Raw genomic sequence first — 231,349 nt, forward strand, 5'->3', positions numbered from 1 at the left:
TCAAACTTAAAAAGAATACTTAAAGATAAAGTTAGACTACACTGTGGGATGTAATGTATCATTAATTGGCTGCATTAATACCTATGTTAATGGAAGGTCCTTATAAGGATTGTGTGTGTGTGTGTGTGTGTGTGTGTGTGTGTTACATGTATCTAAAGATAAAGAAATTCTATACTGCAGAAAGACTAATTTCCCTCTCTGTTTTGAGAACACCTGGTGGAGGCTATAGGGTGATTAAATGTCTCACTAAAAAAATAAATAAATAAATTCCACCCTTTTGCTAATGCTTTTGAATGATTTAATAGTACTGGAAACTTTTTGAAAGTAAGGCGTCCCAGAGCAAACCCATGTGTCATATTTTCGTAACCTCTCCAGAGGAACGGCCGCTCTCCCAAAGACACTATGACACAAAGCTTTAGACAGAAGGACAAGGCAAAACAATAAAAGATATAATGTTCAGCATGCGTTCAGCAAATGAAGCCAACACAAAAGAGACAGAAAGGAGGCAAAGATAAGGCCGACAGAGGAACAGAAAAGAGACAAAAACAGAATGTAAAAAGGATAAAAGATTGAAAGAAAGTGAGAATAGACAGCGCATGAAAGGAGAGAGAAGTAATTGACTGAAGTTGGGTGGTAAAGACTGGTGTGCTAGTGGGCTCTCTAACTCTCTCTAATTGGTGCTGCATTCAGACCTGCCTTTAGTTCTGAAATGTACTAATGGAGCGTAACACACACACACACACACACACACACACACACACAGAGAGAGAGAGAGAGAGAGTGAGAGAGAGAGAGAATTCTTCACTATACAGCTAGCTACACAGAGGATAGAGGATAAGTGTTGCTGGGCTACAATGTGAAAAGGGATTGAATCCCCCCCATGGAGAGCATTCACATGTTTTTTTCTCTCCTTCTTGTCATACTTTTATCATTCTCTCTCTCACACACATCCACACACGTAAGGGTCAAAGCATTTTGTATAAGTAAGAACACTAATGGAAAATGTAATCAAAGTATTAGTTATTGTGTGTGTGTGTGTGTATGTGTGTGTGTGTGTCCACTGGGTAATTATATTAGCCACATTTTACATGTTTACAGTATCAGTATCACCATTGTGAATGGTGCTCTCAATACACCTGTTAGCTGAATGGTGAAGGGCAGTTCATTCATTCATCTTCAGTAAGAGCTTTATCCCAGTCAGGGCCGTGGTGGATCCTGAGCCTATCCCGGGAACACTGGGCGTGAGGCAGGATACACCCTGGATACACCCTGGATGGCAGGGTGTGCCATCCATGCACACATTCACACACTCATTGACATCTAGGGGCATGTTAGAGGAGTGAGTGCACTTACTGGCATGTGAGAGGAAACAGAAGAAAAAGAAGAGCATACTGTATGAAACTCCACACAGACAATAACCCAACCTCAGGTTCGAATCTGGGAGCCTGGAGCTGCTTTTTGAATGTCATTGAATAGTGGTGTGTGTGGATGTGTGGATGTGTGTGTGTGTGTTCCACAAATGAAATCCACTTGTTTATTTTACTGATTTGTGAACGTTTTACATTTACGTATAATCAGTCAGAAATGCACTTATAGGCAATCATGTGCATACACCAACTATGCATCTATGCAGTGCACTTTCCTTTGATGCGTTTGCTTAAAAGGGGAAAGTAATGTGTGAGGGGGAAAAAAAACATTAATCATGTGAGGTGGAAACAGATTTGTTATTTTAGAAAATATGTATGGAAAAGCTAGAGCAGTTCGTTTCATTGCACATATTACAATGATGTTAAGCATTTTAGAGCTATTATTATTATTATTATTATTAATGTGGTTGTTGTAAATACAGTAGTAATAATTATTGTTGTTTCAATTAGAAAATTGTAAGAAAATATAATTGAATGTAGAAAATTAAAATGCAATTTCAAAAAAGTTTTGAACTTTTGTGTTTTATCAGTGATTTATTGTGTGTATTCATGATTTATACATAATTTGTGATGTATCCATACACAGCTTTTTATCAATGCAGTTGCATTATTTTTCATTGTAAGCAATTGCTTCCAACAGAGCCTACATATTCCATAAAGCTGATATAATTGCATGTGCTTGAACACTGATAATTCTGCAGATTGTGCTTGATTATGTTTTATATCTTTTTCATCAATAATTTAGTAATGGATCTGCTGGGATTTATTAGACACGCATATGGACTACACACTACTAGCTTCTAATTGCATTAGCTTATTTTGTCTGTAATATTGTCATAAAGTAAATGTTCTTGCTGTGTGTCACGCGATATAAACCATGCTTGTACCTGCTCTAGCATTTGCTTTAGGAACAGTCTTGTGGATTTAGCCCTGATCCTCGTGATCTCTGACCCACAATCCCACTGGATAAACTAACGAAGCATGAAACACTGAGCTCAAAGCCAAGAAGAAAGCTTTTTTTTTTTTTTTTTTTTTTTTAAACATTTTAGATCAACCCCCAATCACACGTACAGCCTCGGGGTAAATGAGAGCAGCTTGCCACCCAACTTTCTCTTCAGACTGCTCAGACATCATGAAAGTAAGCTAACAGGGTGAATGATGACTGCTGCTGGTGGACTGTTATTCTTTGGTGTGCTGGTTGCCTCGGTGCCCATCACTCACTGCGCACAACGTCTCCTTCCTCCACTTCCAGCAGGGCGCACGGGGCATGCAGGGCACTTTTCATCTCTCATTTGTGTATTTTCATTAGGAAGTTGCTTTCTGACATGTGGCATGTTAGATCTGCAATGCTTTGACAAAATACGGAGCCTTACATAAAAAGTGTTTAAGCTTTTAACGGGAAGTTTGTGTTTAAAAAAAAAAAAAAAGTTTTCAAAATGAATTCATGTAAACATTATTTATTTTAATTATTGTTAGTAATTGAAATTAATAAATTATCTTCTTCTTATTATTATTATTATTATTATTATTATTAATAATAATAATAATAATAATAATGATAATAATAATAATAATAATAATGTCTCTACAATCTCTGTGCTTTATTATGTTAAATGTGACCATGATAACTTTTTAATATTGTTTTTAAATGGTTTTCTATTTGTTAGTATTTATCCTTTATTCCATATCAACTGTAGCATCCATGAGAAGAAATTTCCTCGGGCAACAAAGGCTAAAAATTTACCTAGCTCAGCAAAAACCACTGCTACTCATTCCCAAATGTCAAATTCAAGAAAATAAAATACATTTGGAATAAATAATGTAGGAAATAACATTTTCAATATCATCCTCACCAGAGTTCTGAAGCAATTTGATCTATCAGTTTACTAATGGGATAAATGTCTTTAGTTCATCCACATAAAGTCGTCACGATCATCATGTAAATCACACAAGCATTACTTCCAAGACTTTCACTATACTTTACTGGAATAATAATAATAGTAATAGTAATAATAATAATAATAATAATAATAATAATAATGTCTTATGTTATCAGGGTTGGAGTTCTGCCTTTGCAAACATTGAATAAATTCAGTCTAAAATGTTCATATCTATTTCTTTGTCTGCAAATATATTTTATTTTATTTTAAATTAATTTCTCCACAGCTCTCATTTTTCTAGCCAGCTGGATAAATTGTTTTGGTCGCTATTCGTGCATTCGGTAAGCAAAAAAAAAAAAAAAAAAAAAAAAAAAAATTAATTAGAAAAAAAAAAAACATTTAAAGCTATTCAGTTCTCAAAACGCATCACAAGTGTATTCAAGACCATTTCTTTAATGAGCCTCGTCTTATCATCTATTTAGCTTATTATTAAGCAATAGTATAAAATTATACATTGCTGCCACTGCTGCAGATTTTTTTTAATTTAGGCTACTTTGTAATTACATAAAAAATAAATAAGTAAGCTCTGATTAAAATTAAAATTAAATTTGGATCTAAAAACCAATCTCGTTCGTGTATGGTATAGTCTAGTTAATGTTTGCCCCACAGTAATATCACTCTGCATCATCTTTACATTTTACTCTTATTTCATAACTCGGTTATTAAACGACTGACACATACCCTGCTGACCCTTACTGTAGTTTATAGGGTAAATATGTGCAAAAGTGGCCAGTGAATTACTATAATATACTCATACAGTATTTAACTATAATATGCATTGCATCATGGGTCATTTCTGTGACGTCACTTATTAATTACAGTAACATAATTTTTAGGAATTGATCACAGTAAGTAACTGTAAATATTAGGAGTAAGTTACTGTAATTGTTTAAATAAAAAGCCTGTGAGGTCTAAGTGTGCAGTGTGATGAATTTAGTTTAGATGAATGTGATATGAGGAAACCGAGCATTAAATCAAACTTGGTGCGCGCGCGCGTTCTGCAGGGCTTTACAGGGATTGAAACCTGCATGTGTCTCAGCCTTTGGGAGACTCGGTTTAAAAAAGACCAGCACTGAGAGAAGTGTGTTCAGAAGGACAAGCCACGCCATGCACGTCCACACACTGTCTCAGGAATCATGTATTATTGATGGCCCGAGCAGGACGCTAACGCCAGGCTACAGCACTGTGCACTTGTGCGCAGTGAAGCCACAATCCCTTTTAATTAAATGCTCGGATGAGTTCGCAGCGATCTAACTAAGGAGACAAAAAGGGTCAAAAATTCAGAATTTGAAAACTCTATTAAATTAATGCAGTTCATTTAATTTTTGTAATTCATGCACTGCATGGGTACAAAAGGGTTTCCGCTTTTCTGTGTGCGCGCGCGCTTGTGTCCGACTTTGACCCATTTTCCCGCTCTGTCACTAGTAGTAGCACAGTTACATCATCATTGTGTGTATGCGTGTGTGTGTGTGTGTGTGTGTGTGTGTGCGTGTGTGTGTGGCCTACTGAACTGTCTCCACTACTCTCCGCATTTTCTCCGCGTCCAAGGAGGCACGCGAGGTACAAGCTACTGCGGCTGCGCACAGACAGACAGACAGAGACACACACACACACACACACGCACGCACGCACAAACACAGACGTCTTATTATCCTTCTGAAGATATAATTATTAATGCATGCTGTGTTTACTATAAGATTTTGGCGCTTTGTCTTATTTATTTGTTTGTTTATTTGTTTGTTGCTTTGTTTATTCAGTTATTAAAAGCTGCTTCCAGATCACAAGGCAAAAAAAAAAAAAAAAAAAAAAAAGCTAGAAATTACATACTTCGATTCAGTCTTTAAGAACCTTTACGTGTCACTTTAGATTATTGAAAAATGAATGAACTTGTTAAATCAGATGAATCAGTGGTGTGGGTTTGGGCTGCAGCACACAGAAACTGTTCTGCAGGTATAAACACGGATCTCTCAGAGGGCATGCAAGAAAGAAAATATCAAAAATATAAGCCAAAATAGCCCAAATATAAACCAAAAGAAAATATCAAAAATACAAACCAAAATAATAACCCTATCTAAAAAACGTTATGCTGTGTTTAGACCATGGCCTGGTTCTACTATAGGGTGTACCATAAGTTCAGCATCATAATATTATTAATGTATAGTTTAATATTTTTACATTTACAGACGACGAATTCAAATAGTTGTAAGTCAGAAAGAACATATTTAGCAAGTTCTGTAAAGAAATATCTTTTTTTGCTGGACGTATAGGACACTTTGGAATGAGGATTTGCACTTCTGTTCTGGACAAAAGCATCTAAATGTTATAATGCTATAAATGCAGCATAGCATCTAAATAATGCTATAAATGCAGCATAGCATCTATATAATGCTATAAATGCTATAAATAATGCTTTAAATGCTATAAATAATGCTATGAATGCAGCATAGCATCTAAATAATGCTATAAATGCTATAAATAATGCTATAAATAATGCTGTAAACGAGGCATAGCATCTAAATAATGCTATAAATGCTATAAATAATGCTATAAATGCTATAAATGCAGCATAGCATCTAAATAATGCTATAAATGCTATAAATAATGCGATAAATGCAGCATAGTATCTAAATGCTATGCTGTAACTGTTAATGTAAAAATATATGTTGGGCTACAGTCACTCCTCTCTCTTGAAATCTGCTCTTTCACAATGATTATAAATGCAAGAGTCCATTAGGCATTATTAAATCCCTGTAACAGGTGACCAGGCGATTTTATCTCTTTATTATAACTCGCACTGCTATTTCCTCTGGGTTCCTGGATAGTGATAGCGTCTGAGGTCTTTGGAGGGCAGACCTGGTGCTGTGGAAGATGGCAAATGAGTGGAAATGGAGGAAACACTGATTACTCGGGGAGATTATTATCACCAGGAGATTATTTCTCACCAATGTGAGAAAAGCCACAGAAAAGTGTAATACAGGTCACACTAGTGTTTATTTGGTTGTATGTGTGTGTGTGTGTGTGTGTGTGTGTGTGTGTGTGTGTCCGACTGTCTTTCCTTGTCTGTCAGGGTGGTAAGTGAACAAAGGGTTTTTTTTTGTTTGTATGTTTATTGTTTATTTTAGTGAAATATCAATTCACAATAAATTCTATTCAAATCTACTGCTATACGTTTTGCATGAAGGAATCTGAAAGTAAGGATTTCACTCTGCTGCTTTTACACTTTCTTATAAGGTTCTAAGAAGATTAGATCTTTTTGTTTTTTATAAACGCTCTTACTCGAAGGGAATGCACAGAAGATCATTTAGAAAAGGTTTTACAGGTTTCTGAAGCTATGTATTTTCATACCTGTACAGAATATCCTACAGAAAAAACTGAACTGTGCCTTTCCTCGTGGCTGGGTGGTGACCTCAAGGGCACATCTTTTTATTTTTTTTATTTTTACATTTAATATGTATCTTTCACCTGATAACATGGATATAATAATATAATATAATATACCTTTTAAAATGATTTAAGGTATATAGCCTGTAAATAGTACATCTTTAAAAGTACACTATATGTACCTTTTGTTTCTAGGTTAAAGATACAGATTAAAGGTACAAATTGTGTATCTGAAGATACCGCCCCAGTGAAAAGAAAAGGTACAGTGTAGTATCTTTAAGAAAAAGTGTAAAAAATGTATTTTTCTCAACTTAGATTATTGTCTGTATCAAACAGCAGTGTTCAATTTAGTAATTTACCAAATATATTGTACATATACAGACAGCTGAGAAAGGAAAAAAAAACAACATAAAGTGTATTAGTAAGGTGTTGGGCCACACCATAATCCACCAAAACAGCCTTAATGCGCCTTGGCGCAGATTGTACAACTCTCTGGAACTGCACTGAATCGTTCTTCCAAAAGATATTCCCTCAACTGGTGTTTTGATAGTGATGCAGAGTGCTATTTAACACCATACGATCTACTGACTGCAAAGACGAAAGCATATGATTTACACCATTTTCACCCTCATCAAAGCATTCAGTAAGCCTGGTGCCCTGTGCAGTGACATCATCATCATCATCATCATCATCCTGGACAAGAGCACTTCCATTAGGATAAAGGTTTTATCACAGGATGAAGGTGATCATTCAGAATCATTCTGGATTTGATATACCCTTTCCTCTAAGTGGATAAGTGGTCTCAAACCATGCCAGCAAAATACCTCCAACAACATAAGAGAGCCACTAGGTTTTTTTTTCTTTTAATTGGTCATCTGTCTGTATTTTTTGTAGGATTTTTAAACAAATGCATGACTACTATGATATTAGGTTCACACCAGAGAAATTTCTGGAATGCCTTTCACAGTGTGAAAATAAGTAACCATTAGCTAGTTAGTTAGTTGGTTTTTTTTGTCCTCATTCTCTGTGAAATTCAGAAATCAGAATCAGATCTCAGAAAGATCTGAACAATTTAACAGCTTTCATTCTTATAATATTTTTTGAAGAAAAAAGAGAGAAAGAAATACACAGTCGTGCACTTTAAATTATGCGTGACGTCATTTAAATAACTGGGTCTTCATAAATGCTACTGCAGGAAAAACCTGCAGAAATAAATCAGTAAAATAAAATCCTCATTTTTACCTATAGATAACCTGGAGGTTTTTTTTATTATTATTATTATTTAGCTAGATTTTTCCCCAGCTTTTTTTCTTCTTACTTTTTCTTTTACACAGAGACAAACTAGGAAGCAGCTGATTGCAAACTGTTTGCCAATTTTTGGAGATGTTGCGTAGATATTAAGAAGTTCATTTCCACTCATCTTTTCTGTAAAACAATATTTATTCTTATAGTAAAACAAATCGTGTAAAAAATATTACACTCCGAGCATACAACTAAAATAATGTACATATTACTGATATAAGCACACATCGTATCAAAGTCCTTGTGAATTTTCATGAAAAGGAAACAAATTAAAACTCAAATTTAAAAGGTGTCAATCAATGGGTTTCGACACAAAATTAAGATGAACTGACAGTTTGTTAGATTTGGTTAAAAATATGTATAAACATGTTATTATCCTGAGAGGCCCTACGCCATGTCTGCTAATCACTTTACTGAAATGGAATTGACTAGATGTTTATATATATATATATATATATATATATATATATATATATATATATATATATACACACATATGTATATATATGTATATAGGCACAAGGGGCATTTGCTTTAATTTAATCTACCTTTCAGGTGCATTTAACAACAAAAAAAAAATCAAAGAAATAAACAATCCTACCTTAAAAACAGGAGCGTTTGTGTGTATCGCTTATTATTATTATTTTTATTTTTTAATGTGAACTTCAGTTATGAAATTAACAGCCGCTTGTGCCACTGACTATCCGTGTGGGAAACTTTTCGGCTGCTGCTCCATTCGGTCCGAAAGGCGCCGGCGGAGTCCGTGAGGCACAGTGCGCATGCGCGGGATTCCCAGCGCTCCCTATGAGGCTTTCTATGGAGAAAGGTGAGCGGTGTACCGGGGATTTGGTCGCAGTCTGTACCGGGGACGAAACCCCGGGACTCAGCGGAGGATAGAAGCGGGAGCGCGCGAGTTCGGCTGTGTTTGGCATGAGGGAAGGCGCTGGGATCAGAGTTCCGGTGTGTCTTGAAGACGGAGGCGCTTGTTGTTGCTGCTGTTGCTGCTGGAAGGTAAAGAGCGCGGAATGTGCGTGATATGCCGCGTGCAGCTGAAGGCCGTAACCGCAACCGTAAGCTCCGTAGCCGTAGGCAGGGACGAAAGCGCCGTGTTCCCGCAGCAGCTCGGGTGTCTGCTGGCGCTTGAAGCGCTTTCGCCGGCGCAGGAAGCTGCCGTTGTCGAACATGTCGGCCGACTCCGGGTCCAGCGTCCAGTAGTTGCCCTTGCCCGGGTTGCCGGGCTCGCGCGGGATCTTGACGAAACAGTCGTTGAGTGACAGGTTGTGGCGGATGGAGTTCTGCCACGCGGGAAACTTCTCGCGGTAGTACGGAAAGCGGTTGCTGATGAAGTCGCAGATCTCGCTGAGCGTCAGCCGCTTCTTGGGACTCTGAAGGATGGCCATGGTGATGAGCGCGATGTACGAGTATGGCGGCTTCACCAGAGCGTTCTTGCTCGCCGGTTTGTACGCGTCGCGCGCGCCCGAGCCGGCGGCGCCGTGAACAGGGTCCACGCACGGCGGCGACGCGGCGAGGAACAGCTCGTCGCGAGCGCGCGGGAATTCGTCGTCGTCGTAGGGGCGCGAGCGCGCCGCCGCATCCACGTCGTCGTCGTCTCCTTCGCCCACCACATCGATGTCCGGCTCTTCCGAGAGCGCACACGCGTCCGACATCTCGGAGCTCAGAGTCATGGCTCTCGGTGAGACGGTGCGCGCGCTGCTGCTACTGCTGCGGTATTATGAAGAGACTCATAATTAGCGGCGTGATGAAGACAAGCGCACAGCGTGGCCGTAAGCCGCCATAAACATTCATAAAGCTGTCGATCCAAAGTTAACCTTAAAGCCCAGCATCCATGCGCTAATTCAGGCGAACGGGAGCCACTTCAAATAAGGCAAAGCAGAATTCCAAATAGGGCGGACCTTCCCGCGCGCTATATACCAGCTCCCTGATCACATGATCGCCAAGCGTCACCGTGGCTACTGAGCGAGAACAACAACACGCCAATGTTGTTGGAGGGGGAAAAAAAGATGCCAATAATTGAATAAATGCGAATTCTTATGGTTTCAGGAAACATTTTAGTCAGTTTGTTTTCTTAAGAATAAAATCCTCCTCGCTACTTTGAGCTATGGGAAAGAGCAGAGAAGTAAACACATGGCTGCTGGAGGAACCTCCCATACTATTGTTGTGCTTCCCTTCAGTGCAGCGCAGGCTACAGATCGGGCATGTGCCATGCTAATACCCTGAGAGTACATTTCAGATATTGGTCTTTGGTCGTTGGTCACTTTCTAGCGCATTTGATCATCTATAGATCATAGCTTATCACGAGCAAGAACACTCAGCGCTTAAATCGCGTATGATCCCGGAAGAGCGCGAGCGCGTGCGCGTGAAAAAAGACATTCACATTCTGTTCATTATAAGACCAATTCTTATGTCATAGTTGTTTATAAACTTTATGGGACCCAAATGTAATAATATTTATAATAATAGAATAATATTTATTAGAGCGTCGATATTTCTAATACTAATTATTTCTAATAATATTTTAAATTTTATATATATATATACATATATGTATATAAACCTGTATTATTTCCAGTAGTTAAATTAGAATTAAAATGTCCAGGCCACACACCTTTCATCCGACAATTTATTTCACAGCTGCACGTTTTTTTTTTTTGTTTTTTTTTTTTTCCCTGTAAATGAAGCTATTCATTTATCATTATGTTTTTGGAGAGAGGAGACAACACTGCAGCTGATGGGATTATAACTCTGCAAGGAAAAACACGTGATGTTCGGACTTTAACAGGTGAAATTATGTGTCATTTTTTCCACACGTGACTTCATATATATCACCTTTAGCCTAATAGTGATAGTAATGTGAAAACACGTTAGATTATGAAGCCAAAAAACATGAAATATGTAAAAATAAATAAATAAATAAATAAAATTATTTAAAAAAAAAAAAAAAATTGTGGAAAAATCACATTTCATTTTTCATGTCAAAGTCCGACAATCATATGCATAGATTATTTATTTATTTATTTATTTATTTATTTATTTATTTTGGGGGGGATTTAAAGTAAGTCAGGTATAATAATTATAACAATCAGAACCCGTAAGAGACATCAGAAGTGTTTTATTGTGTTTAATATTATTTGTGAAATGCTACACAATTCATATATTCTTTTCCTTTTCGTTTCGTTTGATCCAGGATTAAATTGGTAAAATTATTACCAAAAAAATTATTAAAATTATAATTATTCTTCAGCAGCACAACTCGATTTTGTTAAACGGAACTGGCAAGATTTAATAAATATAAATTGAAATTTTGTTTTTCTTTTATTTGTAGGCCTAATCTCTTAATCAAAAAAATGCTTAACATTTTTATTTCCATTGACAGAGAAAATTCACAGAATGTTTGTTTGGCTTTACTTTTAAAACACGTGATTGAATGAAAATAGCTTTGTTTAGTTCATGATTTCTGGGTTTAAGGCGCGCGCACATGGCAAAAAAACACACAAACAAAAAAACATTTCGTTTCCTTTTATTGTATCGTCTGCCGTTTAACCATTTTATCACTTAAAAGAAAAAGGGGTAAATTGCACTTTAAAATAGGTTATTAAAGACAATTTGTGGCCAAAGTGATGAGAAGCCATTTATCTAAAAAACAAACAGCGCAAGTCCATAAAAACTCTAAAGCTTGCCATAATCACCCAAATGAAGGAGGATGAATGGCGGAAAATATCTTTCCAAAGATAATTATGATTTTAGCTTTTCATTTGCGTGCTGTGTTAGTTCTGGATGGTGCAGTAGGGAATGAGAGTTGTTTTTCTGGGTGATGGGAAAAACATCTGCACTCCTCTGATGGCTGATTCACTGTGTGGTGAGGCGCGTGCCTGCACTCCTCAGCTTCCCATCCTGTGTGTGTGGAAGCTGAGCTCACCATCTAGTGGCCGAGTATCAACACTTCCACACAAACATTCCGAGCAAATGCTTCCATGTGGGCTTAACTATTTAACTAACTGACTAACTAACAAACACCAGTAGGTTTTTTTGTAAGTAAATATAATAAATTTTGAACATTTTTTTTCTTTACTTAGGAAGTTTAATGATGATTGATCAGTCCTAATAATGGAAATTATTAAGAATAATGGAATGAGGGAATTTCCAGATTAGGAAAACATATGAAAGTGGAAACAGTTTAGTCATTTACTTTGTCTACAAAAAGTTATTAAGGGAGAGCACACATAATTAATTTCTCTTAATGTGGTTATGGTGTAAAAGTATGCCCTAAACCTAGAGGAACTAACCTTAAACTCCATTCCATTCTCTGTACTGCTTATCCTGCAAAGGGAGCTTGAAACCTATCCCAGGGGACTCGGGGCACAAGGCAGGGGACACCCTGGATGGAGTGCCAACACAATCGCAGGGCACGATCACACAATTTGGACTGGGGGAGGAAACCAGAATATGCAAACACTGTGCATACAGGCCAGAGGCGGGACTCGAACCCCCAACCCCAGAGGTGTGAGGCCACAGCGCTATCCACTAAACTGCCCTTAAACTAAACAAAACTACTTTTACTCTAAAAACTAATTACAGTCCATTTATGTTCCTTCAATCATTTTAAAAGTGATTTTAAAAGGTACATCATATCCACATTAACAGGTGAAATGCATATTAAGGTACAAAAGATGTAACATTGATGAACCACCACAACCACAGCGACATTAAAGTCCTCCCTAAGTCTTACCTAACATTAGTAAATAAACAAGCCTTATTCACTAACAACCTCTTTACTTGGGGCTTGTGTGCAGTTCTACCTCAAAAAGATAGAGGCCAATGATTTCAGTACAAAATCATTATTATTATTATTATTATTATTATTATTATTATTATTATTATTATTATTGTTAGAGCCCCTGTTCTAAAGCTGTGTGATCAAATATAAACCCATTAGACCATCTCAGTGAAGGCAAGCAGTGATGTGCCCAGCTTTCTAGTCCCTGATTGCTTGATTTGTTCCTTGGTGCTCAGTAAATGATCACACAACATCTGCAATACTTTCATAGTTCCTCATCTGTTATAAAGGCATTGAAGTTTATGACAGCGGTGGTGTAAATCAGCTTGAGGTATGAGTCATTAAGTCTGAATGAGTTTTACAGGAGTAATAGATGTCAGAGCTGTGATCTGAGCTCAGGGTTGCAGAGCTTACAGTATTTCACCCAGAGCAACCCTAATGGCATGTTAACAGAGATAAACAGGCCATCCAGAGGGGTACTCCACAAAGCGAGATAATAAAAGTGGGGCTTATTTGAAATAGTCTCGCTTGATTTAGTGTAACTAGTCAATCCAGGCTCAGTGAACTTCAGGTGCAGTTTATTTCCACTAATTCACGCAAATAAAAGCAACACCTCAGCAATTAACAAAGCTCAGAGTGTGACCCTCAGTACTTATCAAAAGCGTGTTGACATTTCTAAACAATATGGCCACCATACATCAATCAATTCTAAGGAGGCAGAGCTGGATTACTCAAATAGCTGTAATTCATGATTGGTGATAAGGATTTGAACCAAACTTGAAAGATATGTTCAGTCCAAAGATGTGAGGAAGTCTGCAAAGATTGGGGCATGGTCATTGCTTGAGGGCGGAGTTGAGTCAGCTGTTTCTCAGGAACTGCTTATCTGGAACTTTTAATCATCACTGAATTACTTCCAAAACTTTGCCGCCTTCAGCCAATCAGAACCCAGCAGGCATTTCACACAGCTAGTATTGAGCTACCATCACAAAACCTGGTAAGTATGTTATGATCTGTTTAAGGTACACACATGCATACAGCGATTTTATCACTGCAAGTCGCCAGTCGCTGTACTATGAAGCAGTCAGTAGGCGGTCCTATGACTGGTTGCCATAGTAACATTTATCACTGGGTGGAGCAACCAGCATTCCACTTTTGACAACAAAGCAGTTTTCTTGCCGCTAAAAGTAAACATTCTGGAGGGAGAGTGCTTGTATGTAAAACTCACCAGTGTGTGTATGCATCATATCGTACAAGATGAAGGAGGACCAGTGTGTGCTTTTTGCCACTGTGGCCATCTATCTGCGGCAAAAGTGCCAATTTGCTTAGCTTGTGGCATTAGTGTGTTTAAAGCCACAGATCACGTGCACTCTAAGGTCTTCACTCCCACTGGTAGTCGCTGCAGCAAGTTGCTCCAAATAAAGTTGAACTTTTCTCACACCCTGGACACTCGCTTTTCTCACTGGACACACCCACATCTAGTCGCTAACAGTCACTGTCTCACATGTTGCAAGAAGTCGCGAGCTGTCATTGAAAATGAATGGTCTCTAGTTGCTTTGTCGCTGCGAGTCGCTGTATGTGTGAATGGTCACTGGGGGCAATATCACGTGGAGTGCCTGGACCCCGCAGATCGCTGCTTGCAGCTATATATTATTATTATTATTATTATCATTATTATTTTATTATTATTGTTGTTGCTGTTGTTGTTGTTGTTGTTATTGTTGTTGTTGTTACTGCTGTTATTATTGTTGTTGTTGTTGTTATTATTATTATTATTCACATAACTGTTTTGTATTCCTTTTGATTGGTCTGCATTTATTTCACTCTCCCTAACAAAAGTAATTAACAAATATTATGATTAGGCAGTTTGGAGTCCAGTTACTACATTATGACCTTCTCATAATTTCTGTTATGAATTGTTAATGAATCCGACATCTGTTGTTCACTATTTCACTATAAATACTGTCTGTTTGGCGTTTATTTACTCTGTTTCAGTCTTTTATTCATCTTTTACATTTACCTAAGGACTGTGAAGTGATTGTTTTCCTGTCCACTCATGCGAGTTTTTGCCACACTCGGTTGGTGCTGCTTACAACTCATTCGTTACATCTCTGATAATGAAGGCTTTTAGAAAACACTCGCGAATAATGTGAAAAAAGTTACAGAGACGTGAGAAGGCAACCACTGCATGCTTTAGTAGTCACCAAACTGTTATCCAAGCGCCTTCTAGTGGGAGATATGAAGAACTACACCGATCAACCATAACATTAAAACCACTGACAGGTGAAGTGAATAACATTGATTATCTCAGTACAGTGGCACCTATCAAGGGGTGGGATATATTAGGCAGCAAGTGAACAGTCAGTTTTCGAAACTGATGTGTTGGAAGGATCTGAGCGACTTTGACAAGGGCCAAATTGTGACAGCTAGACGACTTGGTCAGAGCATCTCCAAAACAGCAGGTTTTGTGGGGTGTTCCCAGTATGCATTGTTTAGCACCTACCAAAAGTGGTCCAAGGAAGGACAACCCGGTGAACCTGCGACAGGGTCATGGGTGCCCAAGGCTCACTGATATGTGTGGGGAGTGAAGGCTAGTCCGTCTGGTCTGATTGCTGTAAAGGTTAATGCTGGCTATGATAGAAAGGTGTCAGAACACACAGTGCATCTCAGCTTGCTGATTATGGGGCTGTGTAGCCGCATATCTGTCAGAGTGCCCATGCTGACCCTTGTCCACCACCAAAAGCACCTACAATGGGCACGTGAGCATCAGAACTGGACCGTGGAGCAATGGATGATGGTGGTCTTCTGAATCATGTTTTCTTTTACATCATGTGGATGGCCAGGTGTGTGTGTGTGTGTCGCTTACCTGGGGAAGAAATGGCACCAGGATGGAATATGGGAAGAAGGCAAGCCGGTGGAGGCAGTGTGATGCTCTGGACAATGTTCTGCTGGGAAAACTTGGGTCCTGGAATTCATGTGGATGCTATTTTGACAAGTACACCCCTTCATGGCCCCAGTAGCATATTGGCAGTGGCCTCTTTCAGCAGGATAATGTACCCTGCCACACTGCAAAAATTGTCCAGGAATGGTTTGAGGAACATGACAAAGAGTTCAAGGTGTTGACGTGGCCTCCAAATTCCCCAGATCTCAATCTGATCGATCGATCTATTGGATGTGCTGGACAAAAAAAATCTGATCCATGGTGGCCCCACCTCACAACTTACAGGACTTAAAGGATCTGCTGCTAATGTCTTGGTGCCAGATACCACAGCACACTTTCAGAGGTCTTGTGGAGTCCATGCCTCTACGGGTCAGTGCTGTTTTGGCGGCACAAAGGGGACCTACACAGTATTAGGCAGATGGTTTTAATGCTATGGCTGATTGGTGTATATGTCTTTTCTTCAATGTTCACTTGAGAGAATACAATTTTCATTACATTTTCATTACAACATTCACTGTCATTCAATTTTCACTATTTGTTTAATACAATGGAAATTTAAATGTATAATTGGGGGGTGTCCTCAGAACCATCCCATTGGCATAGATAAGTAATATATAGCTGCACAAATGTAGATGTAAGACTTAAAAAGTCATAAGAGACATAAAAAGTCTACACACACTGTTAAAATGGCAGGTTTTTGTGATGTAAAAAATGAAACTAAGTTAAACCATGTCAGAACCTTTTTCACCTTAATTGTGAAATTGCAACATATAAAAATCAAGTGACAAACAACCAGAAATGTTTTAGGGGAAAAACAGAAAAACAAAAAACTTACAATACCCAACTTGCATAAGCCTTTTATAATTGGTAATATGGCAGTGGTCAGAATCAACCAATCAAATTCAATCACATGTTAAATACTAATTAGTATACACCTGCCATCATTTAAAATGACTTATTAACCCCAAATAAAGTACAGCTGTTGCTATAGGATTTTTCTGACATCTTCTTGGTAACATCCAATTGGAAAAGCCATGGGCCACAAAGATCTCACAGGTACGGGATCTCATTGTTGAAAAATATCAGGAGAGGGTTACAAAAAAAATTCCAAGGTATTGGATATACCATGGAACACTGTAAAAACAATAATCAAAAAGTGTAGAAAATATGGCACAACTGTGATTACTAAGACCAGGACATTACTCTAAAATTGATGAAGACCGGGAGAAATCTGGTGAGGGAGGCTGGCAAGAGGCCTACAGCAACATTACTACAGCAACTACATGTGACAACAATCTTCTGAATTCTTCATATGTCTGGGCTACGGGGTAGGGTGGCAAGATGGAAGCTTTTTTAATAAAAAAAATACCCATCCAAGCCTGACTAAAGTCTGCAAAACCAAATACCAGCCGAATTTGGCACGAAACCTTAAGGCTTCTGCTAAAACACTTAGGATGAAGAGGAATTTCACCTTTCAGATTCCATTGTTAAAACTGCTATACAAATAAAATTGAATTGAATAGAATTAATTGATTGGAGTTTGCCAGTGTGAAATTGAAGTGCAAAAAAAAAAAAAAAAAAAATCACAAAATTTGAACATCCCACAGAGCATCATTAAATCCATTGTTATAAGATAGAAAGAATATGGCACAACTTTAACTACGTTTACATGCACATCAAATTCCATTTAAGTAAGTATGCCTGAGTTTCCATTCCTAAATACCTAGCCTACAGCTAAGCATCTGTTAGCACCCACAATTCCTTGCTGACTGAGCATGCGCATATATCTCCTGTCAGTGTATTTTCTGAATAAGGTGTTAATATGCAACAAATTTCCGATTAGAACAGGCATATTCCAGGGGTGGAATCGGAATTTGGGAGATCAGAATATTGTCTTAATTTGAATCGGATTGCGGCGTTTACATGACTCAATACTAATTAAATATTGCCAAATTCCGATTAATATCGGAATATTGATGTGCATGTAAACATAGCCTGTGACTTCGCCTTGAGGAGACCATCCACCAAATGTAAGTGAATGAGTAAGGAGGGCATTAATCAGAGAAGCAACCAGGAGGCCAAGGGTAACTCTGAAGGAGTTGGAGAGATCTACGGCTTAGATGGGAGAAGCTATTCAAAAACAAGACAAAGCTACAGTGCAGTGCTTTACAACTGCGAAAATGAATGTGTTAGAATGGACCTGTCAAAACCTAAACCTCAATCTGATTGAGAATCTGTGGCAAGACTGTCTCCATCCACTCTGACAGATCTTAATTATGCCAAAAAGAATGGGCAAAAATAATTTCAGAATTAGCATTGGTTTAAGTGGTCAGTGACCTACTACTTGCTACTACCTATTCTGTTTTGGTTGAGTGCATTTGACACTACTGACCATAATATTTTAATGTTAGACAAGTCTTATCTGACCTTATTTGACAGACCCTTACCAGTTTGCTAGCATAAGTGAAGATTTATCAGAGATTTCAAAAAGTACAATACAGTTACCCACTGTTTTGCGTCCCCTGTTATTCTACCTTTGTATCCAGCCCCTTGGACATGTCATTCTTAAAGGCTTTTACTTCTACCCTGATGATACACAACTATATTTTTCAGTTCCATCCACTTCAGCAGCACATCTACACTGCAATATGTAAAAGATATAAAAGGTTGGATGAATTAAAAACTTCACTCTTAATTCAGATGAAACACAAATACTGATGTTCGTAACTTCTGGATTGTACTATTGTAACTTGATGCTGGCTGGTTGCCCTTTTGCCTTTTCAGGAAGCTTCAGCTAGATCAGAATGCAACAGCTTGCGTATTCACCAGATAAAGAAAGTCAGAGAATATAACCTATTTAGTTCCACATTGACTACAAAGCATTCCTTATGACATTTAAAACTTTGAATGGTTTCGCTCAGGTGTATCTTTCTAATCTCATGAAACAGTATACCCATCCCAAGCACTTCACTCACTGAGGCAGGTCTACTATTAGTCTTATTTGCATTACATGGTTAAAATTCCTGTAGATTTTACAGGACTGTACATTATTGGCAATTAAGTTGCACCTTAATTAATACTACTTACTAATAATTTAAAAACAACAAGCTACAATTCTCTTATTATTGTTCATGCACTGTATCTTAATGTAATAATCTTTGCACTAAAAATAGTATCACTACAATTTATGAATACTTAATAAATTCAGAACTTCTTCTTATAACAAATTAAATTTTATTTATTTGTATATTGCTGTTAACAATCGACATTGTGATAAAGCAGCTTTACAGAAACAAGGATCTAAATTTTAAATTTATACATTTCGACTCAAACCAGACTCAAAAGGGAATCCATCCATATTTGGGTGAACCCGGATAGTGCAATTATAAATAATTTCTCTTCTATAACTGTATACTATATAGTCAAAAAAGTGCCAATTGTGTTAACAGGAACATGAGTATGAGCATCAGAGTCATTTCTGAATTCATTATAGTTTTAACTTTAAGTCTACTGTATCAAACTGAAGTTATTAACTGTTCAGGGATGGAAACTTGAGTGCAAACTGTGTATAGCAATTGTAGTCCTAAGGCAATCCAAGGAAGAACATCCACATCTGTCTTTATAATGTCTCATATGATTTATTTTTCTTGATTAAACAAAAACTTCTTAAAACTTTTTAATCTGAAAATTGTATGCTTGCATGATTGCGCTATCCACAGTGCCCAGCAGTATTATGTTTTACAGTTATTTACTGACTCAGTCAGTAGTAATTAGTCAGTAGTAAATTACTGTAAAACATAATAGTTGGCTACTAAATTGGCCCAGGTGTAAATGTGTGTGTGCATTATGTCCTGTGATGGACTGATGGATGGTTAGCACTGTTGCCTCGAACCTCCAGGGTTGGGGGGATTGATTCCTGACTCTGCTCTGTGTGTGCGGAGTTTGCATGTTCTTCCTGTGCTTCGGGGGTTTCCTCCAGGTACTCCAGTTTCCTCTCCCAGTCCAAAGACGTCTTGTAGCCTAACTGGCATCTCTAAATTGTCCGTAGTGTGTGAATGTGTGTGTGATTGTGCCCTGTGATGGGTTGGCACCCCGTCTAGCGTGTCCCCTTCCCTGTGCCCCGAGTCCCCTGGGATAGGCTCCAGGCTCCCTGTGACCCTGTGTAGGATAAGTTGTACAGAGAATGGATGGACGGATGGATGAAAATAAATAACACTGCCTTTTATTGTATATAAAGAGTAAAATCCAGGGGGTAAGTCGCATTTTAATGGAACATACTAAAGTTTTCTTTGTTATCCAGATCATTAATAAAACAATATAAATGAAATTTAAATTTAAATAACACAAGTGCAGACTTGTAACTCAAATGACTACCTAAAATTCTCTCTTTCACTGTAAAAAAGGAAAAAAAAAGCATTTGAAGTGAGTCACCTTGGCCTGGTGAAGAAAGGAAATGAGACAATGTAAGTGTGCTAGTGCTAGTGCAGGACACCATGTCATCTTAAAAAAAACAACTTTTTAGTTGTCTTTATTCAACTAACTCTCTGTCGTGACAGAAAAGTAAACCATACGAGATGTTTTTGTTATTGTAAATTATTGCTATACAGAGCATAACCTACACTATCATTTCCACACGTACTATTCTTAGCCATTTTTTTCAACCTGCTGTGATGCATTTCAAGCCTGACGTCACTTCCGTCCCTCTCTCTCTCGCTTCCATCTTGCTCTCCGCGTGTGTTTGCTGCTAGCGTGCAGGTCAGTGAGGAGATCTAAAATACTCTCTTTCCTGCACAGACACTTCCAGCTCCAAGGCTCAAGGTAAATTAAGTATCCGATTGACCAGAGCGGCAGTAATTTCATACGGAGCTTCCGTGGAAACATTCCCAGTGGCTCCGGATTTCTGGGACAGGAGTCTGGCGGAGTGACAGGCCCGAAAAACCGCACTGATGGCTAGAAATGTATTAGATGGCTTGTATTTATAGCGAGTATTTATCAGGTACTAGTTATCAGTGTATTCTGAAGGCTGTTAGTCGAGTTCATTCAGTCGTGAATTATCAGGAAACAGGAAGAATAGCGCTCATACGTGAGGAAGTTCATTATAACTTGAGCATTTGGCTTCAAGCTTTGTAAGATAGTGTAGCTAGGATGCTAACATAACAGTGGCTTTCCTGACATGTCCACGCTTTCTGAATGAAACCAGCACTTTCGTGATTTCTGAGAAGCCTTTCAAAGAAATTATTGTTTAGCTTGAATTGTTTAGCTTGTTTGGCTTGTTCCACACGCGACAAAGCCGTGAGTTAGCCTTAGTTGTGCGTTTGGGCCTCTACACTTCTGCTGCCTTTTTTTTTTTAAATAAAAGTCAGTCTCTGGTTATTTATCCAACAGTATTTTGTCCCTAAAGAATTTCTGTTCTTGTGTCTTAACACGACACTTCAGTTTAAAGGCTTTAGCTGGTTAACTTGTGGCTTTTTTTAAATTTTTTTTTTAATTTTTTTTTTTTAGACCGCACCCCTTTAATAACTCGTCAAGCCGGAGCTCTCACTCTTTCCCAAGCTAGCGTGGTTTGTTAGCATGCTGGCACATGGAGCTCCACTTAGCCTAGCTGATATCAGTGGTGCTAAGTCTGTTCAGGGGGAAGTAGCTAGTGCGTGCTAAAAAGTCGCCAGGTGACGTCAGACGTTCAACAGACGAGCATATAAACTAGGAATAAAATAACAGGACGTGCTGAGGCAGAGTGGCCCTCTAAAGTGGATTACTTTCTGCTAACAGCAGTGTTTTATTCCTCTTATAACGCAGGGATTTGCCAACAGTGACTTTTTTAAATTTATTAATGAATGTCGCTCTTTTTTATCAGGTTAGTAATATTTAACGCTACTGCGACGTCTGTGAGACAAGTAAGTTACTGTTATCACGTAATTTATAGCAGCTTTATACCACAGCGCAGTTGAGTTCGCAAATCTTCGGAGACCCTAAGGGAACATGGTGATGGAAAAAATACGAGATGGGAGGAAAATTCATATTAAGAAAATTTTGCGTTCCCCCCACAAAGATATTTGTGTTTGCGAGAGAACGCAAACGTTTTGTGCACGCAAAGGCATTGAAATATAAATTTTCCTCCCATCTCATATTTTGTTCCATCGCCATCTTCCCTTAAGGGCTTCGTATGAATCTGATTGGTCAGAAGGTGTGCATTATTTTCGTATAACAGCACGGCTCGGAAAGTAGATCTGGCTGTAACGTGAGCGATAGGTTTATGTTTATGTGCTGGTTCTAGCGTGTTATTGTTTCTATAGTGACAGCTCATATATAGGGACTTGTATTGCAGACACTCAACATAATCTATGAATAATCAACAGATTTTAAAAGAATGTGGTGTTCAACAAAGTAAAATGTATAACCATGGATGAGGTGTTTTAGAGAAGGTATTTGTTTAACATTTATGGAGGGAGCCTCACTTGTAAGCACTTTAACAGTTAAAGTTTCCTAGCTCAGGAAGGTCTTCAGGACAGACAGTGGGTAGCGGCACTCCGCCGCGCGTTGTGCTGCATCCCACCCCCCCAAACCTAGGAAACATATTTTACAGTTAAAGGACTGGCTGGTTACAAAAAGTTTGTGAACCCTTGCACTATGTAAACACATCAATGCTTTGTCTTGCAGATGAAAGAGACAATAATGAACCAGGAGAAATTAGCCAAACTGCAGGCGCAAGTCCGCATCGGTGGAAAGGTAAGACATCTTTTCATTAAAAATCAAATTCAGAATAGGTTTTGGTTGTATGAACTGGTTTGGTTATGTGTTGTGTTGTTACACAGGGTACTGCACGCAGAAAGAAGAAGGTTGTACACAGAACCGCTACCGCAGATGACAAGAAACTTCAGTTTTCTCTGAAAAAGTTGGGCGTCAATAACATCTCCGGCATTGAAGAGGTGCTCTTCTCTTTCTGATCCAGTCTGTTTTGATGAATTTGTTCTGTGTTATGCTCTTATGTGTAATTTGAAGCTTCTTTATAGCAGTGGATCTCAGTGTGGTCTGGGCTTCCCCAGGGAACTATGACTTTATTTATTTATGAAATTTTTTGAAAATTTTATTATTTTTTTTAAATTGTTACTCTGGTGGAAGTCACAATCCATTGTGACTCATCAAATTTATTCGAGCCATCTATCTATCTACAATGGATATAAAACATTTTAACACCCCTGTTAAAATGTCAGGTTTTTGTGAAGTAAAAAAATGAAAGATAAACTGTCAGAGCTTTTCCCACCTTTAATGTGAAATTTCAGTGTGTACAACTAAAGTGGAAAAAAAAAAAGTCAGAAACTTTTTTAGGAAAAAAAAAAAAAAGAGAAAAACTTGCAATAACCTAGTAGCATAAGTGTGCACACCTCTAAACTAATACTGTGTTGAAGCACCTTTTGATTTTATTGCATCACTCAGTCTCTTTGGATAAGAGTCTGTCAGTACTAGCAGACACCTGAATGTTTTGCACTAAAATCAACTGGTATTTGTAGCTATTCATGGTTCCCTCCACCTTGATAAAAGCCCAAGTTCTGGCTGAAGAAAAGCAGCCCTAAAGCATGATGCTGCCACCACCATGCTGCACCGTGGGTATGGTGTTCTTTTGGGGATGTTTTTTTGAACCCAACATACCTTTTGCAATTATGGAATTATACCTTTTGGAACTGGTCTCATCAAACCATAACATATTTTGCCACATGGTTTGGGGTGTTTTAGTGGGGTTTGGATGTTTTTTTGTGAGAAAGTGCTTCTGTATAGCCCACCCTACCCCATAGCCCAGACATGTGAAGAACATGAGAGATTGTTGTCACATGCAGAGAGTAATCAGTACTTGTCAGATTTTCCTGCAGCTCCTTTAATGTTGCTGTAGGTCTCTAGGCAGCCTCCCTGGTAAATTTTTGTCTTCTGTAAATTTTGGAGGGATGTCCTGTTCTTGCTAATGTCATTGAGGTGCCCCATTTTCTCCACTTGTTGATGGCCTTCACTGTGTTCCATGGTATATCTAATGTTTTGGAAGTTCTTTTATAGCCTTCTCCTGGTCAGTATTAATCGACAAGTGAGATACCATGCATGCTTTGTAATCTCTTTGTGGACTATGGATTCAGCAGTCAGACGAAACCAAGATTTGAAGAAAATCCTACAGAAACAGCTGGTCTTTATTTGGGGTTAATCAGAATAATTTCATTGACAGCTGTATGATTATTTTTGGACATGAGATTGCATGTGATTGTTTCATTCTGAACACAGCCACATCCCCGATTATAAAAGGGTGTGCACACTTATGTAACCAGGTTGTTGTAACTTTATTTTTCCCTAAAATGTTTTTGTTTTTCCACTTATAAAAAATTAAGTTGTACTTTCACATTGAGTGTGGTGGAAGTTCATTTTCTTTCTTCGTGAAATCCTGCCATTTTAACAGGGATGTGCATATCTTTTATAACCACTGTGTGTATAAAAGATACACACATCCCTGTTTAACAGGTCAATTGAATTGGAAAGAAGACAAGTAAACAAATATTATTAAATATTACTGTACAAAATGAGCTATATTCAATGAATATTTGAACTTAAAATTCGTAAAATAAATCTGTACTTGAGGGAGTCTGGAATTTGACAGTTTGAGGGTTGCCAGCAGTTTGAGAGCTGCTTTATAGAACATTCTGTTTATTCTTACTGTTTGGGTTGATCCAATGGCCAACATGTGGAAACGTTGCAAATGCGCATGGGGACATTTTTAAACTTTTTTTTCCGACACGCGTTGCAGTACAATAACAAATGCACTCACACGTTGTCTTTATTTCCATTGCATAATACTTCTACCCCATTTGGTTAGTCTTCTTGCCAGGGTCCTAAGCAGAGGCATATGGGTGAAACTAGATATTGTTCAGAAAAAGTGCAGTCATCACAGAATCGTGTTTTCTCAAAGGCAATACTGTAATTGTTTCAATCGCTAATGTTTCAGATTCGTTTATTTCTTCACAGTAGGGTTTTGTTGTCTCCTTTGTGCTACCCGTGAGATTAAAGTATTGGCACACTTGGCAACATTTGGATGTGCTGTGACTGGCTGCAGACCAACAAACTCGCTGTGGTCTGTATGAGGTTTTTGAGCAGTAGGTCATTGAATAGGTGTTTATGTAATGAGGACTCAATTAAATGACTACTGCCAACATCACACAATCAATAAACTCCAACTGTCATGGTTACTGCGATGTGATCGAACATGGATGCAGGTTTTTGACCTGAGTAAAGATGGTTCTAGATTTGACTAGACTGATATGATGGAAAAGCACTTTTCAGTCGCTTTTGACAACAGGGGATGTCTGTCTGCATTATTAGCTGTACTCGTGTTCTGTGTCTGATCGAGACTACTCAATGCTCTGACTTTGCAGGTGAACATGTTTACAAACCAGGGAACAGTGATCCATTTCAACAACCCCAAAGTGCAGGCTTCGCTGGCAGCCAACACCTTCACTATCACAGGCCATGCAGAGACCAAGCAGCTCACAGAGATGCTGCCATCTATCCTCAATCAGCTCGGTGCCGACAGCTTGACCAGTCTGCGGAAGCTCGCTGAGGCCCTGCCCAAACAAGGTGCGTGGCTTACTCGTCACGTTTTCATGCATCACGATCCTTTTTCATGTTACCAGCTTGCCAATATTGAATTGCAGTTATTGAACATGAAAAGCTGGTTTTAGACAATTTGAGATTTTTAGATGTTTGGTTTTTTTCTTTATTTTTTCTTTATTTTTTTTTAATCGCGGCTTTTAATATTGCTATTTAGGGAACGGGATGTGGTGATGTCCCGAATGCACTCCTGAAACATTAGCTGATAGAAAAGCTGTAGTTGGAAGAGTACAGGAGTGGTTTTGGGATAGTGTGCAAGGATATAATGCATGCTCCAAAATCATGATAGGACCACAGAAATGCTATGATCAAGATAATAGTGTTTGTTAGTCATTAGCCATGTTGGCTAATTTAAAAAGAATAGTTCAGCCTTAAATGCTGTCTGTCACTTTCAGTGATCCCAGCAGACATGGACATGTTTCAGTGTACTGAGAAAATAACTGAACTTCTTGTTAACACTTACAATGGAGGTCTAAGTGCAGTTGTTAAATACAGTCAATAAATATTTTAAAATTGAGAGCCAAAGACTACTAAAAGTAGGTCCTGTCTCTGAAGGCAGATTTAGAGCTTTATTTACAATTCCCATTTAGAAATAAGAATTCCTCAAAAGCAAAAAAAGGTGTTGTGTAAAGTCTTACCGATCAAGAGTTTACTATTTATTTATTTTTGTTTGTGGCAAGTGCACATATTTGACTGATGCTGATTAGATTGAGAAATGCTATTATACAAGTTTTACCAACCCTCCAACCTGGTCTTATTTTAGACACCAGTTTTTCAGCTAGTGTGTGAATGTGCTGTCTGTAGAGAGGTTTGTGAACAGGTGTACGATGGGGGTTTGACTTTGACATTTGCCACAGGTCAGCTGCCTTTAAAGGTCGTTTAAATGAGGTTAAACTAATAGTCTTTCAGTGCATATTTAATATTTAAAAAAACATTCGGGTCTAAGCTATTGGTTCCATTCAGATGTGCCATGATCTTTAACCCCTTGTCCCTTTTTTTTTTTTTTTTTTTAAAAATCATAGCTGGTGATGGAAAAGCACCAGTGGCAGCAGGAGAGGAAGATGATGATGAAGTTCCAGGTTGGTCTCTCTCATTTTGTTTTACTAGGATTTTTTAAATTGTCCTTTTCTTACTAATCACCTAATCACAGCCAGTTTTATTCATGGATCACATGCAAGAATAGATGTGTCTTATAAGCTTGATACCTAGTGGACGGATGTTTATATTTATAGCTGCCTATTGCTATTGCTTTATTTATTTATTATAATAAGTATTTCAAACTAATTTTGTGCTTCAGTTTGCTCATTCTGAAAGCAACTTCTGTTTTTTAATTTTTTTATGCTTCTATTACAACATAGTTTTAGACTGTAACAGTAGTGAGTGATTGGCTAAATAACTTGCAGGATAGCAGGGTAGGGTATGTCTAGGCAGCAAGCCATATGTGTTGGGAAATGATTATCAAAAGCATCATTAACAGTTTGCACTGTCAGGAATTTCAGGTAAGACTTTGTGGTGTGGCTAAAATCATGTGTTACAGCAAATAACAGTTGCTGTAGTTGGGTAGTATCTTTCTGAATTGTAATCTTCAATCTGTTGTTCACTGAATGAGCCGTACAACTGTTTTGCAAGTGTGGTGGTCTGGGAAAACCACGCAGATGGTGTGGCTGAATTCTGGCAACTAAGAAAAAGGAAAAAATATATGAAAAATCAGGGTTTTACTATGTTTTTATTATTTTTTATTATTTGGACAATTTTTTTTTTCTGCCTATAACATACACGTGTAACACCTCAACTTTAAGAAACCATAAATATTTCCCCAAAACAGCAAGGAAATGTGTTTATTTACTTTGTAACCTTGCCCTGGCCATCTTTGGGTGAGAAGTCAGTATAACAAATGCAGTAATAAAAACAGGCAGTCTGTCTAAAGATGTCTAAAACCTTGCTAGCTGAGTGTGCTTTCTTCACACAGTGAATGTCAGTTTGTGATCACGTTTTCGGATCGTTCCATGTGCCTTGTCAGTACAGTTTGTAATAAGATACCGGGTGTACATGCTTCATGTTTTCTCCCTTTTCACTTTTGGGGGTAATCAGTCTTTAAAATGTTATGGCTTTACTTCTGGGTGAGATACATGGAAAAGAAAATTTCACCAGGTGAAGTGTTTTCCCAGGCTTCCACACACTTTCACTGTCATTGGCATGTTGTTTTTGTGCCGTAATGCAAGCTATGAACAGTTTTCTGTCTTCAGAACGTCAAAATGCTTTCATGAGGTCATGACTAGGTCTAGACTTTGTCTTATTGCATTGGTTAAAACTTTGAGCTCTGAAAGCTGTTTGCGCTTTGCCTCTTTTAAAGAAATTGTCATTATGATTACCCTCAGTTCACACTCACTGTTTCTTTTACTAACTAAAGTCTAGAGAATGTAACAAGTGATTACATCTCCCAAGGGGTTAATGGCATCGCACTAGAGCTGAAGCTGGATGTTTGTTTCCTTAGCCCTACAATTCTCATGTCTCTCTTTCATCCAGGCAAATGGTCTCATTTTGTGCATTTTCATTGTTTGCAGATCTTGTGGAGAATTTCGACGAGGCTTCAAAGGACGAGGCTAACTAACTCGAAAGGAGAGACAGACGTTCAGAATCTCCAAACTCAGCTGGGCCACGTGGGACTCCCTCTTCCCCTCACTTTGAGCAGTTTTTTTTTTTTTATTTTTAAAATGTATTGCAATCTCCATTTATTTTTTTCCTCTCGTGCACTGCTGTGTTCCCCCTGTGTCCAAGCTGAGAGTATGAGAAGTGTGTTTAACCACACAGTGTTGTAGTGTGGTGTACGAGTGTGTGCAGTCCCCAGGGCATCCTGCCCATCTCTCTCCGTTACTGAGACTCTCCTTTGCGGCCTAGCTGAAACCCACATCTGGAAATAAACATTTGCTATTGATGAGCTTAATAAAAACAGCACTGTCTTGTCTCATTCTTTTTTTTAAAGAAACTTGCTTTACTTGTAATTTGCATCTATTTGTGACGTAACTGTCAAAGTTTCGCAGCGTATCTCATTGAGGTTGATGAATTGTGAAAGTAAAGCAAATATTCATGTAGTCATAACTACATGGGTTTGAGTGATGTTCATTTACTACTGTTTTACTGGACCTTTACAGACTCAACCCATCTATCTGAAACTGTGCACCCACATCAAAAGCTGCAAAAGCTTCGCAGCGTATCTCATTGAATCAGCCACAAGAACATGTGAGGTGTCAGCTGAGAAGGCCTGGCTTCCAAACCATATCTTCTTTGGCTTTGCTTTGTGCATAAGAACACTGTCATGCTGGAACAGGTTTGGGCCTCTTAGTTCCAGTGAAGTGAAATTGTAATGCTACAACATACAAAGCCATTCTAGACAACTGTGCACTTCCAACATTGTGGCAACAGTTTGGGGAAGAACCACACATGGATGTGATGGTCAGGTGTCCACAAACTTTTGACCATATAGTGAATGTCAAAGTTCAAATGCTCTCCGTCTCATTTTTTAGTGTGGGGTTTTAAACATAGATGTGGTCACAGACCATGAGTAAGTAAGAGCACATCATATAAAAAATTCAGAACATGTATATGTATATAAATATATGTATATATTTAAAATTCAGAACACTTTAAAGACAGTCAGTTTAAAACATTTGGCACTTTGCTGAAAACAGTGGCTGATAATGTAACATCACTATTTGAGTTATTTATGAAATAATAACTCCTTAAAACCTATTAAGTTTTGTAATAAATATTCAGGAGTGTGCCATTCTTGTACAAATCATGAAGTGCAGTCTACTATTTTGCCTGTCCAACTTTATTGCAGAACAGTTATTTCATAGAAAAACACTGATAGAGAACACACTATAGTTTCACAAGACCACATCACTAAATAAATATCCACAGTATACAACTTCACACAGTAACAACATGATGCTTAAAAAAGAGAGAAACGGAAGATTAAATTAGCTTCAGTAACTTCAAACTAATGTAAACATGCAGAGAGTTCATGGGTTTCCTTTAAATGATCTCCACAGCAATAATCAGTCTTCTGTTTGTGTCCTTTTGCTCCTCCAGTTTGTCTTCACTAGTTGCAGTCACTCTTTGATTCCTTGCAGCAGCTTCAGTAGATGTGCTTCCATCACCTGCTGAACTGGAAGCGCAGCACAGATACAAAGCTATCACATTTCTACATAATATGAAATTTAATAGATAGCCTATTTGAAATTACTAATTGGTAAAGTGTCTAAATAGTTTTGCTTGGCTAAACAGGGCATTGTGCTTCCTACTTATGATTAAATGTAGGCTAATACTGGAATATGGCAATATTCTGAAGCCGAGGCTCATCATGTGCTCCAGTCATGTATTATAAACTAATAATAATTCAGTTCAATTTTATTTGAACTATTTACTATAGTGCTTTTAGCAATAGAAAGTCATAAAGCACTTGTACAAAAATTTGGATGTAGATTTAAATCCTTATTGAAGAAGCCAGAGGCAAGAGTGGTAAAGAAAAACTCGCTGAGGTGACATGAGGAAGAAACCTGGAACCAGACTCAAAAGGAAACCCATCTTCTTCTGGGTAACACCGGATAGTGGACAAGAAGAACCATAAATTACACTGAAATTTTGTATGTAGTACTAGTAATTAAAAATGAATTTCAATTGAGACTATCTACTATGAATAAAGCTATCAACAATGAATCTGTATTATAGCTTAAACAGAATTAATTTGCAAATATAGGTAACTCTTGAACACTGCTTAAAAATAATGTGAACTACTATAAAGTTTAATATGTTGTGTCTGTTTTTAAAGTAATATACACCGATAAGTCATAACATTAAAACCACTGACAGATGAAGTGAATAACATTGATTATCTCGTTACAATGGCACCTGTCAAGGGGTGGGATATATTAGGCAGCAAGTGAACAGTCAGTTCTCAAAGTTGATGTGTTGGAAGCAGGAAAAATGGTCTGTAAAAAAAGCTATGATAGAAAGGTGTCAGAACACACAGTGCATCACAGCTTGCTGCGTATGGAGCTGCGTAGCCGCAGATCGGTCAGAGTGCCGATGTTGACCCCTGTCCACCACCAAAAGCACCTACAAGGGGCACGTGAGCATCAGAACTAGACCATTGAGCAACACCATGAGCACACCATGAGGAGGTGTGAGGTACGTGTGTTGCTTACCTGGGGAAGAGATGGCACCAGGATGTACTATGGGAAGAAAGCAAGCCAGTGTGATGCTCTGGGCAACGTTCTACAGGGAAACCTTGCGTCTTGGCATTCACGTGGATGTTATTTTGACATGTACCAACTACCTAAACATTGTTGCAGACCATGTACACCCCTTCATGGCAACATTATTCCCTAATGGCAGTGGCATCTTTCAGCAGGATAATGGTTTGAGGAACATGTCAGAGAATTCAAGATGTTGACTTGGCCTCCAAATTCCCCAGATCTCAATCCGATCGAGCATCTGTGGGATGTACTGGACAAACAAGTCCGATCCATAGAGGTCCCACCTCACAACTTACAGGACTTAAAGGATCTGCTGCTAATGTCTTGGTGCCAGATACCACAGCACACCTTCAGAGGTCTTGTCCATGCCTCAACAGGTCAGAGCTGTTTTGGCAGCCCACGGGGGACCTACACAATATTAGTCAGGTGGTTTTAATGTTATGGCGGATCGGTGTAGATATCAGCGCTATTGGTGAAGAACGACTGATGCACAATTGGCCTACAGCAGATAGCCACCATTTATGCCTATCTACCCCAAATATCAAGGAATTATTACTTTCTAATGTTTATTCATGATTAATAACACTATTTCTTCTTCTTTATATAAAAATTGGCTACAGGCCCAAACAGTGTATTTAAGCTTTCAGGAACAAACAAATATAAATGTAGACTCCCTGTATGCTTTAATATGCATAGATAACCTGAGCTTGATGCCTTTGCAAAGTGTGGTTTCCTTATCACCTCAAACCCCTGTCATCATCGCACATAAGTCTACTGTATGCAATATGAACACTGTACCTCATTTATGAATCTTTTAGCAAACTTGTGTGTGAATGTTTGCGTAAGCCAAACCAAATGAAAAACCGGTTCAGCCGGGTTTAAAACTGTTTACAAAACGATGATTTTCAGATCAGAATTTAAGCTTTCATTTCCTGATAGTTACATCTGTATGTGTTAACTTAAAACATGGCACCTTTTGTTTGAACCCAGCCATTTTTCATATATCAAAAATATTGGAACATGTGACTGACAGGTGTTTCTTGTTGCCCAGGGGTGCTCTGTTAGATTTGATTTTTTAAACAATTAATAGCTATGAATGTCTAGTCTTGGTTTGAGACTTCATTTTCGCCTGTGAAGACTGACATTTTGAAGCTGAGAAAAGAGGGAAAATCGATCAGAGTCATCGCACAAGCACTGGGCATAGCCAATGCAACAATTTGGAATGTTCTGGAAAAGAAAGAAACCACTGGTGTACTAACAACCAGACATCGAACAGGTCGGCCATGGAAAACAACAGTAACTGATGACAGAGTGAGAGCTGTGAAGAAAACCCAAGAGGTGACATCACCAACAACCTCCACAGGGCAGGGGTGAAGGTCCACAATACAATACAATCCACAAGAAGAATTCAAGGGCAGAAATATAGAGGCCATACCACAAGATGTGAACCACTCATCAGCAGTAAGAATCGGAAGGCCAAATTGGAATTTGCAAAGAAATACAGAGATGAGCCACAAAAGTTCTGGAACCAAGATTAACCTCTACTAAACTGATACGAGCTCACTGGTCAACCACGGTGGAGGTAGTGTCATGGCTTAGGCTTGCATGGCTGCTTCTGGAACAGGCTCACTAATCTTTACTGATGAGGTAACTCATTATAGCAACAAAATGAATTCAGAAGTCTACAGAAACATCCTGTCTGCCAATGTACAGAGACACGCAACCAATCTAATTGGGAGTAACGTCATCATGCAGCAAGCCAATGATCCAAAACACACTGCCAACACAACAAAGGACTTCAGTGGAAAACTGAAGGTTTTACACTGGTCAAGTCACCAGACCTTAACCCAATAGAGCTAGCATTTCTCCTCCTAAGGAAGAGAGTGAAGGGAGAAACTCCCCAAAACAAACAACTGAAAGAAGATGCGGTATAAGCCTGGAAAAGAAGAATGCAACAGTTTGGTGATGTCAGTGGGTTGCCGGCTTGATACAGTTATTGCAAGCAAGGGAAATGCAACCAAATATTAAGTGTTATATACGTTAAATTACTTTTTACGACTATCTGTTTCAATACTTTTGCTCACCTAAAAATTGGGTGGTCTGCCACCAAAGGTGCCATGTACTAAGTTGTTTAACACATATCAGGAAATGACAGCCAAAATATTTGATCCATCGTCTCATATTCATCTTTTGATCTTCAGTATATAGCAAAAACAAAAGAACTGGCCTTTCTAATACTTTCACAGGGGACTGTCTGTGTTCGGCACCCAGATGTGATTGTGGACACCAAGCACATTATACAGGGAAAGCGTTTTTTTTATTTTATTTTATTCGAAACAAAGTGTCTTGGTGCCTGTCAACCACAATGCGCCCTCCCCAGTGCCATGTTGGAAAAGCACATTGCAGCTTGAGACATACCAGATCACGGTCACTTAGTGCTTGCTGAAGTGTTGCACAGCAATAAAAGAAGATGCTGTGGAAAACAGGAGCGATTTACACACCTGAAACATCCTTTTATTTGACCTTTTATGCGGCTGCATTTCTTCTTAATTGAATGACTGGTCTTATTCGTTATACATTTTTTTTTTCATGTTTAATATTTGTTTGTTGTTACCCTCAATACGAAATGACTTGGTTTTCATTTTTCAATTTAAAGATTTTCATTAAATTTGTGTGTGAAATTGAAATATATTAGCTATATTACTGAAAAATATAAACTTGACAGCATAATCTGTATAAAAAAAAGTGCAGTAACTCATCATGACATATGATTTTAAGCCGATTTTAACTTTTCAGACACTCAGGAGCACAAGTAGGATACGAATGTTATTCCAACATTACAGGATTTTCATGAATACCAAATTTCTTGTGTAAACACTCTTACAAATGATTTATGAATAAATCCATTCGTATCCAGCTTGTAAATTACAGACATAAATGCTACAGACATTTACAATGTCAACAAATACCTCGGCTGGCAGTTTGAAACTGGACTTACCATGTCTATGGCCCATTGCTACTGCCATGTCCATAGCATTGAAGCCCGAGTCAGACTCCATGGTCGGGTCAGCTCCGTTCTCTGTTCGAGGGATGAAACGTTATATATGCACAGCCATTTCAAATTGTGTTCAAACCCTACTGTACAATCTTTTGTGATGACATAAACTTTGTCTGGGTTCAAGGTATTGCGCTCTTACCTAAGAGTAGCTCCACACAGCGGACATGGTTCCCGTGCACTGCATAAAGTATAGGAGCTCCTCCATTCTGTGATGAGAATAAACATAATTATAGTAGGAAGAGTATAATAATAGTAATATAGTACTACAATTCTCTTATCTCACAGGTCTTAATTTAATGGAATAGCTCGGCTGTAGAGTTTACACATTTATCTCACCCCGTATGCCATCAATCAAAGATGCTTTGGTGTTTGTTCATGCATTAGCTAGAAGCTAATTCTTGAATGTAAATATAAATCAGCATACTGTTAAATATCTGCATCCAGCTCTTAGTCACACAGACTTGCCAATGCAGGACAAAGAACATAGTATGACCAGTAGCTGAATGTTGTAAAGTTACAGGTGCAGTCATCTTAGACAGCCATTCTGTTTAATGAAATTTGATATTATTCAAGTTTGAAGGCATAATATGAATTCCACTTTGAACTAAAATTTAGATATTTACTCTATCTCTGATTTTGTGCAAAGTACACTGTTTAAAAATGATATTAGGGCAGACACCAAAACATATCTTAGCTGAATGAGTTAGTGTGTTAATCTGATTTTTGTAAGATCTTACCCAGTCATATTCATTGACATTCACCCCACAGTCAATGAGCATTCTGACGATATCTGTGTACCCTTTACTGCAGGCCAGTGATAATGCACTCTCTCTTCCTTTAGCCAAAATGTGGGGGTCTGCACCCTAAAAAAGAAAAACAATGTTAGGTTGGTGTGCATACACTATATAGCCAAAAGTTCATGGACCTGACCATCATAGCCATATGTGCTTTTTGAACATCCCATTCCAGATTTAGTCCCCCTTTGCTGTTATAACAGCCTCCACTCTATTGGGAAGATTTTACATTAGATCTTGGAGTGTGGCTGTGGGGATTTGTGCCCAATCAGCCACAAGAGCATTAGTGAGATCAGGCACTGATGTCGGGGTGAGGAGGCCTTAGGTGCAGTCAGTGTTCCAGTTCATCCTAAATGTGTTCAGTGAGGTTGAGGTCAGGGCTCTGTGCAGGACACATGAGTTCTTCAACTCCAACATTGGCAAACCATGTCTTCATGGGGCTCTCTTTGTGCACAGGGGCACTGTCATGCTGGAACATGTCTGGGCCTCTTAGTTCCAGTGAAGGGAAATTGTAATTGCTACAGTATACAAAGACATCTGATACGATTGTGTGTTATGATCAGATTTAACCACATGCAGCTTTGATGAATAACAGTTATTGCACTCACACTTTGGAGTAGAAACTCCACCACAGCAATCTGACCATGAGCTGCAGCCCACATTAGCGGTGTGAAGCCCTCTTCATCCTGCAGGTTTATTGCTGCCTCTGATTGGCAAAGAGACAAAACCAAACCAGTGTAAATCCATTAGACAAAACCAAACCAGTGTAAAACCATTAATAAAAACCATTATGACTCATTTTATATGATTATAGAGCCTTACCTTGTTCTATTCGGCTGGCTAAGTATATCATTTCTCCTTGTGCTGCAAGCTGGTGAATAGACAGAGCTGGAAAAATCAACAGCAGACACACACAGTCAAACATTTACAGTAAAATGTGCTGGCTAACAAATGTAATGACCAGCTGAAAATTCATCTGGAAGAAGCATTTTAGATTGATCAAAGACTGTCTTTACACTTGGTCATTTTATGCGTCTTGTCCTGATGAGATTTTAATCGCTTTGAATGCGTTACTATTGATGTATAATGTGTAACATACATATCAGCGTATAACACTTGACATCTAACCTGTTTCTTTCCAGTTTGACACACAAAACAGTTGATGCATCAAGGCACACAATTTTATGTGGCATTTTAAATTTCCTTAAAGTTACTCTCAACCCTCCTAAAGTATGTATGTGAGTGACTGGATTTGAATCTATTATAAAATTTAGGTGCACTTGCATTTTTAGGTAATGATCCCTGTTTCGATGCATAAAATGAGTTGCAATTTAGTAAATTAGCTGTATGTTCTGTTGGAATTAGAGAATTAAGATGATGAGTTTGTTGCTCATAGAAAATGTTTATGGGTTTATCGGGCTGAAAATGTATCCTGGAAAAGAGTTCTGAACAGAAAGGTGTTTGGCTCACAGTGCACAAGCAGCGGAGTGGAGGAGACCTCGTTGCCGCGGTGCTTGTTGGTAAGCGTGGTCGACTGCTTGATCGGCGAGAAGTGCTTGGTGGTGGAAGGTGTGTATACGTGTCTAACCTGGATCCCAGGAGACGGAGAGGTCTGAATGTTGCATTCCGCTGGAAAGAGAAAGAAAGACTGTCCATTAAACAAAACAAACGACTGCATATTAACTGGGATGTTCTGCTACCACAACTGTAATGGATAAAACAGTGTAACCTTTCGGTCTAAATCATTTCTGATGGAAACCAAAATATATTATCACATATCAAGAACCTGGACTGCACGACAGCCATAGATCCTTAACCCTCAAACTCTCAGTTCTGTACTTTGATTGCATCCTTGCATCCGCACTTCTAAATCACTTTGCATAATATCATACTTTAAAAATTGAAAATGCTTGTATGAGCAGACCAGCTACTTATGTCACATGACTTACAGGAACATACTGTACAGTACCAGTTCAAAGTTTGGGGTCACTTAGAATTTCCCTTGGTTTGAAAGAACACTTATTTTCAATTAAAATGCCATTAAATTGATCAACATACAGTCTAGACATTAAAAATGCTGTAAATCACAATTATAGCTGGAAACTGATGATTTTTAATGGAATATCTACACAGGCTGTAAAGAGGGTTATTTTCAGCACCCATCACTCCTGTGTTCCAAAAGCACACTGTGATAGCTAATCCTGGTTTATCATGTTAAAAGGCTAACTGATCCTTAGAAAACCCTTTTGCAATTATGTTAGTACAGCTAGACACCTTGAATGCCAAAGGTCTGCAAGCCTATAATTGCTGCAAAGGGAGGATTCTTTGATGAAAGGACAAAATTCTTATTTCAAACACAAATCATTATTTCTAACCTTGTCAATATTTTGACTACATTTTCTGTACATTTTAGAGCTTTTTTGATGAATGAGTTTTCATGGAAAATGTGAAATTTTCTGGGTGACCCCAAACTTTTGCCTGGTAGTGTATATGTAGTTGGTATTATTTGGCTTTTTCTCCTTACCTTTAAACAAGACTGACGCTACCTCCAGGTCGGAGTTCACCTGGTCTTGGATGTTCTTGCTGTCTTCCTCGTTCAGAGACTTCACAAAGCGTGAGCACACGTTCATGTCAAAGCGGTTTGGCAAAATGAATTTGGGGCCCATGGCCACATTCTGGGAGCTGGCATCCTCCGCTGTGCCAATCGTTACAGCAGGCTCCACCTTGATGGTGGTCATCTCTGGAAGAGGGCACATGCCCTCCATTTCTTCTGAGGCCATGTGGTCCTATGGATCACATCAACGTCTGGTGATCAGTCCTGGATGATAAATACTACGAAAATGGGCAAAGAATAATTTGAACAGAGACTCTTAATTACATGACAGCAAAATGATTCAGTATTAATAAAACAAGCATGCATGAGCATAGATGATTTGTTGATGTTACACACAAACATCATATCAGTGAAACAGGCACCAGTCTGCCATCAGCCAGTCCCAAAAGAAGAAGGGTTTGTGTGTCATTTCAAAAAGAACATACCTAATTCATTCTCAGTAAGACTGCCCTGTCAGGAAACTGTGATCTTTGTGATCTAAAGAAGCTCTTAGTGAAAAATGTTGCTTACAACAAAAATCAGTTGGAGATCCTGACAGCGTTTAGCTCTGTTTTCTTCTACATAGCTGTGTCTCTGCTGCTAAGCTAACTAGCTAGTTACATGTTTTAACCTTAAGTCTTTCCGGTAAGACTTCTTTTTAAAGGTAATTCTATATCTATACATCTAAATTAATGCTTAGGTTAACGTCCAAATACCGTACACTCGGATATTTATCTGTACAACCATTTCAAACGCTTAGAGCTAGCTAGGTAGGGGGTTTAATCCGGAGCGCGCATGCGTGCTATTTTCACACGCACAGTACGCATGTTCGGGGGGGAAAGTGCGCATGCGTGGTGTAAATCGGGCCTTCTGACAGATGCGGCTTGGGATGCACCTGACGCTGTCTTTCCTCTAGGCGCCGATAATGTCACGTGATGCCACCTAAGAAGGTGTCATGAAGCGTTCAAGCTTCCCAGCCGAATGTGTTGCCAAACTGTTCCCTTTTCCAGGCTTCAAGTGTTCACTAGTGGCTTCTAGCGGTAAAATAAAGTGAAAACAGGCGGCTCATAAGTGGGTTAGCAGGGCCCCCTGTCTTTCAAACATAAAAAGACATCCATATAAGGTTTATTTGCTGTTAGCAAATGTGTTAAAGCGGATTAGTTTGGATTGTTTGTGGAATCAAACAGAACAGCACTACAAATGGTCGTAAGAAAAATACACAGAATACTGTAGTGTAAACTAGTGCCATCGGAAGTGACATAAATAGTTATTAAAGCAATTAAAGTGCCTACAGTGTAACTACACCTGTATCTAATAAATTAATAAAAATAAATAAATAAAGAAAGAAAGCAGCATCATGAAGATCAATATGATATCAGAACAACCCTGGCACTAAGTTCTGGAAAAGTCTCATTCAAAAAATCCCAAATTTTGTGCAGCTCACCATTAAATCCACTATTAAGAATTAAAAAGAATATAGCACAACCATGTCCTCCAAATGTCAGCGACCAGGGAAACCCACAACAACACCCAGACTGAAAGCTGTGGCATTCAATTCAAATGTATATATATTTCTGTAAAACTGCTTTTGATAATGTCCATTGTTAAGTGATAAAGTCCATAAGTGCTATACAAATAAAATTGTATTGAATCGAACTGAAATGATGCTCAATTTGTATTAAGGGGCCCAATGTGTGCCAAGAAAACGTTCCCCACACCACTACACTACCACCACCAGCCTGAACTGTTGACACAAGGCAGGTTGGTTTCATGGATTCATCTGCATGGCAAAGCAGAAAGAACCATCAGACCAGATGATTTTTTTCCCCCAATCTTCATCTGGTCCGGTTTCAATGAGCCTGTGCCCGCTGTAACTTCTTCTTGGCTGACGAGACTGGAACTCAGTATGGTTTTCTGCTGTTGTAGCCCACCAGCCTCAAGGTTCAACATTCTGTGCATTCAGAGATGCTTTTCTGCTCACCATGATTGTAAAGAGTGGTTATTTGACTTACCATTGCTTTTCTGTCAGCTCAAGCCAGGCTGGCCATTTTCCTCTAAGTTCTCTCATCAACAAGGTGTTTCCACCCGCAGAACTGCCACTCACCGGATATTTTTTCACACTATTCTGGGTAAACTCTAGTGACTGTTGTGCATGAAAATTCCAGGAGATCAGTAGTTTTTGAAATCCTGAAATATGCAAATGAGGTAATAGGTTAGTAAATATATAGTGGCACACCAAATGGTCAGACATACACATAAAAATATAACAAAACAGGGAAGAGTGAGATCAGTTGTAACATCAAGCAAAACAAGATCAATGCAATACAGGTTTTGCTTTTCGGTATGCAATGTTTTCTGTATTTCTTTCATTAATGAAAAGCGCTACAAGTTGTGTACTTTTTTTCATATTTTTTTCCACTGGTGTGATTGCATTTCGCTCTTAAGATGCATCACATTCAATTCTGAAACAGATTTTTTAGGCTATTTTCGTTTTAAGATATTATCATTTTAACATATTATGTCATTACTTTGACTTAATATCTCATTACTTCAAATGAATAATTTGTCATTTTGAGTTAGCTTGTTATTTTTTGGTATATCATTACAAGGCTAATACATTCCCCATTTCTCCTATGAAGAAATGTTGACATATGAGGGATCTTCCCTGCACAAGTGACACATGGAACACATAATATCTTTCTCCTGATAACATTACAGCATGAAATAACCTTCACCACGTGAATTTTCTGGAGTCTGAATTAAGAGCAATCTCCTAAATGATGTATTAGAAAACAGGCACTGTTCAAAATTGCAGGTAGAACCACACTTTACAAATATATACTAATTATATTAATATACGCTATAATAGCCATTGCATCATTTACATGTTTTTCACGCCTGCACCAACAAGAGGTCCTTGTACAACTTGTTCTTCTGATTCTGTCTTTCCCTGAGTCACCTCTAGATGGTGCACTGTTAACATATCATATTTATTCATGGCCATTTTTCCACCAGTGGAGATCTGAGTAGATTTCTGGCATCTGAAGTCCTGGAAATGGCCCAGTTCTCGGAGGAGCAAACAGGAAGGGTGGGCACTCTCCTTGGCTCCCCTCCAGTTTCCTGTTTAGTTTCCAGATGCATTTTTGATTACCGAAACTTGTGTGTTTTTTGAGTGACCACCTTGGAGGCTGAAGCATGTCTTTGACTCTTCTTTAATGTAGTTCAGTTGATTGATTTGAGGTATTTTGAGACATACTGGGTAATCCTTTGAATCAGATTCTTTACTGTGACTCAGACTGGGAAATGATGTTACAGATCCTTCAAATCCTATTCGTGCTGTTGGCCAACTGGTATACTCTGCTGTTATCTACAGCTGCTGCTGGAAGGGTTAAAAAAGAAACTACTTAGGAGCTGTCAGAGCCTACACAATATTAACTGGGCTACATAGTGCATTTCACTTATGAAACCCCAAAATGCAAACAATGTGTGCAAAGAAGACAGTGCAAAGATTCAGTTAAATATTTTCTGTATATGTGGTTTTGGGCATGTCCCCATTGTGCTAATTGTTATAGAGTTGTACAGTGTCACATCACACACAATTGTACATGAATGCCACAGCAAAATTTAAATTTTATGATCAGAAATTCATAGCAAATTTCAGAATCCTAGTATCCCAAAAGTCTCCATACATAGGGGGCTATGTATGCCAGCACCATGTCGGTTGTGCCTTCATCAGTGGATGTTCCTGGACGTCCGCTTCTTGTTTGGTCCGCAACATTTCCAGTCTTTCTGAATTTGTTAATAAGTTTGGCAGCAGTGTTGTGTGTGATGTGCTTGCCATGTTTCCTGTTAAAGTCCATCATAACCTTGTGACAGCTTCCCGATCCAGCCATGAGAATGATTTCAATATGTTCTTCTTTTGTCAAAGGCATTCTTAAAGGCTATCTGAAATAAATAAGTAAATAAATAAACTAATTATGAAAAATATTGGAAGACATTTTGCTAAAAAAGTGTGAATTTCCATTGTATACGGAGACTTTGGGACACCCTGTCGAATGCAAACATGAATGCAATTTTCATGTGGCATTTCTGAATCGTTATTCAGTTTAATACTTTTCAATTTATGAGCATACAGTTTTACAGTTTTGACATGAATTTTAGTGTATAAGCAGTGAATTATAAATGGAGCTAAAAGGACCCTTCCTACAACCCACCTCTGTAACCTGTCCAATATGTAATTGTACTGAGATTTAAACATGTGTATTTAACAGCCCACTGCACTGTAATCATATGCAATAACCGCTGATGTTTACTGTAAATTATACCACAGCAATGTTGAAATCTTATATCTGATTGGTCAGAAGGTGCTGATTAATTTTCTGTAACAGCAGCTATAATGTAATTCAAATAATAGTTTATTATTATTATTATTATTATTATTATTATTATTATTAATGTGCTTATTGTAATACCTTATAATTTTTTATAGTAATGACCTATTTACAGGGACTTGTATGGATTATGATGTACATAATCTAAGGTTGAAAATAAACATATAAAAACATGTTTAATAAAGAAAAAGAAATAATTGTTGACATGGTGAAATTTCCTGTAAGAAGATGTTTATTTAACGTTTATGGAAGGAGTTTCCAGTGTCACTGCTTCGTAACAGTCAGTAAATTTCCCACCATGGGAAAGTCATATCGGTTTACAAATTATAATAGTGCACAGTTCCACTAGCAACAGTTTCAGTCACTCTCATTAGTAAATACACATGTCAGTCCTAAACACTGACAGTAGGAACCTATATTAGTCTGTCTAACTAGGTAGCTATGCCAGATATAGCTAACAAACTAGGCAGCACCATTAATATTTTCTTTTTTTAAATCCAGACTAAGCTTACAGTTTGCAGAAGCTAATGGCTGACAGTTTCCCACATTCTCACATACGCTCAGTTTACTGTGTGTTTTTTTTTATTTTTTTTTTTAGCTTTGTCAGTTTTTCAACCTTGTCAGCCATCTTCCTTGCTCAAGAGCAAAAAAGTGACGGAAATTGGTAGTAGTAATTATATGATTTATATGATTATATCATTTTTGTAAGTAGTAGTAATTATATGATTTATATGATTATATGATTTTTATATGATTCTATGGTTTTTGTCAGTAGTAGTAATTATATGATTTTTGAAATGTGATTTTCAGCGAATCAAGCAAAGCAGTTTCTTCGCCTAAACCTACACTTATGCGTATTTTTATGCATAAAAACAAGTATATTAATTACATTTTTATGCAATTCACCACTTTTCAGTATACATGTGTTTTATGATGAAAAATACAAGTGTCATTCAGCCATTTATTCAAAATGAAGCACAATTTAATTCTTGAAAATGCTACTTTAGAAATCAAGCATTTTTAAAAATTTCAAGCATCTAAATATTCTATGCTCACAACATAAATATCATAACTGCAACATGACTACAGTGTTAGAAAGTAGAAAGGAAATGTGAAGGTTGCTATTTAAGTAAGCGAATGTATATTGTTTGCATGTCATGAGCGCATTATTTATAAGTATATGAAGAAATAAGTGTAGCTTAGAAATAGGTCTTTTTCATGCCTATACTGTCACATTAAAATACAAAATCATTTTCTTCAACATATATATCCAATTATGTATGTTATTAATTAAGACATCTTTTACTTTCATCTCTTTTGTGCTCAACCCATCATAGTTGTTACTCCTCCCATGCCACATGTAACTGAGATATACAAGCAATCTACGAGATGACAAACATGACGGTGTTCTTCAAAGACAGCATTATTAGCATGAAAGTTGAACATTTGTTAGAAGCCTTTAGATTTCAGGCAGAGTACACAGATGAGAGGTTGAGAGGTCTGGACAGGCTAAAGGATGAAAGGAGACTATAGTGGTGAGAATCACTACCCAGTTGAGTAACTGCTTATTATGCCCATCAGTCACATGGTGCATTGACCAGAGATCAGAGATCAGAACAAGCTATCTATCTTTTTTTTTGCATCAGCCAACTTAAAGCTTAGATTACACTTCCAACCAGTTAGAGTATCCACAAGTATGACAAGAAGCAGCAAACTTGAGAATAAAAACACTGTTTAATTGCAAAAACAATACTGTTAATTGCTTTGCCTTGCTCAAAGATAACAAGATGCTTAGATATAGAGAATGGAGCATTTGTGGCTCAATTTTAAAAAATGGCTTTTTTTTTAATAGTAAGACTTGTGCATAATATGATGGTCTGATTGTCTGATGCAAATTCTGACTGTCTATGATTGGCTAATTCTTACTCTAACCTTAACCCTGTATTATTGGCTAATGCATTGATTGATTGACAGTGTCTCTGCCCAATCACTCGTTCTCCGCACTGCAGCTCTAAAGATTTGGATTAAAGCGCTGCTGCACCAATAACTTTACGTAGAGACAAATTCCAACTGGTGTCACTATCAGCGGCAGATCAGATGGCATTGTGGGTAATGCAAGGACCTGTGAGAACAGACGTTTATAGCATTTGTCAGACACCCAGATCCAAAGCAGCTTACATTTATCACATCTATACATCTGAGCAGTGGAGGGTTAATGGCCTTGCCAAGTGGCAGCTTGGCAGTGCTGGGGTTTGAACTCATAACTTTCCAATCAGTAGCCCAGTGGATTAACTACTGACCTACCACTGCCCTGCTGTTTTTATTCTCAAGTTAGATCACAATCACAATCACAATCAGCTCACATATTGGTTAAAAATACTGGGTGGATTCTGTGTTTAAGGGCAGGCTGTTTTCTGACAGGTGACTTGGTTTGACTCTGGCTCTGTTTGAGAAATGTAATAAGCGACGTACGAAGAATGGGCCCCAGGGGTGTGTTCAAAGGGGCGTGGTTAATGCATAAAGAATCACCGGGGGCGGGGCTTCTTTCCCGGTGTTACCGAAACAGAAGCACTGGAAGTAGCAAACAGTGGAAGAGGCACAAAGCAGCAGCAGTAGCAGCCTACAGATCAGCTGTGTGGAGGAAATGTGCACGTAGCTGCTTTTCAGGAACAGTCACATCTTTACTGGTGCAGTTTTTCAGCTTCTTCTGCACTGAGGTAAGCTTGCTCTGTAGACCTCTTGTGCTGCATTTGCTGCATGCACACAGTGTGAAAGTAAAACCTTTGTCATGTTGTCGGGTGAGGTGAGGACACCTGGAATGGTCCTGGTTAATGAGCTCGCCTACACAAACGCCATTGAAAGCTGGCTGATGGTTGACAAGCTGCAGCCATGGGAACTGGCACGCGCGTGTGCTCTTACTTATCCCCTATTTATTTATTTACTGGGGACTGTTAGAGTCCTCACTCGAAATGAAGTAACCACAGGCTGTTCATTCTGTTGCTGTTACTCTCAAACCTGCTCTGCTTATTTTGGCTGCTGTTTAAGTGAAATAATGTGAAATAAATAAGCGCTCGCGACGTTGTTTTGGTCAAGATGCAAGTTTAAACCGGTCTCGTGCGCAGGCCACCTGTTGTTATTCTAGTCACATAGTTTATTATTATTATTATTATTATTATTGTTGTTGCTGTTGTTGTTGTTGTTGTTGTTGTTGCTGCTGTTGCTGCTGTGGTTATTATTATTATTATTATTATTATTATTATTGTTATTGTTGTTGTTGCTGTTGTTGCTGTTGTTATTATTATTATTGTTGTTGTTATTGTTGTTGTTGCTGCTGTTGTTATTGTTGTTGTTGCTGCTGCTGTTGTTATTATTATTATTATTATTATTATTATGATTATTATTATTGTTGTTGTTGCTGCTGTTGTTATTATTATTATTCGCTGAAAGCAAATAGAAGTTTGAAATGACATTATTGTGTGTGTGTGTGTGTGTGTGTGTGTGTGTGTGTGTGTGTGTGTGTGTGGCTTGAAGAAAGGCTCTTCTGCATGCTAGCCCTTCAGTGGCAGTACAGAAGTCTCATCTGTCGTGTGTAACAGAGCATGCGCGTGCACCTTCCACTATGGCAGAACCTGCTGATATTCTTTTGATTAGTTTAAGAGGATTTTCTCGAGCAAATCTTACTTTGATGTGAGAAAAAGGGATTGCATAATATGGCAGATAATTGTAGATTAAGATTACAAGATCTAGTTTCTCTAGATAGGTAGACTCCCTAATAGCTGCAGAGGTTTTATTTTAAAACACTTGGAGAGTGAATTAAGCATAGTGTGCCAAAAAAAAAAAAAAAGGCAAAGTGCATCTTTTAGAGCTCATTCTCAGTTCAAAATGGTTTGGATTTGGTAGAAATTGTAGCCTGACTTTGTTAAACCAGACACAATTAAGGTCACTTGCTGTAGCTGGAGAGACAGACTGGATAGTGCCAGAGGGGCAAACACTGGCTGCTGTGTCCTGATTATTATGAGAGATTTCACTTCCTCTTTCCGTGTGGCAGACGCTGTGTTTTATCCAAATTGTGTGGCCTGAGAAAAGGTCCCAGGATGAAGGACATTTAGAAGTGTGCTGTTTTGCTGTACTGCTTACTGTTAAGTGGAAAACCAGATGATCTACAGCATGATCTACAGCATTATTACATAAATGTACAAAAACGAGAAAAAGAAGTAATTCAGACAACGGATTCATATCAGCGATGGACCAGGACCTCACTTTGGCTTATAATACTGATTCCAAGTCCTGAGTTTCAAACATTAGATTCCTAATACAGTTATAAATAACATACATTTGTGTTTGTGGCTTTACTTTTGTGTTTGTGGAAAACTCCACCGTGAAACACATTCAACATGTTTGTGATGTGCTTAGTGATTCTGGAGCTGATTTGTTGCTTGATGCTGTTTGTTTCGTTCTTTCTCCCCGTTTTGTTGTTCTCAGGATAATAAGACCTGGATGGCTACCAGTTTTCTTCAACTAAATGGGAACAATGCAGAACCCGTTCTCTGTGGCCCATCCAAATCTACAAATATTCTCTCAAATAATTTAGGAGTACTGGCACAATATTTTAGACCACAGGTGAAGAATCTCTGGGTTTTATTTGAGTGTGACCACAGATTTAGATCAGGAAATGAATTCTGTGGTAAGAACTCGTAGTCCAAGCCATAGATCTCTTTTCAAGACGTTATACATGTTTTTAGCTCATCTTGTTTAGACTGTTGTAATTTGCTGTACCTTGGCATCAGCAAGGCTTTTGTTGATCTGGCAGCGCAAAATGCAGCTCACTGGCACCAAGAAAAGTGACCCCATTTGGCATCCTTGCACTCTCTCCTTGTCCATTACAGGACCCATTTTAAAGTTTTCCTGTTTGTTCTCTTAATGATTTACCTCCAGCCTACATCTCTGATCTACTGTGCCACTACTCTGAAGGCTAAGACTGACCAAGCCATTGCTTCGTTTGTGGTTTTAAAATCAAAACTAACTACACACATTTACACCTTAGCATTTTCATCTGTTTTGGTTGTGTCATATATTTCTCCTTTTATCATTTTTGTATATGTTTGGCATCTTTCTTTTATTTTCTTTATGCCTATGTTTTAGGCTCTTAATCATGTTTTTAATTACGAGTGCCACTTTGGTCAACTTTTGATTTATGTTATAAATAAATTACAGCACAAATCAAAAGTTGACCAAAGTGGTGCACATAATTAAAAACAAGGTTAAGAGTCTAAAACATAGGCATAAAGAAAATAAAAGAAAGATGACGAACATATACAAAAGTGATACATACATACGTACATACTTTCTGAAGTTAGAAGTTTCCTACCTTGCTTATGTCACAGGGGGACGTAGTGCAGTTGAAGTGCCATTTAATAAGGGATATCGGTCATGTTTTGCAAAGAAGAAAGAGTTTCATTTCTAACTCATTATTTTGCAGCAACATTCAGTGTCATATTAGAAGAAATATGAATAGTGAAGACAGCAAACTCTGGACTCCATTTACCCAGAATGCAATGCAGCTATACAACAGTTGCTTGAAGTTTTGGCAGAGACATGCTCAGCTAGTTAGCGATCTATAAGATGACAAGCTTGATGGTGTTGACTGCAGTATTAGCATGAAAGTTTGGAAGCCGATCTGTTTGAGTAGAGTGTACAGGTGAGGAGCTGAGAGAGCTGGACAGACTGAAGGACTAAAGCTCTGCTGCATCGGTCTTATTAGGCAGAGATGGGGCTAAATCCTACTGGTGTCACTATCAGCAGGTTGTCACACGACATCGTGGGTAACGTAGGAAACAGTTAACCACAGTGAAAATGTCAATGAAAGAAATCTAAACAATAAAACAGTCAACTCTCAGTGGATGCCACTGAAGATCACATGTTAATTATAAATATTATTATGAAAGTTGTTCAAGGTGGGTTTTACCTTTTCATTATTTTTCTTAATATGATTGTTTAATTCTACTTGCCTAGTGATGAGATATTTTATGACTCCTGAAGAACCCTTTGGAAGTGTAGCAAAAAGCCTTAATTTTATTACTACTGCACACGACACAGTGACATGGATTACTGAAAATGTTTAAATCTGTCTAATTAGGTCAATCCATGTGCCTCACCTGAGGCCTCCTGACTGACCATCTCAGATTTGCTTCATATTTTCTAGAGATAATGGGACTATTCCCAATAAATAGTCTGCAAAATTTCAGGCATGTATCTGCATTAGTTGTTGAGATACGGAGGATTTAAAAAGGGGGTGTGGCCCTGTAAAAAACAAGTGCTACAAATTTCCATAAGTCCTTACTTTTGAACTATTCATGCTAGTTGCATGAAATTCTCAGGAATTGTTGTCTAGTATAAGATGTCTTTAACATCTAAAATAAAAGGTCCACAGTTGCATATTTGACAAGTTATGGGTTGCTGAAATTTGATGATTTGAGGTGGATTGACCCAATTTTATAATGTACCATACGGTTCATTTAGAAGTACAGTAGCATAATGCTCTTTGTATTACTGATGCTGAGTGATACTGTATTACTGTCAATGCAGCTGAAGTCAGACTCGTACATAAAACGTCCATAATTCAACTTCCTTGTTTGTAATTTCTAAAATAACATGCAATAAGCCTAACTAATTCCTTGAGTGGCCTTGAAATATAATTTGTTTTGAACATGAGGAAACAGTTCTCTTGTTATTCACTATGCAAGATGACTGTAATATTTGTAAATTTGGAATGACCTTCACTGTGTGTGTTTGAACCTTTTGGCATTTTCCTGGAAAGTGTCTTGAATTTTTATTTTCTTTCTTACACACACACACACACACACACACGCCAAGCACCAGGTCAAACTGGTCAGAAGGGGCTTTTGGAAGACAAAAGTGTGGACTAAATTTGTCTCGCTTTCCACCACTGAAGTATGAATGACGTAACCTAGGCCTAGCACTAAGACTGAAGAATATGCAATCCTAGTCAGTATAACTTTAACACTGCATTTTCACATCAGCAAAGAGAATGTGAAATCTATATTTCTGCAGTCCTTACTAACAGTAAGACAGGTGTCACCTCCATACGCTACTGCAAACGTGTACTTACAAATGATTGATATGTTTAAGAACGTACCCAAATGAATTAGTTTGAAATACTCTGATTTATTTACAAGCAGCAGCCACTCATCAGTTAGAACATATACTTACATACATGCATAAATACAGTCACTGTTAGCCCGCAACGAAGCTCAGGAAGTGGGTTCAGATTGTTTTGTCTTTTAGAGATTTGGGAGACTTTTTGTGGTCATCTTTGACAGAGAGTCTGCACTCAAAACTGCTCTGGCAGGTGTTTGCCTAGACCTATACACACAATCACATCACATAAACACATGGCTGGACTACGATAGTATAGTCAAGAACTTGGATGAGTCGGGTTAATAACGAAGTGGCTTGTTAAAAAAGTTGGTGACGAGTTGAATCAGAATGTTTAAAGACAAACGGACAAAGAAGTACGTGTTTATTGTACACTTCCAGTTCAAAACAGAAGTCTCGTCTGGGGCGTTAGTCAAGTGGTAACATGAAGTGCCAGTGAGAAACAAACTAAAACCACTTCAGACTGATGTGGCTTATTTATAGCCATGAGCTAATCACCATGGTTAAACACTGAAAGATAACTATTCAATCATGTTAATTCCTTAACCAGAGATTTGTAAGCAAGGAATTTTACGTAGCTGGACCTTCACAAATTTTACTTGAACTACTCATGCTCTAAGGTCTGCAGGTAGTGCAGGTAGATTATGTTTCACTGGATAATGCTTTCATTGGCATTTAGCTGAAGCAGTCTGCAACATCTTTTATTCATTCATTTACTTTTTTCTTAAAAGACCTTAAGCTGATGATCTTATTCTGGTAAGTTTCAATTATACTGTACATTTTCTACAAAGTCTTATACTGATCAGTTTCATTGTATTCTTATAATTTTGTGAGGGCAGATGCTTTCGAATAAATGGTATGGAGATCTTGGTTTTCTGGAGTTCTGGCAGCTTCTGCTTTGCACTAGGAGGCCATGTCTTCCACTGAAAAGTCTTGGGTAGGAGTCTATTATTAGAAGTTTGGTGCACAAGTAAATTAAGGGAGAGATTGGAAGTTTGTAGAAAGTTGACTAGGAGAAAGTTAACTAACTGCTTCAGGCGTGGTCTCCCAAATGTCAGTTATTTCCTACCTCCATGTGGTGGGTGTCTGTGTCATTGTGCTTATACGTGTGGAATTTAAACTTCTGGGCAAAATTTGGTCAGATTCACTTTAAGAAGTTGAAGCAGCCATGGGTTACTCAGCGTGTCTCATTCGTATCAGTCCTTTCTCCCTTTCTTGTGGTTTTTCCCACTGTCTCACCCTTTCTTGGTGTCCTCACAGATCTCGTAACAAATCCAGTACCCACAAAGCGTGTGTGTGTTTGTGTACTTTGACTGACTTGTTGGTTACCTGGATGGAGAAGGTGTGTTCATGTGCTTGTGAAGCAATAGAGTGTTATTCGCTTTTGTTACATACATCATAAAAGCTCAGATAATCCCCCAAATCCTTTAAAGATCACCTAGGTGAGTCTGTGCCCGATACTATAAGAAACAAACATGAGAATAACTGACAAAGCCTCTGTAATTCCTCTGGATAGACTCCTGTCTCACATACCAAACTTAAGAGCAGTTCTTGGAATATTCACAGGATAAAAGCAGAACATGTGTTTTACATTTCTGTCAGATCTGTTGAGTGGAGTAAAATTAAAAATGATTTATTGCCAGCGTTGCCCACAGTTTATAGGCAAAATATTCAATTTCATCTTTCTCGAAGCTTTAGCTCAATCATTGCAGTGTTTCCTCCAGACGTAAAATATACTTGGGTGGGAGTCGGGAGAGTGAAGGTGGTGCTGGGGGGATGGGGTTTGAATTGTGCCTTGTTCTAGTCCTCTCTCGCCCTGATACCTCTCGTCTCTTTCTGACTCACTTGTCAATCAAACACAATACATTTACTGAATCATTTAACTTTTATTTAGTTTTTGTGTGGAATTTCGGTTAAATCACAGCGCTCTGGCTATATTCAACTTCATTAAACCTACGATGCTCCATAGGATTCCTGCACATATGACTGATCCCGAGTACTTTCATTAAATATATGTCTGAAATCTTCATTCCCCTTGGTAATATTTTAAGAAATGTATTTTTTTTTATTCTATTGTAGGGCTGAGTGATATGATGATATGATATTGATATCATGGTAAATTGTCACAATACACTTTTATCAGTATCAGGATATCTTCTTCCAAATTTTTTAACAATTGCAAACTGAATGGTAGCAGCTGATATGATGTAAAAGCATCTTGAGGTTGTCATATGAAATTTTTTTAATATCGCCCAGACTATTAACTGCAAATGCAGAGCTGTTTTTCCAGCATATGTGTGCAAGCTGAAATTATACAGGTCTCCCAACTACACTATAGTCTAGTGAAAGTCTAAGTATAAACACATAGTACCTTAAGAAATCATGGCTCTGATGCCATGATAGATCTAAAAATTTGCTGATTATTAATATTATTATTATTATTATTATTATTATTGTAATATATAAAGACAGAGCGAGTTGCATGCAGATTTCGGTCGAGCACTGTTGTTATAAACAGTGTGATGTGGCTGAAGGAGTGTGTTGGGGGGCGTCTTCACTATTTTTTACCTTGTCAAGTTACTAGCTACTAATGATTTTTAAAACAGCTAAGCTACAGCAAAACTATTCTTTTGGTAAAGTAGCTAGCTACACCACAAGATACTAAGAAAAAAATGCTAGCTATACTAAAGCGACTTTGTCAAACTGAGGAACATCAACTGTGACCTTTTTTTTTTTTTGTTGTGCAGCAACTGGGTAAGCAATAATAAAGAGATTTCCCTTCTCTATTTGTAAACCACGCTTAGTAAGACGTAGTTCACTGTAAAACAGCATCATTTAGGAAAAACAACAGATATGGCACTTTATTACACTTTCAGTTTGGATCAGTTTGCCAGCTATTAGGCTAAGTACTTGATGTCAAAATATAAAAAAAAAAATATTTACCTATTTTGATAATTCTCTGCTTCACCACATTAATTCAACAGAAAAATACAACACCCAACATTACTACTCCTGTTCACCCTCATGATTATGAGCTAGGTAATTGACAGCAACAGCAAAACTTTTTTTGAGATACCACCTTTATATCCCTCAACATTTTTTTTTCCATTTTCTTTTTGCCATATAAATCTTTCACGCTTATGCGCCTTGATAAATATGGCCATAGATGTTCAGTAGTCTTGATTTCACCTCTAGAAAAATTAATCCTCTGTAGTTGTACCATGATGCTGTTATTTTTCCGACAGGTCCATGCAAGATGAGTTCTGCACTAATCAGAAGTACTGATCATGGTTTCTGATGAATATAATTGTTTGCACATTGTGATGTGTGTAATTCAAAAAAGACTTGTTGCTACCTTATTTTCAAAAATAGCTACTAAAAATGTAGTAGCTATTAGTGTCGCTACTTGTAGCTAGCTGCTTCCCAAACACATGACCTTTATGTATTTGTCTCCTGAAAATGTGTTTCCTGACTACATTAAAGCAAATTTTTCCAAGCGATTTAATGGTGGAACAGGATGACTCATCCGCGCAATAAATGTGAAGAAGCAAGGAGAAATAGTAGTCCACTGTTTAGTTTAACACACTATTAAATCCTGGTTGCTGATTTCTTATCAACATTACTGCATTCCAGTGGACTGTTCTCGTTGGTATTTATGGTTGGTGATCAGGTGTAGCCACACACACTCCTTTGGCAGACCGTACCTGTACTGTGATTGACTACTAATGTGTCAGTTTGTCAGCTTTTTTACAATTGAAAGTTTCTTACTAGAAATCATTGGCATACAGTAATTAAGGTTTAAGCATTAATAGAAAAGGAGAATGTTTTACTAGCTTTTTTTCTCATTAGTTTGTTACAGCTGCTCTGCCTATCCCTCTCTCTCTCTCTCCCTCCCTCCCCTCCCTCAGTGTGTATGTGTATGTGTGTGTGTATGTGTGTGTATGTGTGTGTGTGTGTGTGTGTGTGTGTGTGTGTGTGTGTTTACATGGCCTTCCTGGATTTCTCCACCTGTGGTGTTGATATCTATCTCAGTCTGCATCATCATGAAGTAATAATGAGCTGATATGTGTGTGTGTGTGTGTGTATGCGTGTGAAGGCATTGTGTAAAGTTACACTCATCAACAGAATGTCACAATGCCTCAAAGTTTTGGGAAAACAAAGTGTCTTATACTGAGCATGCCTTGGTAGTAACCTCTTCAAATGATTTATCCCTTTTGTGATAAGTCGTAGGTTGTAGCGGCTTAATGGTGCAGCTGGGAACAGAATTCAGAATGTCTACATTTAAAAAAAAAAAAAAAAAAAAAAGAAGCAATAAATCAGTACTTTGTGCCAGTATGTGTTATTGTTAATGAGATAAATTGTTCAAATGTCAACACATCATAAATCATTATCCCCTTAAACCCCAAGGCTCAACTTAACATTAATTTTGAAGTTGTAAAGCTCCAGATAACATATAAATAATGTGTGTATGTTTATTTTTACTCATATTCATGACTATAACTTTGTAAAAATTAACCCAGATTAAATTCTCAACTAAAAAAATGATGTCTTGGCCAGGGAACATATCTTGAATACAGGCCAGATGTAATGCTAGACTTTTACATTGTCTGAATTTGTTATCTTAAGTAAAATGCTCTTACTGCACTGGCTGGTTGTTTCACCTCCTTGAAGAATATATTTCTTATAACAAATTATAAGAACAGTTATCTGTCAGTGCAGTAAGATCATTTGCATTGGTTGAATAATGTTATATTAATCTTAGGATGAGAAAGATAAAGTGGCTTATATTCACATAGGTGGACAAATAGTAAATTTATTAGCTAGGCTTCAAGTGAAAACTCCGTGTTTTAGATGCCCAGAAAAATAAATTACTAGTCTATAAACTGGGAGCTACCTAGGGGTGTAACGATACACACAATTTTAATTCAATATGATTCATTGGTGTCTTGATAAGATACCTTTGCGATATAGCAAAAATAAGCGTTGCCTGATTGTGTCTTAGGTTTCCATTTTCAGTTGATTAAAACATTCAACATTTAAAAGTACATAAATTGTCTGAAGCACAGGTTTTTTTTTTTATTATTATTATTTACTTCTGATGTTTAGTGAGTTGTGCTGTTAGGAACATTGCTCACTTTAGCCCTAGACATGTTTTTGAAGCCTGCAGTCTCATTCCCAATTGCCACAGTGATTTCTTTAACCTGGATGGAAGGTTTACATACCAAATGAAACCTTTTGTCTTGCGAAAGTCAGCTGGAAGGAGTTTGTTAAACCTATTTGTCTGCTTCACAAAAAACCCCAATAATAACCTCAGACAGAAAATATCCTCGTCCCGGATTCCCGGGCTACTGATTCGTCCACCCCCCGAATCAAGATGTTTTTACTTACTGCGAAATCATTTCTGCAGCATTCTGAGAACTATTAGATTCTTAATTGCAAACTCTTGTACTTTGGGGCTGTGCTTTCCTTCTGTGTGTAAAACTAGCCAGTGGTGCTCTGTGAATCTTCCCACTAACACATTACAGTCCTGGGCTCTGCTCTAGTCCTTTTGTTCTTTTGTATGCTATTTGCAGTCTCTCTCTCTCTCTCTCTCTCTCTCTCTCTCTCTCTGTTTTTCTCTGTGAGTCTCTCTGTCTCACGTTCTCTTTCTCTCTCTGTGTTTGTCTCTCTCTGTCTGTCTGTCTCTTTTGCTCTCTCTCCCTCTCTCTCTCTCTCGCTCTCCCTCTCTCTCCCTCTTTCTTCCTCTCGCTCTCTGTCGCTCGCTCTCCCTCTCTCTCCCCCTCTGTCCCTCTTTCTCTCTCTCTGTCACTCACTCTCCCTCTTTCTTTCTCTCTCTCTCTCTCTCTCTCTTGCTCTCCCTCTCTCTCCCCCTCTCTCCCTCTTTCTCTCTCTCTCTCTCTCTCTCTCTCTCTCTGTCTGTCTGTCTCTTTTGCTCTCTCTCTCTTGCTGTCCCTCTCTCTCTCTCCCTCTCTCCCCCTCTTTTTCTTTCTTTCTTTCTCTCTCTCCCTCTCTCTCTCTCTCTCTCTCCCTCTCTCCCTCTCTCTCTGTGTGTTTGTCTCTCCCTCTCTCTCTCTCTCTCTCTCTCTCTCTCTCTCTCCCCCCCCTCTCTCCTCAGTTGAATGTCATGTTTTGTTTTTAGTGAATAGACATTTGTCCTCTCAGTGTTTTGCTAACCAGTGTGTGTATAGGGGTGTATTGTATTGTAGGCACAATTTGCTCATATGGTTTTGGGCAGTGTTACACTCAGACTGGTTTGCTGCAGATGTGTCTGGTTGAGCAGGTATGTGTGTACACATGTATTTCCACCACTCTGGCCTGTATTAAACTAAGTGCTTTGTTTTTTTGCAGATTAGAGTGTAATGGTCTAATGGAGCTGAACAGAGATGAGGTCCCTGTTTATGTGAGTATGAGAAGCAGACCTGTTCAGACCCTTTTGCTTCTTTCTGTTTATTTCTTTATTCCTTTGGAAAATGACGAAATAAACAAAATTACATGTAAATAAATGAAAATAGAAGATTTTACTGAACACACAAATAGAGCTAGTTAAGTCAAATAATTTGCTTCACTGCTTCTATTTATGTATTCTCACACTATTCATATATATTTTGAAATTTAGATCTCTTATATGCTTCTGCTCGTTTACCTTCTCGCTCCTTCCCTCCCACTTCCTTGTTCATGTGAAATTCTATCCATTTCTTTTTTTTTCTTTATCCTCCTGGGATCTGTCCTTTCATTCTCTCTGCCTGCCAAATGTCATTTACTTGAGGACTTATCTGTGTGTGCCCGTGTGGGTGAGTGTGTGTGGCTTGGGTAGAAATTGTGATTCATCCTCATCTGTTTTCCTCAACATTTACTTGTTATGATAAGAAAAAGATTAGTGCATATAGTCAGTAGAACACAGTGGACTATGGAGGCAAATAATAAACTATACTGGAGTTATACTGTGATGGCCTCATTTTGCAGTGTATCAGATATAGTGTTTTAATGATCATTTGAAGTTGAATAAATGAGAAAACTTAAGTTGATAATGGAGCATTTGTGATTAAAAGATAAGCATTAGATTTGCTAATAAGTTTTTGCTCATACACTTTTGTTGTTTCAGATAAATTTAAGAAAAAAATTTGTTTGCTCCAAGGGTCACTCATTTTATACAACAAAAATAATTACAACATAGTATTTATATATTTTATTTCTTCAAAATGAAATTATATAAAGCATTGTAAGTAGGGTAGACTTAATTAATACATACTTAATTAAGAATTTATACATACTTAATTAATAAATACTTAATTTGAATTTAAATAATCAAATGGTTAAAACATTGCAACATACTGAGCCCCTAAATTGTCGCTCTCAGATTTAAAAAAAAAAAAAAAAAAAAACTTTTGTGTTTCCTCACAAAATAGAATAGAATTTTAGAATAATTAGAATAAATAATTATTCTATTAAATAAATAAAAAATTATAATAAATAGAATTTTATTGAATTTATTGAATTTTACTGGCAATAACTATGGAAATATAGTGTCATTGCTTAGTGCATATGGTTATATAATTAGTGAATGAACTCTAAATGTCGTAGACTTTTTAAATGAAAGAACGTTTTGTAATTTTGAGGATGTAGCTGATTTTATTTGTGATCAGTTACAGTACTCTAGACAGTTTCACGGGTAAAGATGGATGTAATGGATGGAGCAGAAAGGAAGCTGTATGTTTGATTATCAATGAGCTGGATCCAAGAGAGGTTTTAAAGAGGAAACGAAGGAGTCAAAACTATTCCAAGGGAACGCAAAGTATTTAAAAAACAAAAACAAAAGGAAATGTCATTGTGAGCTTTTAGGGTTTGAGTACCAACACTTACTATGCATGAGTAAAATACAATTTAAAACATATTACAATGCAAAACAAATACAAGTTACACAAACACATAAAATGCACAAACCATCACAAATATATACTTACCACTCACTTTATTAGGAACACTTGTACACTTGCTCATTTATGCCGTTACCCAATCAGCCAATCATGTGGCAGCAGCACAGTGCCTAACATCATGCAGATACAGATAACATTAGAATGGGGAAAAATGTGGTCTATGTGACTTTAACCCCGTGGCTTGGTGGTTGGTGCACAGACTATGTGCTAGACACAGACCATGTGCTGTCATGGGCACAGACTCAAAGAAACTGGACAAGACTGGAAAAAGACCAGGTGCTTTTTTTTTTTGTAATCTTCATCTGTCTAGTTTTGGTGAGTCTGTGCTCATGATAGCCTCAGATTCTTGTTCTTGGCTGAGTGGAACCTGACGTGGTCTTCTGCTGTTGTAGCCCATCCACCTCAAGGTTCAATGTTTTGTGTATGCTGAGATACTTTTCTGCTCAGCACGGTTGTAAAGAGTGATTATATGAGTTACTATATCCTTTCTGGCAGCTTGAACCAATCTGGCCATTTTCCTCCAACCTCTCTTATCAACAAGGCATTTCCACCCACAGAACTGTCGCTCACTCAATGTTTTTTTTTGTTTTTTTGCACTATTCTGTATAAACTCTAGAGACTGTTGTGTGTGAAAATCCCAGGAAATCAGCAGTATCTGAAATACTCAAACCAGCCCATCTGGTACCAACATCCATGTCGCGAAGTCACAGAGATCACATTTTTTTCTTCATTCTGATATTTGATATGAACATTAACTGAAGCTCTTGACCTGTATCTGCATGACTTTTTTTATTGCATGATTAGCTGCCACATGATTGGCTGATTAGATAACTGCATGAATGTGCAGATGTACAGGTGTTCCTTATAAAGTCGACGTTGAGTGTATTAAATACTAACCAAATTACAAATTGATAGCAGTAGTGAGTCTCATCCTAGTGCTGTTCTCAACTATGCTTAATGATGAGCTCCCTAAATAAAAACTCGCTTGTGTGTCATTTTACACATCATTTTACAGGAAATGATTCCGCCACTGTCTTAAAACAGTTCCTGTTAATTTTATTCCTCTCTCCCACTGACTGGGTTCAGCAAGATTTTGTTTGGTTGTTCACCTGCTGTTCCAAATAATTCCTTTTTTTAATGGAATTGAGGTTTGAGGATCTTTGGCCTGGGATATTAGGAAATCTGCTCTATTGAAATGTTGTATGATTCACACCTGTGACATCATGAGCTTGACATAACACTGGGGTCCAGATGAATTTGAGTGAAACCACTCCGAAGACGTCATCTCTTACGCACGCATACACGCACGCACACAACAAAGAAGGTATTCTTTACTCATTACTGACCAGAAAAAAAGCAGACTAATGTTAGCTACCTAATAGTGTTAACTAAGCTTACCCTAAACCTCATTTTGATTTCATATAATATTTGAAGTTCAGCGTGTAACCAATCCGTATATGTAGACAAGTGTATAAAATAACAAATAAGGTATTCACGGATTTTCTTTCAGCTGTGATGTGCTTCACCCTTCTGCGGTGCAGTGACTGAGAATTTCAATGCCTTTGTGTCATACGCACTCACAGTGCAGCAGCAAATCTGACCCAATTTCTGGGTTATTACCTTTCTAATAAAAAAAAACAAAACAACCCAAATACTGGGCTGTAGTGAAAACTCAGCCATATGTTATGTTAACTACCCAAAAGTTGGGGTGAAATAATACACAGTAATCCAGCTAAATGCTCAGTCCAGCAGTTGGCTTATGTAAATGTGCTGCTAAATCATTAGCATACTCTGTTATAGTAGGAAAATTAATACTATAAAAGGTCCATTCTGTAGGGGTGTAGCACAGTGCCATTATCTGTAGCTGTATCGTATCTCTACCTGTTTGGTGCACCAAATATCCGTATCTGTATTTGGATTTAAATCCGAAGTTGATGTGGCCTAACCATGCTACTAGGCCACCTGGAAACACTGGAAAAACCCAGAAGTTGAAACGCCGGCAACATGTTCAGGATGATGTGAGAATTCTGGTTCTGATAGTTCCTCGACCTCAGCTACCTCACTCAAGTTCATGATTGGTCTCAACTAGAGATGTGCATGGAACTGTATTTTTAATCCCGCATGTCCATTTATTATTTTTGTTTGCATCTGTGTGCAATATTTTTTGCAAAATTTATTTTCCCAAAATATAAACAAACTAGTAGCCAAATTTAAATCTCTGCAACCCTGACCAGGCAGTTACTAAGGATGCTGTAATTGCATCGCACAGTGTTTTTTTTTTTTTTTTTTTTTTTGTCCAGTGAGCTTCGTATCTGACTACTCGCTTGCACCTGCATGAAAGTAAATACATTGCTTGTATTTGTTTAGAACGCATTATCTGTTCATCGTGAATAAAGCATTCGTATTCTGTTACATCCCTACAGTTTTAGGATGCAATGAGAATAATAGTCATTATGTCCCAATGAGATTTTCAAAGCAATGTGAACTTCAAAGCAGAGCTATTGTGAACACCACAATGCATTTATTTTTTTATTACTTTTCATTAATTCTCATCTGAATAACTGATTGCCAGGCTCTGTTGGCTTAAATATTATAGATGGTAAATGTACACATATTACATACTAATTATATACCATTGCAAACTATTTCTCTTTTGAATAGTATCCAGTATACAGATTGAATAGAAGGCAGCACTGGATGCTTGAAATAACTTTCATATTCACTCCAGCCTTTTACCTTTCATCTGTAATAAGTTTTAAGTGTAACCAGGAGAAAGTTTCACTCTGGCTCTGTGACCTCACTGCAAAAGAATGGGCATGTGTAAGGTGTGGTATCTCTCTAGCAGGTGATTGGGAGTATTTGTTATTGCAACTGGACCTCTTTAGGGGCTAATGTGGAACAGCATAATATCAACTCACAACTAATGGCTCGATAGAAAATTGGCCTTATTCATCGGAACTGAAAAAGCACTTTGTGTGTGTGTGTGTGTGTGTGTGCACGCATGGCGTGTGTCAAATGGTCAACATATTGGTGTTAAATACTTTCAGGTGTCCTTGAATATTCAATAGATCATGTGTTTTTTTTTTTTTCTCTGTGTGTGTTGTGTGTTGTGTGTTGTGTTTTGGTCAAGTAGAATATTCACTGATGTAAAACATTCACAAGACTTCTCTGAGCTCTTGAGTTAAAATGATTTTATAACCTTATGTCCTGGTTAAATCGATTGACTTTGTTGATTAACAGCATAAAAACGATTACTTCTAAAGCACAATTAAAACTTTATTCTTACATATTGTGTCTTGACACTTCTATGAAAAGGTTCTGACGTAAGTAAGATTATAATTTAAGTGATGGAGCTTCTATGTGGTAAATATTTAAGGCCTACTGCACGAAAAAGTAGAAAAGTCATTCTTTATATAAGAATATTATAAATTTCTACATTGATTGGAAAAATGTTGATACATGCCTATTTCTCAGCAACTTGGCCAAATATGTGACTACAGGAATTATCTAGCCCACTGGGCAAGTCAAAACTCCGAAGAGCTGCCCAGTTAAATGTTATCCTTGCCTGATTACCTAGGCTAAAATTGGCAGATAACGTAGTTGAACTCAAAAGTATGACATCTGCATTAATATATTCATTCATCTTCAGTAACTGTGTTATCCTGGTCAGGATTATGGTGGATCTGGAGCCTATCCCAAGAATACTGGACCTGAGGCAGGAATGTACACTGGATGGGACACCAGTCCATCACAAGGCAACATGCACACATATTAGCATCTAGGAGCAGTTTAGCATAGCCAGTCCACCTACTGGCATGTTCTTGGGAGGGTGGGAGGAAAAATGGGAAACAGAATCCCTGGGAATGGGCATCTTTATGAAGCCATGGTCTCTTTATATTCTCTGGTATGTTGTGCTGCACTGTGCTGTATTTTGCTCAGTTTCGTCCCTGTTTCTACATCTCTTCATATTCCTGATGATAATTAGTACAAGTAATATAAACATTTCCTACCAACAGCCAGACCATGTCCTCGCTTCAACTGCATAGTGTTTTAGTGGCAGGATTTTGAAAAGAAAAAAAACAAGGCAGTGCGTGCCCCAGCGTTGAGACGCTGTGTTCCACAGAGAAATTTATGATCCAGTTGGAGCGTGTTAGGATTAAACAAACTTTTCAAATCTTAAAAGTTTTCTTTTGCAAAGGTCAATAGGGAGAAGAGATTTTTCTTTTTGTGTCTGTTGGATGAGGGAAGTAAAAAAAAAAAATGCTGGCGACTGTTATATTAAAAGCCTACCTGCTTGTCCTCTGGGCAACTGTGAGTGCAAATCTGATAGCCCAGATATGTAATCTGCTTGTCCCAGGCTGGTGGTATGTCCAGCCTCGACTAACAGTGAGCCAGTATGAATAACATAAAGCTAGAGAATAAGAGAGGCTTGGATTAGAGTTCCACAATGAAAGGGCTAAGCATGTGAACCTGTACAATGTTTGACATGAACAAACATGATAAAGGAAGTACTGTAATACTCATTTGTCAGTGTGTTGCCTGGTAGTGCACTGTGTAAATGTCTTTGTTTGAACATAAGTGATAAACATTAGTCAAGCTACAGGTAAATGGAGTTACAGGTAGTCTTGTACACATTTAGAGGTTAAGATGGATAAGAATTCAAAAGTATTTTAGTGCCTTTGGAGGTTCGAGATTTCTGATATGGATGTCTATTTACTTGGCCATTTTAAGTCATTTCATTTCCCATTATTTGGCATCAGGGGGAAATTCCCTTTTTAATGGTGGATAAATGTGTATCATACCGGTTGTTATAAATCACTGCACTGAATTACTTTGTGTGATATGAAGGTTGTTGCTTAGTGCATTCATCCTTGCACTTCAGGTAATAGACTAATAATGATTTTTTCCACAAAGCACATTTGTAACTCAGACTTTAACTACACTATGAGATAGATTGCAATGAATTCAAACACAAAGAACCCAAGGGAAGCTTCATTCTGTCATTTCTGTCATTAGCTCCCATAGTATTCTATTGTTCTTTGGCTTCCATTCAACATTGTGACTCATATTAGGCCACGTATTACAGTAAAGGTGTTATTGCACCTATTAGTCCTTTTACCTAGTCTGAATTAGTCACACTTTTTGATATAAAATTGAAATTATAATAGGAAATACTACAAAGACAAAAGGAACGGGGTCAAATATAGTGTTGTACTGTGGACACACTGAGCTGTACATTATACTTAACTCGCTTTTGGAATAGCATCAAATCATGTTCTTTGTCTGGCGACGGTTGCAATTGCAACAGGCTTAGAGGGTCAGTCAAGGCTTCTTAGTGCCAGCCACATGTTACGTCTCATTCTGAGGATTCCCAGATGTTCCTAAGCCAAGATGTAATCTCTTTCATTACACCTGTAGTTTCTAACCTTCTAACCTTCTGAGCTGTCTTTTTCACCTTAACTGACATGTCAAGGCACAACAGTGGCCTTATTCTGAGGCAGTCCTGGATTTCTGAGCTTTTCACCAAATCAGAGAGTAAGCCTAAGTACCATGTGGAGGAACCTCATTGTTGCCACTTGTACACACAACCACCTCCATTCAGTCATCTCCTACAGCTTAAGGATAGAGATCTTCAGTTTGACAATGTCACATTTTCTTTTTTTCCATGTGCCCGGCTATCTCAGTTGGTAGAGCATGGGACTCTTAACACTCAGTGCCGGTCCCGAGTCTGGATAAACGGGGAGGGTTGCGTCAGGAAGGGCATCAGGCGTAAAACCTGTGCCAAATCAATATGCGGACAATGGAAGGTGATCCGCTGTGGCAACCCCTAACCCCTACAAAGAACAAAAACAACATTTTCTTTTTCCATCACTTTTTTGAAAGAGAACCATAGGTTCAGAATTTGTGATTGCTTCATAATCAGCAGCAAAACGTTCAGGAGCATGGTACCTATCAGATTATTAGCATTAAAGATTAAAAACCACATCGTTACATTATTCTTCAAATGGGCATCATGATATTTTATGACGCCAAGAACACGGGTGGAACTCTCACTGAGACTGGATAGCACAAAGTAGTGTCCCAGGCACCCTATACCCCTACTGGACTTCCACAACATGATCATATGCCTGTTTTACAAACACTAGATGAGCAGGCCTACTCCCATGAACCCTCACAAAGTTGTGTAAGAGAAAAGAACTGGTCCACTGTTGCACGGTCAAGGCAGAACAGCATTGTTCCTCCTGACTCACAGGTTTAGCTGTTGGGTGAAGTTCTCTGTCCAGCACCCTGGCATAGGCTTTTCCTGGGAGGATGGGGAATGTGATTGTAATATACCTTCTGGTTTTTACTAGAGAGACAACCTCTATGACCATTACATAGTTGGTGCTCCTGGTGATTTGAAAACCAGGAGTTCACTAAATTGGAGCTATTATAAAATGAAAATGGAAAAGTAAAATGTCTGCCATTTGTTAACTAGCCTCAATAAATAGCAAAGGTAACTGAAATGAATGTTTTTTTTTTTTTATGAAACGGTGTCCCTCAAGCAGCGAGTAAAGGCACAGGGAGCAGAGAGAGATTTGTAGTGTGCATGTACCATTAAACGGCAGGATTTTATAATTGACCTATACTGTTCTGTGTATTTACTACCTATAGTATCTCTGTTTTGAACAGTAAATAAATTATTATTCTAATTTAGAAATAGGATACACAAAATTCACTTGTGATGGCAATCACAAATAAGTGAATTCAGTGTCATAAGTTTCGTAAGTGTCTACACAGGAAGAGCAATTCAGTATATTCCTCAAGTAAAACCTATTAAACTCCTAATATAATGTTTTCCTAATTATGGAAGCTTGACAGTCAGACTTCTGGCTGTTTTAACTTGTTAGCAAACCTACCTTTTCAGCTCTTTGTAGAGCTTGAGATGCTTTTTGCCCAGGTGCTTAGCAAAGGTGCCATTTATAACACTATTTGCTACTGCTGTTGTTGTATCTGTTAGTTGTAAGCAAGTTAGACAAAAATATGTTCAAATCTCCCACCTTGAGTCCATCTTTGACACAAGTTGTGGACATGAAAGAACTTTCTTGGTAACCTTTGCCTTTTGCGTCTCGCTCATTTGAGTCGAATTAGCATGCACAGTTCGATTCACCTATAGGCAGAATCCAATATTAATTTAAAGTTACTTTACTTAAAAACAGAACTGAAGGTACTGATGGGTATACAGATGACTGTTGGTGCTTCATGAATGACCTGAAACTTTAAATTATGTGCTTTATAAAGCTTAGCAGTTGTTTATTAATAACACGGCATGTTGTCCACATAGAATAAACCAAAAAAAAAAAATCTACGATAAACTGAACCATGTTTCTTTTTTGCATATATCTCAATCACAGGTAAAGGTTTAGTATTCTGAAGGCTGTTTGTACCCAAAAGTTAAATCGGAGAAAATTGTATTTAAAGATTTCAATCTTTAACAGACATTTTGACAGCCGGTAACTGAACATAAACTGTATTACTTAGGTTTATGTCCATTTTGCCAGGGCATGTAGCTATCCACTGACTTTATCAAAGCATGACATTCACATTGTTTGAGGAAATGTGAGTAGTTTTTGAGAGCATTTTTTTCTCAGATCACCACACATACACTAACATGTAAATTGCTGTGATTTTTGGTCACCATCTACCATATCATGGTTTTATCTTTTTACTGATCTAGTGTACAGAGTACCAAAGTCTGCAGTGGTGCTCTTCTAGTGTTACTTATCCTGGTTTTCAGTGAAGTCTAGCCCAGAGTCTGGGATAGTAATTTCTCAAACTTTCTGAATTTCTAAAGATTTTATGGTCTGTGAGCCATGTTTGTGTGGATCTGAAAGAATGCTTTGAATTATTGTTCTGCTAGAACATCTAAGGATGACTCTCTTGGCAAAAGCAGTGAGAATTTGCTCATGAGTGTCCTGGAACTTGACAAAGGTTCCTCATGCCAAGTATCCTAACAAGGGCCTTTGGAAGCAAAATGGCTTATTCACTACCATTCAGTACGTTACTCTGCAGTAGTTTTTTTTTCTGCATGACTATAATTACATTTATTGGTGATTCAGCTCTATTATAAATCTCCATCTGGCAATACATCCCACTTCCAATCAGTTCCAATGACTTTAGCAAACTCCATATGCGTTCATTTAAGGTTTGATGAGATTAGAGTAGGAGTCTGGAACATTTTTAAGAGCCTTTAAAAGCCAAGATAAAAAAATATTTATATATAAAGAAAGGATGCTAGCTTTCTTAAATATATATTCGTGCGTAAGTGTACATTTTTATATTTATATTCAAAATATTTTATAGGCTTACCAAAGGGATATCATTGGTATCTGTAATATGAATGTTTATACACTCTGCTGAAGTGGGATATAACATGTTTGGGTTAGATGTCTCCAAAGCCTTTCAAGCATTACTGATATAAATGATTCTCAACTGCCCAATGAGGGGATTGCTTGTGAGGATGAACTAGTAGTGGGTCTTAGCACTAGAGAGAGGTTTTTTCAGAACATTATTGGGAGAAGTTAAGAGAAGGTCTGCTTATATGGGTAAACAAACATTATCAGCGCAGCAAGACATACGTGTTGCATTATATTAATGGAGGCAGAGAATTTATTCCAAACTTTAAGACCATATAGTTTTCTGATAGTTGTCTTGGCATTTTTGCAAATCATATTGCCAAATTAGTGGCATGGTGGTGCAGCGAGTAGCATTGCCATCTCACAGCTCCAGGGACCCTAGTTTGATCCTGAGTTCAGGTTACGCTGTTGTTTTTGGTTGTTTGGTTGCGGGGGCTTCCTCTGGGTTCTCTGGTTTCCTGCCTCTTTCCAAAACCATGCCAGTATGTGGATTGGCTGCACAAATTTGCCCTAAATATGTGTGTGTTCCCATGTGCGTGTGCGTGGTGCCCTTCGATGGACTCATGCATGAACACTCAACTGTTGTACTATTCAATACCAGCTAGAAGGCATTTGATGATGACACATTTGAACAGTTACACCCATTGCATGCAATTCTGCAGGCAAGCAGCCATTATGGGATTATTTTGCCATTTTGGTAGGGTTAGTTCTTTTATCACGCACTGCAAACAAGTTCCCTCACTGTCAGAGATTAAAGAGGTTGCTGTTTTATTGTGGTTTTTAGGACTTATTGACACTGTGGAGCTATACAAACTCCTAAATGAAGTGCAACAGTGATCTAGATATGTGTCATGGCTGTCATGGGTGCTTCTGTGGTAGTTTCTGATACAACAATAGCTTTTTAGCATAATGACTTTAAAAGCATACAATTTGTATGGAAACATATTTACTAGCTAGGCTGACTATCTGACCAAACGAATGACTAACTCATATGGCCAATCACCTATAAAAGACTGCATCATGACTAGGGCTGGATATCATTTGAAAAAATTTTTGTACCATGTTGATTTGTTGAATTTGATAGATACAAAAACACTAATTTTTTTGGATACCTTTTTCTAATTGTGACAGTAAACATTTTTGGTTTTTGCTCTGTGACATGCCCCCCTCCTCTCAACTGACTGCAACAGTGTTTCACAGTTTCTCTGTAGATGACCACATTAGCTTTAGCTCAAGAAGAACTTACCCTAGCGCTGTCAGAGCTCCCACCTACAACATGAAATAAAAAAAAATCATAGTTAATATACCTCACTGATGAAACCTACTGAGAATAAATGCTATGTATTTATGTGGTTTGATATGGAGTCCAAGTGCTAGTGAACTAGATAGCTAATAAATACTAGTTTATGTGCTAGCTGCTGTTCACATAATAGAAGTTAAGTTTCTCTTCAAAGTCAGAAAGCTGATGGGTAAACTGTTAATTCCCTGCTGATAATTTCTTACTGAAAACATCTGTATCTGTATTTGGTTGTGGTGAGTTGCGCCCAGAGTGAGTTCTCAAATCTCCAGCTGCGACAGATCAGTGCTGTTCTTCAATCGAAACAATTCTGAAATGTTATATATGGAGGTAAAAAAAAATATCTGATTAAATGCTGGATTAATTAATCAGGTTTGATGACTTTGCAACTACAAGGTTAAGGTATTTATTGCACCAGGAACTGTTATTTACTTTTATGAAGTACAGCTAGATTCTAGACCTCTGCCCCATGTTTATGCACCCTTTCTGCTCTCTGTGCATCAAGGGGACTCAAGTCATTGACCTATTTTCCTATTTTCTTTTTTTCTGTTTAAAATAGTTTTAGTAATCTGGTCATTTTTTTCCCCCCCATAAAGATTACTCGGTCCTCTGTAGTAGAGAAATGTTTTGGCCCCTGCCTTTTGGCACAATCATAATCTAATCATAGAATAGAACTTAATCATAATCACATTTTGAAAACTAATTGTCATTTTATTTCCACTTAATTTTTGAAATTTAATTATTGAAAGATTTGTTTGATATTATGAAGTCCCTGAGAGGCAGAGCTTAAACTCACATTTTGCTTGCAAGTATTGGAAAACTTTGGAAAAGCTTTCCCCCACCAGTAGTGCATAGAGAATTGTGCGACCTGCAGTGAAACATTGCTGGCTCTGAGAGATTGCCAGTGAAGTAGCTCTAAAATTTATGTAACTTTGAGGACAAGACTTGTTAATTAGAGTTTTTTTTTTGTCTGCCACTGTCCTGTGCAACTATGCTAACAGAGATATGACCAAACAATGAGGGCATTCCAGGACTCGAGTTTTGCACCCTTACTTTACCAGCCTAGATTATGCCTTGAGATTTAGTTGCTATTTCAACACATTGGAAGGCTTTATCTGCCAGTTCTGTGAATTTATGATATTAAACAATAACATGTTGAGCCACAATAAGATGAAAGCATACTCAGATTTTTATATACAGTAGATTCAGAAAGTATTTGGACCCCTTTACTTGTTGCACACTTTACTGTGTTGTGGATTTTTTACCAAACAATCTACACTTAATCGAGCATAAATATGAAGCGAAAATCCCAGGAGATCAGCAGTTTCTGAAATACTCAAATGATCATGCTACAGTTAAAGTCACAGAGATCACATTTTTCCCCATTCTGATGTTTGATGTGAATTAACATTATTATAAATTAAATTGTCATTTTTAATACTTGGTTGCAAATACTTTGCAGTCAATGTCTGTCTGAAGACTGGAAACACTAGGTGTCTTCCCTGGTGATGCTCTGCCAGGTCTTTACTGCAGCAGTTTCTTGGGGTGTTTTACCTTCGGTTTTGCCCTCAGCAATGAAATGCATGCTCAATAGGATTCAGGTCAGGTGATTGACTTAGTCATTGCAGAACATTCCACTTCTTTAAAAAAAAAAAATCTCGTCCTGTTTTTGAGGCTTACCAATGGTATTCATCTTGTGGTAAACCCTCTGTATTAACTCTGGCGAAGGCTTCTCTTGATTGTTGACTTTGACACATATACGCTTACCTCCTGGAGGGTGTTCTTGATCTGCCCTTCAACATTTTTCACCAGGGAAAGAATTCTTCTTTCCTCCACCACAGTTGTTTTCTGTGGTCTTCTGGGCCTTTTGGTGTTCCTGAGCTCACCAGTGTGTTCTTTCTCTTTAAGAATGTACCAAATAGTTAATCTGGCCACACTTGATAGAAAAAATATCTCTTTCATGGGTTTTTAGATTTTTCAGCCTAATGATGGCTTGCTTCACTGGCAGTGGCAGCTCTTTGGACTTCATATTGAGAGCTAACAGCAACAGATTCCAAATGCAAGTGCCACCCACGTATAAAATGTGCTTTAATTCCTACACTGCTCACCCAATTTGGATGCAACTGCCATCAAATTAACCCTGAAAGTCTGCACTTTGATCTCATGTTATTAATAATATGATAATTATTTAATTCCAACTTCCAATATACTGTGGTAGACAGCTTATAAAACTATAACTTTGTCAATGACCAAAGATTTATGGATCTGACTATATATCACCATTTATCTGATTATGAAGAATAATTAAGAATAATAAATGGAGCAATCTGTAATTGAGTATCAGCATCAGGGAGAGTACATGTAGCCTTTTTGGTGGATTTGCCAGTATCGAGAATAACTTGAAATACAAAAAAAAACAAACTAGTGCACTGAAGTGCGTTGTGATCAAAGAAAAGATAATCAGCGATTATCTCTAATAAAGGACATTAATGGCAGGACTGTTTTGGATCCTTAAGAAGATTATGCTTCAGCTCTTGAGGGCAGAGTAGTAAAAAGTCCTTTTTTTTTTTTTTTTACACTCTTACATTACTTTGAGCTCATGCTGCATAGTCATGTGGCTTGTCCTTTGAAAGACATAAAGTCCACATTTTTAACATTTTATTTAGCACATATTATTTTTAACATTTTTAAATTTTAAATATATAGGTGAAACCAGCAGTATGTATATTCATCAAGAAAGCATACTTTTTTGTTGTAAGACCGGATTTGACCTGTTGAGCTGCAGAAGTTTTGCTGCGGTGTTAGTGATACAGACCTTTATTACTGAGGTTGTTTTTATTAAAAGATTTCTTTAAATGTACTTCTGTATTGCAAACAAAGTGCAGGGATCTGCTCTTTTGATTTTTTTCCTCCTGATGGACCTCTAGTGTACACAATATGGACAACATGGTGATGTAAGCCACAGGAACTAAATGCTTGAGAGATTCTTCCAAAGCCTTCACCATTTAGTAATAATGGGAATATTTGAAAATTCCAAGAATATGAGTGCCAAGACATTGGTTAAAAATGTTTTCTTCCACAACATCTGCTTGTATAGTCACAGAAATGTCTATCCAGACAGGGGTAAAATGATCAGACTGTGCATTCTTCAAAGTAGGGCTTTTGCAGGGGTAGAGGGAGAAAAACGCAGACATTGTTGTTCTGGATAGACATAAAATCAGAGTTGAACCTCAGAAAGTACCGCATGTAAAAAGTATTCTGTACAATTAAAGTAGTCTTAGTTCTTGCTATACCAGGACTCAAGACTACATCCAAACCCTCTGTTACCAAAGCATTTAAAAATGATTTCCCTTCATGTCAACCTCCATGTAGTCTCATTTAGGACAGCCTGAGATTCAGCAATGTACTTCATTAACTACAATAGATGTTCATCCATCCATCCATCCATTCACCCACCTGTCCATCCATTCAGCATTAACTATAATAGATGGTTATTCATCCATCCATCCATTCAGCATTTACTGCAATAGATGGTCATCCACCCATCCATCCACCTGTCCATCCATTCAGCATTAACTGCAATAGATGGTTATTCATCCATCCATCCATCCATCCATCCATCCAGCATTAACTGCAATAGATGACCATCCATCCATCCATTCAGCATTAAATACAATAGATGGTCATCCAGCCATCATCCATCTATCCAGCCTTTCTTTCTTCCTTTCTTTCTTTCTTTTTCTTTCTTTCTTTCTTCCTTCCTTCCTTCCATGTTTGTGTGTGTATGGTGCAAGCTGTGATTTACTGTGATTCACTGTCATCCAGAGTGTATTTCCACCTCACACCCAGTGTTCCAGGGAAAGGCTCTTTATTACTGAGTTATCATGAGTGAGACCATTGATGCTGGATTTACCTGAGTGCTAATGGCATAGCTCATTGCTGACATTAGATAGGATCAGTGTGATGGTGTTTCAGGAGGACTGGGTAATCGCCATCCCTCTCTTTCTTAGTCAAGAAGAAACCTCTCTGTCCATGTCTCATACTTTCAGGGTTTCCACACCAAAATAGTACTGGGTCTACTACTCAAATGCTGGGAAAGTCTGGAAAACATGGCAAGCATTAATTAGATAAAGGAGTGTGGAAATTGTTTTATCAATATGAGGTGACAGAAAAACCAAAAAGTGGGAAATGCTGTGAATGGAGTCGGGGGGAAAAGAGAGCACTGAGAATCCCAGGCTTTGCCATTCATCTCCATCTGAAGGACTGAGTTGCAGAAAGAGGAAAGTCCTCACTCTTTATCCATTCCCATACCTAACAAAGTTCTTTACCCCTTTATGAAGGTTCTACTTACTATTCACCGTTATAGCAAAGGGGCCCCTTAAATGACAGGAAGTGAGAGAGACGGCTGTAGAAGTAGTTTAAAAAAAATCAAAAGAGGGTTTTATGCAGGACATGGGGGAAAGTGAAAAGAGCCTTGTCTTGCACAAACCTCTCTCAGTCTGCAGTAATGTTCACCTTCCCTTTTACAAGGTGTGTCTTTTGATCCGCGGGCTTGTAAATGAAATCAGTGGCCTGAATTATGGGTTTAAAAAATACAAAATCTGACCTGAATGGCTGTATTGATCACAGTGTAGAGGCACAAAGCATGTCTGTTCTGTTGAGTTTTTTCAGGTAAATCATGTTTTTTTAAAAAAAAATTGTGTATTACTCATTTCTACGTTTTCTTTTTTTCCCCTTCTTCTCTGGATTTATACACAACTGGACAAATCCGAGGTTTGATTTCAGGTGTATGGGAGAACTCTCACAATTGTAACATGCTTGTTTCCTTGTTACCGTACTGTAGTAAACATGGTTACTGTGAAATTACAAACGTGAAATGGAAAATAATGAAGAAAAAAAAAGGATGTATGAGTGCTGCATTATCAATTATAATACATGTTTAAATGTTTAAGGAGTGATGACTGTATTCTGGGTTTAACACTGATTTTTCCTCATGTACATTTAAGTTTATGGTATTTTTTGCATGGTGTTACAGTCGACCCATGCAGTATTACCATTATTCAATTTTGCCAGGACAGCACTTCTGATAAATTATAAAAGAAGCATTATATGCATTATGCTAATGAGGAAGTACACAACAATTAAATCATTGTTGAGTAATTTAACTCAAACACATTTTTTCCCTATTGGAGCAGTGAAAACACTACAATGTGCAGTCCAGGTGTAGGCCAGGACCTGGATTTGGAAGCTCGCCTCTGTTACATTATAAATGTTTCATAAAAGAAAATAAAGAGAGTGAAGAGAAGGAAAACATATTTTCATATATTTTTGCTCTCCCTCTCTCTCTCCTTGTCTTTCAGGGTCAGGTGGAAGTGTGTGCAGTGCTGCAGGATCCTCAGTCTGTTCAGGAAAAGGCTGAGTACTATGTGTTATTAAAAGGCTCGCATATCCACCATGTCACCACAGCTCAGAGGAAGAAAGAGAGCCATTTACTGAGCTTCATCATACCTGGTAGGTCTTGCAGGGCAATCATAAATAAACAATCATCACTGAAAGTCATTATATCTATAGTGCCCTCCAGAATTATTGGCACTCTTCATGAAAATAAGCAGAAAGTGATATGAAAAGAATAACACATGCAGTAAGTAGTATAATTTTTGAGTTGTGTCATATTCATTCACTGATCTTCAGTCAGCACTGTATCCTGGTCAGGGTTGTGGTGGATCCAGTGAGCACTGTGCGTGAGTGGGGGGAATACACCATTGTGTCATAATTATTGGCACTCCTATGATTAATATTTTATGACTCCTGCCCTGGAGAGAATAACAGCACTGAGTCTCTTTCTCTAATATCAAATAAGGTTAGAGATACTTGTAGAGGCATCTTGGTCCACACCTCTGTGCAGAACATTTTACTCTCTTTATATTCATAGGTTTGTGCATGTGGACTTCCCTCTTCAGTTCAGACCACAGGGTTTCAGTGGAGTTCAAATCCGGACACTAAGATAGTCATTCCATAACATACGGCCAAGTCTAAACCTCCTGGCAGACGCAATAAGCTATTAGACCAAAACATCCTGGTACTTGGCAGAATTCATGATGCCGTCAATGTTCACAAGAGCCCCTCAACCACCAGCCACAAAACAAAGCATCAGTGATTCACTCCCATATTTTACATTGTATATCAGATACTTTTCCTTGTATGCAGTTTCCTTTTGTTGTCAAACATGTTGACTTGAAAAAGTTTGACTTTGGTTTCATCTAAACATAACATGACCATAACACAGGATCATTTATAGTTGTAATCAAGCTTGCTGAAGTTCAGGCACTGCATTTTATGAGATGCTTCTTTGCAAAGCTTCCAAACAGTGTCCTCAAAGTGGCATTTAATAGTTGATTTTGAAGCTTGGCAACCCGAGAATAAAACTTTTTACTCCAATAATTCTGGAGGTCGCTGTACATTCAATGACTTCAGCCAGTTCTTGTGTAAAAATCTTTTCTGTACAAAATAAATTGTAAGAAAATCTACACTAATGCCATTCCTTGCTCTAGTCTTGACTGTTCCTGATAAGTTGACTTGCATGAGTTATAATAAAGTTATATAATAACTTTAAATATAATAAAGTTTGTGTTATAATTATAGTTTAGTTACAGTTATAGTGATAATTATATATTATTTAATTTCTATGTTGTAGTATAAGCTCAGTATGTAGGCAGTAATATGTTCATAATAGCACCAGTTGGCAAAAAGACTTTAATATAAATGACTCCCTCAAACATATGGTGTTTTGAGAATTATTTCAAATGCTTTGTATGTAGTGGGTAGTTGTGTTTCAAATGTAGTGAAATCATTACTTTTTGCTTCCTTTTAGCTAATTAAAATAAGCACTACATACTGAATGGTGTCAAATTAGAAAGGCAAATATATCTGTGTAGTTTCCTCAGCCAAACTGAAGCAGCATTTTAATAATAGTACGTAGTACGGCTCTTTAAAATCATTATGGTTTTGCCGTCTTTAATTCTAATAACAAGCTGTAAGCATAGGCATATTACTTCCACTAGCATTATATTTCACACATGAAATATATAGGATTTTTTTATTACTGGATTCCTCATGTTATGCCAATTATGCCAGTATTTAAAATAGTGATCATGATTAGATTCTTAAAACACCTGATTCATTTTTGCTGTGAACAATGACCGTAGACGTTGTACCACATGACCACATGACAAAGCTGATTGACTGATTGTAGTAAGAAGGAACAAACTTCTTACTAAACAAATGTTTAATACTATGTACTTACTATTAAATTACTCCCAATTACTAAACAAGCACAGACTAAATGTATGAAATGAATGAATGGGTGAATGAGTCAAGTGTCTGGTTTCTTTTTAAATTTGGGAGGACACTGCGCTTTTGGCACCCTAATATGTGTAACATTTTATACTAAACATTAGTTATCTTTGCTCAGGATCTGTGTTATTGCAGTACAAATGTGCAGTAAATCAAAATGCAGATGAGCCATCATTCACGCATATCCACTACCATGCTCTGCTGCAGTAATGTAAGAATATAATAAATATACATATTGTTTCTTACAAAATTGATCAAAGAATCATGAATGAGGATCATGTGTCTAAGTATCTGTCCTCAATATCTTTATGGATAGCACTGAAACATCTAATGAGCCAAGTAATTTTAAATAAAACCAACTATATTATAACAAATGGGAGACTGGTCCATCTGACCCACTGTTATATGTTGTAAAGTTTTCTTTCCCTTTTTTTTTTTTAAAGGTCACAATGTGGCAGAAAGGGTCTCAGTGCAGTTGTACTGCTGGGAAGAGAGCAGCAGCTACAATCAACCAACCCCGATGTCAGAGGAACTCTTATTGGAGTACAAATGGGACGCTATACAGGAAGTGGCTGATCTGCTCATATCTGACCCTGATAACCTTACTTCCAGCACACATGTGGACATCCAGAGGAAATTATGTCTAGGAGAGCGTATTCAGCCAGGGCAGAGCAGTTCAGATACGAATGAACAGCATGGGACCTCGAGACTAGATGAAGAAAGTTTAGGACTTGGCCAAAGACTATATAAACTAAAAAAAGAATCAGGGAACCACAATCTAGAAGAGAATCCTGAATGCTGGGAGCCTGATCCTGGTGAAGGATGCAGACTGGAGCCATGCGGTGCAGTTGATGTGAAAATCACACAGGCGGTTTCAAACATGTCCTCTCTTCTAGAGTGGAACAACCAAAAGACACAGCAATCACAAGGTAAGAGCATTACACTGGGACGTTTCATTAGTACATTTCATTTTTCTGGATAGAGATCTAAACTGAAAACACTCTGAAAATGTTTTTTTAATTTGTTCCTCCATGGGAATGCTTAACCACATTAGACTCAGCATAGCCTTTCTTTCGTAGATCATACATAGCTGAAGTGGTGCAGAAATTTTTGAATTTGACCTCAGGCAACCTCAGGAGGTCATAAACCTGGAATGCAGCAGTATCCTAAATGCTTTGTGGATGAGTTATATAAAGCAAAACCAGCAAGTAGAGATTTGCAGTCTGGAAATGTCTAGAAATGTCTAGAGAGTCTGTAAGAACATGAGTTGTTGCATGATCTGGTGGTTGAAGTAGATCTGCCGATCTTCACGCATGTTGCATTGATGTGCCGCTTTTTAACATCAGAGTATGATGGTATGCGTTATCCCTCAAAAGTACGCCAAAAGAGAGTAATCTTTTCCCCCAATAAAGACAGCAGATGCATGAAACAATGCATGAATCTGGAATGACTGACTATTGTGTAGGTGTTTTGAATTCTCTGATATGAACTCCTTCCCCATCTCACTAGTAAATAATGTTTTGTCTGGCGCTCTCGTCTCGCCAAGACTTAATTTTACAGCTTGAATCACGTGGTGACGATGCGTTCTGTCGAGGTAAATGGCAATTTTTTTTTTGAGTTTATGAATGTGAAATAATGAATGTGAAGTATGTTTGACTTAGCTAACATTAGACAAGTATATAGTTAAAATCAGTCAACTATATTAGAGATGCAGCCAAATTTCAGCCACCAAAAATATTTTGGAAGGGAAATTTTTTAGACTCTTGGCAACATATAACAAAGGAAAAGCTGAGCATTAAAATGGAGCAAAATTAAACATGGCTAATTAAACATTAACTATCTGGCCAAGCTTTCGCTGGTGTGTACGGTTGCCAGGTCTCAGTAAAATCTCAAAAAACACACAACAACCCCCAAAACTAGCCCAAAAAGTTCAGGCTTTGGAAAATGGAGAAACCTTTTTTCTTTTTACTTTCTTTTCTTTCAATCTTTGCACCTTAACCAAATTAATTTTTCCATTCGAACCTTGTTTCAAATCTAATACATTTTGGTGAAAAAAATGTGAACCTGGCAACCTTGCTGGTGTGACTGAAGGGCAAGTGTCAGACGTCACGCAACTTTCTGTAGCACAAACATGATTTTGAATCCTGTTTTGTCCTCTATATCTGTAGCTATGAACTTACTGTGATTATTATTATTTAACCTGTATTCAATCTGTTGTGTAATGGGTAAAGAGTCTGTTTTCCTCTGTGATGTTGGCACAAATGCAGTGGTATTAGCGTGACTAATACCCTAGTACACTAGCATATTAGGGAACAATGGTGAGCTTAGGAGAAGCATTTTTTTAATCTCCTGTAACCTATGCTAATTCGAGATAAAGGAGAAGCTAATTGTTTATTTATTTATGAAGAACCCATAAATGATCACGGTTAAAATACTTTTGATTGTGCGGTCCTGGGTAGTGAAAATGATTAAAGGCATGCTTTAAGTTCATGACCGAAGAGTTCCGATGGGACCTTTTGCATAACACAAGTATTTGTTAGTGCTAATGACAGATTAAAAGCTTGTCTCTTTAGCAGCAGAAGGTCATCTCTGATATGCAGTACTTATGGCTTTACTCTCCACCAGTTCTCATATTACATTTACTGCACAGAACAGTGTCTTTTTACGATACTCACAAATCTGTGGCTGTAAAGGCACGACCTAGAGCAACTGCCTTTTATTTTAATTCAACCTCATATCTTTCCCAATATTGTTTTAAGTAATCGAATCCCAGAGTCAGCAGTACACAGTGTTTACTTAAACCCAGTAGTTAGCAAGGTACACAGCTCTCTCGGTTTGCTGAAACCAAATCAACGATTGAATTACAAAACATGTTGATGAGATGTTTGCTGTGGGAAGTTTTCCCTTCATCATGACCAAATAACTGTTTTCCCAAGCAAATATCCCTGTGCACTCGCTGCCACAGGGATTAATATTAGCAGCATCAGCACTACACCTGTGCACCTGGTGTGGGTGTGTGTTTGTTATTGATGTGTAAAGTCACCAGGCTGGTTTTGAAGTGGTGTTTTGGAAATGTGCTTCATTGTGATCGTTCACAACCTGGGAATAGAAACACCATTTAGTCGTAGTCACCACTCACCGAAAAAAAAAACAAAAAAAACCCTCTCCCCCCAGATACTATATGTATGGGTTCTGTATGCTACTGTACGTGTTCAGGCTGTGCAGTAAAACTGAATGTGATGCAATGACTGCACTGGTGTTATTATGGCCTGCATTGAGAGCTGAGTTTAAGATGAATGCAATTAGGTTTGTATGAAAACATTTCCTGAGCAGTTCCCAACAGATTTACTGTACATAATTATTCTGTTTTTGTTATTCTCCCTTCTTTCATTTTTTTTTTGTAGGTAACCACTATTTCACCAGTCAGGATTCTCAAAGGCAGGAAATTTACTGTTTCTGGAAAATTCAAAGGAATTCTAGCATCAAAAAACATTTACAGTTTATTCCTATGTTTTCTCTACTACATAAGCTTTATTTATTAAGCTAGCTTTATTTATTAGCTAGCCCACCAGGCAAGTAAAATCTCCAATGTGCTGCCCAGTTTCATGTTTTGTTGCCCAGAAACCTAATTGACCAGGCTAGCAAATGTAATATAATAACATATGGTGAGCTAGTTAGGAAATCTTTGTTGTCCTCTTTAAAAAAAAAAAAAAACATGAGGCGACTACGTGTAGTCACAGCAGTGTTATAACCATATTCATCAGAGTACAGTTTAAACTATATGGTCAAAAGTTTGTGGACACCTGACCATCACATCCATATGTGCTTTTTGAACATCTCATTCCAGATTTAGTCCCCCTTTGCTGTTATAATATCCTCCACTCTTCTGGAAAGGCTTTCCACTAGATTTTGGAGTGTGGCTGTGGCAATTTGTGCCCATTCAGTCACAAGAGCATGAGTGAGGTTAGGCACTAATGTCTGATGTGTGAGGAGACCTGGTGTGCATTTGCCATTCCAATTCATCCCAAAGGTGTTCAGTGGGGTTAAGGTCAGTGTTCTGTGCAGTCCACTTGAGATCTTCCACTCCAACCTTGGCAAACCATATCTTCACAGACCTCACTTACATAGGGTCACTGTCATGCTGGAACAGGTTTGGGCCCTTAGTTTCAAGGGAAGGGAAATTGTAATGCTATAGCATACAAAGACATCCTATACAATTGTGTTATTCCAGCATTGTGGCAACAGTTTGGGGAAGAACCACATATGGGTGTGATGGTCAGGTGCCCACAAACTTTTGGCCATATAGTGTAGCTGCATACCAAATGAAAGGTTTTGACTTCATGAAAGTCAGTAAGGACTAGGGTTTGTTTCATTTTCTGGTTCTTAAACCAACCTGACCACTGAGCATCTACAACTAGAACACTAATAGCCCGGACTTGTCTCGGGAAGCTGGGCTATTGAACAAGAACGTGCTTGTTTAAACAAGACAGATGGTTTCCTAATATTCTTCTCTTGGCACTCCATATCAGTAAAATTCATTAATACTTTTCAGTCTCTTTCTGTTCAATAGCCATTCTAATTCAGTGTAATTTTGTAAACTCTACTGGATTCAAACAGTTTGTACATTATTGTCTGTTGCTGTCTGTTGTGGTACATATCTATGTTGTAGATAAAATGTTGCCATAAGCATGAAGTAGTCTACCTTTTTGTTAATGGGACAGACTTGGAGCTGTCAAAGCAGTAATAAGGTTTATCCTTAGATATTAACATAACATGCCATTTGAACTCATATTCCATGATACCTATTGTCATCTGTATACATAATCACTTACCATGAATTTGCATAGGTGAGTGAATAAGCATTCTCATGACTCTTTATGAACAATGAAACAGATATATTAAAGTCATTTTAAAAATATCCATTTAAAATTAAAGTATAACATTAAATCCCAATGGGATTAGTGAAAGGTCAACAGAGATATACTATAGGCATCCTGGATAAAGTGGCACAATTCATTCATTCATTCATTCATTAATGTAAGTATGTATGTATGTCCTTAATTCAGACTAGATTTTTAAAACTAATTCTATATTTTTGAGAAGACCATTATTTACCCATGAAATTATTATTATTATTATTATTATTATTATTATTATTATTTAAACAGTTAAAAAAAAAACTAAAAGAGCCAAAAGATTTTGGTTCCATATTTTTCCTAAAAAAACAAGTCGTTCCCTGTATCTAATTATAATAATCTAAATGCCTGTATATACTGAAAAAGGGTTGCAAACATACAGTGTATGACCTTGAGGCATTAGTGCATTAGTGCAAAATGTAAAACAGAAGAGAAACCATTTAAGTGAATGAGAATGTAAACACAGGACGTGATAATACTGTCACTATGAATACTTCAACAACAACAACAACTATACACAGAGAGGGATATTACATTAGAGTTGCAGTACAACCGTAGGACTAAATGTGTGACCCCTACAGGGATGGTTTCCAGTGGCTCTGTTGTGCTCTGAGGGCATTATGCTGGCTTGGTTTCAGTGCACTTGTTCATTTTTAGAAGAAATCTGCAAATAAATACAGTTATTCTGACTGATAACATTTATCCCAGTATGAAACACTAAGATTTTGAACTCACGTGTTAGACATCTCTCCCCATCACCATCATCGAAACACTAATTGAGGTAATGTCTTTTGGAAGATTTGTTTTCATCCCTCCAGTACAGTTCCAGAGACTTGTAGAATCTATGCCAAGGCATATTGAAGCTGCCAGCAGCACCTTACCAAGGTTGTTTTCACACTTGTGTTTTTTTTAATAGACTCAGGGCAGTCTGCCTAGAGTGTTCAGTATTTTGGTGAAGCGTGAAAGCTGTTTTGGATTCGGAGCAGTCCATAGAACAGATCCCTGCTCGTCTTGAAAATGGAGGCCTGGGGTTTGCTTGTAGCGAACTCTGGTATGGTCCACATCGGGTGTGGTAGCTATCCACATTCAGCGCCACATGCCAAGTAATGTGATAGAAGTAACTTGACAAGTTGAACCAGTTTCTGCTTTTGTGGTGCAGGGGAAAGGGTTTTTATGGTTATTGATATATAAATCCTGACTTTCTTTGGACTGGAGCACAATAATTATCTCAGGCATCCCAGGTCTTGTGCCAGGCTGCATGCCTACAACTCTTCAGTATGAGAATGGATCCTCATTTGCAGTATTACTGATTGATGAGCATTGAAAAGCACTGTGTTTCACTGCTCGAGTATTGATACCACAGAAAAAAAAAACAGCAAATGTGCTTAGTTCCTACCATTTTGCAAACTTGCGTGCACAAAAGTGACATATGGAATTTCAGAATCAAGCCAAAGTTGCGGTTATGAGCCTCTCCTCCAAATGAGGATAGAATCAATTTGAAAATGCCCTAAGACACTTTGCTGGTTTTTCTTGTAATTTGTTACCCGTCTGTGTATATATAAACAGTCCCCTCTGAAAATATTGGAACGGCAAGGCCCATTCTTTTGTTTTTGCTATACACTGACGACATTTGGGTTTGAGATCAAAAGATGAATATGAGACAATCAGAATTTCAGCTTTCATTTCCTGATATTTACATCTAGATGTGTTAAACTTAAAACATTGTACCTTTTGTTTGAACCCACCCAAATTTCAACTGATCAAAAATATTGGAACATGTGACTGTCGGGTGTTTCTTGTTGCCCAGGTGTGCCCTGTTATATTGATTGTTGAAACAATTAATAACTCTGAATCGCTACTCTTGGTTTGAGCCCTGGGTGAAGACTATATTTGTTGTTAAAAAGGATATGCCAACATGAAGACCAGAGAGCTGTCTATGGGAGAAAAACAAACCATTTTGAAAAGAGGGAAAATCTATCAAACAGTCAGCGACATCACCAGTAACCTTCATTTTGAAGTAACTCTCGGCATTTGAAGAAGACTTCGAAAGCAGAAATATAGAGGCCATACACCAGAAGATGCAAACCACTCATCAGCAGTAAGAATCGGAAGTCCAGATTGAAATTCTCAAAGAAGTATAGAGATGAGCCATAAATGTTCTGGAGCCAAGATTACCCTCTACCAAACTGATGGAAAGGCCAAAATATGGAGAAAGAAAGGATCTGCTCATGATTAAAAATATACAAGCTTATCGGTCATGCCTGGTGGAGGTAGTGTCATGGCTTATTCTTGCATGGCTGCTTCTGGAACGGACTCACTAACCTTTATTGATGATGTAACTCCTGATGCTAGCAGCAGAATGAATTCGGAAGTCTACAAAAACATCCTGTCTGCCAATTTACAGAGAAATGCATCCAATCTAACTGGGAGGAACTTCAAGCCAATGATCCAAAACACACTGCCAGCACAACAAAGGACTTCATCAGTGGAAAAAAGGGGAAGGTTTTAGACTGGCCAAGTCGATCAGCACACCATAACCCAATTGAGCTAGCATTTCACTTCCTGAAGAGGAGACTGAAGGGAGAAACCTTCCAAAACAAACAACAAATGAAAGAAGCTACAGTGCAAGCCTGGAAAAGCATCACAAAAGAACAATGCAACAATTTGGTCGCTGGCTTGATGCAGTTATTGCAGGCAAGGGATATGCAACCAAATATTAAGTGTTATTTACTTTAATTTATATTTTTACTATCTGTTCCAATACTTTTACTTTTTCACCTAAAAATTGGGGTGTCTGCCACCAAAAGTGCCATGTTCTAAGTTGTTTTACACATCTAGATGTAAATATCAGGAAATATAATACTTGCCTACTATAGGGGACTGTATATGAACTGGTTTGATCTCCTTCAGTGCCAGAAAATCTTTGCTTGCACAGGTAATCAAGGAATATTTTTTCCTAAAACATTCTCTTTCTAATGGAAACTTTGTGTTCTCTGCTGAACTTTTATTACATCAACAACTGTTAGTGATTTTTTTTAAATAATGCATTCTCTCATTTGTTTTTCTTTCAGCTCTCCGCCACATGGAGACACCTCTGCACATAGCTGTGCGTTTGGGTCTGTATCACCTCACCCTCTTCTACCTTCATCAGGCTGGAGGTCAGGAGATGGCAACACTGCCCAATGAGGAAGGACACACTCCTACTGAACTGGCCCAAAGTAGAGGCCATGCAGCAACCATCAGTGTCTTATCTAAGTGAGTCACATTTGTACTATTAACCTTATTTTTAGAGAAAAAAAAAAATCTCTTTTATGTGAGGTATTCGAGAAGTCAACCTATGGAAGATTTGCTTTTCATCATGCTAATGATAGAATTTCTAGTCTTGCCTAAGGAAAAACAATAAATCAATAAACTCAGTTTCTTCAAACCCTTGTTGTTATGCAGTTTATCAGAAAAAACATAACTGTATCATTCTACAGTCAGGAGACAATGCGATAGTATCTAGTTAAACGATTAATTGGATAGGTCTACTCTAATTACAGTAAATAGGATGGATTCATATGTCACCTAAGTGTCAAATTTTGCTCGCATTTAATAATAATAAGTATAATGATATAGAACATTTCTATATTGTTCTTTGCTCTCCTGAAGTGTAACAACTTTTTCTCCAGCCATTAATGCACCCAACATCAATCAAAATAGTGACAGAACAGTGCCTGAGACGTTCTCCACCATCCGAGAGCAAAGTACATCAGAACACCCCTCTGGGTGCATTTTGCTCTTTGTATGAAATGTATCTATGAGCAGAAATGAAATTAAAATTGCTGTAATTAAATAGTATTCACCTATTTAGACACCTATAGACACTAGCTGCATGTTTACACATACAGTACTTCATTTATAACAATTAAAGATTTAGTGAAGCTAGAATTCTGGCTTGTGAGACTACATCATGATTAACACAGCCTCCGTGACAAACTGAGTCAGTGGCGCTCAATTGCAAATCCTATTACAAATCCGATTGGCATCTTACTGATTTTCACGTAACAAATAAAGAGATACACTATATGGCCCAAGGTATGTGGACACCTGACTATCACACCCATACACCCCCTTCCTGAAAGTGTTGCTACAAAGTTGGAAGCACATATCACATGATAGTGATAGTGAAGTGACTTGTGGCCAAGTATGGTGAATTTGTGCTCTGCATTTAACCCATCCAAGTGCACACACACACAGTAGTAAACACAAACACACACCGTGAACACACACCCAGAGCAGTGGGCAGCCTTTTTTTGCTGCGGCGCCCGGGGAGCAGTTGGGGGTTCGGTGCCTTGCTCAAGGGTCTCACCTCAGTCGTGGTCCTGAGGGTGGGAGAGAGCGCTGGTCATTCACTCCCCCCACCTACAATCCCTGCTGGACCTGAGACTCGAACCCACGACCTTCAGGTTCACCTTCGGGTTGCAAGTCCGACTCTCTATCCATTAGGCCATGACTGCCCCCATTTTGAATTGTCTTTGTATGCTATATGATTACAATTTCCCTTCACTGGAACTAAGAGGCTCAAACATGTTCCAAAATGACAATGCGCCTGTGAACCATGAAGACATGATTTGCCAAGGTTGATGTGGAAGAACTCGCGTGGCCTGCACAGAGCCCTGACCTCAACCACATTGAACACATTTGGGATGAACTGGAATGCCAGCTGCACCCCAGGCCTCCTCGCCCCATGTCAGTGCCTGACCTCACTAATGCTCTTGTGGCTGAATGGACAAATCTAAAGCATGTTCTATCTATAGCACATATGGGTAGGATGGTCAGGTGGCCACAAGCTTTTAACAAACAAATAAATAAGATAAAGAGAAGCTAAATAGTATTACACAGTAGGACACAGTAAATCTACCTTGCTAGCTTTAACTCCTGCATAAAGTCCCTTGTTTGTACATACATATACTCTGAGCTTTCTCCTGTTTGAAGTAATTCCTTTTGTAGCATCAATGATTGTTAAAGCTAAGTGCTTCATAGTGTGCCAGGATTTTTGCAAAAATCTTTGTGGATGTTCTGGGTTCATGTAAACTCAGTGTAGATAATCAGGAAAGTCACCCCCACCAAGACAGTGTGTCAATCTTGGATCAAATTGACATCTGGATTGCTTAGATCTATGGTGACAATGGAAACTTTCACTACTATAGCAGGCTAGATATGGATGATGCACTGTTAGGATTTTGGAGGTGCACATGTCAGCCCACCAGTGTGCTTCGGTATGCAATGTTTTCTGATAAACTCCCTCTCTGAGTTGTGATGCAAATGTGCTTCAGTGCAGAAGTGTAAACCAGCCAGAATGCAGCACAGATGCTTTACAACTGGAAGGTAGCAGTAATCAGTCAAACTCGTTTTATAATTAATGGTTAATCATGAATAAGGAGGGAGAAATTTTTTCTAGCGCTGTCTGGGTTTCCTCTGTTTTTATTTTATGTTGCTCCAAATTCTTGCTCCTCAACCCCGGACCCTGACTTGTGATCATGTCACAGCCAATTTAGAAACAAGGTTCAACCCATTAATAAATAAAAGGCTTTTTTTAAAAAAAATATATATATATACTTGGGAGCTTGTCACAATACCTGTGCTCCCTGCCCAAGTATGACCTATGTGTGGAAAATGCTGAACCTTTATTGTATCTGATGGATTATCTGATTGTTTTGTTCAGCCTTTCGGCTTGGAGAGAGGAGAGCCCAGTGTGGATGTCACAGATCTGGGCTGATGAATCACACCTTCTCAGAGTGTGCCCGCTAACCAGTTCCTTCGTCCTGACAGTCAAACACCAAATTCATTTTAATGCACAGAGGAGCATCCGGCTCTATAGGGAAAAACATGGATATCTAGAAAGCCATGTGCAGGTGAGTGTGTACTGCGCTGATGATTCACACACACATCAACACAATCCCATAGCTGTACATCTTCATTAGGATGTCTGCTTTGGAACAATTAGCAGGCGTGGGAGCAGTTCATTAGATTTGCTGGTTAGCAAAGATCACAAATCTTTGTGACTAGTGAAACACAAGGAGCTACAAAGAGTATTACTCTGGGCTTTTCTCCTGCACTCTGGTCTCTGGTTGTATACATTTGTACACATAATGACTTGTTTCATTTGAGAATATATGACTGACCTCAATCATAAATGTAATAACTGTGTGTACAGATTATGTTAATTGGCTTTTGTTGTACTATACACAAGCTGTTTTTAATGTTAAAGCCAATTCACAGATTATATACTGTTATATAAAACATTTGTTTAAAGTCATGTTTTGCTATTGTACATCTTGTATATCTATATTTTGTAAATTGTGTATATATTTGTAAAAATTGTAAAGAATGGAATGAGTAATAATGATAAAGTTAGCATTGCAACTTACGGTTCGAATGGAAAGTTGTGTAGGCTGGTAACTTTATTAATTAATGTGAGCAAGTCAGGATTTTACATGATCACTTGCTCAAGCATGAACATTTTAATCTCACATTTCAAGTTTTTGAGTTTAGCATAAAACATAAAACCATCCTGCTATTGGTCGATTTTGGATGAGCTTCACAGCAGTAGCCTTCAGTAATTAAAAAAAATTATTGATACTAGCAGAACTTTGTGATTGCAGAACGCCTGTCTGGTTGCAGTGGCACTAAATCGGGTCTTTTTTTTTCCTTTTTTTTTTTTATAATGTGCCATTTTTGTTGTTAAAAAAAAAAAATCGTAGTGTATACCTGGCTAAAGACTTTAGAATCGCAATTGCTCTAAATGTTTTTGGCCTTACATATGTCTAGAAACCACTCTTTCAATAATCTCAAATCACTCATAGTATATCCTTCAGCGTAACTCATTTTCACAATGTGGCCTTCTTGCCTTTAGTTTCTACTGTTACAAATTCAGATTCAGACATGTGCATGCTGTGTTGTAGGAGGTTGTACTCACTGAGGTGGAAGAGAAAAGCAAACAGAACCAGACAGATGACACAAGTGAAGGTGAGTCACTGAGCCAAAAACCATGCCAGTCACACTTGTTACATTTAACCCCTTAACTCCCAGTGTATTTAGTCATCAATAATGTTTAGAAATCAATAACTAGTTCAAGTTATTCAGTAAACAATATGTAACTAAAAGAAAAAAAATAATCCACTGACAGGGCAGTGTCTCTCCTCCAGTGTTTGAACTCCAGATTTATTGGCACCCTTCATGGAAATTAATCTATAAAAGTATCACATGCACTGAGCACACATAACATTAGAACAACTGAGAGGTGATGTGAATAACTTTGATTATCTTGTTGCATTGGCACCTGTCAAGGGGTGGGATATATTAGGCAGCAAGTGAACAGTCAGTTCTCAAAGTTGATGTGTTGGAAGCAGGAAAAATGGGCAAGAGTAAGGATCTGAGTGACTTTGACAAGGGCCAATTTGTGATGGCTAGAGGACTGGGTCAGAGCATCTTCAAAATGGCAGGTCTTGTGGGGTGTTCCTGGTATGCAGTGGTTAGTACGTACCAAAAGTGGTCCAAGGAAGGAAAACCGGTGAACCAACAACAGGGTCATGGGTGCCCAAGGCTGACAGATGTGCGTGGGGAGCGAAGGCTAGCCCGGCTGGTCTGATCTCACAGAAGAGCTACTGGAGCACATATTGCTGAAAAAGTTAATGCTGGCTATGATAGAAAGGTGTCAGAACACACACTGCATCGCAGCTTGCTGCGTATGGAGCTGCGCAGCCACAGACCGGTCAGAGTACCCATGCTGACCCCTGTCCACTGCCGAAAGCAGCTACAAGGGGCACGTGAGCATTAGAACTGGACCATGGAGCAATGGAAGAAGGTTGCGTGGTCTGATGAATCATGTTTTCTTTTACATGGTGTGGACAGCCGGGCGCGTGTGTGTCGCTTACCCGGGGAATCACCAGTGCTCACCAGGATGCACTATGGGAAGAAGGCAAGCCGGCGGAGGCAGTGTGATGTCTGGGCAATGTTCTGCTGGGAAAACTTGGGTCCTGAAATTCATATAGATGTTATTTTGACATGTAACACTAAATATTGTTGCAGGCCAAGTCCACCCCTTAATGGCAACAGTATTCCCTAATGGCAGTGGCCTCTTTCAGCAGGATAATGTGCCCTGCCACACTACAGAAATTGTTCATGAATGGTTAGAGGAACATAACAAAGAGTTGACTTGGCCTCCAACTACCCCAGATCTCAATCCGATCGAGCATCTGTAGGATGTGCTGGAGAAACATGTCCGGTTCAGGGAGGCTCCACCTCGTTTACAAGACGTAAAGGATCTGCTGGTACCAGATCCTTGGTACCAGATACCACAGCACACCTTCAGAGGTCTTGTGGAGTCTATGCCTCGAGGGGTCAGAGCTGTCTTAGTGGCACACGGGGGACCTACACAATATTAGGCAGGTTGTATTAATCTTATGGCTGATTAGTGTATGGAGAAGGACGCTGTTTAGTTTTAATTCAACATAGTTTAAAAAGTTCTTTTGTAGTGCTATTTTTTTATTTTATCGACATCTTTACAAGTCATACAATATTTAATTAAAAGTCTCTACAGAGAATTGTAGAGAAATCTTGGAGCACTCCTTCATGAAGAACATTTTACAAGTTTATCTCTGTGTTAATTTGCATGTTTGTTTGGTTCATTATCTTTTTGATATAATGAGATCTGTAAGATCCAATTATGGTCAAACCATACTCTTTTGACAGAGGCAAGCTCTGATTTGAAATATGGGGTTTTTCTTTAGGTGCAGGCCACTTTTTGGCAGCCATGCTAATGGTTTGCATGGCCAACAAGGTTGATGTTTGATGCAGTGAAACTCTCTGACTAGTACTGTCTGTGGGATTCAGTAAAGCCATTCAGTTCTTTGTGAACATAGCTTGGCCGGTATAATGTAGCAGCAGAATGTTACCCTGTAGTTAGTTTTTTCTTTAAAATGATGATGTCTAAACACAGAACGAGCAAGAACACAGACCATGATAACACATGTGAACAAGCTTGGAAAGACCAAATGAAAAATATTAAACTTTGGATGCAGAAATGGACCGGGATATAGCACTGAAGTATGTGAGAAGTATGTGAGTATGTCCCATAGCAAGAAAGACTTGGCAGCACACACTGCAAACATGGAAAGCTCAGTAGTGTTTAATCATTTTGACATATCCGGTCACTTTCTATTGCTTGCTTTTGTCATTTGTTATTCTATCTCATCTCATCTTTCATGTCCCTGTTTTGCTTTCTCTCCTTCCTTTTTGTGTTTTAATGCTCTTGCTTGCTGTTTCTCTCACTGCACGCGTATTGACCTTTTTCTCTTGTACTCCCTGCTTCCACTCCTCCCCCTTTTTTGTCACTGCGAGTTAGCTCAAGCAGGGTTGTTGGGGTAGATTGGGCGAATTTGGCTCAGTCAAAAGGACATTGTGGTAGGATGTGGGATGATGATTATTATATACACACACACACACAGACACAGAGAGAGAGAGAAAAGTCTTTGTGAGACTGCTCTTTTTGGAATTTCCAAACATGTCTAGTATATGAGGACAGAAGGATTTTTTTGAGTGGGCTGTACATACCGCTGTCTCAGAACAAATTAATGTATGTGGAATTATATGGATAATCTGAAATAACCAGATTTTATTGCATCCTTCCAGTTGAAGCAACATTTGTTAAATGCGATGACACTGTCTGTGTCCGTATTTGTATTAAAACCCAAAATTTGGCCTAAACTGAAAAGGACTGGAAACAACTTTGAGGTAGAAATGGCAGCAGTGTCAGCACAGTGTGTGAATTCTGGCTCTGACAGTTTCTCAACTTCAGATACATCACTCGAGTTCATAATTGGAGTTCAGCTAGAGATTTGCGCACCGCTGTTTTTTTTTTTTGGTGGAGTTATTATTTTTGTTGGTACCTGCCTGTGATACCACCCATGATATTTTCTAACAAATTTATTTAGCTCTATTTTCCAAAATATAAACAAATGAGTAGCCTGATTTAAACCACCATGACCCTGACCAGGCAGTTACTAAGGATGCTGTAAATGCATCATGCAGCAGTGTATGTGTTCTTTTTCCTGAAAGCTTCATGTTTGACCGCTCACTCATGCTTCCATGAAAGAAAAAATCCTGCTCAAACCAGTTTTTGATTTTGATTTTGTTGTGTTCTGTGAGATCGCAGTCCTGATGCAAAACATTAGTCTCAACAAGTGCCCTGTGAACCTTTTTGGCAAGCTTTCGAGAAAAAAAGAATACCTCCTATTCATATCTGTTTAGAACATACCATCTGTTAATAGTGTATTTGTATTCAGTTATGTCCCTAGTGTATAGGTATATTGCTTTGATTGTCATTTGTCGTTTGATTGTCAATTGTCAGATGTCATGTTTGTTATTTCACAGCTATAACAGAAGGCTGTAGGAAATGTACCTCTTTAAAAGAAGCAGTGTTTTCAGCCAAAATAAATTTGCTAAATTATGTCGTTAATTATCCTCATATGCCTTCACACCCCAGTCCAAGTATGAATATTGTTTGTTTAATGAATATGCTCCTAGAGAATGTTCTGGCTGTGTTGATTGTGTAATAAGATGAATGTTGCAGTAGACAATGACTGTAGTAGACTGTATTCTAAGGACTTGAGTTAGTTATGGTGATAGAAATTTGTTTGAATGGCTTGCAAAAAGGGGAGAATGAGTGAGAAAGAGATTGCATACAAATCAGAAAGGCAGGCGTTAAAAGCCTTAAGCAGATTTAGGTTCAGTACCTGACGCACTTAACACACACAAGCTTCCTGTCATTGGTAACCATAGTGATTGCTGCTTTACTGCTCTGGCTTCGATCCGCAAGGTGTTTGTGTGACTTTACCGCCTATCAGGATCAGTATCCTCTGTAACCTGAATGCTCAGTATTTGGTCAGATTTATCACCGTCCAGAGGGTATAAATGCAGTCCTTTTCTGTATCTGTTTTTTTTGTTGTTTTTTTTTTGAAAGATACATAATAGGATGTTGCATTTGTATTTGCATTTGATTTTTTTCCCTATATACTAATTCAGTGTTTACAGTATAGGTTATTTTGTAAACCTAACTGGTTTGATTGTCTTTTCATGGATTTATGTTATACGGATGTCTTACCTGTAGGTCTTACCAGCCGGACAAACGTAGAGGATTGTGTTCTGCTGGACAGTGTAAGTGCCTCTGTGTGTTTGGGTGGTTGTGTGCATGTGATTGGATGCATTGTAACAATTAGAGTTAAAATTGTGTGACTTTGTGGTTTTGCAAGCATTTTGTGCTCTACATTATCACATTTCTGAAAATAATATTAAATGTTAGTGTGTTTGATTGTACATGGGGATATTGTTCCATAAAGCAAAAAATACCACACTTTGTGGAACTGATGTCTTGACATCAAAAATGGCACAAACCCCTTTGAAATATAAGATACACAGATTAAAAAATATAAATAATATAAAAGTAGAGAACTAGATTATTTGGACTATTAAAGAGCAACAATGGATAAAAAGATATTTATAATGCATGCTGTTACAACTGTATGTGGAATGTTGAACTCAGAACTAATGGCTCGATAGAAAATTGGTCTAATTCATTGGAGCTAAAAAAGCACTTTGTGTGTGTGTGTGTGTGTGTGTGTGTGTTTAATGTCTGTTGTTTTATTGTCATCAGGTTTTTGAAGAACAGCTTGTCCTTTCTCTGGATGAAGACGACGAGAATCCCACCACATATAATTCAGGTATCCAGTTATCTCTTCATCTGCATCCACTCTTACCAAAGGTTCCCCACCCTGGTCCTGGAGAACCCACTAGGGTTGGGATCCTGTGCACTGTATCACTGATGTATATGGCTAAATTATATGTGACCCCTGTCATGTCATGCAACAATTCTGTATAATAGGGAATAATAATCTATATCCACGGATTGATATCATGTGATTGGACTTGCATATTGACCATCATTAGTTTATTAATAGTTGCATACAAGGATGTGTCACTTTTTGGTCATTCATCACAGCCCAGTAGATTCGACAAAACTAATGCTTGGTGTACATATGTGCTGGTTTTGACAGAAACTATTTTAAATGTGTTTATGTTTCATAAATGTGTGAGTTTACCCCAGTTCATCTGGATAAAAACACTCTTTGTACACTCCTAATTTTACGTGTATTGGATTATAAATTGCTTGATGTGACAATTCCACCAAAAAGCTAACAGGAAAAGCTACTCAACTGCCTATGAATTTATGTGAATTTGAAATCTGTGCATATTCCCCCTTTCCATGTTAAACCAGTGTTCCATGGGCTACATTTACATATTGAAACATCTTATATTTTATGACAGAATAATGTTCACCTGTCACCTGTTCAATACTGACTCAGCTTTTCCAAATAGATTTCTTTGAAGAAACGGCTCCTGAGCCCCAACCCCTCCGACAATATGCATTTTTGTCTATATAAAACTAAATAAATTTTAAAAATTGCTACAGAGGTTTAATATTGTAAACAGAATGTACTGCAGGCTCACCATATCTTCAAAATAAATAAATAAATAAACTAATAATCCAAAAATTAGAATAGAATAAACAAAATGTCTTTTGAAAATGATCGACTGAAACATAATGACCTCCATAGCAGAAATAGAGCTCCAAAGTTGGCTAAAGTGCCTGATTTCCACAGCCTCTTTCTCAGGCACCATAGATCTCAGTGGCACAGGGATGAAGAGCTCATTTTAACCGTTATAATGTGATTGTGTAGCCATATGACGTATAATGCGTGTTGGTCTTTGCAGTCCCGAGCTATCAGGCTATCAGTCACTTCACAAGTGCAGGTGATCATTACTGAGGTGGGAATCTTGCAGGCTGTCCATGAAAGAATGTGATCACGTGACCAGCGTGCTGTCTGTGTATTTTAACTTTATGGGATGCACATATTGGGACTCTGGTGTTCAAACAGTGCAATTGCATTACATGCATAATTAATAGAATGCTGATATTGCACATTTTCACGATGCACATTGTCATATTTATGCATCGCAATGTTTTGTGTCATGATTTATTGTTACACATGTAACAGCTACCAGAAAGGGAGGGAAAAGGCTAACACATGCTTCCTCTGAGATATGCGAAGCCAGCCGACTGCATCTTTTAGAACTGCTGCTCATGCTGCGTCACAAGGCAGTGAAATACATTTGGAGGACAGGACTATCTGCCCTCTTCTGTATACATGGTGGAAGTATTATGAAAATAAGAAATCTTAATTGAGCGTATCAAAACAGAATCACTTTTCCTTTTGCAAACTTTACATACTTTTAAATACAATTGGGCTCCAATCCTGTCAACCAAGAACAGGAATCTGAGGCTACAGTGGGACCAGTCTCACTCAAACTGGACAGCTGAAAATTGGAAAAATATCACCTGGTCTTTTTCCAATCTTCAGCTGTGCAGTTTTGGTGAGTCTGTGCCCACTGTAGCCTCAGATTCCTGTTGGAGTGGAACCTGATGTGGTCTTCTGCTGTTGTAGCCCACCTGCCTCAATGACGTGTTGTGCATTCCTGTCAGCTTGAACCAGTCTGGCCATTCTGTGTAAACTTTAGACACTGTTGTGTGTGAACATCCCAGGAGATCAGCAGTTTCTGAAATACTCAAACCAGCCCATCTGATACCAATAATCAAGCCACAGTCAGTGTCACTGACATCATATTTTTTTCTCCTTTCTGGTGTTTGATGTGAACATTAACTAAAACTCTTGACCTGTATGCATTGTGCTGCTGCCACATGATTGGCTGATTGGATAATTGCATGAATGAACAGGGATAGGGATACAGGTGTTCCTGTAAAAATGTTCAGCGGGAGTATATAACAGGTACCTAGGGGTATTTCTGCTGGTCATTTTATAGAAGATATAACATGGCACAGTCTTTCCAGATACATGCATGCTGCAGTTTGTTAAAAAAAAAAAAATTGAATTGGTGGATTTTGAAGTGACAAATCCCAGAGATTCTCTGCTAGTAAATACATTACCCACCTTCATATATAAAACTATGAAAATAGATGTTGATTTGGAAAATTGCTGGCTATAATTCTATTTTCCATTTTTGTTGGTTTGGTATTTGTATTTTTTTTTTTGGGTTCAATATGCAAGCTCTCAGCTATAGAGCACTGAGCATGTAATCCATGATAAGACTTGTGCTTTGTCTAATGTCTTCTTTAGAAGAGCTCCATTTTCTTGCCCAGTGGTTAATCAGATTACATCTGCTAATAACACAGTTTTGACACGACACTGACTGAGAAGAGCAGCTATTCCCATTGATTCAAGTTCAACCCTAATGAGTCATGTGCGTGAGAGTGTGTCATATGGCATTGTATCTCTTAACACACACATGCAAGCACCAAACTCACTCTAATTGCACAAGAGACAGGAATGTTAATAAGTTCAGATGGTTGGATTTGCATAATAGCTGACGTTTAAGATGATCTGTTCCTTGTTACTGAATATGTAGACATGTTTCAGGCTTTCTCCTTTTCAGCTCCTTGTACTTTTTTACTTCGAGCTAAACTGCTATGTCATACATACAAAATGATTTAGTGGGAGCACTTATGATTTTTTTGACCCCTTTCTATGGAGATGCACGAGACACCTGAAAATTATGTTTTTTTTTGTTTTTTTGTTGAACATGAATAAAAATCAGCCAGTGGAAAAGCCAACATTGCATTTACATCTGGTAGCGCTTACTTTCACTTGGTGCCGACTTTATTCAGGTGAACTTTGACCTCTGAATTCATGAACCTTGGACATGTGAGCTAATAGAAACTGAAAAGGCAGGACTGTGGTCTTGTTGGTTTTAATAAAATTAAATATGAGCTTCATATTGTTATTGAGTAGTGATCACATCAGTCTTTTGGCTCTCTGTTTTCTTACTGTTGCACATCTGGGGGGAAAAAAATAGTGGTCTGGTCCATTGGCCTATTCAAGGGTTTCTGGGGTAAAATTGATTTTCTCTCTGCCTTTTAGATTTCGTTTGTTACAAATGTTCATACTCTGACAGACTCTCTCTCACACATACACACATAGAAACACGGTCTTAGCCCCCCCCCCCCCCCCCCCCCCCCCCCCCCCCCCCCCCCCCCCCCCCCCCCCCCCCCCCCCCCCCCCCCCCCCCCCCCCCCCCCCCCCCCCCCCCCCCCCCCACCCCCCCCCCCCACACACACACACACACACACACACACACACACACACACACACCAGGAACAGGACAGAGGAGGAGGAGGATGCTGAGTGGGAGGAGTTTGTCACTGTGGCAATGTAAAATACTAGTTGTCAGGGTCACGGCTGTAAGAATGAAGTGGGGAAAAAAACGCTTGCATCTTACTTACTGAGAGAAGAGGTTGTAAATTTACACACACACACACACACACACACACACACACACCCCTTCATTACTGTCGCTGTCCTGGTTTCAGTAAGAGGTATCTCTCTGCTGCACCTCTTAATGTTTTGTTTTTAGGGCAGCATTTGGTCGTACATAATAAGGTAATCCAAGAATACAGAGAAAGAGGGGGAGATAGTCTGAGAGAGAGAGAGAGAGAGAGAGAGAGAGGTTAAGGGAGGAGAGAGAATAAAACAGTCCTGACTTCAGTGCTCAGCCAAAACTTCACTGGAGTCCCTACTTTGCTCAGCAGGCAAAGGCAGGCAGAGGCAGGCATCTGAAGAAAGATTGCTTTTCGGCACACACTTCCAGCACACACTTCCAGTGAAAAGAGAGAGAGGATAAAAATGCTCACGACCTGAAGAAAACAAACATTGGCTGAAGACGAAGGTGTAAACGTGAGCCCGAGTCAGACGTCTGGAGAAACTTTTGCAGGAGGATTTTTGCGCTGGACTTCTACACACACTTCCAGCCTCCGTACACGTGTCTCACTTCCTACCATGGAGCTCTGCTTTTCCTCAGGAGACATTTTTGCTCATTTTCAGACACTGATCTCATCTATTGATCTGGATTGTGATCAAGACTCATAAAGACATTTAACCGCTGGGGATTTACGTAAACACAGTCCACACACACTTCTAGGTTAACCGATACAGAACACTCATGCATATGCATGGCAGAGCGTGCGGCTTTTCAGCAGAGACAGGAAGTCCGCCACATGCAGAGAAGACTATCCAGACTCACGCACACACACACCACATACACACACGTGGCTGTAATCTTCTTTCAGCATGTTGGACTCCGAGTCTGCCTGAGCTATCAGTGTGTTGATTTTGGACCATCAGGAGGCAGAGGGCTGAGTTTGCAGCGTGCATGCACATAAATGTTGAAAATTAAGTTTTGCTTACTGTGGAATCGCAGATTGCTGACATTTATCAGACAGTGTGTGTGTGCTGAATGATTTATTGTAAAGTGTGTTCAGCTGTAATTCACATCTCAGAGATATTGAAGACTTTGTACTCGGCGAATCATTTGCATGGAGGATGGTAGATATATTTTAGCTCGGCTTTGTGGAATTGCAGTTGTGAAATGGATTTGATGCTAGTTGCAGTTTTTACTGTTTAATAGCTATTTTTTGTATACTATCGAAAGCTAACGTCAGGCGCGTCCATTACTTTCTTGTTTATTCCCTTGAAGACTGCAGGGAGTTTCGATTATATATTACCAGAACAATGTAGTGAAGTTGTATTCTTTGTGTGTGTGATGTGTGTTGGAATTTGAGTCTTTTTGCCCCCCTGCGTGTCCACAGACCCTCCTGGGGCTTCATTAGCATGGCCGGTTAATGATTCTTAAACCTTGGCTGACCTTGCGGATTCTTCCGGACACCTTACATTAAAAAAAAAACCTCCTTTCGCTCCTCTCTGCCAGGCCAAGTGGATTGGAAGTCTGACTTTCCCCTGCACCAAGAACGTGGGAGTATAGGGTGTCGAAAGAGCCCACCTTCTCGCACACACTGACATTTAGTCATCAGTGCTTTCACCTCCAGTCTCCGGACTTGTGCTTGAGGATTTTTTTCTCAGCTCTGTGGGCATTTTGGGAGAGCTATTTATTTTTTTCCTGAACGCAGAAAAATTAAAAAGTGAAAAGAAAAGAAGCATGGACTCGGATTCAGATTCTCCTTTTAACTACTCCTGGCCTTCTTTTCCTAAAATGAGGATTCTGAAACGGAAGACGAAACCAGGTAACGAGGGAGGGGTGTGGGAAGGGGGAAAGGGAAAAAGTGAGTGAGAGAGTGTTCAAACGCTCCAGGGACGAAATATTAATTGCTCACCTGAACAAGTGTAATTATCATAAAACCAGATCATCAGGCTCTCAGGTTGCTTTTGGTTTTTTTTTTTGGTTTTTTTTTGGGCTGGTTTCTATCCAGTCAAAACACAACATTGACACTCCCGTTTTCCAGGATGGCAACTGTAGTGTGTATCCATGTATTAGGCAAGAAATGACAATAAATATGCCAATCAGTAACCCGAGGTCAGGAGCTGTGAGGCGGCAATCGTACCTGCTGCTGTACCTTTGCGCCGCTCTTATTCGAAACATACCATTCACCATTATTGCCTAATGTAATGTACTGCAATTATTTTCAGAAGGAGTATAACGCAGTGTATCTGTGTAGTGCTTCAGATATCTTTATCTGTATTCGGATTTAAACCTGAAATGAGTGTGGCCTAAATGTGAAAAATGTTTTCTTTTTATGAACAATATCACTACACCCCAGGAAATGCCAGCACTGTCAGCATGGTCCAGTCTGTTTCTGACAGTTCCTCAACCTCAGCTACATCACTCAAGTTTATATTTATTTATTTATTTACAATTGATCTTAACTAGAGATGAGTGTAGGCCTGTTTTGTAAATCCCTCTCATGCAGTTCTTATTCTTCTTTCTACCCACCTGTGATATTTTCTAACAAATTTAGCTGGTTCTATTTCCTAAAAAAGTAAACAAACTTGTTTATTAGTTTGTTTATTACTTGTTAGCATGATTTAAACCACTGTGACCCTGACCAGGCAGTTACTAAGGATGAATGAATGAATGCTGTACGTTCGTATTAATCCATGTAGTCTTCATGTTTGAGCGCTCGCTCCTGCTCGTGTGATTTATTTATTTATTTATTTTTTTAAATTGCATTTTTTTAAATTGCATTTTTAATCCCAGTCCACACCCCTGTGAGCTTTTCTGGCAAGCTTTTCTAAATAAATAACACTAGTGCATCACCTATTCATATCTGTATTCGTATCTGTTTAGTACACGTGTTCATTTTGAATGTTGGATTCATATTCAGTAACACTGCTAATGTAAACATGTTGTCCATGTTGAGAAGAGCTCAGTACACCTCGACCTGTGTTTCTCTTTGTTGTTGAAGGTCTTTGATTTATTGACAAATGCCCAGTTGGCCTGGAAGCTCAGTATGAGGTGGTTGTTTTTGAGTGTGTTTGTGAAGAGGAGGATCTGTCTCACTGACGTCAAGATCAGACCGTTCCGTTGTTGCTGGAAACCTCCGAACTAACACATACCTTTTCAGAGCAGAGCTAGTAAATCTTTTCTGTGCATTTAATTCATTTCACCAGATTCCATGTTGTTGTTGGCATGCTTCTGAGTGGCCTGTATTGTATGTGTGTCCTCTGTACTTGTGCAAAGGCAGAGATGAGGATGTGATATATTTGTCTGTATATACTGGCCTCTGCATATACAAACCACTTTGTACTTCTTTTGTAGACATGCATTATGTTTATGTGGCAGAGTGCACATGATTAAGGAAATTCCCCTTGGATGAACAGGATTTCCTTTACATTAGCCAGCCAGCCAGCCAGACAACAGGCCAGACATCAAACACACTCTCTCTCTCTCTCGCTCTCTCTCTCTCTCTCTCTCTCTCTCTCTCTCTCTTTGTGTCTGTGTGTGTGTGTGAGTGAGTGATACAAGGAGACAGTGAGAGACTTGTATTACTTGGCTCTTTGAGACCAGGATACACATGTTTACTGTTTATCCAGCCTTCTCAGACTCCAGCATACCTCTTCAGTGTTTACTTTCCTTCCCCGTAATAATTTGTGCACATAAATCTATTCCTTCTTAATGGGTTTCTATAATTTATGGTAGTTTCTCAACACTTCTCAGCACATCTGGTTGGGCAGTTTATTTCAAATTATTTAGTGCTGTTTTATATTTTACACACCAGTGGTGTCATTACCATTAGCCAACAGTAGAGCAGCACCAATAATTTGATGTATTAAATTTCTGAAAAAAAAAACCAAGCCAGTGTGGAGTTAAGTATTAAATGATTTTTTTTTCTGTAAATATATAATAAAACAATAAGACTAATATGGTATTGCTATAACTGCTATTTTATTTTTTAAACTGAATTATTCAGAAATACAAACTGATGACAATTTAAAGGAAAAACCAACATAAAGTGTTTTATTAAGGAGTTTGGCCACAAGAACAGCCTCAGTGTGCCTTGGCATCACTTATAAAAGTCACTAAGAGAGCGCTAACATAACAGAGCCATTGTTTTTTCCTTTAATTTGTCACCTTTTTGTTTGTATGTGACTTCTGAGCTTGTATACACGAGCACTCACTGTCATGGAGTTATCATTCCCGAAAAAGTCTATTGTCATCATTATGTATCACTGTACCAAATAGACATTGGTTTTAATTGTTTTTTTTTCTTTTTCTGTCTTTTCTTTTTGCTTTCACAGAGAAGTCTTGCTCTCCTCCAAGTTCCAGCTCTCCATTCCAGCTTCAGTCTACAGACATCACTACTGCCAGAATCACAGCCATGCTCAACCGCACCGGAAAGGTGTGACGTGTGTGTGTGTGTGTGTGTGTGTGTGTGTGTGTGTGTGTGTGTGTGTGTGTGTGTGAGAGCATGTTTGAATGTTAATAAATGAATCTAGACTCTGCTGAATGCCATGAATTAAACAACACTCAGGTTTACTCTTTCATTAGCTTCATTTTTCCACTAAATGCTTTCAGTATAGAGACTTGGCTATTAAAGTCTATAAGTATCTTGAGCTTAAGAAATGTAATGTAAGTTTAAACCACAGCATTTTGGCATTTATTTGTCTATGAGCCTAAATTTCTTTCTTTTTTTTTTGTGGCAGAATGATGACCAGCACAGGAAGTACAACACTGCCGCAGTGACAAATGACAGCTCTGCCCCTGACACACCACCTGCCGTCAAAGTCGAAGGGATGAAAGAGCAACGCCCGTTCGCTCGTCCTTTCTCTCCATCCCTCACTCATTTCTCCCCCACTTCTTCAGCAGGACTAGTCTTGGACCGGTTTCTTCGTAGCAGCTGCCACAATGAACACGACAACCACAGTGCAGGTTCACCTCCAGAATCATATGAAATTAGGTGAGTATGCAATTAAAATAATTAAAATAATTAAAAAGAAAGAACGACATCTTTGATAATCCACTGAAAATCTTTATCTGATCAGTCATGACCTACAGTAGCATCATTTACGTTTATCCATTTGATGAACTTCTAGTTAGTGACTAAAGTGAGGCAGAACACAGTCTAAGCATGAAGCTGTTAAAGGAGCTAAAAGTGATAACAAGTTAACAATAAGTTAAAAATAGTTGGAGAAGAACAAAGAGGCACAACTCAACACAAAGGTTAGGAACAAGTAGTACTCCTCAGTCAGTCCTGTAAGTGGAACAAGTTGTAAGTTGTTAGAATGCAGCATAACACACACATCCGTAAGCAACAGTGTGAGACCTTGGAGTTAGAAGGTTCTTATAAGATTCAACTTGTATAAAGAATAAAACACATTGATGTCTTGCATAAATAATCAACAACAGGGTGGTGTGATGTGGCCCAAATCGGCGTTACTGTTATTACCCCAGAGTTGTTTATTTTCCAATAACAGCACATCCCGAACTAATTTATAACTTTTATACAACAGCGATTTGCCAAAGCTAACGTTTTTTAAATTAAAGAACAATGTCATGCATTTTATGTGTTTAACGTTGTGGAACATCAAGAGAAACAAATTAATTCCTGTTATCATGTAACAGTTACTCACAGGCATTCCCTCTTCTTTTTCTTATCTTAATCCTGAAGTTAATTTTTAAAAGAGACTGCAAAGCTCAAAGCCTTAAAACTGGAGATTTTCCCACATTTCAAAAGTTAAATTTACAGCTTTGCCTCTGACTGTTACAGAGTGCTGACACTGGAGACTCCTTCCAAAAAAAAGCAAAATGTCTGCTCACTGAAAATCATATCAGTGATTACACACATTTCTAATACGTTTATATGGAGCATCTGCCATACAGATCCCTGTGTTAGTTGCTAAAAAAGTGATAAAGTTTTGTTATCATTTCAAGGTTTTGATTGGTCCTAACTTACCTTACCAAGGAGCAGTACACAACTAGATGTAATCTGTATATTCAGACACAAACTTGGAAGGAGAACATTGTCTATAACTATAATTATCTATAGGACGCAAGAGCTTAAGCTGGTAACAATAAAATATGACTCGTAGCTATTTGTATGCGGTACATCAGAGTCCAGGATCTTTCACTGGCATTGACTGACCTTCATATTTTATTCAATCATGACTTGCTATTTTTGATTTAATATTTGAGCCTTTAAGAATGAAACTTTTTCCACTCTCACAAAGCCCAAATCTGGTGGCCTTGGAAATGGACAGTGAAGAGGAGGATGATGACTTACTTATGAAGAAGCCCCTCCCTCAGATATCAGCTGAAAATAAGGACACCGGAGATAAACAGGACAGCTTTAATATATCCTCAGACCTCAGCTGCACTCGCTCTCACTCCGCTTCCTCTGACTCGAACCATGCCTCCCAAAAGGTACAGATACACACTTTCCCGATTTATTGTAATGCTTCTTAGAGTCACAGCACTAATGTTTTATACAGTAATAACATTTGAATCATATTGGGTCTGAAAGTTAAAGCCTACTACCAATAACTGTTTTTAGTGGATTATTTATCAAATACTAATACACTTTATTTGATAAGTATAGATTATTTGAGAATACATTATTTAAAATGAATACAGTTGTGTGGTGGCCTGACTTGGCTTGAATACTAACTTGTATATGTTCAGCCCCGGAATTATTGGCACCCTTGCTAAAGATGCATAAAAAAGGGGATGAAAAATGTATTTGTGTTTCAATTAGCTTTAATTTACCTTGAGATAAATTTAGTCAAAGAAAATCACAATTACACAAAAACACCCATGTGTAGTACTTTGTGCAAACTCTCTTTGTCAGTATAACAGCACTGAGTCTCCTATAATGGTTGATGAGATTGGAGAATACACAGCAATAATCTGAGGCCAATTCTTAGTAGAGAATGTCTCCAGATCCATCACACTCCTTCAGCTCAGCCCACAGGTTTTTAAGGGTTATTCTTGATTAAACCTTGATTCTGTAGTGAATCTTGGATCATTATCCTGCTGAGAGATCCAACCATAACCAAGTTGTAGCTTCCTTGGACTCCATCTCATGGACTCTGTGGTGCCGTAGGACATTTGGAGGAAAAACAGCCCCACAACCTCACAAAACCTCCAACATACTGAACAGCGTGGATTAGGTTCTTTTTACGCCAAATTAAGCGTTTTGTCAAAAAACTCTTTCTTTTTTTTTTTTTCCCTCATGTCTGACCATAGAGCCAGTTAAAGTGCCAGTAGTGTCTATCAAACTCCAGGCGCTTATGGTTGTGATTAGCTGAAAGAAAAGGCCTTCTGCTGGCTTGTCTTCCAGATAGTTTGTGGGCATGGAGATGGTGTCTAATTGTAGATTTGGTGAACCCAAAATGTTACCATCTCTAACCTCCTCAATGTGTATGGGGCAAAAAAAAAAGATTATTAGAGCTACAGGGGTTTTAAACTTCTTAATTATTGCCCTGACAGTGGATATAGACATTTTTAGGCAAGTAGATATTTTTATAGTCATCGCCTGAATTATGAAGGTCAACAAACTTTTCTCTCATTTCATATGTATAACCTCTATTCTTCCCTATTCCCTATTCATATTCAGAAATATGAGTATGAATGTCACCTCATATTTATACCCCAATTTGTATATATGTAAGAGTAAAATTTAAATAAGTAAAATATAAACAGGAATATTCTTTGGTTACAATTTGTTCATAGGAATTTCTAGGGTGCCAATAATTGTGATACATAGTTCTGTTAAAATGATATTTTTGATTGTTTTTTTTTTTTTCAAAATTGAAAATAAATTTACTTCAGTTAAAGGTTAGATGGAGCTCATATTTTCAGTGTAAGATTAAGCAAATTATCCAATTAAAATTAGCCAAATTAAATGTTTTATCCATCTTTATCGAGGGTGCCAATAATTCTGGAGCTGGCTGTGGCTCAGGCAAACCATAGAGTAAAATATGTTGGTGGGTAACATCGCGTAACAGAGATCTTTTGTTAGAAGCAAGCAGTCTGGTCAGGATCAACCTGCACCCTTCTGCCAGAAAGATTGAACTGAGGAGGAAGTTTGTCTTTCAGCAGGACACTGACCCAAAGCTCACTGCCAGAGCAACATTAGAGTGGCTAAACCTGAAAAAAAAAAAAAAAGGATGTCCTTGAGTGGCCCAGTCTAGAATTTTACCTTATCAGAAATCTGTGGCAAGACCTCAAAATTGCTGCAAGTCGTGGTACATCCAAGTGCTAAATATGGAGAATAAATACACTATATGGCCAAAAGTTGGACGCCTGACCATCACATCAGTATGTGATTTTTGATCATCTCATTCCAGATGTAGTCCCCCTTTGTTGTCATAATGTCCTCCACTCTTCTGGGAAGGCTTTCGACTAGATATTGGAGTGGAGCTATGGGGATTTGAGCTCATCCAGTCACAAGAACATTAGTGAGGTCAGGCACTGATGTTGGGTGAGGAGGATATATGGGGTGCAGTTGGAGTTTCACTTCATCCCAAAGGTGTTCATTGGGGTTGAGGTCAGGGCTCTGTGCAGGCCACTTGAGTTCTTCCACTCCAACCTTGGCAAACCGTGTTCACATGGAGCTCTCTTTGTGCACAGGGGCACTGTCAGGCTGGAACAGGTTTCGGCCCCTTAGTTCCAGTGAAGGGAAATTGTAATTGCTACAGCATACAAAGACATCCTATACAATTGTGTGCTTCCATCTTTGTGGCAACAGTTTGGGGAAGGAACACATATGGGTGTGACTTTCAGTTGTCCACAAACCTTTGGCCACATAGTGTATTTATGAAATGTTTAATGATTTGTTCTCTTCTTTTTGGTCTGTACTATGAAGAACAGATTCATTCATCTGATTTATATACATGTACAAGCTTCAGCATTTCAGAAGTCATTTTTTTGACAAATTACAATGTACTTTTTGTAATCCCAGTTTTATCTTTTTTCAGGACTCTGCAGATCAGGGAGTACGTCTCCGTTCATATTCTTATTCATCACCCAAAATCAGCCTGCTGCCCCCACGTTCCAGCCGAGACACTCCCCGTCCTCCTGCTGACCTCAGCCACGGTTTGACCTTTTCACCTTAAACTGGCACAAATTGGCACTACATAAACTGCACCTTTCTTTCTTTTCCCAACATATCACTGCCTATTCACAGTTTTTAACAATAATTACTAATGATCTAATTTATATGATACATCAAAGTACACCAAATACATATCCTTCAGCATCTGTTTTCTGTTAAGGTTTGGACTCTATAAATACGGTACCGTGGGAAAAAGGAGATAGCATCAGTTATATCAGTTATAGAAGGATTAAAAAGTAAGGGTAGATTTCTTAGTCAGTCACATTATTGTCACTGTAGCTATCATGCATGTTACAGAAAACATACGTAGGCCTTGCATGATTTAATTTCCCCATAGTGGTGGTGTGTAGGGAAAATCCAGAGTTATGGTTCCTGCTTGAAAAATTAAATAAAAAAAAAACCCACTTTGTTGTCGGTACAGTAATGGAGTCATAAAGACACTGCTTTCTGGAGTGCTTAGAAACATATATCCTCTCTTTTTTTTTTTTTTTAAATACAGTACCGTTACTGTATTTTAAAATTACATTAGATTGACTAATCTAAATTACATTGGATTGACTAACTTGATGAAAGGCTATTGCAAATTGACTAGTTAATACAGGCCACAGTAATGATGAGACAAATGATCCTGATGCGATTTTGGGTCCATTCATATCCATATACACTGATCAACCATAACATTAAAACCACTGACAGGTGAAGTGAATAACAGTGATTATCTCAGTACAGTCGTACCTGTCAAGGGGTGGGATATATTAGGCAGCAAGTGAACAATCAGTTCGTGAAGTTAATGTGTTGGAAGCAGGAAAAGTGGGCAAGCATAAGAATCTGAGCGACTTTGACAAGGGCCAGATTGTGATGGCTAGACGACTGGGTCAGAGCATCTCCTAAACGGCAGGTCTTGTGAGGTGTTCCTGGTATGCAGTGGTTAGTACCTACTAAAAGTGGTCCAAGGAAGAACAACCGGTGAACCGCCAACAGGGTCATGGGTGCCCAAGGCTCATTGATGCGTGTGGGGGGTGAAGGCTAGCCCGGCTGGTCCGATCCCACAGGAGAGCTAATGTAGTAGAAACTGCTGAAAAAGTTAATGCTGGCTATGATAGAAAGATGTCAGAACACACAGTGCATCGCAGCTTGTTGAGTATGGAGCTGCGTAGCCGCAGACCGGTCAATGCTGACCCCTGTTCACCACCTACAATGGGCACATGAGCATCAGAACTGGACTATGGAGCAATGGAAGAAGGTAGCCTGGTGATTCTAGTTTTCTTTTACATCATGTGGAAGGCTGGGTGCATTGCTTACCTGGGGAAGAGATGGCATCAGGTTGCATTATGGGAAGAAGGCAAGCCGGCGGAGGCAACGTGATGCCCTGGGCAATATTCTACCAGGGAACATTGGATCCTGGCATTCATGTGGATGTTACTTTGACATGTACCACCTACTTAAACATTGTTGCAGACCAAGTACACCCCTTAATGGCAATGGTATTCCCTAATGGCAGTGTCCTTTTTCAGCAGGATAATGTGCCCTGCCACACTGAAAAATTGTTCAGGAATGGTTTGAGGAACATGACAAAGAGTTCAAGGTGTTGACTTGGCCTCCAGATTCCCCAGATCTCAAACTGATCAAGAATCTGTGGGATGTACTGGACAAACAAGTCCGATCCATAGAGGCCCCACCTCGCAAATTACAGGACTTAAAGGATCTGCTGCTAATGTCTTGGTGCCAGATACCACAGCACACCTTCAGAGGTCTTGTGGAGTCCATGTCTCGATGGGTCAGAGCTGTTTTGGTGGCACAAGGGGGACCTACACAATATTAGGCAGATGGTTTTAATGTTATGGCTGATCGGTGTATGATTTAAGGCCTTAAAACACCCAGGACACAAAACACGTGTGTGTGTGTGTGTGTGTGTGTGTGACTGGGTGTGTGTAAGCATGTGTTCTTGACAATAGGTCTTATTTACTCTGGTATTTACCATGTATGCAAAACATGCTGCATGTGCTGTTTGCTGAAGTACAATAAGGTGACTGGGAGATTAGCAATGACATGCAATCATCTCACGGAAGATTTGCAGATGTTAACATGCAGATCCGCTGAAGGCTTTGCACTGGCTTTAGGTCCCTGATTTAAAATATACATGTTAATACGTGCAAACTTCATAATAGCCACAAAAAGCAGATTTTTTTTTTCTAAGGAGGATTGCGTCTTTCAGGGGATCAAAATAGCATGTAATGCCTTGTTTTGCGTATTTGTCTTGTATACAGTTTAGGACTAGAAATGTAAACTACAGGGTGAGTGTGATGGCAGTGAAGACACTGGAGGCAGGAGCTTGAGAGAGTGGTGCTGCATTCATTCTCTGTGTTTTCCAGTACAGGTATTGTCACGAAGGGTGAAAAAAGAAGGAAATTGAAAACAGATGACAGGGCTGCGGGATGTGGGGTCGGAGATTCTCTCATTTGCTTTGCTCTGCTAAGCAGTGGCCCTGTCTCTGCCTTTCAGCAGCTCACTGCAAGACGCACGATATAGACTCACCGGGCACTTCATTAGGAACACCTTTGCCCTCAGAACACCTTCAATTCTTCGTGGCATGAATTCCACAAGGTGTTGGAAATTTTCTTTTGAGATTCTCGCACATGTCGACACCTTCAGTCGTGGCCTAATGGATAGAGAGTCGGACTTGCAACCCGAAGGTGAACCTGAAGGTTGTGAGTTCGAGTCTCGGGTCCGGCAGGGATTGTAGGTGGGGGGAGTGAATGACCAGCGCTCTCTCCCACCCTCAATACCACGACTGAGGTGAGACCCTTGAGCAAGGCACCATACCCCCAATTGCTCCCCGGGCATCGCAGCAAAAAAAGGCTGCCCACTGCTCCGGGTGTGTGTTCACGGTGTGTGTGTGTGTTCACTACTGTGTGTGTGTGCACTTGGATGGGTTAAATGCAGAGCACAAATTCCGAGTATGGGTCACCATACTTGGCCACAAGTCACTTCACTTCACTTCATGCTCTAAATCTCCTTCTGTGCCACATCCCAAATGTGCTCTACTGGATTCACATCTGGTGACAGGGGAGGCCACTGAAGTACACTAAACTCACTATCACCATTTGTGGAACCATTTTCAGAAAAGTTGTGCTTTGTGAACTGGTGCCCAGATAGGGTATGGCTTTTAAACAATGCTCGATTGGTATGAAGCAGCCCAATGTGTGCCAAATAAACAAACAAAAAAAACATTCCCCACACTACAGCTAATTCTGAGCCTACTATCTGCATGTTGCAGCATAAATCAGGATTCATCAGACCAGGTTACATTCTTCCAAATGTTTACCATTCCAGTTTTGATGAGACTGTGACCACTGTAACCTCAGATTCCTGTTCTTGGCTGACAAGAGTGGATTGTATGTAAACTCTAGAGACTGTGTGTGAACATCCCAGGAGATCAGCAGTTTCTGAAATACATGCCCATCAGATACCAATAATCAAGCCACAGTCAGCATCAGTGACATCATATTTCTTCTCCATTTTGATCTTTGTGAGCATTAACTAAAGCTCTTGACCTGTTTCTGCATGTTTTTATTATGCATTGCTCTGCTGCAACATGATTGGCCACTTGGATAATTGCATAAATGAGCAGGGGTACAGGTGTTCCTAATAAAGTTGCCAGGGACTATTATATATATATATTAGCATCTTGTCAATTATGCTAATATCTTTCCTCGTTCCACAGTCGGCACGTGCCCTCTCCCCCACTGCCACAGCGCTGCCTATGCAAATCGTTGTGAGGAGGCTTGGAAATGATGTCTGGAAATCTGGTTTTGACCAAAACTGAGTTTTTCTGCCAACAGAATACTTTGACATCTTTGACTACATTTTACCAAAATATATTTAGGCTAATTTCTAGCCTTGCCTTGGCAGTCTGCCTGCAAAGATCATGTTGTGTAAGGAGCCAGTTGAACAGACGGGTAAACAGGTATTATATTTGAGGAAATCCGTTTCCGCCGGTTGAAGACGATTAGACTGTTCTTTAAGTTGTAATAATGAAAAGGTTTATGAAGATTATGTCTCATTCTCTCAAAATGAACAGAACATTTCTTCAAATGATGACTTCATATTCTTGTGGAAAAGTTGTTTCATATTAGATACTCCCTGCACGTTCATACCTCCTAATCCAACTGCATTTAAACAGAGACAGTGCGAAGGTTTTCATTCACACACACTTTTTTTTATTTTGTGTTTATATTGTGTTTTGAATAGTTTCATCTCTCAGCCTTTAAGGGACATTTTACTCACAGTTATGTGCATGTGCCAAGATTTGCTTTCAGTTTGACTCTTCCGGCAGGTTCTTAGAGACCTGAAATCTCTGCTAGTAAGAACAAATACCACATACAAAATCCACGTTGCATGTTGTTTTTTTTCCCCTTGCTTTGCATACTTCGTGCAAATATTGTTTGTAAATCACGTGCCACATGCCCACTTTTTAGCGCACAGAATTTATCTCCTTGCAGACACAGCTTAGTGTGTGTTATTTGGGATCCTAGTAAATCAGGGCTTGTGTGTAGAGTAGTGCTGGGCTGTAGTGAGTGTAATATCCGCTGTGTTCTGTAGATGGCGTCCTCACCAGCAACAGCAGTGGCAGCAGATCTCTCCTACAGGCTCTGTCTCTGTCTAAATCTCTGTCTCTGCTCAATCCTGTTAGTAAGTACTGGTGACCCACCGCTCCCCGCCTGCCCACCACGTTTCGTGCAGTAAAATAATGTGCATGTTGCTGCTGCTGGGTCTCTGATTGTCTGTGTGTGTATGTGTTTGTGTTTGTGTTTTATGTTTGTTAGATGTGGTTGTGGGGAGCTGTTCTCTGTTGGGGGGTTTGGGGGGAAGGAATCATTTTAGGAATGATTGAATGATTTATATAACATGGTAATGTATGGTTTTCATTGCAATGACACCAGCTTTGTCTACAGTGGCTTCAAAAATTATTAAGAAAAATGATTATATTGGAAAAGATTCTTTTTATATATAGCAAAGGTTTCAATACAATATACTCTTTAATGTCAGAGCAAAAAAAAAATCCAGAATAATTTTTTTTATTAAACTTTCGACAAAGAAAACACAGAAAATTGTTTATACTGCTTTAGGCTTGTGCGATATTGCTTGTCAGCAGCAGCGATCGCAAAAACTCAGCTTGATGGTGGATTTTTAGTTCCATCTGTAGTAAGGTATTAAAAAGTAAAGAAAAAACAGTGCATTTTTGATATAACCCTTTTACAAATCCATAGTCTAATGTGCGAGAGAGGAGAAAACAGCCTATTGCTTTCTAATTTTCATCACCATTAACATTATTTGTAAAGTGTTAGATGTGACACATCTATTCAAGATGATTGATCTTTTTAAGTCAGAATTTTTTGGCCTTTTTTCTCTTTCAGCTGAAAACCAAGTACCATTTTTGACAGTTTTTTTAGCTCATCTACCATTTTGTTGGGGAGAAAAAGACTGCTCTTTAGGCATATTTGTGCTACAACTTGTAGTACTCTTGTAACATAATATAATCACATTAAATGTCATTGTATGCTGTCATGACAGTGTAATATCTTGTGGAGACGATTTAATTGTTATATCGCACAAGCCTATATTATTGTCTTAAAGTCTTGCACTGACAAATACTCTACTCAGAGTAAGCTCAGAACTATAAATTCACAGAATTACTCATTAAACTTTGTGCAACTGAAGTGTTTTACATGATTTTGAAATAAAAACACATGCGTGTCTGATGATGCATCACACCATGAAAAGAAAATATGCTTCCAAGCAAGTCCATAACAAGGTGTGTGAAAAACACCAGTCAGAGTTTAGTCACTGTAGACGTGTTCGGAGTTGTGGGTGTGGGTGATGGTTTTTACTTGCTTGTGAACGCTGACACGTCATGACTATGCTATGCTTTGCTGTAAGGTGGTTGTGGCACTAACGTCAGAGTTATCCTTAAGGGTCTCCTTAGGTTAACTTTATCAGTATTATGTTCAGTTGTGTTCTTTTCATGTACATGTTGCTTGCTTTCTGGTCTTTTTCCTTTCCATGAGACATATGAAAAAAACTGCTGTGGCTAAAACATTACTTGGTGTACTTAGATAAATTGGTTAAAAATGGAATTGGGGCACTTAAGCTGAAAAGAACTATTTCAAGTGCATAAGGAAAAATGCCTATCACTTGAATCTTATTTTCCTTTTCTGTTTATCTCTCTCTGAATTCTGAAAGCTAGTAGCTGAATCTTTGGACAAAACCAATTAAGATTATTTAATAAATGCACCATTGTTTAATATTGCTATGAGCATCTGTTTATTGATTTACTCTCTATATCTAAACTCTTCCCAACAGAACAGCGTGCACTCAGCTTAACCGAGCAGCCACAAGAGAAAAGGTAATACTCCAGCTGCCAATCTACTGTTTTTCTCTTTTCCTTTTTTTTTTGCACGCTGTGGTATTGACTGGGATTATAGGATTCTCAAATGTCCCTGAGACGACGAGAGTTGCCTGGAGACAGAGTGCTTCCTGTTGTAGTTTCGAAGGTCATGGCTTTTTTTTTCCTTCAGAAACGGCCCTGAACTTTTCAAATGGCACAAGCATAGTGAGTGAGTGTGTGTGTGTGTGTGCGTGTGTGTGCGCGCGTGCGCGCGCGCGCGCGTGTGTGTGTGTGTGTGCGCAGACGACAGTGCTGGAGCAAGTGTTCTAACTAATTATTCATTTCTTTCTCTCTCTGCCCTTGCGCAGTTGCTCCATCTGGTGGAGAGTTTGAGGTGTATGTTTGTAAGAACTGTGATTGTGTGTGTTGTTGTGTGTAAGTTTAATACACACTCAGCCCTGTATTTTAAACCTCCATAGGGAGTTAAGGTTCCGTAGACGCACTCAGTCAGCTGATGACGAGTCCAGCGTCGAGCTGGCTGATTCGCTCCAACACCTCACGCTCTCCGAATTCCTCAAAGAGTATGTCATAGCCCTGTTTAGCTCTCTGACATTCACGTCTAACTCTCAAAGTTGTTTGATAAGACACATCTAATTTTCATCCACAGAATGCACCTGCTGGCATGGAGGCACATCTAACATATATTTAAAATGAAGAGACTAAATATTAGAGCCGTAGCTATTCTGCTGCTAAATCTTTGTTTGAACATAGATACAGTTAGGTTCAACTAACCATATTTCTTCACCAGATCTCTGTTCTGAGAGATCTTGTGTACTAAAAAGTAATATTTCTTCAAGAGGTATGTATGTAATGCCGTGAATGCTGAGAATGTTTCCACTGTTAAAATAGACTGCCCTTGTTATTTAAGTGAGAGCACGCTGACTAATTTTTAATTAATGACAAGGAAAGGAATGCATGACTTACCCTGAGTCCTTTAACTGGAACCAAACTAACCTTTGCATTGCAAACTTTCAAAGGAATTGCTGTCTTTAAACCACAATAACATGTTTTATGGTTAAGATGAGCAAATAAGGAAGTGGCATTTATAACCGAGCAGGATATTGGCTTAGTGAGGTAGCTTTGTGCCTTAAAGGACCCATTTGGATTTGAAACAAATAAGTGATCATGCTAATTTAATTGCTATAGGCTAATGCAAGCAATGCTTTGGCGAAATCTATCGCCAACTAACTGTCTCATGATGGATGAAAACTAAAAAAGATTTTGAGGAATTCAAACTGAATCGCCTTTAGGATAGACTTATGCAGTCGGAAAATAAGCTTCATGCTAAATTTAATGAAATATTACTGTGGTTTTTAATTTAAAGCAGTTAACTTGCTAACCAATGGATCTAGCTTGGAAGTATAGCCCTTCCTAATTCCTCCATATAGGAGTTCTACTTCCATTTGTTCCAGTCCACCAGGGCAGTATACTTTAGACCTAGTAGAGTTTTGATCATTTCCTTGCTGAGTACCAACACCAAATTCATCACCTTTGGACAGTGACCTCATGTGGGTAGCCTGTAAAAGGACATGCTATATCCTCCTCTTCCTCTTTCACATAAGAGGACACTTTGGAAAGTGGTAATTCTTGACTTATTACTATTTTCTGACTATCTAGAACAAACCTATACTCTCTAAGAAGAAAAAGGTAAGCTAGAAGACTTGGCTGCTCAGCCCCTTGGAACAAGAAGAGTGAGTGTCTTTACTGTGTTGGAACAAAGACAAGTTGGCAACGGGCATGAGAAAGCCGGTATGCACTCTCAATGGCTGCTTCTGATTCTTGAATAATAAGCCTATCCTGGTAGAGAGTGCTGATAGCTTCCCATTGGAGTGTTCTGATGATCATTTGTAATGCAGGAGTGCAGCTCAGCAGCAGTAATTAATGCACCGTTGACTGATATTAAGGTTTCCTCAGTGAAACTCAAGCCGGATCACTCTACACCGCTAACGAATGCCTTATTTTTTGGTATAAACACACAAGAGTCACTGGGCTATGATATAACATATCAACTTTTTTAAAGAGCCCTTATGTGTACACACAAAATACACTCAAGTTGTGACATGAGAAAGGCCATGTGTACTGGTTGCAATGGCAGATGCAGAAGCATTAAAGTTGAGATTGTTGCCTCCAGTACAGACACAGATGGTCTCACTAGTGTTTTTTGCTGATACAGCTCTGTGTGTACAGCCCAATATAAGGTAGCTGACACACTGGTTTTCAAAGTAGGATGCTATGGTGAATATGGGTTGTACCCCTAACATGTGACAGTTTCTCCTGGTCCTTAATGGGTACAGAAATCCTACAGGCCGCACTCCAGGCAATGGGAGACATAGCAATGAAATGTGTAGATCACTGGGATTGTCACAAGCTAAGGAATATGCTATTGGTACTTGGCAAGGAAATGCAAATCGGAATACTCAACTAGTTCTAAAGGAAAGCACCCTGGAGTTCCACCACTCAGTCCTGGAACTGTGGTTATATACGTAACTTTCCAAACTATGTTAGTATAAATTTTTTTTTTTTTCTCCCCCAGAATCGAAGAAGAAGGATGGGATAAATACATTATTCCTTCCAAGACTGAGCCTGAGAAATACAAAGTCAGCCGCACCTTCAGTTTTATTAAAAGCCGAATGTACAGTACACGCAGCAAGAAGGTATACATCCTTAATGCTCTCTTAAACTTGAGTGAACAATTTTTGTCCAATTATGACTCAAGTATCCAAACAGGTGACAGCTGAATATAGGCCAAGTAGCTTTCCCAAAAACAAACACATAGTCCCAAGTCCCAGCTTTTCACTTTAATCATTAACCCCCCCAGTTCCTGCCTAACAATTTTATGAAACCAGGTTCCCCATACCCTTACGTGGCTGCTTCTATTTCACAGCCATAAGATATAAAGAGTGAACACATGGACAGCGTGGACAGTTATGCCCATGGCTGTGTGGGCTGTTAATCCTGTAATGGCTTTTTCTTGGTTCTCGAAGGGAAAAGCGAAGGAGAAGGAAGTGAAAGAAAAACAGGGCAACGGACACCAATTTGCAGCAGGTCCTGTTCTGGGGACTTCAGTTTGTGAGGTGTGTGACAAACCTGTTACTGGGAAGGAAACTCTGCACTGCGCCAGTGAGTGAGATTGCTCCTTTTTTGTCTTATTTTAACAGTCAGCCATGTTTCTTGTCTTCTGTGTTGCAGTTTGAGCTGATAGTTGCCAGTACTGATAGCTGTGAATAGTGTTAGCCTTAAATTAGCATTCATTGTTAGTTTTAGATACTATTAGATTTATAAGTATAAAGCATTACTCTAGGTTCTTAATGAATATTACGAGTGAATGAATGTATTTGTATTTGTACCTAACATTAAAGTACAATTAACTATTAATTAATGTAATCTCACTATATTCAATTCAATTCAATTCAATTTTATTTGTATAGCGCTTTTAACAATGAACATTGTCTCAAAGCAGCTTTACAGAACATAAGAAACAAAAAGCATGCAAACAGAAACAAAAACATGCAAACAGTCTATATATAATATATAATATATAATACACCATCCATCTGAACACAATTATATTTGCGTTTCATGTGATGATTTATGTTTTCGTGTGTCCGTGTCTTCCTAGATTGTGCGGTGAGCATCCATAAGGGTTGTAAAGATTCTGCAGCACAGTGCCTCAAGGTGTGTGTGTGTGTGTGTGTGTGTGTGTGTGTGTGTGTGTGTGTGTGTGTGTGTGTGTCCATGATGATAGGAATGATACAACAAATGTTGCTGTTCTTTGATCATTAAAGGGGGCATAGCATTAAGCATGATTTAGCTACAGTAATACACAAGTAAAATCAAAGTTCCTCACAGAGTTAGGTATGTGTGTGTGTGTGTGTGTGTGTGTGTGTGTATACTGTAGCTAAAACCAAACCTCACAGATAGCCCAGGTTTAATGGTTAAGCTCAAAGTAGTAACATATTGCCCATTAGACTTGATTGCAGGGGGTCTGTGAGTCTGTCTTATGTTCTGCATTTGCTTTATAGTACAGAGTTGATGTATCTGTTTTCCTTTACAGAAAGTGCAGGACAAATACGCAGTTTCTATGATGAAGGCCAGAGCAGCCACCCTCCCTCAAAGTGAGTCAATCAGCTGCACCACACGAATGCAGAAATGAGGCTACTGAGAATTGTAGCATGTTTAAAGAAACAGATTTGAGACTCAGCCTCTGCTTCATCTAATAGTTTTTTATTCTTCCTCATCTACCACCCTGTCATATACATAGACTTTGTATTGCGCGAAAGCATCCCGTCTTCTCAGATATCCACTTCAGCCTCCCTCCCTGTGATGACTCCACGGGACAGGAGAGACACTTCCACTCTGCCGTGTCCTCTATCCAGGAGTGTCCCCCTAGTCCCAGAGTGGTTAGAAAATATTCTTCCTTTTTCATTATCGGTTATCAAAAAAACTAAAAAAAAAAAAAATTCTTCCGTTAAAGAATAAATGCAAGCAACTTTTTTTTCGTTTGTGATTTGTGTGTTCAGGCTTGCAGAGAGCCCAGAGGGAGACAATGACTCCTCCTCCTGGAGATCTCATGGCCAGTCAGAGGAGCTCCTACAGACCATGGAGTCTTCCACTTCCACTGACTCCTCCCTCGTTGAAGGTAAACAAAGTGATCTTCATTCCAGTGACAGCGATACAACTTTGAAACTTTAAATATCAAGTATACAGGCTATACATCTAACCTTTAAAAAAAGTTTGTAGTTGTTAACATTAATATGATCATCTCCATATCCACCATTATTATTATTATTTTTAGTCTTGCAGTAGGTGTAGTGTTACAATATTACTGCCATTTTCCTCCTCCTTTATATTCATTCTTTACATTGAATTTCTTTCATTTATATTTTCTAATTGTATTCATGATATTTACCACTTTATCTTTACCCTGTTTGTCTGGGAATCTATCTAACTGTTGGTCTTCCTGTAGACACAGTGGACGCTCCTCTACAGAACAGTTTTGGGATGGACGCTCTGTATTTGGAGGCAGAGTCGTGGAGTCTAGCGGTGGAGCCTCAGTTCTGCCAGAAGCAGGAAAAACGCACAATCAAGAGACAGGATGTCATCTACGGTAAGCACAAGGGAACAGCTTGAGTAATTGTGTCTAATGAGAAATACAAGAAGAAACTGAAGTGACCGATAAACAACCTAATTAAACAGAGCACCTGGAAACTGAATAATTTCATTCTGATGCTCTACATCTGCTTGGAGCTTCTGGTCTTGTGAATCACTTCCTGTTGCTGTGGATGACTCACATACCCTATGATACCCTAAAGATGTGCACTTCCCAAACAGGTTATGCTCACTGTTTTGTTCAGTGGATAATCTCACCTGGATACTGTAGATTTGTACCTAAGAGCTACTGCTGTAATCATTAAGAATGTCCTGTGTTCATCCCAGGAGTCTTATTCACAATCTTCTCGTACTAAACATCCTTCCAACGCCCTTACTACTGTTGGACTTTAAGTATACAGCTGTAGAAGAATAAAGGATTGTAATCCCACTATCTGCTATCACTATCACCCCACTATAATCCCACTACTCCCTTGCAGCTGTTGCCTCTGGCTTGCTCATTAGGGATCTAACTCTATATCCAGATTTTTATAAAGCTGCTTTGTTTAATGTCTTTCTTTGTTAAATGTGCTAAACAAATAAAATTGAAAAATGCAGTTTCAGTTAAGTACACTACCAGGAAAATGGAGGGCCTTTTTTCCAAAATGAAAGCACTTGCAATGTTATTGTCACAATTAGAGGCATTGTAGAGGCAGCGGATGCAAGTGCAGGTTTTATTTTATAAAGTGCAAAACAAAACACCCAAAACTGTGGAACCAAAAAGATAAACACGAGATACAAGGCAAAAAAGCGGACTATTAGCAAAGCTACGGTGCACAACAACAGCAAAAGCTTGACAATGCCACATACAGAGACCAGGACTTAAGTAGTGGTGCTGATTAGGGGTAATCCAGAGCAGGTGTGAGAGATCAGTGGGACATGTGACGGGCTGGGGCTGATGGGTAATGTGGTTCGGTGCCGATTTGGGCGCTACCATGACAGTTATAAAAATGCTTACTACTTTATTCATTGTAGTTCTACAAAGACCAGTGGAAAAATATGTAAACAATTAATCACTGTCGTGTGTATGATGGTTTAGAGCTAATGCATACGGAGCTACACCACCTGCAAACGCTGACCATCATGGCGGAGGTGTTTAGGCGAGGTATGCGGGAGGAGGTGGGCTTGGATGCGGAGGCTATTGGTCGGATATTCCCGTGCTTGGACGAGCTCCTCGTCCTGCACCGAGACTTCCTTTCTGCCATGACGGAGCGCCGGAATAACTCCACGCAGCCTGACAATGATAAGAACTACCTCATTCACCATGTGGGTGATATCCTCCTGCAACAGGTGGGCAACACTTTTACAGAAAATGTAGCTAAATTGTTTAAAAAAAGTCACTTTATTGGTTCATGTTAAATTTTAAACCTGATAGCAAGTGGATATGGTGTCAGTTTGGAATTTTATTGTCTAATATTCTGTCCAATGTTCCATGTGAAACCCCAGTTACCAGAATTGTCATTAAAATAAGCTTTTCATTATAAATAAAATAATTATAATAAAATCATCTTGATATCCAGCATGCGGTTTTACTGCTGCAGGTGGTATGTCATTATTTTTGCATAACTTGGTGTGTGTGTGTTTGTGTGTGTGCGTGCAGTTCTCTCAGGAGAATGCTGAGAACATGAAGCGGGTCTATGGGGAGTTCTGCAGCCGCCACAACGAAGCCGTCAGCTTCTTCAAGGAGCTTCAGCAGCAGAACAAACGATTTCAACTCTTTATTAAAGTGAGTATGTTCTTATGGGAGCCGTACATCATGTTTTCATTATCATGAGAAAGTAGGTTATCTCTACGTTCTGATCTCTTCTCATTTGTACTTGGAGCATGATCAGGAACGATACAGATTAACCCTTCCTGTTTCCTCCACAGCAACAGAGCAGCAACTCGCTGGTAAAGAGGCGAGAGATCCCAGAATGCATTTTGTTAGTGACGCAGCGAATTACAAAGTATCCAGTGCTTTTAGAGAGGCTTCTGCAATACACAGAAGGTAGTTCTCTGTGCAAACACCCTGTCTAACATGTAATCTGTGTTGTGATTTGAGATATTACTACACTACAAGAATCAGTTGCTAGTTGCTATATATATTAAAGTGCATAGTGTATAGTACATAAGGCAGTGTACCATTTGAGACATAAAATTCTCGGTATTAGCTTTAACATCAGTATTCTCTTTCTCTCTCTCGCTCTCTCTCTCTCTCTCTCTCTCTACTTTCTCTTTCTGTTTGTCTTTCTCAGAGGGTACGCAGGAGCATGCTGATATCTCTGGTGCTCTGTCTCTGGTGAGAGAGTTGATTTCAGCAGTGGATATGCGAGTGAGCGAGCGGGAGCAGAGTCAATGGCTGAGCGATGTGCTCGGCCGCATGGAAAGCAAGAGCTTAGCCAGACTGAAGAGCGGCGCTGCCTTTCGTAAGCATGACATGACCAATGGCCGAACGCTGCTTCACCATGGCCCGTTGCTTTGGAAGACCGCCACCGGTAGACTCAAAGGTCAGATAAATGAAAGAATGCAGCAAACAAGTCCATACAGAGTGTGATTTACTGGCATGACCTTTTTATTCGTTCCCTGCCATCTCACCCACATTCTCTAGCGGACTGGGCGCTCTACATCCAGTCATCAGCACTTTAGCGACTGAACCTTCTCCAGAATCTCACACACTACGTTTTTCCAAAACTAGTATCAAATCTCACTTTTCCACCCATGCAGCAAATATAAAACTGCAGATTTCAGCCACAGGGATGTCTGATGGGTTTTCCAAGGCTCCCACACCTATATAACCTGAAACAAACACAAGACAAAAACAAGTTAATGCTTTGCTTATATAATTAGACTCTGCATTATTTTCACAGTGGTTACATTTGCTTTTAAAATTGGTCAAGATTAGGTCTTGAATGGATAAGTGGCTGAATCCCACAACATTTGAATGATTTTTTTTTTTTACTCCTTGAGCCTTCCCATGATCCTGCCCATGTACACAAAGCTCGTAGAGTTTAACTACAGTTAGCATTAGCAAGATTTTCATGCACACACAGCCATTTTGCATTCTGAAAGCCAAGTTATATTGCTATAAATGAGAAATTCGTCTCACGCTGATTTATGAGAATGGACCGGTCGTATCTACTTGAGTCGTTAGGGAAAACTTATACAGATTGCGTTTACATACTTGTCTAGTAGTAACGTAGCTAATTCTCTATTCAGCTTCATCCCCTTCACCAGTAATAAATTACACTGGCAAAAGTGCTGCCGAAGTTTATTCTGGTTTTTACTGCGTTTCTTGTGATTACGTTTTTACAAAACACAGCATGTTTTTTTGCTCACAGGAGAGGTATCTGGCTACACCAGGTGCTTGCTAATTTCATAATTTGATGGACCATATTTTTTTCTTTCTGAACAGACTGAGATAGGGGCAGAGTGAAGGCGTTTTGGGGAGTGTCTATAAAATGACTGACAAGAGGCCCATGTTGAGGGAGACAACATGCAACACCTATAAGATGCATGAGCAAGTGGCCAGAATGTGGACATTGGGCCTCATTTATCAATCCTTTATTAAAGTTGTGTGTAAATGTTTGCGTAAGCCAAAAAAAAAAAATTCAGCCAGATTTACTGATGATTCAGTAACAGATATTTTCTTCATACACACATTTTCAAGTTGAAATTTGTAAGAATGTCAATCTCCCGTAAAGTGCAAAGCACATTCCCAACAGAGCTCATTTGCATTTAGTCAAACCCACAAAACTCCATAAAAGGTAAAGCTCACAGAGTGAAGGAAACACGAAATGACATCTATACAGTGACAGAAAAGGAATGTCTAAGAGGGAGAAGTTGCAGTTATTTTGACTCATGTCTGTGACTATAAAAATATTTAGCAGTGTAACAGCACCTGAAAGAGCACCTTTACAAAGAAAGTGAATTAAGAGCCATTTGCACTGAGGTTTATGGCCAGAGTCAAAGTTTACATTAGTTAGTCTTGTTGTCCGTAAATTTACACACATTCAGGAGCACAAGTAGGATACAAGTGTTTTTCTAAAATTACAGGATTTTCATGAACACCTTGGGTAAATGCTCCTACGCACAATTTATAAATAAATCCGTTTGTATCCATCTTGATCAATTGTGTGTCATCAATTGATCAAGATGGATACAATGGATAGATGGATCCCTCAACCCATGTGTCTTATGTCATGTATTTCTGCTTATTCGTAGATGTGCTGGCCCTCCTGCTGACTGATCTGCTGGTATTCCTCCAGGAGAAGGACCAAAAATACATCTTTGCTGCTGTTGTACGTCTTCATTTTGTTGCTATTCAGATATGCCCTGCAAAGCACTCAGAACGATATAATAAACATAATAAACTTATGTGTAAATTAGAATAATTGAGTTAAATTATTGAGCTTACGGATTTTTTTTTTAACATATTTAGTTTTCAGGCACTCAGCTGAAAAGTAAAAAAAATCAGTTGTAGGAAACCTTCTGAACTTTAGATGTTTTTTAACTTGTTCCCATTCTTTCAGGACCAGAAATGTCCAGTGATCTCCCTGCAAAAGTTGATAGTGAGGGAGGTGGCTAATGAGGAGAGAGGCATGTTCTTAATCAGTGCCTCCTCCAGCGGCCCCGAGATGTATGAGGTGCACGCAGCATCCAAAGACGAGCGCAACGCCTGGATGAGGCTTATCCGAGAAGCAGTGGTGATGTGCGTATAGGTTATTATTATACGGTGTGTGTCTCTGTGTGTGCGCGTGCGTGTGTTTGGGTAAGGCATCAAGGTAGTGTAATAGTTTTGCTCCAGGGTTAGCACTATATCTAGGCTGACATACTGTCCTCTCGTTTTAGTTGCCATGAGAAGGAGGAGGACACTGCAAGTGAGTCAGAAGAAGAACGGCGAGCAGCAGAAGCCAAGAGCCAGAAAATTCAGAAGCTACAAGGTAATGCACCAAACAAATTTGACATATGGTTTATATTTTGGGCCCTTAAAATGGGTCACTGTCCAAAAAAGGCTGAGAATTCCTTCCTTGATATTTTCTTTGTGAATTATTTAAAATGCCGACTTGGCTTTGAGATATGCTCATGAACTCAGCTAGAGAACGAGGCTGGAAGCTATTTTTAAAATTCTACTTCAATCTCTGGCAGAGTCTCTCTGCGGTCATGACCAGCTGATCTGCTCCAGCCTGGAGGAGAAGCTCCACATGTATGCTGAGCTTGCAGCCATGGTGGGCCACAGAGACATCAGCCCAGAACCAAAGCTGCTGGTGCACCCTAACACAGAAGAGCTCCCTAATGCTGCTGTTCTGCTCAACGCTGCACTTAAAGAGGGTGAGACACTCCTATTCACGCTCTAGTGCACTCAAAGGAAATTCTACTCACTTGATTAGGAACTTGTTTTTCTATAGCAGTGTGACTAATCCATGTCTGAAACTGAAATCTGTCTGAATAACCTATTCACACTGTAAGGGTGAGACGATCACATTAATGCTTCAGTCACGTTAAATTTATAAACGTTTATAAAATAGCACTTGATCAAGCACAACCTATTATGTTGCAGATTCCATCTCTTACACAAGTGCTATCGCATAAGTCCGTAGCTCTGAATGTGCGAATTTCGGTATAATCTTCCTCACTACACCCAAGTAACTCAACTTTAATGACCAATAAGGCATATTAATTCAGTTTTTTTTACAAACCTCTATAAATTATGCATCTATTTATGATCTCCTTTTATGCTTTCAATAAAAAGCTTTCTGTTAAAACTATGTAGAATAATATCATCTCGTTTGGGAAATCAACCAAAGTCTGTTTTCCTAAATAATAAAAAAAAAAGAATACAGTTGTTCAGCTGTATTTAATTTAGCTTTTAGTATTTGGATACAGTGTTCAGCAGTGTGTGTGTGTGTGTGTGTGTGTGTGTGTGCTGTTGTGTATCTATTTTTCATAACGGATAAAATGTAAATCAGGTAACTCAATCCTCTGAGGCTTACTGTAGGTCTTGGAGTGTAACACTATCAGCCCTGCTCTGTTCATTGTATGCAGCTCAATATCTGATGATTTGAATTTGGAGGTTATATTGGGGAAAAAAATCTGCCACCATCCTGAACTGGAATCTCATCGTGTGGCTTCCAAACTTGGCCTTTCCTTACCTTTGCCAGCTAAGATAAATACATGAAACATAAAGGTTGAAGGCTTGCTTTTTTCTCTTCTTTTCTTCTGTTCGTTTTCCAGCGGAGAGTCTAAAAGAAGCACTGTCGTTTCACTGCAACTCCTCCTCCTGTTCAGATCTTCTGCTTGCATCTGAGGAACAGAACACTTCCGACTCCACCACTCATCTCGAGGCACCTCCTCCTGCTCCATCTCCTCCTCCGATGCCTGCTGAAGAAGAGCCCCAAGCAGTGGATGCTGTAAGGAGTGAGGAGGAGGAGTTGAGTGGAGAAGACAGCCTCGAGCTCCAGCTTCGCAATCAGAGCAGTGCAACTGACAATCATAATATTCACCGTAAGGTAAAAATACACACTTCACACACAGTATGATCACCGTGGTCAAATAAAGAGCGGCGCAAAGCTTCATGTAACTCTCCTGCTTACTGTATGCAGTCACCTCGCAGTTAAACATATCAGGAGAAAATAAACACACTAGTCATTGCACACTTTTATGTGCGATGTGAGGAGAGAACTAGGTCTGCAGCAGCTAACTGACAAAATAGTTTGCAACAAATTTCATTATCGATTAGTTTGGATAGGAGTGTGTTGTGAAGCATGATGTGGCACGCTTCAGTTAGACATTAGATTGAATTGGAGGAACGTTTCCACAGAGAACGACCTCATCTGAAGTAGTGGAAACCTTTAGATTACACTATACGCTGTCGGCCTCATAAAGTAACTTATTTTCATGTGAGTAATACTTCAATTTATGATCATTCGCTTGTGGGAATGTGAGAAACAGTGAAAGTGTGATGTTCCTGGGCTGGAACTGAGCAAGCACTTTGGAGATTTTATTGGCCCCGTGGGATAGCTAATAAGTTTATGATTTGTCCACCACTGGAAATAAATACACACATCTACTTATACCACATTTGACAACCAAATGCCTTAGCCTAGAGGATTACATCAAAGTGCGCAAACTCATACAGTAATCCGCTGATATACACAGAAATTGCATAGTAATGATTTAGATGAGAATAAAGTGGAGAATACTTACAGAAACAAAATAATGTGTGACACGACAATCAGATTTTAGTCTCGCTAACCAGCATTTGACTGAAGCGTAACTGCACATGGTTAAAATCTTATCAGGAATAGATGTGAGGTGTAGATGAGGTCTATGAGACTGTACCATTTCTACACAGGCATTAGTGTTGTATGTAAATGTTATTAAATGTTATTAGGCATAACAGAATCTAATCTTAAATCCATATACAAAGCCTAACGCCAGCTAAAACTATAAAAGTAAACTGAAATCTAAACCTTTCTCTTTCCAGCACAATATTTCAAAAGAGATTTGTGTTAAAAATGAATTGAGGACCAGTAGAAAGGCAATTTATTTATTTATAAGTGCACTAAAACATGCATGAGTCTCTTCTATCCAGAGGTCTCCCAATTCAGGCAACTGTCATAAGGTATAATATTGTTGGTGTGATAGAAAGATACATGCAGCAGATACGAGTAGAAGGGTAGATGTTTTTAAGCAGCACTTCTATACAGCTGGTGTCCTCCACTTCTAGATGTATGGTTCATAGTCTCGCACAGCAGCATAAATAATTTAGATTCCTCTGCTAAAATCACATCCCAGGCTTAATATTATGAAACATTAATGTGCTCAAAATAAGGAGAGAGTCCATTTCACTGCCTCTGGGGAACAATTTCATTAAAAAAAGAACAGTGATAATTAGACCTTCCTTCAATCTCTTCCTTTCCTGCTAGCACTGGCGCCTCTGATGGTGCTCTGCTATATGTTACACTGATAAGGCATGCTGACCCAGGCGTAAGCAGAAAGACAGACCATTCTTATGTTTAATGAGATACTACCTCTTCTTGTCTGCCCTTTTGCAAGAACTAATATAAGAGATAGAGTGTGGTGCTCCACTGAGTATTTTGCAATATTACCCAATTAACTCCCTTTTTTTTTTTTTTTTTTTTTTTTTAAAGGTGAACCTACTGTACTATTGTCATAATATTATATATCCGAGTCCCTAATCTGGCTGTTTCAGACATAAAGTGCATGTGTCAAGTGACCGAAATAAATTTAAAATAGCACAGTATGGTAGCCGGTTCTGGCTGGATGTAAAATGGCTTTCAAATGTATTCAACCCCTCTGGACTTTATCAGATTTGTCTGACTAACAAATGATAAATACACATATTCTTCCTGTCAGTGTTTTTGTTGCAAGCTCATGTTCTCTTACTGTGAATTTTTCAAAGTCAGAATTAATTATTGGTCAGCAAGTATTTCAGAGAAAATCAAAAACTAAACATGCTCCCGATGAAATATATAATTTTTTTGTTTTAACAAGGACACAGCTGACTTATAATTGGCCTCCACCTGTGAAATATTAAAACAACTCCCAATTTCTGAACAAAGAACAACCTCAGTTAAACTGCCATTGAAGAGAATGTTAGTCTGAAGGAAAGGAGTGAAAATGAAGACTAAGGAGGATTCTAAGAAGTTAAAGATAAGGTAATAGAATTTCATCACTTAGGCATCGGGTGTAAAATTATATCTTAGAGGTTGGACATCCCAGTAAGCACTGCTGGATCAATAGTGAGGAAGTGGAACCTGCATCACACCACCTAAGCACTATCTAGACAAGGTCCTCCCTCAAAACTCGCCAAGAGACTGATGAGGGAAGCCGCAGGGAGGCCAACAGTGACTCTGAAGGAGTTACAGAATACAGTGACTGAGAGTGGAGTGAAGGTGCTCCAGACAAACATTTCAAGAGCTCTGCATAATTGAGGACTGTATGGGCGATATGAGATATTGTATTAGGTCAAGTATCAAAGCGCTATGTGTGGTGCAAACCTAGTGCAGACCATACCTGAATTAACACCATCCCTAGAGTGAAACATGGTGGTGGCAGCATCATGCTCCATGGACGCCTTTCATCCTCGGAACTGGGCTTCTTCTCAAAATTGAAGAGAGAATGCATGGTGCAAAATACAGGAGGATATTACAAGAGAACCTGCAAAAAAAAAAAGCTTGGGAGAAACTTTTCACCTTTCAGTAGGACAAAAAGGGGAATATTCTACAGTGGCCAAGTCAAAGTCTGGATTTGAATTCAAATCCCAGTGAGAATCTGTGCAACTGTTCAAAAATCTGCGAGGAAGAATGGGCAAAAATCACTCGCAAACACTTGAAGCTGTTATTGCAGCAAAATGTGCTTCTACCAAGTACTAGACTGCAGGGGTTGAATACTTATGCAAGCAGCATTTTTTGTAACATCTGCTCATGAATAATGAATTTTGACTTTGAAAATGTACTTTAAGAGCCTTTTGGTTTGCAGTAAAAATACTGGCTGGAACATTTTGTGTATGTGTCACTGGTAATCCAGATGAGTCTGATGACTTTTAAGGGGTTGATTACTTTTGCAAAGCACAGTAGCTTTTACATTATATACCCTAATTCTGATCAATCATATGGAAGGCCAGAAGACGACAGAACCAGGGTTAAACTAAATATTAAAATTTTATTTGGTGTTTTTAAACTATTTCTTACAGGAAAACATCAGGCAAGAACATAAAAAACAAGATCTCTGGGGGTTAGTGCATGCATGCTATAACTACAATCAGTTCCAGTCTAAAATCAGTTCCAGAAGTTTGATTAAGGCTTGTAACTGAATAAATGTCCAATTAATAAAGAAAAAAAAAACATCAACAATAACTTTTTTCAGTTCTGGGTTGCTGTGGCTCACTGTTTATGTAAGCAAGAGAGATTAGAAACTCCAGATGGCGCTGTATGCTAGACAAACACAAGCAGGCAACGTGCAAAACCTGTGACTGAAAACAGAATTTATTTTCCAGTACTTTTCCCTAATAACTCAGAGGAAAGTTTAATGTGTGTTGAGAATGGCGATCACTGAATTAAACATAAAAGTAATACTAAATGTCTAAATATAGCAAACACTGAATCGCTCAGAATTGTTTAAATTTAAATATTTTATTACAGTCTTGTTATGTGGCTGTATAACATTAAACTCAACTTCCAGTATATCCTTCATCAGTGTAAATCACCCAGTGCCTTCATACATTACACATGATTTTTTTTTCTTTTCTGTTTTCGTTTGTGTGTTTATGTCCAGGTGTGTCAGAGCGTCCAGAGTTTGACTCAGTTGCTTTACAGTTTGCAGGTGATATCATCTCTCTCACACACACACACACACACACACACACACACAGTAATTGCAGTGACTCAAAATTGGTTTATTCATTCGTTTTTTTCATAGGTTTTATGATCATTGTAAGGACCTTCCTTTGACATAATTACTAATGCAGCTAATTAATTCTTTGCTTAAGCCTAAATCTAACCCTAACCTTAACCTCAGTAACCACAATGAAACATTTCGGCTCTTTTAATTTTTTTTTTTAATAAATAAAAGCTGGTGTCTCTACAACATCAAACAACTGTCATTTCTGTTCCTCCCTGTGGGGACATGTGGAGCCTACCATGATATAAACACACACACACACACGCACACACAATTGAACATATTCCAGCTGACTCGCTTACAAAATGTGAGCTGCATTCTTATTTTCATCTTGACTAAGAAGTGCTCACTAACGTACACAATTTAAACACATTGTTTAGTCCATAAAGGATGCTAATTTCTTTATCATCTGTTTTATCTATTTTTAATATCTGGTAATTTTTTGTAAGATCTTACATGTTCTTTAGAATGGTCAAAAGTTTTATTATATGGCTGTCCTTAACACTGTATTAAGAGCAGCTCACTATCTGTTTGTCCAAAACTCTGTGAAATTTGGCAATGACTGAAGAGATACAGTGATCAGTGTGAAATATAGTAGTGTTTTTGGATCAACCCTGGATCCAAAGTACTTCATCTATGGAGAAGTACTTTTTTTTTTTTTTTTTAATGTAATTTATTTTTTTTTAACTGCAAAGGTGTGGAGATCACAGGCAGTATTGAATTTCCTATGCCATATGCCTGTAACATGAACAGTTACCCCAGGCTTCTGTCATCATCCAAGGCACATTAAATGTTTGTTGTTCATTTCTGTTAAGAATTTTGTAATAATGAATACTGTTTGTTCATGTCAGGCCATGGTCACCATCCAGGACAGCCGCTATGAAGTGCGTCGTCTCCTTCTCCTCCTCCTCTCAAATTCCTCCCACCAACGGATCTCCCAGGGTTCCCTGCAGGAGCAGGAGCGCCAGCGGGAGGCAGAGCGTCGGCGGCAGGAGCTGGCACGGGCGGCCCGGGAACGCCAGCGATGGGCACGCGAGTGCCAGGCACAGCAGCTGCGTTATGAAGAGAGGGAAAGCGAGCTGGCACAGCGGGAGCAACAGTGCCATGAGGAGGCCCAGAGGCTGCAGCGCCAACGCGAGGAGCTGGAAGAGCAGCAGCAGGAGTACCAGCAGAGCCTGGAGAGACTGCGGGAGGGCCAGCGGAGTGTGGAGAGAGAGAGGGAGAAGCTGGAGATGCAGCAGAAGATGATGGAGAGATGGAGGCATGAACGCCAATCCAGCCTGCCTGTTACAAGCATCAAGGTGGAAGGTCATCAAGGGTCAGGAGATGAAACAAAAGTATGTATGAGTGTGTGGGTCTCTTCTCATGTGTGACCCTCATAGTAGGCCTTTCTTCCTTCCTTCCTTTCTTTTTTACCAGATGTATTACTGAGATTCTCAATACCACAAGGATACTTGGTCTAAAAACAGAGGATTTTAACTAAATTATTCAAACAGGATTCATATAATATCACGAATTCATGTACTAGGGCAGTGTAATGCTGATTAACGGGACACGAGTCTCGGGTGTTGATGTCACCTGAGCGTTAATGTCGTAAGTTTTCCCCAAAAGGGAAATGCACTGAAAAGTTACAGCAGTTATAGTGATAACCCAATACTGTGAGACCCCAAAATTTAGCGCTAAGCTATCAACCAGTGAGTGAAGATGCAGGGAAAGGAGGGACATACTTGCGTCATGTGCAGTGCATGCACTGTTAAACAGCAACAATTCATAAGGTTTCAGTGTTTTGTGTGTTTAATACCTGTCTCTGTTTTGAACAGCAAAATTTTATCAGGCTCTTTTAATATTGGGCTACAAAAAAACTCAGAATTGTGAATACAAAAAAAGCAAAGAAGCAAATTCGATGTCACAAACTTCATGAGTAAGGATTAATCATATGCCTGAATTAAGGTCTCAGTAAAACGTTTTGCTGTCTAACCTTCTGAATTGTGGTGCTTGTCGGCGAGACTCTTTGCCAGGATGCTCATGTTGGCTGTTGGCTGTTGCTGGTTTTGTTTTTTCTGGTCTCTTCCCTTCTTCATGAGCAAGGCGAGGAAAAAAAAATGCCAATTGCCCAAATCCTACTCTTTGAGCCCACCGTTTCCTCAAGTTGATTTTGTTTTTTTTCTTCAGCTGTGCACTTGCAGCTCTAACCACTGTGCGTGTGTCGCCCATCAAAGTCAGATTAGTATGCGCAGTTTGATTCGCCTCTAGGCAAAACACAACTTCAGATTAGTGTTGGCTTTTTTAAATGTATTGAATATTATTAGACTCAAAGCACATACTGAAAACTGACTTCAGGGAATTCTCTGTCTCTCTCTCTCTTTCTCTCTCTCTCTCTCTCTCTCTCTCTCTCTCTCTCTGTGTGTGTGTGTGTGCATGTGTGTGTTGTAAAAGGATTTGCCTTCAGCATGGGTTTGAGATTTCTTTCACTATTCACTATTCTTTTCCCTGTTGCCAAAACACCCAAGCAGTGCTGTCTAAGGAAAGCTGTCCCTAAACCATCTCTCATCTCTCTTTGAAGACGGGATAAAGCTGTCGCTGAGCTATTCAGGGCGGAGGCACTCATAGCTCCTCGTTCTCTCTCTCACTCCATCCCTTTTTTTTAATGGTTCATTGTCCTTTACACTTAATCTTATCTGTATCTATCGCTCTCTAGCAGTCTGTCTATAAAAGGCAATCGGTCTATTTATCTACACTGTCTGCCAGTCCATCCATTCTGTATTCCCCACGTGTCTACTCTGTTTTCCATCCGGCTTTCTCTAGCTCCGCTTCCCCTTTTGCTTGTTAGTCTCGTAGAGTGGCCGTATTGACTGAACTAGACCCAGCAATCACCTTCAACATGCACCTTAATGGTTGAGAAAAAGAGCAGCGCCATCTCTGAAGTGCTCGTTACTTCTAGTCCCGTGCCTTTCCTTTCTAGTTCACTCAAGTCAGTGGTACAGCGTCACTGGCCGGGAAATCATTTCTTTCCTAAGCCACACTGGGGAGGCTAGACTGCGGTCAAATGTCTATCGCTCAATCTGTCTGATTCAATCTCTCACAGACACAGTGTGGCCCTCTGATTTATTATGTGGGATAATGCAAGCAACTCAAGCCTCATCGGTCTTCAGACCTGACCATCGACTGCACTAATAAACAAGTTGCTGATTGATGATAAAGAAAGTTCACCAAATAAAAGCCAAGACAATGTAATTAAAACCAGCACTATATGCATCACCCTTGCTGCTGATGGAGGCAGTTCAGTGATTTATTTAGAAGGAACTAAATAATAGAGAATTCTATTCCTGAGAGTGGAAATTGTAAAGATAAAAGACAAAGACAGCCTTTATGGACGTTGACATTTTCCGTAGGGTGACCCAGTGGTACAGTAGGTGATATTGATGCCTCATAGCTCCAGGATCCGGGGTTTGTTCCTGAGCTGGGGTTAATGTCTGCGTGGTGTTTTGTGTGTCCTCACTGTGTTTGTGTGGGTTTCCTCTGGGTTCTGTGGTTTCCTCCCACTGTCCAAAAACATGCAGTTAATTCAATTGGTTATGCTAAAATACCCATAGGTGTGAATGTGTGTGTGCATGGTGTCCTGTAATGGACTGGCATCTCATTCACGGTGAATTATCTGCCTTGTGCCCAGCACTAGGGATTGGCTCCGGATTCAACTGTGACTCTGACCAGGACAAAGCAATTACAGAAGATATAAATGAAGCATGTCTTTAACAGTACAGTGAAATCCTTTCTTTTAATATCTCATCTTATTAAGAAGTAGGGGTCAAATACAGGGTCAAACATGATAAGGGCCTTACTGAAGAGCTCAACAGTGGCAGCGGAGCACTGCTGAGATTTGGTCTCTGATTAATAGCTCAGAGCCTTAATCACTGGTCTACTACTGTGCAAAATGTATTATAAACATGCTGCTGAAATCACACTACTATCAAGACATACAGGTGGCAAATTAAAGGAAAAAAAAAAACAACATGAAGTGTCTCAGGTGAGGTGTTGGGCCACAACGAGTGGTCTTGGCATAGATCCTATGAAGAAGTCTCTGGAACTGTACTGGTAAGATGACCACCATTCTTCCAAAAGATATTCCCTCAGTTGGTGTTTGGATTATGGTGATGTAGAATGCTGTCAGTCCAAAATCTCCCATAGGTATTGAGTTGCGATGAGACATGGTGACTTTGAAGGCCATAGCATATCATTTACATCATTTTCATCCTCATCAAACCATTCAGTGACCCTCTTGCCCTGTGGATGGTGCAGGATGGAGTCATCCTGGAAGAGACCACTCCTGTCAGGATAGAAATGTTTCATCATAGGATAAAGGTCATCAGTCAGAATAACTTTGAATTGATTTCACTGACTGTTCCCTCTAAGTGGATAAGTGAACCCAAACCATGTCTCTAGCAACATAACAGAGGGACACTTTTTTTTCCTTTAATTTGCCTTCTGTCTTTTTTGAAATGACACTTTTAAAGTCAAACATTTGATTTCATTATAGAGACTATTTCCACCTTTTAAACTGCTTTGTCACTGGGATGATTGCTGTTTTTTATGACTCCAATTTTTTATCTCCTTGGAATCTGGAAAATGAAAGCATTTTAATCCAAGGTTTACTGCAGGTTTGTACAGATACTGAAATAAATGACATTCATCATGGTTTCTGTAGGAGTGTAGAAGTTGTCACACCTAAAATATAATGCAGTATAATGTTTATCATGCATACAATTTAATGATTAGCATCAACTTTTGCTTAGTTGGAGCATTAGTTGGAGTCAGTTTAACCTTTAGTGAAAGGAATCCAAGCACTGAAAGAAGTGTGTGTGTGTGTGTGTGTGTGTGTGTGTGTGTGTGTGTGTGTGTGTGTGTGTGTGTGTGTGTGTGTATTAAACACGTCCAAGTTTATAGGACATGTCAGAAAGACCAGAGGAAGAAGAACAGATAGGGATTTAGTGAGAAGATAAAGTTATATTGTTTCCTGGTGGTTTTATTGTTCTGTATAGTTCACTAAAATGAGTACTGTAGCATTTTCCTGCCATATTCTATGTTGAGTTGCACTTACCTGTTGTTCTGTTTTTTGTTCTTTTTTTTGTCTTAAAGAACTTCCATCATGGTCATCACGGTGGCTTGGATGAGGATGGGTCCATTTTTGTAAATGAAGCAGCTTTTCTGGCTCCGTCCATGAACAATCGGCATCTTAATCACTACCAGCATCAGTATCAGCATAACGCTCGCATACATCCAGGCTTCGTGAATTCCCCCAGTGCCCAGAACAGTCTGAATTCTCTGCTGGCTTTGTCCAATCATACACACCCCACAATCAGCATGCAAGATGAGCTATGGACTGAAGGTACTGAGCAACATGAATAGCAATAATCTCTCTCTCTCTATTTATCTAGGTATGTATGTTTTAGAGGTGTAACAATAAGAGTGTAACATACTGAATTGTTCAATACGAGGTTCTCAATTTGTCTCCATACTCAATTCATTTGCCTTATACTAAGTTTAATATTAATTTAAACATAATGAAGCCCACACTCCCTCCTCTAAATAAAAAAGTAGCTTCCTGTTTATCTTGAAATAGAATAGGCTACAAAAGTGAAAAAACATTCCCCTAATAAGCTCATTAGGCAAGTGGCAAGCATAACTTATTAAAAACAGCAATTGCTATAGTCAGCAGCAAGCAGTAACTGGAAGATTCTCCCAAATCTGGTGTATGGAAGGACTTGTGCTTCCTGGTAAGTAACAACGCTGATGGCCAAAAAGTGATTACATTGTCATTACATTACATTGTCAAATCATTCACCAGCACTAATACCACAAAAACGTCCACACATCTGCATTAACATCACTCTTTTGTGTCGGGTCGGTGGAACTACATGAAAAACAAAACAACACACACACACACACACACACACACACACACACACACACACACACACACACAACAAAGCCTCTCTGCTGCATTCAGACAGCCTTTCCTAGCTGAATAGAACAGGCAAAACTACAGTGTTGTCATAATGATTCAGTTATTGGTTTTTATACAATCAGGAATGTTTTAATCAATTCAAAAGGGACGTCTAAGGCACATATTCACGCAATGTTTCTTGTCGCTGTATTGAAAAATGGATTGTTTCAAGACACCACCATATCTTATTGAATTGAATTTTGAGTTTGGTGTGTTGTTACACCCCTAAAATACATACATGTAAATATACACATCTGCCTATATACACAGAAAATATCATTATTTTATGTATGTGTGTGTGTGTGTGTGTGTGTGAGAGAGAGAGACAGAGATAGATGCTTTCAGAGTGTAATAGTTAACTAATTTATAGTGATTCAATAAGCTGGTCAATTTGTGAAGAGCTGGACCATGAAATTATAAGGTCTATAATATCTTCTGACTGTGTGAATGAGAGATGAAATGTATGAAGTGAGGTAAAATAGTAAACCGTGTGTAAAAATGTTCATATTATCAGAAGAATCTGTCAACATTGCTACCTCACCTTTGCCAAAACCTTTCACTGTGGTCAAGTCATGAGTGTCATCTTTATGCTGTTAATATGTCTACTGACAAAAACCCACCCCCATCTCTATTTCACACACACACACACACACACACACACACACACACGCTTTCACACAGACACACCATCCGTCATGGAAATCAATCGGCCTTCTATTGACCGGCGGGGCGACGGTGGTGTGTGAATCATTGTGAGTGCACGACGGGAGACTGATTGGCACATCGATCTGGAAAATCTTTACCAACCTCATTACACGCCAACTTGTCATCTGCCTCTCTCTCACAGACGTCCAAAAGACAGAGAGTGAGAAGCAGGAACATACTAATCTCATATTTCCGTATAAAATGTCATGGACATCTTTTGATATACTCACACATACACTCACACAAACACCAGCACATTGCTGCTAGCCCCACATACATACACTGTATGGCCAAAAGCATGAGGACACCTGACCATCACACCTACATGTGGTTCTTCCCCAGACTGTTCGCTCAAAGATGGAAGCACACAGTTGCACAGGATGTCTTTGTATGCTGTAGAATTCCAATTTCCCTTCATTGGAACTAAGAGGCCCAAACATGTTCCAGCATGACAATGCCCCTGTGCACAAAGCAAGCTCCGTTCCAAGACGTTGTTTGACAAGCTTGGAGTGGTAGAAGCTTGGGTGGCCTGTACAGAACCTTGACTTCAACCCCACTGTACACCTTTGAGATGAACTACAACACAAGACTGCACCCTAGGCCTCCTCACCCAACATCAGTGTCTGGTCTCACTAATGTTCTTGTGGCTGAGTGGACAAATCCCCCCAGTCTGCGTGGCTACCCAATCTAGTGGAAAGCCTTTTCAGAACAGTGGAGGTTATTATAACAGCAAAGAGGGACTAAATCTGGAATGAGATGTTTAAAAAGCACATATGGCAGTGATGATCAGGTGTCCATAAACTTTGGCCATATTGTTTGGCAAAGGCCTGTTCTTGTTGAATTAAAGTGTCTATGAAACACTTTCAGACAAAGTAAGCCCTTTCCACAAACATTACCCGTCACGTGATGAAAGGTTAAAAGCTATCTCTGAACATTGCCTCTACGTATTGATTGCCTGATTAACCTTCACTACTTATTGACAGACTGATGTAGCATAGTACTTGTTTTAACGTGGCATGAGCTACTGAATCTCCTCTTACTCACATATAAGTCCTCGCTTATAAAACCCTGTGGAGTTTCCTGCTGAAAGCTGGCATATGATTGTAAAAGGTATACCAAAAGTAGACTGAAAAGAATGAACATGGACAAGTAGCCAAGGGAGCAGAATTGGCCGTGCTTTCTGGGTGGGAATCACAGTGACACTAGCCAATCGTGAGTGTCTGTGAGCTCATGTGTATGGAAGAGGGCAGATAGCACTTTGCTCTGAAGGTGTTACACTTCCCTGTGATGCAGCATGTGCAGTAGCTAAAAAGATGCAGCTGGCTGGTTTCATGTGTCTCGGAGGAAACACACGGTAGGGTTCACCCTCCCCAGATGGTATCTGGGCTGAGGGGTGGGAATAGATGCTGACTAGGACAAGGCTGCAAATTTAACATTAACATTAAGGAGTGATTTTTAGTAATTACCTGAATGGATATGCAATTACGGATCATCATACGAGCTTAAGAATTGTCTTCACAATTGCAATAGTGAAGCAAAGGGCTTCTTCCCACGCCTCAAGCATAACGTGCATTCTGCAGTCTCAGTGATGAATATGGCTGAAATGCCACCTTGCTTTAGACTTGATGTGAATGCTTTGTTTGTCCGACTTAACCTAATACTTTACTCTTTTATCTGTTTTTCTGTTCAGGAGTCAAGGTCACGAATATGTGCTTCTAGATGTGTTCCTATTATTGTGTGATAAGCTGAGGGCAGACCAGGTAGACAACAGCACAGGGAGTCTTTTGTAGTCCAGAGTCAAAAACACTGATGGATGCAGGTAGACAGGTAGAATTGGGAAAACCAGCACAAGCTATATGCTATATTTGTGCAGGGAAATGGCAAGACTTCACAAACGAATGCAGTGTGTGTTTATAAACAGTGAATGAATCCTTAAACAGAAACAAATGTGATGATTAGTTGTTGAACATTGATGGGTTTGAGCAGAGGTGGGAGTGTCTAAGGGCATGACACTGTTAAATTACATTAGCTCACATCATGCATCAGTGAGAAAGCACTGTCACTGAGCTCTCATGGAGGCAATTTAGGCAGTTAATTTATCTTATTAATTAAAGTAGTGATTAATGATTTACCCCCATTAGAGCTGATGTGTTTAATATGTTCGTTTTACTCTCCTATATAACCATAAAAACACTGTAACTCTGGCTCTGTCACTAAGTTTTAGACCAGCTCTAACCATTTTTCTTCTGATCTTGAATGTGTACCTTCTCAGTAGATCATTTCAGTGTGTATGAACATTATTCATGGTTTTGCAAAATAATTTTTGAAGATTTTTTTTTTAAAAAAACAGGCTGTCTTTATACTGACACTGCTGATGTTTTCCCCAGATGTTGGTCCAGCAATCCATACTACCAGGACAGCAGGGGCGGTGGGGCCAGGGATTTATCAAGGTGATGCCCTCTTGGTGCCGCAGGCTTTTGTTTCCATGGAAACGGAGAACCAAGATCCCGATGGAGAGGAGAAAATCGTGTATCTCTAAGTTCAAGTCTCTTTCCTTCCAGAGCTCACACAGATGTAAACTTAAACAGAATTGAAACCCTGGAAGAGCAGCCGCGAAGCAGTACTTCATTTTGGTTGGGAAATTGCACTGATGCCGTAGACACAAATAATCAATAGAGGGTGAAAGTTTTACATCAAAATGATTTTGATTCGTATTTTGTTGCCGTCTTTCAGATAACATTGTTTTACAATTGCACTTTTTCCATACTCATTTGGAAGTATTCGCACTTAGATCCAGATCAAGGCAGTTGGGACTCTCTAATATATAATCATAAAAAAATGGTAACACTGTTTCTCACTTGCTTTATTTTTCTATTCTAAAGCAGCATTAACAAAACTCCATTCACAATTAATTATGTTTAGCAACATATGAATTCACTGAATATTTCACCGAAATCTTCTCATATTGCCATTTTCATTACTGTTTCACTGTCCCATGATCCATAGGCGGCTCCAGGCCTGTAGAGGAACAATGCGTAGTCCTGGCAGTGATGGAGTCTATACACACACACACACACACACACACATTTTATTTCACTCAAAACATTCTCCATTTATCTTGACAGTAGGTGAAGGTGCCACATCAGCACATCTTTCAAGCAGAAAAATTGAGACATGAGATTATAAATGTTAGATGGGAGGAAGAGGGCGGGGCTTCCAGGGTGTCAATTAATAATATTGGAGAGTGAAAAACTGTCAAATCATTCCAGATTCACATGTCGGCCTGACACTCTCAATCCTCGTCCCTTTCTGATTTGTTTCCCAGTACTTATTAAATAAGACATAGCATTTACTGAATAACTTGCTTTAAAGTGAATGACTGAATAACAATCTGGTGTTTTAAAGGGTTAAATTCTCATAATTCCCAGATTTTTGTAGCAATTTCTGAGGTATGTGTGTGCGAGTGTGTGTGCGAGTGTGTGTGCGAGTGTGTGTGCGAGTGTGTGTGCGAGTGTGTGTGCGAGTGTGTGTGCGAGTGTGTGTGCATGTGTGAGAGAGAGAGATTTAAAGGTCTTCCCTAGGGTCAGTATTGTGTCTTACTGCCTAAAGCCTACAGAGACAGAATTAGGTTACTCAATTTCAACTTGCTTATCACACACACACACACACACACACACACACACACTCTGACACACACACACACACACACACACCACATTCTGCACTAGCTGAGGCTTACTTACCATACCTATCTATTTCAAAACTAGACACTTCATTAACATAAAATTTTTTGCAGTGGATATGAAGTGAAGTATTTGTCCTGCTTTATTAAAGCACTCCAGTCCTGTTTCTCAGAAACCAGTGTCACTCATCTAAATGAGAGAGAATGATTATTTATATGAATGTTCTGATTGGGTGTATTTACATTTAACTTAGTCATGCTTCGTGATTGATACCAGATTTTATAGTGTAATGTCAAACTCAGCACCCCTATATCTCATATCCTGTATTCCTGTAGCCAATCATTTACATCCAGGTTTGGTGGAGCAATTCTTTGGGTAATCCTCAGAGCTCAAGTACTGTGAGTTGCAGGAAGATGCAGGTTTATGGGTAATTGGGAGTCAGAAATTAATTCATTAATTTATGCATTAATTCAACATTAATTCATAACATAACAATAGCAAATGCAGTACTGTGGTACATGGTGGCATGACAAGTCATAGCACTCCATAGTTGAGTTTTTCCCTGCAGTTTAATTTGCCTGAAGCCGTCAAGCATTGATTCCTTAGAATACCCATACACCATGCTTTGGGTTTTTTTTTTTTTTTTTTTTTTTTTTTTTTTTTAAGAGCTGACTCTACATTTGGACCACACAAACTCCCTAACTGTGCAGTGCTCTTTACTCCATAAGAAATACTCACTTAGAGCTTATGGGATTTCTACATGCCATTGGCCAGTAAAGGCTAATGCCTTTAACTTTCAACAATTTTACAAACTCAAGTAAGTTTTTTGGCCTCCATGAAAATTCAAAGTAAAGAAACATGAAATCTTTGAATTTTGAATATTTGACCTTTCGTCAGTGACAGAGTGCATCATGAAAGTCCATGAAGTGTTTTACTGAATTTCAGTAAAATGTGTAATAACACGGATTCTGTAAATTGTCCTTACAAATCCCAATTAACTTTTTTTGATTCCATTATTTTTTCTCTTTATTTGTAACTTTTATTTATTGTTATTTTATGCATACTGTGTAGTATGAACTCAATATGATGTACATATGGACTGTTTTATACAATTGTATGTACAAATTACACTTTGTAATTTATCACACCTTATCATATACATTATCATAGTCTGTTTTAGAAATAGTGACATGTCTCAAAAATCTTCGAATAAAGATGATTATGGCTGGGTTTGGTGTTTAGACTTTCTTACGCACTGTTAGTCATGCTTGGAAGTATGAGGAAGTATCCATGATTAACTGCAGTGTACTTCAGTAAAAAGTGTATTCCAGTCAGAGGTGTGTAGGTGGTGATGCAAGTTGATCTTAAAAATGTTCAAAGCATAACATTTTATGTTTCCAAAGTTATAAAAGTGTTCCAGAGTTCTTTTTCCCTTCCTCATTTCACTGTTGCCATAGAAACAACTAGCAGTGGTAACAGAGAGGTCATTAATGTTATGTACAAAGGTATTTAACACAATCATCAGCCACTGGAATTTGAAAAATGCTTTCCAATTTGTGCTCAGTTGTCACTGTATCAGTTAAACCTACCTTATGTACACACATTAGATATTTTATGCACTTTTCTAGGTACAGACCATCTCCTGCTTTACACAGAACTGCTTCTTAGACACCTTTTACTTCCTTCCTCAGTCAAACAAGACCACTTCAAGACCACTGTTGAACAGATGTTATTTGGGTATGGTGCTGGTATGGATGTACACTGATCAGCCACAACATTAAAACCACTTGCTTAATATTGTGTAGGTCCCCCTCAAGCCACCAAAACATCTCGTCATGGCATGGACTTCACAAGACCTCCAAGGTGAAGCTCCAAGATGTTAGCAGCAGATCCTTTAAGTCCTGTAAGTTGCGAGGTGGGGCCTCCATGGATCGGACTTGTTTGTCCAGCACATCCCACAGATGCTCGATTGAACTGAGATCTGGGGAATTTGGAAGCCAATCAACACCTTGAACTTTTTATCATGTTCCTCAAACCATTCCTGAACAATTTTTGCAGTGTGGCAGGGCGCATTATCTTGCTGAAAGAGGATTAGGGAATACAGTTGCCATGAAGGGGTGTACTTGATCTTCAACCGGTTGTCCTTCCTTGGACCATGTTTGGTAGGTACTAACCACTGCATACCAGGAACACCCCACCTGCTGTTGTAGAGATGCACCAACCCAGTCATCTAGCCATCACAATTTGGCCCTTGTCAAAGTCACTCAGATCCTTATGCTTGCCCATTTTTCCTGCTTCCAACACATCAACTTTGAGAACCAACTGTTCACTTGCCAATGTAACAAGATAATCAATGTTATTCACTTCACCTGTCAGTGGTTTTAATGTTATGGCTGATGAGTGTATGATATCCAGTTTGGTGGAGTTTTTTTTCTGACTTGAATTTAAAGAATTTCTTTTTGTCTAGGTGGTCCTTTTTTGCAGTTCAGTTCATTAGTGCAACTTACGCAGCACACATGAATTTGTAAGTTTAAAATGGATCACAGGCATGGATCGCAGTTAGGTCACTTTCACGCACCAGTAGTATTTGGCTAAAGTAACTACAATATTTGCATCTGCTTTAAATTCTTGTCTTTTTTAGACGTGCTTTTCTTCTGTTGGGATTTGTGTGGGACTTGAGGCAGTGGGTCAATGGGTAATGAATTATAATGAGTGCTTTACTCATTTCATTTTGTTTCTCGTTGTTTATTATTCTAAGGAATAGAAGATCTGCTTCCTGCTTCCGAACTGCTGCAGGCAACAGTGATTCCTCTGCAGATAGTGTGCTCATAATATCACAATTGCATATTTAAAAAATACATAGCATACTAAGACTGTTTTTTTTCTGAAGAATACATGTTTGGCAGTCCATGAGTTGTATATACAGTACTGTGCAAAAGTCTTAGGAACATGCAAAGAAATGCTGTAACAAAGTCGGTATTTGGTATGAGGACCCTTTGCTTTAAAAAAAAAATAGTAGTCTCAGGTACAATGTGTGCAGTTTTATAAGGAAATGAGCTGTAAGTGTTACTGAGCATCTTGTAGAAGCAGCCACAGTTCTTCTGGACACTTTGACTGTCACATTAACTTCTTATTTTTGCAGCAAAACCCAGCAGCCTTCATTCTGTTTTTTTTTTTTTTGTCTGAAAAGTGTCTCTTGTGTAATCTGCTGCTTTCTTTACTGACATACAAACATTTTTCTGTAACATTTAATTTTGTGCTGGAAAACTAATGTTTGGAAATCTAAAATGTTTTTGTACTGAATCAATAATGTAGAAGTCATAAAATACAAATCTATAAGAAAAAAAAAATAGGATGCCTAAGACTTTTGCACAGTACTGTATATATAAATGTGGTGTTTTGGTAATAGAGTTCAAAACAGTTGTGTTGCAAAGACTTATAATTCACTTTGGAAGAAAAAAAACAGAAAATCTCATCACTTTCTTATTCTGAATAACTAGAGGCATCGTTTACAGCTCCAGTAAATGTGTTCTCATGTGATTTAATGACCTCTGAAGGTTAGAATAAGCCAGGGGCAATGCGACACTAGCTGACTGCATACATATGCCCTCTGATAGCACTGACACTCTGGCTGTTCTGATATAAGTATGTTAAAAACTATGATCTAAATAACACATATTAGAATCCATTACCACAGCACTGGTAAATTCTTGATCCTGATTGGTCAGAAAGTGTTGATTCATTTTCTATAACAGCAGTTCTATGTCACCCCTCTTAAGCGCCAAGGGTGATGATATTGTATCATATATCGTATTGGCTCGTTTGATACAAGGCTCTCAATTCGATGTGTCTGCGTATCAAAAGTACATTTAACACTGCATGACGCAGTAGGATATTCATCATAAATTATCGCTTAAATTACATGAAGTGAAAAACATTTCAACTTAATCAAGCACACACTCCCTCCTCTGTAAAAGCAACTTCCTGTTTATCTCGAATTAGGAAAGGCTACAAGGGTTTTTTTTTAAAAACAAACAAACATGAATCTCCTAAGCATGCTGTTGGTAGTCTCATGAAGTTCTTCAGTTGGCTACAAGCTATGGGATAAAGCTACTCAGCACGTTAAGGCCTGTGAGAAGGCTGCAGAGTTCCATGCAGTTCCACGCTCATAACGCCTAGGTGCAAGTTAGTGATCCTCACTACCTTGCATATAGGGGCTGGAGTGGGCTGCTTCTGTTACCTCCCAGGTCAATGCTAAGAGAAATTTCTTCACACAAACACTTTCCACGTGTTTCTTAGAACAGCTCCCAAGTTTCCAGTTCATTCACTGCACTCAGAATGGCAGCATCTCCTGAAGACAAACATCAATGACATTCATCAGATGTGTAAGAATACTTGCACAGCCCCTTTTATCAAGCTGGAAAAATGCTTCCAACTGTGTGCTTCGTCATACACACACAACTATGAAGGTAGGAAGCTACCAATTAACAGAAAAATACAGTATCTAATGTTAGCCCAAACTTTTCATTGCAAAGTAGCTTATGCTGTTGCTAACAGGGTGTCTTCAGTTGAAACTGGACACTGCACATATTGGGGTCATAAGTTTACATACGCCTTGCAGAATCTGCAAAATGTTAATAATTTAAAAAAAAATAAGAGGAATCTCAAAAATTGCATTTTGTTTTTATTTAGTACTTCCCTGAATAAACTATTTGACATAACAGATGTTTACATATAGTCCACAAGACACAATAATAACTGAATTTACACAAATGAACCAGTTCAAAAGTTTACATACACTTGAGTCTTAATACTGTGTGTGTTACCTGGATGATCAACGACTGGTTTTATGTTTTGTGATGAATCTCATGAGTCTTCAGGAGTTCCTTGTTTGTCCTGAGCAGTTCAACTGCCCACTGTTCTTCAGAAAAATCCTCCAGGTCCTGCACATTATTTACTTTTCCAGCATCTTCTGCACACTTGGCCCCTTTCTAACAGCGACGATTTGATGTTGAGATCCATCTTTTCACACTGAGGACAACTGAGCGACTCGTACACAACTATTACAAAAGGTGCAAACATTCACTGATGCTCAAGAAGAAAACATGATACATTAAGACCCATAGGGTGTAAACTTTTGAGCAGGATGATTGGTGTAAATTGTTATTATTTTGTTTAATTTAGTACTGCCCTTCAGAAGCTACATAAGATATTTACATGTTTCCAAGAAGACAAAATAACGATTTACACCCCCTGGCTCTTAATGTATCGTTTGCACCTTTTGTAATAGTTGTGTACGAGTGTACATGAGTAATAAACAGTGGAGACGGTGCTACGCCACTAAGTCATCACCCATTCACCCCACTGTGAGGCTCTAATGTGGGTGTTGGGCCTAAGGCACCCGGACCTTCCTCTACCCACACTATACTGCTCTCACTCTCACTAGTCTTCTCAGAGTCTGGAAACGTACATAATGCTGCAGTCTTCTCTGTCAGAATGCCTACTAATCTACACAAGAAGAATAACTAAATATATTGCACTGAAAAAACTCAAGGTTGGCCAGGCTGATAATAGTGCAGATGTCACTTATATTAGTTTTTGCCTCCTGGTGAGGATTTCTGGGTGGCCTCTTTTTGCTGCCTTTGATCAAAACTGTTCTTTCTATCAGTCACTCAGTCCTGACTCTAAAATCAGAAGAAGATGCTGTAGCAAACATAACTGACACATACCAGCACAGCCATTGCGGCACACCCCCCTTTTCCATAGCGGCATTTCTTTGGTGTTTGAATGACTGGTCCTATTTGTCTTAATTTATAGATCTGTGTTAGCTTGCTTTCTTTAATTTTTCCATATTTAATACTTCTTTAATTAACTGCATTAATATGAAGTACCTGTGTGTCACAAAATGTAATTAAAATAAATCAATATTTAAACTGCTCAGTATAATTTGGGTATAAATTTGCAGTAACAGATGGACAATTATATGATTTGAAGCTGATCAAGTGAAGTTCACATTAATGACTTTTCTTATATGTAAATTTACACAAACTCAGGAGCTCTCACAGGATGTGAACATTTTTCCGAGCTAACAGAATATTCATGAGCACTGTATTTCTTGGGTAAATGCTCCTAAGAACTTACATTTTTTCCTATCCAGGGTGATAAATGAGGTGAAATGTTCACACAGTATGGATATATGCGCAGCATCTGTCAGGTGATACATTCATTTGTTATTTTATTGCGTTTCCTTCAAACGTCTATATACTGAACTGTGCATTCCTTCACTACAAAGGAAGGGGTGTATCCCCGTTTACTAAACACATTGTAATTACATACACACATTAGTGCTCTTTGATGCAGGGGAGGGCCTCATGGTAATCACACACACACACACACACACACACACACACAAGTACTTATCGCTCACATGCTCTTTCATTTTCAACAAATCCTTCCATTCCTCTTGTCTTCCCTTAATTAGGTGTCATCGCTTTCTTGTGCTTATTTACTCCACAGAACAGAGTAATCTTTGGGTTATCACACTGTAAATGTCTACACACACACTGTAAAGTGAGCTTTACTAATTTAGTTTTGACTGAAGGCAAGAGCTTGTTTTATTTTATGCAGTAGTCGCATGTGATGGCAAAAGCTACTTTGCTTTGATGCGTTTCCCTTGGAGCATACAAACAATTACACGGCTGAGTTCAAAACTGAAGCGATTTAACTTAAGTTTAAGAAAAAAGTATGCCTCGGGAAATAGAAAAAATGGGGAAAAATGGGACTTTTGGTTATATAAAAGGGATATTCTGTCATTTTGAGAGCTCTTCAAGCAGCACTGCTGTGTACACTTTTTTGAACAGACTGTATTAACATTTTTCAAGAAATGAGATCAGGATTTTTTTTAATTAGTCAAAAATTAGAAGATCTATGGAAGACATAGGTGACAAAAAATAAATATAAAGATTTTGGTATTTGATTTAATATTTTCCCTTATTTGATTGCTAATAGTGAGTAAACTCTAATCTAATCAGTTCATCTGATACAGTGATAATTCCATATAAATCCTCCAAACATTCAACCACTCGTGCTATCAAGAATCTCAGATGGATGGACAGACACATGCACACACACCCCGACAACAAAATGCCTCCACAATCATAATGGCGGAGGTATAAAAATGAGTAAATAAGTAATATATAACTTTCTTCATTTAATTAATCGAAATTATTTGTACGCTTGCTACATGGTTTGCCTCAGAGTTGACCCATTGAACTGTGTGTCCAAGGCAAATATCCTACTTTATTATAGAAAATGACACAACTGTACATGGCGCGATGTGGATATACTGAAAGATCTCAGGGAAGTTAAATAGTTTTTTACTGAGCTTGTAAAACAGTACATTATTAATTGTAACCGAGCCTGGTGTGTGTCCGTGTCTGGTGTTTGATTAAATAAGAAAACACACACTCTTGCAGCTTTCACCCATGTTAATAAAATCCTTCCAAAGGAAAATCAGCTCAGTGGGTCATTCTTCTGTGTAAACTCCAATACAACAGGAGACAACTGGTTTGTGTAACACAAGATTTGTACTCTAATACAGATGACACACCTCACACAACCACAATACTCCCTGTATTTAAGTGATTATGAGCTCATTTCAGTAAAATGGATAAAGATAGATGGAGAGGGAGGGGGTGTGCACACCTGCCTGATTAAAGGTCTTAAATAAGTCTTAGGTAGCTCAAGTATGTATGGGTGTGTGTGTGTGTTTGTGTGCTTCTAAGCTTTGAAGTCACTTCTAATTTGTACCACATTATGTCATAAAATGAACCGTCTGCCATTGTCGCCTCAAAACCTGTTGCGAGAAAGAAGCCCATCCCAACTGCAACCCAGCACTGCCATGATAAAAAAAAAAAAAACAATACTAAAGAAAAATGTTTAAATAAAATGGTAAAGTGTGACTGTAGGTTTGAGCTCAAAACATCACTTGTTGCATGTGTTATACTTCTTATGTTCATTGCTTGCTCATGAAGGGTGCCAATAATTCTGCAGGCCTGTATCGTGCGTATAAAACTCTGCCATGCAGTCAGTGTTGTTTTGTGGTAAATTTTACTCGACAGTGATGAGGACACAGACAAATATAGTGTGTGACGGCATCACAGCTGTCACAGGGTACATTTTCTTCTGTCATAAAATGTTGGTTACACACACACACACACACACACACACACACGGAGAGAGAGAGATACAGGCAGCACATTTCTCTGTAATTTGATACTCACAGCTTCTGACAGCATCAGAACACACACTTTGCTTTTGATGTGGTCAGGATGAATCTTGGAAAAGGACAAACGCACATACACGTGTGCCTTTGTAGGGTGTTTGTGTGTGTGCGTGCATGTACGTGTGTGTTTCTGGTTCACTGCAGCTTAGAAACAGCTGTCAAGTGTGCGTGTGGAGGATGGGTGGGGTTGGGGGGCAGAAGGGGAGTCCTTGTGTGTGTTATCCACTGAAGCAGCAGTATGTGGTAAAACGTGGGAGTAACAGAACGAAAAAATGTGTTTTGGTCAAACTTTCATCCAATTCAGCCAGCTCTGGTCATTATCAACCCACACACTCTTAAGAGAGAACTTTTTAACAAGGCTTTGTTCACTGTAATTGCTTTGCTCTCTGATTGTATTTGGGTCTCTGTGTGTGTGTGTGTGTGTGTGTGTGTGTGTGTGTGTGTGTGTGTGTGTGTGCACGTCTAGCAGTATGACATGAACAAGTTGGTGTTCTTTATTTCAGAAAGTAGTAGAGGAAGGAGATGTTCAGCAGATTTTATAAATGCAATCATGTAATTGATTCTCTTGAGTTCTTTCCACTTTATTACCTGCGACACCTGCTTATTCATGTAATTAACTGATTGTCTAATCACGTGGTAGCAGCACAATACATAAAATCATGCAAATACAGGTCCAGAGCTTCAGTTAATGTTCACGTCGAACAACACAATGGGGAAGAACTGTGATCTCTGTGACTTTAACCGGGGCATAGTTGTTAGTGCCAGACAGCCTGGTTTGAGTATTTCAGAAACTGCTCAAAAGACTCCTGGGATTTTCACAGACAACAGTGTCTAGAGTTTACACAGAATGGTGTGTGTGTGTGTGTGTGTGTGTAGGGGGGGGGGGACATCCAGTGAGCTGCAGCTCTGTGGGTGGAAACATCTTGTTGATGCGAGATGTCAGAGGAGAATGGCCAAGCTATTCAAGCTATTGGAAAGCTACATTAACTCAAATAACCACTTTTTACAACCGTAGTGAGCAGAAAAGCATTTCACACACACTTTTTCATAGCTAGGGTCAAATTAGCATAGCCAATCTCCCTACTGGAATGTTTTTTGGCTAGTGGGAAGAAACCAGAGATCCCGGACGAAACTCATACAGTCTCAGGGAGGGCATGCACATAAACTCTGCAAATATAATAACGTTTTTAATATGAAAAGAAAGAACAAAAACTTGATATTCTGTCTGAAAAAACAGGCAAATTTTTTACTTCAAACTGTCAGATTACAATTGCAAGTCAGTTTGATCCACGGTCTAGCTGAAATGACTGGCCTGGATTGAGTCACTTCATAAATAAAACACTCACACATTAGTTGCTGGAAATTCATCTTGACTCTACAAAGCTGTTTGGCATTCGTGTGGGAAGGCAGAGACAGAGAGACTGCCTTAGACACAGAGCTCTAGCACGTCAGACCAGAGGTCTGTATAGATAAACTCTTCAGTTGATTTCTTCTTTACTTTGTTCATTTTCCTATCTATGGTAAAACTATGCAAAATGTTTTAATGGAGATGTTCTAAGAATATACATGTATTTTAAAGTACCTCCAACACTGAAAAGGGAAAATTGCATTTAAAGATTTAACTCTGATTCCACTGAAGAGATTTATTACCTAACCTACTTACGGAAAAAACATATTAATTTTAAATTTTAGGGACTAAACTAAACTAAGTTTGATTAATAGCCATCATTCACATCAGTCTCTGTCTCATCACCTGAGGTAAAAAAAAATCACCTGCGGCATTTAAACGTAAGCTTTATCATCATCACTTAACTCGACTGATCTCTGTTCATGCTAACATCAGTGCAAAAATAATCGCTGATTAATTCAGTCATTTATATTCTGTTGACTAAATTTCTTTAATAGGTCATTTAAACATTTAAAATCTTTGACCGCTGTCATCTGTACAGAGTGCGATCTTCTTTGTTTTGATGATGATGTGACGGTGCAGGAGTATGTGGACATTCTTACCGTAGGAATCTGATTACAACCCGAACTGAATAGGATTATGTGTGTTTCTCTATGACATGTAAATATCCAAAAACTTGGTATCCTGCAGAAACCTCCACTCTATCTTCCCTTCCTCCATAGCTTCCTGCACCCTATCATCCTTCCAGACCTTGACTCCTTGTCCTTGATACTACTGGAGTTTTCCTCTCTTCACTTTCCTCATCCATGGACTCCCTCTGCCCTCTATCTTCTAAACCCAGAAAGATTTCTCACCCTGTTCCTTGGCTATCGGATGTGTTGTGCAACAATCAGAGAGAATAAAGAACAGCAGAAACAAAGTGGACGAAATCCCAACTCGATAAGGATCTCATCTCTTACTGCACTCTCCTATCCAAATTCTCATCTGATGTGACTTCTGCTAAGACTGCCTTCTACACGTAAAACCTGGAAGCTTCTCCACAAGATCCTCACAAGCTCCACAACATCTTTTCTTCACTTCTTAACCTGCCAGCTCCTCCTTCTCAGTCCTCCCTGACTGCTGATGACTTTGCCACCTTTTATGATGGGAAGATTGAACAAAAAATCTACCAGACCTTCACTCCTATCGTCCTTTTCCTCTCACATTGTTAAACTGACACACTCCTGCCGATTCCTCCTTTATAACATCAGAAGGATTCGTCCATTTCTATTCACACAGGCCACTTGTTCAGTCCCTTGTCATTTCGAGACTGGACTACTGCAACTTGCTCCTGGCTGGTCTGCCTCTGCACAACATTCGAACTTTTGCAACTGATCAGTATGCAGCTGCAATTTGACTTCCCAAATTCTCCCACTCCACCCCATTGCTACACTCCCTCCTGGTTTCCTGTAGCTGCCCATCAGATTTAAAACATTGATGCTTGTCTGCAAAACCAAGGGGCAGTTGTGGCCTAATGGATAGATAGTCGGACTTGCAACCTGAAGGTGAACCTGAAGGTTGTGGGTTTGAGTCTCAGGTCCAGCAGGGATTGTAGGTGGGGGGAATTAATGACCAGCACTCTCTTCCACCCTCAATACCACGACTGAGGTGAGACCCTTGAGCAAGGCACCAAACCCCCAACTGCTCCCTAGGTGCTGCAGCAAAAAAGGCTGCCCACTGGTGTGTGTGTGTGTGTGTGTGTGTGTGTGTGTATGTGTGTGTGTTCACTTGGATGGGTTAAATGCAGAGTACACGTTACTTCACTTCAAAAATGGACCACCACCCACTTACCTCTACCTAAAGCACTTATTACACTGCACCATGTGATCCTCTAGCACTGCTCGACTGAACCCACCATCTCTCAGGGTACAAGGAAGAACCCACCATCTCTCAGGGTACAAGGAAGACATGCATTAAGACTCTTCTCTGTGCTGGCACCTAGGTGGTGGAGTGAACTTCGCTTAGATTTCCAAAGAGCTGAAGTCACTGGATGTCTTCAAATGATGACTACCTCTTCATGGAGTACTTAAATTAGCACTTCGTTATTATTTTAAAAAATGTGTTGTCTGTGTGTTTTTTATAGTATACTACCTCCCCAGCAGGTTTTTTTATACTAATAGTACTGTTAGTCCGTGACCTAGTGAACTAGTACCAGGATGTATTTATTGATTGAGACTTCAACGTACTTCTGTAAGTCGCTCTGGAAAAGGGTGTCTGCCAAATGCCATAAATGTCTCGTGTCCAGGGTTTATTGCCACCTCATGCTCAGAGTTTTCACAGGCTAGGCTCTGGATCCACAGTGGATTTCAAGTGGTTTTCTCACACTGGTCTGGGAAAGCTACTGGAAGAGGATGCTAACAATCTTACTAAACAAATAAGGACATAACAACCTGATAAGCGTTCTCACTATTTCTGCAGCGTGGGCGGCATTTTGTCTTCATTCTTTAAACTTTTTCAATGCATAAAATGAATCACCATCCTTATTTTGGTACAGTCAATGCAGAATGACTCAGACCAGTGTGTTATCTCAAATAATACTTGAACATTTATGAGATGTACCAGAGGTACCTCATCTCTATACTGCATAAACATGAACTTAATATTTTTCTCTTGTATGGACAAAACTTTGCTTGGTTTTATTTTTTCACTGAAATAATTATTTCACAATGTCCTTACTGAAAAAGGAGTCATGGTCATGGACTAGTGAGATAGAAATATAATGAACAGTCAAATGATTTCAAGAAACCAACTCAATAGAAAAGGGAAAAATGGAGCGCCATTGACTAACAGCAGTTTTGTGATGCTGAGTTTAAATAATACCAGTGCCATGGCCATAACGACATAAAAATGCCTTCTGGGAAAAGATGTGAGCTAAATGTTAACGCTAGCTTGTAAAGCATTATGAGAGTCAAATTTGATGGCTGCCAGGAAGGTAACAATCAGCCGGAAATCTGGCTCTGTGCTCTTCTGTAAAAGCTTTAACATGTCTTCCTATGCCTCTGATGTTAATGTCCTATATGTAAAATGTCCTATACACATAAAACAAACAATGAATATGTAGTATTTTTTAATAGGTAATTTGTGTTACATACTTGAAAAGTGACCTTGGTATATAGATTGAATAAGTAAGTAAGTAAATAAATAAATAAATAACAGAACACTCACTGTTGGAGATATTTTTCCGACATACAGATATATCACTATACCTTAACTAACATTTTTAAAGCATTGTCTTTGCAACTTATGGAGCTAAAATTACAATTTCGATTTTACAATTTGGACAAAATGGATTTTTAAAAATCTGTTGAATTGATGGTGACATTTTCTGTAATTCAATTCAATTTCAATTTATTTTATTTGAATAGTGCTTTTAACAATGGACATTGTCACAAAGCAGCTTTACAGAAATAAATGGATTCACAAAAATATATTGTAAATATGTGAATTTATCCCTAATGAGCAAGCCAGAGGCGACGGTAGCAAGGATAAACTCCCTGAGATGATATGAGGAAGAAACCTTGAGAGGAACCAGGCTCAAAAGGGAACCCATCCTCATCTGGGTGCAACGGATAGTGCAATTATAAATAAATCCCTTCTGTTATTGTGTGCTATATGGACAAATAGTGCAATTGTGCAACCAGTAAATATCATCACAGTTTTCGCAAGAAGTCCGGTTGGATAAAATCTATCCACTGTCCACTGATGGAGTCCTGAGTACGAAGGTGCTCGTGGCAACTGCAGCCCCAAAACCACTACAGCAATCGCAGTCCCAAGCCATTACAGTACAGCTCCCCATATGTGATCCCCAAGCCATCTCCACAGCCCGCAGGTGGCACCATCCCCAGCAATCCAAACAGTTCTTCAGGCCGTCCATATGGGGCCACCCCCAGCAGCAGCGAGCGAACTCAACCGATGAGAACTCCAACCAGAAGCAGGGCATCAGGATGGGTCAGGCAGGTCTGGGGAGCAGAAGGGGTCAGGATCACTGGCATCTCAGAAGTAGCATGAGTAGCTCGACAGAGAGTTTTTTGTTTTTTGAGATGTTTATTGAGCACTTTGTATCAGTCACACTCTGCAACAGTTTCTTCCACCTATACAGTCAGACTCCTCAACACCAACCAACTACTTTTTCTCAGATATTAAGTTTTTTTTATTGACCGTATTTATTTAAAGTTGCCTGTTTTTACTAAAGGTTACTACTTTATATGTAGAGCACTTGTATAGACAGATAGATAGATAGATGCATAGATAAATGGATGGATAAATGGATAGATAGATAGATGGATGGATGGATAGATAGATCAACAAGGAACATGATTAGTAGCTTGTAGTAATAGCAAGAGACTTGCAGTTTCATGCAAGAATATATGGTACAAAATTAGTAAGCAGGTAGTTAGCATGTTTTTAAATACTATTTCTAAGATGTTACTCACAACACTCTCTAAATACAGGCAGTGATGATTGGGCTACCGAGAGCAGAATCTGATCTGACTGGATTACACAGAGACAAGAGGGCACTCCATGTACGCCATGTTTCTGAAACTGAAATCATGCTCTATGGTATGTAACGATCTTCTTACTTCTGGGTTCGTTGTTGATAAAAATGTGGTATTTTATATGTGGGAAAAAATATCTGGATGACCACCAATTAAATATAGCCTCCCTTCTATGGCAGAAGGAAGATTTTGAAGAGACAGCAGAGATGTTTCTCTGATATGTTGGCTGCAGAAAGACGGTGAGAAGACTTTTAAGCACACATTCACAAGTCCATGCTGCCAATGTGCTGAAATGCTGTTCTCTACCAAGACAAAATACCATGCGTTAATACTAACACTTGTATCTGTTGTTCTTTCTCATTCTACAAATCTCCTCATTTCATATTTTTGGTACAGTTTTTGAATCTTAGGAAGCTCCCCAGGTCTACAGTCCATGTGTCTCACATGTTAATGAGAGAAACAATTCACTTTTAAGGCAGCTTGAAAAGAAATAGTTCTTGTTTTCAATAGTAGGAAGTCTTTACACTAGATTTTGGAACGTGGCTGATGTTTGTACATGGGAAAAAGTCCCAGATCATATATCAAATAAAATACATGACCTTGCAGTTGAAGTACATAGACAAAACAAGCTAAACGTGTTAAGTTTTAAAAGAAACTGTGATAATGTGAAGAAAAAGTCCAGCTGCTGTGATCAGGCACAAGCATCACTAAGTTTCCAGAAGAAAAAAACACTGAGTACGAGATCCAAAAGAAGACGAAAGGAATGAATAATGGTAATTATGTGTAAACTCTACTATTTGTTTTTTATCAACAATTGTACAGTTTTTAATTCAAAGAAATCAAATTTTATTTGATTAAAATTTTTAAGGCAGAGTCAGAATCTAGTCCCAGCTCCTGCAGATTTCTTCAAATCGTCTGTAGACACAGAAGCACAGATTTTTTGGTAAGCTAGCTGTGCTCTAAGGCAGTGGTTCTGGTACACGTGCCACTGGTGGTACTTGTAGCGCCCCCTGGTGGTCTGCGACTCAACTACTCGCATGATACTACTCCATCTTATCAAAACTCTGTTACTCTGGTATATCAGCTAAAATGAAAAAGCATAAATCAGACATTTTGTTATGGTTAAAGCCACCAGACCTCAAGAGCAGTAATGTTAGTTCTGACACATGGGATTTATCTAATAAGGGAGATGATGCAGCTTCCAGCACCTCCGTCATCAATCCTGAAATCCACAGAACTAGCAAGAGTGCTAGCAAGAGTCAGAAAAGGGCTAAGAGGTGGTACATTTCAGATTACCTCAGTTTAGGGTTTACTGTCACCGGCACAGAGGTGGCCCCGAGGCTGCAGTGTGTTGTGTGCTGTGATATTCTCAGCAATGAGAGTATGAAGCCAGCACTTTTGCGGTGACATTTGACAACAAAACATGCCACCTTGAAGGACAAGCCAGTTGAGCTTTTTCAGTGTCCAAAGCAGGTAAGCCTCACACTCCTGGTGGAGAGATGTGTTTACCTCTCATAAAAGAGATGTCTCATATTATTTGCGGTGAGAAAGCAGCAAAACAGCTTGATCTTGTAGCCCTTTAAAATGACACAGTGACTCACAGAATCACTGGCAGATGATGTCAAGGACTACACTAAAATCAGCAGGTGCTTTTCACTGCAGTTAGAAGAAACTACTGATGTGGCAGATTTGGCCAGTTTGCTTGTTTACGTTCGTTACGAGTTTGACGGCGAATCACATGAGGACTTTCTGGTTTCTAAGCCTCTGTCAACAAGAACAACAGGATAGCACATACTTACGCTTCTGAATGGCTTTATTAAAGCGAATGGAACTGACTGGAAGTAATGCTGCAGAGTTCGTACAGACTGCGCCAGCGCAATGACAGATCAACACAGCGGTGTAATTGCACAGATTAAAGAAGTTGCCCCAGAGGATTTACTGCAGCATCCATTGGCAGTTAAGAAAATGCCTATGGATTTAAAATCTGTGCTAGATTCTGCTGTCAAAGTTGTGAATTTGATCAAAGCTCGACCTGTGAATTCATGCCTGTTTAGCGTGCTCTGTACTGAAATTGGCAGTGAACATGTGCAGCTTTTGCTACATACTGAAGTGAGATGGTTATCAAGAGGCGAAGTGCTCACACTCACGCTCACACTGCTCTATGAACTTCACTCCAAGGTGCAGATATTTTTGCATCAGCTACAGTCTCCCCTAGCAAGTCTGTTTGCGGATCCAGTGTGGCTGGAACAAATTAGCATATTTGGCAGACGTATTCTCACATTTGAATGAGCTGAATTTGGGACTACAGGGGTTTATCTTTCATCAAAAATCATTGCCATGAAGAAAAAGCTGCAGCTTTGCATCAGTAAAGTCAAAGCAAGCAATGTCTCTGTGTTCCCAGCTCTAGAGAACTTCCTGCACACTAATGAGATGGCACTTGATTCTGCCATTCGAGATGTAATAGTTCCAACAATTAATCGAACAATTTGCAGAGTAATATTCCAGAAGATCCAAGACCAGAGTGGATCAGAAAACCCTTTGCTGCCAGTGTCAGAGAAATACCTCAGGATCTGACCTGTGCTCAACAGGAGAAGCTGTTGGAATTATCATGTCAGTACACCTCTCATGTCAGAATTGAAACACTTTTGAATTTTAGGATTCAAAGACAGAAGGAAAAGGTTTCTCTGCTCTCACTGCAATAAACACCAAGTACTGCAACAGAATGGATGCTGAGGAAGATATGCATCGCAAGCTCACTGACATCATCCCTAACTTTGCAAGGGCATTGGTTGCTGTACAGGGAAGTGCTAGCTCAGTGGTTAAGACATTGGACTACTGATTGGCAGGTCATGATTTCAATCCCCAGCACCACCAAGCTGCCACTGCTGGGCCCTTGAGCAAGGCCCTTAACCCTCAACTGCTCAGTTGTATAAAAAATGAGATAAATGTAAGTCCCCCTGGATAAGGGTGTCTGCCAAATGCCATAAATGTAATGCAAGGCTTTGCTCATCTAAACATGTTGGCCCCTTCCAATGCAATATAATCATAATTTGTGTATAAAAGAGTAGATAGTTTGCTCTGGCCCCTTTACTTTTTATAATATTTGTATTTGTTGGCAAAGTAATAAATTCACAGAACAATAACAGCAATAAAATAATCATTCACAGTAATACACTTTTTAATTTCATTATGCTAGACGTGTGATTTTCTATGGCAGTGAGTAGGTGGTACTTGGAATGTCTAGTTTTATTGAAAGTGGTACTTGGGCTGAAAAGTTTGAGAACCACTGCTCTAAGGCAATGGTTCTCAAAATGGTTCAGCAAAGCCAAGGATCTTTTTTTTGTTACAGTGATGAAATTCACCACCTACCATTATCAAAATTATTCTATTTATTATTGAGTTTTTATCATTATTAGTCAGTTGGATCAGTCACAATACATGATGATGGAGGACATGAGCAGTCCACCCAGGACAATACACACATGGACTAAGAACAGAACAGGCAATGACTCAGAACTACACAACTACACAAAATGATGGAAAATGACTCCTGAATAGAAAGTGACATGAGCCTTTATACAAATAAAACCCAATTCTCTTCCATACTTTTGAAGACATTACCATGTGACCATCATGTGATTTCTCTGTAGGTTCAGGGCACCAGACATTTATTATAAGTTAACTCATAATAGGCTTTAACCAGTGAAAGGGCAATTGATGCTAATACTTTTACTACTTCTTCTATCTTCTACACACACATGACAAGGAAAGAGAGAGAGACGCCATAACATAATGTGTTTAATTTGTTTTTTAATTGTCACACATGAGCCATCATCACATGTAAAGGAAATTCCATCTGCTAATTCAATAGCAATGTTAGCTAATTATTCACTTTAAATATTAACTTTAACTTTAGAAAGAGAACAACAGTAAGGTTAGATTTGCAGCGTTAGGTTTTGTTCCCTGCCAGGTGCTTCACTGCTGGAACAAAAAAATTCATAGAATGTGTTGTGTGTGTGTTCAAGCAGGAAAGAGGTTGTGTAATACCCTGTGTTGTATTACAGTAAATGAAAGTGGCTTGCTCCCTGGATAGAGAGATGTGTGGGCGATTTGGATTAAAAGTTAGTCAGTAAAGAACTCTGGAGACAAACGCAAGCAGCAATTACAGGCAGAAAGTGTTTGCTGAAACACCAGAATCAATACAGCAATATAAGAGTAAATAGCAAACCAGAGAGACAACTATGAATATGAAATGCCACAGAAGGCCCCTGGCAAGAGCTAGCCAAGTGCAAACTGGGTAATTCTCTCCAAAAACAGGCAACTGGAGGAAAGTATATCTGTCCAAAGTAAAGAAATTAGACCTAGTACATGATCATTTACGCAAACTGCTCAAATGGCATTCAGTATTGTTTAGGTGTTTCCACAATTGGCATACAATTTGTGTTCCAAAGATGTTACATTTACAAATATGTATGTAAAGTAAAGATTAAAAAAAATTAAACATAGGTAAAGTGTCAATTTCAACAACCTACACTCACTGTCCACTTTAATAGGAACACTTGTACACCTGCCTATTTATGCAGTTATCCAATCAGCCAATCATGTGGCAGCAGCGTAGATGCAGATGCAGAGGCAGGTCAGTTATTGTTCAAATCAAATGGGGAAAAAGTGTGATCTCTGTGACAGTAACCGGGGCATTGTTGGTGCCAGACGGTCTGGTTTGAGTATTTCAGACATTGCTGATCTCCTGGGATTTTCACACACAACCATCTCTAGAGTTTTCACAAAATAGTGCGAAAAACAAAAAACACCTTGTTGATAATGGCCAGAATGGTTCGAGCTGCAAGGAAGGATATAGTAACTCAAATAAGCACTCTTTAAGTATATATGGATGTTTCAGATAAAATAATTTAACACATTAAGAAAAAAAACTATCTATTGCACTTTGAAGTGAAAATTGAAGTGTATTAAAATACTTCAAAAATCGTAGTGTTTTACCATTAATATACGAATCCATTTAACATCTCATGCCTGAAATGTCCTTTTCTGTGATTTACATCGTATTTGTGTCTCACAACATTCACCTGAACATATTCACCCCTATGAAATATTTGAAATATTCCACAAGTCACATGTTCAACATGATGCTGTATCATCCAAATTTACTGAAGATCATTGGGAAGAAGAAAAATAAGTCCTCACATTATTTGTTTCTGTAATTTAAATGATATTGTAATATTGGCTGACAAGGTCACTTTCCCCAAATTATAGACTGAATAGAAAATTATTATTTAAAAAAATTACATTTTAAGTAAAAATCATTCGAAAGTCCTTAATGTCTTCCTGCCATTAGCATGGATAACCATATTTAACCATATTTTATATATTTGCTAATTCTCTGCTAGAAACTCAAACTGATCATTTCAACCCTGTTAGTTATTTCTGAGTAAAATGTACCTGTTAAACTTTGTAAAAAAAAAAAAAAAGAGAGAGAGAGAGATTTTCTTGCTTGAGATGAGTTATACATTTCCAAAGGTTACATGCATATTTTTTAGAAACTATGCTGAAAAATCTACATCCTGCACACGAAACCAGTTAAGTGCAAACAACACATGGTGTTCAGCTCAATCTCAATAAAGTTTATTAAAACTCATCACTCTCCAGTATGTGTGCAACAGCTCTTTGGCACATGCTTTTAAAATGAAATATATTGTATTGTTTTTAAGTCAGAACTATATTACAGTGGAAAGAGTGGGTCATCTTCTATGCCAAATTGCTTCTCCTAGACGTGACTCTCTTTATTGTGACTATAGCGAGGTTTAATATGGAAATTTATAGTGATTTTCAAGAAGAATGAGGTTCCTAGTTTTAAAAACAAAGCAAAAAAAAGTCATGGGCTAACTTGAACACAATATATAACTGCAAAACATCATAGTGTTTGATATAAGCTTTAAGTTTGGGAACTCTGTCCTGTTTATGAGGTGCATTTATTCTTAAAAAAGACACAGGAAGTGACACCTATAGCGAGATGGAGAGAGGTACCAGCATTTAAATTATTATGTCTCAAAGTCAGAACTGAGCAAGAACTTTGTGTAAAACATAAATATGAGGCATATTGAGCAGTGTAATGTCCCTCAGCTTCCCAATATTATGTTTATTGGTTCTTCCTGGTATCTGAGGCTGAATGAGCACTTTAATTTTAAAGCAGCATGAGCAAGAACCATCTATTAGCCAGGCTGCAGAAATATCTTTTCTGTTTACATGTCTATTCTCTAGTCTCTTTTACAGTACGGATTCATATTCATAGCTTTCATGATGACTGCTGATATTGCAGTGGTTTTAACAATGCAGCCAGCATTTACCTGCTATTCTAACCCTTCCTTCTATTGAAAATGTACATTAAATATATTAATATGCATGGTAATAAGGTCATCTTATACACTACCAGTCTAATGTTTGGTTTGGGCACACTAGGCTGATTACATACTTTCACTGACTTCATTGACAAAGAATACATTTTTTCCCCAAGACAAATGTAAATCGTGACCTTAATGCCCATGTAGGATTTTATTTCGGAATCAAAATGTACTTACTTACTAAAACATAAAAGTCAACAAGGTGTTTTTAAAATGAAATTGTTTCTCCAAACAAGTAGTTTTTTTAGAACTTAAGAGAAGCAGTGAAGCAGTGAAGAGCTCAGCTTATTCAGAAAATTCTCTTGGGTTGAACACTACTAATATTAAAAAAATGAATTAACTAGAACGAATTAACTAGCAAAGAATGTGTCAAAATGCACTACGTTTTGAGGTTAATTTTTTTTTTAGATTACACTGTTAATAATGTAAAAAAATAAATGTGCAAAATAACAAATCTCTGTTTAAAGATGCACCAGTTCTTAAAATGAAAACAGAACAACCTGAAGTTAGTAAAGAAAAATGTCTAGAAATAGGTTTGATAATCTTCTATTTGGTTTATTGTAATCTTATAATAGTAGATACTAGATAAATGTGACTATATCCAAGATGTTCGCTTGGCTCTCTTGTCATGTTTTTGCATTGCAGCATGGCGTGGAAACTCTCTACTGCTTAATAATGATAAAATCCTAGCTTAATGATGGATGGCATTTATGTGTTGAACTTTATGTTAGTGGTTTCTAGGTTTTATTAGCCTATGACATTATTTGGTGCAGTGGTAAACAAGCAAGACAACGTCTGTGTGTGTGTGTGTGTGTGTGTGTGTGTGTGTGTGTGTGTGCTTTCCTGTGGAAAGGGCAGGTGTTGGAAACTTAATACAGCCTCTTATGCAGTATGAGTCACTGCTTCTGTAACAAGCAGTAAATCAGCTAAGGGCAGTTTTCAGAGATTTATGTAAGATGTTTGGCTGCTACAGACTTTTCTTTTACATTCTTACAGTACTGAATACATGAACATTATCCCTGTGCAAATTATAATTGTAGCCTGTCATTATTAATTGTAATTCCAGACACGTTTTCTCTTTTTATCAACACTTTTTGAAAAAAAAAAAAAAGTAACCTTCAAATTAATTGGCAAAAATAAATACGTAAGACATAAAACTTTACAGTGTATGCTGTTATGGGAAAATAAACAATGACTGGGTGGAGGGTTGGGGGAAGGTGTGGGGTCGAACTCCTGTCAGCAGGAGCTATTGTCAGAGCTTGCTGTTATAGAAAATTAGCCCACATCTTCTGATCTGAGAATTCAGCAGTGCTGTGGTTTAAAGAAACTTAATCAATACCTTTTGACCAATTAGAATGGGGGAATTCAGTGGTGGTTTGGTATAAAGAAAGCAAATTATTATACAGTGCAAATGGTTGCATCTCCTTTCTGGGTACAAGACAATCTGAAAAGGCCAATTAAATATCTGAACCAATATTAGGATTACCAGGACCCATGATCAGAAGCCAGGCCTGGGGGTAGTGTCCACAGTTGAGCTCCTGGTGACCGAGTTGTACATGTAGCCTGGACTGTCTCTACCCCAGACAGCAATGTGGAGCCACCTTGTGGGCTCACCACCTACAAGATAAAAGGTGGGGGTCAGGTACAATCAGGCACAACCAGGTACAACAGGTACAATCAGGTACCTGTTGGGGGGCAGACTTTCTGGGTTGCTTGTGAGCATCTTGCAGAAGCTTCAGTGAGTGACAAATTTAACTCCCACCCCTGAAAGGACTTCTACCATGTACTGAGTGAGGTCTGAATTGAGTCTTAATGGACTAAGTCCTCCATCATAGAAGCAGTGGCAAGAAGCTGTGATTGGAAGGCTGCTGGTACCTGTCATGGGGGACAACATATGCACTGGTGGACACTGGTGGTGAGTGGAAGCCGTCAAGCTGAAGAAGGACGCCTTCCAAGTGATGCTCACAGAGGGCTCTTCTGATTCAGCTGAGAGGTATAGGAGAGCCAGAAGGGCTGCCAAAAGCAATTTCAGAAGAAAAAGCTTGGGCGTGGGAGGCGTTTGGAGAGGCCATGGAAAAAAGGCTTTCAGGCCAAAGATGTTCTGGCAAACTGTTTGATGACTTAGAAGAGGAAGACAAAACCATGCACAAATTCTGCTGAGTGGGGAGTGTTAATCTCTACTGGGGATACTGTTGGACGAACCATGGCCTAAAATTTTTGCTCTTGAGTGTGAAGAAGCAAGGAAGAAAATCAGCACTCTAAGTCTGAGGCCATGGTTGTCTTCCAGAAAAGACTGGGATGCTCCCTTCAGGTGAGAGGAGAGACCCTTCTTATTCAGGAGAGATGAAAAGGAGATTTTAGATCGGCTCAGCAGTAGCAGTGTTACAGTCGCTGTACCAGTAGGTGGGAAAGTAGGTAAAGTAGCTCAGCTTGCGGACCAAGATCTCTGTTTACTGGTCAATCTATGTCTCTATCCACACCTACGGCCACAAGCTGTGGGTAGTGAACAAAAGAATAAGATTGGGAGCACAGGAAGTGGAAATGAGGTTCCTCCACGGGCTGCTGGGGCTACTCTCCCTGATAGGACGAGGAGGTTGGCATTCTGGGAGAACCGCTGCTCCTCCAAATTGGGAGGAACTAGTTGTGACGGTTCAGGGACCTTACAAGGATTATATTATATAAATATTACAAAGATTACATCTCACAGGAAGAGCTGTAATCTGTGGCCAGAGATAGAAAAGTCTGGGCTGACCTTCTCAGCCTGCTGCAACCGCAATCCCCACTAGGAAAAGTGAAAGGAAATTGAATGAATGAATGAATGAATGAATGAATAATGAATGCATCTTCTTTCCCCACTATTAATAATATAATATGAACTATTTGACTAAGTGTTACTTATCTGTGAAACCTAACTAATTTAAGGGCTTGTTACACTTAACTGAATTATAATCATCTATGTATAGCCATTACTTCTGAAAATACCAAATATATTTTTCTAAATACAATGTATTTTGTATATTACTTTAATTATAACATCATTCTATCAATTCCTCTTTTTGTAAAGCTTCCTACAAAAAATGATGAATTTGTACATATTATTATCATATATATATATAGTCTTAGGCACCCTATTTTTTTTAGTACAAACTTTGTTATAGATTTGTATTTTATGACTTCTACATTATTGATTCAGTACAAAACATTTTAGATTCCAAACATTAGTTTTCCAGCACAAAATTAAATGTTACAGAAAAATGTTTGTATGTCAGTAAAGAAAGCAGCAGATTACACAAGAGACACTTTTCAGACAAAAAACAGAATGAAGGCTGCTGGGTTTCGCTGCAAAAATAAGAAGTAAGTGTGACAGTCAAAGTCTCCAGAAGAACTGTGGCTGCTTCTGCAAGATGCTCAGTAACACTTACAGCTCATTTCCTTATAAAACTGCACACATTGTACCTGATACTACTATTTTTTTTAAAAGTGCATGATCGTCACACCAAAAATTGACTTTGTTTCATTAATTACTGTTTACTGCTCTTTATAGTATTTTTTTTAATGTAGAAACATTTAGTTTCTTTATTTTTAAAGGCATCTTTGCTCTACGGTATTTCTTTGCATGTGCCTAAGACTTTTGCACAGTACTGTATGTATGTATGTGTGTGTGTGTATATATATATATATATATATATATATATATATATATATATATATATATATATATATATATATATATATATATATATATATATATACACAGTATATATATACCTGTCTGTAGTTATGACAGAGCTGAGTATCAGAGGTAATGTGTGTATGTTGTAGGTTGTAGGTTGCGTGATATGCTGCCATTCCTGTTGGTCTGACACGACTCTGTCTATCCTTTTATTCGTCTCTTCCGTCAGCACCCCCGTCATGTCTCTGGTCTATTCCTGGATTCTGATTTCATGAGAGATCAGATGAAGTGAGCTCTTTCCACTGTTATTAGAGCAGCCTTGGGTGTTTTTGTGTGTCACGTCATTACTCAGACACGTGCACAAACATGCGTGTCTCAAACACATCACACGCACATATGTGTAACACTCAAAAGAGCTCAGACATCAGGCATTGTCGAAACTTTCTCTCAGACAGAGGGCTTCTGTGGAATTTTTAAGAGTGCCTCTCATTCTTTCTGTAGTGTACAGTAACAAATAATGTACCATTTTTGTATTTGTATAGTTTTTCTTTCACCTAATATTTTGACTTGTACTCACTACCTAAAAAACAATATTCTACTCACTACATTTTCAACCACTACACTGAAAAATGTGCTGTAAATCTACAGTATTTATTTTACAGTAAAACACTGTTTTATTATTTTACAGGATTGTACTGTAAACGGTTAGGCAACTACAGCAATGCATTGGTTCCCAGTAAAATACCAGAAAATGCAATGCGTAGTGGGATATCCAACATTTTTGGCAGGGGTGAGAATGATAAAACGGCTCCTTGCGCCGACCTTGAGTTTAACTTTATATGGTAGTTGAGATAGTTGCGGTGGCTCAAGTGTTCACATCCTGCCAAATCAGCCAAATGTACTGGATTATGTTTTATTCAATACTATAATTCCATTTACAAGTATTTGTCTTGCCAAATTTACAGTATATTACTGGAAAGCTACAGTTATATACTGTAAAAATAACAGGAATTATCTGTAAGGATACTATTTTATGATAAATATGTTTTACAGTTATTTGCTCAAAATTTAAAGTACTTTAATGGCAAGTAAAATTGGCAGTAAATTACCGTAAATTTTACAGTAAATGTTTTAGAGTGTACATCAATGCATCTCAGTATAATCATATATTTATAAAGTCATAAGCTGAATTTTTAGGATCAAACATCTTCATGGAGTTGATCTAAGTTCCTAACAAATCTAAAGTTTAACAGCAGGATTGTGACCTAATACCTGTCACTGGAATGGCTACTACATATACGCTATAGTTCAGCTTATACCAGAGAATAAAGTAGAATTTGATACTATTACCACCTCTGCATTCTCTGGGCTGCTGCATTTGCTCCAGGTTGGTGCAGTGATACTGATTATTTATTGTTCTGTCCTGTCTGTCCTTATCACTTCATACCTGTCTGTCCTCAGCCTCCCTGACCTCAATATTTTTTCTCTTCTGTCATATTATCATTTTATAATTGGGACTGAAGCAATCGTGGCATGAAGTTCTAGCTGAGGATCTTCAGCCTTCTCTAACCTGAATCATTAGCATGCCCTTCTTCATCCTCCATCTCCAACTCCTCCATCTCGCTTCCCAGATGCTTTTGGGTGTTTCTACAGCTCCATAAATCTCTTAGTGCCAAAGGACAAGCGAAGCAGGGCAGTATATCACTGCTGGGCCTGTCACATCAGCGTGGCTTAATGAGGCAAACTCAGCCTGCAGGAAGAGGAGAGGGCAGAACATGGCCTGTTCGTCAGAGCAATGTCAATCACTCTTACACACACACACACACACACACATAGGAGATACAGGAGAGGACCATTATCTTGCTAGAGTTCCAATGAAGTCCCCGAAAGGCAGGATAAGAGAAAAGTAATATCATTCCATTAACTAGAAAGAGCATTTTGAGGGCAAGTGCTGGCACACACACATGCGCACACACACACACACACACACACACACACTCATGCATGCACATGCTATCACCGAGATGAAACATCCCTCCAGTCTGTCAATCAGTCTGTGGTTGGTTATTATATCAATGACATCATATCTCAGCTTAAGCTCTGAACACATTCTAATATCAGTATGAATATTTTTGCTGCCTTTTCATATCAAGGCTTGAATGATAACGAATATAGCTGTGTATTCCTGACAGCTTGATTATATATAGCATGCTACGTTTGTGAAATAGTCCAGTAATACACTCTACAGCAGAATCACACATATTCCTTTAAATTGGAATTGTGACCTTCAGAAGTCTTGCATACAAATATTATTATTATTATTACCTATTTATACCACAATGCTGGTGAATGCTTAATTCTGGTCAGAATGTGTTGATTAATTTTTTTTTCTCAGCAGCTTTGACTATAGTTCCACCTGCAATGTTTATATTAATGCACTTGTTCTCATACATTATCATTTCTATAGTAACAGCTCACACATGGATGCCACCTAAACAGATTTAAAAATGTGTTTAATTATTGATGTTTTCTGTGAGGAGATGTTTATTTATCATTTTTTGGAAGAAGTCTCCAGTGTCAGTGCTTTGTAACAGATAACAGAGATACTATAAAGCTGTTTTCTGGCAAGTTTTCCGACATGGGAATGTCTTCAGGACAGACGTTTTTGGTTAATCTGTAACACGACAAGCTGCAATTTACTTCTAATATTAACTTCAAGAAAGAGGGGGAAAAAAAGAGGCTCATGAGTGAACGACTGTTTGTAGTTGCTATAGTGTAAGTAATAACAGGAATTAACTTGTTTCACAGAGCTAACAAGGTACAAAATACAAAAGTATTTAAAAAATAAAATGAAAACATTCATAAATAAGGACATTTTTGTGGTGTAAGTGTAACACAACACTTTGGAACATGCTGTTATGGGAAAATAATCCACTCTGGGGTGATAACAGTAACCGTGCTTCATCACACCACTCTGTTGTTGATTATTTTCCATGATCGTACAGGCTGAAGATGAGTGTAACGTTGATATAACAACATACTTGAGGAGTGAAAAAGAAAGAAAAGAAAAAGAAAACATTTTAAAGTGTGAAATGTGAAGAAAGCTTGATTTGTTCATTATGTGGACTAATATTCAGACCAGTGTGTGTATGTGTGTGTGTGTGTGCTCATTATATGTGTGTGTGTGTGTGAGTCTGCGGTTGTGCCTGCCAGCTGTATACTTTGTAACAAAGCAAGCTCTGTGGTTCACCTTCATACATGACAGAGATGACTTGTGGAAAAGGGCAGTAATTGCGCTGTGTTTTTTATTGGGCGAGAACCGTGAGCCGTCTGGCTTCAGAAAACCGCTTAGATGCAGTGGGGCGTCATTAGAGCTGTCATCACACCACTTACACACACCCTCTCTGTAAGACACTCAACACCTGATCTTTTGTCCCTGAGCTTTGTGTTGTTTTCTGTGTCCTTTTTTTTTCATTCCAAACTCCCAGCATCCTTACGCTTCTTTTTTTTTTTTTTTTTTTTTAACCTCCTCCTCTTCCACTGCAGGTTTAATAGTCTGAGTCATATACAATCTGTTACCTTCATGCTTCAGGGATTTTTCTATTAGCCAGAGCTGGTGATGTCTTTCTTTTCCTCACATCCAGCTTTCTTATATGATCTTCATAACACAGTGCATGGAATGTAAAAAAATACAGTACATGTCAAGAAATCTCTGAAGCAGGATGCTATCAAAAATAATGAAATGTACAGTTTCTTCATATCAGATAAAAGCAATGAATAAAACATGATAATCATCCATGGGGTGATGGGGTGAGGTTTTATTCCTCTTATAGGAAAAAAACTCTTCTTATAGGAATAAAACTCTTCAGCAGTTTGTCAGCTATAACAATTTTGATTTATTAAAAAGCTTTTTATGTTTATAGTTGCAGTTAATGTTGTGGAACATCTGATAGTAGTAAATACTTTTTTTACGGCATATATATCATGTTGTGTATATTATTCATTGCCATTTTTGCAAACCTGTTTTTATTATTGCTCCTTTTTTTTCTTTTATTTATTATTATTACTTTTTTTGATGTACATATCTTTACTTAATATTCAGTGTGTTTTTTTGTAGATCTGCCATTCTGCTTTTAATTTTATTGTTATTCATTATTCTGCTGTAACAGAATTTCAATAAAGTCTATCTATCTATCTATCTATCTGTCTGTCTGTCTGTCTGTCTGTCTAGTTCCTGTTTTTACATTAGATATATAGCATTACATTACATATATAGCAGCTATAAACAGCCATTTCTTCACCAGCCTGTCTTTCCTCTTTTTCTCTCTTTTTTCTTTCTTTCCAATGGAAAACTTGAAGTTACAGCTTTACCTCTAACTGTTACAAAGTTCTGACAACGAAGACTCCTTCCAAAAATAAACATTTATCATGTTACTGGAGCGTCCTCCAGTAAAGTCCCTGTAAATTAGCAGTTGCTATAAAAATTATTACATTAGAACAAGGGCATTAATATAAAGCTGTGATTTATGATAGCTGCTGTTAGAGAATATTAATCAACACCTTCTGACCAATCGGAATTGAGCATTCAATTTCTTTAACAATGTCCATAAACTTCTCTGTAATATTTTAGGCTGCCTAAGAGTTTTGCACGGTACTGAATGTAATGTTGTAAAAATGATCATAAATCTGTACAACAGTCCTGGAGAAATGCACCTTCACAAGCTTTTCTGTAAGGATAAAATAATCCGAGTGATGTTTACTTCCTAATAAGAAAAAAAATGTTGAAAAAAATTCTGTTATTTTGTTTAATTTTTCAAGCTATTAAATATAAGGTGAAATAATGACCTTAAACTGGACAAAGGTTGCGTTGTTTTTTTTTTTTTTTTTTTTTGTCAAATAAGTTTTTTATTCAGTCATTGAATAACCTTACAATAATCACATGTTCCAGTAGTAATTTTCTTATAAGCACAAAAACTTACGAATAAAATAAATAAATAAATGAATTAATAAATAAATAAATAAATAAATAAGTAAATAAAAAAACCCACATTAAATGTAACACCCCTTCCCCAGCCTGTTAATATAAGATACAGTGACATTCAAAACAACTTTTAAGTTACAATACATTGCATTAAGGAATAGAAAGATTGCATTGTTTTCATACATACAATATACAGTAGTTATGAACGAATCCCACAAGCTCACAGAAGGACATGAGAAAGGCATCTCTCTCTCTCTCTCTCTCTCTCTCTCTCTCGGCTTTTCTTCTGTGAGTCAGAGACAGACTCCACTGCCTGTGTTTACTTGTGTCACAGCGAGAAAAATACAGGAATATATCACATCTTATCGCGTCTGCATGAGCTCACCCCTCAAGCATTTAGCCCTGTCTGGATTGAGTGATAAAGCTGTAAATTCTCTCTTTTTGACATCCCACCACTAAAACTGTGAAACAAGACCCATCTGTTTCCAGCCTAATTATTTAACGTCAGCTATAGTGATACAGAGCTTATCCTGGTTTGAACTTGCTTTTCTGTCATTATAAACACAGTAGTAACACAGTTGTGTTGATCAGTCTAAGACCCAGGTGTGGTTATCTGTTTTGAATTCTTCTTTATGAGCGCTAGGGGTGTAACACAAAGTCACTATCTGGATCTGGATCTCTTTAGTGCTCCAAATTTCCATATCTGTGTTTAGAGTTAAGCTCAGACTGGGTGTGGCTTAAATCAGAAGTTCATCAACCTCAATAGAGTTCATAACTAGAAGTGTGCAGAACTGGACTTCTGCAGTTATTAGTTTTGTTTGCACCTGTCTGCAGTATTTTCCCAAAAAAATTAATTTGCTCAGACTAGTAGCCTAATTTAAAGCACCCTGACCCTGACCAGGCGGTTACTAAGGATGCTGTAAAGGCATCACTCAACAATAGATGTTCATGTTTGTTTGTCATGACCAAAGAAAACAAAACAAAACAAAACAAAACTACAGTGCACCTCCTATTGGTATCTGCATTTATATCCATTTAGGACACGTCATTGTGAATAACGTATTCGTTTTCATATACATTCCTACTGAGCACATTGAATGGCAACGTTTCTTTCCGTTATAAATGTGCCTAACATTATAACTATAACATTTTGTTTTTACCTTCAGCTTTCATGTGCTTGTGTGTGTGTGGTTTAGGAACAAACCTATCGTGATTAAACCTGCTTGGATCTCTCGATTCAAAGATAAATCAATTTCATTTTTGTTGGCTCTTTGTGTGTCGGGAACATTATCTCTTTGTGTTCTTCCTTTTCCTGAATACATGATTGCGAATCAAAAGCCCAGATGACAGAAAGGTAGCATGATGTCAGTTCCTGACTAACGTTTTAATGAGAATGGGCGTATGGTGGCTGTGCATAAACCTTATCTCAGTTTTGTGCTGTATTTGTGTATTTGTGTGTTTGGAGCCTTGTTGCTCCAACCTGTGTATGCTTACCTGTTACCTTCTCACCTGCATGGCTAATCTTATTTTGAGTGCTCCGTGTGCACAAGAATAAGTGTGTCTGGGACTGCTAAAAGCATGTGTGGGGGCGAACACGCAAGCACAATGCTGTTATTTATAGCCCTGCTCAATTGCCCTCTGGCTCAGCATTAACCTAGCAACAACACCGTGTGAGGTGACAATAAAATCAAGCCAAAGGCCAAACAGAAGCAAACCGCATTCTTTCCCCACACATACACACATATGCGTGCACACACACACCCTGTGATAAAGAAAGCATGAGAAAAAACTGATAAGATACTAAATGTAACCAGTATGTCATAAGTACAGTCTAGAGAACAAATCAAATTCATTTAGCAAATTCATCAAAGTGTTAACATTTAAAAAAAACATTTTTCTCTTTCGCTACTAGCTCGACAGTGAAAGACCTGGGCGTAATATTAGACAGCAGCTTGTCTTTTGAAAATCATATTTCCAATATTACTAAAACAGCCTTCTTCCACCTTAGAAACATTGCCAAGCTTAGGAACATTTTATCTGTATCTGATGCAGAAAAGCTAGTTCATGCATTCATGACCTCCAGACTGGACTATTGTAATGTATTGCTAGGTGGTTGTCCTGCATCTTCAATAAACAAGCTGCAGTTAGTCCAGAATGCAGCCGCCAGAGTTCTTACTAGGTCAAGAAAAGATGATCGCATAACCCCAATATTATCATCCCTGCACTGGCTACCTGTGAAGTTTAGAATTGATTATAAACTAGCACTACTTACGTACAAGGCTCTAAATGGTTTAGCTCCCACGTATCTAGCCAGTCTTCTAACATGTCACAATCCACCACGCTCCTTAAGATCTCAAAACTCCAGACTTCTGGTAGTTCCCAGAATATCAAAGTCTACAAAAGGAGGTAGAGCGTTTTCGTATTTAGCTCCTAAACTGTGGAATAGCCTTCCTGACAGTGTTCGGGGCTCAGACACAGTCTCCCAGTTCAAACGTAGATTAAAGACATATATCTTTAGCCAGGCATACACTTAACACACACCATAATTGCAATTAATTGCAAATTATGACTTAGGGCTTACTAATATTTGAACAGCAGCTACGCTATTTCCTTTTCCACTTGTTTCCCTTCTTCTACCCATCCCCGAGGCACACAGAGATCGTGCCAGCTCCAGTAGACGAGGCCAACCCTACGAGGATCCTGAGGCATCCAGAGATGGACCAGCTCCAGCCGGTTTCTGCCTCGTGAGGATTTGGGCGTTCAAAGCAACGCTGCCACCCCTATGTGGACTTTGAGGACTTTGAGGAAGACAACAACCTACATGACTATAAATAAATACAGAAAGGACATTGTTCATATCACACTCTCCAGTGTCACCCAAATGAGGATGGGTTCCCTTTTGAGTCTGGTTCCTCTCAAGGTTTCTTCCTCATATCATCTAAGGGAGTTTTTCCTTGCCATAGTCGCCTCAGTCGCCTCAGGCTTGCTCACTAGGGATAATTCTGTCTAACATCTAGGACTGTTTGCATGTTTTTGTTTCTGTTTTTGTTTCTTATGTTCTGTAAAGCTGCTTATGTTCATTGTTAAAAGCGCTATACAAATAAAATTTAATTGAATTGAATTGAATTTTCAACAGTTTACACAGTTACTCTGTAAATAATATATGAACTAATAGTAACATATGAAGGCATATCCAAAACTTTTGGCACCCCACTCAAATGCCATGTTCTGTTGATTTTCTAAAGGAAAACTACACAACCTCAAAAGGGAACAACCTGAAACACAGAACATAGATTTTAATGCACAATGAATATTTATTTAATGCATTAAACAGAGTGTCATGGTGGCTCAGTGGGTAGTGCTGAGGTAAATACAATGAGGTAATCTCACAGCTTCATTAAACACAGCCTGAGATGTTTCTTGATGGTAAATATAGTGTCTTCTGAGCTAAACTTCACACTTTGAGGGTCTCTGGTACGATTCTGAGCTCGGGTTACTCTGCGTGGGTTTCCTCTGGGTTCTCCGGTAGACAGATTGGCCACGTTAAACTGCCTCTAGGTGGAAATGGAAATGTGCGTGTGCATGGTGCCCTCTACGATGACCTTGCATTCCTTTAGAGGGTTCTAGTTACTGAAGATGAGTGAAAGATGATGATGGTGCATCGATATTTGTGGAAAACTAATAACATGCACTGTATAAAAATTAGGGAACTCATTCTTCCCTGGATCTATTTGGGTTATATTTTAATAAGGTCTCAGAAGCGAGGACCAAGCATGATAAATAAGTCCTTCAGCTCCCAGAACTTGATGAGCAAGTGAATACATTTCTCCCGACACTAAAGCTGACTTCTCATTTGTAGGTTCATTATCCTGAGTCAATACATCCTCTGAGTTTTATTGGCTTTCAATGCAGGTGCACATCAGCTTTCAGCAGCGTAGCACCATTTCTGTCAACACACTATATAACTCCCATGTGAGCATCTGTCATTACCATTTTTATTACACGAGCTACACTAAGTGCATATTAACGGCTAAGTATACTGTAAGATGTTGGGACGTTTCTAAGAGAAGCAAAGCTTTAGAGGAACAGACCATCAAGAAAGGTTTTAGGCTACTTTTAATGAAGCTGGAAGATTACAGAACATGTAACACGTAAATCACAGGGCGAGGGTGCTCGGTGTTACCACCGCCATCCTGTAACGTAAATAAAATTCAGAATGCTGTATTTAAGTGTCCAGTCTAACGACATTCTATTTACATTATATAAATTAGAAGCAGCATAAACAGACTATACACGTTAATTAGCATTCTTTTAGCTATAAGAGTGGTTTCTCAGTTGCCTGTAATTTCTTAAAGCTAAATTACAAATAGGAATTAACATTCCAGCAAATGTTTATTCACTAATACATCCGTCTGAACTTTTTCTCTTCACTTCACATCCCAAGCACCAACATATACACCTAAACACACACCATTTGGTTGCAATTATTGGTTTTGCTCCTGGGATATTCAGCCAGTGTGTGTGTGTGTGTGTGTGTGAAACTTCCATTTCATCAGAAATCTGAACACTGCATATGCGCTTAAATTCATGACGTAAATCGTAAAACAGTTATTGCATGTGTTCTGTGAAGGTATTTCCAAAACATGATACCACAAACATGCTCCTGTAGAACACCAAATCATAAGGTACGCTAATTACCGAAAGAAAAGGCTTATATAATGGAGCACCATAACTATTTTACAGCTATTGAGGAACAGAAACAATATGTTTCAGTACATTGTCTAAAAATATATGTTCTCTAAAAAAACACCCAAAGCACATTGTTCACTGGGCCAAGGAAATCTCAGCTTCTAAATTAGCTATGCTTATTCAGAAGCGTATTGCAGAGGAATTCCTCTTGATTATTGTTGGATTTACGTTAGATTTTATACTGAAATGGCATGAAATAATATTTATTTAACAGTGCATGATATTTTCTTGTTTAAACAATAACATCATATTCATATTCCAACTTCACAGTGATATAAATCTAACTACATCGAAAAGAATAGATTTGTGTTTTTATTATGTATTCAAATTTATGCATGTTTAATTAGATAATGCAAAAAAAGCTATTTAAAAAAAAAAAGGAAAAAGCTCCAATTCAAAAAATACCTAGAAGAATATCAGCAATCAACTGACAGAGACTGATTATAATATCTATATCTATTAATATATATAATAATATCTATATCTATTAACTTCTAACAATTAATTTATACTTAAACTCACCAGCCACTTTAATAGGAACACCAATGCCAGGTGCAATTATCCAATCAGCCAATCATGTGGCAAGAGTTTATGACATAAACTCTAACCAACATGTCTGGCACTAAAACACATGCCATGGTCAAAGTCCGTGAGATCATAGTTTTTACCCATTCTGAAGTTAGTTGTGAACAGGAAGTCAAGTCAAGTGAGTTTTTATTGTCATTCCTCTGTATAGTTTGTATACATTGGAACAAAATGTCGTTTCTACAGGACCATGGTGCAACACAGAAGAGTACGCAAGACTACAACAAGTGCAATACACAACAGTGTCAGACGAGTGCAAGACAATAAATACACAGAACAGTAGATACACAGAACATGGGCTGTAAATTGTAAACTATTGTGTGATGTAGCAGCACAAGTGTAGCAGCAAAAACAAGTTCCATAATATAAAAGTGTCTGAAGCTCATGATGTGTGATCTGCATGCATGATTGACTGATTGGATAATTGCATGAAGGTGTACAGGGGTTCCTATTATAGTGGCCGTCATCATTCATTCATTCATTCATTGATATAACGCTTTATATATTGAGGGAAGGAGTAAAGGAGGCTGACAAATTGTGCTGCAGTGATATTTCTGCCTAGAAAGTGACCATTATGGTAGATTTCGCTAATCAAATGCCCACAGCAATGCAAAAAAAAAAAAAAAGATAGAGCAGGATGAGGTTCTTGGTCGTCAGGATCCATGGACAGTAAAATGTTTTGAATAATTTGTGGCTTTTGTGATTGCCAGGTCAGAAATTGTGCTTTGTACCTGACATCTTGACGTTTAATGGCTGCGTGATTAGATGGTATGCACCTTCAGGGCTGATTCGATAGGAATGCACTAGCAAGCTGTAACTTTATAGCTTGGTTGACAGCTTTGTGTGGAAAAAAAAAAAACCTGTATATTATTCTGTCACTGACACAAAAATCTATTTAATATTGGCACCCTTATTTTAATAGAGCAATCCAGTCTAACACCAAACTTGTAGCAAATCTGAATAAGAACGATTACGTTTGATTTAATACAAACAAAGGCATGATCGCTAACCCTGTCCTTATCCCTTAACTTTTTTAACTTTTTTTTTTTTACATGTAAGAACATGTAAAACCATGAAACTTTTCGTCCTTACTCATTTCGTCTTCGTAATATAAATTTGCCAAAGGGGTGTTAAAAAAATACTACCTTTACTAACTTCACTTAACTTGCTTGTCAATGAAATAATTACTTTAAATTAGTTTCATGAATCTAACTAAGCTTCCTAACTTTTTTTTTTTCTTTTTGTTTGATTGACTGCCATAGATGTCAGTTATCGTTAATAAGAATAAATAATTAGGAACATTTTTGTACACCGTGCCAAGTCACTTAAATTACTTCATTTAAAAATTCACTATCCAATGTTTTATCTAATGTTTTATATTTTATCAGTATCCATTATTTTAAAAGAAATATTAGCACCTATGTGGGTTTTTTTATTAGCTTTTACTGTCATTCTCTCATATGCTTTATCTTATCTACAGCCTTGGCAAAACATTTAAGATAAGAAGGCACATGACTAAAACTTGTTAGGTCACTTGTTACGTCTTTCATCGCCATCATGGGAATTAGTAGCGATATGTGTCTAAGTCATTACTGGCAATCATCCCTTTTACTGCCTTCTGTCATCATTCACACTGAAACTATTACACAACTGTTGTTTTTAACGTACCTGGCTAAGCACTTGATTTTCACACTGATTATTTAAACCAGGAAATATACAATGCGTATGAAAAAAAACCACATAGCTGGTGCTTTTTAATAAGGAAGGAAATGCCAACTAAACTTACAGAATTACGGAAACACTGTATGAGCGGTCATTTCTGGAAAGCATGTTTCAGATGGTACTAGGTTTGGCTTAGTTCCAAATGGTCTGAATTATTGTCATGCACTAATAAGCAAAGAATGAAGACAACATCATAAATGAATGAAGAAAGTTAACTTTCCTTTCTTCTACCTTTCTCCACGGTTTAGATGGACATGTTGAGAGTCTATTTTTAGACGTAGAAAGAGCAGGCGAATGAGTCTGTAATGTCTGTAGCCTGGCTGCTGCTGGCTATCTGACAGTGTATTACACCAATATTTGCTTCATGTAGACGATCACAAGAGCTACAATATATTCAACGAACATATTAAAACGAGCTTCACCAGAGCAGGAAGTGTTCAGGACATCCGAAATGTTGTAACTGGTGAAGCAAATAGATACATAGCTAGTGTTATGCATTATATCTGAGAAGGAAAGGCTTTCTGGAAAGACAGAAAGTGGTTAGATGAGGAACCATGACACCTCATACCCGCCAATATTATATATCCAATATACACTGTGGGAATAAACATTACATAGTTGGATATATTGTAAGCCAGGGTTTGCATTATAATACATGCAACGCTACTATATGACCTGCGGAGGAACCTCATCTCCACTACCTGTACTCGCGACCCTATTCTTTCAGTCACTTCCCACGGCTCATGACAATAGGTGAGGATATGTCTGTAAAATATGTATATCAGGTATTCAAAACAGTGAGCTGTTTCTGAAAGGCAAAATGTTCCAGCATGTCAGCAATGTATTCCAATAAGCTACACCAAGCACACATACACACAATCATTAAAGTCAAATTAAAGCAGCTGTCATATTTTTGATTTTTTTTCTTCTTTTACATGTTTATAACTTAACAATGCAGCTGATTTCAACTTATTTATAGTTCACTTGTATGTCTTGCATAATTGTCATGAGATTTAGCAGCAAGGGATGTTTACTTCACTGCTACAAAACTCATCAATCTTACTGATTTCTCTCATCCTCCATCTACAGCCTTTTTATCCCAGAAAAAAATCCATAATACGTACAATAAACTAAGTTTTACAGGCAGCATTTAAAGAGGTAAATGTTCAGTATTTATGAAACAGCATGAAGCAACATAGCCCATGTTATGGAATATACTGTATGTGAAAAGGACATGCCTAATAAACTGGACATCAGGAACGTGTGCGCTATTTTATGAAGGTAGACACTTCAGGTTAGGAGCCACGGCACCTTTTCTGATTTAAAAAGGACTTGGCGTGTAAAATGATATGTAGGCATCGGGTTAGTTGCATACATTATAATAATAATAAGCTTTTCATTTGCATGTAGTTTTGGAAGTGCATAATTTATACAAATGACTGCTGGCTTGGTTTCATATGTCAGAGTCCTTTATATTTATTAGAGTTTACATCTATATCAAAATATAAACTTTATCAAAATGATACAGCACTGAGGTACAACGTATTAAAATATAAATATGTAAATATCACACACACACACACACAGGTTGTCTTTGTCTCTCAATTATTAATGCAACTAATTAATGAAATCATTAGTGGATAATTATTGGCTTTTTTTTAAATAAAAATCTGCAGTTTTTGAAAAAAAAAAAAAATTCCTTTATGGAGATCAGACAATGTCCCACAAAGTCAAAACTGATATTTCTATCGTTCCTATCTTGTGGGGATAGGAGCCCCCTGACACAAGCAAACACAGACAGATGAATAAACCGATAGTTCTTTATTTAATAACACCTTATCAGACTCAGAACATTTTGGATTTTATCACAACTGAAATGATACCTTAATTATTATAATTATTACAAATTTACATATATTAAATATTATAAATTGTGTACGCACATGCATGTGTGTTTGCGGTGCAGTTTGTTTAGGTCTAGACCTTGCGATATGCAGTGGTTTAGTATTCATAAGTATTCACCCCCTTTGAGCTTTACCACATTTATTGCACATTCCACGTTTATACTGAGGTCACGTGACACTTTAATTACACACAGCTGGACTCCATTTAACTAATCATGTGACTTCTGTTGGCACCAGAACTAAGTTACACCAGTGGGGGTGAATACTTGTGCAATCACAACTTTTACATTTTTTTGTGAATACTTTTGCAAACTATGGTAATATTCAGTATTCTAAGCCATTTTTTTTTTTTTTAATCCCATTCAAGTCCATTTCCGTTCCAGGTTGTAACACTACAAAGAATGTGGAAAAGTTCACAGGGGTGAATACTTATGCAAGGCACTGCAGATTCCGAAATAACACCGTCATTCTGTTTCTCTTCTCACTCGCTTATCAAGAAAACTGATTGTAGATGAGGATGGTGAGAAAAAGAGCCAAAGGCATGCTCGACACATGTTTAATGAATGCTCTGATCTTCCCTATACAGTGTGTGTGTAATTACAGTGTGTATGTGTGTGTGTGTGTGTGTGTGTGTGTGTGTGCACATGTGGGTGTGTACAAGATAAAGCATCAGCGCTAAGCCCACTGTTAAACATGTGTTAAGCATGGCTAATGAACTCAATATGTATTCAGGAATTTGTTTGATCTGTGGATGAATATAAAGTTTAATGAAATTTTCAGTTCCGAGAAAATTCTGTTGCCATAGCAACCTCCACTATACTAATATGATACGCTAAAAAAGACTAACTTCTTACTACAGCGCTTGATATGATACGCTAAAAAAGACTAACTTCTTACTACAGCGCTTGATTCTGATTGAATAAATGTGTTGACTAATTTTGTACAACAGCACCACTCAGGCAGTAGCTCCATCTCCAAGGCTTATATTAATGCGCTTGTTATAATACGCATGTTATTTTTTTCATATATCAATAACTAACACAGGGACTTGTATGGCAGAGGCATATTAAACATATTAAAAATGTGTTTACTTGTCCATATGATGAAGTCTTCTATGGGACATGTTTATTTAGCATTGCTGGAAGAAGTGTGGTAAAGCTCAAGGTAAAGTTGTAACTTTTCAGACATCAGGACAATGGATTTTGTACTCACAAGCAGCATTTTCAGCTTTTATATCATAAGTGATAACAGAAACTAACTTATACATACCTATAAACGGATAAAAAGTATGACATATGACGTATGCTGGTTTTTAATAAATAAAAGCTGTTAGCTTTGACAATTTGCTGTGGTATAAGAGGATTAAAAGACTACGGGACATGCTGTTATTAGAAATTGATTATTTTCTTTTAACATTGTTTATTGCGTACTTATGACATTACAAATGAAAGACAATATTTTTAGTGAAGAAAGGCCAAGCTTTTGCTGTATTAAACAAAGTTATATTACTGCATTACTTTCATGTGTCTTAATACAAATCACTGTGCACTATTTTCATGCAGACACAAATGTAACACTAGTGGTATAATACTGCTGGTTGGATTTAACACATTTTTTTCCGTTTGGGAATACAAAATACTATAAAAATATGAAATCTGTAACTGAAATCTAATCATATGTACATATAATCTACAGTGTAAAGTGAATAAGATGATATATTTCTATCCGCACCTCATCATAATGTGTTCGTCCCATTTTTAGAATTATAATTACAGGGTTCCTGGCTGCTCCGAGCATTATTAAAATACCAGGAATATTTCTCTCATAACTTCACGTACCAAGAATGTGAAAGTTGCACTTGGGTTAAAGATATGGTTAATGATGTTATCATTCTGTATGTGTGTAAGAGGTCATTGTCTTTTCATTACCTATGTATATAGTATATAGTACTATAATAACTATAACTATAGTCCTAAATCTCTGCAAAACAGCCAACACAAAGAGATGTGATAGTGTCAGAAAACAGCTTGACCCTAAAAAAAAAGAGAGATACAGACACAGACACATCACTTTACTTCACTCATTGCACTAGCCTTTGATCATTTTAACATTTTACAGAAAATGAAGACTATAAAAATGGCTTGGCCATTAAATTGCCCACATCTCATGCTGTTTGTTTTTTTGTTTGATTGTCTGGTTTATTTATTCATTTAGCTAGCTCTAACCATACAATGGTCTTCAAGCGAAACTGAATTGAATGAAATCACTCTAATTCGCTTTTACATAAGTGTTATACTTCTCATTCTTCTCCCACTCAGGCTACACATATGAAGAAGCTATAAAGCAAATGTTGAATTTCTTCAAATCATTAATCATAAAGTGACACTTCAACATGCTTTTGAAGAGTATGACATTTTTTTTGGTTTAATATCCATCATTCCCACTTTCCATCACCCAACTCCTTTGTGTCCAGCTTGCTGTTTAGTGTTTTGTTTGGTTTGCTGCCAGTCTAAGAAAGCAGATGAAAAATTCATATATTGTGAAGTAAACTGGGTGATGTCATCGTTTTATTAATTCAAGAACACTGTAATGGATTTGGACTGACATCCCATCCAGGGTGTATTCCCTTCTTGTGTTCCTGGGATAGGCTCCGGATCCTACGACCCTGACCATAAAGTAGTTACAGAACATGAATGACTGAATGTAAAGGATTCGTCCGAAGTATAAAGACTGTGTCAGGTTTCCCATAAACAAGATGTATGTTGAGAGCAGGGAGAAACAGATAAGAAAAAAAGGATGGTAAGCACGGACGTGACATCCATATAATGTGCTTAAAAAAAAAAGTACGAACAATGAAATATGAAGCTTCTTTGAAAAATTCTGGTAGAATTTGCAGAACAATCAGTTAGATTTATTGGCCAACATCTAGCATAACATAATGGTGTTTGTCACGTCACCGTGCTCGAGGATACAGTTCCCATGGAAACATGACATCACTGCAGAGAAGCAGAACAGTGAACAACTTTGGAGAGCTTCACTGAAACGATTCCCATCTCCAGTATGGATTTAGCTCAGGCTTACTCAAATCGATTCAGCTCTCAGGCACAGATGCTGGGAAAGGGATTATACAGTATAAGGCCAGGAGGAGCCATAATACAGGAATAATTCATTCAAGATTAAAAAGTTCATTTCTCAATCTATTACAAACAGTTAAGAAGCCCAAAGTTTATTTGTGGTGAATTTACATTGACAAGGCTACTGGAACAATAAGGATATACACAATGTACACTGCAAAAAATAACCATCTAAATATAAGAAACAAGTCAAATTATCTGCCAATGCAGTAAAATAATTACACTTGGTAAGATTTCTTGAAATAAGAAAACATGTCTAGGCTTTAGAAAAGAACAAAATGTCTTAAAATAAGCATTAATACACTTATTCCAAGCAGTGTAATTAGTCTAATTAACTTAAAACTAGCTTTTTAATTAATTAATAACAGTTTGCTTATCTTAATTTGTGTGAAAATATCTGAAAACCAGAGCTACTAACCAAGATAATTCCTCTTAATTTAAGAATTGTCATCATTATATATTCTGACTTTAAATGAGACAAAGCATTTAAACTTAAAACAAGACTATTAAAATCAAGATCACGCATACATATTGTCAACAATTATTTATTCAAATGAAGACTCTTGTAACACACAGTAGTTACCATGCAAAAACAAAGCAAAATCATTACTTGCTGCTTCTCAAAATATCAGGCAACAGAGTTTATAGATGCTGAAAAGCTCCTCGATCCTATGTCATATTATCCAGTCAGTTTCAAAAACAGTGTGTATGTATTGACAAAATATAATCTGGAAGATGTCATTGCACTTGCGACTGGAAATTAAAAACCACACTGGATAATTGGTGACTTATAATTTGTTGTTAGGTTGTAAATCAATGTGTTGGTGTTGACATAAAACAAGCATTTGGAATAAATAATACTAATGAACAAGTCCTAAATGTGATTATTGAGCATTTTTTACTGGGCAACCTTAAAACCAGTTATTACAGCTAAAACGCTAAAACAAAGTCTTAAAAAATACAAGGCTGGCCTCAAATGATGCCTGTGATAGTAAATAAGCTTCATTTGCAGGTAAAATAACTAACTTTAAGCTTTGCTAACTAAGTAAGACAAGAAAGATAAATAATCTTAAAACAATCATAATAATCTTATACAATCTGCTCTTGCATAGTATTTTATGCTTAAAATAAGATCAATAAGATTTTTATGGCTAGAAATAAGATTGTAAGTCTTGACTAGATGAGGAGTTTTTGCTGTGTAATAGACTTGATCTTAGGTGTGTAATGATTTGTTGAACCAAAGTATTGATTAAAATTCTGAAAAATTCAACTGCATCAATCACACAGGAACTATGTCAAAGAATTTTTGTTTTTGCCCCTGAATCAGTTTGAAATAAACTAAATGAAATGAACACTTGGTGACCCACATTTTTATAAGGCTTTATTACAATGCTCCTTGTAGTTTGGTAACCATGAATTTACAAATGTTCTAGGCACTGTAATGATGTTGCACAAAACTCCAGTAATACTCCAAGTACTGTAATTAAGTCCTGGCGTCCTTGACTTGTGCCTGGTAGTGCATACTTGTGCTTACTCTCCTATTTCTAATAATAATATCTAGCATTACCAGTCTGTTTATGTCAAATCCTAGTCACTTGTGGGTTTGTCTGCATTAGATCTCTCATTAAATCTAGTTTTCTAATCTAGCTTTATCTACATTCTCTATTTCCATGTCTGTAGTACAGTTTACTTTAGTTAGTTCTGTTTGTAGTTTAGTTTACTGCAGTCCTTGTTGACAGTTTTCCTTAGTTACATTTGATTAAATATTCTTTGTGCTGTGTTTCTCTGACATTCTAACTTTTTTGTGTAACTTATACATAACTTATAGTCCTTACATAAGTCCAAAAACTTTTTACTCTGATTCTTATTACACATATAAATCATAATGCCATGAGGCATACAAAACTATTGTTATTACTTACCTATGCATAAATATAAGCTACCTATGTATAAAGTATTAGAAAAAAATAAGTAAATACAAGTTTCAGGAACAAATACATTTGTTCATTCATTCATTCATTCTTCTTCTTGTCAATTCTCCACTCAAGCTCCATTCCCTCATAAGGATATTCTTTAAGGCACTGTGACGATGTTTGCTTGATGATACTTTGTCAATATTTTATATGGTCATGCCAATAAATTTACTGAATGGATCTGAATTGAGAGAGCAGGAAAGCAAAATGCTTTCATCATTTCCCATCTGCCCAAGCAAGCATGAAATGTGAAAAACACAAACCTGGAAAACCTGATGTTGTAGTTAATGCTTGTGATAACGAAATGCGGCTTTATGTTTCTGTAACAGAGCACTGAGGCAGAAACCCTGGAGAAATCCATTACAGAAGTCACGAGCTCAAAAATCCTCTCATCCTCTGCACAAACGAGAGAAAGCTCACTCATTAGATGATTACGACATGGACTGAATGCTAATGTTTTTTTTAGTGAGTTGAACCTAAATTCTCCAAACGATCACCTCTTATAAAAAGGCCAAAGATTGTATGCTAATATAAACGGATGAGACATTGAAGTGGATGTATTCATGTAACAGTGTTGAGTGAGTATTATGGGACATATCAGAAATGTACATTTTTCATAATCTTGTCTTTTTTCAAGTAAAAGACAATGTAAACATAGGTTGAGTGGCTATCCTCATCATACCGTGCTCACCCTGTTGTGTTCAGAAATTTAGTGGATACCAGTAACGTGCATACACAAGTAGGAGCATTTGTCCTCCATTTTTCCCGTATTGGTGCTGAGTGAGGCATCCATCAGTGTTTTTCAGCTCTGCCCTACAGCCCTGGTTTTGTGAGACTGTGGCTAAACCACTTGTAGCCAACCTACTTCATTGATTGAATCACTAGCAGCAGACTGAGATCCTCCACTTCCTATTTTCTCTCTGCTGAACTGCTTTTTTTGTGCTTGGTTTTTTCACTCAGTGATTCATTAAGCTTCCACATCCTCATGTATCTGTAGAGCAGTGGGCCTTTGGTTTTCACTTGCTGTCGTTTCCCTCTGGATAATGCTCCTTGAGGTGAACCACGGAATGATTAGTTTACACTATACACAGTCTCAGCTCCAAGTGACTAATGAGCTATAATGTCTCTGTATTGATCATCTCTTAGAAGCAATAATCAGACCAGACATTTTCAGAAAGCACAGCGATGCCGATGCCGACATAGCGTGCTTGAGCAGCAGATTTAGATACAAATCTTGAGTTGAATCTGAATGGTCTGCTAGCCATAAATGTTCATGCACAATGATGACTGATAAGCAGAATAAGGCACTTTCAAAGCATGTGGATGATCTCATTCTCCTCATTCAAAGAGAGCAAGGATGCTATGTCTAAGGCTGCGTCTGGGGGACGCCTCCTGTCAGAAAAGCAATTGTCATCATAGACTCCAAGAATGTCCAAAAGTGGATTTGACTTGGACTCTACCAGCTCGCACGCTCAGTTAGCAGGTTCAAAACATGCCATAATAACCCCCCTGAAAAATGGCGGCAGGTGGTACTGGATTGGATACCAACATACAGCTCACATTGCCAAATGCACAGTCCTCACTGCAAAGGTTTTTCTGTGCCACAATGCAAAGAGTACAATGAGTGTGTTAAGTAGGCTTTCCCTATCCAACTGCTGGCAGGTACAGGTACCATGACAGGTCAGTCTAGGCTGCATGCCTGCTATTATCAATTGCTTCGCTTCACTGCCAAATGAATGACTATGCTCAGATATAGTGCTCACACTGATGACATTCTGACAAGAGATTATGATATTGCAACATGCATGGTGCGTACAGACAACTCACTAACAATTTTGCTGCTCATACTGGATCAGTCACTCCATCTCAACGAGAGGAGCACAAGCCATAACTTTCTTGAGGTGCAAGGCATTTCTCCAGGAAGAGGTCCACCAGTACTCCAGTACTCCATCAGTAGGAGTTACTCACCATGGATGCTTCCCTCACTGCCTGGGGAGTGGTGTAGTTCCAGAGAGGCACCCCATATTGAGCCCAGGTTTGAAGATAGAATGCATCAATCAGTTGGAACTGATGGTAGTCTCAAGTTCTTCTTACTGTTTCTTCGATCCTGCCATGTTGTAGTCACAGTTGGAAAATGTTGAGATGGTCAAATACTTCAATTATTAGAGCAACATAAGATTATTATTATTAGATGGTCAAATACTTCAATTATTAGAGCAACAGAAGCCACTCAAGTGGGACCATACGTGATTAGCCTCACCAAGAACCACTCACTTACTCACTAGTGGGGCACATGTACTGTCAAGGCGGGATAGACTTCTTTGCCAATATTGAAATAACTCATTGTTGACTATGGTTCTCCCTGATGGAACAGGACAGTCCATTAAGTCAGGACACACTGGGCCATGATTGCCATCACTGCCTACTGATTCCACCTCTACCACTGATTCTGCCAGCATTGCACAGAATTCAGCAATCAGGTCAGAGAGTCCTGTTCGTGGCCCCGTAGTGACCTGTGATGCTCGGTTTCCTCCTCTGAGCTCAGTGATAGAGGGAATTCCTTGGCATCATCCTCCTCAGTAAGATGTGTTGTCTTATATGGGATGATCTGGCACCCTTGGTCAGCTTAGCTATGCCTATGGTTGTGGCCTCTCAGAGGGAAGTGCAGACCAAGGACAGCAACCAAGAGTGCACGAAATGTTACTGACTTCCAGAGCCCCCAGTACACAGGCTTTGTTGTCAAGTGGAAACTGTTTTGTGATTCAATCATCTGGACCAGTGCACTGTCTGGATAGGTGATATTTCTGCAGGAACTGCTAGACAAGGGTAAGTCTCCATTCACATAGAGAGTATATGTAACAGTCATTGTTCTGGCACTGTAACACTATGAATAGTGCACTCGACAGGCACTCATAAACTTGTCACCACCTTTCTGTAGGGAGGTAGGCACCTTGCCCACCACACTCCCCCAAGAGGCCCTTAGGTCCTTCCCTTAAAAGCTCAAACAGGATGTTGAACTGAAATGGATCTCTCCAGGCCACCTTCTTGCTAGCAATTATTTCAGCAAGAAGAGTGGGAGAGCTGCATCCTTTAGTGATAAGCCTGCCCTGCATTCACTGGTAGCCAGATGGTGCGGGAGTTGCCGAACCCAGGGTTCCTGCCTTAGAGGTTATTTTATAGCAAAATACGATGTCAAACAATCACCACGTGACTTTGTGGTAAGGTCTTGGCATATGTGCAGACATGCACAAGAAAGTATCCATGTGGTAAAGCATTGCGCTGGTGGTTATGTGGTGTTCACAGTACCACAGTTACATAACTAGCATTGTAGTTGGTTGGGACATGCAAAATGCATTTTTTTTTTTTTTTGCAAAAGTGTTATAGATAGGTAATAGATGTGTAAATTGTCTTTTACATTTACTTTACATACATATTTGTAAATATAATATTAGTTGGACTCAATGGCACCCCAATCACCCAAACTTTAACTATTAACAGAAAGCTGATATGGAGTTAAAAATACTTATGCAAATTGAATACTGTGTACAATATTAAGTGCAATGTTGCAATTAAAAGATACATCAAATAAATAGGTTGATTAAAATAATAACTCACTCACAGTAACTGCTTTATACAGGGTGGATTCAGAGCCTATCCCAGCAACACTGGGTGTGAGGCAGGAATACACCCAGAATGGGACGTCTGTCCATCACAAGTCACCATGCATGCACACACATCCACACCTATAGCCAATCCACCTACTGGCATGTTTCTGGGAGGAAACTAGAGAACCCACATGGACATGGGGAGAACATGTGCAGAACACACAAAAACCTAGGATCAAACTAGGGACCCTGGAACTGTGAGATGGCAACGCTACCCGCTGCACCAACACTCCACCCTACGACATTGCTAAATGTGGTCCTTAAGCAGAGCAGCAGGTGTGGCAGCTGATTATCTGATTCACTGGTTGCTGCTGTCCAGACCAGATTAAGTCAATGCTTTAAACCTCTCTTGAATATAAAATATGGCTCCTAGTCCACTGCTCCTGAAGAGATTTTCAAAACAAACCCAGAACAATAGCGGAAAAGAATTAAAACTGATTACACATTCATCAAGAGTTGCCTGGAGTTTGTAATTTAGACTGATTAGATTTCCCCCACTGGGTAGTGGTGTGGTGCTCTCTCTCTCTCTCTCTCTCTCTCTCTCCAATTACAACCTCCAAGCCCAGTCACTGCTAAGTGAACACCAGCTCTTGGTGTGTGTAGGTGGTGGTGGAGGGTTAGTCTAGTCATTTTTTAAGATGGAAAGCATGCTGTTCTCATTCATCAATATGTCCCACCCATCTGTTTATCCTCCCTCTACCTCTCTCGCCACTTTCTCATGACTCACATCAGACTGCAGTACTCTAGCTTGCACCATTTATTTCAATTTAACAGTTTCGATGAAGCTGGGTTATGCATGCAAATGTATTATATACAGACCAGACAAACAGCATTGAATTGCTGTATTATCCCAATACTGTTGCAGAAATAAATATATTATGGATTCTAACAAGTTTCTACTTCTTTCTACTAAGTCTACTTAACGTTCTACTTAGAAATCTATGTAATAGATAAAGATGTTTTGTTCCAAACACTTTGTTCCACTTTGGTGTCAGCTTGTTTACTACTCATAAAAGGCTATATGACTAGGAAAATAACAAATAATGGTATTAAATGTAATACATTTAATGTCACTTAAGATAACCTTGTAAAGCATTTAAGCATGCCATTTGTTTCATTTGTGAACATCATTTATGTTCTGTAGATGATACTTTCATTCCTCACGTTTATTTCATGAATTATGGCAAAACCCAGACAACTTTTTCTGCTCTCAGCTGCAGCTTTTATTGGGTGAGGTTCTGTTGATGCTCTTCAGAAACAACCCCTGGCACTGTTGTTGAACCACCAGGGACTGACCTGAACCAATTTTTTCCCACCAGTTTTTTTTAACATATGATTACAGTTCCAAAATCTTCATATCATTAGAGAAAATCATCAATCATACACCGTGCTACTAAACCCCATATTAACTTTATTGCTAAGAGTGTCAGAAATGAAGACATACTCTTGACATACAGTTTGGAAATCATATATTATAAATCATAAATATTTTTTGTGCATTATGAAACCAAAGTTGGTCCTATAGGATATGTGAAACACATACTTTGGTTCTCAAACTATTTTAGAAACCCCTTTGCCAATCATTTCTTGGGCAAAGCCAAATATTTGTGTGTTTAGTATACACATACAAGCTTATCATTTTCATCTTCACACGAATTATGTATAATAAAAGACCAGACTCACATATTAAATTTTTTTTGTTTGGAAATGAGAAGTGTGTTACCTGATCATTTGGAATATACGGTACTCAATATAAATAATATCTATCTACAATCTATTTGTGTGCATTGTATGTATATATTACAGTGGTAAGGACCATTACTTGTGTGGATTGTCTTCGTGTGCAACTGGGAGCTCAGCTGATTGCCTTTGAAGCTCTTTGCCAACATCTCATTAAATACATGGCAGTGCAAGCCCCTGTGTGTGGGTGTGTATGTGTGTTTAGCCACAGAGAACGAGCAAACAGGCTCATATTCAAATGAATGTAAGCCAGGGTACTCCTATCAAAAACAGAGGTTTGCGAGTCACAGTTTACAATTAACTCTCTTACCAGTTAAACTATGTGGATTGCTATATATGTGTGTTTTATGTGATTTCCATTCACAAGTTCCCTTTTCACTTGCCACAAGTACTATAAGTACTTCAGTTCTGTAAACCTGCTTTTAGATCCCTCAGTTTGAAAGTAATATGTGTGAGACTGAATACTATCTTTGAGCCAAAGTCATTTTGAAACCCAAGTGGAGTATTGCAAATTAACATCTGGCATAAATTTGGTCACTGGCCTTAGAAATGAAACATTGTTCCAAGTAAAATAAAATAACCTTTATGAACTTGTTTATATGGGAAAGTTTTGTGAAATTACAAGGAGTGGCGCATATTACAGCAAATACAACATATCACACAAAGACAGTGGTATACAATATATCCTCACATGATTTAATAGATTTAGTCTAAATAATGATAAAACAAAATGATTAAACAAACGTAGCAAAAAACAGTCAGTGTTTTTTAAGCTCATTTAACGGCATTCCATCTAAAGAGGGATATTTCGCAGACACCACATGTGAGACACCCACTACTTTCATCATGAACTGCTGCTGTAATCATTGACACTGTCCTCTGCTCATCTAAGGATTTTTATTCACAATAAAACATTCTTGTAATGATTTATATCACACTATCCAGAGTCATCCAGAAGAGGATGGGTTCCCTTTTGAGTTCCTCTCAAGGTTTCTTCCTCATTTTGTCTCAGGGAGGCTCGCTCATTAATGACACACACGCACACACACACACACACACACACACACACACATATATATATATATATATATATATATATATATATATATATATATATATATATATATACATATATATATATATATATATATATATAGTACTGTGCAAAAGTCTTAGGCACCCTATTGTTTTTTAGTACAAACCTTCTTATAGATTTGTATTTTATAACTTCTACATTATTGATTCAGTACAAAAACTTTTTTGATTTCAGACATTAGTTATTAGTCATTATTTTTGAAGGCATCTTTGCTCTACAGCATTTCTTTGCATGTGCCTAAGACTTTTGCACAGTACTGTATGTATATATATATATATATATATGTGTGTGTGTGTGTGTGTGTGTGTATAATATATATATAATATATATATATATATATAATTTGTATATATAAATTATAATTGTGTAAAAAACACTATACAAGTGAATTGAATTGAACTGAATCATGTTTTTACACCTACAACCCTTAGTGTGTTTCATATATGACATTTTTGTATTCACTATTTGCTCACTATGGTTTATATTTAGGGCATTTGAAGATAAATGCTGAATTAAAAACTAGACTAACATTATTCGCTGAATAACAGCTAATTATAGCTGATCAGAGGACATGGATACCTTGCAGAAATACAGAAATAGATAGATAGATAGATAGATAGATAGATAGATAGATAGATAGATGCCCACAACAGCCTCAGATTCTTGTTCTTGGCTGAGTGGAACCTAATGTGGTCTTCTGCTGTTGTAGCCCATCCACCTCAAGGTTTAATGTTTTGTGCATGCTGAGATGCTTTTCTGCTCACCATGGCTGTAACGAGTGATTATATGAGTTATTATATCCCTCCTGGCCACTCTGACCTCTCTTATCACCATGGCATTTCCACCCACAGAACTGTCGCTCACTCAATGTTTTCTGTTTTTTGCACCACTCCGTGTAAACTCTAGAGACTGTTGTGTGTGAAAATCCCAGGAGATCAGCAGTATCTGAAATACTCAAACCAGCCCATCTGGTACCAACATCCATGTCATGATAAAACTCACAGAGATCACACATTTTCTTCATTCTGATGTTTGATGTGAACATTAACTGAAGCTCTTGACCTGCATCTGCATGACACCTGCATGTACAGGTGTTCCTAATAAATCGGACAGTGAGGAGGAATTATACGACTACAAATAGGCTTTTTTTTATACATCATCCAGCATAGTGAGAGCTTTTCTCAGGTAGTGCAAAATATAATCATTTATTATTGGTAAGGTATTGGAAAGGTAGTATACACAAGAAAATATTTTTGAATGTAATATTGTACAATGTATTATATTATTATATTATTAAGGTTCAGCATATTCAAACTTGGATTAAGTTTGCAGGCTTTAGCAATTTTTTTGTATACAGTAAATACACAATTTACTGTAAAGAACAACCTTTCTAAATTTTGCTAATTTATCTGCAGCTAAAATATAACTAACTTGTCACTGAAAAAAATTAAGATTTTAGACATTTCCCTGCATCTTGACGTGTCTTGGTTGTGGATGCAGTGTTTACTATTTATCTCTGTTCGGCTGATGATGGTGAAAAGCACCACTCTACAATCTATGCCAGTCTGCAATCACTTTATGAACTACTACTTACAAGGTACACTATATAACCTAATGTTTGTGGAGACCTTATCATCACACTCATACGTGCTTATTGAACATCCCGTTCCAGATTCAGTCCTCTTTTGCTATTATTATAACCTCCACTCTTCTGGGAAGGCTTTCCACTAGATTTTGGAGCATGGCTATGGGGATTTATTGTCCATCCAGCCACAAGAGCATTAGCGAGGTCAGGCACAGATGTCAGGCGAGGAGGCCTGAGGTGTAGTTGGAGTTCAAATTCATTCCAAAGGTGTTCAGTGGGGTTGAGGTCAGGGCTCTGTGCAGGTGACTCAAGTTTTTCCACTCCAACCTTGACCAGCCATGTCTACATTGACCTCACTTTGTGTACAAGGGCATTGTCATGCTGGAACATGTTTAGGCCTCTTAGTTCCAGTGAAGGGAAATTGTAATGCTACAACATACAAAGACATTCTATACAATTGTGTGCTTCAAACTATGGGTGTGATGGTCAGGTGTCCACAAACATTTGGCCATGTACTTAAGAACTTAGGAAATTCTACACTGCACTAGCTGTAAACTAACTAACCGACTAAGTAGATGGTCCTATATTTAAGGACCAACTTTAAACCCTGACTTATAATCAAACTGGTGTAACTGGCCCCTCATGTGGTGAACAGAACTATGGGATTGTCTTCACCAAGACATGCAGTGCTGCTTTCATGTTTGGTAGCTTGTAGGCAGTTTCCTTTGAATAGTGACTTTACAGTATATCAGGAGAGCACACATGCTGTCCTAAAATGCTCTTTACCAGGGTAACTGATTTCTGATAGATGATTTCTTCTTTGATTACAATCTTAATTTGTACATTTTCTGTTGAAATTTCTTTGTATAATGCAGTACTGTTCAGTGATTTCTTGTTATTTGGCTTTAAGGTATCGAAGCAAAGGTATCCAATCAGCTACACAGTGGTGTTAAGTGGTCGATTCACAACCACCCTCTGACGTGGCACTTAATTATGTTTGTGTGTATGTTTAAAACCTTGTGTGTGTAAAAGCATTTGGCTTCCATGTATCCCCTTATGTACGTAGTTTAGCAGGGAAGAGTGTGTCTGAGCCTGTTTATTTCCAAAAACAGAAATACACTGTGTTTACGTCAGCTCTTTATATCATGGTGGAGTGTTAAATCTCGCTGTAAAACTAATCCACCCATTTTTATACATCCTAATTTGGTTGCGCACATAATTATCTCGAGAATCCCATTAAAACGCTCATGTTCAGCAAACACACAGGCTTCTGGATATACTCCCACACTCACCCACATTCTTCAGACACACACACACACCAAGATGGCCTTCAAGCAGTCAGCTAAATGTTATAAAACCAGATGAGGATCTTCACTATAGTGTGAATTTCACATCTTTGTCCTAAAGTAATTGGCAAGCACTTGTGTGTGTGTGTGTGTGTGTGTGTGTTTGTTGTCTGCGTGCATGCACATGAATGTGCCTCATATGTTTGTCCGTGACTTGTTACCACAACACATGTACACAAACACGTACAAACACACACAGACAGCATTTTCTGCTTACAGCTTGGTGATAGACTACCTCATGCCTTTCTTCTGCCTATCATTAGCCACTTACACACTCACAGCCATTCCCTCAAACGACATTTCCTTGGGATGTCAACGGTGCACTTTAAAAGCTGGGTGTGACATGATGATTAAAAACCTGACCCTCACACGCTCCCTCTGCGGGTCACAAGTATATGGCCTTGGTTAAGCTGGAATGTACCACGTTGGTCCTTGTTTGGGCCGTTGCTCTGACTACAGCTTTGGACTGTGTCATTTCTTTTTTTTATTTATTCCTCCTGTCGTTTTTTTGCAGTGTGAAGGATGTAACTGGACATAAATCAGTACTTATTTAATTGTGTATTGCATTAGTGTGTTCTAGCACCAAATCATAAAAAGCCATAGTCCTTTCTGTCTCCAAACAAAGCCTTTTCTGCTTGGTAACATTTTCTGTTGCATCAGCAGCTCTGAGGCGAATGATTAGAATGTATTTATAAAAAAAAAAAAAAAAAAAGTCAAATAAGCAGCATGGTTGTGTCGCTTGCCTCCGTACACACAAATTACAGTTTTACAGGCCAATCTGCTGCTGTGTTATATATATGTGTGTCCGCTCTGAACTCCCCAGTGGGTAATTTCCTGAAACATCAGCTCAGCAGAGGTACACACGCCTTATGAGAACATAAATAATGCCACAGTGCTAAATGGACAGACACTATAAGGAGGCTGAGAGCAAGATTTGCTGCAGCGTCACGTGTGTTAATTATGCTATGTTCAGGAATATTGTGGCAGATCGCTGACCTTACTAGCTTCAGATTTACAGTCATTGACTTTCCGTATGATGGGAAATCAACCTGATACCAGGCAAAACCTACAGGAATTCTAACATAGAAATGACATCAGTAGCAAACCTATTGCTGCTTATTATTATTAAAATTATAAAGCAGGGAACTACTTTCTACTGCTGTGGATGGTCTCAGATGCATAGCAGAGGATAATCACCTGGTTACTATAGACTGCAGTACGTAAGAACTGTCATTATGATCATAAACACTGCCCTGTGCTCACCCCTGGACTCATAATCACAATATTAATATTTAATTTCTACATGAAACAAAAGAGACTCCATCGAAGATGCTTTGTGATTTTATTTTCAATTTCATTTTGTATTCAGTTGTATTTGTAAATTTTAACATATATTGTTAAAATCGCTATACAAAATAAAATTGAATTCAGTTGAACTTTCTCAGGCGTAATGCAAAATAGTTGAATCCTGTGGCTACAAGTGGAGCAAAGCAATACTCTGCAGGTTGTTTCTTACTCCACATAAGTGAGAGCTTGAAGCATTTTGCAGACAAGATGACAACGTAATAAACCAAACATAAGAATATATGGCTTTGAGAACTCCTAATGATTGTGTAGAAATGATGTTCAAACATCCTAGGTGTGTCAAAGTAACACCTTTGGATTGCACCAAATCGCACACAAAGTGATTTCTCACCCATGTTATGAGTAATGAGTATAAAAATATTGGATGCAGATGCAGTAAAAGGGATTAGCATATGATAGTATTAGGGTGAGTGAAATGCCTAAGCAATAAAGCACTGTCTGAGATTTGCATACAGCATGGTTTTGATGGCAAACATTTTGTAATTCTGTAACTGATGTAGTGATTACCTAGCAAATACCCCTTACTTTAATCATTTTTAATAAAGGAGTAATGCTATGTAATAAGGAGATAAAAGCTGGTTGAAGTCCCAATATGTTTAATATGGCATACCTCCTGTAAAAGGTTAAAAACAGATAAAAACAATGGATATCCCTAATTGATTAAACGCTTACGCTTGAGCCATTTTCTCCCTCTTTACCTATTAAAATACTGTGATTACAACAAATACCAGGGAGAATAACAATCTGTTTCAACAGTAAATTGAGGCAGTAAACATGTTGGCTATGCTAGTGCTTTTGGTTGGTTGCCATAGTAAAATGGGCTGCCTCATTGTCTCACACACACACACACACTCATACACACACACATGGACAGTTGAGCAGCTGCCATCATATTCAAATGAAAGTAAAGTCAGTGAGGTGCACCCAGTCTCAAGAGAGGAGTGATGTTTTTAAGAGAAAGAGAAAGATCATTCACCATATCCGTATGCTGGAAAGATTCATAATCCCACTATCAGTGCTTTAAATGCATCACTTTATCTATCAAGTTCAGCATGTAATCATGCTTTTAGATGCCTAAATTTTGGAAACACAATGGGAATACTGCAAATTAAAATCTAGCATACATATGGTTATCTTAGTGTTTTCTGGCTTTTGGAAATTGTTCAGAGAAATCAAAATAAGATTAAGGTGTATGCTTTATAAATTTGTGTATATGGGAAAGCCAGCCATTGACGCATATTACAGCATATACAGTTAGGTCCGGAAGTATTTGGACAATAACAGAGTTTTTGTGATTTTGCCTTTATACACCACCACAATGGATTTGAAATAAAACAATCAAGATGTGATCGAAGTGTAGACTTTCAGCTTTATTTTAAGAGGTTCCACAAAAATATGGCATTTACCATTTAGGAATTACAGCCATTTTAAGCAAAGTACTTCCATTTTCATTTGGACAATTGACTGACAAGAAGTTAATTGACCAGGTGCGGTCCATTCCCTCGTTACTTCAAGACAAATGAAGCAGATAAAAGGTCTGGAGTTGATATCAGGTATTGAGTTGGCATTTGGCAGCTGTTCGACTGGCGCTACCAATATGAAGTGGAAACTTGGTGATGTCCATGGGCCCCAGACTTCAGGCAGTCACTGACTGCAAAGGATTTTCATCCAAGTATTAAATTTATGTTTATATTTACAATTATGTCACTTTGTCCAAATACCTTCGAGCCCCTGAGAATGGAGGTACTTTGTTCAAAATGGCTGTAATGTGGAACCTCTTAAAATAAAGTCTACACTTCGATCACATCTTGATTGTTTTATTTCAAATCCATTGTAGTGGTGTATAAAGGCAAAATCACAAAAACTCTGTTATTGTCCAAATACTTCCGGACCTAACTGTACATAACACATCACACAAGGGCAGTCATAAATCCTCATATAACTAATTTAATCTAATGAGAAAGCAAATGTACCAAATGCTGTCAGTGTTAATCTTTATAGAACTAAATAATATATCAAATTTTAGTTTTTAGTTTAGTTTAGTTTTATCAGTAATTTCCTATTTGGCATCCCAGCTCCTCTGAGACATGTGAATAAGCCAACTGCTGCTTATGTTGCGTTACAGGGAAGCATACCCGGATATCACTATCTGCATACATGAGCTAATGGACACCCAGAATTTGTTAGAGAAGCTATGATTGACAGAGAGAGAAATGCCATCCCTCCCACCCTGAGAGCTCTCTTGACTCCCAGCCATGCATGGCTGTGACACGTCAGGATTTGACCTCACAAGCTCCTAACGATAGGGTGAACACCTTTGCACCACTTGGGAACGTTTGCCAGCATTGTAACTACAAAACAGATCTTGTCAGACATCATATTTGAGACACTCATCACTTTCATCAAGAACTGCTGCTGTAATCATAAAGATTGTCTTGTGTTTATCCCAGGAGGATTTGCACTTCCCAAAAATCTCACCTGGAAACTTGTACCTAAGGCTACGTTTACACGACAACAATGTAGTCAAAAATGGAAATGTTTTTCTCTTGCATTTTCAAAAAGTTTCACGTATACACAACAACATTTTCAAAACGATTCGCATTTACACATATCTGCGATAACGGCCAAAAACGCTGTTTTACATATGCCAGGCCAGTAGTTGTTCGCGCTTGCCTTTACAATAGACACGTACTGCACATGTCTACATACCTAACACGTACTACGCACACGCATGACGCATGACCGTTTTCAAAGATTCCCCTTTTGGGTGTTTACATGGAGACGATAACGGTGGCGTTTTCAAAAACTTGCACTTTGAAACCCGTTTTCAAAAATATGCGTTTTCAGTCCCCAAAACGCCGTTGTCGTGTAAACGAACAGGCAAAACGCATAAAAAGTTTCCCATTTTTGACTGAAAACGTTGTCGTGTAAACGGCCCCTAAGAACTGCTGCTGCTGTAATCATAAACACTGTCCTGTGCTCATCACAGGACTCTGATTCACTATAGTACTGTTTGCCTTTCCTCTTTTACTCATGATTTATAATCGCACTATCCAGTGTCACCCAGATGAGCATGGCTTCCCTTTTCAGTCTGGTTCCTCTCCAAGCTTCTTCCTCATGTTGTCTCAGGATTTCTGTAAATCTGCTTCGTGACAATTTTCTAGACAATATGTAGTTCTCTTGAATTACCCACACCTTGACCTTGTAATTCATCCACATAATCTGTGCATGTGCAGATATAGACAAACAGTGTAATGTAAGAGCATGTCCCTTGAATGCATCAGACACAGTCATGTTTTCCAAAAGCATTATGATCCTAAAGTAACATAAGAAGATTGTTTTAGTGCTCTCTCCATTAGTTAAGGATGTGGGATCTTCCCCTAATGTTCTCAGACATTCTACTGTAGCCTCTTTGTGAACAGAGGCTCACTACAGGGGGGAAAAGCAACATCAGTGCAGCGGTTAGTTCAGCTTAATGCACATGCTTGGCAGAGAGCTCTTTGAAGTCCTCTCTAATGTGCCTTTGATAAATCAGGCATTACCAGTAATTACAGTAATACTCCTGTGCTGTCAGTGAGACAGAGTCCATCCCCAGACCCTGGAGGTATATTATGCTGCCTGAATCATCTCATTTTAGCAAATTAAAGTACGAGAGATGTGCTGAAAGCACACTATTTAATCTTTGAATGCCATAAAGAGAGAGAGACAAGGAGAGGTTTTCACATTAAATACAATTATTTAAAAAGTAGCCATAAAACTGATTATAGCAACATTTCAAAGCTTTTTTTTTACGTGACTAGGAAATTGAGGAGTAAAGCAGCTTGAGTAAAGCAAACATTTGTTATAACATACTGTACATGGAAGGTTTAGACCCTATTTCTTTTGGTTGATGTTTGGATAAGCGCAATTATTTCCTGTAACTGTATTCGTAGGGTTTTCTACCATAAACATTACAGTGTATGCAGCAGGTCGAATATAGGGTTATTTGATAATTAAATATAGAAATAGCAGATTCTACATATTAATGACTGCTTTAGAAAATGTTTTTTGAATTGCAGCTATGGGACATATTCAGCGTTATGTTCTGCACACATAGTGAGGATCTAAAGCCAAAATTGGACACATCAGTATTCAGACCTACATCAAGTTGTGAGCATAACTTAATGTAGCTACAAGATACTAAATCGATGTCATGAAATTATAATGCAGGCATGGGATGTAGGCTATTTTTTTCCACACTTGCTATCTTGAGTTGTGGAATTAAAAAATATAATGTCAATGTTTTTGTTAAATCGATGTGCTCTGCTGTAAAGGAAACATGCCCAGAGTTTGAAGGATAAGCTTACCAAGCATTCATCAGCTACACTTACAGCTCACTTAAAGTAAGTGATGATCATAATTTTATAATTAAAAAAAAAATTCAGTTCTCAGGATAAGCAATGTCTCCTAAGATATCCTCTATGAAAAAAGTTGACTTTTTTCAAGAGACAATACTATTATTTAATTAATAGTAATATTTATAGCATTAATGGCATTCTATAGTTCCAGAGTGTTTTTACAGCCAAAAAGATGAATTACATCATGACATAATGTGCTTAGATCAAACTGTCAGACAGTGGAACTCCAAGCCGAGGACACATGGAGAACATGCAGAACTCCACACACACTGAGCTCAGGATTGAAATGCGGACAGTGGAGCTTGAGGTGGGAACCCTACCTGCTGTGCCACTGTGGTGCCTATAATAATAGTAATAATAATAATAATAATAATAATAATAATTGTATGCTGTAAAGACTAAAGCTTGGCAGGCTTCTAGGAGCTTATTTACATTGGGACATTGTTTATTCCTCTTTATATGTGGGGAGCTTAGGACCACCACCAAAGTTTATACTGTCAAATTAAAGATTTGTTGTGTAGTATTTTGGCTTGTCTTGTTTATATATGTATTTTAGTCTGGCGGTTGGCAATGGGGAGTTAGGGGGCACACCTACACTTTTATGTAAGGCCTAGGCAGCTCAAACAGGGTTCATAATTTATAGATGTTCTCATGAAAACCTTCTATCACTTTCATTATAATAGCCTCCATGTTTATGTAAGGAGAACAAACTGTACTTAGTCCCCAACAATGCATGTTGAAGCAGTAGAAGGGAATTAGCTGCAGGTAAAATGTGTGGTTGATTGTGTTATAGAGGAAACAATGGAGCTCATATTCATGCTCAGACCTCCAGGGTACAGTCCATCACCATCATTTTTGTGATGCCAAGTTTTCTAACAGATGTTGAAGAAATTTTGCGTAGATAATTAGGCTTCGTGGCTAGCAACTTGAAATACATAGATTGGGCTTCCTATAAAGTAGAACTATATTTTGAGTGTAACAGTGTTGGGTTTAAATTAGATTATTGTTTAAAGACTGTTGCTACTGAGGACGTTTGACACAGCCAATCATATAGGCCAGGACAATGTGTAAACGTCCCATCCACCTAATGACCATCAAATGAACAAGTGCACTTATTAGACCGAGGGATCTGAGCACTCTAATGAAGCTACACTGAAACTCTGATGAAAAAAATGAACTATTCTTGTATGTTTTCACATACAAGAAGAAGTGCTATGTATGTAGAGTGAATATGGAGGAATATTTGTATGTGGTTGCTAGTGCTGTGTCCACACAGTGAACTCTAATGCAGCTAGTAGTATTTTATTATCAAAACTATAAGTTATGTAGGTTCTGCCTGGTCGTTTTCCATCTTCAGCTGTCGAGTTTTGGTGAGCCTGTGTCCACTCGTAGCCTCAGATTCAGATTCTTGGCTGATAGAAATGGAACCCGATGTGATCTTCTGCTCATCTACCTCAACATTCTGAGATGCTCTTCTGCTCACCATGGTTGAAAAGAGTGGTTATTTGACTTACCATAGCCTTCTTGTCAGCTGGAGCTAGTCTAGCCATTCTCTCCTGACCTCTCTCACAATATATATACGAGTTGTGCTACATGGATGCACCACAAAAAATGGCTAAAGATGAATGATTATTTTAACTATATTTTAGACATTGTTACATTGGTACTTGCATGCTTTCATTTCATTTAAGTTGGCCAGATGAAATGTGATAGAACTGGGCTAACACTTATTTTTGTGGGCCAAAATCAAACTGAACTATACTGATCTGGTCACACTCAAAACACTCTATTATTATTTTTTTAAATAAGCATCTATTCGTTGCCTAATATATTGTGACTATACTGGGGTCGATAGTCATAATCATGTATAGGACAGGATTATTCCTGCATGCTGCATGTGCTTGCACAATGTGATCAGCTAAAATTATATACTGTGGCAGAATATGCCTGCAGATATATTACATGCACAACACAAAAATAAAATACGCACACACATACAGTTGGTAAGCGAAACCAGCAGGAGAACGGCAGCACAACCAGCTTCGTGCCATGCTTTCTCATGACGCATTTGCATTTCTATCTAGCATTGAATCTTCTCCATAAAAAATAGTCCTAATTGCGATAATCACATAAATTTCTCAATTCAAGGAGTCTGGAAATCACCCACACACATCACTGAGCTGCCGGCCAATGAAATACCACTGTTGTATGTAATGGATACTGATAATAATACAAGCAGACCAAACAAAGAAAAGCTTTTTACCTCAAATGGCTTTTTTTTTAGGTGTATTTACATTGCCCAAAACATGAACTTGAGGCTAAGACAAGTAGTCAGATACTGCCACTAGACACACTGCTCCTGATCAGAGTAGACATCTCACAAGAAAAATTCACTTACATGCAAGGTTCAATTGTGGATAACTGAGACACGCCTCTGTTTTGGGTAAAGCTCTACTCTGCATATTATACACTGCATATTATTTTTCTTTCATTTTAATTGTGGCATGTATATTTCATTTATAACACACTTAAAAAAAAAACAGGATTAATGATTGAAAGTACAGCTGATATTGACTTAATTAGCATGGGACACTATATTTATGCCCTACTCATTATTTTCTACTTTAAAGTTTCCTTAGATTTTAAGCAGATGGCATTTAGTTCGGTGGCGTCTACTTGGAGCTCAGGAAATACCACAGGATCAAGTGGTGCCAAGCCACACCACCTAAATTGAGCTGCCTAGAAGTGCTTATATACTTAATAAGCTCAAACAGCTCAATCATGTCTTTAAAATGTGTACATAACATCTATCACCGACAATCAGCATCACAAACCAGATGGAACTTAGGGGTGTAACGCAATGCAACAATCTGTATCTGTTTAGTGCTCCAAATATTGGGTGTGGTCCGTTTTTATTATGATTAAATGTGAACCCTACTACTATGGCCCTGTGAACACTGAAAAAAAGACATTGCTGCTGAAAAATATAATAATTAACAATTTGCTGAGTATAACTTTATTCAACTCCTGAGCTTGTACAGTTCCTCAGTTACTTCACTCGAGTGCAGATGCCCTGGTGAGCTTTCTGTCAAGCTGTCTATCTAATGTGACTGAAATACCTAACTATCTTTCAAAAAGTCGGTTTTGGGTTTGTTACATTTCAGGAGGATCAGAAAGGTTTCTGGAGACACATCAGCTATGAAGCTACTCAACGTAGAATCGTTTATTTTAAAGAAAAAGTGTACCTCCTACTTGTTTCTGCATTTACATTCTCTGTTCATTCTGAATAATGTAGTCATATCCACTTACATCCCTACTAAGTCTGCACTTGTTCATAGTCCAGCACATTGTCAAGTGATTTGTTATTCATGGCACACATTATAGTCAGGAAAATAAGGGTTTATTCTGTAAATTATGAATATGATTGTAAATGTAGGTTCAGCATTTTTACTGATTTCAGATTTGAACATGGTAATGGATTTAAAGTATAACATTTATGGCTCAAGAGGAGCATCTAGACATATAATTCATATACTGTATAATGTAATAATGTAAAATGAGAAATGCTGATTATGACCTGTAATGGTAAGGAAGGAAAGGAGGGATGAAACCTACCAAAATAAAATGACAAAAGATTCATTAGTAGCATTAGTTTAGATTAGTCATAGACTCATTTTAATGTTTGTATGACTATATGAGAAGAAATAATTTGCACTTTTGTTTACTTGTCAGTTTCATTCTCAGTTTTTCAGATAAAAGCGTTTTTGTTCCAGTTTTGGTTCCAGCACCTTTTGAGAGCATAACTGTTTTCTTTTCTTTTTTTTTCCAGTTCTTCCAGTCATCCACCTTCCGGAAAGAAAGAGGAAAACCCCAAAAAACCCTGAGAGATTTTTTTTCCCCCCTTATCATCATTTTGGATGCAGAATGTAATCCTTGAAACACGCTCATGCTTGACGCCCACAATCACGCTGCGAGCATTTCAAAGCCGAGTGTGTTTATTCTGGCACATTGTGCATAGATGAAAGATAAAAGTAGAAATGCGGTAGACACCTGAGAGACCGTGCACCCTACACACATGCACACAATGCGCTTGCCGGGGACTTTTTCACCAATGCTGAATGCATAACATCAACAAGAGTCAAAAACTATCTCATCATGTCACTACCTGCCACAAAGCAAAAAGAGGCACATTCCACAGTCATAGCACTGGGACAGATCTGCGTGTGAAGACATATACACACAAACACTTGAATAAACCAACTGTAAAAAATCCATCCAGCATTGTGGGAAGTCTAACACAGGGATTCTCAAGCCAGGAAACATTATAATTCTTAGATTTGAGTAAGAAGTCTCCCTGAGACGACATCAGGAAGAAACCTTGAGAGGAAACAGAACCAAAGAGGAACACATCCTCTTCTATGTGGCACTGGATAGTGTGTTTATAAATCTTTACTCTTTTACACCTTCATACTGTAATGTGAAACAGTAAAAGTGTGAAAGTATGTTCAGTATAAGGACATTGTGAATAAAAATCCTAGGAGGAACAAAGGACTAATGTCTTTATGATTACAGCAGCAGTTCTAAGGTACACGTCTACAATATCCTTGTGAGATTATTTACTGAACAAAGAGCGAGACTTTTTTGGGAAGCGCAAATCTTTACACTATCCATGCGGATCATCCACAAGAGCAGCAGAGGAGACACAGGAGCATAAACCAATTATTCAAATATCAGGCTCATTAATATAAATGATATTCTGGATATTTCTTGGAGCTGTAGAGCTTTTTATTCCTGAACTTTCCACCGACAGAATACATTAGGACCAAGCTGACATTATTGAGGTTTGGATTAAACCCATTTAATTCAAGTGAACAGTCAAACAGGCTAATAACTATGTTGTGATTTCCACCACTGAAACTAAATAAATATCATGGCTGTGCTTCATGGACTCGTAGTGGTCCCTGGATTCCACTTTGAGAACCAGTGGTCTAATGAATCAGAAATGCTGGAATACGCCTCACATACACCAGATTAATAGTACTAGCTGGTTATGCTCATGTTACTGATGTTACTGTTCTTCACACAGCCAGTTTTGCATCTGTAGTGGTGCTAGCTCAGTGGTCAAGACCCTGTACGTCTGACGAGAAGGTCGTGAGTTCAAAATCTGACCACTGCCAAGCTGCCACTGCTGGGCCCTTGGGCAAGGCCCTTAACCCTTAACTGCTCAGTTGGATAAATGAGATAAATGTAAGTCACTCGTTGATAAGGGCATCTGCCAAAAATGCCATAAATGTTCATCTGAATCTGATCAATTATTAAACCGAGCAGTACAGCGTTAACAAGTTTCACTGTTGCCGGTAAGCATGGAACCTGTTTTATTCTTAATTTGTATTTCCTGTTTGTCTGAGGGTTAGCTTCGAATGACATCCAACCGTCATTTAAAATGTCAGTCATGAGAATGAAGGTCTTTGCTGTCACAATGCTTTGGTATGCTTAGGGCATACAAATGCAAACCCAGACATTCCACCACAGTGCTGCGTTCATTTGGGATAATGTAGCTGCTTGTCATAGATATCAGTTCAAAATAAGAGACGTACTATAGAATTCCAAGTTCAATCCTGTAGAACGACACTGGTGCATATTTCCAGCTTGAAAATACTTGCTCTAGCTGTCACCTAAAGACGTGATTTATCAGTGAAGGGTTAGAGTTGAGAAACATAGCTTTAACCTTGTAACCGTTTGATTGATGGGCATTCAGCTTGTATCTTTTCATAGCACTTGAGCCATCCAAACACTCATAAATGTTTATGTTGGACAGGGTGCACAGGGTCACCGGAAATTGGAGGGTACACACAGGCACACCTCTGACAAGGGAAGTCATATGACAGCCCTTGACTGTACTATTGAAATATGGTATACAGCATTAATGTGTGGGAGTTGTGTGTACGAACAGCTACAACATCTCTCCGTTTCCCAGGATCCTCAGCGAATCATGTTATGATCTGCATGGGGTCAACAACACAAATCCCCCTTCCTAAGCTCCTCAGACAGCTATCTCAAACAATAGCTCCTAAAAACAAAAGATCAAGGACTTCTTTTCTCACTCACCATTTCTAGCCATTTTCAATATCATATTAATGAGAATTAGTGGACTCAAAGTTCCAGGATGCAATGGGATGCAGTTGCACTCATAGACAGAAGAAACCTAGATGCCACGTTAGCTAGTGTTTTTTAAATTGCTATCAAGCAGCATGTATGTTTGTTACATCTATGGTTGTGCTAAATTAGGGGATTGTGGATAGCAACCAACTCGCCTCGGCTAGTTAGCGATCTACGAGACAATGAGTGCGATGGCGTTGATGGCGTTGATGGCGTTGGTATTAGCATGATAGTTGAAGCTTCTGAACCTGATTTCTGAACCCTTGTTTGAACAAAGTGTACAGATGAGGACGTAAGACAGCTGGACAGACTAAAAAAGCACTAAAGCACTGCTGCATGACTCTGTTTATAGGTAGAGATTTGAGAATTGAGGGTTAAATCCCACTGGCACTAATATCTGTGGGTAGTGGAATGGCATTGTGGGTAATGTAGGAAACCGTTAACCAAAGTGGAAGTACATCAAGATGTCGATGAAAGAAGTTTCAAAACAGAATTTTATTACGAAATAAATCTTGGACTCCACTGAACATGTTCATTCGATGAAAAGATTAAGAAAAGAATACAAGGGTGGATTTTTCCATTAAACACTTATAATAGAGAAAAATGTTGTCCATTTCTATTTATTTGCATGTGCATTCACAAAGATGAGTAAGACACCAGGACAAATCGTGCATTTGTGTCTGTGTGTGTGTGTCTTGCCATCATTCTTAGCCAAAGTCCTTGAACAGTGCTCTAATATCCAGGCTGTGAATTGGCCGTTTCTCCAGAACCCTGACAGCTGCTTTAAAAGGAAAGTGGCAGGATAGGAGCAGCTTAATCACGCAGCCTGGACAAACAGCTGGCTGCGAGTCTGACTCAGACAGAAACACTGCAGCTTTGTGTGGTAGGTCTGTCTTTCAATAACAAGTCAGAAGAACCTTCAGACTCCTATCACCAGAACATTGTTTTTGTCAATTTTCCCATTTTTGGCTTGGGAACGTTGTGTTTTTTATTGTGGTGCACATCCAGTAAGTCTCTATTTTCCATTTCCAAGGATATCCCTTCATCCTTCCTGAGACGAGCCATGACCACACTCCAGGAACTCATCTGGTTTTCAGTAGGTGTCGAACTCATAATTCCGGCTTCCTTGGCCTGTTAAAGACCCAGTTTATTATCCGCTTATAATAAAGGAAATACTATGAATTATTTATTCATTATAATGAAGCTCATAGGAAATGTATGTAGTTATGAGATTAAAGATTGAAAGCCTGGACACATGGTGGAGGCAGTTTAAGTGGCCAAGCAACAGAGATTAAACCAGAAGGAAGAGTAGGAATAAGAAAGAATGCTGATGGATGGGATTCTTTCTTTCTTTCTTTCTTTCTTTCTTTCTTTCTGTTAAAAAGAAAATCCAGATAAGATTAATGTCATTTTCATAAAGAAAAGGATGATTGGTAATAGATGCTGCAATGATCTACACTATCTGGAAGAAAAAATGCTAAACTGTACATGTCCTTCTCACTGGGGTTTTACCCTCTAGGGTACGTCTTTTGTACTTTTAATGTGTATATTTTACATGGTAATGTGAATGTAGCTCACGTTTACCTATAATTATTTAAGGTACATAATTGGACCATAATAACAACTCTTGTACCTTTAATTAGACAAATAGTTTAAAGGTAAACTATGTGCACCTTTCCAGGAAATAGACACTCTAAAAGTACAAAAGAAGTATCTTTGAGCGTCACACCACAGTGACACAGAAAGGAGCAGTTTATTCTGAGAATGTAGTGTTCTGGTTGCAGATCCCCGAAATATCCATCAGATCTGTTCAGAAATGTTTACTTATACTATTCTGATTTAAAAATGTGTGTAAGCATTGCTATGGTGATGGTTTCTGTGAGTTTTCTGTGTGTTTATTTAATATTTTTGTAAGGAGTCTCCAGTGTCAGTGTAACAGTTCCTTTAAGTTTTCCACCATGGAGCGTCTTTGCGCTTTGTGGTTTCTCTGCAACATGACAAGCTGCTCTGTTTTCTTATCTTATTAACCCCAAGGGAGAAGAAAGAGAGGCTGGTGAGGGAAAGACTATATTTTACAGCTTTATAGCTGCTATAATGTAAGTGATAGCAGGAACTAACTGGTTCACAGACGTCCCACTACACTGAAATATAAATACACACGGGTAAAAAATAAGGATGTTGTTGCTGTTTAATAAATAAGAAATTGTCAGTTTTGCCAAATAAGAGGATTAAAATACTTCATGACATGCTGTTAAGGGAAAATAATCAACTCTGTAAATATTTTACATGCTTATTTATAAGTATTTTAAATACTTATGATTTATGCATGGCACTACTTTGCATTCCTGATTCACAGGTTCTTAAGAAAGATGAAAATGCACAGCAATTTGCTCCCAAGAAATGAAAAACAAAGGCCCTGTGACCTGAACGATAGATACAGAGGGAGAAAAAGCACTGCTGGGGAAAGGAAACCATGCATTTTATAATTACATGGGCGATAAGACTGAATGAACATGAGTGTGTTTGCCTCTGTTTTTGAGTGTGTGTATGGGTGTGTGCTGTGTGCAGTGATAGTTGGCATTCATATGCATGTTTGCTCATTTGCCACTGTCAAATGGTGTGTTTTATTTGTGTGTGCAAATGAAAGATACGGTGTTATCAGATTCCCGGTGTAGTTTATGCTATTTCTGGAGAACTGTGTCCTTTTGTACACAAGTATGTTAAGCATTCACATAGCGTGGCATCTGCAGCTAAGCTATTTGCAGCAACATGAGGGAATGAGATATTATTTGTTACAGAGGCCGTGTGCATGAAAACAGATCCATCTTTGGTTGTGTGTGTGCGTGTGTGTGCATGTGTGTGTTATATATCATAACTCATTACTAGCACTATTGCCATAAAAGTCTGAGTAGACATCTAATCGGATCTAAGATCTTAGGTTTAAAAATAGATCTTCAGGTTTTAAAGTTTAAAAAAACCCTGAGAGCATTTATATATCTCGCTCCATTTTATGTTTCTTTTATAACCTTCCATATCTCTACTGTTCTGCTTTTATCTGTCATTCTTCCTCTATATTCTTTGCCTGATCTAATGGATTGCAAGCTAAAAAAAGAGCAATTGCCCCGTACTATCCTCACTCTACCCCTCTCTCTCTAGCTTAACATTTATATCACAGAACGTTTGTCTTTGTATAATAAAAGGCCAAGCTGTTTTCCAATGCAGTGCTCTCATTCCTTTCGTGGCTGGCATACCTGTCTCTGTGGCATTTAAAAATCTCCTCGGCCTGCCCTGGTGTTAAAGGGCAACTTCACCAATCTTTTCAGAATTTAAATGCTCCATGCTTCTTGATAGTGCTGTCTCGCTGGAGTGCCCAGATGATAGGAGAGAATGAAGTACCATGCAATGATGGCTGGGGGGAAGACTGTGAGGCTGGTGTGTGTTCAGCTGCGTACATGAACAGTATCCAGTCCTGTAAGTTGCTTTGGAGAAAAATGTCTGCCAAATGAAGTAATAGATAGATCTGGAGAAATACGCTGTAGACTCTAGTTGATAATAACGCCACATTTTTTAAATCTATGGACTAGGGGTTTGTCATAACTGCCCTCGTTCAGTCCCTTAGGCATGCCTTGGGCAACCTTTAGCCCTTCACAAGTGGTTCTGTCAACTGTTTAGCACTGAAGATACATTTAAACCTCAATCATTCAATCATTCATCTTTGGGAAGATGAATGATCACCTTCGGGTTGCTGTGAATCTGGAGTCTATTCCAGAAACAACTGAGCAGGAGGCTGGAATACACCCTGGAAGAGACCGGTCCATTGCAGGTCACAGACAGAACATACAAAACTCACACACAGTAACCGGAGGTCAGGATCAAACCAGTAACCCTGAAGCTGTGTTTGATTATTCTTTCAACTTTGTAATCTGAGTAATGCTGAATTATTCTTTTTCAGAATATTTGCAGTATACAATACAAAACTGCTCTCTCTGCTTTTAGTGTTATAAATAAAGCAGTGGTCAGAACAAATGTAAATAAAATTCATCCAGTGGAAAAGCCAATTCACTGAAGGGGAAAGGACACAAGATGTGAAAGACACACACTAGCTCCTGGTAGTGCTTGCTTTCGCTTCGTGCCAGCTTTATCTAGGTGAACTTTGACCTGTGTATTCTCGAGCCACTGTATTCTGAGCCAAAAGAAAACAAGAAGGTGGGATTGTAGTCTCTTGGTAGTCTCTTTGGTCAGTAAAAAATATAGAAGCTGCTTGTTACTAAGTAGTGGTGACATCTGAAGTTTGACTTCCTGTTTTCTGTTACTCTTGGTGCATATCTGGGGGGAAAAAATGTTGTCTCATCCACGTATATACCCGAGGTGAAATTCTGTGATAAAATTCTGCTTTACCTCTTTGCCTGCTAGCATGTTCTTGTTAGTAATGTTTGTACCTCTGGGTTATATTTTGTGTAGGCATACAACACCTCTATGTTTCTGGTGTTTTGTGCTTCCAGCTTTTGACAAACGCTGCCTCTGAATATGCAAACTACAATGTAGCACCTGGTTACACATCTGTTGTGCAAATTAGTTCCATTAGTTCGTCTGTCTTGTGCCCTTGTAGCTCTATAGTGTATCCATGCTCTGTTTTGTGGGAGCATGAACCAAGGCAGTGGTGTTAAATTAAATGGGGTGTTTTAGTGCTGGCTCTATGTTGAGCACTGCATATTATTCTTCATGCAATTGGATTGAAATAGCACTCCCCTCCATGGTGACACCTCAGCCAGCTGCTTATATCGCTTTTTTCAAGCACAAGCCCAGTATTAACTCCATGGGCGTTAAATAGTTTGGTTAAACCGTGTTGGTTTCTCTGTGTGTTTTCTAAATTGCATGTGTCAAAGCTGTTATTTTATACAGCCAATCAAGCACTTGGAGTTTAGTCTTTCTGATTTCGACTCTGGTCTTTGTGTTACTGGTTTGTAGCGAGTCAATAAGAGATTTTTAGAGACTTTATGGCAATATGCACAAGGTTCCTTGTACAGTGCGATTCTTAGTTTGCATGCTGTCATGGGTGCTGCAGTGAGATGCTGCGTTCCTGCTGTGTTCATGGTGCCCTGTAAATGGTAATTTGCAAGTTGTAACGACATCATCTCCCACCTCGGGATGTTCAACGTGCGCAGTGGGGGAAAAAAACAAAGCATGACTGCCTCCACAAAAGTGTGATTTTTACGTAAAGCTAATAAAAAGCTCCTTTAACTGCATGGTGACTTACAGTTACAGACCTGAGTGGCTATTGGTTCTGTTCTACTATCTTGAACTTCACATATTCATGCAACATTTTGGACTGAAATTGCAGCACAGCATCAGCAATAGCGTGTAGCTTAGCACCAAACTGAACCATGTATGAGATCATTCTAATGTTGATGATTACCTTCGCGAAACAGCGATTAGTTTGGTCAGTGTTATAGCTTTACCCAAGCACTGTGTCTGTATATTAACTGATCTAAAGCTAATACTGCTATAAACCAATTTAAAAGTACGCTTAAAGTGATCTTTATGCTGTTCCCAGTGTGAGCGGCCATGTTGGTTATGATGTCACCCTGTAAGTGTGGAAGGAACTGGTGGTTGAGAAGACTACCCCAAGGTGATGAGCTGAAATATCAAAGTAAGGAGACATTTTCTGTCCCTTTTACTGATTGTAGGTGGGGAATTATAAGTTTGCCTCGAATGCTGCATTAAGTCCTTGAGTCTTGAATTGACTCGCTCGTTACAGTACTTGAGTACATGGTTCACTGTAAAGGCACTTTTTCATTATAATTAAACCATAGTACCTTTAAGTTTACTTGATTTTTTTTAAATAAAATATTCAACTTTGTTACATTAGTTTTTATTTGTAATGTGTGATGAAGTGACAGGACACAAGTGTGCAAACTCATAACACAACATGGGAAAGCAGGTAAGGGTCTAAACCAGGAAGCAGCCAGAACTAGAAAGCAACATAAAACAAGAAAACGCAGAAAACAAACGCATTAGAACGGCAAGGTAGCACAGTAAGACTTCACGCCTCACGAAACTAGAGCACATGAAGATATAAATAGACAGACTTATTAAAGGAAGAACTGAAAATGGGTGAGGACAATCATTCCAAATTGTTCAATAATTGTTCAAAAATGCATTCCTCAGATACAGAACATTTTTATTAGATTAATGAACTAAAATCAAATTACAGTTTGATATCATTAAGATCGCTTTGATTCATTTCATTACTATTCTTAGTAAACAGAAAATGACACATAAAGGTATGTGAGCGTTTTATTATATTATCATATAACCAGCACTCTTTCATTCAAATTTCATAGACCTTATGATGAGAGTAATTTGGTTTGGATTTCATAAGAAAAAACTATGGATACTAAACCTAAGCTATGTTTTCCTGAATTGCTAAAAAGCTGTGAGGTGTCAGGTACATGCACATAGACAGCAATTTTCACACTCTAGCTAATTTAGCTTCACCATAAAAGGTAAAGAGATAGAGAAAATTGCATCATATGGGTTATATGGCTGAAAATGGAAGGGCTCTTGGGCCTGTAAATGTGTTTGGTTATTAAAACAAGGAACTTATGAGACTATATGAAACCCAGTATCAAATATGATACAAGAATTGCATCACATCTAGTGAAGGCATATTATTATTATTATAATATCTCATTGATGAAGATGAGGATTATATTCAATATGTTTCACACTAGCTGCTACTACATGATTCTTAGGAAATTTCAGTATGCTATAGTTGGACTGTGCTGTCCAATGGAACAAGATGTAGAATCTACTTTTATGCCAGAAGCTCTTTTTTCTCTCTTTTAATGGAAAATGGAGAAATAACGAAGTTCCACAGAGTGAAGAATTTTAAAAGGTGTATACTGAATTTATTATGGAATTTATTTTACATAAGAAGACAGCTATGTATGTTGTGATGTGGACTTGCAGGTTCAGTTATGGCAGTTTGATGGGTGTCACATCTTGTTAGCAACACTGAAAGAAAGAGAGAGAGAGAGAGAGAGGAAGAGGATGTTGGATCTGAGGTACCAGGATGAGATTGATATTTCCTGCTCATAAGCCCTAGCATGCAAATCAAACGCAAATACCATGTCCTTAACACACCCGGAAACGCAACGGCAGTTTTTTTTTATTAACATAATGACAAAGAGAAGCAGATAGGAGATGGAATGAGTAAGTTTGTGCAGAAGAAAGACAAAACTCTCATTATATTCTGAATAAATGAAGCCAAATTCCATTATATTTTGACATTCTGTTATCGCTTATCCAAGACACCACAGAGGACGGCTAATAAGAAAACAATATGGATATGTATATGAACAGAGATAAAAGTAATTTGGTGTGTGGGTAGTGATGGCCTGTGAAAGCTGAAGCACTGAGGTCGTAGACCTGAGAAATGCTGCGTGGGTTTGAGTATGCGTTGAGTGTGTGTGCGCAGGTTAATAATGAAGGTCGTCGTTACTCATTTGCTGCAGTACAATTTGACAGTCCTCTCAATGGGCACCTCATTAAAAGTGAAAGTAGGAAGCGGAAGTCCATGGAACATTTACATTTTTCTAACTGAGAGCTCTGTGTGTGTGTGTGTGTGTGTGTGTGGGTGGATAGCTGGGTATGGAAAGGAGATGGGTATGACAGAAAGCTAGATAAAAGACTATTTTCAACCTCAGTTTATCCGAGTATTTATATTTTACACATATCAAGATACACGATACACTGTATACCTGAAACCCCACACTTAAATTAGCTGGAAATCTGCAAAGAGCATTACATTTCAATGTTGTACGAAAGATAAGATGGAAAAATAACAAAATCGAAAACAAATATTAAAATCAAACTTTTAAAAGAGCTGAATTAACATAATTAATTCTATAATAATGTGTTGTACTATTATTTATGACTAATGTAGCAGCAGAGATGGCAGCAGGTGCAGGTTAATTGTCTTTCTTTTCACACAGGGCAGACAAATCCAAAAAGTCAAGCCGAATCAGGGTGTAATAAACAGGCAGGAGTCAGATGATGTATGATGGGCAAAAGGCAAAGACATAAACCAGGAACCTGAAAACAAGATCGTATCCATGAAGTAAACACACTGATATAAGGCTTGGTATGAGAACACTTTGTGTATACTTCACAATGGGTAAGTGTACTAAAGGTCCTAAAATGCTGTGACTGTCCCTGTGTCTCAGTTCACCGACTTACACTATGCACTAAAAGCATGTACTGTTTTCTGTGAAGAAAAAGTAGATACTTTTGAGTGTGTAGTAAAAGAGTACGTTGTTCTACGTTGAGGACGTTGTTGCCCGGAAGCGAACAAACTCCTCGTTTCAGCTTTCCTTCATTCATCTTCCCTTATATAATTTATACTATAGAATTTAATTTACCATTCCCATGACTTATTTTTCCACATTTCATTTAAATCTGCCTTGTTTGCAGGTTGAACTCGGTGAAGCAAACCATCATGAAACTCCTCCTCCCTCGTGCAAGGATTTGTGGGCAATTTTAGCTGAAAAAGTGTCGACGGATCCACACTTCGAAAATCTACCGGAAATAGTAGACCATCAGGGTACCTTGGGGATACTTGCTTCAATATACTCTGATTTGGGACACACTAATTCTAATCTCGGATACTGTTTAGGATGGATAGTAGGTGAATTGGGAAGCAGCACAGAAGCTGGGGTTTCTAGTGGCCATGTTTGTCAGCTGCTCTGTGTTTCGGGAATTGGAAAGCAATGCTGATTCCGGTGTTGACGTGATATATATATATATATATATATATATATATATATATATATATATATATATATATATATAATTTATATAATTTGTATATTATATATAATTTGTTTCATTTATTACTGTTTACTGCTCTTTATAGTATTTTTTTTAATGTAGAAACATTTAATTTCATTATTTTTGAAGGCATCTTTGCTCTACAGCATTTCTTTGCATGTGCCTAAGACTTTTGCACAGTACTGTATGTATGTGTATATATATATATATATATATATATATATATATATATATATATATATATATATATATATATATATATGTGTGTGTGTGTGTGTGTTTGTTTGTGTGTGTGTGTGTGTGTGTGTGTGTAAGAGGGGCAGAGGACTGTCTTGTATAATTAAGTTTTAATTAAATTTATTTATTTCTTTAATATCTGAGCTGTGTAATGTTCTTGCCCCCAAAGACCCCTTTTTCTAGGCATATGCACTGCCCAAACCAGCCACACACACACACACACACACACGCACACACACACACACTTTAAGGGTAGGTAACAGCTGGTTATGCTGCAGTGGGTGCCATTTGGGGGAGAAATGGAGGTTAATGAAATGTGAACATGTAGAGAAAATGTGGTTAACGTTGCTGGGATATTGCAACCTAAACTCATCTGCAATTCATTTCCCCAAAGCACTCTTTCAGCCAAATCAGCAAAAAGCTGTCAGGATAAGCTAATATCACCTTATAATACTGTAGCGTAGGTCAGAGTATCACAACAGTGCTCACAAAAAACTGGAATTAAACCTAGAAATATGTTTCTTTTTACTTGCATGCTAAAGACTTCTTTCCATACAAATACAGAAAAAGGTCCTAAAATGTCTGACTGAGGATAACAAGGATTAGAGGATTAGAGATTAAACCAACCAGGACAACTCTGTGAAAGTAATTCTTTCAAAAACAGGGAAAAAAAAACATCGGGTGCTTCTGCTCCTGTTGTAGGGGAACTGTATAATTGTGTGTGTGCATGTGTGTGTATGCGAGTGCATGTGTGTCTGAAAAAGCCCTATGAAAAGGAATGAAGAGAAAGAAAATACACTACAGTCAACTCCAGAATTATTGGCACCCTTGGTAAAAATGTTGCTAATTAGCTCGGTCTTACACTGAAATCTTAGACAAATCTAACCTTTAATTGAAGTAGATTTATTCTAAGAAATGTAACCAAATTTAACCAAAACCACATGTGTCATAATTATTGACACCCTTGCATTTGTGCAACCTCCTTTTGCCTACATAACAGCACTGAGTCTGCTATAATGCTTCCTGAGTAAAAAAAAATGTGTGACAGAATCTCTCCAGATTCTCCACAGTCCTAGGTCCAGTTTTTTAAAATGTTCTTAAAATAATTTTCTTCCATTAAATGTTAGATTTCTCTCATGTCTCAGTATGAAGTTAAGGTAATTAACCACCAAAAAAATTCTTCATAACCTTTTTAACCCCTCTTTACCAATGGGTGCCAATAATTCTGGACTGTATATACTACATTATGAATGGTATACACATGAAGGATCCATATAAATCAGGACCTTGAATTAATGAATGTTTTACTTCTTACTTCTTGCACTAAAAGTCAAATTGGAGACAGTTCTTCACTTAGCTTTAATGCCAAAATTATATTTATATTCATTTGGGTGAACATGAGTCAATAAAAATGATAAGGTGCAACACATTATATACTGTACATTATACACACGCAATACTTTACCAGGATTTATTCATTATAGTATACAATTATTACAGCCAAATGTACATAGTAATAGTCACAATATGAAGATATACATTTAACCTACAAACAATAAAAACAATACTCATGATGATTGTAGTTATTGGAATAATAATTCTTCATAGTTACATAGTTTCTTCCTCAACCTCTTTTTCTGATGATTTTACAATAAAATAAAGCATACCAGAGCTCACTCGTATCTCCACTGGCCTTAGCTGTCAGACCCCCAGTTCTGGAAGTATTTCAAGTGTAGTGGGTTAAGTAAATTGATTGAACTAGCATGGTTGCTCTGCTGACCCTGGGTTAAAGGGCTTTTTTTCCATTAGCCACAATGACATTTGCTTTAATGAGGCCAGCTAAGCTGCGTATTTAGCCTTGGCCTCAGCTCATATGATGTGTAGACAACTGCTGTGTGTGTACACCAATCAGTCATAACATTAAAACCACCTTCCTAATATTGTGTAGGTCCCCCTTATACCACCAAAACAGCTCTGACTCATCGAGACATGGACTCCACAAGACCTCTGAAGGTGTGCAGTGGTATCTGTAAGTTGCGAGGTGGGGTCTCCATGGATTGGTTTGGTTTGTCCAGCACATCCCACAGATGCTCAATCAGATTGAGATCTGGGGAATTTGGAGGCCAGGTCAACACCTTGAACTCTTTGTCATGTTCCTCAAACCATTCCTGGACAATTTTTGCAGTGTGGCAGGACGCATTATCTTGCTGAAAGAGGCCACTGCCATTAGGGAATACCATTACTGTTACTGGTGTAACAATGTTTAGGTAGGTGGGACGTGTCAAAGTAGAAGTGTGAAGGCCAGGACCCAAGGTTTATCAGCAGAACATTTCCCAGAACATCACACAGCACACTGCAATGGCTTGCCTTCTTCACATAGTGCATCCTGGTGCCATCTTTTCCGCAGGTAAGCGACGCACACACACCCAGCCATCGACATGATGTAAAAGAAAACCTGAATCATCAGACCAGGCCACCTTCTTCCATTGCTCCATGGTCCAGCCCTGATGCTCACATGCCCATTGTAGGTGCTTTCAGTGGTGGACAGGCAGTGGACGGGGTATGTATGTTTACACAGAACAAGATTGTTGCCATTGTTACCTTGCATTACATTACAACTGTATGCAGATAGATAATATTAGGATATCAGTAGCATTAGGACAAGAGGAAAGAAAACAGGTGTTTAACTGAGAAAAAGTGGGGAGAGAGAGAGAGAAAGGTGGACATGCATAGCTTAAAATTTCATAATGGGTGTTAACTGCAGCACAGTATAACTACTATTACATCTAAATGACCAAATATATCAGCTGCATAGTGCATATAAATCTGTCCTGGCAGTTTTATAGCTATAATCTGAATTCCATTAAGAGCATGAGAGGTATAAGAACAAGTAAGAGAGCACAGTACAGGCCTTCCGTTACATACTGGCTAAAATTTGGCCATTTATGTGTTGGCTTAAAGGAAAAGTCCACCCTGAAACACATTAAATATATATATTTAATATATATGTATATATATTATATAATTATATTGAAATATTTGTGATGTGTTTAGTGATTCTGGTGCTAATTTGTTGGTCGATGTTGTATTTTTGGCCCTCACAGGAGGACATTGTGGTATTAGCCTGAAAGCTTCGTGGTAATGAAGCTTTGGAAGTTGATCTGTATGAGTAGAGTGTACAGGTGAGAAAGTAAGACAGCTGGACAGACTGAAGGACTAAAGCTCTGCTGCATCACTCGCTTTAGGTAGAGATGAAGAAAGAATTAAATCCCACTGGCACCACAGCCAATCAGCATTGTGGGAAATGTAGTAAACCTTTAACCAAAGTCAAAGTAGACCAACATGTCAATGAAAGAAGATAAAACTAAAAAAAAACTCAGAATCTTTATAATAAAATAAAATAAAGTAAATATTTGACGGCATTGACGATCACATGGTCATTATAATGATTAATATGCAAGTTGTTGAGGGTGGATTTTTCCTTTAATGACACAATAGTTACTTTATTTCAGGATCATATTCATGCAAAATTTATGCTACTTGTATAAATTATTAGAGTCAAATGAAAAGTAGCAGAGAGTTGAGTTTTTCGTATATGTAAAGCTCTCAGATGTTTTCCATGAGTTGCACTGTTTTACTTCCTTAAAAACAATCTAGGGGTACTCCCTTGGCTTATTATTCTTAAATGTCTGCTGGCTGATGCTTACCTTTCTCATCCGTGCCTCTGTAAAATGATGTTGATGAAACTCGGAATCAAGTTCCCAGAACGCAATCACCTTGATGAGTTAATATCGGTCATTATCAGCTCAAGATTGAAGTGCCACATAACCAATAGGTGTGGCTGATTGTGTTTGAGCCAGTTTTGACCCAGATTTCAAATTCAGTGGAAATTTTAAATGTAGCTGATTAAGCCATGTCATTTTTGGCCAACAATACCTGTGACATTGCCATTGACCTTGAGAATTAGGTTCTAAAAGGCAGCAAGTTTTTTGTCTTTTGTAGGTCAATTCAATTGATGCCTTGCCCAATTCTACATTTCTAACCTAATGTACTTATGGAAATACAACATTACTGGCAAATTTTAAGAATTATAACTTTGCAAGAGGAAATAAATAAAAAACCTGTAAGTGTATAAGTTTATAAGATAAATCTGTAAATTTATAAGTTTAAAACTTATATCCTGAATTTATGTATTTCTGTAAAGCTGCTTTGTGACAATGGCCATTGTTTTTTTTATTAAGTGATATACAAATAAAATTGAATTGAATTGTATTGTATTGAATTGAACTTATCAGTTTGATTATCTGGATCATACATATCAATCTCTGTCTCATTGCCTGAGGTAAAAGTCAGTTACAGCATTGAAACCTGAGCCTCATCATCATCTCTTCACTTGACTGATCTGTGTTCATTAGGACATTTATAGCTTTGTAAAATTTTGTCCGCTGTCGTCTGGACAGAGTGTGCAAGTGCTCTTCTCGGTTTTGATGATGACGTGACGGCGCAGGAGCATCGCATATTGATACTCAGTATCTGATTACAAACTGAATTCATGAGGCTTATGTCAATACTACTATGCCATAGAACTTGATCAAATTGTGAGAAAAGCGCACCTAGCATTGCGTTGCGCTTGTTAAACTGCCTCGTTACCCGAGGTGACCTTTGAAAGGCAGACAGCCAAGATTAGAATGTAGCCTAAATAAAAACATTTCTACGTTGTTTTAGTAAAATATGTTTATGCTGTCTTAAAGATGAGGTATCCAAGTATGTTATTGACAGAAAACCCCAGTTTTGGTCAAAACACTATTTTCGATTTTCTTGGCTGTTTGCCTGAATTTAGCCATCGTGACTTCCGATGGATTTTCCCAGATCGCCACACATACTGCGTCATTCCTACGTGTTTTCAAATAAATAACCGACTGATTTCTGGTCACACTGGCTCGCGGAAATATCCATTTGATTTAAGTTCTGACCAAACTAACTCCACCTGCCTATTTCTGTCTCTCTTCCCACACACACCTACATTCTCACAGGTCAATTTAAACAGGCTATTGTGCGCATGTTTTCTTTTCTCAGTGATCATGTTCTCACATGTTCATCAAAAGTATCTCATTATCCCCAGCTGTTGAACTGGAATGTAGAGGCAGACAAAAGGCAAGCATGCCAAACCTCAGTGTCGTTTTAATGAGAAGTCATTTGTACAGTAAAAGGCCGAATGCCAAACATAGCAGCCTGATGATATAGAGTCACACAAAGGGTTGGTCTTATGAAATGGAGTCTCATGGTATTAATCTCATAAAGAGTGATGGCATGCTACCAAAACAGACAAAGCAAACAAATGAAGATGACTTATTATGAGTGTACAAATGCACTGGACTATATTTTCTTTCTGTCTCTTTCGATCTTTTGTTATGGCTCTTTCATGAAACTTTTGCATTACCATGACAAGTATGAGGAACGTTGCTTGACTGTGAGTCCACGTATTCACTGATGTGTGTGTGTGTGTGTGTGTGTGTGAGAGAGAGCGAGAGATGAGAGTGTGAGTCACTCACCAGCCCAATTTCAGCTAACACAAATGACCTACTAATAGTGTAGGCACAAAAGCCAGGATGACATAGCCAAGATAACAAAGATTTTCTCATGAAGTTGGTTCCACACAATGAAAAGTCACCAATTATCGCTTCACTATCAGCATTCCCAGGAGTTTCGCTGATTGTCTTCTTGTTTATCTTTCCTCCCTCCGCATACTTTTTAACGGTTATCTGCAACAACAGCGGAGGTCAAATTTGTTTAGTGCTCCTGTCCTACGCTCAGTTACCTTAGCGTGATAATTTATCTGGAGTGATTTTTTTCTACACATGTAGCTAAGAAATCCGTTAGTTTGCATAGTAAAGGTACAAAGACTGTTCTTTGTGTGTCAACCCAGTGTCACAATCCTTTTTATTAAAGAATTCACATTTTCTCTGGATGTCACTGCACTTCCTGCATCTTCAAGCCTTGCAAATGTAATTTAGTAATGTTTCAGTGCATTCTTAAACATACAGACAGTGAAACTTAAAAGCACAAAGAGTTAGATCTTCTCAGCTTAACAGTTTTTTTTTTTTTAAATCGTGGACTCATTTGAAAAAAATTCTTCTGACAGTTTTCTTTCTATCTGGTTTGTGGGATTAAAGAACTAAAATAAAAGTGAGACATTCTATTTTCAACACTAGTTAAATGACAAATCCAGCTTTAGGTCATGCATATTAATCTTTATCAATCTTTATCTATTAATCTTTATTAATCTTTATTTATATGTGATCGTCCACAGCATCCAAGATTTATTTTGTAATGAAATTCGGAGTTAAAGGTGCAATAGGCAATTTGTTTATTCCTAATTTGTACCAATAACCATGGAAGATATGTAGAACATGAAAAAAAACAATACATTAAGACATGGCCTTAACAAAAGTGTATTAAATCGCTGAGGAAACCCATTTGGAAAACTGACTTCCGGCCCGGAATGCTTGTTTGTTTGGCTGCGCATACTGTCAGTCATTTTATAGACACTGTACAGGCCACTGGAGATCCTGGGGGCGGAGCTTTGTGAATATAGACGGGAATTCAAATGTCAAATCCACCTGACTGTTAGAGACTTAATCTTAAAAAAAAAGAGGCTAAAAAAGAAACTAATCTTACCTAATGCATTACCCACAATACCATTCAACTACCTACGGAAAGTGTGATTTTGTCTCTACCTAAAGAGACTGATGTAGCGGCGCTTTATAGTCCTTTAGTCTGTCCAGCTATCTCACCTCCTCACCTGTACACTCTGCTCAAGCAGATCAGCTTCCAAAGCTTCAACATTCATGCTAATACTCCATCAACTCACCTTGCAGACTGCTCGTAGTTTCTGCAGCCGTGTTGTGTAGCTGCATTGAGTCTAACGTTTGCTGTTGCCACTACTTCTACACTGGATTTCTCATTAATATGATATTCAATGGTGCCGGAAATAATAGAAGGAATTTATTTATAATTGCACTCTCCATTGCACCCAGATGAGGATGAGTTCCATTTTGAGTCCGGTTCCTCTCAAGGTTTCTTCCTCATATTGTCTCAGGGAGTTTTTCCTTGCCACCGTCGCCTCTGGCTTGCTCATTAGGGATAAATTCACATATTTACAACTTATTTTTGAATCTATTTATTTCAACACTAAAACACTAAAATGTGAGGACTACTCCAGGAGATACTCCAGGACCAGGGTTGAGAATCTGTACATTAAGTCTTCTTGGCTTCACAGCTCTTCTAATCTTAGAGTCAATTCAAATCAGTCTTCTGGTATAAATAAAGGTAAGACTTTACATTTTTAACACTACTAAACCCTCACTTCTGTATATTAGTGTTTTTGAGAAACATCTACAGTACAACAGCGATTATAATCTCCTTGGTCTTTTTATAGTAAGCTGGTGCCTCAGAGCTTTACTGGCTGTAAATGCTTCACTTTCATGTCTCTGTTCTGCAGAAGAAAATAAGATGCAGGCGGTCGGTTCCAGTTAACTAGTAAGATATGTTTAAGGAATTCAGTAACAACTGTGCTACACCCATGCATATGAATCATGTGCATTACCGTATTGTAATGGATGCCAGTTCAGTGAATCTGACATCCGGACATTAATAGGCATTGTAGCAGAAAGATGTCAATGCCTAGATGCCTATCATAGCAAGTTTAACCGAATTATTATTGCAATCTCTACCATCAGCCCTGCAGTAGAGATGTAGGATACGATTAGTGCTTGTTCTAACTAATGCTTTTTTGGCATATTGCATTGCTTTCATTTCATTTCTGTTCTGTCAGTGGATAGTGACTTTATATCTTTTTTGTATCCTTCAAAAATATTAAGGTTTTTCACTTGGCGTTTGTTGTGCTGTGATATAAGGTGGGAAAGCATGTTCTGTAGATTATGGTAATAACGTGAAAGTCAGTGGACTCAACTTTTTTTTTTTTTTTTTTTTTAAACTAAACCCTGCAATTTCTCATGATAGTGGAAGCCAGTTTCTGTTTTCCAGTTCCAGAATTTATGTTCTCATTTACTGTAGGAGTAGGATTCTGTTGTTTTCTTAACAGTAGAAATGCAGAATGGCCAAACTCACTGGCTCTTTGTGAAAACTTTTAGATAAGAGGCACCTTACACTACACACAACAACAGATAAGGGCTTTATGTATTACACTGCCAAGGACCATTCAGTATTGAGCCCATAAATCAACTAGACACACACACACACACACACACACACTGCTACAGCATCCTTGACATTAAATGGCTTCCCCTCCCATTCCCGGTAGTTTCTTCATTACAAAAGTTGTGGTGGTATGATTTATGTAGCCAACACACCATAATTTCAGGCAAACAACCGCACGCTCATAAAAAAAGAAAAGTATGATGTCCGTTTTAACTTCTCCTTCCTTACCCCCTTCCTCTCTCTCCCCTTCCACACAGATCTCTGAGGGCCTAAGAGTACTGAAAGTCACTGAAAGCTCTTAGTTTGCAAACAAAAATAATTAAGGGTTTGAAAGGTCATGAAAGTAGCATTGGGACATGAAAAGTCCTGTTTTGGTTAAAGGATTCATGGATTGAAAATCAAGAGAACTTGATTTTTTCTTTATTGCTTTGCTGTACTGAACTGAACCTTGAAGACCACATCAAGTTCTACTCCTGTCAGCCAAGAACAGGAATCTGAGGCTCAGAGGGCACAGGCTCAGCGAAAGCTGAAGTGGCCAGTTGACGATTGGAAAAAGATCAGGTGACATTTTTCTCATTTTCAACACGTCTAGTTTCAGTGAACATGTGATCACGGTAGCCCCGGATTCATGATCTTGGCTTGGAGTCGAACCCAGTGTGGTCTTCAGCTATTGTAGTCCATCTGCCTCGAGGTTTGATGTGTTGTGTGTTCGGAGATTTCCAACAATTATGCTAGGGTCAACATGACTGAGATCACATTCTGATGTTTGATGTTATCTATATCTGCATATATGCATTGCGCTGCTGCCACATGATTGGCTGATAGGATAATTGCATGAATGAGCAGGTGTATAGCTGTTCCTAATAAATTGACAGTAAGTGTATATTTAGCAGTTATACTGTATGTGGATATACATATTAAAGGAAGTCATATAAAAAGTTCAACCTATAAAAATCCCAACCTTTGCCCTAGGCTTAACCATGAGGTGTATCTTTTCATACACGTTGGCTAATGCGTCGTCTCATGCAGATTTGCAAATCATGAGGCCATGTTGCAAATGACCTCATGATTTGCAGTTTTTCAAATCACATCCTGGTCCTGTGATCTCACGGACAGTACAGAAACCATACAGCACATCTAAGAAACTCTGTTAAACAATAGACATAATGCAACTAAGCAGAATTCCACATGTCCATATGATCTATTGCGCACCATAGACACAGATGCACAAGCAACGGGAAATATTGATTTTGTCTCTTGTTTTTAAGTGAGTAAGTTGTGGTGATTCTGTGCTCTGTAATTGGTGCAAAAGAGTGAGATGTCAGATTATTAGCTGAAATGGTTTCACAGCATACAGTACCTTGTATAAGCATTCACACCACTGAACTTTCCACTTATGACCTAGAACTGAAATGGACTTCATTTGGATTGTGTCATGTGTTTACACAAAATAGCCAATAATATCAAAGGGGGTGGGTGGGGCAAGAAAATCAATATACTTTGCAAAATTATTTACAAGTAAAAAAATGTAAGCTGTGCATAAATATTCATCCCCCCATTGCCGTGATACCCCTAAAGTAGGAGTAGACTTTGGGACAAAGCCCTAATCCTCATCATCCTGAGAATACCATTTCTACAGTGAAGCATGGTGGCGGTAGCATCATATCGTGGGAATGCTTTTCATTAGCAGGGCTGACTCATACTTTTAGGTTTTCTGTGTGTGTGTGTGTGTGTGTGTGTTGTGAGCGCACACACACACACACACACACACACACACACGCATTACCCTCAGTTGGATTTAGTGATGTGGGGAGTTTGGTTTGACAGAATTACCTCACCGCTTCAGTTAGGATTAACTCAAGTGTCTCCACCCTGACCCTGTTCAAAAAGTTAGCCTCTCTGTTGCTTTCAAGCCTCTTTTATGTTTACATTCACACAGGCTTCTGCCTTTGTATAATCAAGTGTGGCCTTCACTACAAGTAGAGAATCTATTAGTTGATTCATTCAATCATTTGTTCCTGTCCTGTAAATGCTTTATCCTGGTCAGGGCCGGTGTGGTGGATAGCTTTGTTCCTTTTTAAATCAAGTAGTTTGTAAAGAGTTTGGAGCATGGGTGTTCATCTAAAAATTCGTGAAGAACCAGCTACATAAAATTCCTAAGCAAATAACATGATTGAATAGACAACATTTTAATGCTTAAACTTTAATGATTAGTTTGTGTGTGTGTGTGTGTGTGTTGTTTTGCACTGGTGCTTCAAACAGATGAAACATTTCTTTATAACCTGAAGCGCAGACTGAACACATACTTCTCTATCCAGCCATGTTTTCTTCACTAATTAGAAAAGAGAGGTTTAATCTTTGTAAGTCCATGAACAGGGGGTCATGGTGGCTTAGTGGTTAGCAGTGTTGCCTCGCGGGTTGGACTGGGGGTTCGTATCCCGCCTCCGCCTTGGGTGCATGGAGTTTGCATGTTCTCCCTGTGCTTTGGGGGTTTCCTCCAAGTACTCTGGTTTCCTCCTCTAGTCCAAACACATGTGTTGTAGGCTGATTGGCATTTCTAAATTGTCTATAGTGTGTGTGTATGATTGTGCCCTGTGATGGAGTGGCACCCCGTCCAGGGTGTTGTGCCCTGAGTCCCTGTGACCCTGTGTAGAATAAGCAGTACAGAGAATGGATGGATGGAAGTCCGTGAACACTCTTCACTTTCTTGATAAGCTGCCTTCGGCTAATTAATTTGCATAAATGCATGTGATTGGCTGCAACAGACGATCTTCTACAGAAGCCACTGTAGCTGAACTATGACTAGTTTCTTTTCACACACTTATCGGTTCTGCTACAGTATTTTTCAAGTGCTTGGTTCAAAACAGTGAAATACTTTGCTGGGTCTGCATTTGGACGCCCCCTTGTTTAGACAATATTTATAATATAACTAATGTATTTTAATGTTTAATCAGTGCTTCATTGTTGCTTGGTAGTTTAAAAAGTCTAATAAGTTGTTTGTTTATTAACTTTTCACTTCAGTTTCGAAATGTTGAATATTTAAATGTTGCACTGAAGCAGTTTTGTGAATTCTGTGTACTTTTGTATACTACATTTTAACATACTCTGCCTACTCAAATATGTCAGAGATGAGTCAAATAAACAAATTTTCATTAATTATTATATTCTTCCTCAGATGAGGCCACAGCGAACGCTGCAGCCATTTTGTTTGAACAGACAACAAAAAGCTTTTAATGGACAGCCTACAAATAGTTTAAAACCTCCTCCTGTTCTGGAAAACCATAAACATTCCAGGCTTTCCAAAGTTCAGTCTGGGCATCTCTCAGAAATACTTCTGACACAACATAAATCAGGTTTCACTCTCTTTTGCTCTCATCTGCTCTCCGTGGCTCGCCCTCGTTTGTCTCTCTCCCTTGCTCTTTCTCTTTCTTATCTCTCTCTCTCTCTTTCTCTTTCTCTCTTCCTTCCTGTTAGTTTCTCTCAAACAGATACAGTTCTCATAATGAAAGAAAAAATATCTGTCTCCAGATAAGCAGGATATGAATACATCTACCTCTGTGCAGCTTCAGGCCACTGAGATATGTTTCTGTTTATTTGTGTCTGGCTAATCTTAGGTGTTTATCACATTTCTATTCTTGCTCATATCTCTCCATCCAGTAAAGTCTCATAAACAATTACAGAGTAAGCATCAGAGGAGGTGTCATGACTACGGGGCTTTATATAAATATGAATCTGAATGATATTTATTTTAGGTTTAATTTTGAAGAAAGCTCCATTGAAGAATCTGCAACACAGTTGCATGATTACATGACTTATTGCTTCCTCATTGTGTGTGTGTGTGTGTGTGTGTGTGTGTATACATATATATATATATATATATATATATATATATATATATGTGGGGTAGCTTTAAGTGCATAAACACAGCAGAACTTCTAATACACTACATATTCTTTTCATTCCATTCTCTTGCACTTCCCATGCTTTACTCAAGTCCTGAGAATTTGTCGTCACAGTTAATGCTGGCTAAGTTTGTGTCAGTGATCTATGGAGGTAATAACAGAAAACCAATTAGAGCAAGAGTAAAGATCTCTCTCTCCTTCTCTCTCTCTCTCTTTCTCTCTCTCTCTCTCTCAAACACTGGTATGTATAATGGATGTTCTAGGCACACACCTATCATTTTTATTGCATGACTTTTTCTTTTGGAGCTTTGCAGTAGACACACACATACACACACACACTACACTAAAATCTACATTCAGCCCACAGTGCATTTCTTTGATTTGTCTGCTACAATTCCTCTCTTCACTTTTCCCCTCTGCCTTTTATTTCACTTTTTTTTCTTTTTATTTCATCTCTATGTACCACGTACCTTTTCAGCCCGAGTCTTCATTTGATACATAATGAATGAAGTCAGACACTTCTCGTTTGTGAAGCGTATCCCTCTCATTCATACCTGCAGCATAAATTACTCATGAACCCCATCAGCATGGTAACAGTTTCAGTCTTGAGTACAAGGTGCCACGATTGCTATTCATTCACTGCAGTGACATCACACCACTTATTCCCAAATGCAGAGTTGCCATGGAACCCATGTAGGCCTTCTGTCAAAGGACAAAGAAGCAAAGAGATGTGATGATGAACATGTGAGAAGTGTCTCAAGAGCCAGGGGGGTAATGATATGAAAAGATTCATGATAGGATTACTGTACAAATTTCTTCCTATTCATCAGCTCACAATGTCGACTTACAACTTCAATTATACACTGCACGTGCATGTCACGTGCATGACTTAACACTACATCATTTAATAAATGAATAAATAACCATTAGCTAGCTACCATTAGCAGTTTGACTGGCTGCCAAGCCAATTATATTAGCTACTGGAAGCGATGCTAGTCTATCCTCGCATAAGGCTAACTTAGATAATGTAGCCAGTTAATGTTAGCAAGTTACATCGTACATCAAGATGCTTTTTCAAATTAGATGGAGTTCATACCTTCATTTTATACAAGTCGTTGCTTTTACTGAGGTAGGGCCATGGGGCGCTCATCCTCAGGTTCCACACTGCAGTTTCATGGCTTATTCATCTTCAAATACACATAAATAGCTGTAGAGTTAGCTGTGTAGCATGAATTGGCATAATTCTACATTGAGGAACTTGACTGGATGCTAAACTGAGTCCATTTGTTTGGTGTGTAGAATACAGTCATTAGCAAGACCTTCATTAAGGTCTAAATAAAATAAAAAGTAATTGTTTTTCCTGGACTTGTAATTACGTAACAGTTAAAGTATTCAAAATTCAATAATACTCCAGTAAAGTATAAATATGCCAAAAATATTACTAGGAACGAACTACAACTACTCAAGTATTTTCCACCTCTTGCATGCAGTTTCATGGTGTAGTCTGTAAGAGTTACTAATATCTCCTTTTCCATACACGTTATATCTATAGTGCAAGATATGACGATGACAAACTTGTCATTTGTAGTCTATACAACCAGTGGGAATACAGGTTTTTTTTTTTTTTTTAACAGCTCGAATTGAAGTATTCAGGGTAGTGATAGTGTAGACTTCACTGTACACATTTCACACAGAGTAATTTACATCAAGGTCTGTAATATCATACTATATGTAATATAGTATGAGTGCATTCCAGACATTCTCTGCACTGCTTATCCTACACATGGTCACGGTGAGCCTGGAGCCTATCCCAGGGGACTCGGGGTACAAGGCAGGGGACACCCTGGACGGGGTGCCAACCCATCGCAGGGCACAATCACACACACACACACACACACACACAATCACACACACACTTGCACACTATGGACAATTTGGGAATGCCAGTCAGCCTACAACACATATCTTTGGACTAGGGGAGGAAACCAGAGTACTCAGAGGAACTCTGTGCACACAGGGCAGAGGTGGGATTCGAACCCCCAACCCCAGAGGTGCAAGGCAACAGTGCTAACCACTTTTTGTCTACTGTTCTTTCTTTCTTTCTTTCGCCCTTGTTTTCCCCCTTTCTTATCCTTTTTGTCATCTGCACCCAGGCCAGACCAGAATAGTTTTGGCATCGTGTCAAAAATGTGTCATGCTTTTTTCGGGTTCATCGTTTGCTCTTTGATGTGATGAGGGAAAACAGGGTAAGAGGTTTAACACCCACAAGGTACACACTCACGCACTCACGCACTCGCACCTAAGGGCACACTGTTCATCTGCCAAGAATTTAGTACAATTTGAAGTGTTCTTATGTTGCGAGATCCATCTGAAGTGTTGCATAAGTGCAAGTTTATAAATGACATATCAGGCAGACTATATATCATTGCTGGTCCAGGAGCAGGTTAGTTTTACACATTTATACATGATGAGATTAAGCATTAACTGTTATAAAACCAAGCAGCAAAATCAATTCAATAAAAGCACTTCTGTCATGGTGCTTCTGCACTTAGCATGGAGATAAGGGAAGTAATCTACTACTATAGATGAGTGTAAATTCAAGCCTCTTCCATCACATTCCTACTACTGATGTGAAATTCAGCTTAAATGACTGAGCCTGTTCTTTTGAACTGTCTTTTTCAGTCAATCAAAAGTCAGATTCAGCCAATTCCATTTCAAATTGTGCAATGTGATGCGCAGTACAGCATGTACAGCTGACTTGCATTCGCAGTTCATACATACTGTTTTTAAACGAGAAAAGAAATTATTTGTTTAATAGTTTTCCAAGCCATCTATCAGCAATCTAGCAAAAAAAAAAATTAAAACAAAAACCCGATAATAAAAGCTCATCCTTACCATTTTTGTGTGTAACAAGCTTTCCTACTGCGATCCATATTCATAAATTTAAGACGCCAAAAATTTCATGAAATTTTATAGCTAACTATTTTTTTTTATGAAAGGACACATCATAATTTTTATTTGTTTATAGTTACATTTAATATTGTGGAACGTCAGCCAAACAATCCTTCCTAGGTGTCATGATTAAGGGTCCTATGGTCCTATTGCCTATTATCAGTTATATTATAGGAGCCATTCCCTCTTCAGCCTCTCTTTTTATCGCTCTCTTGAAGACAAAAAAAAAAATCAGCATGTCATTTTACTGAGAAACCATAAGGCTTTCTGTCTCGAAGACTTCCCTGTGTCAGGAAATTAAAGCTGTAAAGTTCCAGCTTTACGTCTGACTGTTCAAAAAGTGCTGACCCTTGAAACTCATTCCAAAAATGCTATATTAATGTGTTTTTCAGCATAGCAACAATTACACACATTTTTAAAAAGTCTGTGGAAAAGTTTATGTGGAACGTCCACCATACACGCCCTCGTGTAAGATGTTGCTATAGAAACAAGTTCATTAATATAAAATTTTGTAGCTGGAACTACTGTCAGAGTTTCTGTTCAACTTCCCACCAGCCAGAATCGAAAAACAGTGCTATGGTCTAAATTAGTATACTTACCCACATCTATTTTTGGTCTATAATCAGATATAGCAAAAGTTTGCACACCCTCAGGACAAAATGAATATAATAAAAACTTCTAGCAGCAAGACATTTAGTGCCATAGGTTTTCTCATCATCACAGGTACCAAATAGTTAAATAGTGTGTGATAAGATATCAACATATATATATATATATATATATATATATATATATATATATATATATATAGGTCTTAGGCCCATGCAAAGAAATGCCATAGAGCAAAGATGCCTTCAAAAATAATGAAATTAAATGTTTCTACATTAAAAACAATACTATAAAGAGCAGTAAACAGTAATTAATGAAACAAAGTCAATTTTTGGTGTGACGATCATGCACTTTTAAAAAAAATAGTAGTATCAGGTACAATGTGTGCAGTTTTATAAGGAAATGAGCTGTAAGTGTTACTGAGCATCTTGCAGAAGCAGCCACAGCTCTTCTGGACACTTTGACTGTCGCACTTGCTTCTTATTTTTGCAGAAAAGCCCAGCAGCCTTCATTATGTTTTTTGTCTGAAAAGTGTCTCTTATGTAACATGCTGCTTTCTTTACTGACATACACACATTTTTCTGTAACATTTAATTTTGTGCTGGAAAACTAATGTTTGGAAATCTAAAAAGTTTTCATAATGAATATATATATATATATATATATATATATATATATATATATATATATATATATATATATATATATATATATACATATAACATAACATATTTGTGTGTGTACAAAATGATATCAGTTCAAATGTTTGGATCTTTCCCCATCTTTGTAAGTGCTTCCAGATTCTTTCACATGGTGAAAAAAATCTTTGGTTCCTAGCTGCAATATTCGTCCCTCTGCACGTTCTTCCTCATATAGTTATTATAATTCTGCCAGATTGCTTGGCCAGTCTTTGCCTGTTCCACTTGACATATTTGTTATAATTGGCAGATCTTATAAACTGCCTTCTAGAGAGTGAGAAGGTCATCGCAACATTCCTTTGAGAATATTTTTCTGTTGATTGAACCTTATGCCTTGTTCTGTTGCTGGATCTGTCTTCATTTCATTTTTAACATCTTGGAACTGTTGTTGCTGTTGTTGTTGTTGTTGTTGTAAATAAACATTTTCATTTTTAATATATAAAAAGCATAGGGAGATGCAAATTTTGTTGCAGTCATTTGTACAGCTTGTAAAACAGGAAGTCACTAGTGATGAGCAATGTTCATTGTTTTCTCCCCAATCTATCAATCTAAAATATTTCTTTAAAAATCATAAGTTTTAACAAATCATGTACACATCTATGAAATAAATTCACTCGTCTAAGGTGGAAGGGCAGATTGTTGTGTATGACAGCTGACAGTTGTTGTAGGTTTAATCCTTTAATCATTAGACTCTATGAAGTTAAAAAAAAAAAAAAAACAATTTGGAAGATGTTTTTCATTTCATTATGCAATTTACATTGTTTGTGACCACACAAGTTCAGATATCCCGAAAGAATTTTGGAAAGATGTGTGCCAGAATGTTGTTTGGAACTGACTCCACTTGATCATGAAATGAAAAAGAAGGAAAGAGACACAATGAAAACCACCACTTGCAAATCATGAAGGAAGCTTCAGCTAAGAACAGGATGTAAAGTTAGTCATTAGGGATCCTCAGACTTCCTGATAACAGACTAGCTTAAGGAATGTTCTCTTCAGTCATTATCAGGTAACAATTCTTTGAATTCCAAAAACAACTCTGGAGGACACAACTTCCGTGAGAAGTTCACTTTCACACCTGCAAAAAAAAAAAAAAAAAAAAGATAGCTTATCGGAACCCTGAAGGTTTTCATCATCCAGGACATTTAGTAGTAAATAGAAAGTCATGGTGACTGGCCTTGTTGTATAATCTTCCAATTTTAATCTTCATGATTGTAACAGTTGCCTCGACTTTCTTCTGCTAGACGTGTCTTCTGATGTTGTGTTTTAAAGGATTGCTTTTTCAGATAGTTAAATGAGATCGTTATTAAATGAGTTCAACTATAACTATAACATTTAACTATTTTTCAAATATCAAATTTTTCAAAGAATAGATCCACATTATGAAGCATACGTACAGATATATCGCTAACTGCATTGTGTAGGATGCGAAGGTCACTCCAGATGAGGAATTGGAACATTCTTGATCGATTCTTTCTACACTGATATACTTGATTAGACGATAAACTTTGATTGATATATAGCATTGGCTGGATGAGAAATATGAGACTTTCAACATTTGTAACAAGTACTTTGGTAACAAGTTCAGTGCCTCCAGAAACTATTCACCCCAGTGATGATTTCTCTTTTTTGCTGTGCTTCAACATTATTAAGATGTCCTTAGAATGATTATTTTTATTTATTTATTTTTTTAAATCTAAACGCTGCTTAATTGTGAGAATTCATCCCCCCAGAGTCAATACTTAGTGCATGGCCTTTTTGCAGCAATTACAGGTTTGAGCTTTCCACATTTAGATTTTTGGCATTTTCTCCTATTCCTCAAAGCAGATTTTCTCCAACTTCTCCCAAATAAGATAAATAATGTTGATGGACAGCAATTTTCAGGTCATGCCACAGATTTTCAATTGGATTTAAGCCTGGGCTTCAGCTCAGCCATTTGAAAACACAAACCTTCCTTTTGTCAAGCTATTCCTTTCTAGTTTTTGGGTCACTGATTTCTGGCTGACTGGAACAGGTTCTCCTTAAGAATTTGCTTGTATTTGGCTCCATCCATAATGGCAACAAGCTTTCCAGTTCCTCCAGCAACCCCAGAGCGTGATGCTACCACCACCGTCCTTGATGCCATGTTACCTGGGTGTTGGGCTGTTTTTCGTCTGTGTCGCACTAACACTAAATCTTTTTCCAAAAGCTCTCAGGTTTTGTCACATGCCTTCTAGCAAACTACAGGCATGCTTTTATGGTAGCCTTTCTCAGCAGTGGCTTTCTGGCCATTCTCCCATAGAGGCCGGATCTGTGAAGAGCTGATGATATTGTTGTGGTCTGCACAGGTTTTCCTATTTCAGCTCTCTAACACCTTCAGTGTTGTAGATTGTAGAGACTTCTCTGCCGATTGCACTTCTTGCCCATGCGCTCAGTTTAGAAGGACGGCCAGATCTTAATAGTGTATGGATTGTGCCATATTTTTCCACATAGTATTGATGGATTTCACAATGCTCCAAGGAAGGTTCAAAGCTTTGCTGATCTTTGTGTAACCTTCTCCAGCAATTTTTTTTCCTGCTAACTAACTTCATCTCGAAGCTTCACAGGTAGTTCCTTGCTCCCTTGATCTGAGTCTTCTGAGCTGTGAGACCTCCCAAATTCAGTAGTAGTTATTGTATAATCATACAACTGGACACAGGTGGATTTGGAATTTTGCATGGGTTGTACCCTGTTCAACATATTTAGTGAGTCCTTATTAGTCCTTATTTAGTCTGTTAAAAGAAAGGAAGGAGAATGCTATCCAGCTTACCAATTATTTTTAGAGTTTTTATAGTTTTAAAATTATTTTTAAATAATTCAGGAGATATCTAAATATTTTTTTTAATGTAGAGAGCAAAAAAAATCCTATTCTTATATACTTACATTTAATGTTAAAATGCAGCAAAAAGAAGAACAAACATGAGATGAATACTTTCTGGAGGCACTGCATAAATAATTATAAATAATTCTAAATTTAAAAAAAAAAAATTAATAATTTTTATAATTATAAAAAATAATTATAAAAAATATAAATACCCCAATATATATATATATATATATATATATATATATATATACATATATTTATTTATTTATTTATTTTTTGGCCATGATGCTAAACTTGGTATATTAACATATGGACAATCTTCATATTTCCTCTCATAATTAAGGTTTTTTTTTTTTTTTTTTTTTCACATCTGTACTGGCTCAATATTTGCTTGTGTCTGTTAAGGCCAAGTTTAGACTATGCGATTACAGTGATCTTTTAAAATAAAAAAAATTAACATGTTCTCCATAGCTGATTATACTACGTAGATCCTCTAACGATGGACCAGTGATTAAAGAAAGTTAATGTGTTGTGCTTATATCATCAGTTAGCATGATATGGGCTCGTGCAGAAAACCAGGTTGCATAAACAGAACCATTCTTCAAAGTGAGCTTGAGGTAATATGGATAGCTTTCTTATCTGTTAATATGTTCTGTTTACATTTTACAATTTGCGACTAGTGCATCTGTAATTGTTCCTTGAGTTTTTTTATGATCCTATTGTAGCAGTGCTCTGAGAGCATTCAGAGATTTAAACACACACACACACACACAAACAAACACAAATACACACACGCATTTCTGCAGTGCTCTGGTGCCATTGGGAAACATTAAGAAAATCTTGCACAGTCTGTCCTGGCATTTGAAGGAGAGGAGGGCGATAGGTAAACAACCAACAGAACAGTTAATACCCAAAGCTTAGGCTTAAGAGGCAGCCAAGTCTTACTAATGCTCATATTAGTATTTCACACTGACTGCTCTCTAACAAGAAGCTTAAGCCAGCCTTGTTCTCTCTCTCTCTCTCTCTATCTCTCTCTCTATCTCTCTCTCTCTGCGCTTTTCCTTCTGAGTGTCACTGCATACAGCGGTTGTGAAAAATTCTCATCTCCCTTTATAACTTGGCTTTCACACCTTGGCTTTTTTTTCGAACATTTATGAAATGGTAGTTAAAAAAGTATTTTGAGATTTGCACTTTCAGTCATGAACTACTTGATACAGATGTGTGAATCGAAAGCTGTGCAAATGCCTAATTAAATTTATGAAACGTTGCATTTGTGCTTAGCTCCCATTTGTCTTGCTGATCCTAAAAAAAGCTTTTATCGGTAAACAAGTAAACACTACAGCTCACACCAACACGATTTGGGATTTATACTCTCTGTCCACTTTATTAGGCATTAACTGCACGTTCTACTCAGCCAATCTAATCAGCCAGTTACAGGCTCATCGAAACTGGACAGTTTTTTTTTTTTTTTTTTGGGTGAGTCTGTTCCCCCTGATAGCCTCAGACTCCTGGAGTACAACCCAGTGTGGTCTCCTGCTGCTGTAGCCCATCCACCTCAAGGTTCTGTGTGTTCTGTGATGCTTTTCTGTTCATCATGGTTGTAAAGACTGTATGGATGTCTTGGCATCATTAAGTTCAAAGTTGTTATGGGCCCACTATGCTGTATGATGGTCTACTTCACTTCTATAGGTAGTTTCGTCATTGGAGATGAGACCCACTTGATCATTTTGATGGAGCTCTTTGTTGTGGTGTAGTTATTATAGGGGTAAGTTTCAGTTTAATATAGTAGGTTAAGCAGGTTAGCAGGTGTTACAAGAAGATTCTTAAAAGAATAATTTAAGTTATTCTTTTACTCATAAGTAGTTGTTAGGATGAGCACTTTACTCTACTCACAGCACATTCTTTGAGAAGTAGCATTACTTTTACTTGAGTATGATTTTTCCGTACTCTTTCCACCCATGCCTATTTGTCTGAAGTTTTGTGAACGTAATTGAGAGGAAGTGTAGTGGGTAAAAAAGCAAAGAAGCTTCCTTCCCTGTCCTACAGGAACATGTCAAAGGCTATGAAAAATGATTGCACATTCTTTTCACCCTACCTTGTTTAATGCTTATCTTCCGGCTTTTTTTTCATTGCACTCTCTCTCTCTCTCTCTCTCTCGCTCTCTTTCTCTCTCTCTGTCTCTTTTTTGCCACTTGGTTTATTTTCCCTTGCACCCCTGCGCAGCTAGTGCTAGTTTCACAGACGATGGATGAATGTGTGTGTTTTTTTAAACAAACCCAGAAAAGAGCAATCTTATCCACTATCAAAACACACCACCCAATTTAGCAGGAAACCCAATCCTGATTGGGTCATGGGGTCCAGACGAAAGTTTGTCTGCTGCCCTGATTCGTAGTTTAGCATTATGCACTTAACTTGAACTTAGGTCTTGATTAGCTCAGCTCAATCCCTTGTGACTCCCAAAGCAGAGCAAAAGAGTAAGAAAGTCAAGGGGCTGACTTTAATGCCAGTAGCTTTTGGGTTAAAGATTTATTTCAGCTGTCTAGCACAATCTAATGGTGTTAAGGGCCAACGTTCTGTTGAGCATGTTCTGTGTGGGGTCGCTGCACTAAAAGAGACCACCCACCTTATAACAGCAGAGACTGTTATCCCACGACACACTGACCTCCATGTTCGTTCATCATAAACATGCACAATTATTTAAGCACATTACAGTTATGAGCATTTATATTTATACATAGGCTCACACTGCGTGTGCACACACACACACACACACACACACACATATACACACACACACAGTACACATGAACAGATAATGCGTTCTAATCCGATACAAATACAGATATGAA

General features: G+C 38.3%; 4 protein-coding genes and 1 long non-coding RNA gene across 13 annotated transcripts; 3 read left to right on the plus strand and 2 right to left on the minus strand.

Moving 5' to 3' along the window:
* Positions 1–8,169: 8,169 nt before the first annotated feature.
* foxd1 (forkhead box D1) lies at positions 8,170–9,931 on the minus strand. The gene has a single exon (XM_026922362.3). It carries the CDS (start codon positions 9,733–9,735, stop codon positions 8,728–8,730), a length of 1,008 nt encoding a protein of 335 aa, XP_026778163.3. The 5' UTR covers positions 9,736–9,931; the 3' UTR covers positions 8,170–8,727.
* Positions 9,932–20,443: 10,512 nt separating this feature from the next.
* On the plus strand, positions 20,444–28,374 carry btf3 (basic transcription factor 3). Of its 2 annotated transcripts, none has more exons than XM_026922398.3 (6): positions 20,444–20,538; positions 22,441–22,509; positions 22,596–22,709; positions 25,188–25,389; positions 26,445–26,501; positions 27,987–28,374. In XM_026922398.3, exons 2-6 carry the CDS (start codon positions 22,441–22,443, stop codon positions 28,031–28,033), a joined length of 489 nt encoding a protein of 162 aa, XP_026778199.1. In that variant the 5' UTR covers positions 20,444–20,538; the 3' UTR covers positions 28,034–28,374. The 2 variants fall into 2 exon arrangements, with proteins under 2 accessions (XP_026778199.1, XP_026778200.1); XM_026922399.3 differs by having other exon boundaries at positions 20,456–20,601.
* Positions 28,375–28,956: 582 nt separating this feature from the next.
* On the minus strand, positions 28,957–37,951 carry ankra2 (ankyrin repeat, family A (RFXANK-like), 2). 3 transcript variants are annotated; one of them, XM_026921517.3, is made up of 9 exons: positions 37,572–37,951; positions 37,057–37,318; positions 36,003–36,161; positions 35,355–35,420; positions 35,141–35,238; positions 34,476–34,601; positions 33,878–33,944; positions 33,679–33,759; positions 28,957–29,590 (listed from the first exon to the last, which is right to left on the minus strand). In XM_026921517.3, exons 2-9 carry the CDS (start codon positions 37,310–37,312, stop codon positions 29,535–29,537), a joined length of 909 nt encoding a protein of 302 aa, XP_026777318.1. In that variant the 5' UTR covers positions 37,313–37,318; positions 37,572–37,951; the 3' UTR covers positions 28,957–29,534. The 3 variants fall into 3 exon arrangements, with proteins under 3 accessions (XP_026777318.1, XP_026777317.1, XP_026777315.1); XM_026921516.3 differs by having other exon boundaries at positions 28,959–29,590; positions 37,057–37,364; positions 37,657–37,950; XM_026921514.3 differs by having other exon boundaries at positions 28,960–29,590; positions 37,057–37,364; positions 37,572–37,949.
* A 6,124-nt stretch (positions 37,952–44,075) lies between these two features.
* On the plus strand, positions 44,076–136,721 carry arhgef28a (Rho guanine nucleotide exchange factor (GEF) 28a). 6 transcript variants are annotated; one of them, XM_034300660.2, is made up of 36 exons: positions 44,076–44,233; positions 55,041–55,092; positions 71,680–71,830; positions 74,116–74,601; positions 81,660–81,843; positions 84,296–84,485; positions 85,536–85,599; positions 89,741–89,787; positions 90,284–90,350; positions 98,292–98,392; positions 98,697–98,950; positions 100,221–100,413; positions 102,969–103,086; positions 107,708–107,797; positions 109,469–109,511; positions 109,973–110,074; positions 112,087–112,207; positions 112,538–112,673; positions 113,173–113,228; positions 113,608–113,668; positions 113,815–113,953; positions 114,074–114,192; positions 114,520–114,660; positions 115,741–115,991; positions 116,302–116,427; positions 116,571–116,688; positions 116,936–117,187; positions 118,902–118,978; positions 119,210–119,388; positions 119,529–119,620; positions 119,826–120,008; positions 120,912–121,186; positions 124,977–125,024; positions 125,954–126,439; positions 130,236–130,485; positions 134,196–136,721. In XM_034300660.2, exons 2-36 carry the CDS (start codon positions 55,060–55,062, stop codon positions 134,345–134,347), a joined length of 5,385 nt encoding a protein of 1,794 aa, XP_034156551.2. In that variant the 5' UTR covers positions 44,076–44,233; positions 55,041–55,059; the 3' UTR covers positions 134,348–136,721. The 6 variants fall into 6 exon arrangements, with proteins under 6 accessions (XP_034156551.2, XP_053086341.1, XP_053086340.1 ...); XM_053230366.1 differs by lacking the exon at positions 109,973–110,074; XM_053230365.1 differs by lacking the exon at positions 107,708–107,797.
* Positions 136,722–200,967: 64,246 nt separating this feature from the next.
* On the plus strand, positions 200,968–208,994 carry LOC117596260 (uncharacterized). The gene is made up of 4 exons (XR_008301081.1): positions 200,968–201,304; positions 202,243–202,304; positions 202,565–205,858; positions 208,206–208,994. It is a non-coding gene; the product is annotated as an uncharacterized LOC117596260 (long non-coding RNA).
* The last annotated feature ends 22,355 nt before the right edge of the window (positions 208,995–231,349 follow it).

The sequence above is a fragment of the Pangasianodon hypophthalmus genome, chromosome 27, assembly GCF_027358585.1.
Source record: "Pangasianodon hypophthalmus isolate fPanHyp1 chromosome 27, fPanHyp1.pri, whole genome shotgun sequence".
NCBI lineage: Eukaryota > Metazoa > Chordata > Actinopteri > Siluriformes > Pangasiidae > Pangasianodon > Pangasianodon hypophthalmus.

What these genes read in the sequence shown, in the direction of transcription:
- arhgef28a (XM_034300660.2), top strand. Translation starts at nt 55,060, where the DNA reads ATGGAGCTGAACAGAGATGAGGTCCCTGTTTAT. An exon ending in GTCTCTGCTCAATCCTGTTA is followed by an intron (nt 107,798 to 109,468) that starts GTAAGTACTGGT and finishes TCTTCCCAACAG; the next exon opens with AACAGCGTGCACTCAGCTTA. An exon ending in GAAAATTCAGAAGCTACAAG is followed by an intron (nt 119,621 to 119,825) that starts GTAATGCACCAA and finishes AATCTCTGGCAG; the next exon opens with AGTCTCTCTGCGGTCATGAC.
- foxd1 (XM_026922362.3), bottom strand. Translation starts at nt 9,735, where the DNA reads ATGACTCTGAGCTCCGAGATGTCGGACGCGTGTGCGCTCTCGGAAGAG.
- ankra2 (XM_026921517.3), bottom strand. Translation starts at nt 37,312, where the DNA reads ATGGCCTCAGAAGAAATGGAGGGCATGTGCCCTCTTCCAGAGATGACC. An exon ending in CACTCCGCTGCTTGTGCACT is followed by an intron (nt 35,421 to 36,002) that starts GTGAGCCAAACA and finishes TGATTTTTCCAG; the next exon opens with CTCTGTCTATTCACCAGCTT. An exon ending in AGCAATGGGCCATAGACATG is followed by an intron (nt 29,591 to 33,678) that starts GTAAGTCCAGTT and finishes CTGCGCTTCCAG; the next exon opens with TTCAGCAGGTGATGGAAGCA.
- btf3 (XM_026922398.3), top strand. Translation starts at nt 22,441, where the DNA reads ATGAAAGAGACAATAATGAACCAGGAGAAATTAGCCAAACTGCAGGCG. An exon ending in ACATCTCCGGCATTGAAGAG is followed by an intron (nt 22,710 to 25,187) that starts GTGCTCTTCTCT and finishes CTGACTTTGCAG; the next exon opens with GTGAACATGTTTACAAACCA. An exon ending in AGATGATGATGAAGTTCCAG is followed by an intron (nt 26,502 to 27,986) that starts GTTGGTCTCTCT and finishes CATTGTTTGCAG; the next exon opens with ATCTTGTGGAGAATTTCGAC.